This window comes from Puntigrus tetrazona, chromosome 1 (assembly GCF_018831695.1).
Source record: "Puntigrus tetrazona isolate hp1 chromosome 1, ASM1883169v1, whole genome shotgun sequence".
In the NCBI taxonomy this organism is placed as follows: domain Eukaryota; kingdom Metazoa; phylum Chordata; class Actinopteri; order Cypriniformes; family Cyprinidae; genus Puntigrus; species Puntigrus tetrazona.
In genome coordinates this window covers 20324810-20571039 of record NC_056699.1, presented here as the reverse complement: position 1 = coordinate 20571039, position 246230 = coordinate 20324810, and the positions used below count along the sequence as shown (strand labels likewise).

The 246230-nt window shown below is 37.5% G+C and overlaps 16 protein-coding genes and 1 long non-coding RNA gene across 38 annotated transcripts; 9 read left to right on the top strand and 8 right to left on the bottom strand.

Moving 5' to 3' along the window:
* Positions 1-94757: 94757 nt before the first annotated feature.
* Positions 94758-100741, bottom strand: zgc:66472 (uncharacterized protein LOC327494 homolog). Of its 3 annotated transcripts, XM_043238770.1 has the most exons (8): positions 100282-100741; positions 100151-100202; positions 99226-99611; positions 98892-98952; positions 97295-98392; positions 97104-97171; positions 96387-96430; positions 94758-95481 (listed from the first exon to the last, which is right to left on the bottom strand). In XM_043238770.1, exons 3-8 carry the CDS (start codon positions 99526-99528, stop codon positions 95394-95396), a joined length of 1662 nt encoding a protein of 553 aa, XP_043094705.1. In that variant the 5' UTR covers positions 99529-99611; positions 100151-100202; positions 100282-100741; the 3' UTR covers positions 94758-95393. The 3 variants fall into 3 exon arrangements, with proteins under 3 accessions (XP_043094705.1, XP_043094695.1, XP_043094714.1); XM_043238760.1 differs by lacking the exon at positions 100151-100202; XM_043238779.1 differs by lacking the exon at positions 100151-100202 and having other exon boundaries at positions 99274-99611.
* A 137-nt stretch (positions 100742-100878) lies between these two features.
* On the bottom strand, positions 100879-109921 carry si:ch73-109d9.1. Of its 7 annotated transcripts, none has more exons than XM_043238841.1 (9): positions 109478-109899; positions 108756-109109; positions 107185-107753; positions 105174-105251; positions 104995-105084; positions 104780-104884; positions 104589-104670; positions 102402-102977; positions 102019-102319 (listed from the first exon to the last, which is right to left on the bottom strand). In XM_043238841.1, the coding sequence occupies exons 2-7, from the start codon at positions 109048-109050 to the stop codon at positions 104614-104616; spliced, it is 1194 nt and encodes a 397-aa protein (XP_043094776.1). In that variant the 5' UTR covers positions 109051-109109; positions 109478-109899; the 3' UTR covers positions 102019-102319; positions 102402-102977; positions 104589-104613. The 7 variants fall into 7 exon arrangements, with proteins under 7 accessions (XP_043094735.1, XP_043094776.1, XP_043094786.1 ...); XM_043238851.1 differs by lacking the exon at positions 104589-104670 and having other exon boundaries at positions 102402-102561; positions 102861-102977; positions 109478-109883; XM_043238830.1 differs by having other exon boundaries at positions 102402-104670.
* Positions 109922-111967: 2046 nt separating this feature from the next.
* si:ch73-109d9.3 (myeloid zinc finger 1) lies at positions 111968-116020 on the bottom strand. Of its 2 annotated transcripts, XM_043238923.1 has the most exons (4): positions 114938-116020; positions 114559-114811; positions 113746-113864; positions 111968-113431 (listed from the first exon to the last, which is right to left on the bottom strand). In XM_043238923.1, the coding sequence occupies exons 2-4, from the start codon at positions 114791-114793 to the stop codon at positions 112322-112324; spliced, it is 1464 nt and encodes a 487-aa protein (XP_043094858.1). In that variant the 5' UTR covers positions 114794-114811; positions 114938-116020; the 3' UTR covers positions 111968-112321. The 2 variants fall into 2 exon arrangements, with proteins under 2 accessions (XP_043094858.1, XP_043094849.1); XM_043238914.1 differs by having other exon boundaries at positions 114559-116020.
* Positions 116021-116160: 140 nt separating this feature from the next.
* Positions 116161-119882, bottom strand: si:ch73-109d9.2 (uncharacterized protein LOC565042 homolog). Its single transcript, XM_043238863.1, has 4 exons — positions 119245-119882; positions 118576-118703; positions 118168-118276; positions 116161-118087 (listed from the first exon to the last, which is right to left on the bottom strand). The coding sequence occupies exons 1-4, from the start codon at positions 119516-119518 to the stop codon at positions 117012-117014; spliced, it is 1587 nt and encodes a 528-aa protein (XP_043094798.1). The 5' UTR covers positions 119519-119882; the 3' UTR covers positions 116161-117011.
* Positions 119883-120920: 1038 nt separating this feature from the next.
* Positions 120921-125908, top strand: LOC122344926. The gene is made up of 4 exons (XM_043238579.1): positions 120921-121270; positions 121534-121682; positions 121937-122048; positions 123322-125908. Exons 1-4 carry the CDS (start codon positions 121003-121005, stop codon positions 125463-125465), a joined length of 2673 nt encoding a protein of 890 aa, XP_043094514.1. The 5' UTR covers positions 120921-121002; the 3' UTR covers positions 125466-125908.
* Positions 125909-126243: 335 nt separating this feature from the next.
* On the bottom strand, positions 126244-138036 carry vwa11 (von Willebrand factor A domain containing 11). Of its 2 annotated transcripts, XM_043238569.1 has the most exons (19): positions 137814-138036; positions 136611-136662; positions 135432-135503; positions 134684-134872; positions 134318-134596; positions 133704-133797; positions 133285-133413; positions 131743-131929; positions 131203-131372; positions 130707-130819; positions 130460-130576; positions 130195-130368; positions 129942-130074; positions 129566-129715; positions 128941-129033; positions 128586-128854; positions 128203-128336; positions 127929-128088; positions 126244-127316 (listed from the first exon to the last, which is right to left on the bottom strand). In XM_043238569.1, exons 4-19 carry the CDS (start codon positions 134870-134872, stop codon positions 126930-126932), a joined length of 2778 nt encoding a protein of 925 aa, XP_043094504.1. In that variant the 5' UTR covers positions 135432-135503; positions 136611-136662; positions 137814-138036; the 3' UTR covers positions 126244-126929. The 2 variants fall into 2 exon arrangements, with proteins under 2 accessions (XP_043094504.1, XP_043094495.1); XM_043238560.1 differs by lacking the exon at positions 136611-136662.
* On the top strand, positions 136669-140232 carry LOC122345104 (prostaglandin D2 receptor 2). The gene is made up of 3 exons (XM_043238938.1): positions 136669-136799; positions 137195-137222; positions 138551-140232. The coding sequence occupies exon 3, from the start codon at positions 138553-138555 to the stop codon at positions 139825-139827; it is 1275 nt and encodes a 424-aa protein (XP_043094873.1). The 5' UTR covers positions 136669-136799; positions 137195-137222; positions 138551-138552; the 3' UTR covers positions 139828-140232.
* Positions 140233-143228: 2996 nt separating this feature from the next.
* cabp2a (calcium binding protein 2a) lies at positions 143229-157449 on the top strand. 3 transcript variants are annotated; one of them, XM_043239088.1, is made up of 8 exons: positions 143229-143407; positions 144162-144303; positions 145280-145468; positions 155592-155622; positions 156261-156395; positions 156683-156792; positions 156878-157025; positions 157310-157449. In XM_043239088.1, exons 2-8 carry the CDS (start codon positions 144241-144243, stop codon positions 157333-157335), a joined length of 702 nt encoding a protein of 233 aa, XP_043095023.1. In that variant the 5' UTR covers positions 143229-143407; positions 144162-144240; the 3' UTR covers positions 157336-157449. The 3 variants fall into 3 exon arrangements, with proteins under 3 accessions (XP_043095023.1, XP_043095032.1, XP_043095036.1); XM_043239097.1 differs by lacking the exon at positions 143229-143407 and having other exon boundaries at positions 144044-144303; XM_043239101.1 differs by lacking the exons at positions 143229-143407; positions 144162-144303; positions 145280-145468 and adding exons at positions 150610-151435; positions 152449-152661.
* A 65-nt stretch (positions 157450-157514) lies between these two features.
* Positions 157515-164621, bottom strand: slc43a3a (solute carrier family 43 member 3a). 2 transcript variants are annotated; one of them, XM_043238901.1, is made up of 13 exons: positions 164527-164621; positions 162895-163569; positions 162658-162787; positions 162199-162245; positions 162017-162093; positions 161847-161939; positions 161591-161730; positions 160877-161016; positions 160619-160759; positions 159821-159928; positions 159555-159741; positions 159353-159473; positions 157515-158266 (listed from the first exon to the last, which is right to left on the bottom strand). In XM_043238901.1, the coding sequence occupies exons 2-13, from the start codon at positions 163085-163087 to the stop codon at positions 158120-158122; spliced, it is 1524 nt and encodes a 507-aa protein (XP_043094836.1). In that variant the 5' UTR covers positions 163088-163569; positions 164527-164621; the 3' UTR covers positions 157515-158119. The 2 variants fall into 2 exon arrangements, with proteins under 2 accessions (XP_043094836.1, XP_043094828.1); XM_043238893.1 differs by having other exon boundaries at positions 162895-164576.
* Positions 164622-166781: 2160 nt separating this feature from the next.
* Positions 166782-169189, bottom strand: LOC122345303. Its single transcript, XR_006250989.1, has 4 exons — positions 169035-169189; positions 168726-168937; positions 168510-168640; positions 166782-168296 (listed from the first exon to the last, which is right to left on the bottom strand). It is a non-coding gene; the product is annotated as an uncharacterized LOC122345303 (long non-coding RNA).
* A 134-nt stretch (positions 169190-169323) lies between these two features.
* ctnnd1 (catenin (cadherin-associated protein), delta 1) lies at positions 169324-193723 on the top strand. Of its 7 annotated transcripts, none has more exons than XM_043238502.1 (21): positions 169346-169450; positions 178267-178418; positions 180878-180949; positions 181653-181778; positions 181872-182152; positions 182232-182507; positions 182836-183091; positions 183533-183755; positions 184595-184787; positions 185486-185603; positions 186137-186290; positions 186708-186725; positions 187824-187889; positions 188000-188127; positions 188607-188757; positions 188903-189098; positions 189187-189377; positions 189504-189557; positions 190117-190199; positions 190469-190523; positions 191697-193723. In XM_043238502.1, the coding sequence occupies exons 2-21, from the start codon at positions 178272-178274 to the stop codon at positions 191756-191758; spliced, it is 2850 nt and encodes a 949-aa protein (XP_043094437.1). In that variant the 5' UTR covers positions 169346-169450; positions 178267-178271; the 3' UTR covers positions 191759-193723. The 7 variants fall into 7 exon arrangements, with proteins under 7 accessions (XP_043094471.1, XP_043094437.1, XP_043094459.1 ...); XM_043238524.1 differs by having other exon boundaries at positions 190469-190569; XM_043238510.1 differs by lacking the exon at positions 169346-169450 and adding an exon at positions 169495-169736.
* Positions 193724-194455: 732 nt separating this feature from the next.
* LOC122344866 lies at positions 194456-201509 on the top strand. 2 transcript variants are annotated; one of them, XM_043238469.1, is made up of 6 exons: positions 194456-194897; positions 195018-195121; positions 195672-196489; positions 197719-198166; positions 198794-200890; positions 200980-201509. In XM_043238469.1, the coding sequence occupies exons 2-6, from the start codon at positions 195019-195021 to the stop codon at positions 201273-201275; spliced, it is 3762 nt and encodes a 1253-aa protein (XP_043094404.1). In that variant the 5' UTR covers positions 194456-194897; position 195018; the 3' UTR covers positions 201276-201509. The 2 variants fall into 2 exon arrangements, with proteins under 2 accessions (XP_043094404.1, XP_043094394.1); XM_043238459.1 differs by having other exon boundaries at positions 194456-195121.
* A 419-nt stretch (positions 201510-201928) lies between these two features.
* Positions 201929-203911, top strand: timm10 (translocase of inner mitochondrial membrane 10 homolog (yeast)). The gene is made up of 2 exons (XM_043239275.1): positions 201929-202154; positions 203324-203911. Exons 1-2 carry the CDS (start codon positions 202084-202086, stop codon positions 203517-203519), a joined length of 267 nt encoding a protein of 88 aa, XP_043095210.1. The 5' UTR covers positions 201929-202083; the 3' UTR covers positions 203520-203911.
* A 577-nt stretch (positions 203912-204488) lies between these two features.
* On the top strand, positions 204489-215805 carry unc93b1 (unc-93 homolog B1, TLR signaling regulator). 2 transcript variants are annotated; one of them, XM_043238674.1, is made up of 13 exons: positions 204489-204698; positions 205008-205184; positions 205921-206062; positions 206455-206608; positions 206831-206992; positions 208424-208553; positions 208786-208879; positions 210576-210700; positions 211677-211859; positions 212124-212397; positions 212745-212863; positions 213836-213958; positions 214196-215805. In XM_043238674.1, the coding sequence occupies exons 2-13, from the start codon at positions 205065-205067 to the stop codon at positions 214433-214435; spliced, it is 1866 nt and encodes a 621-aa protein (XP_043094609.1). In that variant the 5' UTR covers positions 204489-204698; positions 205008-205064; the 3' UTR covers positions 214436-215805. The 2 variants fall into 2 exon arrangements, with proteins under 2 accessions (XP_043094609.1, XP_043094616.1); XM_043238681.1 differs by lacking the exon at positions 204489-204698 and having other exon boundaries at positions 205048-205184; positions 205894-206062.
* On the bottom strand, positions 215806-219390 carry cryba1l2 (crystallin, beta A1, like 2). The gene is made up of 5 exons (XM_043239203.1): positions 219322-219390; positions 218595-218713; positions 218083-218224; positions 217452-217594; positions 215806-216432 (listed from the first exon to the last, which is right to left on the bottom strand). Exons 1-5 carry the CDS (start codon positions 219388-219390, stop codon positions 216285-216287), a joined length of 621 nt encoding a protein of 206 aa, XP_043095138.1. The 3' UTR covers positions 215806-216284.
* Positions 219391-222289: 2899 nt separating this feature from the next.
* crybb1l2 (crystallin, beta B1, like 2) lies at positions 222290-226085 on the top strand. The gene is made up of 6 exons (XM_043239114.1): positions 222290-222337; positions 223140-223243; positions 223488-223606; positions 223691-223823; positions 224171-224313; positions 225487-226085. Exons 2-6 carry the CDS (start codon positions 223145-223147, stop codon positions 225656-225658), a joined length of 666 nt encoding a protein of 221 aa, XP_043095049.1. The 5' UTR covers positions 222290-222337; positions 223140-223144; the 3' UTR covers positions 225659-226085.
* A 13366-nt stretch (positions 226086-239451) lies between these two features.
* On the top strand, positions 239452-243929 carry rtn4rl2a (reticulon 4 receptor-like 2 a). The gene is made up of 3 exons (XM_043238933.1): positions 239452-239713; positions 240401-240627; positions 240802-243929. Exons 1-3 carry the CDS (start codon positions 239656-239658, stop codon positions 241891-241893), a joined length of 1377 nt encoding a protein of 458 aa, XP_043094868.1. The 5' UTR covers positions 239452-239655; the 3' UTR covers positions 241894-243929.
* The last annotated feature ends 2301 nt before the right edge of the window (positions 243930-246230 follow it).

Below are 246230 nucleotides of genomic sequence, written 5' to 3'. Positions count from 1 at the left end.
ATTTAGTTCTGAGAGAAAGGAGAAAAGTCAACAACATCGACTCAGGTGGAGATGGAGAAGTGGAGAAGAGTGATGTTCCTCCTGTGAGGAGTCCTGATGGTAAATCAGCTGTCACACCTCTGCACTTTTTCTGGACAAACAGCTTATCGGTTCAGTTTTATAAAGTCTGCAACGTTAATAGATATTGCAGCTTGAAGTTACGGAATCAGAAAATCTTAAATTCATCATAATCTATTCACAAAATATTAATCAAGTGACATGATAACCTAGAAGTTTACCAAGCAGCTATAATATTCACATGACTCAAGCACCAAGACATGCTTTTAACAGTTAAGCCGACACTACCACTTAAACACACAATGCTCAAACTAATTGAAAGCAAATTATTAAACGCTGAAGTAAGAATGTGTCTGGTGTGAACGCTGGCAAAAGTCAACTTCAGAATTTAGATTGAACTTAATTGCAGTAATAGGAGTATTTATTAATACTGCTGTGTGTATGTCATTATCCTCTTTAGGTCAGACTTCTGAACATATCAGCAGTGACCCGCTGCAGATTGTCCCTGACTTGGTTGTGGACGTCCCGACTTCAGAGGAGCCTACCGCTAGTGACCCTGAAGTCAGCATTCCCGAAGCTTCGGAGGGTCCAGCGGAGGACACTGTGGCACCTCAGTCCAGCCAGCTGGAGGACGAGGCAACAGCTTTGGGTCAGTTTCTACCATGAGCCATCTACCATGGTTCATACATTAACAGGACTTCATTTCTTTAAGGGTAAATGAAAAATAACATGGAAAGGTTTTAATATATGTGGTTAAATTGTATATTTTTATACTTACAGGCTTTGGAGAGATTGGCACGGATGATCAGGCTGCAGTGACTCTCTCGGACAACTTCTTCAGTCTGGTGCAGAAGGAGGAGCCTATGCGCCTGCTCGGCCAATCCAAAGGCTTCATTCCCTTAGCCCTGTACCTCGTTGGGTTCTGCGTGTTTTCTCTGAGTCTGCTGAAGAGACGCCGTCTCCTGAAGCTCTACATGCTCTTCTGGACTCTACTGATTTTGGCGACTCTGTCTCAATTAGTCATTCGTAACCTATTTGATGGCATGATATGGTTTATAGTGCCCATATCTTGCATTATTTATAAAGGCTTACGAGTTTGGTTTCTTTTTTGGTCGCACCCCTCTCTTCAAGTGGTCTTTTAAGAAGACATGGGAGTGCAGTATATTTTATCTACTCAGCTGTGTTAAAACTTTTAATTTAACTGTTTAATTGTTAATTGTTCTATTTAAGTTTCATTTCAATTGTTTATGCCATGTGAGAGCAATGTCTTGTGAATTAAATAAAGTGCAAAATTAAAATGCAAAAAAAAAAAAAGCTTGGTTCAGTGCAATTTATTCAAATCAAATATACATATTAAATATACATTTGTTGTGTGCTTTACATTTTTTGTGTGTGTGCGTTAAAACGTGTCCAAGTGAATGACATGCTTTTATTTAATTCAAAGTGCATGTCTGATAATTGTTGAATGTCACCGTCTTCATTCTTCGAGAGGAGGAAGGAACCGCTGAATCAGCGTTAAAGCAACGCTATACTTTTTTTGGAAATAGGTCATTCTGCAACCCAGAGTTAATAAGTTGAGTTTTACTGTTTTTGAATCCATTCAACAGATCTCCGGGTCTGGTGATAGCACTTGTAGCATAGCTTAGCATAGATCATTGAATTAAATTAGACCAGCAGCATCGCCCTCAAAAACAACCAAAGAGTTTCCTAAATCTTTCCTATTTAAAATTGGACTTTTCTGTAGTTCAACAGTGTACTATGATCGGTGTAAAATGAAAATGTGCCATTTTTAGGCCGAACTGTACTCTTACTCCAGCGTAATAATTCCATGAAAGAATGAGAGTATAGATCCTAATCATATATACGGAAGAGTCAAGTTTTAAATAGGAAAAATATTAAAAAAATCTTTGGTCGATTTTGAACGCGATGCTACTGGTCTAATTAGATCTAATGATCTATGCTAAGCTATGCTAAAAGTCCTATCACCAGACCCGGAGATCGGCTGAACGAATTACAAAACAAATGTGGAGTGTTCTTTTAAAAAGAGTTTTTTCAATGCTAACTGAATCAACATCACTATTCCACCCACAAATAATGTTAAAATAATGTTGAAACTTCAACAAACCACAGTTATTGTGATCAGTGTTTGCTTTGCTAAACTACAAACTAGCATAGTATTTTAATGTTGGGTTTTAGTTATCACTTGCAACAATATGCTAAAAAGCATTTGGCGAAGAAATGGAAGCTAAGATCTGTTGGGATGAGGAGATGGTGAAAAATAGTTGGTTAAACTGTTGAATCAATTGGACATCAAGAAACAGCATATAAAACTCAACATTATGATATTATTTATTTTATTACAGCTGGACACCCATCACAAAATGTAGTCTACTTCAAATGAACCTTAAAATGCCTCTTTCGTTATTGATGCGTTAATCTCTGCAAGTTTAATAAAAGTTCATTAAAGTTCATTAAATCCAACATATCATTGTTTTGAGTGTATATTATGGATTATGGACTCATATTCTAGCAGAAATCAAATAAAAATATCCAAATTATGTCTTTGCTTCTTACTTTTTATGTACTTCTCAGAAATATACATGAAATTTCATTTGGATAACTCAGTCTTTGTGGTGTTGATCGACTCGACGCCTAACTTATGTTTTGTTTATCATTGTAAATCCAACTCAGCCATTTGTTACCCACATTCAAGTGTTAAAAATGCATTAAGCTAAAAAAAAAAAAAAAAAAAAAAAAAATTTGATGGTATGTATGTTTAAATATTCCTAACAAAATATATAAAATATTAAAGAGTTACTCTACCCAAAAATAAATTAAAACAAAACCCATGTTGTTCTAAAGCAGTAAAGCTTTGCTCGACTCTGGTCTTCAGAACACAATTTAAGATATTTCAGATAAAAAAACGGGATGTTATGGAGCCAAATTATCAGATTGCACACAAAAAGTCTCGTAGCTTCATAACATTACTGTTGAAGCACGGATGGCAGATGAAGTTTTCTGACGATGTCTTTCATCATTTTCTACACCTTGAAGCTTTTAGCACGCAGAATTATAATTATAACGCTGCAAAAACGATAAAGAGCTTGAATGGTCGTGTCTGGTGTTTAATAAGATGCTTGTTTTAATTCACAGCACAAAATACACGACGACATTGGACCGTTTTTTCCTTGTAAACAGCTTAAATTTCCGTGAAATAATAGCAAAGCGTTTATTCACCAAACAGACAGCATGTTATGATAATTTCCTAAATAATAGTTTTATTTCTGCTCCTTCTAAAAGCACTTTAAAGGACTAGCGCTCTGAGTTTCGCGGCGAAAGCCCGCCCACGGCGCAAAACGGACCAATCACGTGGCAGCTCTGCAACGGCTCCCCAGCAGCGGTGGAACGTTGATCCGATTGTGACGTCGCAGTTAGAATTGTCGCTCGATTCTTTGCTAAAAATCACTTGCAGTTAGTTGCTCGTTTTGCTGTTTCTAACTTTGCTCGTGTTGCTGTTTAAAATAGTCCGTCATTTAAAATGTTGTTTACCGTGCTTGGAGTAATTGATTTAGTTCTGAGAGAAAGGAGAAAAGTCAACAACATCGACTCAGGTGGAGATGGAGAAGTGGAGAAGAGTGATGTTCCTCCTGTGAGGAGTCCTGATGGTAAATCAGCTGTCACACCTCTGCACTTTTTCTGGACAAACAGCTTATCGGTTCAGTTTTATAAAGTCTGCAACGTTAATAGATATTGCAGCTTGAAGTTACGGAATCAGAAAATCTTAAATTCATCATAATCTATTCACAAAATATTAATCAAGTGACATGATAACCTAGAAGTTTACCAAGCAGCTAATATTCACATGACTCAAGCACCAAGACATGCTTTTAACAGTTAAGCCGACACTACCACTTAAACACACAATGCTCAAACTAATTGAAAGCAAATTATTAAACGCTGAAGTAAGAATGTGTCTGGTGTGAACGCTGGCAAAAGTCAACTTCAGAATTTAGATTGAACTTAATTGCAGTAATAGGAGTATTTATTAATACTGCTGTGTGTATGTCATTATCCTCTTTAGGTCAGACTTCTGAACATATCAGCAGTGACCCGCTGCAGATTGTCCCTGACTTGGTTGTGGACGTCCCGACTTCTGAGGAGCCTACCGCTAGTGACCCTGAAGTCAGCATTCCCGGCTTCGGAGGGTCCAGCGGAGGACACTGTGGCACCTCAGTCCAGCCAGCTGGAGGACGAGGCAACAGCTTTGGGTCAGTTTCTACCATGAGCCATCTACCATGGTTCATACATTAACAGGACTTCATTTCTTTAAGGGTAAATGAAAAATAACATGGAAAGGTTTTAATATATGTGGTTAAATTGTATATTTTTATACTTACAGGCTTTGGAGAGATTGGCACGGATGATCAGGCTGCAGTGACTCTCTCGGACAACTTCTTCAGTCTGGTGCAGAAGGAGGAGCCTATGCGCCTGCTCGGCCAATCCAAAGGCTTCATTCCCTAGCCCTGTACCTCGTTGGGTTCTGCGTGTTTTTTCTGAGTCTGCTGAAGAGACGCCGCCTCCTGAAGCTCTACATGCTCTTCTGGACTCTACTGATTTTGGCGACTCTGTCTCAATTAGTCATTCGTAATCTATTTGATGGCATGATATGGTTTATAGTGCCCATATCTTGCATTATTTATAAAGGCTTACGAGTTTGGTTTCTTTTTTGGTCGCACCCCTCTCTTCAAGTGGTCTTTTAAGAAGACATGGGAGTGCAGTATATTTTATCTACTCAGCTGTGTTAAAACTTTTAATTTAACTGTTTAATTGTTAATTGTTCTATTTAAGTTTCATTTCAATTGTTTATGCCATGTGAGAGCAATGTCTTGTGAATTAAATAAAGTGCAAAATTAAAATGCAAAAAAAAACTTGGTTCAGTGCAATTTATTCAAATCAAATATACATATTAAATATACATTTGTTGTGTGCTTTACATTTTTTGTGTGTGTGCGTTAAAACGTGTCCAAGTGAATGACATGCTTTTATTTAATTCAAAGTGCATGTCTGATAATTGTTGAATGTCACCGTCTTCATTCTTCGAGAGGAGGAAGGAACCGCTGAATCAGCGTTAAAGCAACGCTATACTTTTTTTTGGAAATAGGGTCATTCTGCAACCCAGAGTTAATAAGTTGAGTTTTACTGTTTTTGAATCCATTCAACAGATCTCCGGGTCTGGTGATAGCACTTGTAGCATAGCTTAGCATAGATCATTGAATTAAATTAGACCAGCAGCATCGCCCTCAAAAACAACCAAAGAGTTTCCTAAATCTTTCCTATTTAAAATTGGACTTTTCTGTAGTTCAACAGTGTACTATGATCGGTGTAAAATGAAAATGTGCCATTTTTAGGCCGAACTGTACTCTTACTCCAGCGTAATAATTCCATGAAAGAATGAGAGTATAGATCCTAATCATATATACGGAAGAGTCAAGTTTTAAATAGGAAAAATATTAAAAAAATCTTTGGTCGATTTTGAACGCGATGCTACTGGTCTAATTAGATCTAATGATCTATGCTAAGCTATGCTAAAAGTCCTATCACCAGACCCGGAGATCGGCTGAACGAATTACAAAACAAATGTGGAGTGTTCTTTTAAAAGAGTTTTTTCAATGCTAACTGAATCAACATCACTATTCCACCCACAAATAATGTTAAAATAATGTTGAAACTTCAACAAACCACAGTTATTGTGATCAGTGTTTGCTTTGCTAAACTACAAACTAGCATAGTATTTTAATGTTGGGTTTTAGTTATCACTTGCAACAATATGCTAAAAAGCATTTGGCGAAGAAATGGAAGCTAAGATCTGTTGGGATGAGGAGATGGTGAAAAATAGTTGGTTAAACTGTTGAATCAATTGGACATCAAGAAACAGCATATAAAACTCAACATTATGATATTATTTATTTTATTACAGCTGGACACCCATCACAAAATGTAGTCTACTTCAAATGAACCTTAAAATGCCTCTTTCGTTATTGATGCGTTAATCTCTGCAAGTTTAATAAAAGTTCATTAAAGTTCATTAAATCCAACATATCATTGTTTTGAGTGTATATTATGGATTATGGACTCATATTCTAGCAGAAATCAAATAAAAATATCCAAATTATGTCTTTGCTTCTTACTTTTTATGTACTTCTCAGAAATATACATGAAATTTCATTTGGATAACTCAGTCTTTGTGGTGTTGATCGACTCGACGCCTAACTTATGTTTTGTTTATCATTGTAAATCCAACTCAGCCATTTGTTACCCACATTCAAGTGTTAAAAATGCATTAAGCTAAAAAAAAAAAAAAAAAAAAAAAAAAAAAAAAATTTGATGGTATGTATGTTTAAATATTCCTAACAAAATATATAAAATATTAAAGAGTTACTCTACCCAAAAATAAATTAAAACAAAACCCATGTTGTTCTAAAGCAGTAAAGCTTTGCTCGACTCTGGTCTTCAGAACACAATTTAAGATATTTCAGATAAAAAAACGGGATGTTATGGAGCCAAATTATCAGATTGCACACAAAAAGTCTCGTAGCTTCATAACATTACTGTTGAAGCACGGATGGCAGATGAAGTTTTCTGACGATGTCTTTCATCATTTTCTACACCTTGAAGCTTTTAGCACGCAGAATTATAATTATAACGCTGCAAAAACGATAAAGAGCTTGAATGGTCGTGTCTGGTGTTTAATAAGATGCTTGTTTTAATTCACAGCACAAAATACACGACGACATTGGACCGTTTTTCCTTGTAAACAGCTTAAATTTCCGTGAAATAATAGCAAAGCGTTTATTCACCAAACAGACAGCATGTTATGATAATTTCCTAAATAATAGTTTTATTTCTGCTCCTTCTAAAAGCACTTTAAAGGACTAGCGCTCTGAGTTTCGCGGCGAAGCCCTTCGCCCACGGCGCAAAACGGACCAATCACGTGGCAGCTCTGCAACGGCTCCCCAGCAGCGGTGGAACGTTGATCCGATTGTGACGTCGCAGTTAGAATTGTCGCTCGATTCTTTGCTAAAAATCACTTGCAGTTAGTTGCTCGTTTTGCTGTTTCTAACTTTGCTCGTGTTGCTGTTTAAAATAGTCCGTCATTTAAAATGTTGTTTACCGTGCTTGGAGTAATTGATTTAGTTCTGAGAGAAAGGAGAAAAGTCAACAACATCGACTCAGGTGGAGATGGAGAAGTGGAGAAGAGTGATGTTCCTCCTGTGAGGAGTCCTGATGGTAAATCAGCTGTCACACCTCTGCACTTTTTCTGGACAAACAGCTTATCGGTTCAGTTTTATAAAGTCTGCAACGTTAATAGATATTGCAGCTTGAAGTTACGGAATCAGAAAATCTTAAATTCATCATAATCTATTCACAAAATATTAATCAAGTGACATGATAACCTAGAAGTTTACCAAGCAGCTAATATTCACATGACTCAAGCACCAAGACATGCTTTTAACAGTTAAGCCGACACTACCACTTAAACACACAATGCTCAAACTAATTGAAAGCAAATTATTAAACGCTGAAGTAAGAATGTGTCTGGTGTGAACGCTGGCAAAAGTCAACTTCAGAATTTAGATTCAACTTAATTGCAGTAATAGGAGTATTTATTAATACTGCTGTGTGTATGTCATTATCCTCTTTAGGTCAGACTTCTGAACATATCAGCAGTGACCCGCTGCAGATTGTCCCTGACTTGGTTGTGGACGTCCCGACTTCAGAGGAGCCTACCGCTAGTGACCCTGAAGTCAGCATTCCCGAAGCTTCGAGGGTCCAGCGGAGGACACTGTGGCACCTCAGTCCAGCCAGCTGGAGGACGAGGCAACAGCTTTGGGTCAGTTTCTACCATGAGCCATCTACCATGGTTCATACATTAACAGGACTTCATTTCTTTAAGGGTAAATGAAAAATAACATGGAAAGGTTTTAATATATGTGGTTAAATTGTATATTTTTATACTTACAGGCTTTGGAGAGATTGGCACGGATGATCAGGCTGCAGTGACTCTCTCGGACAACTTCTTCAGTCTGGTGCAGAAGGAGGAGCCTATGCGCCTGCTCGGCCAATCCAAAGGCTTCATTCCCTTAGCCCTGTACCTCGTTGGGTTCTGCGTGTTTTCTCTGAGTCTGCTGAAGAGACGCCGCCTCCTGAAGCTCTACATGCTCTTCTGGACTCTACTGATTTTGGCGACTCTGTCTCAATTAGTCATTCGTAACCTATTTGATGGCATGATATGGTTTATAGTGCCCATATCTTGCATTATTTATAAAGGCTTACGAGTTTGGTTTCTTTTTTGGTCGCACCCCTCTCTTCAAGTGGTCTTTTAAGAAGACATGGGAGTGCAGTATATTTTATCTACTCAGCTGTGTTAAAACTTTTAATTTAACTGTTTAATTGTTAATTGTTCTATTTAAGTTTCATTTCAATTGTTTATGCCATGTGAGAGCAATGTCTTGTGAATTAAATAAAGTGCAAAATTAAAATGCAAAAAAAAAAAACTTGGTTCAGTGCAATTTATTCAAATCAAATATACATATTAAATATACATTTGTTGTGTGCTTTACATTTTTTGTGTGTGTGCGTTAAAACGTGTCCAAGTGAATGACATGCTTTTATTTAATTCAAAGTGCATGTCTGATAATTGTTGAATGTCACCGTCTTCATTCTTCGAGAGGAGGAAGGAACCGCTGAATCAGCGTTAAAGCAACGCTATACTTTTTTTTTGGAAATAGGGTCATTCTGCAACCCAGAGTTAATAAGTTGAGTTTTACTGTTTTTGAATCCATTCAACAGATCTCCGGGTCTGGTGATAGCACTTGTAGCATAGCTTAGCATAGATCATTGAATTAAATTAGACCAGCAGCATCGCCCTCAAAAACAACCAAAGAGTTTCCTAAATCTTTCCTATTTAAAATTGGACTTTTCTGTAGTTCAACAGTGTACTATGATCGGTGTAAAATGAAAATGTGCCATTTTTAGGCCGAACTGTACTCTTACTCCAGCGTAATAATTCCATGAAAGAATGAGAGTATAGATCCTAATCATATATACGGAAGAGTCAAGTTTTAAATAGGAAAAATATAAAAAAAAATCTTTGGTCGATTTTGAACGCGATGCTACTGGTCTAATTAGATCTAATGATCTATGCTAAGCTATGCTAAAAGTCCTATCACCAGACCCGAGATCGCTGAACGAATTACAAAACAAATGTGGAGTGTTCTTTTAAAAGAGTTTTTTCAATGCTAACTGAATCAACATCACTATTCCACCCACAAATAATGTTAAAATAATGTTGAAACTTCAACAAACCACAGTTATTGTGATCAGTGTTTGCTTTGCTAAACTACAAACTAGCATAGTATTTTAATGTTGGGTTTTAGTTATCACTTGCAACAATATGCTAAAAAGCATTTGGCGAAGAAATGGAAGCTAAGATCTGTTGGGATGAGGAGATGGTGAAAAATAGTTGGTTAAACTGTTGAATCAATTGGACATCAAGAAACAGCATATAAAACTCAACATTATGATATTATTTATTTTATTACAGCTGGACACCCATCACAAAATGTAGTCTACTTCAAATGAACCTTAAAATGCCTCTTTCGTTATTGATGCGTTAATCTCTGCAAGTTTAATAAAAGTTCATTAAAGTTCATTAAATCCAACATATCATTGTTTTGAGTGTATATTATGGATTATGGACTCATATTCTAGCAGAAATCAAATAAAAATATCCAAATTATGTCTTTGCTTCTTACTTTTTATGTACTTCTCAGAAATATACATGAAATTTCATTTGGATAACTCAGTCTTTGTGGTGTTGATCGACTCGACGTCTAACTTATGTTTTGTTTATCATTGTAAATCCAACTCAGCCATTTGTTACCCACATTCAAGTGTTAAAAATGCATTAAGCTAAAAAAAAAAAAAAAAAAAAAAATTTGATGGTATGTATGTTTAAATATTCCTAACAAAATATATAAAATATTAAAGAGTTACTCTACCCAAAAATAAATTAAAACAAAACCCATGTTGTTCTAAAGCAGTAAAGCTTTGCTCGACTCTGGTCTTCAGAACACAATTTAAGATATTTCAGATAAAAAAAACGGGATGTTATGGAGCCAAATTATCAGATTGCACACAAAAAGTCTCGTAGCTTCATAACATTACTGTTGAAGCACGGATGGCAGATGAAGTTTTCTGACGATGTCTTTCATCATTTTCTACACCTTGAAGCTTTTAGCACGCAGAATTATAATTATAACGCTGCAAAAACGATAAAGAGCTTGAATGGTCGTGTCTGGTGTTTAATAAGATGCTTGTTTTAATTCACAGCACAAAATACACGACGACATTGGACCGTTTTTCCTTGTAAACAGCTTAAATTTCCGTGAAATAATAGCAAAGCGTTTATTCACCAAACAGACAGCATGTTATGATAATTTCCTAAATAATAGTTTTATTTCTGCTCCTTCTAAAAGCACTTTAAAGGACTAGCGCTCTGAGTTTCACGCGGCGAAGCCCCGCCCACGGCGCAAAACGGACCAATCACGTGGCAGCTCTGCAACGGCTCCCCAGCAGCGGTGGAACGTTGATCCGATTGTGACGTCGCAGTTAGAATTGTCGCTCGATTCTTTGCTAAAAATCACTTGCAGTTAGTTGCTCGTTTTGCTGTTTCTAACTTTGCTCGTGTTGCTGTTTAAAATAGTCCGTCATTTAAAATGTTGTTTACCGTGCTTGGAGTAATTGATTTAGTTCTGAGAGAAAGGAGAAAAGTCAACAACATCGACTCAGGTGGAGATGGAGAAGTGGAGAAGAGTGATGTTCCTCCTGTGAGGAGTCCTGATGGTAAATCAGCTGTCACACCTCTGCACTTTTTCTGGACAAACAGCTTATCGGTTCAGTTTTATAAAGTCTGCAACGTTAATAGATATTGCAGCTTGAAGTTACGGAATCAGAAAATCTTAAATTCATCATAATCTATTCACAAAATATTAATCAAGTGACATGATAACCTAGAAGTTTACCAAGCAGCTAATATTCACATGACTCAAGCACCAAGACATGCTTTTAACAGTTAAGCCGACACTACCACTTAAACACACAATGCTCAAACTAATTGAAAGCAAATTATTAAACGCTGAAGTAAGAATGTGTCTGGTGTGAACGCTGGCAAAAGTCAACTTCAGAGAATTTAGATTGAACTTAATTGCAGTAATAGGAGTATTTATTAATACTGCTGTGTGTATGTCATTATCCTCTTTAGGTCAGACTTCTGAACATATCAGCAGTGACCCGCTGCAGATTGTCCCTGACTTGGTTGTGGACGTCCCGACTTCAGAGGAGCCTACCGCTAGTGACCCTGAAGTCAGCATTCCCGAAGCTTCGGAGGGTCCAGCGGAGGACACTGTGGCACCTCAGTCCAGCCAGCTGGAGGACGAGGCAACAGCTTTGGGTCAGTTTCTACCATGAGCCATCTACCATGGTTCATACATTAACAGGACTTCATTTCTTTAAGGGTAAATGAAAAATAACATGGAAAGGTTTTAATATATGTGGTTAAATTGTATATTTTTATACTTACAGGCTTTGGAGAGATTGGCACGGATGATCAGGCTGCAGTGACTCTCTCGGACAACTTCTTCAGTCTGGTGCAGAAGGAGGAGCCTATGCGCCTGCTCGGCCAATCCAAAGGCTTCATTCCCTTAGCCCTGTACCTCGTTGGGTTCTGCGTGTTTTCTCTGAGTCTGCTGAAGAGACGCCGCCTCCCTGAAGCTCTACATGCTCTTCTGGACTCTACTGATTTTGGCGACTCTGTCTCAATTAGTCATTCGTAACCTATTTGATGGCATGATATGGTTTATAGTGCCCATATCTTGCATTATTTATAAAGGCTTACGAGTTTGGTTTCTTTTGGTCGCACCCCTCTCTTCAAGTGGTCTTTTAAGAAGACATGGGAGTGCAGTATATTTTATCTACTCAGCTGTGTTAAAACTTTTAATTTAACTGTTTAATTGTTAATTGTTCTATTTAAGTTTCATTTCAATTGTTTATGCCATGTGAGAGCAATGTCTTGTGAATTAAATAAAGTGCAAAATTAAAATGCAAAAAAAAAAAAAAACTTGGTTCAGTGCAATTTATTCAAATCAAATATACATATTAAATATACATTTGTTGTGTGTGCTTTACATTTTTGTGTGTGTGTGCGTTAAAACGTGTCCAAGTGAATGACATGCTTTTATTTAATTCAAAGTGCATGTCTGATAATTGTTGAATGTCACCGTCTTCATTCTTCGAGAGGAGGAAGGAACCGCTGAATCAGCGTTAAAGCAACGCTATACTTTTTTTTTGGAAATAGGGTCATTCTGCAACCCAGAGTTAATAAGTTGAGTTTTACTGTTTTTGAATCCATTCAACAGATCTCGGTCTGGTGATAGCACTTGTAGCATAGCTTAGCATAGATCATTGAATTAAATTAGACCAGCAGCATCGCCCTCAAAAACAACCAAAGAGTTTCCTAAATCTTTCCTATTTAAAATTGGACTTTTCTGTAGTTCAACAGTGTACTATGATCGGTGTAAAATGAAAATGTGCCATTTTTAGGCCGAACTGTACTCTTACTCCAGCGTAATAATTCCATGAAAGAATGAGAGTATAGATCCTAATCATATATACGGAAGAGTCAAGTTTTTTAAATAGGAAAAATATTAAAAAAATCTTTGGTCGATTTTGAACGCGATGCTACTGGTCTAATTAGATCTAATGATCTATGCTAAGCTATGCTAAAAGTCCTATCACCAGACCCGAGATCGCTGAACGAATTACAAAACAAATGTGGAGTGTTCTTTTAAAAAGAGTTTTTTCAATGCTAACTGAATCAACATCACTATTCCACCCACAAATAATGTTAAAATAATGTTGAAACTTCAACAAACCACAGTTATTGTGATCAGTGTTTGCTTTGCTAAACTACAAACTAGCATAGTATTTTAATGTTGGGTTTTAGTTATCACTTGCAACAATATGCTAAAAAGCATTTGGCGAAGAAATGGAAGCTAAGATCTGTTGGGATGAGGAGATGGTGAAAAATAGTTGGTTAAACTGTTGAATCAATTGGACATCAAGAAACAGCATATAAAACTCAACATTATGATATTATTTATTTTATTACAGCTGGACACCCATCACAAAATGTAGTCTACTTCAAATGAACCTTAAAATGCCTCTTTCGTTATTGATGCGTTAATCTCTGCAAGTTTAATAAAAGTTCATTAAAGTTCATTAAATCCAACATATCATTGTTTTGAGTGTATATTATGGATTATGGACTCATATTCTAGCAGAAATCAAATAAAAATATCCAAATTATGTCTTTGCTTCTTACTTTTTGTGTACTTCTCAGAAATATACATGAAATTTCATTTGGATAACTCAGTCTTTGTGGTGTTGATCGACTCGACGTCTAACTTATGTTTTGTTTATCATTGTAAATCCAACTCAGCCATTTGTTACCCACATTCAAGTGTTAAAAATGCATTAAGCTAAAAAAAAAAAAAAAAAAATTTGATGGTATGTATGTTTAAATATTCCTAACAAAATATATAAAATATTAAAGAGTTACTCTACCCAAAAATAAATTAAAACAAAACCCATGTTGTTCTAAAGCAGTAAAGCTTTGCTCGACTTCTGGTCTTCAGAACACAATTTAAGATATTTCAGATAAAAAAACGGGATGTTATGGAGCCAAATTATCAGATTGCACACAAAAAGTCTCGTAGCTTCATAACATTACTGTTGAAGCACGGATGGCAGATGAAGTTTTCTGACGATGTCTTTCATCATTTTCTACACCTTGAAGCTTTTAGCACGCAGAATTATAATTATAACGCTGCAAAAACGATAAAGAGCTTGAATGGTCGTGTCTGGTGTTTAATAAGATGCTTGTTTTAATTCACAGCACAAAATACACGACGACATTGGACCGTTTTTCCTTGTAAACAGCTTAAATTTCCGTGAAATAATAGCAAAGCGTTTATTCACCAAACAGACAGCATGTTATGATAATTTCCTAAATAATAGTTTTATTTCTGCTCCTTCTAAAAGCACTTTAAAGGACTAGCGCTCTGAGTTTCGCGAAGCGGAAGCCCCGCCCACGGCGCAAAACGGACCAATCACGTGGCAGCTCTGCAACGGCTCCCCAGCAGCGGTGGAACGTTGATCCGATTGTGACGTCGCAGTTAGAATTGTCGCTCGATTCTTTGCTAAAAAATCACTTGCAGTTAGTTGCTCGTTTTGCTGTTTCTAACTTTGCTCGTGTTGCTGTTTAAAATAGTCCGTCATTTAAAATGTTGTTTACCGTGCTTGGAGTAATTGATTTAGTTCTGAGAGAAAGGAGAAAAGTCAACAACATCGACTCAGGTGGAGATGGAGAAGTGGAGAAGAGTGATGTTCCTCCTGTGAGGAGTCCTGATGGTAAATCAGCTGTCACACCTCTGCACTTTTTCTGGACAAACAGCTTATCGGTTCAGTTTTATAAAGTCTGCAACGTTAATAGATATTGCAGCTTGAAGTTACGGAATCAGAAAATCTTAAATTCATCATAATCTATTCACAAAATATTAATCAAGTGACATGATAACCTAGAAGTTTACCAAGCAGCTAATATTCACATGACTCAAGCACCAAGACATGCTTTTAACAGTTAAGCCGACACTACCACTTAAACACACAATGCTCAAACTAATTGAAAGCAAATTATTAAACGCTGAAGTAAGAATGTGTCTGGTGTGAACGCTGGCAAAAGTCAACTTCAGAATTTAGATTGAACTTAATTGCAGTAATAGGAGTATTTATTAATACTGCTGTGTGTATGTCATTATCCTCTTTAGGTCAGACTTCTGAACATATCAGCAGTGACCCGCTGCAGATTGTCCCTGACTTGGTTGTGGACGTCCCGACTTCAGAGGAGCCTACCGCTAGTGACCCTGAAGTCAGCATTCCCAAGCTTCGGAGGGTCCAGCGGAGGACACTGTGGCACCTCAGTCCAGCCAGCTGGAGGACGAGGCAACAGCTTTGGGTCAGTTTCTACCATGAGCCATCTACCATGGTTCATACATTAACAGGACTTCATTTCTTTAAGGGTAAATGAAAAATAACATGGAAAGGTTTTAATATATGTGGTTAAATTGTATATTTTTATACTTACAGGCTTTGGAGAGATTGGCACGGATGATCAGGCTGCAGTGACTCTCTCGGACAACTTCTTCAGTCTGGTGCAGAAGGAGGAGCCTATGCGCCTGCTCGGCCAATCCAAAGGCTTCATTCCCTTAGCCCTGTACCTCGTTGGGTTCTGCGTGTTTTCTCTGAGTCTGCTGAAGAGACGCCGTCTCCTGAAGCTCTACATGCTCTTCTGGACTCTACTGATTTTGGCGACTCTGTCTCAATTAGTCATTCGTAACCTATTTGATGGCATGATATGGTTTATAGTGCCCATATCTTGCATTATTTATAAAGGCTTACGAGTTTGGTTTCTTTTGGTCGCACCCCTCTCTTCAAGTGGTCTTTTAAGAAGACATGGGAGTGCAGTATATTTTATCTACTCAGCTGTGTTAAAACTTTTAATTTAACTGTTTAATTGTTAATTGTTCTATTTAAGTTTCATTTCAATTGTTTATGCCATGTAGAGCAATGTCTTGTGAATTAAATAAAGTGCAAAATTAAAATGCAAAAAAAAAAACTTGGTTCAGTGCAATTTATTCAAATCAAATATACATATTAAATATACATTTGTTGTGTGCTTTACATTTTTTGTGTGTGTGCGTTAAAACGTGTCCAAGTGAATGACATGCTTTTATTTAATTCAAAGTGCATGTCTGATAATTGTTGAATGTCACCGTCTTCATTCTTCGAGAGGAGGAAGGAACCGCTGAATCAGCGTTAAAGCAACGCTATACTTTTTTTGGAAATAGGGTCATTCTGCAACCCAGAGTTAATAAGTTGAGTTTTACTGTTTTTGAATCCATTCAACAGATCTCGGGTCTGGTGATAGCACTTGTAGCATAGCTTAGCATAGATCATTGAATTAAATTAGACCAGCAGCATCGCCCTCAAAAAACAACCAAAGAGTTTCCTAAATCTTTCCTATTTAAAATTGGACTTTTCTGTAGTTCAACAGTGTACTATGATCGGTGTAAAATGAAAATGTGCCATTTTTAGGCCGAACTGTACTCTTACTCCAGCGTAATAATTCCATGAAAGAATGAGAGTATAGATCCTAATCATATATACGGAAGAGTCAAGTTTTAAATAGGAAAAATATAAAAAAATCTTTGGTCGATTTTGAACGCGATGCTACTGGTCTAATTAGATCTAATGATCTATGCTAAGCTATGCTAAAAGTCCTATCACCAGACCCGAGATCGGCTGAACAATTACAAAACAAATGTGGAGTGTTCTTTTAAAAGAGTTTTTCAATGCTAACTGAATCAACATCACTATTCCACCCACAAATAATGTTAAAATAATGTTGAAACTTCAACAAACCACAGTTATTGTGATCAGTGTTTGCTTTGCTAAACTACAAACTAGCATAGTATTTTAATGTTGGGTTTTAGTTATCACTTGCAACAATATGCTAAAAAGCATTTGGCGAAGAAATGGAAGCTAAGATCTGTTGGGATGAGGAGATGGTGAAAAATAGTTGGTTAAACTGTTGAATCAATTGGACATCAAGAAACAGCATATAAAACTCAACATTATGATATTATTTATTTTATTACAGCTGGACACCCATCACAAAATGTAGTCTACTTCAAATGAACCTTAAAATGCCTCTTTTCGTTATTGATGCGTTAATCTCTGCAAGTTTAATAAAAGTTCATTAAAGTTCATTAAATCCAACATATCATTGTTTTGAGTGTATATTATGGATTATGGACTCATATTCTAGCAGAAATCAAATAAAAATATCCAAATTATGTCTTTGCTTCTTACTTTTTATGTACTTCTCAGAAATATACATGAAATTTCATTTGGATAACTCAGTCTTTGTGGTGTTGATCGACTCGACGTCTAACTTATGTTTTGTTTATCATTGTAAATCCAACTCAGCCATTTGTTACCCACATTCAAGTGTTAAAAATGCATTAAGCTAAAAAAAAAAAAAATTTGATGGTATGTATGTTTAAATATTCCTAACAAAATATATAAAATATTAAAGAGTTACTCTACCCAAAAATAAATTAAAACAAAACCCATGTTGTTCTAAAGCAGTAAAGCTTTGCTCGACTCTGGTCTTCAGAACACAATTTAAGATATTTCAGATAAAAAAACGGGATGTTATGGAGCCAAATTATCAGATTGCACACAAAAAGTCTCGTAGCTTCATAACATTACTGTTGAAGCACGGATGGCAGATGAAGTTTTCTGACGATGTCTTTCATCATTTTCTACACCTTGAAGCTTTTAGCACGCAGAATTATAATTATAACGCTGCAAAAACGATAAAGAGCTTGAATGGTCGTGTCTGGTGTTTAATAAGATGCTTGTTTTAATTCACAGCACAAAATACACGACGACATTGGACCGTTTTTCCTTGTAAACAGCTTAAATTTCCGTGAAATAATAGCAAAGCGTTTATTCACCAAACAGACAGCATGTTATGATAATTTCCTAAATAATAGTTTTATTTCTGCTCCTTCTAAAAGCACTTTAAAGGACTAGCGCTCTGAGTTTCGCGGCGAAGCCCCGCCCACGGCGCAAAACGGACCAATCACGTGGCAGCTCTGCAACGGCTCCCCAGCAGCGGTGGAACGTTGATCCGATTGTGACGTCGCAGTTAGAATTGTCGCTCGATTCTTTGCTAAAAAATCACTTGCAGTTAGTTGCTCGTTTTGCTGTTTCTAACTTTGCTCGTGTTGCTGTTTAAAATAGTCCGTCATTTAAAATGTTGTTTACCGTGCTTGGAGTAATTGATTTAGTTCTGAGAGAAAGGAGAAAAGTCAACAACATCGACTCAGGTGGAGATGGAGAAGTGGAGAAGAGTGATGTTCCTCCTGTGAGGAGTCCTGATGGTAAATCAGCTGTCACACCTCTGCACTTTTTCTGGACAAACAGCTTATCGGTTCAGTTTTATAAAGTCTGCAACGTTAATAGATATTGCAGCTTGAAGTTACGGAATCAGAAAATCTTAAATTCATCATAATCTATTCACAAAATATTAATCAAGTGACATGATAACCTAGAAGTTTACCAAGCAGCTAATATTCACATGACTCAAGCACCAAGACATGCTTTTAACAGTTAAGCCGACACTACCACTTAAACACACAATGCTCAAACTAATTGAAAGCAAATTATTAAACGCTGAAGTAAGAATGTGTCTGGTGTGAACGCTGGCAAAAGTCAACTTCAGAATTTAGATTGAACTTAATTGCAGTAATAGGAGTATTTATTAATACTGCTGTGTGTATGTCATTATCCTCTTTAGGTCAGACTTCTGAACATATCAGCAGTGACCCGCTGCAGATTGTCCCTGACTTGGTTGTGGACGTCCCGACTTCAGAGGAGCCTACCGCTAGTGACCCTGAAGTCAGCATTCCCGAAGCTTCGGAGGGTCAGCGGAGGACACTGTGGCACCTCAGTCCAGCCAGCTGGAGAGGACGAGGCAACAGCTTTGGGTCAGTTTCTACCATGAGCCATCTACCATGGTTCATACATTAACAGGACTTCATTTCTTTAAGGGTAAATGAAAAATAACATGGAAAGGTTTTAATATATGTGGTTAAATTGTATATTTTTATACTTACAGGCTTTGGAGAGATTGGCACGGATGATCAGGCTGCAGTGACTCTCTCGGACAACTTCTTCAGTCTGGTGCAGAAGGAGGAGCCTATCGCGCTGCTCGGCCAATCCAAAGGCTTCATTCCCTTAGCCCTGTACCTCGTTGGGTTCTGCGTGTTTTCTCTGAGTCTGCTGAAGAGACGCCGTCTCCTGAAGCTCTACATGCTCTTCTGGACTCTACTGATTTTGGCGACTCTGTCTCAATTAGTCATTCGTAACCTATTTGATGGCATGATATGGTTTATAGTGCCCATATCTTGCATTATTTATAAAGGCTTACGAGTTTGGTTTCTTTTTTGGTCGCACCCCTCTCTTCAAGTGGTCTTTTAAGAAGACATGGGAGTGCAGTATATTTTATCTACTCAGCTGTGTTAAAACTTTTAATTTAACTGTTTAATTGTTAATTGTTCTATTTAAGTTTCATTTCAATTGTTTATGCCATGTGAGAGCAATGTCTTGTGAATTAAATAAAGTGCAAAATTAAAATGCAAAAAAAAAAAAACTTGGTTCAGTGCAATTTATTCAAATCAAATATACATATTAAATATACATTTGTTGTGTGCTTTACATTTTTGTGTGTGTGCGCGTTAAAACGTGTCCAAGTGAATGACATGCTTTTATTTAATTCAAAGTGCATGTCTGATAATTGTTGAATGTCACCGTCTTCATTCTTGAGAGGAGGAAGGAACCGCTGAATCAGCGTTAAAGCAACGCTATACTTTTTTGGAAATAGGGTCATTCTGCAACCCAGAGTTAATAAGTTGAGTTTTACTGTTTTTGAATCCATTCAACAGATCTCGGGTCTGGTGATAGCACTTGTAGCATAGCTTAGCATAGATCATTGAATTAAATTAGACCAGCAGCATCGCCCTCAAAAACAACCAAAGAGTTTCCTAAATCTTTCCTATTTAAAATTGGACTTTTCTGTAGTTCAACAGTGTACTATGATCGGTGTAAAATGAAAATGTGCCATTTTTAGGCGAACTGTACTCTTACTCCAGCGTAATAATTCCATGAAAGAATGAGAGTATAGATCCTAATCATATATACGGAAGAGTCAAGTTTTAAATAGGAAAAATATAAAAAAATCTTTGAGTCGATTTTGAACGCGATGCTACTGGTCTAATTAGATCTAATGATCTATGCTAAGCTATGCTAAAAGTCCTATCACCAGACCCGAGATCGGCTGAACAATTACAAAACAAATGTGGAGTGTTCTTTTAAAAGAGTTTTTTCAATGCTAACTGAATCAACATCACTATTCCACCCACAAATAATGTTAAAATAATGTTGAAACTTCAACAAACCACAGTTATTGTGATCAGTGTTTGCTTTGCTAAACTACAAACTAGCATAGTATTTTAATGTTGGGTTTTAGTTATCACTTGCAACAATATGCTAAAAAGCATTTGGCGAAGAAATGGAAGCTAAGATCTGTTGGGATGAGGAGATGGTGAAAAATAGTTGGTTAAACTGTTGAATCAATTGGACATCAAGAAACAGCATATAAAACTCAACATTATGATATTATTTATTTTATTACAGCTGGACACCCATCACAAAATGTAGTCTACTTCAAATGAACCTTAAAATGCCTCTTTCGTTATTGATCGTTAATCTCTGCAAGTTTAATAAAAGTTCATTAAAGTTCATTAAATCCAACATATCATTGTTTTGAGTGTATATTATGGATTATGGACTCATATTCTAGCAGAAATCAAATAAAAATATCCAAATTATGTCTTTGCTTCTTACTTTTTATGTACTTCTCAGAAATATACATGAAATTTCATTTGGATAACTCAGTCTTTGTGGTGTTGATCGACTCGACGTCTAACTTATGTTTTGTTTATCATTGTAAATCCAACTCAGCCATTTGTTACCCACATTCAAGTGTTAAAAATGCATTAAGCTAAAAAAAAAAAAAAAAAAAAAAAAAAAAAAAAAAAATTGATGGTATGTATGTTTAAATATTCCTAACAAAATATATAAAATATTAAAGAGTTACTCTACCCAAAAATAAATTAAAACAAAACCCATGTTGTTCTAAAGCAGTAAAGCTTTGCTCGACTCTGGTCTTCAGAACACAATTTAAGATATTTCAGATAAAAAAACGGGATGTTATGGAGCCAAATTATCAGATTGCACACAAAAAGTCTCGTAGCTTCATAACATTACTGTTGAAGCACGGATGGCAGATGAAGTTTTCTGACGATGTCTTTCATCATTTTCTACACCTTGAAGCTTTTAGCACGCAGAATTATAATTATAACGCTGCAAAAACGATAAAGAGCTTGAATGGTCGTGTCTGGTGTTTAATAAGATGCTTGTTTTAATTCACAGCACAAAATACACGACGACATTGGACCGTTTTTCCTTGTAAACAGCTTAAATTTCCGTGAAATAATAGCAAAGCGTTTATTCACCAAACAGACAGCATGTTATGATAATTTCCTAAATAATAGTTTTATTTCTGCTCCTTCTAAAAGCACTTTAAAGGACTAGCGCTCTGAGTTTCGCGAAGCGAAGCCCCGCCCACGGCGCAAAACGGACCAATCACGTGGCAGCTCTGCAACGGCTCCCCAGCAGCGGTGGAACGTTGATCCGATTGTGACGTCGCAGTTAGAATTGTCGCTCGATTCTTTGCTAAAAAATCACTTGCAGTTAGTTGCTCGTTTTGCTGTTTCTAACTTTGCTCGTGTTGCTGTTTAAAATAGTCCGTCATTTAAAATGTTGTTTACCGTGCTTGGAGTAATTGATTTAGTTCTGAGAGAAAGGAGAAAAGTCAACAACATCGACTCAGGTGGAGATGGAGAAGTGGAGAAGAGTGATGTTCCTCCTGTGAGGAGTCCTGATGGTAAATCAGCTGTCACACCTCTGCACTTTTTCTGGACAAACAGCTTATCGGTTCAGTTTTATAAAGTCTGCAACGTTAATAGATATTGCAGCTTGAAGTTACGGAATCAGAAAATCTTAAATTCATCATAATCTATTCACAAAATATTAATCAAGTGACATGATAACCTAGAAGTTTACCAAGCAGCTAATATTCACATGACTCAAGCACCAAGACATGCTTTTAACAGTTAAGCCGACACTACCACTTAAACACACAATGCTCAAACTAATTGAAAGCAAATTATTAAACGCTGAAGTAAGAATGTGTCTGGTGTGAACGCTGGCAAAAGTCAACTTCAGAATTTAGATTGAACTTAATTGCAGTAATAGGAGTATTTATTAATACTGCTGTGTGTATGTCATTATCCTCTTTAGGTCAGACTTCTGAACATATCAGCAGTGACCCGCTGCAGATTGTCCCTGACTTGGTTGTGGGCGTCCCGACTTCAGAGGAGCCTACCGCTAGTGACCCTGAAGTCAGCATTCCCGAAGCTTCGGGTCAGCGGGAGGACACTGTGGCACCTCAGTCCAGCCAGCTGGAGGACGAGGCAACAGCTTTGGGTCAGTTTCTACCATGAGCCATCTACCATGGTTCATACATTAACAGGACTTCATTTCTTTAAGGGTAAATGAAAAATAACATGGAAAGGTTTTAATATATGTGGTTAAATTGTATATTTTTATACTTACAGGCTTTGGAGAGATTGGCACGGATGATCAGGCTGCAGTGACTCTCTCGGACAACTTCTTCAGTCTGGTGCAGAAGGAGGAGCCTATGCGCCTGCTCGGCCAATCCAAAGGCTTCATTCCCTTAGCCCTGTACCTCGTTGGGTTCTGCGTGTTTTCTCTGAGTCTGCTGAAGAGGCGCCGTCTCCTGAAGCTCTACATGCTCTTCTGGACTCTACTGATTTTGGCGACTCTGTCTCAATTAGTCATTCGTAACCTATTTGATGGCATGATATGGTTTATAGTGCCCATATCTTGCATTATTTATAAAGGCTTACGAGTTTGGTTTCTTTTTTGGTCGCACCCCTCTCTTCAAGTGGTCTTTTAAGAAGACATGGGAGTGCAGTATATTTTATCTACTCAGCTGTGTTAAAACTTTTAATTTAACTGTTTAATTGTTAATTGTTCTATTTAAGTTTCATTTCAATTGTTTATGCCATGTGAGAGCAATGTCTTGTGAATTAAATAAAGTGCAAAATTAAAATGCAAAAAAAAAAAAAACTTGGTTCAGTGCAATTTATTCAAATCAAATATACATATTAAATATACATTTGTTGTGTGCTTTACATTTTTGTGTGTGTGCGTTAAAAACGTGTCCAAGTGAATGACATGCTTTTATTTAATTCAAAGTGCATGTCTGATAATTGTTGAATGTCACCGTCTTCATTCTTCGAGAGGAGGAAGGAACCGCTGAATCAGCGTTAAAGCAACGCTATACTTTTTTTTGGAAATAGGGTCATTCTGCAACCCAGAGTTAATAAGTTGAGTTTTACTGTTTTTGAATCCATTCAACAGATCTCGGGTCTGGTGATAGCACTTAGTAGCATAGCTTAGCATAGATCATTGAATTAAATTAGACCAGCAGCATCGCCCTCAAAAACAACCAAAGAGTTTCCTAAATCTTTCCTATTTAAAATTGGACTTTTCTGTAGTTCAACAGTGTACTATGATCGGTGTAAAATGAAAATGTGCCATTTTTAGGCCGAACTGTACTCTTACTCCAGCGTAATAATTCCATGAAAGAATGAGAGTATAGATCCTAATCATATATACGGAAGAGTCAAGTTTTAAATAGGAAAAATATAAAAAAAAATCTTTGGTCGATTTTGAACGCGATGCTACTGGTCTAATTAGATCTAATGATCTATGCTAAGCTATGCTAAAAATCTATCACCAGACCCGAGAACTGAGCAATTACAAAACAAATGTGGAGTGTTCTTTTAAAAAGAGTTTTTCAATGCTAACTGAATCAACATCACTATTCCACCCACAAATAATGTTAAAATAATGTTGAAACTTCAACAAACCACAGTTATTGTGATCAGTGTTTGCTTTGCTAAACTACAAACTAGCATAGTATTTTAATGTTGGGTTTTAGTTATCACTTGCAACAATATGCTAAAAAGCATTTGGCGAAGAAATGGAAGCTAAGATCTGTTGGGATGAGGAGATGGTGAAAAATAGTTGGTTAAACTGTTGAATCAATTGGACATCAAGAAACAGCATATAAAACTCAACATTATGATATTATTTATTTTATTACAGCTGGACACCCATCACAAAATGTAGTCTACTTCAAATGAACCTTAAAATGCCTCTTTCGTTATTGATCGTTAATCTCTGCAAGTTTAATAAAAGTTCATTAAAGTTCATTAAATCCAACATATCATTGTTTTGAGTGTATATTATGGATTATGGACTCATATTCTAGCAGAAATCAAATAAAAATATCCAAATTATGTCTTTGCTTCTTACTTTTTATGTACTTCTCAGAAATATACATGAAATTTCATTTGGATAACTCAGTCTTTGTGGTGTTGATCGACTCGACGTCTAACTTATGTTTTGTTTATCATTGTAAATCCAACTCAGCCATTTGTTACCCACATTCAAGTGTTAAAAATGCATTAAGCTAAAAAAAAAAAAAAAAAAAAAAAAAAAAAATGGTATGTATGTTTAAATATTCCTAACAAAATATATAAAATATTAAAGAGTTACTCTACCCAAAAATAAATTAAAACAAAACCCATGTTGTTCTAAAGCAGTAAAGCTTTGCTCGACTCTGGTCTTCAGAACACAATTTAAGATATTTCAGATAAAAAAACGGGATGTTATGGAGCCAAATTATCAGATTGCACACAAAAAGTCTAGTAGCTTCATAACATTACTGTTGAAGCACGGATGGCAGATGAAGTTTTCTGACGATGTCTTTCATCATTTTCTACACCTTGAAGCTTTTAGCACGCAGAATTATAATTATAACGCTGCAAAAACGATAAAGAGCTTGAATAGTCGTGTCTGGTGTTTAATAAGATGCTTGTTTTAATTCACAGCACAAAATACACGCGACATTGGACCGTTTTCCTTGTAAACAGCTTAAATTTCCGTGAAATAATAGCAAAAAGCGTTTATTCACCAAACAGACAGCATGTTATGATAATTTCCTAAATAATAGTTTTATTTCTGCTCCTTCTAAAAGCACTTTAAAGGACTAGCGCTCTGAGTTTCGCAGCGAAGCGAAGCCCCGCCACGGCGCAAAACGGACCAATCACGTGGCAGCTCTGCAACGGCTCCCCAGCAGCGGTGGAACGTTGATCCGATTGTGACGTCGCAGTTAGAATTGTCGCTCGATTCTTTGCTAAAAAAATCACTTGCAGTTAGTTGCTCGTTTTGCTGTTTCTAACTTTGCTCGTGTTGCTGTTTAAAATAGTCCGTCATTTAAAATGTTGTTTACCGTGCTTGGAGTAATTGATTTAGTTCTGAGAGAAAGGAGAAAAGTCAACAACATCGACTCAGGTGGAGATGGAGAAGTGGAGAAGAGTGATGTTCCTCCTGTGAGGAGTCCTGATGGTAAATCAGCTGTCACACCTCTGCACTTTTTCTGGACAAACAGCTTATCGGTTCAGTTTTATAAAGTCTGCAACGTTAATAGATATTGCAGCTTGAAGTTACGGAATCAGAAAATCTTAAATTCATCATAATCTATTCACAAAATATTAATCAAGTGACATGATAACCTAGAAGTTTACCAAGCAGCTAATATTCACATGACTCAAGCACCAAGACATGCTTTTAACAGTTAAGCCGACACTACCACTTAAACACACAATGCTCAAACTAATTGAAAGCAAATTATTAAACGCTGAAGTAAGAATGTGTCTGGTGTGAACGCTGGCAAAAGTCAACTTCAGAATTTAGATTGAACTTAATTGCAGTAATAGGAGTATTTATTAATACTGCTGTGTGTATGTCATTATCCTCTTTAGGTCAGACTTCTGAACATATCAGCAGTGACCCGCTGCAGATTGTCCCTGACTTGGTTGTGGGCGTCCCGACTTCAGAGAGCCTACCGCTAGTGACCCTGAAGTCAGCATTCCCAAGCTCGGAGGGTCCAGCGGAGGACACTGTGGCACCTCAGTCCAGCCAGCTGGAGGACGAGGCAACAGCTTTGGGTCAGTTTCTACCATGAGCCATCTACCATGGTTCATACATTAACAGGACTTCATTTCTTTAAGGGTAAATGAAAATAACATGGAAAGGTTTTAATATATGTGGTTAAATTGTATATTTTTATACTTACAGGCTTTGGAGAGATTGGCACGGATGATCAGGCTGCAGTGACTCTCTCGGACAACTTCTTCAGTCTGGTGCAGAAGGAGGAGCCTATGCGCCTGCTCGGCCAATCCAAAGGCTTCATTCCCTTAGCCCTGTACCTCGTTGGGTTCTGCGTGTTTTCTCTGAGTCTGCTGAAGAGACGCCGTCTCCTGAAGCTCTACATGCTCTTCTGGACTCTACTGATTTTGGCGACTCTGTCTCAATTAGTCATTCGTAACCTATTTGATGGCATGATATGGTTTATAGTGCCCATATCTTGCATTATTTATAAAGGCTTACGAGTTTGGTTTCTTTTTGTCGCACCCCTCTCTTCAAGTGGTCTTTTAAGAAGACATGGGAGTGCAGTATATTTTATCTACTCAGCTGTGTTAAAACTTTTAATTTAACTGTTTAATTGTTAATTGTTCTATTTAAGTTTCATTTCAATTGTTTATGCCATGTGAGAGCAATGTCTTGTGAATTAAATAAAGTGCAAAATTAAAATGCAAAAAAAAAAAACTTGGTTCAGTGCAATTTATTCAAATCAAATATACATATTAAATATACATTTGTTGTGTGCTTTACATTTTTGTGTGTGTGCGTTAAAACGTGTCCAAGTGAATGACATGCTTTTATTTAATTCAAAGTGCATGTCTGATAATTGTTGAATGTCACCGTCTTCATTCTTCGAGAGGAGGAAGGAACCGCTGAATCAGCGTTAAAGCAACGCTATACTTTTTTGGAAATAGGGTCATTCTGCAACCCAGAGTTAATAAGTTGAGTTTTACTGTTTTGAATCCATTCAACAGATCTCGGGTCTGGTGATAGCACTTATAGCATAGCTTAGCATAGATCATTGAATTAAATTAGACCAGCAGCATCGCCCTCAAAAACAACCAAAGAGTTTCCTAAATCTTTCCTATTTAAAATTGGACTTTTCTGTAGTTCAACAGTGTACTATGATCGGTGTAAAATGAAAATGTGCCATTTTTAGGCGAACTGTACTCTTACTCCAGCGTAATAATTCCATGAAAGAATGAGAGTATAGATCCTAATCATATATACGGAAGAGTCAAGTTTTAAATAGGAAAAATATAAAAAAAATCTTTGAGTCGATTTTGAACAGCGATGCTACTGGTCTAATTAGATCTAATGATCTATGCTAAGCTATGCTAAAAATCCTATCACCAGACCCGGAGATCAACTGAACAATTACAAAACAAATGTGGAGTGTTCTTTTAAAAAGAGTTTTTCAATGCTAACTGAATCAACATCACTATTCCACCCACAAATAATGTTAAAATAATGTTGAAACTTCAACAAACCACAGTTATTGTGATCAGTGTTTGCTTTGCTAAACTACAAACTAGCATAGTATTTTAATGTTGGGTTTTAGTTATCACTTGCAACAATATGCTAAAAAGCATTTGGCGAAGAAATGGAAGCTAAGATCTGTTGGGATGAGGAGATGGTGAAAAATAGTTGGTTAAACTGTTGAATCAATTGGACATCAAGAAACAGCATATAAAACTCAACATTATGATATTATTTATTTTATTACAGCTGGACACCCATCACAAAATGTAGTCTACTTCAAATGAACCTTAAAATGCCTCTTTCGTTATTGATCGTTAATCTCTGCAAGTTTAATAAAAGTTCATTAAAGTTCATTAAATCCAACATATCATTGTTTTGAGTGTATATTATGGATTATGGACTCATATTCTAGCAGAAATCAAATAAAAATATCCAAATTATGTCTTTGCTTCTTACTTTTTATGTACTTCTCAGAAATATACATGAAATTTCATTTGGATAACTCAGTCTTTGTGGTGTTGATCGACTCGACGTCTAACTTATGTTTTGTTTATCATTGTAAATCCAACTCAGCCATTTGTTACCCACATTCAAGTGTTAAAAATGCATTAAGCTGCATTAAAAAAAAAAAAAAAAAAAAAAAATTTGATGGTATGTATGTTTAAATATTCCTAACAAAATATATAAAATATTAAAGAGTTACTCTACCCAAAAATAAATTAAAACAAAACCCATGTTGTTCTAAAGCAGTAAAGCTTTGCTCGACTCTGGTCTTCAGAACACAATTTAAGATATTTCAGATAAAAAAAACGGGATGTTATGGAGCCAAATTATCAGATTGCACACAAAAAGTCTCGTAGCTTCATAACATTACTGTTGAAGCACGGATGGCAGATGAAGTTTTCTGACGATGTCTTTCATCATTTTCTACACCTTGAAGCTTTTAGCACGCAGAATTATAATTATAACGCTGCAAAAACGATAAAGAGCTTGAATGGTCGTGTCTGGTGTTTAATAAGATGCTTGTTTTAATTCACAGCACAAAATACACGACGACATTGGACCGTTTTCCTTGTAAACAGCTTAAATTTCCGTGAAATAATAGCAAAGCGTTTATTCACCAAACAGACAGCATGTTATGATAATTTCCTAAATAATAGTTTTATTTCTGCTCCTTCTAAAAGCACTTTAAAGGACTAGCGCTCTGAGTTTCATGGCGAAGCCCCGCCCACGGCGCAAAACGGACCAATCACGTGGCAGCTCTGCAACGGCTCCCCAGCAGCGGTGGAACGTTGATCCGATTGTGACGTCGCAGTTAGAATTGTCGCTCGATTCTTTGCTAAAAAATCACTTGCAGTTAGTTGCTCGTTTTGCTGTTTCTAACTTTGCTCGTGTTGCTGTTTAAAATAGTCCGTCATTTAAAATGTTGTTTACCGTGCTTGGAGTAATTGATTTAGTTCTGAGAGAAAGGAGAAAAGTCAACAACATCGACTCAGGTGGAGATGGAGAAGTGGAGAAGAGTGATGTTCCTCCTGTGAGAGTCCTGATGGTAAATCAGCTGTCACACCTCTGCACTTTTTCTGGACAAACAGCTTATCGGTTCAGTTTTATAAAGTCTGCAACGTTAATAGATATTGCAGCTTGAAGTTACGGAATCAGAAAATCTTAAATTCATCATAATCTATTCACAAAATATTAATCAAGTGACATGATAACCTAGAAGTTTACCAAGCAGCTAATATTCACATGACTCAAGCACCAAGACATGCTTTTAACAGTTAAGCCGACACTACCACTTAAACACACAATGCTCAAACTAATTGAAAGCAAATTATTAAACGCTGAAGTAAGAATGTGTCTGGTGTGAACGCTGGCAAAAGTCAACTTCAGAATTTAGATTGAACTTAATTGCAGTAATAGGAGTATTTATTAATACTGCTGTGTGTATGTCATTATCCTCTTTAGGTCAGACTTCTGAACATATCAGCAGTGACCCGCTGCAGATTGTCCCTGACTTGGTTGTGGGCGTCCCGACTTCAGAGGAGCCTACCGCTAGTGACCCTGAAGTCAGCATTCCCGAAGCCGGAGGGTCAGCGGAGGACACTGTGGCACCTCAGTCCAGCCAGCTGGAGGACGAGGCAACAGCTTTGGGTCAGTTTCTACCATGAGCCATCTACCATGGTTCATACATTAACAGGACTTCATTTCTTTAAGGGTAAATGAAAAATAACATGGAAAGGTTTTAATATATGTGGTTAAATTGTATATTTTTATACTTACAGGCTTTGGAGAGATTGGCACGGATGATCAGGCTGCAGTGACTCTCTCGGACAACTTCTTCAGTCTGGTGCAGAAGGAGGAGCCTATCGCCTGCTCGGCCAATCCAAAGGCTTCATTCCCTTAGCCCTGTACCTCGTTGGGTTCTGCGTGTTTTCTCTGAGTCTGCTGAAGAGGCGCCGTCTCCTGAAGCTCTACATGCTCTTCTGGACTCTACTGATTTTGGCGACTCTGTCTCAATTAGTCATTCGTAACCTATTTGATGGCATGATATGGTTTATAGTGCCCATATCTTGCATTATTTATAAAGGCTTACGAGTTTGGTTTCTTTTTTGGTCGCACCCCTCTCTTCAAGTGGTCTTTTAAGAAGACATGGGAGTGCAGTATATTTTATCTACTCAGCTGTGTTAAAACTTTTAATTTAACTGTTTAATTGTTAATTGTTCTATTTAAGTTTCATTTCAATTGTTTATGCCATGTGAGAGCAATGTCTTGTGAATTAAATAAAGTGCAAAATTAAAATGCAAAAAAAAAAAAAACTTGGTTCAGTGCAATTTATTCAAATCAAATATACATATTAAATATACATTTGTTGTGTGCTTTACATTTTTGTGTGTGTGCGTTAAAACGTGTCAAGTGAATGACATGCTTTTATTTAATTCAAAGTGCATGTCTGATAATTGTTGAATGTCACCGTCTTCATTCTTGAGAGAGGAGGAAGGAACGCTGAATCAGCGTTAAAGCAACGCTATACTTTTTTTGGAAATAGGGTCATTCTGCAACCCAGAGTTAATAAGTTGAGTTTTACTGTTTTGAATCCATTCAACAGATCTCCGGGGTCTGGTGATAGCACTTGTAGCATAGCTTAGCATAGATCATTGAATTAAATTAGACCAGCAGCATCGCCCTCAAAAACAACCAAAGAGTTTCCTAAATCTTTCCTATTTAAAATTGGACTTTTCTGTAGTTCAACAGTGTACTATGATCGGTGTAAAATGAAAATGTGCCATTTTAGGCCGAACTGTACTCTTACTCCAGCGTAATAATTCCATGAAAGAATGAGAGTATAGATCCTAATCATATATACGGAAGAGTCAAGTTTTAAATAGGAAAAATATAAAAAAAAATCTTTGGTCGATTTTGAACGCGATGCTACTGGTCTAATTAGATCTAATGATCTATGCTAAGCTATGCTAAAAGTCCTATCACCAGACCCGGAGATCGGCTGAACGAATTACAAAACAAATGTGGAGTGTTCTTTTAAAAAGAGTTTTTTCAATGCTAACTGAATCAACATCACTATTCCACCCACAAATAATGTTAAAATAATGTTGAAACTTCAACAAACCACAGTTATTGTGATCAGTGTTTGCTTTGCTAAACTACAAACTAGCATAGTATTTTAATGTTGGGTTTTAGTTATCACTTGCAACAATATGCTAAAAAGCATTTGGCGAAGAAATGGAAGCTAAGATCTGTTGGGATGAGGAGATGGTGAAAAATAGTTGGTTAAACTGTTGAATCAATTGGACATCAAGAAACAGCATATAAAACTCAACATTATGATATTATTTATTTTATTACAGCTGGACACCCATCACAAAATGTAGTCTACTTCAAATGAACCTTAAAATGCCTCTTTTCGTTATTGATCGTTAATCTCTGCAAGTTTAATAAAAGTTCATTAAAGTTCATTAAATCCAACATATCATTGTTTTGAGTGTATATTATGGATTATGGACTCATATTCTAGCAGAAATCAAATAAAAATATCCAAATTATGTCTTTGCTTCTTACTTTTTATGTACTTCTCAGAAATATACATGAAATTTCATTTGGATAACTCAGTCTTTGTGGTGTTGATCGACTCGACGTCTAACTTATGTTTTGTTTATCATTGTAAATCCAACTCAGCCATTTGTTACCCACATTCAAGTGTTAAAAATGCATTAAGCTAAAAAAAAAAAAAAAAAAAAAAAAAAAAAAAAAAAAATTTGATGGTATGTATGTTTAAATATTCCTAACAAAATATATAAAATATTAAAGAGTTACTCTACCCAAAAATAAATTAAAACAAAACCCATGTTGTTCTAAAGCAGTAAAGCTTTGCTCGACTCTGGTCTTCAGAACACAATTTAAGATATTTCAGATAAAAAAACGGGATGTTATGGAGCCAAATTATCAGATTGCACACAAAAAGTCTCGTAGCTTCATAACATTACTGTTGAAGCACGGATGGCAGATGAAGTTTTCTGTGATGTCTTTCATCATTTTCTACACCTTGAAAGCTTTTAGCACGCAGAATTATAATTATAACGCTGCAAAAACGATAAAAGAGCTTGAATGGTCGTGTCTGGTGTTTAATAAGATGCTTGTTTTAATTCACAGCACAAAATACACGACGACATTGGACCGTTTTTCCTTGTAAACAGCTTAAATTTCCGTGAAATAATAGCAAAGCGTTTATTCACCAAACAGACAGCATGTTATGATAATTTCCTAAATAATAGTTTTATTTCTGCTCCTTCTAAAAGCACTTTAAAGGACTAGCGCTCTGAGTTTCGCGAAGCGAAGCCCGCCCACGGCGCAAAACGGACCAATCACGTGGCAGCTCTGCAGCAACGCTCCCCAGCAGCGGTGGAACGTTGATCCGATTGTGACGTCGCAGTTAGAATTGTCGCTCGATTCTTTGCTAAAAATCACTTGCAGTTAGTTGCTCGTTTTGCTGTTTCTAACTTTGCTCGTGTTGCTGTTTAAAATAGTCCGTCATTTAAAATGTTGTTTACCGTGCTTGGAGTAATTGATTTAGTTCTGAGAGAAAGGAGAAAAGTCAACAACATCGACTCAGGTGGAGATGGAGAAGTGGAGAAGAGTGATGTTCCTCCTGTGAGGAGTCCTGATGGTAAATCAGCTGTCACACCTCTGCACTTTTTCTGGACAAACAGCTTATCGGTTCAGTTTTATAAAGTCTGCAACGTTAATAGATATTGCAGCTTGAAGTTACGGAATCAGAAAATCTTAAATTCATCATAATCTATTCACAAAATATTAATCAAGTGACATGATAACCTAGAAGTTTACCAAGCAGCTAATATTCACATGACTCAAGCACCAAGACATGCTTTTAACAGTTAAGCCGACACTACCACTTAAACACACAATGCTCAAACTAATTGAAAGCAAATTATTAAACGCTGAAGTAAGAATGTGTCTGGTGTGAACAGCTGGCAAAAGTCAACTTCAGAATTTAGATTGAACTTAATTGCAGTAATAGGAGTATTTATTAATACTGCTGTGTGTATGTCATTATCCTCTTTAGGTCAGACTTCTGAACATATCAGCAGTGACCGCTGCAGATTGTCCCTGACTTGGTTGTGGGCGTCCCGACTTCAGAGGAGCCTACCGCTAGTGACCCTGAAGTCAGCATTCCCGAAGCCGGAGGGTCCAGCGGAGGACACTGTGGCACCTCAGTCCAGCCAGCTGGAGGACGAGGCAACAGCTTTGGGTCAGTTTCTACCATGAGCCATCTACCATGGTTCATACATTAACAGGACTTCATTTCTTTAAGGGTAAATGAAAAATAACATGGAAAGGTTTTAATATATGTGGTTAAATTGTATATTTTTATACTTACAGGCTTTGGAGAGATTGGCACGGATGATCAGGCTGCAGTGACTCTCTCGGACAACTTCTTCAGTCTGGTGCAGAAGGAGGAGCCTATGCGCCTGCTCGGCCAATCCAAAGGCTTCATTCCATAGCCCTGTACCTCGTTGGGTTCTGCGTGTTTTCTCTGAGTCTGCTGAAGAGGCGCCGTCTCCTGAAGCTCTACATGCTCTTCTGGACTCTACTGATTTTGGCGACTCTGTCTCAATTAGTCATTCGTAACCTATTTGATGGCATGATATGGTTTATAGTGCCCATATCTTGCATTATTTATAAAAACTTACGAGTTTGGTTTCTTTTGGTCGCACCCCTCTCTTCAAGTGGTCTTTTAAGAAGACATGGGAGTGCAGTATATTTTATCTACTCAGCTGTGTTAAAACTTTTAATTTAACTGTTTAATTGTTAATTGTTCTATTTAAGTTTCATTTCAATTGTTTATGCCATGTGAGAGCAATGTCTTGTGAATTAAATAAAGTGCAAAATTAAAATGCAAAAAAAAAAAACTTGGTTCAGTGCAATTTATTCAAATCAAATATACATATTAAATATACATTTGTTGTGTGCTTTACATTTTTTTGTGTGTGCGTTAAAGCGTGTCCAAGTGAATGACATGCTTTTATTTAATTCAAAGTGCATGTCTGATAATTGTTGAATGTCACCGTCTTCATTCTTGAGAGGAGGAAGGAACCGCTGAATCAGCGTTAAAGCAACGCTATACTTTTTTTGAAATAGGGTCATTCTGCAACCCAGAGTTAATAAGTTGAGTTTTACTGTTTTTGAATCCATTCAACAGATCTCCGGGTCTGGTGATAGCACTTGTAGCATAGCTTAGCATAGATCATTGAATTAAATTAGACCAGCAGCATCGCCCTCAAAAACAACCAAAGAGTTTCCTAAATCTTTCCTATTTAAAATTGGACTTTTCTGTAGTTCAACAGTGTACTATGATCGGTGTAAAATGAAAATGTGCCATTTTTAGGCCGAACTGTACTCTTACTCCAGCGTAATAATTCCATGAAAGAATGAGAGTATAGATCCTAATCATATATACGGAAGAGTCAAGTTTTAAATAGGAAAAATATAAAAAAATCTTTGAGTCGATTTTGATAGCGATGCTACTGGTCTAATCTGTTGATCTGTATTTGTATAACTAAGATATCCTCGAACCACGGTCTTCAGCTGATACAACATTATTGGTGTTTTTAAAGGTTTTTTCAATGCTAATGGTCAACATCACTATTCCTCACAAATAGTGTTAGAATAATGTTGAAACTTCAACTTAAACCACAGTTATTGTGATCGGTGTTGCTTTGCTAAACTACAAACTAGCATAATATTTTAATGTTGAGTTTTAGTTGTCACTTCTGTAACTGCTAAAAAGCATTCATGAAAAAGAAATAGACTAGATCTGTTGGATGGGAGATGGTGAAAAATAGTTGGATTCAGCTGATGAATCAGTCGGACATCGAAACTGGCATATAAAACTCAACATTGTGATATTATTTATTTTATTACAGCTGGACTGCCATCACAAAATGTGTAGTCACTAAATGAACCTTAAATGCCTCTTTAGTTGTGATGGTTAATCTGTAAGTTTAATAAAAGTTCATTGAAGTTCATTCAGTAACATCTGTTTTGAGCATTATTATGGATTATGGACTCATATTCTGTGAAATCAAATAATATCCAAATTATGGTCTTTGCATCTTCTTGCACATGTACTTCTCAGAAATATGCATGAAATTTCATTTGGATAACTCAGTGCTTTGTGAGTGTTGATCGACTCGACGTCTAACCCATGTTTTTTTGTTTGTCATTGTAAATCCAACTCAGCCATTTGTTACCCACATTCAGTGTTAAAAATGCATTAAGCTAAAAAAAAAAAAAAAAAAAAAAAAGAATTTGATGAGTGTATATGTTTAAATATTCTAACAATATATAAAATACAATCAAAGAAGTTATCACCAAAATAAATTAAAACAAAACCATATTTGTTCTAAAGCAGTAAGCTTTCTTTCGACTCTGGTCTTCAAAACCTAATTTAAGATATTTCGAATAAAAAAAAGCAGGATGTTGTGAATTTAAATTATCAGATTGCACTAAAGTCTGTGCTTCCATAACATTGCTCGACAGCTCTTGGATAACGATGAGTTTCAGTGATGTCTTTCATCATTTCTACGCGAAGCTTTTAACGATTAATTGTAACGCTGCCAAAAAGCGATAAGAGCTGAATGAGTGCGTGTCTGGTGTTAATAAGATGCTTGTTTGATACAGCATAAAATAATGAAAAACGTTGGACCGTTTTCCTTGTAAACAATAAATTTCTAGGTAGGCAACAGTTTTATTCACCAAACAGACAGCATGTTATGATAATTTCACAAATAATAGTTTTAACACGCCATTACAACTGCACAAGGACTAGCGTTTCTGAGTTTACCGCGGCCCGAAAGCCCGCCCACGGCATAAAGCGGACAATCACGGCAGCTCTGTAATCCCCAACAACGGTGGAACGCGTTAATCCGGTATCGACGTCGCAGTTAAGATTGTCGCTCCGGTGCTTTGTATAAAATCGCACACGTTAGTTATCGTTTTGCTGTGCTGCTCGTGTTGCTGTTTAAATAGTCCGTCATTTAAATATTGTTACCGTGCGGAGTATTGATTTCAATTCTGAAAGGAAAAAATCCTTAACATCGGCTCGGTGATCAGAAAAAGTGATGTTCTGTCCTGTGAGTCTGATGGTAAATCGGCTGTCACACCTCTGCACTTTCTGGACAAACAATATCGGTTCAGTTTTTATAAAGTCTGCAGCGTTAATAGATATTGCAGCGAGTTGCGGAATCCAGAAAATCTTAAATTCATCATAATCCATTCACAAAATATTAATCCAAACGACATGATAACGAAGTTTGTAAACAGCTAATATTCATGACTCCAATACCAAGACATGCTTTTAACAGTTAAGCGACACTACCGCCAAGCACATGCTCAAACTAATTGAAAACCGATTGATAGCGCTGAAATGAAATGTGTCAATTGTGACGTGGTAACCAGAGAATTTGGGTGAACTTAATTGCAGTAATAGGAGTATTTATTAATACTGCTGTGTGTATGTCATTATCACTCTTTGGGTCGGAACTCTGAACATATCAGCAGTGACCAACTGCTGGTGTCTAAGCCCAGTTGTGGGCGTCCGACTGAGCTACATCATAGTGACCTGAAGTCAGCATTCCCCAGGCCGGAGGGTCAGCGAGAAGTCTGTGGCACCTCAGTCAGCCAGCTGGAGGACTGAGAGCAACGCTGGTCAGTTTCTCTCGCCCAGGCCATCTGTGGTTGTATTAACAAGGACTTCATTTCTTTGAGGTAAATGAAAAATATGGAAAGGTTTTTATGTATGTGGTTTAAATTGTATATTTTATGCCCAGGCTTTGGAGAATTCCTTCACGGATGATCAGGCTGCGACTCTCTCCCGGATAACTCTTCAGTCTGGTGCAGAGGAGGAGCCTGTCGCCTGCGGCCAATCAAGGCTGTTCCCTTAGCCTGACAACACCGTTGGGTTCTGCGTGTTTCTCTGTGAGTCTGCTGAAGAAGCTATTGTGGTCTCCTGAAGCTCATGCTCTTCTGGACTCTGATTTTCGGCTGACTCTGTGCTCAATTAGTCATTCGTAACCTGTTCAGTGGCATGATATGGTTTATAGTGCCATATCTTGCATTATTTATAAAAAGCTTACGAGTTTGGTTTCTTTTGCAGTGCTTTACCCCACTCTCTTCCAAGTGGTCTTTTAAAACATGGGAGTGCAGTATATTATCTATCAGCTGTGTTAAACTTTTAGCATTTAACTGTTTAGTTGTTAATTGTTCTATTTAAGTTTCATTTCCAATTAATTTTATGCCATGTCAGTGTGTCTTCAGTCAATTAAATAAGTCTGCAAAAATTAAAATGCCAAGCACTGAGTTCCATTATTAGTTATTCAAATCAAATATCATATTAAATATACACATTTGTTTGTATCTTCCATTTTTGTGTGTTGATGTTAAAAAAACGTGTCCAGAAGTGAATGACATGCTTTTATTTAATTCAAAGTGCATGTCTGATAATTGTTGAATGTCACCGTCTTCATTGCCGAGAGAGGAAAGATGAATCAGCGTTAACAACGCTATACTGAAATGAGGTCATTCTGCAGCAGTTAATAAGTTCTAATTTACTGTTTTGAATCCATTCAACAGATCTTTCCGGGTCTGAGTGATAGCACTTGTAACATAGCTTGCATCAGATCTGATCGAATTAAATTGAACCAGCAGCATCGCCCTCAAAAACAACAAAGAGTTTCTAAATCTTTCTATTTAAATTACGGACTTTTCTGTAGTTCAACAGTGTACTATGATGATCAAAATGAATGTACCATTTTGAGCGGGTGTACTCTTACTCAGTAATAGTCCATGAAAGAATGAGGTATAGATCCTAATCATATCTACGGGCAGAGTCAAGTTTTAAATAGGAAAATGAAAATCTTTGGTGATTTGAACTTGTGATACTTTACACAGATCTAGTGAATCTAATGATCTATGCTAAGCCATAACTATATCACGAACCGAACTCGGCTGGAAGTGCTAAAACAAATGTGAGTGTTCTTTAAAAAGAGTTTTTCAATGCTAACTGGTCAACATCTTCTTCACCTGAAATAATGTTAAATAATGTTGAAACTTCCAGCAAACCACGTTATTGTGATCAGTGTTTGCTTTGCTAAACTACTGAAACTAGCATAGTATTTTAATAATGGGTTCCAGTTCATCACTTGCAACAATATGCTAAAGCATTTAGCGAAGAAATGGAAGCTAAGATCTGTTGGGATGAGAGATGGTGAAAAATAATTGGTTAAACTGTTGAATCAATTGGACATCAGAAACAGCATATAAAACTCAGCATTATGATATTACATTTTATTACAGCTGGACACTTATCACAAAATGTAGTCTACTTCAAATGAACCTTAAATGCCTCTTTAGTTTGATCGTTAATCTCTGCAAAATTTAATAAGTTCATTAAAGTTCATTAAATCAACATATCCATTGTTTGAGTGTATGTCATGGATTATGGACTCATATTCACAGCAGAAATCAAAAATATCCAGAATTATGTCTTTCAGCTGCTTACTTTTTATGTACTTCTCCAAATATACATGAAATTTCATTTCCCGGATAACTCAGTCTTCTGTGGTGTTGATGTTCGACGTCTAACTTATGTTTTGTTTATCATTGTCAAATCCAACTCAGCCATTGTTACCCACTAAAATGTTAAAAGCTTTGTCGACTCTGAGTCTTCCAGAGTACAATTTAAGATATTTCAGATAAAAAAACGGATATTCCCATGGGCAAATTATCCAGATTGCCTAAAAGTCATTAACTTCATAACATTACTGTTGAAGCACCGGATGGATAGTTCTGTGATGTCTTTCATCATTTCTGCACCTTGACTTTCTGCAAATTATGAGTATAACGTGCAAAAAGCGATAAAGAAACTTGAATGGTCGTGTCTGGTGTTTAATAAGATGCTTGTTTAATTCACAGCACAAATATACGGCGACATTGGACCGTTTTCATAAACAGTGTAAATTTCCGATGAAATAACCCAAGCGTTTATTCGCCAAACAGACAGCATGTTATCAATGTTTCTAAATAATAGTTTTATTTCTGCTCTACAAACACTTTAAAGGACTAGCGCTCTGAGTTCCATGGCGAAGCCCATGCGGCGCCAAAACGGACCAATCACGTGGCAGCTCTCTGCGGCTCCCCAACAGCGGTGGGATGATCGATTGTGGCGTCTGTAGTTAGAGGTAATACTTTCGATTCTTTGCTAAAATCACTGCAGATTAGTTGCTCGTTTTGCTGTTTCTAACTTTCTTTCGTGTTGCTGTTTAAATAGTCCGTCATTGTAAAATGTTGTTTACCGTGCTTAGGTAATTGATTTAGTTCTGAGGAAAGGAAAAAGTCAACAACGCTTCGACTCAGGTGGAGATGAAGTGGAGAAAGTGATGTTCCTCCTGTGAGGAGTCCTGATGGTAAATCAGCTGTCACACCTCTGCACTTTTCTGGACAAACGCAACTTATCGGTTCAGTTTCATAAAGGTCTGCCAGCGTTAATAGATATTTGCAGCCAAGTTGCGAATTAAATCTTAAATTCGTCATAATCTATTCACAAAATATTAATCCAAGTGACATGATAACCTAGAAGTTTCTGCAGCTAATATTCACATGACTCAGCATGAACATGCTTAACAGTTAAGCCGACACTATATACAATGCTCAAACTAATTGAAAGCAAATTAATGCGTGAAGTAGAATGTATGTAGTGTGAGCATGGCAAGTCGCTCCAGAATTTATCAGACTTAGTGCCAGTAATAGGAGTATTTATTAATGCTGCTGTGTGTATGTCATTATCCTCTTTAGGTCAGACTTCTGGCTGTCGGCAGTGACCGCTGCGGGTGTCCCTGACGGATTTATTGGGCGTCCCGACTTCAGAGAGCCTGCCGTATTGACCCTGGAAGTCAGCATTCCCGGCCGGTCAGCGGGGAGGATGTGGCACTCAGACCAGCCAGCTGGAGGGGCGAGGCAACGCTTTGGGTCGGTTCTACCATGAGCCATCCATGGATTTCGCAGCCGGTAACAGGACTTCATTTCTTTGAGGTAAATGAAAATAACATGGAAGGTTTTAATATGTGTTGGTTAAGTATGTATTTTATACTTACAGGCTTTGGAGAGATTGGCATGGATGATCAGGCTGCAGTGACTCTCTCGGTTAACTTCTTCAGTCTGGTGCAGAAGGAGGGCCTGTCTTTTACTGCTCAGTAATCAAAAATTTCACGCCAGCCTGTGCCTCGTTGGGTTCTGCGTTGTTTTCTCTGAGTCTGCTGAGCGTCGTCTCCATGAGCTCTACATGCTCTGGACTCATACTGATTTTTGTGACTCTGTCTCAATTAGTCATTCGTAACCTATTTGATGGCATGATATGGTTTATGGTGCCATATCTTGCATTATTTTATAAAACTTGAGTTTAGTTTCTTTAGTCCATACCCCTCTCTTCAAGTGGTCTTTTGAAGACATGGGAGTGCAGTATATTTTATCTACTCAGCTGTGTTAAAACTACTAGTAACACTTTATTTAATTGTTAATTGTTCTATTTAAGTTTCATTTCAATGATTGTTACATACTACATGTAGAAACAATGTCTTGTGAATTAATAAGTGCAAATTAAATGCAAAAAAAACTTGATTCCAGTGCAGTCTATTAAATCAAATATACATTATTAAATATACATTTATTTGTGTACTTTACATTTTTTGTGTGTATTAAGTTACGCGTGTCCAAGTGAATGACATGCTTTATTTGATTCAAGTGCATGTCTGATGGTGATGAATGTCACCGTCTTCATTCTTCGAGAGGAGGAAGGAATAGCTGAATCAGCGTTAAAGCAGCCTTTATACTTTTTTTGGAAATAGGTCATTCTACTGGCCCAGAGTTAATAGTTGGGTTTTACTGTTTTTGAATCCATTTCAACAGGATCTCGGGTCTGATCAGTAGCACTTGTAACATAGCTTAGCATAGATCATTGAATTAAATTAGACCAGCAGCATAAACCCTCAAAAACAACCAAAAGGTTTCCTAATCTTTCCTATTTAAATTGGACTTTTCTGTAGTTCAACAGTGTTTATGATCAAGTTGTAAATGAAAATGTGCCATTTGGGCTTTGAACAATACTCTTACTCCAACGTAATAATTCCACCTTGAAAAGAATGAGAAGTATAGATCTAATCATATATACGGAAAGTCAAATTTTAAATGGAAAAATATAAAAAAATCTTTGGTCGATTTTGAGCGTGATGCTACTGAATCTAATTGAATCTAATGATCTGTGCTAAGCTATGCTAAATCTATCACCAGACAGTCAACTGAGCAATTACAAAACAAATGTAGATGTTCTTTTAAAAGAAGTTTTTTCAATGCTGCTGAATCAACATCCCTTTGTTACCCCTATGAAATAATGTTAAAATAATGTTGAAACTTCATTAAAATACAGTGTGTGATCGGTATTTGCTTTATAAACTACAAACTAGCATAGTATTTTAATGTTGGGTTTTAGTTATCACTTGCAACAATATGCTAAAAGCATTTGAAAATGGAAGCTAAGATCTGTTAGGATGAGGAGATGGTAGAAAATGATTAGTTGTTAAACTATTTAGATCAATTGGACATCAAGAAACAGCATGCAAACTCAACATTATGATATTATTATTTTATTACAGCTGGACACCATCACAAATATGAGTCACTTCAAATGAACCTTAAATCCTCTTCCGTTATTGTCGTTAATCTCTGCCAGTTTAATAAAAAAGTTCATTTAAAGTTCAGCTAGAAATCCAACTTATATGTTGTTTGAGTGTATGTACTGGATTATGGGCTCATATTCTAGCAGAAATCAAATAAAAATATAAATTATGTCTTTGCTTCTTACTTTTATGTGCTTTATCAAATATACATGAAATTTCATTTGGATAACTCAGTCTTTGTGGTGATGTTTCAGTCTAACATGTACATTTATGTTGTAAATCCAACTCAGCGTTGTACCCACATTCAGTGTTAAAATGCGTAAACTAAAAAAAAAAAAAAAAAAAAAAAAAAAAATTTGATGGTATGTATGTTTAAATATTCCCTAACAAAATATATAAAATATTAAAGAGTTACTCTACCCAAAATAAATTAAACAAAACCCATGTTGTTCTAAAGCAGTAAAGAAGCTTTTAACAAACTCTAGTCTTCAGAACACAATTTAGATATTTCAGATAAAAAAAAAAGCGGGATGTTATGGGCAAATTATCAGATTGCCTTACAAAAGTCTGTGCTTCATAACATTACTGTTGAAGCACGGATGTAGATGAGATTTTCATGATGTGCTTTCATCATTTCTACCACCTGGAAGCTTTTTAGCACGCAAATTATAATTATAACGCTGCAAAAACGATAAAACCAAGATAGTGCGTGTCTGATGTTTAATAAGATGCTTGTTTTAATTCACGGCACAAATGCACGGCGACATTGGACCGTTTTTCGCTTGTAAACGGCTTAAATTTCATTGGAATAATAACCAAGCGTTTATTCATAAACAGACAGCATGTTATGATAATTTCTAAATAATAGTTTATTTCTGCTCCTTCTAAAGCACTTTAAGGACTAGCGCTCTGAGTTTAGGCAGAGCCCACCCGCGAGCAAACGGACCAATCACGTGGCGCGGCTGCAGCAGCTCCCAGCAGCGGTGGAACGTTGATCCGATTGTGAGCGTCGCAGTTAGATTGTCGCGCTCGATTCTTTGCTAAAATCCTTGCGATTAGTTGCTCGTTTTATGTTTCTAGCACTAACAAGTGTTGCTGTTTAAAATAGTCCGTCATTTAAAATGTTGTTTACGTGCTTGATCAATTGATTTAGTTCTGAAAGGAAGAAAGAATCAGCAACATCTGACTCAGGTGGAGATGGAAGTGGAAAAGTGATGTTCCTCCTGTGAAGTCTGATAGTAAATCAGCTGTACACCTCTGCACTTTTCTGGACAAACAGCTTATCATTTCAGTTTATAAAGTCTACAACGTTAATAGACCTTGCAGCTTGAGATTCACGAGATCAGAAATCTTAAATTCATCATAATCTATTCACAAAATATTAATCAAGTGACATGATAACCTAAGAAGTTTACAAGCAGCTATAATATTCCACACATGACTCAAGCGTTAGTGTATCTTTTATGATTTAGTAAACTTTATAGCATAAGTGCAAGTGGTAAACAAGTAATACTTGTCAGTAGTATATCTAGACAGCAATAAGTCAACTTCAAATTTGGAGTCTGAACAATTGCAGTAATAGGGTATTTATTAATGCTGCCTGTGTGTATGTCATTATCCTCTTTGGGGTCAGACTTCTGAACATATCAGCGGTGACCGCTGCAGATTGTCTGGCTTGGTTGTAGACGTCCCGACCCAGAGGAGCCGCTGGTGACCACAAGTCAGCAGCATTCCCAGCTTCAGAGGGTCCAGCGGAGGACACTGTGGCACCTCAGTCCAGCCAGCTGGAGGATGAGGCAACAGCTTTTGGGTCAGTTTCTACCATGAGCCATCTACCTTGGTTTCATACATTAACAGGACTTCATTTCTTTAAAGTGATGAAAATAACATGGAAGGTTTTTTTAATATGTGTGATTAGGTGTATATTTTATGCCCGAGCTGGAAAGAAAAGTGCCTGGGGGCTTGCAGTGACTCTCTTGGGATAGCTTCTTCAGTCTGGTGCAGAAGGAGGAGCCTATCGCCTGCTCGGCCAATCCAAAGGCTTCATTCCACTTAGCCTGTACCTCTCGTTGGGTTCTGCGTGTTTCTCTGAGTCTGCTGGAAGAGCGCCGTCTCCTGAAGCTCTGCACTCTTCTGGACTCTACTGATTTTGTGACTCTGTCTCAATTAGTCATTAAGTAACTATTTGATGGCATGATATGGTTTATAATTGCCCATATCTTGCATTATTTATAAGCTTACAGTTTGGTTTCTTTTAGTGTACCCCTCTCTTCAAGTGGTCTTTTAGAAGACATGTAAGTGCGTATATTTTATCTACTCAGCTGTGTTAAAACTTTTAATTTATGTTTTAATTTATTAATTGTTCTATTTTAAGTTTTCATTTCAATTGTTTATGCCATGTGAGAGCAATGTCTTGTGAATTAAATAAAGTACAAAATTAAATAAAAAAAACTTAGTTCAGTACAATTTATTCAAATCCAAATATACACATATTAAATATACATTTGTTATGTGCTTTACATTTTTGTGTGTGTGCGTTAAAACGTGTCAAGAAGTGAATGACATGCTTTTATTAAATTAAAGTGCATATGTCTGATAATTTATTGAATATCACCGTCTTCATTCTTCGAGAGGAAGGAAGGAACGCTGAATCGAAAGCGTTAAAACAACGCTATACTTTTTTTTTTGAAATAGGGTCGTTCTGCTGGCAGAGTTAATAAGTTGAGTTTACTGTTTTGAATCCATTTAACAGATCTCGAGGTCTGGTGATAGCACTGCTAACATAGCTTAGCATGAATCATTAGATTAAATTAGACCAGCAGCTCGCCTCAAAAACAGCCAAAGGTTTCTAAATCTTTCCTGGCTAAATTGGACTTTTCACCAGCAGTTCAGCAGTGTACTATGATCGTGTAAAATGAAAATGTGCCATTTTAGACCAGACTGTACTCTTACTCAGCGTATTAATTCCATGAAGAGGTAAGTATGAATCCTAATCATATATACGGAAAAGTCAGAACAAATAGGAAAATATTAAAAAAAATCTTTGATGATTTTGGCTTAACGATGCTACTAATCTAGTAAATCTAATAAATCTATGCTAACTATATAAATCTATCTGAACCGAAAATCATGGCAATTACAAAACAAATGTGATGTTCTTTTAAAGAGTTTTCAATGCTAACTGAATCAACATCACTATTCACCTAAATAATGTTAAAATAATGTTGAGCTTCAACAAACCACAGTTATTGTGATCAGTGTTTGCTTTATTTAAACTGCAAACTAACTAATGGTACAATATTTGGGTTTTAATTATCCCCACTTCCCCACCAGCTTAATACATGCTAAAAAGCAGTCTTAGGCGAAGAGAGAAATGGAAGCTACAAGAATCCTGTGGGATGAGGAGATGGTGAAAAATAGTTAGTTAAACTGTTGAATCAATTGGACATCAGAAACAACATAAACTCTCAACATTATATGATATTATTTATTTTATTACAGCTGGACACCCATCACCAAATGTGATCTACTTCAAATGAACCTTAAAATGCCTCTTTAAGATTGTTGATCATTAATCTCTGCAAGTTTAATAAAAGTTCATTAAAGAGTTCATTCATCCAACATATCATTGTTTTGGTGTATGTTGTAGTTATGGACTCATATTCTATGAAATCAAATAAAAATATCAAATTATATCTTTGCTTCTTACTTTTATGTACTTCTCAGAAATATCAGCAATTTCATTTGGATAACTCAGTCTTTGTGGTATTGATGACTCGACGTCTAACTTATGTTTGTTTATCATTGTAAATCCAACTCAGCCATTTGTTACCCACATTCAAGTGTTAAAAATGCATTAAATAAGAAAAAAAAAAAAAAAAAAAAAAAAAAATTTGATGGTATGTATGTTTACAATATTCCTAACAAAATATATAGGCTTCTGTAAGGGAGTGTATATACAAAATGATTAAAACAGAAGACCATATTTGTTCTAAGCAGTAAAACACTACTAGACTCTAGTCTTCAGAACACAATTTAAGATCTTCAGATAAAAAAACAGGATGTTATGGAGCCAAATTATCCAGATTGCACACAAAAGTCTAAATGACTTCCATAACATTACTGTTGAAATACGGATGGCAGATAAAAGTTTTCTGACGATGTCTTTCATCATTTCTACCTTGAAACTTTGCTTGCAAATTATAATTATAACGCTGCAAAACTGATAAAAACGAATGGTCATTGTCACAGTGTTAATAAGATGCTTATTTTAATTATACGCTTCAAAATACGACGACATTGGACGTTTTTCCTTGTAAACAAGCAAATTTCCAGTGAAATAATGCCAAGCGTTATTCGCAAACAGACAGCATGTTATGATAATTTCTAAATAGTTTTATTTCTGCTCCTTCTAAAGCACTTTAAAGGATAGCGCTCTGAGTTTGTGACGAAATTTATACGGCACAAAACGGACCAATCGTAGCGGCTCTGGGAAACTCCCCAGCAGCAGTGGACGTTGATCCGATTGTGACGTCGCAGTTAAATTGTCGCTCGATTCTTTTGCTAAAATCACTTGCAGTTAATTGCTCATTTGTTTCTAACTTTGCCGTGTTGCTGTTAAAATGATCAAATCATTTAAATGTTGTTTACCGTGTAGATAAATTGAGTTTAGTTCTGAAGAAAGGAGAAAAGTCAACAACATCGACTCAGGTGGAGATGAAGTGGAGAAAGAGTGATGTTCCTCTGTGAGTCTGATAGTAAATCAGCTGTCCACCTCCTGCACTTTCTGAATAAACGGCTTATGGATTCAGTTTATAAAAATTAAGCGGCGTTAATAGATATTGCAGCTTGAAGTTACGGAATGAAAATCTTAAATTCATCATAATCTATTCACAAAATATTAATCCATTGACATGATAACCTACCAAGTTTACCAAAGCAATACAATATTCCACATGACTCAAGCACCAAGATATGCTTTTAACAGTTAAACGACATACCGCCAGCTTTAATGCTCAGAACTAATTGAAAGCAAATTGTGCTTGAAGTAGAGATGTCTGGTGTGAACGCTAGCGAAATCAACTTCAGAATTTAGATTGAACTTAATTGCAGTAATAGAGGTATTTAGCCAGCACTGCTACATGTTGTATATCATTGTTATCCTCTTTAGGTCAGACTTCTGAACATATCAGCGGTGACCGCTGCAGATTCTCCTGACTTGGTTGTGGAGGTCAAACCACAGAGACCTGCAATAGTGACCTGAAGTCAGCATTCCGAAGCTTGGAGGTCAGCGGAGGACATGCTCGTTAGCCAGCTGGAGGACAGCAACAGCTTTGGAGTCTGAAGTTTCTACTGTGAGCCATCTGCCATAGTTCATGTTAACAAGGACTTCATTTCTTTAGGTAAATGAAAATAGCATGGAAAGTTTTAATATGTGGTTAAATTGTATATTTTACATATACAGGCTTTGGAGGGTGCATTGGCACGGATGAGTCAGGCTGCAGTGACTCTGGGACCAACTTCTTTCAAGTCTGGTGTGCAGAAGGAGGGCTATCACGCCTGCTCGGCCAATCCAAAGGCTTCATTCATAGCCCTGTACCTCAAATTCCAGGTTCACATTGTTTCTCTGGAGTGCTGCTGAAGAGAGGCGCGTCTGAAGCTCTACATGTGCTTCTGGACTTCTACTGGTTTTAGGCGACTGTCTCAGACTTAGTCATTAAGTAATCCCATTTGATGGCATGATATGGTTTATAGTGCTCCATATCTTGCATTATTTACTAAAGCGCTTACGGGTTTGGATTTCTTTTTGGTAGCACTCTCTTCTTCAAGCGTGGTCTTTTAAGAAGACTTGTAGGAGTGCGATATATTTTATCTACTCAATGGCCGTTAAACTTTGAATCTTAACTTTGTTTAATTAATCGTTCTATGCTGATTTCATATCAATTATTTTGTTACATATTAAAGGCAAACACTTGTAGATTAAATAGCGTGTAAAATTAAAATGCAAAAAAAAAAAACTTGATTAGTACAATTATTCAAATCAAATATACATACACAATCTACATTTTGTTGTGTGCTTTACACATATTTTTGGCCAGTATTGTCGTTAAAAGCGTATAAATCATAGTTGTGTGGCATGTTTAATTCATCAGCGTATTGTCTGATAATTATTGAATGTCACCGTCTTCATTTCTTCCGAGGAGGAAAGACAGCTGAATCAGCGTTAAAAGCAACGCTATACTTTTTTTAAGGAAATAAGGTCCTGGCTCCAACCCAGAGGTAATAAGTTTAGTTTTACTGCTTTGAATCCATTCAACAGATCGCCGGGTCTGGTGATAGCATGTAGCATATAGTGTAGCATAGATCATTGAACTCAATTAGACCAGCAACATAAACATCAAAACAACCAAAGAGTTGCCTAAATCTTTCCTATTTAAAATTGGACTTTTCTATAGTTCAACAGCGTACTATAATCGGTGTAAAATGAAAATGTACCATTTTTAGGGCGAACTGTACTACTTTTACTCCGTTTAATAATTCCATGAAAGGAATGAGAGTATAGATCCCAATCATGAAGACAATGAAGAGTCAAGTTCTTAAAACAGGAAAAATATTAAAAAGAAATAACTTTGGTCGATTTTTGAATCAACGATGCTACTGGTCTAATTAGATCTAATGATCTATGCTAAGCCATGCTAAAAGTCCTATCACCAGACCCGAGATCGGCTGCTGGAACAATTACAAAACAAATGTGGAGTGTTCTTTTTAAAAAAGAGTTTTTTCAATGCTAACTGAATCAACATCACTTCATTCCACCCACTAAATAATGTTAAAATAATGTTGAAACTTCAACAAACCACAGTTATTGTGATCAGTGTTTGCTTTGCTAAACCACAAACTAGCATAGTATTTTAATGTTGGGTTTTAGTTATCACTTGCAACAATATGCTAAAAGCATTTCATGAGTAAGAAATGGAAGCTAAGATCTTGTTGGGGATGAGGAGATGGTGAAAAATAGTTGGTTAAACTGTTGAATCAATTGGACATCAAGAAACAGCATATAAAACTCAACATTATGATATTATTTATTTTATTACAGCTGACACCCATCACAAATGTAGTCTACTTTCAAATGAACCTTAAAATGCCTCTTTCAATTATTGATGCGTTAATCTCTCAAAAGTTTAATAAAAGTTCATTAAAGTTCATTAAATCCAACATATCATTGTTTTGAGTGTATATTATGGATTATGGACTCATATTCTAGCAGAAATCAAAATAAAAATATCCAAATTATGTCTTTGCTTCTTAATTTTTATGTACTTCTCAGAAATATACATGAAATTTTCATTTGGATAACTCAGTCTTTGTGGTGTTGATCGACTCGTGACGTCTAACTTATGTTTTGTTTATCATTGTAAATCCAACTCAGCCATTTGTTACCCACATTCAGAAGTGTTAAAAATGCATTAAGCTAAGAAAAAAAAAAAAAAAAAAAAAAATTTGATGGTATATGTTTAAATATTCCTAACAAAATATATAAAATATTAAAGAGTTACTCTACCCAAAAATAAATTAAAATAAAACCCATGTTGTTCTAAAGCAGTAAAAGCTTTGCTCGACTCTGGTCTTCAGAACACAATTTGAAGATATTTCAGATAAAAACGGGATGTTATGGAGCCAAATTATCAGATTGCACACAAAAAGTCTCTGTGAGCTTCATAACATTACTGTTGAAGCACGGATGGCAGATGAAAGTTTTCTGACGATGTCTTTTATCATTTTCTTTACACCTTGAAGCTTTTAGCACGCAGAATTATAATTATAACGCTTGCAAAACGATAAAGAGCTTGAATGGTCGTTATCTGGTGTTTAATAAGATGCTTGTTTTAATTCACAGCACAAAATACACGCATTGACATTGGACCGTTTTTTCCTTGTAAACAGCTTAAATTTCCGTGAAATAATAGCAAAAGCGTTTATTCACCAAACAGACAGCATGTTATGATAATTTCCCTAAATAATAGTTTTATTTCTGCTCCTTCTAAAAGCACTTTAAAGGACTAACGCCTGAGCTTCATGGCGAAGCCCCCTTGCCGACGGCGCAAAACGGACCAATCACGTGGCAGCTCTGGCAACGGCTCCAGCAGCGGTGGAACGTTGATCCGATTACTGACATGTCGCAGTTAGAATTGTCGCTCGATTTTCTTTTAAAAAAATCACTTGCAGTTAGTTGCTCGCTTTTGTTGTTTCTAACTTTGCCTCGTGGTTGCTGTTTAAAATAGTCCGTCATTTAAAATGTTGTTTACACGTGCTTGAGTAATTTGATTTAGTTCTGAGAGAAAGGAGAAAAGTCAACAACATCGAATCTGTGTGGAGATGGAGAAGGAGAAGAGTGATGTTCCTCCTGTGAGGAGTCCTGATGTAAATCAGCCGTCACACCTCTGCACTTTTTCTGGACAAACAGCTTATCGGTTCAGTTTTATAAAGTCTGCAACGTTAATAGATATTGCAGCTTGAAGTTACGGAATCAGAAAATCTTAAATTCATCATAATCTATTCACAAAATATTAATCAAGTAACCTAGAAGTTTACCAAGCAGCTAATATTCACATGACTCAAGCACCAAGACATGCTTTTTAACAGTTAGGTCGACACTACCACTTAAACACACAATGCTCAAACTAATTGGAAAGCAAATTATTAAACGCTGAAGTAAGAAAATGTGTCTGGTGTGAACGCTGGCAAAAAGTCAACTTCAGAATTTAGATTCAACTTAATTGCAGCATGAGATATTTATTAATACTGCTGTGTGTATGTCATTATCCTCTTTATGGTCAGATCTCTGAACATATCTCTCAGCAGTGACCACATGCAGATTGTCCCTGACTTGGTTGTGGACGCCCGACTTCAGAGGAGCCTCACCGCTAGTGACCCTGAAGTCAGCATTCCCGCTGCTCCGGAGGGTCCAGCGGAGGACACTGTGGCACCTCAGTCCAGCCAGCTGGAGGACTGAGGCAACAGCTTTAAGGTCAGTTTTACCTTCATGAGCCATCTACCATGGTTTCATACATTAACAGGACTTCATTTTTTATGGTAAAATGAAAATAATATGGATGAAAGGTTTTAATATATGTGGTTAAATTGTATATTTTTATACTTTACAGGCTTTGGAGAGATTACACGGGATGGTCAGGCTGCAGTGACTCTCTCGGACAACTTCTTCAGTCTGGTGCAGAAGGAGGAGCTCATAGTGCGCCTTCAGTGCCAATCCAAAGGCTTCATTCCCTTAGCCTCCTACCTACGTTGGGTTCTGCGTGTTTTCTCTGAGTCTGCTGAGAGACGCTGCTCCTGAAGCTCTACATGCTCTTCTGGACTCTACTGATTTTTTAGCAGACTTGTCTCAATTAGTCATTAGTAATCCTATTTGATGGCATGATATGGTTTATAGTGCCCCATATCTTGCATTATTTATAAAGGCTACACGAGTTTGTTTCTTTTGTCGCGACCCTCTCTTCAAGTGGTCTTTAGAAGACATGGGAGTGCAGTATATTTTATCTACTCAGCTGTGTTAAAACTTTTTAATTTAACTGTTTAATTGTTAATTGTTCTATTTAAGTTTCATTCTCAATTGTTTATGCCATGTGAGAGCAATGTCTTGTGAATTAAATTATAGTGCAAAATTAAAATGCAAAAAAAAAAACTTGGTTCAGTGTAATTTATTCAAATCAAATATACATATTAAATATACATTTGTTGTGTGCTTTACATTTTTTGTGTGTGTGTAAAGCTAAAACGTGTTCAATGAATGACAGCATGCTTTATTTAATTCAAAGTGCATGTCTGATAATGCCGTTGAATGTCACCATCTTCATTCTTCAGAGGAGGAAGGAACCGCATGAATCAAATGCTAAAGCAACGCATATACTTTTTTTTTGGAAATAGGGTCATTCTGCAACCCAGAGTTAATAAGTTGAGTTTTCAGTGTTTTTGAACTATTTCAGAGATCTCTGGGTCTGGTGATAGCACTTATTAGCATAGCTTTCAGCATAGATCATTGAATTAAATTAGACCAGCAGCATAGCTCTCAAAACAACCAAAGAGTTTCCTAAATTCTTTCCTATTTAAAAATTGGACTTTTTCTAGTTCAACAGTGTACTATGATCGGTGTAAAATGAAATGTGCCATTTAGACCGGAACTGTACTCTTACTCCAGCGTAACACCTATGAAAGAATGAGAGTATAGATCCTAATCATGTATATGATGAAGAGTCAAAGTTTTAAATAGGAAAATATTAAAAAAATCTTTGAATGGATTTTGAACGCCTTGATGTTACTGGTTCACTCAGATCTAATGATCTATGCTAAGCTATGCTATATAAGTCCTATCACCAGACCCGAGAGATCGCTGAAACGAATTACAAAACAAATGTGGAGTGTTCTTTTTAAAAGAGTTTTTTCAATGCTAACTTGAATCAACATCACTATTCCACCACAAATAATGTTAAAATAATGTTGAAACTTCAACAAACCACAGCATTATTGTGATCAGTGTTTGCACACTTTTAAGCTACAAACTAGCATAGTATTTTAATGTTGGGTTTTAGTTATCACTTGCAACAATATGCTAAAAAGCATTTGGCGAAGAAATGGAAGCTAAGATCTGCTTGGGATGAGGAGATGGTGAAAAATAGTTGGTTAAACTGTTGAATCAATTGGACATCAAGAAACAGCATATAAAAACTCAACATTATGATATATTATTTATTTTATGCACAGCTGACACCCATCACAAAATGTAGTCTAATCAAATGAACCTTAAAATGCCTTCTTTCAAGTATTGATGCTGTTAATCTCTGCAAGTTTAATAAAAGTTCATTAAAGTTCATTAAATCCAACATATCATTGTTTTTGAGTGTATATTATGGATTATGGACTCATATTCTAGCAGAAATCAAATAAAAATATCCAAATTATGTCTTCTTTGCTTCTTACTTTTATGTACTTCTCAGAAATATACATGAAATTTCATTTGGATAACTCAGTCTTTTGTGGTGTTGATCACTTGACGCCTAACTTATGTTTTTGTTTATCATTGTAAATCCAACTCAGCCATTTGTTACCCATATTCAAGTGTTAAAAATGCATTCCCAGCTAAAAAAAAAAAATTTGATGGTATGTATGTTTAAATATTCCTAATAAAATATATAAAATATTAAAGAGTTACTCTACCCAAAAATAAATTAAAACAAAACCCATGTTGTTCTAAAGCAGTAAAAGCTTGCTGCCTCGACTCTGGTCTTCAGAATGACAATTTAAGATATTTCATGATAAAAAAACGGGATGTTATGGAGCCAAATTATCAGATTGCACACACAAAAGTCTCTTGTAGCTTCATAACATTACTGTTGAAGCACGGATGGCAGATGAAGTTTTCTGCACGATGTCTTTCATCATTTTCACACCTTGAAGGCTTTTAGCACGCAGAATTATAATTATAACGCTGCAAAAAACGATAAAGAGCTTGAATGGTCGTGTCTGGTGTTTAATAAGATGCTTGTTTTAATTCACAGCACAAAATACACGACTATACTGGATCCCGTTTTTCTGTAAACAGCTTTAAATTTCCGTGAAATAATAGCAAAGCGCCGTATTCACCAAACAGATGCAGCATGTTATGATAATTTCCTAAATAATAGTTTTATTTCTGCTCCTTCTAAAAGCACTTTAAAGGACTAGCGCTCTTGAGTTTCGCGCAAGCGAAGCCCACGCCACGGCGCAAAACGACCAATCACGTGGCAGCTCTGCAACGGCTCCCAGCAAAGCGGTGGAACGTTGATCCGATTGTGACGTCGCAGTTAGAATTGCTCGATTCTTTGCTAAAAATCACTTGCAGTTAGTTGCTCGTTTACTGTTTCCTAACTTTGCTCGTAAGGTTGCTGTTTAAAATAGTCCATCTATTTAAAAAATGTTGTTTACCGTGGCTTGGAGTAATTGATTTAGTTCTGAGAGAAAGGAGAAAAGTCAACAACATCGACTCAGGTGGAGATGGAGAAGTGGAGAAGAGTGATGTTCCTCCTGTGAGGAGTCCTGATGGTAAATCAGGCTGCTTCACACCTCTGCACTCCTTTTCTAGACAAACAGCTTATCGGTTCAGTTTATAAAGTCAGGCAACGTTAATAGATATTGTAGCTTGAAGTTACGGAATCAGAAAATCTTAAATTCATCATAATCTATTCACAAAATATTAATCAAGTGACATGATAAACCTAGAAGTTTACCAAGCAGCTAATATTCACATGACTCAAGCACCAAGACATGCTTTAACAGTTGGTTTCCACACTACCACTTTCAAACACACAATGCTCAAACTAATTGAAAGCAAATTATTAAACGCTGAAGTAAGAATGTGTCTGGTGTGAACGGCTGGCAAAAGTCAACTCTAGAATTTAGATTGAACTAATTGCAGTAATAGGAGTATTTATTACTGCTGTGTGTATGTCCATTATCCTCTTTAGGTCAGACTTCTGAACATATCAGCAGTGACCGCTGCAGATTGTCCCTGACTTGGTTGTGGACGCCCGACTTCTGAGGAGCTTCTACCGCTAGTGACCCTGAAGTCAGCATTCCAAGCTTCGTAGAGGTCCAGCGGAGGACACTGTGGCAACCTCAGTCCAGCCAGCTGGAGGACGAGGCAACAGCTTTGGGTCGTTTCTACCATGAGCCATCTACCATGGTTCATACATTAACAGGACTTCATTTCTTTGGCGGTGTAAATGAAAAATAACATGGAAAGGTTTTTATATGTGTGGTTAAATTGTATATTTTTATACTTACAGGCTTTTGGAGAGATTGGCACTGGATGATCAGGCTGCAGTGACTCTCTGTGGACAACTTCTTCAGTCTGGTGGTAGGAGGAGCCTATGCGCCTGCTCGGCCAATCCAAAGGCTTCATTCCTTAGCCCTGTACCTCGTTGGGTTCAAAGTGCGTTTTCTCTGAGTCTGCTGAAGAGACGCCGCTCCTGAAGCTTCCACATGCCTTCTGGACTCTACTGATTTTGGCGACTCTGTCTCAATTAGTCATTCAGAATCTATTTGATGGCAAGCATGGATATGGTTTATAGTGCCCATATCTTGCATTATTTATAAAGGTCTTTGCTGAGTTTGGTTTCTTTTGGTCGCATTCTCTCTCTTCAAGTGGTCTTTAAGAAGACATGGAGTGCAGTATATTTTATCTACTCAGCTGTAAGTTAAAACTTTTAATTTAACTGTTTAATTGTTAATTGTTCTATTTAAGTTTCATTTCAATTGTTTATGCCATGAGAGCAATGTCTTGTGAATTAAATAAAGTGCAAAATTAAATGCAAAAAAAAACTTGTTCAGTAATTTATTCAAAATCAAATATACATATTAAATATACATTTGTTGTGTGCTTTACATTTTTGTGTGTGTGCGTTAAAAACGTGTTCAAGTGAATGACATGCTTTTATTTAATTCAAAGTGCATGTCTGATAATTGTTGAATGTCACCGCTTTCATTCTTCTTAGAGGAGTGAAGGAACTGGCTGAATCAGCTACAAAGCAACGCTATACTTTTTGAAATAGGGTCATTCTGTAACCCAGAGTTAATAAGTTGAGTTTTACTGTTTTTGAATCCATTCAACAGATCTGGGTCTGGTGATAGTATTATTAAGGTAGCTTTTCAGCATAGATCATTGACTAAATTAGACCAGCAGCATCGCCTTCAAAAACAACCAAAGAGTTTCCTAAATCTTTCCTATTTAAAATTGGACTTTCTGTAGTTCAACAGTGTACTAAGATCGGTGTAAAATGAAATGCTTGCCATTTTTAGGCCGTAACTGTACTCTTACTCAGTTGCAATAATTCCATGAAAGAATGAGAGTATAGATCCTAATCATATATACGTTAAGAGAGCAAGTTTTAAATAGGAAAATATTAAAAAAATCTTTGGTCGATTTTGAACGCGATGCTACTGGTCTAATTAGATCTAATGATCTATGCTAAGCTATGCTAAAAGTCCCATCACCAGACCACGAGATCGTGCTGGAACGACCATTACAAACAAATGTGAGTGTTCTTTTTAAAAGAGTTTTTCAATGCTAACTGAATCAACATCACTATTCCACCCACAAATAATGTTAAAATAATGTTGAAACTTCAACAAAACCACAGTTATTGTGATCAGTGTTTGCTTTTGCTAAACTACAAACTAGCATAGTATTTTAATGTTGGGTTTTAGTTATCACTTGCAACAATATGCTAAAAAGCATTTGCTAAGAAATGGAAGCTAAGATCTGCTGGGATGAGGAGATGGTGAAAAATAGTTGGTTAAACTGTTGAATCAATTGGACATCAAGAAACAGCATATAAACTCCAACATTATGATATTATTTATTTTATTACAGCTGGACACCCATCACAAAATGTAGTCTCACTTCCAAATGAACCTTAAAATGCCTCTTTCAAGTTATTGATGCTAATCTCTGCAAGTTTAATAAAAGTTCATTAAAGTCTCATTAAATCCAACATATCATTGTTTTGAGTGTATATTATGGATTATGGACTCTATATTCTAGCAGAAATCAAATAAAAATATCCAAATTGTGTCTTTGCTTCTTACTTTTTTATGTACTTCTCAGAAAAATATATGAAATTTCATTCGGATAACTCAGGTCTTTGTGGTGTTGATCGACTCGGACGTCTAACTTATGTTTTGTTTATCATTGTAAATCCAACTCAGCCATTTGTTACCCACATTCAAGTGGTAAAAATGCATTAAGCTAAAAAAAAAAAAATTTGATGGTATGTATGTTTTTAAATATTCCTAACAAAATATAGTATAAAATATTAAAGTGTTATCACTCACCAAAAATAAATTAAAACAGAAAACCCATGTTGTTCTAGAGCATAAAGCTTTGCTCGACTCTGGTCTTCAGAACACAATTTAAGATATTTCAGATAAAAAAAACGGGATGTTATGGAGCCAAATTATCAGATTGCACACAAAAGTCCTGTGTAGCTTCATAACATTAATGTTGAAGCAACGGATGGCAGATGAAGTTTTCTGACTATCTTTCATCATTTTTCACAATCTTGAAGCTTTTTAGCACGCAGAATTATAATTATAACGCTGCTAAAAACGATAAAGAGCTTTGAATGGTCGTGTTCGTGTTTTAATAAGATGCTTGTTTTTAATTCACAGCACAAAAATATGACGCACATTACTGGACCGCTTTTTTCTTGTAAACAGCTTAAATTTCTCGTGAAATAATAGCAAAGCGTTTATTCACCAAACAGACAGCATGTTGTGATAATTTTCTAAATAATAGTTTTATTTCTGCTCCTTCTAAAAGCACTTTTAAAGGACTAGCGCTCTGAGTTTTGCAGGGGAAGCCCACGCATGGCGGCGAAACGGACCAATCACGTGGCAGCTCTGCAACGGCTCCAGCAGCGGTGGGAACGCTGATCCGATTGTGACGTCGCGCAGTAGAATTGTCGCTCGATTCTTTGCTAAAAATCACTTGCAGTTAGTTGCTCGCTTTTGGCTGTTTCTAACTTTGCTCGTGGTTGTTGTTTAAAATAGTCCGCTCATTTAAATGTTGTTTACATCGTGGCTTGGAGTAATGGTTGATTTAGTTCTGAGAGAAAGGAGAAAAGTCAACAACATTCGACTCCAGGTGGAGATGGAGAAGTGGAGAAGAGTGATGTTCCTCCTGTGAGTGAGTCCTGATGGTAAATCAGCTGTCACACCTCTGCACTTTTTCTAGACAAACAGCTTATCGTTCAGTTTTATAAAAGTCATTAACGCTACATAGATATTGCAGCTTGAAGTTACGGAATCAGAAAATCTCAAATTCATCATGTAATCTATTCACAAAATATTAATCAAGTGACATGATAACCAGAAGTTTACCAAGCAGCTAATAATCACTATGACTCAACTACCAAGACATGCTTTTAACAGTTAAGCCGACACTACCACTTCTAAACACACAATGCTCAAACTAATTGAAAGCAAATTATTAAACGCTGAAGTAAAGAATGTGTCTGTGTGAACGCTGGCAAAAGTCAACTTCAGAATTTAGATTCAACTTAATTGCAGTAATAGGAGTATTTATTAATACTGCTGTGTGTATGTCATTATCCTCTTTAGGTCAGACTTCTGAACATATCAGCAGTGACCGCTGCAGATTGTCCCTGACTTGCTGTGGACGTCCCGACTTCAGAGGAGCCTACCGCTAGTGACCCTGAAGTCAGCATTCCTAAGCTTCGGAGGGTCCAGCGGAGGACACTGTGGCACCTCAGTCCAGCCAGCTGGAGGACGAGGCAACAGCTTTGGGTCAGTTTCTCACCATGAGCCATCTACCATGGTTCATACATTAACAGGACTTCATTTCTTTAAGGGTAAATGAAAATAACATGGAAAGGTTTTAATATATGTGGTTAAATTGTATATTTTTATACTTACAGGCTTTGGAGAGATTGGCACGCGGATGATCAGGCTGCAGTGACTCTCTGGACAACTTCTTCAGTCTGGTGCAGAAGGAGGAGCTTGGCAGCGCCTGCTCGGCCAATCCAAAGGCTTCATTCCCTTAGCCCTGTACCTCGTTGGGTTCTGGCGTGTTTTTCTGAGAGTCTGCTGAAGAGACGCCTTGCCTCCTGAAGCTCTACATGTCTCTTCTGGACTCTACTGATTTTGGCGACTTCTGTCTCAATTAGTCATTCAGAACCTATTTGATGGCATGATATGGTTTATAGTGCCCATATCTTGCATTATTTATAAAGGCTACTTAGTTTGGTTTTTCTTTTTTGTCGCAGACCCTCTCTTCAAGTGGTCTTTTAAGAAGACATGGGGAGTGCAGTATATTTTATCTACTCAGCTGTGTTAAAACTTTTAATTTAACTGTTTAATTGTTAATTGTTCTATTTAAGTTTCATTTCAATTGTTTATGCCATGTGAGAAGCAATGTCTTGTGAATTAAATAAAGCAAAATTAAAATGCAAAAAAAAAACTTGTTCAGTGCAATTTATTCAAATCAAATATACATATTAAATATACATTTGTTGTGTGCTTTACATTTTTTGTGTGTGTGCGTTAAAACGTGTCCAAGTGAATGACATGCTTTTATTTAATTCAAAGTGCATGTCTGATAATTGTTGAATGTCACCGCCTTCATTCTTGAGAGGAGGAAGGAACTGCTGAATCAGGAAGGCTGCTAAAGCAACGCTATACTACTTTTTTGGAAATAGGTCATTCTGCAACCCAGAGTTAATAAGTTGAGTTTACTGTTTTTGAATCCATTCAACAGATCTCTGGGTCTGGTGATAGCATTATGCTTCAGAGAAGCTTAGCATAGATCATTGAATTAAATTAGACCAGCAGCATCGCTTCAAAAACAACCAAAGAGTTTCCTAAATCTTTCCTATTTAAAATTGGACTTTTCTGTAGTTCAACAATGTGTACTATGATCGTGTAAAATGAAAATGTGCCATTTTAGGCCGAACTGTACTCTTACTTCCAGCGTAATAATTCCATGAAAGAATGAGAGTATAGATCCTAATCATATATACGGAAGAGTCAAGTTTTAAATAGGAAAATATAAAAAAATCTTTGGTCGATTTTGAACGCTGATGCTACTGGTCTAATTAGATCTAATGATCTATGCTAAGCTATGCTAAAAGTCCTATCACCAGAACCCAGAGATCGCTGAACGAACTACAAAACAAATGTGGAGTGTTCTTTTAAAAAAAGAGTTTTTCAATGCTAACTGAATCAACATCACTATTCCACCCACAAATAATGTTAAAATAATGTTGAAACTTCAACAAACCACAAAGTTATTGTGATCAGTGTTTGCTTTGCTAAACCACAAACTAGCATAGTATTTTAATGTTGGGTTTAGTTATCACTTGCAACAATATACTTAAAAAGCATTTGGCGAAGAAATGGAAGCTAAGATCTGTTGGGATGAGGGAGATGGTGAAAAATAGTTGGTTAAACTGTTGAATCAATTGGACATCAAGAAACAGCATATAAAACTCAACATTATGATATTATTTATTTTATTACAGCTGACACCTATCACAAAATGTAGTCTACTTCAAATGAACCTTAAAATGCCTCTTTCAATATTGATGCTAATCTCTGCAAGTTTAATAAAAGTTCATTAAAGTTCATTAAACTCCAACATATCATTGTTTTGAGTGTATATTATGGATTATGGACTCATATTCTAGCAGAAATCAAATAAAAATATCCAAATTATGTCTTTGCTTCTTACTTTTTTATGTACTTCTCAGAAATATACATGAAATTTCATTTGGATAACTCAGTCTTTGTGGTGTTGGATCGACTTCGACGCCCTAACTTATGTTTGTTTATCATTGTAAATCCAACTCAGCCATTTGTTACCCACATTCAAGTGTTAAAATGCATTAAGCTAAAAAAAAAAAAAAAAATTTGATGGTATGTATGTTTAAATATTCTAACAAAATATATAAAATATTAAAGAGTTACTTCACCCAAAAAATAAATTAAACAAAACCCATGTTGTTCTAAAGCAGTAAAGCTTTGCTCGACTCTGGTCTTCAGAACACAATTTTAAGATATTTCAGATAAAAACGGGATGTTATGGAGCCAAATTATCAGATTGCACACAAAAGTCTCGTAGCTTCATAACATTACTGTTGAAGCCGCGGATGGCAGATGAAGTTTTCTGACGATGTCTTTCATCATTTTCTACACCTTTGAAGCTTTTAGCACGCAGAATTATAATTATAACGCTGCAAAAACGATAAAGAGCTTGAATGGTCGTGTCTGGTGTTTAATAAGATGCTTGTTTTAATTCACAGCACAAAATACACGACGCCGACATTGGACCGTTTTTCCTTGTAAACAGCTTAAATTTCCGTGAAATAATAGCAAAGCGTTTATTCACCAAACAGATAGCATGTTATGATAATTTCCTAAATAATAGTTTTATTTCTGCTCCTTCTAAAAGCACTTTAAAGGACTAGCGCTCTGAGTTTTCGCAAGCGAAGCCCCGCCCACGCGCAAAACGGACCAATCACGTGGCAGCTCTGCAACGGCTCCCAGCAGCGGTGGAACGTTGATCCGATTGTGACGTCGCAGTTAGAATTGTCGCTCGATTCTTTGCTTAAAAATCACTTGCAGTTAGTTGCTCGCTTTGCTGTTTTAACTTTGCTCGTGTTGCTGTTTAAAATAGTCCGTCATTTAAAATGTTGTTTTACCGTGGCTTGGAGTAATTGATTTAGTTCTGAGAGAAAGGAGAAAAGTCAACAACATCGACTCAGGTGGAGATGGAGAAGTGGAGAAGAGTGATGTTCCTCCTGTGAGGAGTCCTGATGGTAAATCAGCTGTCACACCTCTGCACTTTTCTAGACAAACAGCTTATCGGTTCAGTTTTATAAAGTCTGCAACGTTAATAGATATTGCAGCTGAAGTTACGGAATCAGAAAATCTTAAATTCATCATAATCTATTCACAAATATTAATCAAGTGACATGATAACCTAGAAGTTTACCAAGCAGCTAATATTCACATGACTCAAGCACCAAGACATGCTTTTAACAGTTGGTTCGACACTACCACTTAAACACACAATGCTCAAACTAATTGAAAGCAAATTATTAAACGCTGAAGTAAGAATGTGTCTGGTGAACGCTTGGCAAAAGTCAACTTCAGAATTTAGATTCAACTTAATTGCAGTAATAGGAGTATTTATTAATACTGCTGTGTGTATGTCATTATCCTCTTTAGGTCAGACTTCTGAACATATCAGCAGTGACCGCTGCAGATTGTCCCTGACTTGGTTGTGGACGTCCCACTTCAGAGGAGCCTACCGCTAGTGACCCTGAAGTCAGCATTCCTGAAGCTTCGGAGGGTCCAGCGGAGGACACTGTGGCACCCTCAGTCCAGCCAGCTGGAGGACGAGGCAACAGCTTTGGGTCAGTTTCTACCATGAGCCATCTACCATGGTTCATACATTAACAGGACTTCATTTCTTTAAGGGTAAATGAAAAATAACATGGAAAGGTTTTAATATATGTGGTTAAATTGTATATTTTTATACTTTACAGGCTTTGGAGAGATTGGCACGGATGATCAGGCTGCAGTGACTCTTCGGACAACTTCTTCAGTCTGGTGCAGAAGGAGGAGCCTGCGCCTGCTCGCCAATCCAAAGGCTTCATTCCCTTAGCCCTGTACCTCGCTGGGTTCTGCGTGTTTTCTCTGAGTCTGCTGAAGAGACGCCGCCTCCTGAAGCTCCACATGCTCTTCTGGACTCTACTGATTTTGGCGACTTGTCTCAATTAGTCATTCAGAATCTATTTGATGGCATGATATGGTTTATAGTGCCCATATCTTGCATTATTTATAAAAGGCTACGAGTTTGGTTTCTTTTTTGGTCGCACTTCTCTTCAAGTGGTCTTTTAAGAAGACATGGGAGTGCAGTATATTTATCTACTCAGCTGTGTTAAAACTTTTAATTTAACTGTTTAATTGTTAATTGTTCTATTTAAGTTTCATTTCAATTGTTTATGCCATGAGAGCAATGTCTTGTGAATTAAATAAAGTGCAAAATTAAAATGCAAAAAAAAAACTTGGTTCAGTGCAATTTATTCAAATCAAATATACATATTAAATATACATTTGTTGTGTGCTTTACATTTTTTTGTGTGTGTGCGTTAAAACGTGTTCAAGTGAATGACATGCTTTTATTTAATTCAAAGTGCATGTCTGATAATTGTTGAATGTCACCGTCTTCATTCTTGAGAGAGGAGGAAGGAACTGCTGAATCAGCGTTAAAGCAACGCTATACTTTTTGGAAATAGGGTCATTCTGCAACCCAGAGTTAATAAGTTGAGTTTTACTGTTTTTGAATCCATTCAACAGATCTCGTGGTCTGGTGATAGCATTTGTAAAGATAGCTTAGCATAGATCATTGAATTAAATTAGACCAGCAGCATCGCCCTCAAAAACAACCAAAGAGTTTCCTAAATCTTTCCTATTTAAAATTGGACTTTTCTGTAGTTCAACAGTGTACTATGATCGGTGTAAAATGAAAATGTGCCATTTTTAGGCCGAACTGTACTCTTTACTCCAGCGTAATAATTCCATGAAAGAATGAGAGTATAGATCCTAATCATATATACGGAAGAGTCAAGTTTTAAATAGGGAAAATATTAAAAAAATCTTTGGTCGATTTTGAACGCGATGCGTTACTGGTCTAATTAGATCTAATGATCTATGCTAAGCTATGCTAAAAGTCCTATCACCAGACCGGAGATCGGCTGAACGTAATTACAAAACAAATGTGGAGTGTTCTTTTAAAAGAGTTTTTTCAATGCTAACTGAATCAACATCACTATTCCACCCACAAATAATGTTAAAATAATGTTGAAACTTCAACAAACCACAGTTATTGTGATCAGTGTTTGCTTTGCTAAACTACAAACTAGCATAGTATTTTAATGTTGGGTTTTAGTTATCACTTGCAACAATATGCTAAAAAGCATTTGGCATGAAGAAATGGAAGCTAAGATCTGTTGGGATGAGGAGATGGTGAAAAATAGTTGGTTAAACTGTTGAATCAATTGGACATCAAGAAACAGCATATAAAAACTCAACATTATGATATTATTTATTTTATTACAGCTGGACACCCATCACAAAATGTAGTCTACTTCAAAAATGAACCTTAAAATGCCTCTTTCGTTATTGATGTTAATCTCTGCAAGTTTAATAAAAGTTCATTAAAGTTCATTAAATCCAACATATCATTGTTTTGAGTGTATATTATGGATTATGGACTCATATTCTAGCAGAAATCAAATAAAAATATCCAAATTATGTCTTTGCTTCTTACTTTTATGTACTTCTCAGAAATATACATGAAATTTCATTTGGATAACTCAGTCTTTGTGGTGTTGATCGACTGAGACGCCTAACTTATGTTTTGTTTATCATTGTAAATCCAACTCAGCCATTTGTTACCCACATTCAAGTGTTAAAAATGCATTAAGCTAAAAAAAAAAAAAAAAAAAAAAAAAAATTTGATGGTATGTATGTTTAAATATTCCTAACAAAATATATAAAATATTAAAGAGTTACTCTACCCAAAAATAAATTAAAATAAAACCCATGTTGTTCTAAAGCAGTAAAGCTTTGCTCGACTCTGGTCTTCAGAACACAATTTAAGATATTTCAGATAAAAAAACGGGATGTTATGGAGCCAAATTATCAGATTGCACACAAAAGTCTAAGTAGCTTCATAACATTACTGTTGAAGCACGGATGGCAGATGAAGTTTTCTGACGATGTCTTTCATCATTTTCTACACCTTGAAGCTTTTAGCACGCAGAATTATAATTATAACGCTGCAAAAACGATAAAGAGCTTGAATGGTCGTGTCTGGTGTTTAATAAGATGCTTGTTTTAATTCACAGCACAAAATACACGGCGACATTGGACCGCTTTTTCCTTGTAAACAGCTTAAATTTCCGTGAAATAATAGCAAAGCGTTTATTCACCAAACAGACAGCATGTTATGATAATTTCCTAAATAATAGTTTTATTTCTGCTCCTTCTAAAAGCACTTTAAAGGACTAGCGCTCTGAGTTTCGCGAAGCGGAAGCCCGCCCACGGCGCAAAAAACGGACCAATCACGTGGCAGCTCTGCAACGGCTCCCCAGCAGCGGTGGAACGTTGATCCGATTGTGACGTCGCAGTTAGAATTGTCGCTCGATTCTTTGCTAAAAATCACTTGCAGTTAGTTGCTCGTTTTGCTGTTTCTAACTTTGCTCGTGTTGCTGTTTAAAATAGTCCGTCATTTAAAATGTTGTTTACCGTGCTTGGAGTAATTGATTTAGTTCTGAGAGAAAGGAGAAAAGTCAACAACATCGACTCAGGTGGAGATGGAGAAGTGGAGAAGAGTGATGTTCCTCCTGTGAGGAGTCCTGATGGTAAATCAGCTGTCACACCTCTGCACTTTTTCTGGACAAACAGCTTATCGGTTCAGTTTTATAAAGTCTGCAACGTTAATAGATATTGCAGCTTGAAGTTACGGAATCAGAAAATCTTAAATTCATCATAATCTATTCACAAAATATTAATCAAGTGACATGATAACCTAGAAGTTTACCAAGCAGCTAATATTCACATGACTCAAGCACCAAGACATGCTTTTAACAGTTAAGCCGACACTACCACTTAAACACACAATGCTCAAACTAATTGAAAGCAAATTATTAAACGCTGAAGTAAGAATGTGTCTGAGTGTGACGCTGGCAAAAGTCAACTTCAGAATTTAGATTGAACTTAATTGCAGTAATAGGAGTATTTATTAATACTGCTGTGTGTATGTCATTATCCTCTTTAGGTCAGACTTCTGAACATATCAGCAGTGACCCGCTGCAGATTGTCCCTGACTTGGTTGTGGACGTCCCGACTTCAGAGGAGCCTACCGCTAGTGACCCTGAAGTCAGCATTCCCAAGCTTCGGAGGGTCCAGCGGAGGACACTGTGGCACCTCAGTCCAGCCAGCTGGAGGACGAGGCAACAGCTTTGGGTCAGTTTCTACCATGAGCCATCTACCATGGTTCATACATTAACAGGACTTCATTTCTTTAAGGGTAAATGAAAAATAACATGGAAAGGTTTTAATATATGTGGTTAAATTGTATATTTTTATACTTACAGGCTTTGGAGAGATTGGCACGGATGATCAGGCTGCAGTGACTCTCTCGGACAACTTCTTCAGTCTGGTGCAGAAGGAGGAGCCTATGCGCCTGCTCGGCCAATCCAAAGGCTTCATTCCCTTAGCCCTGTACCTCGCTGGGTTCTGCGTGTTTTCTCTGAGTCTGCTGAAGAGCGCGCCTCCTGAAGCTCTACATGCTCTTCTGGACTCTACTGATTTTGGCGACTCTGTCTCAATTAGTCATTCGTGAACCTATTTGATGGCATGATATGGTTTATAGTGCCCATATCTTGCATTATTTATAAAGGCTACGAGTTTGGTTTCTTTTTGGTCGCACCCCTCTCTTCAAGTGGTCTTTTAAGAAGACATGGGAGTGCAGTATATTTTATCTACTCAGCTGTGTTAAAACTTTTAATTTAACTGTTTAGTTGTTAATTGTTCTATTTAAGTTTCATTTCAATTGTTTATGCCATGTGAGAGCAATGTCTTGTGAATTAAATAAAGTGCAAAATTAAAATGCAAAAAAAAAAAAAACTTTAGTTCAGTGCAATTTATTCAAATCAAATATACATATTAAATATACATTTGTTGTGTGCTTTACATTTTTGTGTGTGTGCGTTAAAACGTGTGTCCAAGTGAATGACATGCTTTTATTTAATTCAAAGTGCATGTCTGATAATTGTTGAATGTCACCGTCTTCATTCTTTCGAGAGGAGGAAGGAACCGCTGAATCAGCGTTAAAGCAACGCTTATACTTTTTTTGGAAATAGGTCATTCTGCAACCCAGAGTTAATAAGTTGAGTTTTACTGTTTTTGAATCCATTCAACAGATCTCGGGTCTGGTGATAGCACTTGTAGCATAGCTTAGCATAGATCATTGAATTAAATTAGACCAGCAGCATCGCCCTCAAAAAACAACCAAAGAGTTTCCTAAATCTTTCCTATTTAAAATTGGACTTTCTGTAGTTCAACAGTGTACTATGATCGGTGTAAAATGAAAATGTGCCATTTTTAGGCCGAACTGTACTCTTACTCCAGCGTAATAATTCCATGAAAGAATGAGAGTATAGATCCTAATCATATATACGGAAGAGTCAAGTTTTAAATAGGAAAAATATAAAAAAATCTTGGTCGATTTTGAACGCGATGCTACTGGTCTAATTAGATCTAATGATCTATGCTAAGCTATGCTAAAAGTCCTATCACCAGACCCGGAGATCGGCTGAACGAATTACAAAACAAATGTGGAGTGTTCTTTTAAAAAGAGTTTTTCAATGCTAACTGAATCAACATCACTATTCCACCCACAAATAATGTTAAAATAATGTTGAAACTTCAACAAACCACAGTTATTGTGATCAGTGTTTGCTTTGCTAAACTACAAACTAGCATAGTATTTTAATGTTGGGTTTTAGTTATCACTTGCAACAATATGCTAAAAAGCATTTGGCTAAGAAATGGAAGCTAAGATCTGTTGGGATGAGGAGATGGTGAAAAATAGTTGGTTAAACTGTTGAATCAATTGGACATCAAGAAACAGCATATAAAACTCAACATTATGATATTATTTATTTTATTACAGCTGGACACCCATCACAAAATGTAGTCTACTTCAAATGAACCTTAAAATGCCTCTTTCGTTATTGATGTTAATCTCTGCAAGTTTAATAAAAGTTCATTAAAGTTCATTAAATCCAACATATCATTGTTTTGAGTGTATATTATGGATTATGGACTCATATTCTAGCAGAAATCAAATAAAAATATCCAAATTATGTCTTTGCTTCTTACTTTTATGTACTTCTCAGAAATATACATGAAATTTCATTTGGATAACTCAGTCTTTGTGGTGTTGATCGACTCGACGTCTAACTTATGTTTTGTTTATCATTGTAAATCCAACTCAGCCATTTGTTACCCACATTCAAGTGTTAAAAATGCATTAAGCTAAAAAAAAAAAAAAAAAAAAAAAAAAAAATTTGATGGTATGTATGTTTAAATATTCCTAACAAAATATATAAAATATTAAAGAGTTACTCTACCCAAAAAATAAATTAAAACAAAACCCATGTTGTTCTAAAGCAGTAAAGCTTTGCTCGACTCTGGTCTTCAGAACACAATTTAAGATATTTCAGATAAAAAAAACGGGATGTTATGGAGCCAAATTATCAGATTGCACACAAAAAGTCTCGTAGCTTCATAACATTACTGTTGAAGCACGGATGGCAGATGAAGTTTTCTGACGATGTCTTTCATCATTTTCTACACCTTGAAGCTTTTAGCACGCAGAATTATAATTATAACGCTGCAAAAACGATAAAGAGCTTGAATGGTCGTATCTGGTGTTTAATAAGATGCTTGTTTTAATTCACAGCACAAAATACAACGACGACATTGGACCGTTTTCCTTGTAAACAGCTTAAATTTCCGTGAAATAATAGCAAAACGTTTATTCACCAAACAGACAGCATGTTATGATAATTTCTAAATAATAGTTTTATTTCTGCTCCTTCTAAAAGCACTTTAAAGGACTAGCGCTCTGAGTTTTACGCGGGCGAAGCCCGCCCACGGCGCAAAACGGACCAATCACGTGGCAGCTCTGCAACGGCTCCCCAGCAGCGGTGGAACGTTGATCCGATTGTGACGTCGCAGTTAGAATTGTCGCTCGATTCTTTGCTAAAAATCACTTGCAGTTAGTTGCTCGTTTTGCTGTTTCTAACTTTGCTCGTGTTGCTGTTTAAAATAGTCCGTCATTTAAAATGTTGTTTTACCGTGCTTGGAGTAATTGATTTAGTTCTGAGAGAAAGGAGAAAAGTCAACAACATCGACTCAGGTGGAGATGGAGAAGTGGAGAAGAGTGATGTTCCTCCTGTGAGGAGTCCTGATGGTAAATCAGCTGTCACACCTCTGCACTTTTCTGGACAAACAGCTTATCGGTTCAGTTTTATAAAGTCTGCAACGTTAATAGATATTGCAGCTTGAAGTTACGGAATCAGAAAATCTTAAATTCATCATAATCTATTCACAAAATATTAATCAAGTGACATGATAACCTAGAAGTTTACCAAGCAGCTAATATTCACATGACTCAAGCACCAAGACATGCTTTTAACAGTTAAGCCGACACTACCACTTAAACACACAATGCTCAAACTAATTGAAAGCAAATTATTAAACGCTGAAGTAAGAATGTGTCTGGTGTGAACGCTGGCAAAAGTCAACTTCAGAATTTAGATTGAACTTAATTGCAGTAATAGGAGTATTTATTAATACTGCTGTGTGTATGTCATTATCCTCTTTAGGTCAGACTTCTGAACATATCAGCAGTGACCGCTGCAGATTGTCCCTGACTTGGTTGTGGGACGCCCGACTTCAGAGGAGCCTACCGCTAGTGACCCTGAAGTCAGCATTCCCGAAGCTTCGGAGGGTCAGCGGAGGACACTGTGGCACCTCAGTCCAGCCAGCTGGAGGACGAGGCAACAGCTTTGGGTCAGTTTCTACCATGAGCCATCTACCATGGTTCATACATTAACAGGACTTCATTTCTTTAAGGGTAAATGAAAAATAACATGGAAAGGTTTTAATATATGTGGTTAAATTGTATATTTTATACTACAGGCTTTGGAGAGATTGGCACGGATGATCAGGCTGCAGTGACTCTCTCGGACAACTTCTTCAGTCTGGTGCAGAAGGAGGAGCCTGTGCGCCTGCTCGGCCAATCCAAAGGCTTCATTCCCTTAGCCCTGTACCTCGTTGGGTTCTGCGTGTTTTCTCTGAGTCTGCTGAAGAGACGCCGTCTCCTGAAGCTCTACATGCTCTTCTGGACTCTACTGATTTTGGCGACTCTGTCTCAATTAGTCATTGTAACCTATTTGATGGCATGATATGGTTTATAGTGCCCATATCTTGCATTATTTATAAAGGCTTACGAGTTTGGTTTCTTTTTGGTCGCACTCCCTCTCTTCAAGTGGTCTTTTAAGAAGACATGGGAGTGCAGTATATTTTATCTACTCAGCTGTGTTAAAACTTTTAATTTAACTGTTTAATTGTTAATTGTTCTATTTAAGTTTCATTTCAATTGTTTATGCCATGTGAGAGCAATGTCTTGTGAATTAAATAAAGTGCAAAATTAAAATGCAAAAAAAAACTTGGTTCAGTGCAATTTATTCAAATCAAATATACATATTAAATATACATTTGTTGTGTGCTTTACATTTTTGTGTGTGCAAGTTAAAACGTGTCCAAGTGAATGACATGCTTTTATTTAATTCAAAGTGCATGTCTGATAATTGTTGAATGTCACCGTCTTCATTCTTCGAGAGGAGGAAGGAACCGCTGAATCAGCGTTAAAGCAACGCTTATACTTTTTTGGAAATAGGGTCATTCTGCAACCCAGAGTTAATAAGTTGAGTTTTACTGTTTTTGAATCCATTCAACAGATCTCGGGTCTGGTGATAGCACTTGTAGCATAGCTTAGCATAGATCATTGAATTAAATTAGACCAGCAGCATCGCCTCAAAAACAACCAAAGAGTTTCTAAATCTTTCCTATTTAAAATTGGACTTTTCTGTAGTTCAACAGTGTACTATGATCGGTGTAAAATGAAAATGTGCCATTTTAGATGAACTGTACTCTTACTCCAGCGTAATAATTCCATGAAAGAATGAGAGTATAGATCCTAATCATATATACGGAAGAGTCAAGTTTTAAATAGGAAAAATATAAAAAAAAATCTTTGGTCGATTTTGAACGCGATGCTACTGGTCTAATTAGATCTAATGATCTATGCTAAGCTATGCTAAAAGTCCTATCACCAGACCCGGAGATCGGCTGAACGAATTACAAAACAAATGTGGAGTGTTCTTTTTAAAAAGAGTTTTTCAATGCTAACTGAATCAACATCACTATTCACCCACAAATAATGTTAAAATAATGTTGAAACTTCAACAAACCACAGTTATTGTGATCAGTGTTTGCTTTGCTAAACTACAAACTAGCATAGTATTTTAATGTTGGGTTTTAGTTATCACTTGCAACAATATGCTAAAAAGCATTTGGCGAAGAAATGGAAGCTAAGATCTGTTGGGATGAGGAGATGGTGAAAATAGTTGGTTAAACTGTTGAATCAATTGGACATCAAGAAACAGCATATAAAACTCAACATTATGATATTATTTATTTTATTACAGCTGGACACCCATCACAAAATGTAGTCTACTTCAAATGAACCTTAAAATGCCTCTTTCGTTATTGATGCGTTAATCTCTGCAAGTTTAATAAAAGTTCATTAAAGTTCATTAAATCCAACATATCATTGTTTTGAGTGTATATTATGGATTATGGACTCATATTCTAGCAGAAATCAAATAAAAATATCCAAATTATGTCTTTGCTTCTTACTTTTTATGTACTTCTCAGAAATATACATGAAATTTCATTTGGATAACTCAGTCTTTGTGGTGTTGATCGACTCGACGTCTAACTTATGTTTTGTTTATCATTGTAAATCCAACTCAGCCATTTGTTACCCACATTCAAGTGTTAAAAATGCATTAAGCTAAAAAAAAAAAAAATTTGATGGTATGTATGTTTAAATATTCCTAACAAAATATATAAAATATTAAAGAGTTACTCTACCCAAAAATAAATTAAAACAAAACCCATGTTGTTCTAAAGCAGTAAAGCTTTGCTCGACTCTGGTCTTCAGAACACAATTTAAGATATTTCAGATAAAAAAACGGGATGTTATGGAGCCAAATTATCAGATTGCACACAAAAAGTCTCGTAGCTTCATAACATTACTGTTGAAGCACGGATGGCAGATGAAGTTTTCTGACGATGTCTTTCATCATTTTCTACACCTTGAAGCTTTTAGCACGCAGAATTATAATTATAACGCTGCAAAAACGATAAAGAGCTTGAATGGTCGTGTCTGGTGTTTAATAAGATGCTTGTTTTAATTCACAGCACAAAATACACGACGACATTGGACCGTTTTCCTTGTAAACAGCTTAAATTTCCGTGAAATAATAGCAAAGCGTTTATTCACCAAACAGACAGCATGTTATGATAATTTCCTAAATAATAGTTTTATTTCTGCTCCTTCTAAAAGCACTTTAAAGGACTAGCGCTCTGAGTTTCAGCGAAAGAAGCCCGCCCACGGCGCAAAACGGACCAATCACGTGGCAGCTCTGCAACGGCTCCCCAGCAGCGGTGGAACGTTGATCCGATTGTGACGTCGCAGTTAGAATTGTCGCTCGATTCTTTGCTAAAAAATCACTTGCAGTTAGTTGCTCGTTTTGCTGTTTCTAACTTTGCTCGTGTTGCTGTTTAAAATAGTCCGTCATTTAAAATGTTGTTTACCGTGCTTGGAGTAATTGATTTAGTTCTGAGAGAAAGGAGAAAAGTCAACAACATCGACTCAGGTGGAGATGGAGAAGTGGAGAAGAGTGATGTTCCTCCTGTGAGGAGTCCTGATGGTAAATCAGCTGTCACACCTCTGCACTTTTTTCTGGACAAACAGCTTATCGGTTCAGTTTTATAAAGTCTGCAACGTTAATAGATATTGCAGCTTGAAGTTACGGAATCAGAAAATCTTAAATTCATCATAATCTATTCACAAAATATTAATCAAGTGACATGATAACCTAGAAGTTTACCAAGCAGCTAATATTCACATGACTCAAGCACCAAGACATGCTTTTAACAGTTAAGCCGATTACTACCACTTAAACACACAATGCTCAAACTAATTGAAAGCAAATTATTAAACGCTGAAGTAAGAATGTGTCTGGTGTGAACGCTGGCAAAAGTCAACTTCAGAATTTAGATTGAACTTAATTGCAGTAATAGGAGTATTTATTAATACTGCTGTGTGTATGTCATTATCCTCTTTAGGTCAGACTTCTGAACATATCAGCAGTGACCCGCTGCAGATTGTCCCTGACTTGGTTGTGGGCGTCCCGACTTCAGAGGAGCCTACCGCTAGTGACCCTGAAGTCAGCATTCCCGGAAGCTCGGAGGGTCCAGCGGAGGACACTGTGGCACCTCAGTCCAGCCAGCTGGAGGACGAGGCAACAGCTTTGGGTCAGTTTCTACCATGAGCCATCTACCATGGTTCATACATTAACAGGACTTCATTTCTTTAAGGGTAAATGAAAAATAACATGGAAAGGTTTTAATATATGTGGTTAAATTGTATATTTTTATACTTACAGGCTTTGGAGAGATTGGCACGGATGATCAGGCTGCAGTGACTCTCTCGGACAACTTCTTCAGTCTGGTGCAGAAGGAGGAGCCTATGCGCCTGCTCGGCCAATCCAAAGGCTTCATTCCTTAGCCCTGTACCTCGTTGGGTTCTGCGTGTTTTCTCTGAGTCTGCTGAAGAGACGCCGTCTCCTGAAGCTCTACATGCTCTTCTGGACTCTACTGATTTTGGCGACTCTGTCTCAATTAGTCATTCGTAACCTATTTGATGGCATGATATGGTTTATAGTGCCCATATCTTGCATTATTTATAAAGGCTTACGAGTTTGGTTTCTTTTTTGGTCGCACCCCTCTCTTCAAGTGGTCTTTTAAGAAGACATGGGAGTGCAGTATATTTTATCTACTCAGCTGTGTTAAAACTTTTAATTTAACTGTTTAGTTGTTAATTGTTCTATTTAAGTTTCATTTCAATTGTTTATGCCATGTGAGAGCAATGTCTTGTGAATTAAATAAAGTGCAAAATTAAAATGCAAAAAAAAAAACTTGGTTCAGTGCAATTTATTCAAATCAAATATACATATTAAATATACATTTGTTGTGTGCTTTACATTTTTTGTGTGTGTGCGTTAAAACGTGTTCAAGTGAATGACATGCTTTTATTTAATTCAAAGTGCATGTCTGATAATTGTTGAATGTCACCGTCTTCATTCTTCGAGAGGAGGAAGGAACTCGCTGAATCAGCGTTAAAGCAACGCTATACTTTTTTTGGAAATAGGGTCATTCTGCAACCCAGAGTTAATAAGTTGAGTTTTACTGTTTTTGAATCCATTCAACAGATCTCCGGGTCTGGTGATAGCACTTGTAGCATAAGCTTAGCATAGATCATTGAATTAAATTAGACCAGCAGCATCGCCTCAAAAACAACCAAAGAGTTTCCTAAATCTTTCCTATTTAAAATTGGACTTTTCTGTAGTTCAACAGTGTACTATGATCGGTGTAAAATGAAAATGTGCCATTTTTAGGCCGAACTGTACTCTTACTCCAGCGTAATAATTCCATGAAAGAATGAGAGTATAGATCCTAATCATATATACGGAAGAGTCAAGTTTTAAATAGGAAAATATAAAAAAATCTTTGGTCGATTTTGAACGCGATGCTACTGGTCTAATTAGATCTAATGATCTATGCTAAGCTATGCTAAAAGTCCTATCACCAGACCCGAGATCGGCTGAACAATTACAAAACAAATGTGGAGTGTTCTTTTTAAAAGAGTTTTTCAATGCTAACTGAATCAACATCACTATTCCACCCACAAATAATGTTAAAATAATGTTGAAACTTCAACAAACCACAGTTATTGTGATCAGTGTTTGCTTTGCTAAACTACAAACTAGCATAGTATTTTAATGTTGGGTTTTAGTTATCACTTGCAACAATATGCTAAAAAGCATTTGGCGAAGAAATGGAAGCTAAGATCTGTTGGGATGAGGAGATGGTGAAAAATAGTTGGTTAAACTGTTGAATCAATTGGACATCAAGAAACAGCATATAAAACTCAACATTATGATATTATTTATTTTATTACAGCTGGACACCCATCACAAAATGTAGTCTACTTCAAATGAACCTTAAAATGCCTCTTTCGTTTTTGATGTTAATCTCTGCAAGTTTAATAAAAGTTCATTAAAGTTCATTAAATCCAACATATCATTGTTTTGAGTGTATATTATGGATTATGGACTCATATTCTAGCAGAAATCAAATAAAAATATCCAAATTATGTCTTTGCTTCTTACTTTTTATGTACTTCTCAGAAATATACATGAAATTTCATTTGGATAACTCAGTCTTTGTGGTGTTGATCGACTCGACGTCTAACTTATGTTTTGTTTATCATTGTAAATCCAACTCAGCCATTTGTTACCCACTAAAGCAGTAAAGCTTTGCTCGACTCTGGTCTTCAGAACACAATTTAAGATATTTCAGATAAAAAAAACGGGATGTTATGGAGCCAAATTATCAGATTGCACATAAAAAGTCTCGTAGCTTCATAACATTACTGTTGAAGCACGGATGGCAGATGAAGTTTTCTGACGATGTCTTTCATCATTTTCTACACCTTGAAGCTTTTAGCACGCAGAATTATAATTATAACGCTGCAAAAACGATAAAGAGCTTGAATGGTCGTGTCTGGTGTTTAATAAGATGCTTGTTTTAATTCACAGCACAAAATACACGGCGACATTGGACCGTTTTCCTTGTAAACAGCTTAAATTTCCGTGAAATAATAGCAAAGCGTTTATTCACCAAACAGACAGCATGTTATGATAATTTCCTAAATAATAGTTTTATTTCTGCTCCTTCTAAAAGCACTTTAAAGGACTAGCGCTCTGAGTTTCGCGATGGCGCGAAGCCCCGCCCACGGCGCAAAACGGACCAATCACGTGGCAGCTCTGCAACGGCTCCCCAGCAGCGGTGGGCGTTGATCCGATTGTGACGTCGCAGTTAGAATTGTCGCTCGATTCTTTGCTAAAAATCACTTGCAGTTAGTTGCTCGTTTTGCTGTTTCTAACTTTGCTCGTGTTGCTGTTTAAAATAGTCCGTCATTTAAAATGTTGTTTACCGTGCTTGGAGTAATTGATTTAGTTCTGAGAGAAAGGAGAAAAGTCAACAACATCGACTCAGGTGGAGATGGAGAAGTGGAGAAGAGTGATGTTCCTCCTGTGAGGAGTCCTGATGGTAAATCAGCTGTCACACCTCTGCACTTTTTCTGGACAAACAGCTTATCGGTTCAGTTTTATAAAGTCTGCAACGTTAATAGATATTGCAGCTTGAAGTTACGGAATCAGAAAATCTTAAATTCATCATAATCTATTCACAAAATATTAATCAAGTGACATGATAACCTAGAAGTTTACCAAGCAGCTAATATATTCACATGACTCAAGCACCAAGACATGCTTTTAACAGTTAAGCCGACACTACCACTTAAACACACAATGCTCAAACTAATTGAAAGCAAATTATTAAACGCTGAAGTAAGAATGTGTCTGGTGTGAACGCTGGCAAAAGTCAACTTCAGAATTTAGATTGAACTTAATTGCAGTAATAGGAGTATTTATTAATACTGCTGTGTGTATGTCATTATCCTCTTTAGGTCAGACTTCTGAACATATCAGCAGTGACCCGCTGCAGATTGTCCCTGACTTGGTTGTGGACGTCCCGACTTCAGAGGAGCCTACCGCTAGTGACCCTGAAGTCAGCATTCCCGAAGCTTCGGAGGGTCCAGCGGAGGACACTGTGGCACCTCAGTCCAGCCAGCTGGAGGACGAGGCAACAGCTTTGGGTCAGTTTCTACCATGAGCCATCTACCATGGTTCATACATTAACAGGACTTCATTTCTTTAAGGGTAAATGAAAAATAACATGGAAAGGTTTTAATATATGTGGTTAAATTGTATATTTTTATACTTACAGGCTTTGGAGAGATTGGCACGGATGATCAGGCTGCAGTGACTCTCTCGGACAACTTCTTCAGTCTGGTGCAGAAGGAGGAGCCTATGCGCCTGCTCGGCCAATCCAAAGGCTTCATTCCCTTAGCCCTGTACCTCGTTGGGTTCTGCGTGTTTTCTCTGAGTCTGCTGAAGAGACGCCGTCTCCTGAAGCTCTACATGCTCTTCTGGACTCTACTGATTTTGGCGACTCTGTCTCAATTAGTCATTCGTAACCTATTTGATGGCATGATATGGTTTATAGTGCCCATATCTTGCATTATTTATAAAGGCTTACGAGTTTGGTTTCTTTTTGGTCGCACCTCTCTTCAAGTGGTCTTTTAAGAAGACATGGGAGTGCAGTATATTTTATCTACTCAGCTGTGTTAAAACTTTTAATTTAACTGTTTAATTGTTAATTGTTCTATTTAAGTTTCATTTCAATTGTTTATGCCATGTGAGAGCAATGTCTTGTGAATTAAATAAAGTGCAAAATTAAAATGCAAAAAAAAAAACTTGGTTCAGTGCAATTTATTCAAATCAAATATACATATTAAATATACATTTGTTGTGTGCTTTACATTTTTGTGTGTGTGCGTTAAAACGTGTTCAAGTGAATGACATGCTTTTATTTAATTCAAAGTGCATGTCTGATAATTGTTGAATGTCACCGTCTTTCATTCTTCGAGAGGAGGAAGGAACGCTGAATCAGCGTTTAAAGCAACGCTATACTTTTTTTGGAAATAGGGTCATTCTGCAACCCAGAGTTAATAAGTTGAGTTTTACTGTTTTGAATCCATTCAACAGATCTCGGGTCTGGTGATAGCACTTATAGCATAGCTTAGCATAGATCATTGAATTAAATTAGACCAGCAGCATCGCCCTCAAAAACAACCAAAGAGTTTCCTAAATCTTTCCTATTTAAAATTGGACTTTTCTGTAGTTCAACAGTGTACTATGATCGGTGTAAAATGAAAATGTGCCATTTTTAGGCCGAACTGTACTCTTACTCCAGCGTAATAATTCCATGAAAGAATGAGAGTATAGATCCTAATCATATATACGGAAGAGTCAAGTTTTAAATAGGAAAAATATAAAAAAAAATCTTTGGTCGATTTTTGAACGCGATGCTACTGGTCTAATTAGATCTAATGATCTATGCTAAGCTATGCTAAAAGTCCTATCACCAGACCCGAGATCAACTGAACAATTACAAAACAAATGTGGAGTGTTCTTTAAAAAGAGTTTTTCAATGCTAACTGAATCAACATCACTATTCCACCCACAAATAATGTTAAAATAATGTTGAAACTTCAACAAACCACAGTTATTGTGATCAGTGTTTGCTTTGCTAAACTACAAACTAGCATAGTATTTTAATGTTGGGTTTTAGTTATCACTTGCAACAATATGCTAAAAAGCATTTGGCGAAGAAATGGAAGCTAAGATCTGTTGGGATGAGGAGATGGTGAAAAATAGTTGGTTAAACTGTTGAATCAATTGGACATCAAGAAACAGCATATAAAACTCAACATTATGATATTATTTATTTTATTACAGCTGGACACCCATCACAAAATGTAGTCTACTTCAAATGAACCTTAAAATGCCTCTTTTCGTTATTGATGCGTTAATCTCTGCAAGTTTAATAAAAGTTCATTAAAGTTCATTAAATCCAACATATCATTGTTTTGAGTGTATATTATGGATTATGGACTCATATTCTAGCAGAAATCAAATAAAAATATCCAAATTATGTCTTTGCTTCTTACTTTTTATGTACTTCTCAGAAATATACATGAAATTTCATTTGGATAACTCAGTCTTTGTGGTGTTGATCGACTCGACGTCTAACTTATGTTTTGTTTATCATTGTAAATCCAACTCAGCCATTTGTTACCCACATTCAAGTGTTAAAAATGCATTAAGCTAAAAAAAAAAAAAAAAAAAAAAAAAAAAAATTTGATGGTATGTATGTTTAAATATTCCTAACAAAATATATAAAATATTAAAGAGTTACTCTACCCAAAAATAAATTAAAACAAAACCCATGTTGTTCTAAAGCAGTAAAGCTTTGCTCGACTCTGGTCTTCAGAACACAATTTAAGATATTTCAGATAAAAAAACGGGATGTTATGGAGCCAAATTATCAGATTGCACACAAAAAGTCTCGTAGCTTCATAACATTACTGTTGAAGCACGGATGGCAGATGAAGTTTTCTGACGATGTCTTTCATCATTTTCTACACCTTGAAGCTTTTAGCACGCAGAATTATAATTATAACGCTGCAAAAACGATAAAGAGCTTGAATGGTCGTGTCTGGTGTTTAATAAGATGCTTGTTTTAATTCACAGCACAAAATACACGCGACATTGGACCGTTTTCCTTGTAAACAGCTTAAATTTCCGTGAAATAATAGCAAAGCGTTTATTCACCAAACAGACAGCATGTTATGATAATTTCCTAAATAATAGTTTTATTTCTGCTCCTTCTAAAAGCACTTTAAAGGACTAGCGCTCTGAGTTTCGCGGCGAAGCCCCGCCCACGGCGCAAAACGGACCAATCACGTGGCAGCTCTGCAACGGCTCCCCAGCAGCGGTGGAACGTTGATCCGATTGTGACGTCGCAGTTAGAATTGTCGCTCGATTCTTTGCTAAAAATCACTTGCAGTTAGTTGCTCGTTTTGCTGTTTCTAACTTTGCTCGTGTTGCTGTTTAAAATAGTCCGTCATTTAAAATGTTGTTTACCGTGCTTGGAGTAATTGATTTAGTTCTGAGAGAAAGGAGAAAAGTCAACAACATCGACTCAGGTGGAGATGGAGAAGTGGAGAAGAGTGATGTTCCTCCTGTGAGGAGTCCTGATGGTAAATCAGCTGTCACACCTCTGCACTTTTTCTGGACAAACAGCTTATCGGTTCAGTTTTATAAAGTCTGCAACGTTAATAGATATTGCAGCTTGAAGTTACGGAATCAGAAAATCTTAAATTCATCATAATCTATTCACAAAATATTAATCAAGTGACATGATAACCTAGAAGTTTACCAAGCAGCTAATATTCACATGACTCAAGCACCAAGACATGCTTTTAACAGTTAAGCCGACACTACCACTTAAACACACAATGCTCAAACTAATTGAAAGCAAATTATTAAACGCTGAAGTAAGAATGTGTCTGGTGTGAACGCTGGCAAAAGTCAACTTCAGAATTTAGATTGAACTTAATTGCAGTAATAGGAGTATTTATTAATACTGCTGTGTGTATGTCATTATCCTCTTTAGGTCAGACTTCTGAACATATCAGCAGTGACCCGCTGCAGATTGTCCCTGACTTGGTTGTGGACGTCCCGACTTCTGAGGAGCCTACCGCTAGTGACCCTGAAGTCAGCATTCCCGAAGCTTGGAGGGTCCAGCGGAGGACACTGTGGCACCTCAGTCCAGCCAGCTGGAGGACGAGGCAACAGCTTTGGGTCAGTTTCTACCATGAGCCATCTACCATGGTTCATACATTAACAGGACTTCATTTCTTTAAGGGTAAATGAAAAATAACATGGAAAGGTTTTAATATATGTGGTTAAATTGTATATTTTTATACTTACAGGCTTTGGAGAGATTGGCACGGATGATCAGGCTGCAGTGACTCTCTCGGACAACTTCTTCAGTCTGGTGCAGAAGGAGGAGCCTATGCGCCTGCTCGGCCAATCCAAAGGCTTCATTCCCTTAGCCCTGTACCTCGTTGGGTTCTGCGTGTTTTCTCTGAGTCTGCTGAAGAGGCGCCGTCTCCTGAAGCTCTACATGCTCTTCTGGACTCTACTGATTTTGGCGACTCTGTCTCAATTAGTCATTCGTAACCTATTTGATGGCATGATATGGTTTATAGTGCCCATATCTTGCATTATTTATAAAGGCTTACGAGTTTGGTTTCTTTTTTGGTCGCACCCCTCTCTTCAAGTGGTCTTTTAAGAAGACATGGGAGTGCAGTATATTTTATCTACTCAGCTGTGTTAAAACTTTTAATTTAACTGTTTAATTGTTAATTGTTCTATTTAAGTTTCATTTCAATTGTTTATGCCATGTGAGAGCAATGTCTTGTGAATTAAATAAAGTGCAAAATTAAAATGCAAAAAAAAAAAACTTGGTTCAGTGCAATTTATTCAAATCAAATATACATATTAAATATACATTTGTTGTGTGCTTTACATTTTTGTGTGTGTGCGTTAAAACGTGTCCAAGTGAATGACATGCTTTTATTTAATTCAAAGTGCATGTCTGATAATTGTTGAATGTCACCGTCTTCATTCTTCGAGAGGAGGAAGGAACCGCTGAATCAGCGTTAAAGCAACGCTATACTTTTTTTTGGAAATAGGGTCATTCTGCAACCCAGAGTTAATAAGTTGAGTTTTACTGTTTTGAATCCATTCAACAGATCTCAGGTCTGGTGATAGCACTTATAGCATAGCTTAGCATAGATCATTGAATTAAATTAGACCAGCAGCATCGCCCTCAAAAACAACCAAAGAGTTTCCTAAATCTTTCCTATTTAAAATTGGACTTTTCTGTAGTTCAACAGTGTACTATGATCGGTGTAAAATGAAAATGTGCCATTTTTAGGCCGAACTGTACTCTTACTCCAGCGTAATAATTCCATGAAAGAATGAGAGTATAGATCCTAATCATATATACGGAAGAGTCAAGTTTTAAATAGGAAAAATATAAAAAAATCTTTGGTCGATTTTGAACGCGATGCTACTGGTCTAATTAGATCTAATGATCTATGCTAAGCTATGCTAAAAGTCCTATCACCAGACCCCGAGATCGCTGAACAATTACAAAACAAATGTGGAGTGTTCTTTAAAAAGAGTTTTTTCAATGCTAACTGAATCAACATCACTATTCCACCCACAAATAATGTTAAAATAATGTTGAAACTTCAACAAACCACAGTTATTGTGATCAGTGTTTGCTTTGCTAAACTACAAACTAGCATAGTATTTTAATGTTGGGTTTTAGTTATCACTTGCAACAATATGCTAAAAGCATTTGGCGAAGAAATGGAAGCTAAGATCTGTTGGGATGAGGAGATGGTGAAAAATAGTTGGTTAAACTGTTGAATCAATTGGACATCAAGAAACAGCATATAAAACTCAACATTATGATATTATTTATTTTATTACAGCTGGACACCCATCACAAAATGTAGTCTACTTCAAATGAACCTTAAAATGCCTCTTTCGTTATTGATCGTTAATCTCTGCAAGTTTAATAAAAGTTCATTAAAGTTCATTAAATCCAACATATCATTGTTTTGAGTGTATATTATGGATTATGGACTCATATTCTAGCAGAAATCAAATAAAAATATCCAAATTATGTCTTTGCTTCTTACTTTTTATGTACTTCTCAGAAATATACATGAAATTTCATTTGGATAACTCAGTCTTTGTGGTGTTGATCGATTTCGACGTCTAACTTATGTTTTGTTTATCATTGTAAATCCAACTCAGCCATTTGTTACCCACATTCAAGTGTTAAAAATGCATTAAGCTAAAAAAAAAAAAAAAAAAAAAAAATTTGATGGTATGTATGTTTAAATATTCCTAACAAAATATATAAAATATTAAAGAGTTACTCTACCCAAAAATAAATTAAAACAAAACCCATGTTGTTCTAAAGCAGTAAAGCTTTGCTCGACTCTGGTCTTCAGAACACAATTTAAGATATTTCAGAAAAAAAAAACGGGATGTTATGGAGCCAAATTATCAGATTGCACACAAAAGTCTCGTAGCTTCATAACATTACTGTTGAAGCACGGATGGCAGATGAAGTTTTCTGACGATGTCTTTCATCATTTTCTACACCTTGAAGCTTTTAGCACGCAGAATTATAATTATAACGCTGCAAAAACGATAAAGAGCTTGAATGGTCGTGTCTGGTGTTTAATAAGATGCTTGTTTTAATTCACAGCACAAAATACACGACGACATTGGACCGCTTTTTCCTTGTAAACAGCTTAAATTTCCGTGAAATAATAGCAAAGCGTTTATTCACCAAACAGACAGCATGTTATGATAATTTCCTAAATAATAGTTTTATTTCTGCTCCTTCTAAAAGCACTTTAAAGGACTAGCGCTCTGAGTTTATGAAGCGAAGCCCGCCCACGGCGCAAAACGGACCAATCACGTGGCAGCTCTGCAACGGCTCCCCAGCAGCGGTGGAACGTTGATCCGATTGTGACGTCGCAGTTAGAATTGTCGCTCGATTCTTTGCTAAAAAATCACTTGCAGTTAGTTGCTCGTTTTGCTGTTTCTAACTTTGCTCGTGTTGCTGTTTAAAATAGTCCGTCATTTAAAATGTTGTTTACCGTGCTTGGAGTAATTGATTTAGTTCTGAGAGAAAGGAGAAAAGTCAACAACATCGACTCAGGTGGAGATGGAGAAGTGGAGAAGAGTGATGTTCCTCCTGTGAGGAGTCCTGATGGTAAATCAGCTGTCACACCTCTGCACTTTTTCTGGACAAACAGCTTATCGGTTCAGTTTTATAAAGTCTGCAACGTTAATAGATATTGCAGCTTGAAGTTACGGAATCAGAAAATCTTAAATTCATCATAATCTATTCACAAAATATTAATCAAGTGACATGATAACCTAGAAGTTTACCAAGCAGCTATAATATTCACATGACTCAAGCACCAAGACATGCTTTTAACAGTTAAGCCGACACTACCACTTAAACACACAATGCTCAAACTAATTGAAAGCAAATTATTAAACGCTGAAGTAAGAATGTGTCTGGTGTGAACGCTGGCAAAAGTCAACTTCAGAATTTAGATTGAACTTAATTGCAGTAATAGGAGTATTTATTAATACTGCTGTGTGTATGTCATTATCCTCTTTAGGTCAGACTTCTGAACATATCAGCAGTGACCCGCTGCAGATTGTCCCTGACTTGGTTGTGGGCGTCCCGACTTCAGAGGAGCCTACCGCTAGTGACCCTGAAGTCAGCATTCCCGAAGCCGGAGGGTCCAGCGGAGGACACTGTGGCACCTCAGTCCAGCCAGCTGGAGGACGAGGCAACAGCTTTGGGTCAGTTTCTACCATGAGCCATCTACCATGGTTCATACATTAACAGGACTTCATTTCTTTAAGGGTAAATGAAAAATAACATGGAAAGGTTTTAATATATGTGGTTAAATTGTATATTTTTATACTTACAGGCTTTGGAGAGATTGGCACGGATGATCAGGCTGCAGTGACTCTCTCGGACAACTTCTTCAGTCTGGTGCAGAAGGAGGAGCCTATGCGCCTGCTCGGCCAATCCAAAGGCTTCATTCCCTTAGCCCTGTACCTCGTTGGGTTCTGCGTGTTTCTCTGAGTCTGCTGAAGAGACGCGCCGTCTCCTGAAGCTCTACATGCTCTTCTGGACTCTACTGATTTTGGCGACTCTGTCTCAATTAGTCATTCGTAACCTATTTGATGGCATGATATGGTTTATAGTGCCCATATCTTGCATTATTTATAAAGGCTTACGAGTTTGGTTTTTTTTTGGTCGCACTCTCTCTTCAAGTGGTCTTTTAAGAAGACATGGGAGTGCAGTATATTTTATCTACTCAGCTGTGTTAAAACTTTTAATTTAACTGTTTAATTGTTAATTGTTCTATTTAAGTTTCATTTCAATTGTTTATGCCATGTGAGAGCAATGTCTTGTGAATTAAATAAAGTGCAAAATTAAAATGCAAAAAAAAAAAACTTGGTTCAGTGCAATTTATTCAAATCAAATATACATATTAAATATACATTTGTTGTGTGCTTTACATTTTTTTGTGTGTGTGCGTTAAAACGTGTTCAAGTGAATGACATGCTTTTATTTAATTCAAAGTGCATGTCTGATAATTGTTGAATGTCACCGTCTTCATTCTTGAGAGGAGGAAGGAACGCTGAATCAGCGTTAAAGCAACGCTATACTTTTTTTGGAAATAGGTCATTCTGCAACCCAGAGTTAATAAGTTGAGTTTTACTGTTTTTGAATCCATTCAACAGATCTCGGGTCTGGTGATATAGCACTTGTAGCATAGCTTAGCATAGATCATTGAATTAAATTAGACCAGCAGCATCGCCCTCAAAAACAACCAAAGAGTTTCCTAAATCTTTCCTATTTAAAATTGGACTTTTCTGTAGTTCAACAGTGTACTATGATCGGTGTAAAATGAAAACGTGCCATTTTTAGGCCGAACTGTACTCTTACTCCAGCGTAATAATTCCTTGAAAGAATGAGAGTATAGATCCTAATCATATATACGGAAGAGTCAAGTTTTAAATAGGAAAAATATAAAAAAATCTTTGGTCGATTTTGAACGCGATGCTACTGGTCTAATTAGATCTAATGATCTATGCTAAGCTATGCTAAAAGTCCTATCACCAGACCCGAGATCGGCTGAACGCAATTACAAAACAAATGTGGAGTGTTCTTTTAAAAGAGTTTTTCAATGCTAACTGAATCAACATCACTATTCCACCCACAAATAATGTTAAAATAATGTTGAAACTTCAACAAACCACAGTTATTGTGATCAGTGTTTGCTTTGCTAAACTACAAACTAGCATAGTATTTTAATGTTGGGTTTTAGTTATCACTTGCAACAATATGCTAAAAAGCATTTGGCGAAGAAATGGAAGCTAAGATCTGTTGGGATGAGGAGATGGTGAAAAATAGTTGGTTAAACTGTTGAATCAATTGGACATCAAGAAACAGCATATAAAACTCAACATTATGATATTATTTATTTTATTACAGCTGGACACCCATCACAAAATGTAGTCTACTTCAAATGAACCTTAAAATGCCTCTTTCGTTATTGATCGTTAATCTCTGCAAGTTTAATAAAAGTTCATTAAAGTTCATTAAATCCAACATATCATTGTTTTGAGTGTATATTATGGATTATGGACTCATATTCTAGCAGAAATCAAATAAAAATATCCAAATTATGTCTTTGCTTCTTACTTTTATGTACTTCTCAGAAATATACATGAAATTTCATTTGGATAACTCAGTCTTTGTGGTGTTGATCGACTCGACGTCTAACTTATGTTTTGTTTATCATTGTAAATCCAACTCAGCCATTTGTTACCCACATTCAAGTGTTAAAAATGCATTAAGCTAAAAAAAAAAAAAAAAAAAAAAAAAAAAAAAAAAAAAAAAAAAAAAAAAAAAAAAAAAAAAATTTGATGGTATGTATGTTTAAATATTCCTAACAAAATATATAAAATATTAAAGAGTTACTCTACCCAAAAATAAATTAAAACAAAACCCATGTTGTTCTAAAGCAGTAAAGCTTTGCTCGACTCTGGTCTTCAGAACACAATTTAAGATATTTCAGATAAAAAAAACGGGATGTTATGGAGCCAAATTATCAGATTGCACACAAAAAGTCTCGTAGCTTCATAACATTACTGTTGAAGCACGGATGGCAGATGAAGTTTTCTGACGATGTCTTTCATCATTTTCTACACCTTGAAGCTTTTAGCACGCAGAATTATAATTATAACGCTGCAAAAACGATAAAGAGCTTGAATGGTCGTGTCTGGTGTTTAATAAGATGCTTGTTTTAATTCACAGCACAAAATACACGGCGACATTGGACCGTTTTTCCTTGTAAACAGCTTAAATTTCCGTGAAATAATAGCAAAGCGTTTATTCACCAAACAGACAGCATGTTATGATAATTTCCTAAATAATAGTTTTATTTCTGCTCCTTCTAAAAGCACTTTAAAGGACTAGCGCTCTGAGTTTCGCGAAGCGAAGCCCGCCCACGGCGCAAAACGGACCAATCACGTGGCAGCTCTGCAACGGCTCCCCAGCAGCGGTGGAACGTTGATCCGATTGTGACGTCGCAGTTAGAATTGTCGCTCGATTCTTTGCTAAAAATCACTTGCAGTTAGTTGCTCGTTTTGCTGTTTCTAACTTTGCTCGTGTTGCTGTTTAAAATAGTCCGTCATTTAAAATGTTGTTTACCGTGCTTGGAGTAATTGATTTAGTTCTGAGAGAAAGGAGAAAAGTCAACAACATCGACTCAGGTGGAGATGGAGAAGTGGAGAAGAGTGATGTTCCTCCTGTGAGGAGTCCTGATGGTAAATCAGCTGTCACACCTCTGCACTTTTTCTGGACAAACAGCTTATCGGTTCAGTTTTATAAAGTCTGCAACGTTAATAGATATTGCAGCTTGAAGTTACGGAATCAGAAAATCTTAAATTCATCATAATCTATTCACAAAATATTAATCAAGTGACATGATAACCTAGAAGTTTACCAAGCAGCTAATATTCACATGACTCAAGCACCAAGACATGCTTTTAACAGTTAAGCCGACACTACCACTTAAACACACAATGCTCAAACTAATTGAAAGCAAATTATTAAACGCTGAAGTAAGAATGTGTCTGGTGTGAACGCTGGCAAAAGTCAACTTCAGAATTTAGATTGAACTTAATTGCAGTAATAGGAGTATTTATTAATACTGCTGTGTGTATGTCATTATCCTCTTTAGGTCAGACTTCTGAACATATCAGCAGTGACCCGCTGCAGATTGTCCCTGACTTGGTTGTGGACGTCCCGACTTCAGAGGAGCCTACCGCTAGTGACCCTGAAGTCAGCATTCCCGAAGCTTCGGAGGGTCCAGCGGAGGACACTGTGGCACCTCAGTCCAGCCAGCTGGAGGACGAGGCAACAGCTTTGGGTCAGTTTCTACCATGAGCCATCTACCATGGTTCATACATTAACAGGACTTCATTTCTTTAAGGGTAAATGAAAAATAACATGGAAAGGTTTTAATATATGTGGTTAAATTGTATATTTTTATACTTACAGGCTTTGGAGAGATTGGCACGGATGATCAGGCTGCAGTGACTCTCTCGGACAACTTCTTCAGTCTGGTGCAGAAGGAGGAGCCTATGCGCCTGCTCGGCCAATCCAAAGGCTTCATTCCCTTAGCCCTGTACCTCGTTGGGTTCTGCGTGTTTTCTCTGAGTCTGCTGAAGAGACGCCGTCTCCTGAAGCTCTACATGCTCTTCTGGACTCTACTGATTTTGGCGACTCTGTCTCAATTAGTCATTCGTAACCTATTTGATGGCATGATATGGTTTATAGTGCCCATATCTTGCATTATTTATAAAGGCTTACGAGTTTGGTTTCTTTTGGTCGCACCCCTCTCTTCAAGTGGTCTTTTAAGAAGACATGGGAGTGCAGTATATTTTATCTACTCAGCTGTGTTAAAACTTTTAATTTAACTGTTTAATTGTTAATTGTTCTATTTAAGTTTCATTTCAATTGTTTATGCCATGTGAGAGCAATGTCTTGTGAATTAAATAAAGTGCAAAATTAAAATGCAAAAAAAAAAAAACTTGGTTCAGTGCAATTTATTCAAATCAAATATACATATTAAATATACATTTGTTGTGTGCTTTACATTTTTTTGTGTGTGTGCGTTAAAACGTGTTCAAGTGAATGACATGCTTTTATTTAATTCAAAGTGCATGTCTGATAATTGTTGAATGTCACCGTCTTCATTCTTCGAGAGGAGGAAGGAACCGCTGAATCAGCGTTAAAGCAACGCTATACTTTTTGGAAATAGGGTCATTCTGCAACCCAGAGTTAATAAGTTGAGTTTTACTGTTTTTGAATCCATTCAACAGATCTCGGGTCTGGTGATAGCACTTATAGCATAGCTTAGCATAGATCATTGAATTAAATTAGACCAGCAGCATCGCCCTCAAAAACAACCAAAGAGTTTCCTAAATCTTTCCTATTTAAAATTGGACTTTTCTGTAGTTCAACAGTGTACTATGATCGGTGTAAAATGAAAACGTGCCATTTTTAGGCGAACTGTACTCTTACTCCAGCGTAATAATTCCTTGAAAGAATGAGAGTATAGATCCTAATCATATATACGGAAGAGTCAAGTTTTAAATAGGAAAAATATAAAAAAATCTTTGGTCGATTTTGAACGCGATGCTACTGGTCTAATTAGATCTAATGATCTATGCTAAGCTATGCTAAAAGTCCTATCACCAGACCCGAGATCGCTGAGCAATTACAAAACAAATGTGGAGTGTTCTTTTAAAAGAGTTTTTCAATGCTAACTGAATCAACATCACTATTCCACCCACAAATAATGTTAAAATAATGTTGAAACTTCAACAAACCACAGTTATTGTGATCAGTGTTTGCTTTGCTAAACTACAAACTAGCATAGTATTTTAATGTTGGGTTTTAGTTATCACTTGCAACAATATGCTAAAAAGCATTTGGCGAAGAAATGGAAGCTAAGATCTGTTGGGATGAGGAGATGGTGAAAAATAGTTGGTTAAACTGTTGAATCAATTGGACATCAAGAAACAGCATATAAAACTCAACATTATGATATTATTTATTTTATTACAGCTGGACACCCATCACAAAATGTAGTCTACTTCAAATGAACCTTAAAATGCCTCTTTTCGTTATTGATGCGTTAATCTCTGCAAGTTTAATAAAAGTTCATTAAAGTTCATTAAATCCAACATATCATTGTTTTGAGTGTATATTATGGATTATGGACTCATATTCTAGCAGAAATCAAATAAAAATATCCAAATTATGTCTTTGCTTCTTACTTTTTATGTACTTCTCAGAAATATACATGAAATTTCATTTGGATAACTCAGTCTTTGTGGTGTTGATCGACTCGACGTCTAACTTATGTTTTGTTTATCATTGTAAATCCAACTCAGCCATTTGTTACCCACATTCAAGTGTTAAAAATGCATTAAGCTAAAAAAAAAAAAAAAAAAAAAAAAAAAAAAAAAAAAAAATTTGATGGTATGTATGTTTAAATATTCCTAACAAAATATATAAAATATTAAAGAGTTACTCTACCCAAAAATAAATTAAAACAAAACCCATGTTGTTCTAAAGCAGTAAAGCTTTGCTCGACTCTGGTCTTCAGAACACAATTTAAGATATTTCAGATAAAAAAACGGGATGTTATGGAGCCAAATTATCAGATTGCACACAAAAAGTCTCGTAGCTTCATAACATTACTGTTGAAGCACGGATGGCAGATGAAGTTTTCTGACGATGTCTTTCATCATTTTCTACACCTTGAAGCTTTTAGCACGCAGAATTATAATTATAACGCTGCAAAAACGATAAAGAGCTTGAATGGTCGTGTCTGGTGTTTAATAAGATGCTTGTTTTAATTCACAGCACAAAATACACGACGCGACATTGGACCGTTTTTCCTTGTAAACAGCTTAAATTTCCGTGAAATAATAGCAAAGCGTTTATTCACCAAACAGACAGCATGTTATGATAATTTCCTAAATAATAGTTTTATTTCTGCTCCTTCTAAAAGCACTTTAAAGGACTAGCGCTCTGAGTTTCGCGTAAGCGAAGCCCCCCCACGGCGCAAAACGGACCAATCACGTGGCAGCTCTGCAACGGCTCCCCAGCAGCGGTGGAACGTTGATCCGATTGTGACGTCGCAGTTAGAATTGTCGCTCGATTCTTTGCTAAAAATCACTTGCAGTTAGTTGCTCGTTTTGCTGTTTCTAACTTTGCTCGTGTTGCTGTTTAAAATAGTCCGTCATTTAAAATGTTGTTTACCGTGCTTGGAGTAATTGATTTAGTTCTGAGAGAAAGGAGAAAAGTCAACAACATCGACTCAGGTGGAGATGGAGAAGTGGAGAAGAGTGATGTTCCTCCTGTGAGGAGTCCTGATGGTAAATCAGCTGTCACACCTCTGCACTTTTTCTGGACAAACAGCTTATCGGTTCAGTTTTATAAAGTCTGCAACGTTAATAGATATTGCAGCTTGAAGTTACGGAATCAGAAAATCTTAAATTCATCATAATCTATTCACAAAATATTAATCAAGTGACATGATAACCTAGAAGTTTACCAAGCAGCTAATATTCACATGACTCAAGCACCAAGACATGCTTTTAACAGTTAAGCCGACACTACCACTTAAACACACAATGCTCAAACTAATTGAAAGCAAATTATTAAACGCTGAAGTAAGAATGTGTCTGGTGTGAACGCTGGCAAAAGTCAACTTCAGAATTTAGATTGAACTTAATTGCAGTAATAGGAGTATTTATTAATACTGCTGTGTGTATGTCATTATCCTCTTTAGGTCAGACTTCTGAACATATCAGCAGTGACCCGCTGCAGATTGTCCCTGACTTGGTTGTGGACGTCCCGACTTCAGAGGAGCCTACCGCTAGTGACCCTGAAGTCAGCATTCCCGAAGCTTCGGAGGGTCCAGCGGAGGACACTGTGGCACCTCAGTCCAGCCAGCTGGAGGACGAGGCAACAGCTTTGGGTCAGTTTCTACCATGAGCCATCTACCATGGTTCATACATTAACAGGACTTCATTTCTTTAAGGGTAAATGAAAAATAACATGGAAAGGTTTTAATATATGTGGTTAAATTGTATATTTTTATACTTACAGGCTTTGGAGAGATTGGCACGGATGATCAGGCTGCAGTGACTCTCTCGGACAACTTCTTCAGTCTGGTGCAGAAGGAGGAGCCTATGCGCCTGCTCGGCCAATCCAAAGGCTTCATTCCCTAGCCCTGTACCTCGTTGGGTTCTGCGTGTTTTCTCTGAGTCTGCTGAAGAGACGCCGTCTCCTGAAGCTCTACATGCTCTTCTGGACTCTACTGATTTTGGCGACTCTGTCTCAATTAGTCATTCGTAACCTATTTGATGGCATGATATGGTTTATAGTGCCCATATCTTGCATTATTTATAAAGGCTTACGAGTTTGGTTTCTTTTTTGGTCGCACCCCTCTCTTCAAGTGGTCTTTTAAGAAGACATGGGAGTGCAGTATATTTTATCTACTCAGCTGTGTTAAAACTTTTAATTTAACTGTTTAATTGTTAATTGTTCTATTTAAGTTTCATTTCAATTGTTTATGCCATGTGAGAGCAATGTCTTGTGAATTAAATAAAGTGCAAAATTAAAATGCAAAAAAAAAAAACTTGGTTCAGTGCAATTTATTCAAATCAAATATACATATTAAATATACATTTGTTGTGTGCTTTACATTTTTTGTGTGTGTGCGTTAAAACGTGTCCAAGTGAATGACATGCTTTTATTTAATTCAAAGTGCATGTCTGATAATTGTTGAATGTCACCGTCTTCATTCTTCGAGAGGAGGAAGGAACCGCTGAATCAGCGTTAAAGCAACGCTATACTTTTTTTTGGAAATAGGGTCATTCTGCAACCCAGAGTTAATAAGTTGAGTTTTACTGTTTTTGAATCCATTCAACAGATCTCCGGGTCTGGTGATAGCACTTGTAGCATAGCTTAGCATAGATCATTGAATCAGATTAGACCAGTGAATTAATGGGTTAAACAGTGCACATGCAAGGAATTCATTTACATTAGTTTAATAATTTATTGTTATAAATAACTCATTATTAAAACATTAATGCATTTGCATAGTAATTGTGCTCCACGTTATTAATATATGACCAGTGGTTGTTTTAAAACAGTGGTTGTATTAAACAGTTTTTATTATAAACGTTAGTTTCTAGGATATTCGTATGAAACTGTTTAAAGGTAGGGTGGGCTACCTGAGTCCTCTAGCCAGCGAACTACAAAACTACAACAAGCTGTGATTTTATAGTTGTAATCCTTACACAGAAGAACACCTTTCAGCATGTAGAATCAAATATTGTTACTTTGAGCGGTTAATATATACTTCTGAACTGAAAAACGGGAGACAAAAAGACAAATAAGCTACACCACTTTAAATCTCAACATGCTCACTTGTTCATGGACAGTAGTTTGAGATTGATGTCTATACTTGAACAGATATGAGAAGACAGGACCCGTGAACTTCACTTCATCAAGATGAAAGGCACAATAACTTTACAACTATTCTCGGCTGACAAAAACGGGCATATTAAATTAAAAAAGAACACAATCCCTGACTACAAATACAGCCATTACTTAGAAATGCTTTTGCTCACCCGTCCCGTTTCAAGACTATTTTAAGACTATTTCGTCAAAAAGTGAATTGTATAAACTTCATTTAAAAATATTTGTTTTTCTCATAATTATAGCATGCCAGTTGTTTTTATGGAACCAATAAAGAAATGAGAGAACAAAAGAAAAATCATTTTTAGATCACATTTTTTATGAGGTACAAACAATAAAAAATGTTTCAAAACTAAATAAATAAAAAATAAACATACATGAACATTTAATTAGCAATTAAAATGCTAGATTTGCTTACAGATTTGTATATAGATTTATACATAAATAATAGATGTATTTATCCTGTAACCTAATTCTTAAAAGTATATGTATATATAAAAGTATATATAAAAGTATATCCATCCTCATTCCATTTACTCCAAAGAAAGACCAAAAACAGCCTGTTGTGTGGCAAATTTGAACTTTCATATATTCATTTGAACAACAGTCATGCTTTTTTAATATTTGAATGCTGTATTTTCGTTTATTCTTCATTGCTGGAGATGTTGTTTTTTTTCCTCGTCTTCATATGCACCACTAAAACAGATGCTAACATTCCCAGAAGCCCAAAACACAGCACTCCTATGAATACTTGATAATGAAGAGAAAGACCATCGGGACCTGTTTTTTTTTTTAGAAAAGTATGTTTTTTTTACTTACTTTGTATACAAAACAGTTAATTTTAGTTTTTTTCTTAATTATGATTGAAATTTTTCATGCTCACCTTGTACTTGATCAAACGTTGTATTTAATCCACTGTTTCCTACAGTGTTCACATTAAGACATTTGCCAGAAATAAATGCTGCTGAAAGAGGGCATTTCTTTTAATATTTTTAAATATTTTTTTAGTTTATTTCTAGAGAAATGAAATGTTCACACTTACTGCATAGTTGCACTCCTTTGTCAAAATTCAAGTGATTTTGATATGATTTTGCACAGTAGTACGAGGTGAGATCGCTGGTAGACACATGGAGAATTCTCAATCCAGCCATCTGCTTCTCCATAAAGCCTTCAAAATGTGTTTCATTATAATTCCAGACAACAGACATTTCTCCATTGTGTTTCAGTTTTACGGCCATCAGAGCCATCAGCTGCCCCTCACTCATCCTCAGCCAGTGGATCTCAGAGTAGAAAGACAGGTTGCACAACAGTGCCGCTGTTTCTCCAAGTTTAACTTCTTTCAAGTCCGCTGCTTCCAGATGCTTCAGAGGCCAAATGAGGAGAACTAACAGAAAGCAAACAAAGAGCTTTCAGCATGCTTATTATTTAGAATTGCATATATATATATATAAGTAATTTTTGGTGCGCTTATTTTAGCTTTTAAAGTTTGTTTTACCTGTTAGAGCGATTAAACATGATAACACCATTGTGGATGTGTAGGCATAATCCAGTGTTTGCTCGATTTCGGAAAAACTGCTAGATTTCCAGTGAAAGGAAGTGACACGCTTTCTGCTCACCGTTTGCGTGGGTTTTTTTTTAAGTTTCCATCTGTGCTGTTATCGGTAGTCTATGAAACAAAGTAATTTCCCAGTGAAATATGCATAGCCAATAAAAGCCATTTAGAAACAAAAATTAAAAATAAAGAAATGAGATGAAGAACTGAGAAATGCAGAAAGCAGTCTCAATGCAATGTTCGGTTCTCACTTAGCATTCAGGTGAAATGTGACTGTTCTTTGTTTTCCTTCTCTATATCGAAAGGTGCACTGCTGGGTGCTGTACTGGGATCAGGTTTGTTCGGCAATGAATGGGACAATTCAGACACCAAAGTCTGTTCTGAGATCAGAGTCATGACAATGCCCTCTTTTGCAGCAGGAAGTTGTTTGGCCAAAGGAAGTAGGTTTACTCATACACGTACAGCACACACATGTAGGTGAAGACCACAAGATACATCCTTCTTTAAGAAAATTGGTACACTGTCTTGACAAAGACTTTGGACAACATTGGAAACTTTTTAAATAGTATTAAATAAGACTTCCCTTCACATTGGTCAGAGAGAAAGATTTAAGTTCAGTATTTTCTTTTAACATTTCAGCATTGGTTTGAGGAGACTCAGAGATAGCATGTCAAAACCACATTGGGGGGAAAAAGTCATAAAAGCTGTGATTAGGAGGACACTTTGTCACTTCATGTGCTGGTCTTTTAAAAAGTTTCCTTTTCCTGTTGAATCTAATGAATAAATAAATATTTAATTTTACTATAGGTCTTTTTGTCTATGTTACAAGAAGGATACAAAAAAATGGCATGTCATCCTGTTTATAAAGTGTGGTTATGGTTGTCATGGATGGGTTCAGCTTTGAAAAAGATTTTCAACATTTAACCTTCAATCCAAATTTCATCTGATTCACTCGACGGCAGAGACCTGTATTTTATAAGGATTAAATATGAATTAAAAATATTGTAGTATTAAGTTATGTGAAAATGTAAAACCATGTGGCCTTAAACTGTTATAAACACAGAAACCTAAACATTACGAGAAATATATGCAATGATCATAAGCACAACACGGGCAAGATTTTGATGTTGTTGAAAGCTACTGAAACTCATGAAGGATTCTTGCCCGTTTGAAACAGTTTATTTGAGCTTGTGGGGTTTTCCAGTACATTTACCACCTTCTTCATCTGTGTTTACACTTCCACAAATTTACTAAAATATGCCTTTAACAAACTGTATTCTTTGGTATAATAACATACAAGTTGAAAAAAGGAAGAGAGAATCAACATTAATGGTGTTTTTGTAATGTACTGTTACTTTCGGTGTAAGCCATTAACCCCCCAATAGTTTAGCCAATTAATACATCATTGAAAAAAACATTTTTTTAAAAAATACATCCACAAGTTTCACCAACAACAACATGTAAACATGTAACTGAACCCTTAATCAAAGATTGCAGTGAAGTAAATACAAAGACGGCTGTTCAAATACTAAATATCAAAAACAATACACTAACTTTTGGCAGATCACAATAAGTCAAGCTATAACAAGAAAGCATCGAAAGCATTTAAAACTATGTATTAAAAAGTTTTTCACTTTAATGCATTTATCTATATGGTACTTATAAGAAAACTAAAAACAACCGAACAAAGTAATACACATCACATTAACTGCATTGTAAAGCATACATTCTTGTAGTGTATAATCAGAAAACCTCATAAAAACACAGTCAATATAATATAAGTTTTGATCCTTCTAGTTTTTCTTTGCCTCTTCATTCTTCTCGTCCAAATAACCTGGAAAGCTCTCTGCTGGTTCCCATGTATTCTGAAATTTTGCCCCACTGAGGAAAGTAAAATAAAAAGATTTTTTTTTTTATTAAAGATGGAAACAAATTTTAATGTTTTCCCACACACACACACACACACACCAGTGGTCTCGCTCAAACTCAATTCCTGGAGTGCCACGGCTCTGCACAGTTTAACCCCACAGCTCTAATCCAACACACCGGTTTCAACTAATCAAGGTCTTCAGAATTACTAAACACTTCCAACCAGGTGTGACTTGGAGCTGGTTGGAGCAAAACTGTGCAGAGCTGTGGCCCTCCAGGAATTGAGTTAGAGACCACTGTATACAGAAGGAGATAACTAAAAAAATGTAAACTTTTGCACTCAAACTTTTTATGTAATTACAAAAAACTCCCATACATTTATTAAATAAATTCCAGCTGACTAATCTCACTACACAGCATCTGATATGTTGTTTTGGTCATTCTGAAATGCTTGAGCAAAGACTGTCATTTAAGTACTTCTGTATAGTTTTCTTACGCAAGTGTTTTTCCAAACAGCAGGCATCCAACTCCGAAACCACTGACTGGATTTATTGTGCTACGTTTACTCATTTTGAGATGCAAGTCAGCTATTATATATGAAAAATATTATATTCAGTGGCTTTTCCTACTTGTGATATTTAGTGCTAGTTTAATCAGGAAGTGATGAATTGGTTATCTTGACTCATTGGATGTGCAAATGTTTTATGCCATATTACAGCTTTGCACAGAAGTTAAATTTGCATCTTTGGAATAAGACATGAATATGGCAAAACTCAGCCTGGTTGATATATAGGTCTATACCACTACTATGTCACAAAGCACTAAATTACACATGTATGAAAAGAAATTAGAAACTAGTTTAAACTAGACGTCGGTGTATCTCCTTGAGAGTGTGATGTCAAATAAGGGAGACTTACCACAATGTGCAAGGCATCCACTTGACCCGAACTTCATTTCTTCCCTTTTAAAATGAAATGAATAGAGTAAAGCATTATTTTTTTCAAAATGATTTGTAGGGGTCATAAAGTTTTTCTTTCTCTTTGGAGTATTACAAGCTGTTAGTGCATAGATAAGATCCCTAAAGTAGCAAAGACTGAAGTACGAAAAACAGAGATATTCTTTATAAAAGTTCTGACTTGTCCACACCCCCTAAAACAACTCGTTTAAACACGCCCCCACTTTTCTACATCACAGAGTGGGTTTATTTTATAACACCGTCCAAATGTTTATGCAATCAAAGTAGAACTACTATTCTCGCTGTAATGTTGCTGGAGATGCTGTGTTACACTGCGAATTCTGCAAGGACAGTCTAGCGCTCACAACCTTTAAGTTACGTGTTCTCATTAAAGGAACCTACTACTTGTTAATCAAATGAGAGTTTTGAGCAATGAAGGGTAGTGCTTGTCATTTCTCCAATCACAAATGCAGACATAGTTTTATGTTTACGAGGCGCGATGCAATGTAATGCAGTGTAAGAAACAATAATGTACAGTATGTGGAAAATAACGTTTTTTACTTAAACTGTATAAACACGTTGCATTACACTAAAAACACAAAATAATATTGTTTTTAGCAACATAATGTGACAACTTTAAAGACTCAGGAGATGATGTACAAAAGCACTTCATTCCTACCTTATTGTTTCTCCATCTCAGAATATTTTCAACAGGAAACACACCATTGTATGCATCGTGAGTACAATCTAGAGAGGAACAAAAAAATAATAAATCACCCAGAATTTACAAATACCAAATGATTTACATAAAAATAATGCTGCATTCAATTTAATACTGCAATCAACATTTTACCATTTTTGTAATATTACCTGACATTTTTCGCTTTCTTGGAAGAGAATGGAGCCCCGACTCATCACTTGAATTGGCATGCTTTTCGTTATCTGTTGATTTTTCTGTTTCATGCACAACCGGTGACTCGGACCCATTTGCATCCTCACTCATTTGAATTTGGCACGAGGCGGATGACATGACTGCATACACTTTCCTGACACTTGACTGTTCAGCACTGAAGTCCGGGCCTTCCTCTACACTTTGGGATGGCAGTGTCTCGCTGGTCTCAGGTTCATTCATTGCCGGGGATTCTGCACTGCGTTTGATCGCAGGACTTGTATCTGCGGTAGCCATATTCTGCGGTTCACTCAAAAGATCCTGTTTTGAAGACTCGTTTTGCAAGAGACAGCTTTTTGAAGACAAAGCAGCCTCCAGCTGGGAGTCTGAGATTCTCTGGAGACGAACCTCAAACCTCTTGGCCTTAATTTCCTTGGGAAGAATGAGGTTGGCATGGATGCGTCTGTGCACGGTTAAAGCACACTGAGTGGAAAACGTTTGCTCACACTGACTGCAGATGACCTGAGCTTGAACTTCCTGACTGTGTGCGTTGAGCCCCTGAAGAGTAGTGAACATCTGCCCACACCTGCTACAATTCTGAGGCATCGGGCAATTGTGACTCTTAAACAGGAGGTCTGTTTTAAACCTCTTCTCACATTTACGGCAGATATACACACTAGGGACTTGGTGCAGGGCTCTGGAGGGGCTAGACTGGAGGTCGCACTCGTCCGATGAACAACACAGACAGTGCCTCTGCATGCTGAGCTGATGTCGGTCTCGAAGACCACGAGCAACGCTAGAGTCATTAGCGTGCATCTGCGATTTGATTAGTTTACTTTTTTTCATCATCACCTCTGATTTTGGGCTTTTTGTTAAAACGTCCTCACTCGGAGATGGTCCATTTCCAATGGTTTTGGTTGTGGGCTGTGATGAGGGCTTGCTTGATGATTTGCGGCCTCTAACTCGTGGTACATTGGTGGGACAAACTATTTTTTGTTTTACCACATGTTGTGTGCATTTCGGCTCTTGGCACACCCTGCTGTTTTCAGCAATAGCACAGACTTTTTGAACCTTTCGGTCTAATGAATCAACACACAAAAAAACGTAAATTAGAACAAATCAGAAATAAAATAAAAATATAAATTTTTTACTTTAGCACAACAACAGTAATAATGAAAAATATTAGTATTAGTCATAGTATAGTTTTGAATTATTGTTATTTTCATTAATTTATTGTTTAATTTGTATGTGCTTTTGTCATTTCAATTATTTGTTTGCTTTATACATTTCCATTTAGCTTTAATTAAACATTTTATTGGTTTTATTGATTTTGTACTAATATCAATATTGTACTCAGATTCAGTATTATTTTAGCTTTATTTCAGTGAACAAAAACTATTTTAAAAATTTGAGATTGTCACATCAAAATGCTTTTAAAAATACCATTAAAATAGTGCTGTCACTTTAATTTTGTATCATCTTAGCGACTCATATGGTCAGTGAAACAAATTCATGTCTACTGCCATTTATTATCATTAAAAAAATGTATCTAAAATAAATATCTAAAAATAGTAGTACCTGGTGGGCCCGACTGTGTTGTCTCTGGTTCGAAGACATCCTCCTCTCTGTTTTCAGGCCCCTGTAACTCACACAAACATGGTGATTATTACTAACACAAAAGCACAAAATATCCTACTGAAAATAATCCATTTTCAACAGAACGGCAGTAAAATGACAGATTGGCTTTCATTTGCAAACAAGTTCAATCACTGCTATTCGTTTTCTAAATTTTAAATAATACTTCTGTATTTTTGTGGTTAACAGCACAGAAACAAAAACACTTACTCTATGCTGATTTGCACTGCCCTGAAAACAAGTAAAAGCAGTGACCACAGAACACATGCCCACTCACCACTGGCGTGACAGTGTCAGAGCTCTCTACATCAGGCTGAAAACTCACACGTGACACTTCCACCTCGTCGTCTTCTCTTTTGAGTTCACTCCTCTGGGCCCTAATGATGGCCTCTCTCTTTTGCTGCTCACATTCTTCCAACTGCTGCTTCAACAAGTCGATCTCCCTCCAGCTTCGGCTGATCTCCACTCTGCTCTCCAGCAGCACTTCGCTAAATATTTTGACTATCTCTGAGGTTGTCGTCACCATAAGCCCTTGAATCAGGACCCTGAACTTAGCCGATAAAGCATCCTCCACTTCCATGGTGATACACTTGTATTTTTTTTTTTTACACAGAAAGGGCAGACTTAACGTCAGTGTCCCACAGAGGCCCAATTACAGGATACCTGTAAAAAAACACACACATTAAGATGTATAAATGAAAATGTTTATGATCCGTTACAACTAAATAACATCGAATACCGTTTTAAATGGGTTAATGAATGTTTACTGGAAGACTGAGCTTAAAACTAGAAAATTATGTTAAGATGCAAAAGCCTCTAAATGCCGTCTGAAATGTGTAGGTTTAGCAATTTCACTTTAAAGGCAAAAAAATAAGTTCTCTTCTCTGCCATTAAAGCGAAAAAACTGAAAATACACATAGTAGCCGAAAAAAACTTCATGGCAAGCTGTCTATGCAGGTTTCAACAGCACAGGACCCACGATGCCTGTGGGGGGAAAAAAACGTGGGGGGCATTTCTCTCGTTTAAAGGGACATGTCTGCTTAAACAAGCAGGCTAAGGACTCCCTAAAAGACTGCATACAAATATTTGTTCGGTATATTATGTCCCGCTCGCTGTAAACCAACCAAGAATAAAGTGGCCACCTCCTTTTCATAAATAAGACGCGCTATTAAGTTACCAGAGAAGCTACAACTTGTCCTCACCTCATTAATAGTCTGAAGCGGGAATCGTTTAATGATGGTGACTGCACAGTTTCTGGAAACGAGAAACGCTAGTAGAACACGTATCGTATACACTCAGGGGAAAACAAATATTTCATGAAAGAGAAACTTACCTTCGACGAAGGCTCTGAACGCCTCCGCCGCTGTGTGGACTGTGAAGCGTCCCCGCATAACAGGCCGGCGGGAAACAAATATCAGCGTGACCGTATTCCGATACACTGCGGTCAAACTGCATTTTTAGCCGTAGTGTTGTTGGTATGTGTCGTAAAAAAACATTTTGTTAATGTAAATACAAACATAGAAACAAAACGGTAGGCTAACCCAGGTGTTTTGAGCAGGAAAACTGAAACGTGTGTAAAAGGATTTCATGCATTTATTTTCATAGTCAAATATTTGTTCATCCTTGATTCATTCTCTACATGCTTATAAATTTAAGATCGTAATTTACATGGAATGATCTGTAAATCAGACACCAAATATTAATCTTTAAAATGCATCTAATTTGAGGTCATTTGGTTTAAACCACACTTTCTCCTCATTCCTTGTTCTTTCACACACCCCATATCCTTCCCACAAGATTCAAGAGAGTTCCCATGAATGTTATAAAGTCTGCCTGACTATATTCTGTGAAGAAGGAAAACATAAAACCGCACACATGCAGAGAGAGAGAGAGAGAGAGAGAGAGAGACAAAAAACAGCAGAGGTCAATGTCACACATAAATATAATTTTATTTACAACTTTACATTTTGAACAGTATCGCCTCTTTGAAGTTGTACAAGATATTGCTGGCCCATAGGTAAAAGATTTCTCTCCACAGCCGTTTCCTGCAGGAGAAAAGTACATCTTTATAAGATGTTTCACATGATTTTTAAAATTCAGCATCTGAAAATGGAAATTGAGAGACTTTTCACAATTGACTGAAATATGGCCTAAGCACAAAAAGCTGAGGAAATCAAATAACAAATACATTAAAGTGTAGGAGAACCACCCTGCTGTGTCTGCATTCCCCAGTTATATCTGTGGCTGATCTAAAATTAACTAAATAAAAGACTTGTATTTGTATAAAAGCTGGTCTACTTTGTAGGTTATTCTGCCTACCGAGGAGTCTGTCTGGTTAACCAGTTAAACCAGTTTCACAATAGATGGCTGTTAAAAAAAGCCAGGGACTTCTAGTTAATGGCCCTTCTGACTTTCTAAAAACGTTTGGCATGGTGATAATGTAATCAAGCATCATTTGCATGAGTAATGAAATAAAGCTGAGGCAGAGCAGTCTGCCTTTACTGAATTTATTTATAAATGTATTTTATATTCCTGTTATGCAAAGCTGAATTTTCAACAACCATTACTCCAGTCTTTAGTGTCACGATACTCTTCAAAAATCATTCTAATATGATAATCTGGTGCACAATTAATACTTATTATAAATGTTCAAAACAGCTGTGCTGCTTTTGTAAACACTGTTACATTTATATTAATTTTTTTTTTTTTTTACTGACCCCAATACTAGTCTTTGGTGTGCAGACTGTAGTATGATTAAGTAGCCTTAGTATGTATGTATATACCTATACATACCATTCTATACCGTCTGATAGAAGAACTTTCACAAGTTTTTTTTTTTTTGAAAACGTAGTTGTATGCATTGTAACCCCAGAAGACTGCTCATACTTCATGTTACATGTGTCTGTTTTACTTGTATTTCTTATAAGGAGAGAAAAAACGGCAGGTCTAGGAATTTGTCCCAGGCATGGTTAACACCAAGTTGAACTATTAATATCATGTGATATCTCAGAAGTGGTAAAATTATTTTATACTCCACAGCCCTTCACAGTTACGAAAGAGGAAGCACGCATAATTCTTAGAAATTTTTATTTCCACATCACAGTTCCATAATCCACCAAATTCCTTCACTATCAGGGAACTAAATATACAAACTAGTGAATCAGCAGTATTAAAAAAAAATACACTGCTCATGTTCAGGACTTTCCTCAAATGAGCAGGTTCCTTCAAGTTCCTCTTCGGCATTGAACTTCTGCTTGCCTTTTGTGAGATGTGTTTAAACTGGGCTCTTCGAAGAACAGTGGCAGGACAATAGCAGCAATGAAAATGGCCATATTCTCTGCATTTTTGGTTACATTTGACAATAGCGAAATCTAAATAAATAAATAAAACAATAGTGAATTAATATGCCTTGACATAAGAACATTTTAATGAATTTGGAAGCACTATACACACCATCCTGCTGAACAGCCAGCTTCAGATGATTCTGGACGTGGTTCGCAATGCTCCATAACTCTCTTGGCTTGTAGACCCAGGTTTCACAAAATGGGCAGTGATACTTGTCACAAAAAGAGATACAGGGGTTTTCTCCATTTCTAAGGACAGTAATATGTGTCTAAAAAAAGAATATTTACAATTAAACAAAGAATAATAAAACGTCAACATTTTGAAAATTAAAAACTGCTAACAATTTGTTATGATCAAGATTTCAGCTTGATGAGCTTGAAAATTGTTGCCATTAAAATCTATGTTTCCATTATATTCTTACATCTGCAATATATGGTGTTATGAAGACCTAGCATAGAGTTAGGAAAATCAGTAAGTCAATTCTAAAAGGCCTAATGTAAAATGCAAGTGTTATATAAAAATACATGAACAATATATCAACAACACAAATTGTGCTCATTCACTTACTGTTTGACTTGTTGGAGTTGAGTCCATCCTTGTCATGGAGTATGATGACAATATGCGTTAAAGACATCCAGTGTGTCACCAAAATCCCTTATTACGCATTCACGTTAAAAACAGCCCCTATGCCAGCCAAATTATTAGAAAGTGGATTAAACTAGATAATCATGCTACAGTCTGCAGCAAAGCCCTCTTCTAACAATATGCTGACCATTCATTGACACAATTGTCGTTTTGCTTGTGTTTTTTGTTCTGTTTCATAATGTGACGTTTATATACATTTTTTGTGCACATGACGTATTTAATAACCTAAAATGATTATATTATATTCACCTTTCACATATTTTTACACTTTTTTTGAAGGTTATGGAAAAAGTGTTTTTTTCATTATATACAGAACATTTCTTTAATCTGTTCAATCCATTAAAACAGGTGCTCTACTTAACATATTATTAAAATTGTTGATTGCAGTCTTTTTCTAATAATTAGCTTTTTGCACTGTCAAACAAACAAGCATAAACAAAAACAGTTTATAGGAATAGTTCACCCAAAAATGAAAATAACAGTATATGACGTTCTTCTTTCAGACGATAATAGTCACAGTTTTTTTTTTATTTATCCTGGCTCTTCCAAGCTTAGTAGTGCTGGTGGATGGTGGCCATGATTTTGAAGCTCCATAAATTGGATTACGACATACATGGAGTCAGAAGTCAGCCAAGAAGCCGGAACTTTGAGCTTTCAAGGAACCAGTTATAATAATTTAGCTTATAATTTTAAACTAGAAATATTTGTGTAACAAAAACCCATTTATCTGCTTCAGGACATGTAATAACCCCCCGAAAGCATATAGTTTAGTTTTATGATGCAGCACATGTGGATATACCCAATTTACAAAGCAATGCCCATCATGGCCACTATCCACCAGCATTACCAAGCTAGTGAACCTTATGAATGAAAAGTTTTAATTCTGATGATATCATTCATTTCATGTCAATTGAGTTGCAATCTATGCAGGGTCAGAAAGCTCTAGGATTTCATAAACAAAAAACAAAAAAAACAAAACTCTTAATTGTTGTTCCAAAGATGAATGAAGGTCTTATGGGTTCCAATTTTCTGAATTTTCATTTTCAGGGGTGAACTCTATCTTTAAAACACTGTATGAGTAGACCATCCATTGCTAGCAAGACGGATTTTCAAAACATTTATTTACATTTATTTAAAATAATCTATTAGTCTATTTATCTATTATTCAAGTTGTTGTGATATACATGTAATGTCAATTTCAATGTTTCTGTTATCCAATTAGCTTTCTTCCATAACATCTAAGCAATTCAACCCCTAGGGAATTATCTTCATCATAAGAAGACACTGTATGTATGATTTACCGTCATGCAAGCAATTAAAGGTGCAGTGTATAATATTTAGTAGGATCTATTGATAGAAATGTAATAAAATGTATGTAACTGTTTCAGAGGTGTACAAATACCTTATACAATGAACAGTTATGTTTTTATTAACGTAGAATGAGCTATTTATATCTACATACATGGCAGGTCCCCTTACATGGAAATTGCCATCATTTTTGTACTGTATCCCTTTAAGGCCAGACAGAGCATGTTTCGTTGTTGTTCATACGAATACAACACTAACACAAAATAATGAACAAGTAACAATAATATCTGCAATAACGTATTAATTTATTGAATAATAAGTAAATATAATTCCTTAATTTACCTCTGTAAAGAAACCTGATTTCTGGCTATCTCCGCTGTCTCAGACTACGGCGTCTTAGTCCTGTATCAGCACCGTAGCTTCTCTAAAGGGGGGGGTCAGGTTGCAATTCACAATCTCAAGCGCTATATGCCGCTAAAATCTACACACTGCACCTTTAGGAGATTCAGTTTTTTGTGCCTGTGAACTCTAACCTTCGCTCTCCTTCGAAGGTAATCCCTGCGGTTGTGTAGCATCTTAGTACATCTTACGATCACCTCTGCCTCCCGACCATACAACTGCGGCAACGCAGAAATTATCTGAATAAAAGTAAAGCACAATACGTCTCTGAAAACATGACTTTATCTTCATTTATTTCAGATAATCAAAATGAATCTGAAAAAATAAATAAATCTGAAAGGAACTGAACCTTGGCTGTGATTGGACCCCACTCAATGTTCCTGCTATAGCAGGCCCTCTGCCATACCTGGAACTGAGTCAGGATCTCCCTGGCCACAACCTGGTGAAGACACAAGAAACAAGTAACACTGGTTACCTGATGATCCTTCAAAAGCCTATCCATGAAATTCGATTTATAAAACTGCTTACGCTGAATGTCCTCTGCTTGTTTATGGGGTGTAAATTTCCTTGTTCTGTAGAACCGTGTTCTGCAAACCTTCGACTGATCTACAAAAAAAATCAACAACAAATTAATAAACCCCATACATTTGGATGCATTTAGAAACATCCTATGCATCTGTTATATGCTAAAAAGCATGTTTTGTGGTAGAGAGACTGACTGCTTTGTATAAAAATGCAGTTAATTCTAAGGTTATGTATAATAATATGTGCATATAATGTGCTTGTTTATTATCATAACAAAGGTACATCTGCAAAAACACACGATTAAATTAAGACTACATTTTCAATCAAGTGCTGAATGTTTGTCAGAAATATCTGCAGTCTTGCATTAGTCAGACGAAACAATTAAAAAAAAAATCAATCAAATTAAATATTCCCTAATAAATTCTTGCTAGCTTTTGTTGGAAAAAAGTACACAAATCCATCAGATAATGACCTGTACGTGGGGGATATTAGTTGTCCGACTACAATCACTCCAGGAGAGGCAGGCATCAAGACACGATGCTGCTGGACATCACAGAAACCTTGTGGAAATGGCTGAGCAGGAGGTCTTGTATTGTCCAACAATCCAAAAAAAAAAAAAAAAAAAAACACACTGAAAAGGAGACCTGAAGTCTGAATGGAAGACTGGACTGGATCTGGAGCATCTTGAACTAACTTTACTGACATGATGAGGTCAGGAACAAGAAAGAGAGGTGCTACCAGTTGCTACATCTGATGGTTCATTTACTTTTTCCAACAAAATGCCATGAAAGTCGACGCTACAGGGACATATCACGATTGAAGTGAAGGCCAGGGTACCTTTTTAGTCCAAATATAAAGTGTAAAGTAATTCTAAAAAGACATTCTCAGGAAAGAGGATGTGCTACATACTCAGTCTTTACTGTTGCTGGAAGGAATATATAAAAACATTAAACACATATTATATACCACCTATTACACATTGATCATACAACAGCAAAATAACTCCTGCTGATGAAAATCAGTCAATCCAATTTATATATGCAGATGTATTAAACTTAAATAAGTTTCCTCGTCCTTCAGTAATGCAAAGATTCCATGCATAACAATTTGTCCAGATCTTGTTTAGCTGTCTCTACGGTGGCAACCATGGGACATTGGTATCTTCTTGAGTTTTAACAGCGCAGATCGTCGACAACATGTAAACATGAATTGATCCGATTCGGAATCAGTTCAAACATAATTTAGTTATGTTTATTTCCCTCCTCTTCCGTGGGCTTTCAGTAAATGAGCCTTCATCTGTCTGGGATTCAGGAAGCTCTTTCCACAATGAGGGCAATTGTAAGTCTTCCCCGCGTGGCTGTGTCGTCGGAGATGAACCCGCAGGTTGGTGGCCCGATTGAATCGCATCCCGCATTGAGTGCAGCTGAAGAGCTTCTCGCGCGTGTGGATGTTCTGATGCTGCCTGAAGTTGCTCATGCGAGCGAAGGCCTTGCCGCAGTGCGGACAGACGTGAGGTCGCTCCCCTGAGTGGTTTCTCTGGTGAGCCTTGAGCTCGAAGTTGTACGCGAACGTCTGATCGCACTGCAGAGCAGCTCAGAGGCTTCTTGCCCTTGTGGAACAGTGAATGAGCCTTGAGGTCGCATGCCCTCGCAAACTTTTTCCCACATTGGGTGCAATGGTGGGACCTTTCTGCATGGATTTGTTCAGGTGTCCCATGTTTGTCCTGGGAGAAACGCTTTGTGTATTGCGCATGGCTGATTGCTTTCTCGCCTGGACAAACATCAACAGGAGAATAGAGGACGGAACTCTTTGAACCAGGATAACTTTGTCCGTTTTCTGGTTGGACAAATGCATGTGACCTCTCTGGTATGCTAGAGAGCATCAGCTCTGTTGTGCATAAATGACTATGTTGTGCCCTAATACCTTGATGTACCAGTGTGCTGACTGAATAAGGTGTGAAATATGAAGTGGCGTCTGGCATGTCGAGAGAGTTTAGACCTGGAAAGCTTTCTACCTGTATCTCCTCCTGATCACAAGGTCCTCTGAGCTCTCCCTGACTCGTATCAGCCATTTCTGCATTGCATCCGTCATCTCTGCTGACGCTGTCCCACACCGGAACCATCTCTTCTTCCTCCTTGACAGGGAGAAGATCCAGCTCCGTTTCTGTTTTTACTCTGCCGTTTGGCGAAGACGACGGCAAGTCCTCGTGCGCATCCTGAGCCGAAGGACTTTGTGACAGTCTTGAGTGGTTCGATTCCATGTCCTTATCGAGAGTAAAGTTTTTGTCGGATTTGTCTAAACTGCTCGCTCTGGGTTTGAAGTCACTAGTGGACTCACTGTGAACGGGTGCATTGCCCAGAATCCTCTGCAAAAAATCCTGGTGAATTTGTGCATTGGAGTTAGGCGTGACGATCTCTTTTGCATTCTGCCTGTGTACATCATTCTTCTCTTTGGAGTGTGAGTGTGCTGTTGTTTGTTTGGTAGACTCCAGGCGCTGTCTGGCACTCCACACTTCTTCAGTCAGAGTAGGTTGATTGGTAGGCTGATCTCTCAGGCTTAGGCCTAAACAAAGGCTGTCTGATCCTGCACCAAACGAAAGGAATCAAATTTTAGAAACAGCACAATAGCACATGTTTTTGAAAACACAAAGAACGTATATATTATATCTTAGCTTCTTAACTGAGAGCACAGATACACTGCAAACTGAGGAGTGCAGTAATTCAAAGAATACTGTAATGTTTTGTAATATGAAATTGCCAAATATATATATATATATATATATATATATATATATATATATATATATATATATATATATATATATATATATATATAAACAATAACCTATTATCTTTTGCTAGTGAGAATGGTGAAAGCATTGCAGTGTTGCAGCTTGAAAATATTTACTAAAATGAAAAATAACATTTTAAAGTTTTTTTTAAAAAGACATGCTCTTAATAAAAATAGTAGAATTAATAAAAATAACTAATACATTTTCATAAAAGTAAATATTTAAATAGATAAATAGATTGAATATATGAATACATCTGTGTAAAATAATAAATATTACTGTTAACTATATATAAAATGTATGTATGTGGATTAATAATAGTGTATGTAAAATGGTTATTATATTCATAAATTAATAAGATGTAAATACAGATGTTATGTGTAGTGTGCAGACTTAAATTTAGTATCTTGTTACTGACCAGTTTTAAATTTGCTGTAACCAGTGTTATTTATATACACTGTTTATATATATATATAAATATATATATAAATATAAATATATATATATATATATATATATATATATATATATATGATTTGTCTTTTTTTAAATACTTTAACTTTGCTTAAATTTCTTTAGAATTCAATGTTAGTAGTTTTTCTATTTCAGCTTATTTCACAAATGTTACATGTTTAACTTTTACATCTAATACATATTTTATTTTAGGTAAAATGTTTTTTATAGCCAGCATTTGGGTCTGACTCTAGGCACTAGCACTACATAGGATAAGTTATAACAGGAAAATATGGATGCATGGATGTTAATAGTTTAAGTTATGAATAAGAACAGCTCACCACGGACTGTCTCTACAGGCTGGCTCTCATCTCTGCTGCTGGGCTCTCCTGTTCGGCCGCAGTCCGGGCACCGCGTCTTCCTCCCCCGTTCCCATTCCCTCTCTCTCTCCCTCAGTTTACTCTCAGACAACTGCAACCTTCGTTTCAAGACCTCCACCTCCTGTTTACGATGACCCACTTCCTCGAGGAAGCTGTCTTCCACCAGCCTGGTTATCTCAAACATGGCTGACTTGAGGACGGTCTCCATGACAACGGAGAGCTGAGACTGGAATGTGAGGAAAAGTGCTTCTGACATCGTCCTGTCGCCTCGAGGACACCTTGATCCAGTGAATGAGCGCGGTGAAAATAATCACCCTAAAAAGACATAAAGTAAAAAATCAGAAACCTGGGATACCGCTGGCGTCACGACGACCAACTAAAACCCGTGTCAACTTGTTCCAAATCTGCTATTTTCATCGGGACTCTCGGCAGGTGGGCGTTTTGTTATTGTTGTTTGGGCACCACGTGCATGATGCAGCACGCAGTCTGATTATTACTGCAACGCTGCCAGTGCTATGTTATCAGAGATATGTCTATATATGCATATGAACGTTTTAACTTGGTTTTTCTGTGGTGAATATGCTCGGTAGTGACCCTCTCTTCGGGCCTTTTATGTAAAAAGTAAATGAAATCAACAGGACAGTGACAAATAGCAAAAGCCGCGTTATTCAAACGGTGAGTACCTTATAAAAACGATCCTCGCACTACGAATTCCTCAGAAAAAAAACAGCGGAATAAGGCGAAAAAAGGACGGTGTTATTGTAGCAATATGATCGTTGATGTTGACAGTGTCATCTTGAGCGGATGCAGGATATTTTGACGTTTTCCATGTTGCTGCCCTCCAGTGGACTGGATGATACCACGATAGCGTTAAATGAGAGAGAGATGAATAATCGACGGTTACTTTTTCTGATCTGTACAGTTTAAAAAAAAGGGAGGCAATTACGTGACAGTAATGGACGTAAATAAATCTTAACATGTTAATTTGTAACAGCGTGTTCTGATTTAAATAGCACGTGTCACATCGTTTACTTCGTTGGCTAACGTACATCCAATGACTTAATCTGACTCGAATAAATAAACCGAAAGCACGTAAGAACTGATTTACCACCTGTTTGATTCAGTCTGGTAAATCCTTCGATGGACGGATGCCCGGAATCAACTGAGAGAGCGTACTACCACGTATTACAAAACGCCTCAACCTCAAAGCATAGAGTCTACACTTCGCTGATGGACTCCGGCTGCACATCATGCAATGCACATCATACTTGCGTTACTGTCCACACCGGACGCGAGCGGCGCGTGAAGTTGTCGCTTACAAAACAATGCACGCTATTAATGTTCAAACGTAGGCTTTGCCATAATAGTACAATAGCCTACAGTTAACTGGTTTACAAGGCACATCATTATCGTACTAGACAAAACTTTTAGGACAACTCGGACGAAAGGTTTTGATGCACTTCAAATGTTGACTACTGTGATTGTAAAACATGATCCTGGAGTAACATTACTGTCCAAAACACGGATTTATCCCAATCCCTAAAACTAAACCTAACCCTAATCAAAATTTTGGGAAATTATAGCTAATTCGCAAGGGTGTATAAGCACCTAACCCTGATCATATGCCTTAAACAGATATTTACAGAAAAAGTATCCCTCTGATCTGATTGGTTGGTTGGAATGTTATTTCAGAATCAAGAATATTTTGATTATATTGTACTTGGTGAAATCACGCTCATCATAATATATAGTCAACGCTTAAACACTGTTTAAACTAAAATCCAAAGCATTGATACCATCTAGTGGGAGAAATAAAGAAAAACACTTGTAATACCATTGTAATACCACTAGATGCTGTAGCCCTATAGACGGTGTATTTCCTGGTTGCTAATAAAAGTTTAAGACCTATTTTATCATTTTATCAGAATTTTCTTGCTTTACACATGCCCAAAGTTAGTTTTTTCTCCACAGAGCAGTGTATTTGTATTAGTATCAGTATTAGTGCAATCACAAAGGAGAACATGTCAGTTATCAAAAAAAAAAAAACCATCACATAAGCCATGTACATACCAAAGAAATGGAGAAGTGTTTAATTTTACTGACATGAACTTTACAAAACAACATTAACGACAGAAATTGATTTTGATCCATTTTCAATGCAATTTCATCATTTATATTTTTAATTTTCACAGAAAAAGAATGAAATCTTTATAATTACAGTCATGGAGCCTGTAATGTTCATGGCTTGCTGTGGTGTACCTGATCATCAATAATCAGTTTGCATGCATTACTGGAAGAGTTTGCTCCGTGTGTAATAAAACAGTGTGTGGCATTTAATCTTAGACTTAAAAAAAAACGCAGAGAAAGTAGCTTGAATGTACCAGCTGTAATGTTACTTATTCTTTACACTCTTTTGTTGTTTTCATTGGCCCTCCTGCATAGGTTTGAACTTTTGACATCTAAATATGCTCATGTAACTATTTTGGCCCACAGCAGCATATGCACATGAATTCGTTTTTTGAAACAGTTTACTGCATATCTAAAATGAAAAGGAAAAAACGGTAATGCACAATTATATATGCACCATTTCGAAGAGCTAACTTAATTTACAAACCAATCAAAAGGGATCTATTTTGACGGTTTATACTTAAGTGATTGCGTTGTATTCATCAGGTCCTATTTCACCCCGAAAGTTATATAAAATTATATTTTACATACAGAAAATCTATTTTTAGGCCCATTATAATTTATCATTATTATTATTGTTTTACATTTACAATATTGTAATGTAAAACAACAACATATATATATATATATATATATATATATATATATATATATATATATATATATATATATATATATATATATATATATATATATAAAGTGCTGTCAGTTAATTGCATCCATAAGAAAAGTTTTTACTTAAAATATGTATTCATACTGTTTATAACGTATTTATCAATCCACACATACAGTATGTATTTTTTCAAATATTTACATGTGTATACATTTGTATATATATACATATACATACATATACATAGATACACATATACATATATACATATACATACATATATATATATATATATATATATATATATATATATATATATATATATATATACATGCATTATGTATAAGTAATAAATATACACAGTACACACATATAAAGAAAAACTTTTATTTTGGATATGATTAATCACAAGGAATCATTTGACAGCAATATAAAACTTTTTTCCTTTTAATTTTAGGGGCCTATATTTTGTGAGAAATAGCTTGTTACATCCAGAGGGAATGAAAAGGTGCTCTGCTTTAATATTTGACCATTTTTCATGACAGAACTGCTATTTGCCCCTGAGTGATCTAGTCACATCACTACAGAACAATTTTCAGAGCATAAAGTCCAGTCATTTCATTATGATGCATGATAATAAAAATAAATTAACCGGTCAACAAAACATCAATTAATATGTTAATGTGTAAAGTACCAGATTCTACCGCTATCAGCCGTCCAGGTCTCGTCATACACTAGAGTGCGTGAACTCAGAGTGAATTCTCTGATGCCTCTTCAAGTTGCATTTCTGTGTAAACCTTTTCCCGCAGTCTGTGCAGATGTAAGGTCTCTCGCCGGTGTGAACCCTGCGGTGTGCTTTCAAGTTGCTCAGTTTGGTGAAACTCCGTCCGCAGATGGTGCAGCAGAACTGCCTCTCACCTGTGTGAATTTGCTGGTGAGCTCTGAGGTGACACAGATGAGAGAAGCCTTTTCCACACTGGCTGCAATTGTGCATCGTCTTTGCCGAATGGTGCCGCGTGTCCCCTTGAACCCTCACCCCGACCATCTGCGGCAGACTTCTTCCTGGGTGAAGCGTGCTGAAACTTCTTTCACCTGTAGCGGCTCCTTCGGGATACTGACGGACGGGAGAGGGTTTTGGAGCTGGAAGGGCTTTACAGACGGATTGCACGCGGTCGATATTAACCGCCTCGTGATCCGTCACGACCGAATTAGGATGCAGAACGATTTTTGCGTTCTTCCTAACGGGTGATCTGAGATGCTGCATGGTTTGTGATGCAAGGCTCTGAACCTTGACGGGAGGAGCAGGATAGGAAACTCTCTCCTGTATTTGAGGCCTAGCGGCGAGAGGATCTCCAGGCTGAAGATCCAGCTGTGCTTTCTTAGCACCGTTACGAGCAGAAACCACCGGAGGCCTGATCCTTTCCATATCTTCCCAGTCTGGTGGAAGCATCACTACAACTTCCTGTTTAACAGGCCCTGAGTCTACGCTGCCCACTTGGGGTCTCAAACCCGGAGACTCTGAAGACACCGAGGTCCTGACTGGTTTTGGCTGCGAAACAGAGGACCGCGCTAAAGGGTCTGCTTTGGGGTCAAACCATTTTGGGAGGTTTCTGTGTCTGACCTCTTCCTCGTCCACAGGTCTTTCAGTGCAAGATCTGCCACCTGGTTTGTACTCAGGATCTGCATTGCGGAGTCCGTCGGTCTCTTCAACGCAGCCCGGAGGATCTTTTTGTTTGTGTATCTGAGGATGTATTACTAGACGAGCTTGCAGGTCACAACCCTCTGTCGCTTCCTCTTTCACTTCTCCTCCAGGTTTAGGTTCACACACTTGATCAGCCTGCCATGCACAAAACACATACGAATCGAAAACTTCATACTTACTAAAGCTAAAATTACGCTAACATATTTTTAACAACAAACTACAAAGGCCAGCATTTGACTTAAGTATTTGGACATCTAATCCAAGCTTAAAGTGTTTCATTAGATTATATCGAAACAAATAGCATGCGCAAACAAATGGTTTAGCAAAATTAACTGTGATTTTGGATGATATCAATTCCCCTAAAGTTCACTGATGCTATTTGGCACCCAAAAAATGTCCAAATGCTTTTTGTCTTCTGGATATTACCAGTAAAACAATAGCATACACACATTTTGTATAGTTTCTGAAGCTGCTGAAGGCTGCTCCTGATTTGTGCTTCCCTTGGTACTGCACCTCCAGCTATTGTCAGTGGCATTTTCCTGCTTTACAACAAGTCTGTGGTCCAGACCTTTAAAGAAGATGAAGAAGAACAACAGCATTCAGTCTCCAGTAAATTGTTAAACTTATCCGATGTTACTTAATTTACTAAAATATATAAATTTAAATGCCAATGACACTGTGACACTCAAATTGAGATCTGAATATATTAAATTATTCAAATATATATTAAAAATTACAATTAACATGTCTAGAATACACTTGTTCTATGGTTTCATTTCAGCCTATTATTAAGGTAATAACTAATATTATTATACCATTCCTAGGTTTGTTGAAGCCCTGCTTTAGATCAGTAGTTGTACAACAGGTGGGCAGGGCCACCATAGCAAACTTTACAGGGGGCCGCAAGATTACTTAAAACTATTTACATTCATAAAGTAATATATTAAAATAAAATATAGCTGTACAAAATCAACGAAGTCTTCTGAGTCAAAAAGGTTGAGAGGAACACTGTTTTAGATCCTTATTACTTTAAGTGAAGGTCATTAAGTTTCTGTAAAATACTGTATACTGTAATACAGTTTGCTGAAAATGACAAGGAAATTACTTCTGTACTTTTTAAACATTTTGAAATGTGCCGTTTTAGAACTGAAATTGCATTTGAATGTGGCAGAAATATTTTGCATGATTTATGTATAGAATAGCAATCGCCGCACGTCGTTATTTGTCATTGTCCGGAGACGGAAGGTCCCGTTTGTACTCACTGCTCTGTGTTTCGGGGCCTCGGAGTAGTATCCTCCTCCTGGACACCGCTGTCCGACCACAGTCCACACACCTCACCCTCTTAAACCTCTCCCGTTCTCTCAGTTTGGCCTCCGACACTATCAGCCTCCGTTTCAACACCTCCGCCTCTCGCTTGCCTCGATCCATCTGCTCCAAGAAGCTCTCCTCCACCAGCCGGGTGATCTCGTACATGGTGGTCTTAAGGACAGTTTCCATAACCGCAGACAGCCGAGTCTGGAAGGAGAGCACCAGCGTGTCCGTCATCCTGTCCGATCTACTCGAGCTCGTTCTCGTCAAAATAAACCGACTGTCGAACGATCATGACATTAATGACCGCTCGTGTTGGTTTCTAACGGTTACCTCAAATGTTTTTATTTTCTATCGAGTGCTCGTTTCAGGCACGAGTATTTCGGGAACTCAATTTCGCACTTCACACTTTCACGGCCAGTCAGTCAAACCCCGATGATAAAATCCTCAAAGTGTTAAGGTTAGTTAGCATCGAGCTCGTTACATCTGCCTGACAATATGAAGCGCGAGCACAAACGGATGTCCTTTAGGCGCGAACGGCTGTCGCACAATGTCCAGATGGCTGTAGTGCATGCTACCTGGTTTATTTTGTGAATGTGTGAACCTAGATGTTTGATTAGTGCATCGTTCAGCATCAGTGTCAGAACGAGCTGAGCAGACGGACAATGATGTTGTTGTGGGTGACGTCAAGGGTTGTACGGCGGCCTTGTTGGACATAACGGTTTTCTCCCGCTTTGTTACAGACAAAACGATTAGAATTTTCAAAACAAAACCACTAGAATTTTCAAAACAAAACCACATTACTTTCACACTTAAATAAATAACTATTAATTAAATTACACACTTAAATTAAATTACTATTTTGCAGAATTTAGAATACAACAACGCGGCAAATGAAAAACAAGTCATAAAAACATTCTGTTACTTAAACGTTAAATTAAAAAAAATAACTATTAAAAAATTTAAATGTATTAATCGGTTTCTCCTTATATACACAACGATAACTAAAACTAAATATTGTTAAAATCTAAACGGACAAAACAACAAACCATATAAAACCTAATTCAAAATGTATCCTGGCTCTTCCAAGCTGTATAATGGGTGGGTGTTTTTTTCCCCCCAACAGTCCAAAAGAAGCCCATTCAAGCGCATCCATCCATAAAAACTGCCTCACACGGCTCCAGTGGATGAAGGCCTCCTGGTTGATTTGAACATAACACATAATTACTGTATCTGCATTACCATTACAACAACTGGCATGTTTGACAGTTCAAAATTGAAGGAAATTGTTTATAAATTGTTTTTTTTTATATTCATTACTTTTGCATTACTCACGTTTCTACAACAAATGCTTGATTGTGTGACAGACAATCTAAGGTATGTCATTATTTTTCAATGAATACACAGCTATGAAGCGACTAGTTCCAAGTCTGCCAACTTGGAATGTTATAATACGGACAATTTCTCTTCACACTGTGGCCACATTAGCACTATTTAACATTATTCCTTGCATGAGTTCTTCTAATAAACCAATAATGAAACTAAACAATGAGCAATTGACAGCTGGAGGATTTAATCAGCCAACAACAGGATAAAGCTTTTAAAAGACTTTTGACTATGTATCACTGAAGCAGAAAGCTGAAAATGGACTGATATTGCATGATGTAACACACATTGCATATCTGAACAAATTGATTAAAATATTTAGTTATTAAAATTAACCGAAACAAATGTATTTTTCAAAATGATCTTGACAGACAATAAGGCTCTAAAGAGCATGAAAGTGACGATCTATGGCCACTCTACATCACAAGTAAACAATTTTCAAACTTTTAATCGATGCAAAGATGGCCACATTATCCATAATTCTAGGCATAGTTCACCAAAAAATAAATATTCTGTCATTTACTTGTTTTACTTCATTTCTTTTGCTAAACAAAAGACGGATTATATAGACGAAAAAAACCCTTCTTTTATGTTCCACAGAAGAACATCATACAGGACTTCAACTACCACAAAGAATAATGAATATAATTTTTTGGATGAACTATCCCTTTCAGAAAAACTATGTAAATTATATAGAATACATAACTATAATGGGAGCTTCTACAGCAGAAATGCCTAACCCTGCTCCTGGAGATTGACTGTCCTGCAAAGATTAGCTTCAACTCCAATTAAAAAAACACCCTTAATTTTCAAGCGATCTGGAAGATCGTAATTAGTTGCTTCAGGTGTGTTTAGACTTGCAGCTAAACTTTGCAGGGCGCTCGATCGCCAGGAGCAAGATTGGGCACCCCTGTTCTACAGGAACAATGTTATGATTTATGGCCCTACAACAATTTGTGGATTATGACCTCCTAGCAGTTTAAGTCAAAACAGCTCTAAGGTTGTGCGGTGAACTTTTTCCTTATGGATTCTGGTCAGCGCTATGTTTGCGCTGATGTGACCTGAGATGATCCAGTCGTTTGAAGCTCAGTCCACAGACACCGCAGCAGTACGGTCTTTCTCCTGTGTGAGTACGTTGATGGACTTTCAAGATGTCGGCCCGGGTGAAGCTCTTACTGCACATGGTGCACTTGTGTGGTTTCTCCTGTGTATGAATACGCTGATGCAGCTTCAGGTTCCAGAGTCGGCTGAATTTGTTCCCGCACAGCGTGCAGGTGTAGGGCTTGTCTCCAGTCTGACTGCATCTGTGCCTTCGCAGGTCGCTAAAGGACGAGTATCCTTTCCCACAGTGGCTGCACAAGTGAAGACCGTCCCTCTGGTGGACACGCTGGTGCACTTTTAGGTTGCAGGCCTGAGTGAACTTCTTACCGCACTGGTTACAAGTGAATGCAGCATTTGAACCGGCTCGGTGGGAAACTGGGAAGGCTTTTGCAGAAGCCCTGCCGTCTCCTAACGCATGTCCAACACTGGGTTTCACAGAGTGATTCAATGGATGGCCTTTATAAAGCGAACCACTAGATGTGTCCCCAACATACAGTGAGTGTCCTCTATGTCCAGCACCTCCTGCAACCCCGCTTGGAACTTCTGTGAAGGAATTTATGTCTTGCAAGTGGCCGTCTGCATTAATAAGTAAACAGTGCATGTCACGATCCACGTTTTCCGTCTCAGGGCTTACATGCACAGGTAAAGAGCCTCGATTTCCTCTCTTACTCTTGATGGAAGAGCTGGGATGTCTCCCACCTTCTTGGTCTAGGTCATTTTGATCAGGCCCAACTGCAACCGAAACTGAATTACCCAACATATCTTCAGTTCTTTCTCCGAGACCGTCCAGATCTCCCATGTCCAGTTCATGCACACTGTAGCTTGCCAGCGCTTCTGCGTCATAGCGCGTCCGATAAGTCAGGCCCTGGACGTCTGCGATGTCGGCGTAAGCTTCACTGTCAGCGGTCTGATCAAGTCCGGAGCTCCACTCTTCCTGAATCTGCTGCAGCTCCTGCTCGCTGTAACTGTGGGCTGAAAAATCTGACGTCTCGGCTCCTGGAAAAGGAAACGTGGAGAAAAATGTTCAAACGGTCTAATCTGAGAGGGTTGGAGAATAATCAGATCGAAAATCACACCTTCGGTATCCAACGCCCACTCATCCTGAAACTCTTTATTAGCGTCAGTGACATAAAGGGTCTCCTCTTTTAATACGCAGTCCAGTTTCCTGACCTCTGTGCTTGTAGACTACAGAGAACACGATGTGACAGAATGCGCACAGAATGTAAAAATATTCTCCAGATTATTAAGAAAAAGGCAGAGTTTAAGCAGGCTAAATGATTACAGAAGTTTAAAAATTACTACTATAATACTATATGTACAGATGAACCGTTCACATTAAGATCAATAACACGCATTTAAAAAAAAAAAATAATGCAGCCTCATTTTCACAGCATTATTTTTTTTAGGTTTCAGACACCGCTTTTGGGAAACACTGCAGTACTACAAATGATTTGTGAAAGTGGTTTATCTAGAAGGCTACTCACCTCTGCTGTATTGCTGGTGCTGGTTTGGTCTTCTAATCTCTCTTTTACCAAAAGCGTGTCGGACTCCAACTCACAGCTTGCCCAGTTCCCATCTGGTACTTTCTCCTGTTTGAGGCTGCGTTCATTTTCTACATGTGGTCAAGGGTGAATGCAACTGTGAGGGCATTGATTACACAGTCCTTTTAATGGTCTTTAAAGGGATGGAAGGAAAAAAGTCATATCTGGAATGATATGGTGGTCTTAATTCCTTTTTTAATGTAATGTTGCAGGTTTGTATTTCTGCACACTGTTTAACCAATATTATTATTATTATTATTATAATTTTTTATTCATGAACATGCTGGCAGAGTGTTAATGCGTTGTGGGGTGTGCTTGCAAACTGCTTCTACAATTATAATGTTTCTGAGTCAATAAAAGGCAGCTGCACAGACCTGTAATTACTAATTTGTACGCATTTTGTTATGGCATGTTCTCAACCAGCCTCATTACGTGTTTCTGACATTTTTATTGATTTGTGGTCTACAGCAATTAATAGCAAACACATCTCTGTGTACACTAATAGCAAATGTTATCTTCCTATTACAAAATCATTCAACTTTCTTTCTGGAACATTACAAACAGCGGATATCAAGACACTAGTCCCCTGTTGAACTGTGGTTGTGTACAAACCTGATTGTGGTGCCAGTTGTTTCGCCTCCTCACAAACACGGGCTTTGTCGCACACTGCGCACCTCAGACCCCTCGCACTCGTCTCTTGATTTTTCCGTCTGGTCTCGCTCCACTGGAGCCTCTTCTTCAGGGTTTCCACCTGCTCTCGACTGCGGGACACTTCCTTCACGAAACTGTCCTCCACGAGACGGGTGATCTCAAATATGGCAGCTTTAAAAACGGTCTCCATGACCCCAGACAGCTGCGACTGAAACGAGTGTATGATTTCGGACATACTGACGAGTAAAGAGATCAACAAAACGCCTTAAACCGACCGTGAACAGTCTAGCCTTTTCTAACTTTCTAAGTAAACAAGCTACAAAGGCCTCCAGCTCCTTGTTAGACGAATTGTCACATCATGTTGTTGATGCGTTTTCGAACCATCTTTTAGTTTTGTCAAATCTGCATTAGTCTTTACACTTGCCAGCCAAAGCTAGCGAGAGCTGTTCTTGTGTTTCTCTTAACTGACGCTCTTATTGTTCTCCTTTAACTGTGATATTTAAACAATGTAACGTAAACGATAAACGGAACGTCGACGCTCATCCCAAAACATGCTCTCGTCCTACAACAGGAGTGGAAGCACTTCCTGAAGCGAACATACGGATGGACGCTAGGGACAATTTAAAGGAACGGTTCACCCAAAAATGAAAATAGCGTTTGCGCCTTTGCAGCAGTTTACTTTTACTCGAAATCATTTATTCACGTATATATTACACAAATAAAAATGTATCTGTATTTACCTTCCGGTTGTTGCAAACTGTGTGTGTGTTTTTTTCCCTGTGTGACAGAAAAGTAATGTTATACTTATACAACCTCAGTCATTATCTGTGAAATTGAATAGCAACTGAGACAAGGTGCGAGTTTACGAATGAGGATGTACAACATTACACTGACATCATATGATCTATAATTACACACAGATCATAGGTTGCTATTAATAATCTTGCTCTAACCATCTTTAAATCACACCTGGCTGAAGACCCCGATTATGTGGATTATATGGTGTGTTTGATTAGGGTTTGATTGGCTAAACCGTGCACAACTGTGGCCCTTCAGGAATTTAGTTGGAGACCATTGACTTATTTTATTACAACAGAGTAGCAGAGAAAAAACGAGAATTGCTTAAGAACTACTTCCCCTTTCTAATGTAGGCCTACTACTTACAACTACAGTAACATAATCAGTTTCGTGTTTTATGAAACAAATCTAACATTAAAGAAGTTGTACGGTATAAAATCTGCTAAAATGTGTGAAATTTACATATCAAGTAACCTAGTTGATGACTTATTACCTAGTTATTGATAGCATAGGTAAAAGCATCTGCTAAAAAAATAGTGATTTTGGAAACTGTAATCCTTTTTTAAACAAAAAAACCCCAAAAACAAATCAGCAGCAGATTATATTTAGGATGCAGGACTGTGTAATGCTTATATACATTCATTAAAACCGTTTAATGTATAGATGCTGGACTTTAAAAATGCAAATAATATGTGTCTCTGCCTTATCAAGACACCAACATGTACACATAGTTTAAATCTTCAGTGTGTTTTAGTGTCGTATTAAAAGCAGAACGCAATCTATCTTTACTGCAGTCTAAAAATAAAACTTTTTAGCATTCAGTGCGGAAGTATACCGCCCTCCCCTGGATGCATCACTTGTGATTGTCGTTGACTATGTGAAAAGATCTCAACGTCTTCTCCACAAATTAAACTTAAAACCATGCCCGATGGGAGCGCGGACGACTACGACGGGTTTCAGACCCAGTTCGCGCACATCATGGAAACTATTTTACAGACTGCTGTCAGGGAAGCGACAAAACTTTACGACGGCACTTTGCAGCGCTTGAAAGCGGAATTGGTGCAGCTGAGACAAGACAAAGTCAACACGAAGACAGGTGATACGTCCATCCAGAGCACAAAGAGGTTCTCCGACGCCGGGAAACAGGGGGCTGGAACCGGCTCTAAACGTGATATTGGTGTGCAGTGTGGTAGGTCTTTTTCTTACAACGGTGCTTTCCTGTGTCACGGCGTGCATCAAACACTTCCTGGAAATTATAACGACTTTTAACGGCTTAGAACAGGCCAGATGGGAAATACATTAAAAAAATCACTTCTGTGGCCCTTTTCTAGCTGTCTATTAGGTTAAAATGTCATTTTTAATATATATGCCCCTCCTATAAACATAACTTATAAATATAACATAACTTTTTGTACAGGGCTATTTACGTTTTGTGGGGTTTTTTTTTGTCAGAAAAGCCCACTTTGGTTGACCGGGGATGCAGCCCTCTTCAGTTTCTAGACCATCTTAATGTTGGAGACATAACTAGCGATAAACTCACAGATCTATGTGCCAGTGAGGATGGGAACAGACAGCTTGCATTGCTGCTCATTAAAAAAGAGGTAAGAAGTGACAGGTCATATGATAGAAAAGTAATCATATTACATCCACCCAATTGATTTGCATATCATTTATTGTGGTGACAAACAGCCAGTTCACAGACTGAGGTCATATGTCCTCTCTGTGAGGGTTTTCTGTATTTAGGCTTGACTGAGTAGTGAGTTTAAATCTTGTTTAAAATGTTCTTGGTTGCTGTTTCTGCAGTGGATAGTATTTTAATGATTATAAAGTATCATTTGTTGTTCTGTGTCTTCAGCCTCAAGAGACTGAATGCAACAGCTATGCACCAGGATACTTTCTACTAAAGCAAGAGGGTGCTGAGCCCATACTGGTGCGGAGAGAGCCAAATAAGGACACCGTGGAAAGGGGTACAGGAGTCATTCACAAATTCAACTGAATAATGAGAAAAATTCTTACATGTCATATATTATACAAAGTTCTTTCACAAGTCCACAATGAATAAATAAATAAAAAATACGCCATTATATAAGTAAGCAATAAGGTACGAGAGGCTGTGCTGTGTCTGCAACCCCTTCAAGCCGTGATTTATTCATGATGCAGCACTGCCCCAAATACCTTATTGCTTTTATAAAGCGGTTACCAAACAATATAAAGTATTATAACCAAAAATGTATTATAATGTATTGAAATCTGATTTTTTTGAAGGAAGCTTGTCAAATTCAGTCCTTCTGCTAACAAAAAATAGTCCCTGACAGGCACAGTAAATGGCAAGAGAATGTTCCGAGCATGCCTTTCGTCTAATGGAGATCAAATAAAAACAGAGAATAGCAGAGGGTAGCTTATCATCCGCTGTAAGGCCATAATTGATGTTTTCTCAAATACATACCTTTGCTTATCTCTCGGCATGAGAAAATGCCCATTTTTGGTCTTTTAGTTTTGAAACAGACCAATTTGAGGCACATCGCGAGTTTGCAAGCTTCATTACAGTGTAAACTGATGGTAATACAAAACCATACCTGAAACCTTGCCAACACAAGACTAACAGATATAAATAATATTCCCTTCTCACGTCTGCTAACGGTGGTTGCTGAGGGTGTTGCTGAGTGATACACAGAACCATTGAGTGAAGCGGTCACAGCCGTGCTATATCGGGAATAAAACACAGATGCTGACCAATTAGAATCCAGGAATTAAACTAACCGTTTTATAACCATTTTTTAAAGTTTCAATTGACAATAAGCATACATGAGCTGTATTTCACAGTTAGGATAAAAAAATAGTGCAGATGAAATTAAATTTTGTAATCTACACCACTCAGATACTCAAATACTTTATCTGTTAATATTCAGCTGTACAACTTTTTATATTTAAATTTTGTCTGTCTTATGTTGCTTTCTTGCATCTTCACGTCTCTATTCACAGTTGTGATCCCACCATGTGCATATCAGTTATGTGGTGACAAACAGCCAGTTCACAGACTGAGGTCATATTTACTCTCTGTGAGGGATTTCTATATTTAGGCCTGACTGAGTAGTGAGTTTAAATCTTATGGTCATAGTTCTGGAGTGGATAGTATTTTAATGCTATAGCCCGCTTATACAATGTTATTTGATGTTCTGTGTCTTTTATATTTTGTCTTCCTTATGTTCCTTTCTTGCATCCTCACCTCTCTGTTCACAGTTGTGATCCCACCAGCATTGCAAACAATAACCAGGCCCAATAACAACCAAAAAGGAAAGTCACCACCACCACCGGAGATTCCTTCATCTCGTAATCGCAGAGTAGATTCCAGTAGTCCAAAACCCAATCAAACTATAAAGCCCAGCAGAGGTACATCTGAAAGAACATTGGAAAACACAGAAGGCTTTTCTTCCCAAAACAAAAATCAGAATGCCAGTGTACCAGCGCAGACATCCACTTTTTCAACACTTCCCAATTCAACACAGACTCCTGCATCCAATGTTAACTCATCCGTGCCAATGATTGAGCTGTCTGGTGCTCCATCAGTTCCTCCAACCAAGCCAGCAGCTTCATTAGTTCATCGCCGACCAAACCCAAATCCTCAGACATCAAACCAGAAAGTAGTCCTTCAGAAAGAGGGGTCAAATATCTGTCAAAACGCCTGCCTAACTCCTGTTCCTCCAAGTCAAGTCTCATTAACCGAGCCTCATTCCTCCAAACAACGAGTTCAGACATTGTTTTCACATACTGAGAAATCTCTCTCAACTGTTGCCTCGCTAAACCAGGCCACTGAGCCATTGCCCCAATGTTCCTCTCAACTTACACAGCCACCGTTCTTTCCACCACAATTTGTAAAAACACCAGCCCAAGCGATGACTCCACAAATACACGCTGTCATGCCATCAGGACACGTTCCTGTCACAGCAGCTCCAAATACACTTCCACCAGTCCAGGATCAGATCCTCTCAACCGGGATTGTTCCTCCTCAATCCCAAGTTTTTGCATCCCCACAGGTAATGCCAGCACATTCTGTGAATTCAAGTTCAGCATACCAGTTCCCTTTGGTTCTGCCACACAATCCAGTTCAGGCGGCGCCACCTTCTTATCTTCCAACACATGTTCCATTTACTTCTCCACATATTTCAGTTAACGCCCTTCAGGGATCCGTCTCCTTAAACCCACCTCAACCTCCGCTCACGCAGTCTCAATATTCACCACAATCCGATCATTTCTCCTCTTCTACAGACCAGTATTTTCCTCCATCCGATAGCCCGCCAGGTTTGCTTGAATCGCTTGATACTTTGCATTTGAATTCGTCTGTCGTGATAACGCCACAAGATGCTCCAGAGCAGGCACCGATGCACCATTTTCAGCCGTCTGGGCAGTTTGCGCCCCTGCTAACACTGAAGGAGCAACAAGCCGGCGCTACAGCTAACGTTGTTTTAGGGCGACTACCCATTCCGTCTGTAGATACCTCTGCATCTCCCGTCCACAACTTCGAAGCAGATGTACCATTTTCCACATGTTGCACAGAGAGAAATGACAAAGACCTCTCAGAAGATGATGACACACCCACACTCCAGTCTAGACTGAGAAAACAGAGAAAGATTTGCTCCAAATTGAGACAAACAGATGCTGAAGGTGAGGATGGCACACTTACAGTAAAGGATAAGAAGGTGGATCAGGTGCAGAACAACTTAAGTGAAACACCACGTTCCGGGTCGATTAACGGAAAACAGCTATTTCCAAAACTTTCCGGTAAAACCCTGCAGAGAAATACGAAGTGTCCCCAGTGCGGAAGGGTCCTCAGCAATGCATCAGCCTTGGAGAACCACATGAGACTTCATACTGGCGAAAGACCTTACACGTGTTCCCAGTGTGGAAAGGCGTTTCCTAGTGTCCGAGGTCTTAACAGGCACGTGAAGGTCCATGCAGAGGAGAAGCGCTATCAGTGTGAGCAGTGCGGGAAGAGTTTTGTGTACCACTTCACCCTTACTAAACATCAGCTTATTCACTCTGGAGAAAGGCCATTTCCTTGTAAGGTTTGCGGAAAGAGATTTTTGGCCAAGGCAGACCGGGCTACCCATATGCGGATGCACACCGGAGAGAAGCCGTTCTCGTGCACTCTATGCGGGAAGAAGTTTAAACACCGAGTCGCTTTGAACATGCATATGCAGGGGCATAGAGGAGAGAAACGCTACATCTGCCCCCACTGTGAAAAGGGATTTGTGGATCTAGGCAATTTTAAAAGACACAAGCTCATCCACACAGGGGAAAGACCGTTTGAGTGCAAGCAATGTGGGAAGCGCTTTACTCAGTCGGCCCATCTCAAGAAACATGTCAACACTCAGCATGTTACATGAAGAAAATCGTTTCGATTGTTTCAGTTTATCTACTGATAAATATTCTGTTGCAGAAAATAAAATGGTATCAGGCATCACTGTAAATTAATTTATGAAGACGCATTTTTAAAAGAGAAAAGTAAAAAAAATAACTGCTTTAATTACAGGCTATTCCATAACTCGGTTACAAAAGTACATTTTATTTCTTGTAAGTACCATGGCTTCTACTAAGTACCTAATTAGGTAATTACTCTTTATTATGACACTTTAAAATAAAGGGTCACCAACTGCTTGCTATTATTTAAAGTGCTTTAATGAAGCACGTTTAAAATGTGAACTAACTTGATGATTTTTCTATTCTTTTATAAATGTGAAACTTAATGCTTGTTCATTTTTATGTGTATAAATTGTATTTTTCTACTGTCCATCCTATTAAACAAATATCAATAAAACACCTTGTGTCATTTGCGTCAATGATAAACTGATTGTGTTTGAATCACAGTTTATTTTGAAATAGCATTAGGAATAGTTCTTGTGTATTCATTTTAATGTACTAGTATGACACAGGCAAGAATGAAATCATATTAACCACTGGGTGGCGGTGTTTGACACCCAGATTGTCTAACACATCATTCAGAAACCTCAGGTTTGAATATCTTACGTGAATTGAGGTACAGATGGAAAAACAGGAGCAGAAATACACTATGAAGAATTGTAAAAAGTACATTTTCATTTTAGGCAAAACATACAAGCACGCGTTGAATGCAGCAGACTGCTTAAAAAAAGACAAAGACATATCTGAGTACAAATACAGTTTATTTTGTTAACATTTGGAAAGCTGGTTGAGTTTAGATTACATGTTCATGTTTTAAAATGTCATTCATCATCATTCATTGCGCAAAGCACTATAACTTAGCTAAAACATGACCTTATGTTTATTGCACATAACAATCCTTTATGTATTACAACTGTCATTGTCCTGAAGTGTATATTAGGGTTACTGACCTGTAAAATATAGTTTCTTTAAATGGGTATTTAGAAACCATCGTAATATTTGTACATTTATATAACAGTTATATGTTAATGATATTGAAAATATATGTGACCTCATATGGTTACACAAAATATACCACAATATACATAATTTCTGTGTTTGGGCAGAAAATATAAAATTGCAGAATGTCTATTTTTACATTTTTGCAAAATTAATTTTTTACTGATCATATGAATATTACACTGAACTGGCATATGACAATGAATTAATTTCATGATTCCTGAGTTATATTTTTGCATGGCCTCACAATCTGTATAAGATTTGTAAGATCTGTATAAGCAGCATAGCTCTTTAATGCCGTTTAAACTTAAGCTGGAAATACCAGTAAAGGAAGATTTGGGATGAAATGCTTTGTAATTTGAGAGCTCTAAGAATGGGATGAGAAAGAGAAGGATGGGACGACTGTGTTTGGCTGGATGAACTCCATTTCACTACAGAAACAAGGCATCACGTAGGAAACCGTATAAAAGCAGAGATGCCCACAGAGGGAGGGACATGCTGATAAGACGTGAGCCTGCGCTGGACTTAATGGTGTAACTGCACCTGCCCACGTTCCCTACTTTGTCAACTGCAGACAAAGTCACAGATGGTGAACAACATGAGGCCTCGTACAGACCCATCACCACGATCACACCGTCTTCCACTTCCCTCTGGGTGAAGTTTCCACTGCCTTGCTGGATAGAAATGCTCTCGATGCCTGTGCCGTTACCGTCTGTGATGTTGACGGAGAGTTCCCAGTTTGATGAGCTGCAAGACGACGAGTAACAAATACCCTGTACATCGGTAATTTCACATTTTGGAGGTGTGAGGTCTGTAACCTGGATGAAACAGTAAAGGGATATTATGTGATATAGCCTATATATTTCATTAAAATGACAGTAAAAACAATAACATTGTAAAGGTTAACATTTATAGTTTTTTATAATTAAATATATTTTAGTTGTAATTTATTCCTGTGATGGCAAAGCTGAATTTTCAGCAATGTTACCATCACATGATCCTTTAGAAATCATGCTAGGGACATTAATTTTAACGTTAAAAAGCTGCTTAATATGTTTTGTGAAAACCGTGATGCATGTTTCAGGATTCTTTGTTGAACAGAAATTCACTACTGCGTCATTTAACGCATACTTGCTAAATGAAATAAGTCATTTCTATAATAAAAAGCATACTGACTCCAAACTTTTAGAAGGTAGTATAGTCAACATTCGAAGTGGATGAAAACTTTTATCAAAGTTGTAAAATCTGAGGACAAATTTGATGAGCTTTACTATTTTCAAATGCTCACTACTGTATAATAAGCAAAGTCAAACACAATTTGTTCTGTGTGAAGCAACATCCGGCTTCCTTATCTAAGCCCGCATTCTTTTCCAGTGAAATTTCACAAGAGCAGATCGCTTTATCAGTCTGTCTGAGACCTCTGAGGTTACCTTGGAGAGAACAGAAAGGCGAAGGACAACATAGTTAGAGTCACTTCCTCCAGGGCCTTCTGCCTCAATGGTTAGCGTAACATCTGTTCCTGAGACCGTATCAGCAGGTGGAGTGAGAGACACTGTCCCCTGAGCGCTGCCACCACTCACGAGACTGAGCCTGTGAGGGCAAAGGAACAGAACTGTAGCACACAGCTTTGTTTTTGACAAGGAAAGCTGATTAAAGCTTGTATGTCAATCATTACTGAGTGATTTAAGAGCTAAGTGAAATTACGTTAATGGATGTGTCATAGGGATGTTTTTGTCATTCCTTGCACGAATAGTGTAGGTACCACCGGTTCCATTGGTTGTTACAGTAAAATTGAGTTGAAATTCTTGTCCTGGTAGCATGGAGCTGTCTGCTATTGCCTGTAGATGGAGATAAAATAGCATTAGATTTGTTTTAAACAACAAGTAGGCCTTTAATGGTCATGAGACGAGTGACTAATTTTCACACGAGAGACTCGACCCACTCCTAAATTCAAGAGATTATTATGTTAGCATGTCGCTAAGCTAAAAACACAACACTTAAATCATCTTAATAAAACAGTCCACAAATATTGAGCATTATAATCAGTTTTTCGTTTCACATTTTTAGAAGAAAACAGCAGTTTGTACCTTGATGGTGACTTTAGACTGAGACATTAGTGTGGTGGTCTGCCTTTGGAAGAGGGTGGTGAAGGTCTTCTCCTTTCCCTTCAGCATTACCACAAACTCTCCTTCTGGCACGTCGTTCACAATAACCAGGTAATCTCCATTACCCATTTTCTCAATGATGCCATTAGACACTTTGACCCCAGACACCTCCATGAGAGCTACCTCCTGCAGCTCTAGAGCCTCTGGACCTTTCTCTCCAGTCAGAGTTAGCAGCAGCTTAGCCGGTGAACCTAAATAAAGAGCAAAATATCCGTACACTTCCACTGAACATTTTAACAAGGGTTGTTTAATAGTTAAAAAGGACAACAGTTTAAACCTGTTGATGGCCGTCCATCAATCGCAGCAAATCCAGGATGGGGTCCTTTGAATTCCTCCACAAAGTCATAGATGAAAGTAATCGCACTTTGACCTGTAAAACATGGTTTAAAGCAAACTGTTTTGTTTACAGTCTATATTAGAAAGGCAAAAAAGGGTCTAAATACTGTCAACATACATCTCAGAGTGTCACAGCATTTTTATTACTACCAAAACTATTACTAATTTATTTTTATTGAAGTAATTATTAATTGTAATGTTTTTGACCAATACGCCACATTTTCCTCTTAATATTTCAAGAGTAAAGGGCAAATACAATTCTATTATTACAACTCTGTATTTTATCAGAATAGATCTGTTGCTGCTGTTTATGGTGTGCGTTCTCTTATTTAGGTGGAGCTGGGGAACGTGGAGGGTTTCAGAGGAACTCAAAAATGCTCAAACAAATGCTAACCAGCCATTCAAATGTAAAGCAGCAAACTCATTAGCTGCGAATTCAACAAGATCAAATTGCATTACCGACCCATCATCCTAAGTTTTATGAGAGACTTGGCATTTATCTGTATCCTTCTCACAATAGGTGTTCGCTTTGCATTTGTTCATTAAATAAGTAAATGATGGCTCACCCATCACTTTTATGGTGTATGGCTGAGTTGTTGTCATGTCAATGTGCCACAGGCCCATCTCTGTTGAGTGTAGTTGGATTCGTTGCAAGTTTCCCACTTTCTGAGATGTTCCCAGAGGTCCGCTGGCAACATTGTGAGATTGAGTAACTCCTGAAAGCAAGTGTATTTCGTAATGAAGGAATTTCGTTTGATCATTTATATTTAAACTGAGCACATTAAAATACAATCAATTCCCTGTGTGGTCATATAGTTTTTTTTTTTCCTTTTTATTATTTTATTTTCAAAAACTATTGCTGTATGTACTTTATGTATGTACTTTGGTTACAAAAATATTTATTATTTTAGTTCATTTAGTTAAAAGTGTCTCTGAATTTACCTGTGGGGCTGCGCAGGTTGAACGTGAGGCTAGTTCCTGTGATATAGATGGTAGTGTTGGACACAGACCCATCCAGTAGGAAGGGGAAATTCTCTACACGTCCTGGATCCCTGGAGCACTGAAGAACTGTAACCTGATAGATGAAGAACATTTGCAAAAATGAAAGGTATGGGAGGAAGCTCTTTGAAGATGCTGTTTTTTGTATTTCCAATGCCCGGTAAGCTGGTTTACAATGACTATAAGATGATCGTACCAGGGCTGAAGTAGAGGTGTCAACTATGATGTCAGTGGCTTGAGAGATGCTGGACTTGGAGACCTCAATGGCTTGACCGCCAGAGGCCAAGGCCATGTCATAATACATCTGAAATTGTGACGATGCGCTCAGTGCCCTTCTACTCCTTCTTGATGCTGTCAGTAAGAAAGATACCTGAAAAGAAGGGCAGAGATATGGAAAAGTGAGAAACCGAAAATTTTGATGGCAGGGACTGCATGTGAAACAAGGATAAAAAAAGTTTTACCGTAGACTTGGTGCTGCGAATGAGGGCGGTGATGGTTTTCTCCAGATGTGTATCCTTGGCTGGTGCATCCGTGAACACATATATATATGAGGAGGCAGGAGCTCCTGTCAGAGCCAACTTTTGGAGAAATAAGGTTAGAAAGGAGACTCCTTGTTTAATAATGAAATATATCTTTGTTATAACTATATTGCTAGTATTTACATATGACCATTGAGATGATTAGCTGAGAGGCTGCAAAACACAGTACCTGAAGTGCTGACAGGCACATTTCTGGGATATCTCCTCCTCCTTCAGCCTTGATTTTGGAGATCTCTGACTTCATCACATCTGGGTTTGTGGTTCTTATTAGTGGTCCGAACTCTACAAATTCAAGCAAAATATACACAAATTATGTCATTTACATTTATATACATTTAGACTGTCTGATCACTTTTGCCATGCTATGAATGAAAAAGAACATCATTGCCTTGTTTAAAGGTTATATGTTAAGCACATTTCCAATTCAAAGCTCTTATTACGCTTCACTATGCTTATGTCTCATAAGATACCTAATTCTGGTCAAACAGTATGGCAGCACTTCAATGACAAAATCTTTGATGAAAAAACAAGGTAATGAACAAATGTTGGTAATAAGTAAATCTATTATAAATTGCTTCAATCAAAGCTGTTCAGTGTAATTAAAATGGAATCTTTTTACTAAATAATTTTATGTGTCATATGCTATGCATGTGTTTTGCACTCACTTGGATCATTAAACGGCACCAGAATGTATTCAGATGGTTCATCTTGAGTTCCTTTTTTAGTGTCTATAATAGTGAAAGCGACTCTCTTGGCCTCTGCAATGTCGTCTGCCATACTGCCTGTGGTGTCAATTACAAAAGCCAGTACTGCAGATCGCGCAATACCCATCAGCCTGACGGAGGAGAAAAAATACAATCTGCTCAAGAATCATTTCTTATTATCATTACAGTTCAAAACTTTTTTACTGTTAAAAAAATGTGGAAACTGTTATATTTTTTTCAGGATTCTTTGATGAATAGGAAAGAGCAGCATTTATTAGAAATAGAAATATATTCGTAACTTTATAAATGCCTTCACTGTCACATTTGATCAATCTAATGCATCTTTTCATAGCTTAAACATTTTTATTGACCTCAAGCGTTTAAACAGTAGTGTGGATAATAGGTTGTTTAGAGAAAAACTCCCAGCTTTGCAAGTCATAAAATCTCTTAAAGGTTTTAAGAATGATTGTCTAAGGATATATGAGGTATCTATCCACATACCGAAGGTAGTTATTGTTTCCTATAGCTCCACGGATGTCCTCTAGCAGTTCCATTGTGGCTTCAGATGCCAGGTTGACAGCATTATTGTGTAGATTAGCATTATAGGAATGGCTCTCATCTTTGCTGATGCCACCTCGAGGATTCTGGCTACTGCTGAGATCAGTCTCCCCACCATGGCTGCATTTTCCTTTTACACACATAAAAGACAAATAAGAGCTGTTGGGGAAAGTTGCTTTCACAGGTAATGCATTACAGTATTGCTTTGCTCCCTACAAAGGACCTACACTACAAAATGCTGGGTTATTTTGTTTTTATTCATTTTAATGAATCTTTGTCTGTTTTGTGCAAGTGAGATGAGTAAATGCATGTTATACGTTAAGATCATGTTCACACAGTGCACACAACAGCTGCATTTCCTCCAGATTTCTCTCAACATGGCAACAGGAGAGCTGTCAGTCAATACACAGGAAACAAAGCAACTGAAGTTACTTGATTTAAAAAGTAACTAATGCATTTCCTTATATATTAAAAATTTGACTTGCATTACTTGTAATGCATTATCCCTAACACTAAATAAGTGTTGCTAAAGTTTTAAAAGATTTTTTTTCCTCTCCAAATCAACTTTCTAGAATCTACTTTCTACTTTTTACACATCAGTTTTCACGCCTTTTGCCATTTCTAATCCTTTGCCTTTTCAAAGTTTTGCTTGACTGAGTAAATGGAATAAATCACATACCTTACTTTTTATACATCAAAAGCTTTTTGAAGTAGGTTTTTTTTTGCCAATTGCTGTCAAAAGTTGTTTTCTTTGGTAACCTTGGACACTGCTTAAATGAAACCACTTCGTACCGCATGAACACAAGATAAATAGATTTTGCTGTATTATGTAATAATGGAAAATGGAAAGGAAATAAGTTGAGCCACAACCTTCCACAACATCCACCAACATCCTGGTTTCAGCAACGTTTCTTTAAATAAGTCTACACTCAGCTGTTTAGCCATGCAACAATTTAAGAGGGATTAACAACAAAACTTGATCAACTGAGATTGATTTGTTTTTTGCAGCTCATCTATTTACATTAGCTCCTTTTGCACAGCATAGTTCCATGAACTATAGGAACTAGCTGGTCAGGTAGTTCCCCAGGAACTGTAGATTAACTTTATTTTCTTGATTCACTTAATTTTTTTATCTGACTTTTTAAAAATGAAAGGTGCGTTCGGCCAATCAGTGTATGCTCACGTCACTTTTTAGGTCCTAGACCCTACTCTGAAATAGGAGCTAATTTAGTTCCCATATAAGGAGTTCCTAGAACTAAAATCGTTTTTAGTTCCTGCGGAGCAAACACGCGAGCATCCAGGTACTTCCCCAAATAGTTATATTTCTGTTCCCCAAATAGAAATATGAAAAGGTTCTTCCGGTGCAATAGGGGCTATAGTTACTAGCCATAGCTACTAACCAAGACTGTAAGGTCAAGTACTAATACATCTGAAGTTCAACTTGAATTTTGTACAGAATGCGTGTTCATTCATAGGTTTTCTCACCTTGGGGTTTTTCAGAGGAGAACAGGCCCATATATCCTGAAGTGAGGTACTTCCCATTCAGAATGGCAGGAAGGAGCTGGTTTGGACAGGTACCACTGGCACAATCACTGCATGTTGACATTGCAGTGTCTGCACATTAACACAAACACATGCAAATCACAATCATGCACTCAATTTACTTATTTGTTTAGGAATAGTCAACATAGATTAATTTAAATCACAATATGTATTCCCGACAGTAACCTGTTATCAGTTAAGCACCAAGTCATCTGTTCAATTATTTACAATTTTCATTAATAATATTGATTATTAGGAGCTATTACACATGAACATTGGACATGTCAACACTAAAAATACAGGGTAATCTCTTTTTTCCAGACTTTTCTCTCTCATAAATCACATCCACTGGTTTTATGTACCTGCAATCTTCTCAATGTTGAGATCCGGTCTGATGAGGTTGGCATATGGACTTTTGTTACCTAATTCAACCCAGTTACTGTGGCTGTAAAAATCCTGGGGGACATGTGTCACAAGCATTAGCAAAGACATTTATTAATACATATTTCTTATCGTACATTTCTTCTTTTATTATACATTTCAAAAATCTGATCTCATCATCATCCAGTCTGTCTGGAATGACAAGAAGAAACACAACAAACAGACTAAATCCAGCAATGTCTCCAATACGATTTAAGAAACCTGCAGTACTTTTAAAGGCTTTAGGCAATCGTGTAAAAATTCTGTAAAATAAGAATTCTGTCAAATAAGAATTATTGTCATAAATAAATTTTCTTTTCAAAAAAAAAATAAATAAAAAAATAAAAATACATGTTTTTTTTTAAAGCGTGGCTTTACACGCTTAAAAAAACAACATGTTTTATATTTATTTATTATTTTATTTTTTTTTGTCTTTAATGTTTTTCAAAAGGTAAAAATGTTTTAATCAGTAAAAACATGTTCTTGAGCAATTCTGAAGCAATATGCTTGTGCAATGTCTTAGTCACTGTTACTGACTTATCTCCCTCTCACTGACCTGCAGTGTGTGACACACTCTCCCCAGTGTTTCTCGGGCAGACTGAAAGTTCTCGGTGCGGACGTTGGCTTTAATGGCAGCGGTCCCCTGAATGATAAGGTTGCGTCCCTCAATGAAGGCCTCATTATTGAAGTGGTGCGGCGCGCTGCTCATGAAGTCCTGGTCCACTAAGCCGTTCTGCTTGTAGATCTGATTGAGTGCCGTCCGGAACTTGGCCCCCGACACCTCACCTGTGGCTGTGCCCAGACACGCACGCAGCAGCTCCTCTGCTGATGAGCCCTGGGTTAAAGTGGTAAACTTAAATCATGTGTCGTTCTGAAAAAAAAAAGAAATCATCTCTCATGGTCTGCTTGTACAAGAACTTACCGTGGGTTTGAAATCTCTTCCTTCTGATTCAGCCACTGCTTCGCACACCTCATAGATCTTGGCCATTACAGCACTGCCAGTAATTGTCACATGAGTGTTTCCGCTACCCCCAACTGAAATAAATGCCTGTGCCCTGGACACCACTAGTACGATCAGGACCGCAAAGGGTACTGATGACTTCATGATCATCTGAATTAAGTGAACAAATATTTAATTTTAGTAAAGCCTGAGCAAACGTACTAGTTACACATATGTAAAAATAGCTATGTAAGAGACTTTTTCTATTTATTTTAGGGTCGCTAAACTAGTTGCTCATTAGCATGCATATAACTATAATTTTAGCCATTTATTAGTAGTAATTAAGCACATATTTATGCCTTATTCTAATAACTAAATACCTAAACTTAACAGCTGCCTTGCTAACTATTAATAAGCAGAAAATGTTGAATTTATTGAGGAAGAGCCTTAAATTATTAGTGACTAAGTGTTCCCTATTCTAAAGTAGTACCGTTGCTTTTTTTCTTAATTATAGCTGCTTTTACGGAAATGAACTGTATGTTTATTATTTGTAGTAAAAAACAAAAACTGAATTAACTAACTTAATCAGATCAAATTAAGTGATAGAAAATAAAGAAACGTACATTTTTGGAGAGCACTGAGGGGAATTAGATTATAATATAATAAAAGAATGGATTTCTTTTAGAATGTAATATATAAAAGAACATATTATAAAAACATAACACCTTACCTTACAGTGGTGGTTTTCAATCTGTGTGCGTTCCTCCTGTATATCCCCTTAATTGTGGATCCTCGTTAGTCTCTGATGACAAGTATATATACACAATGTCTTATCTTACAGTGTTCAGAAGTTGTCGTGCAAGCAGACCCCAGCAAATGATTAACCACAATGGAGGAATTACATTATTAAGACATGGCTGCCTTTAAAATATTGACATGTGTCTGACACACACAATTACGAATCATAACTACCCATAACATCCAAAACTGTTTTGATAAGACTAGAGCTGTAATAAAACTGAGTAAGGTTTCCAATCTGTAGCATGCCAGATAAGGTTTCATTGGGTCAAATCCACCTTTGACCATACATGTAAAAATTCTACTTTGCTATATTTTCATCTGCTTTACGACTGTGTGAGCCACGACCCAGTTTATTATAATCTTTGGAAACATTCCTGTCACATTCTGCAATAAGACCACACCTGTTCTCAGAGGATGAGGCCCTGAAAGTTCAATAAGTTCTTACAGGTCAAATGCAATATCTTGAGAATTACATAACGTAAATTGTTTAGATGAATTAATCCAATCAGTGTTTTTTTTTGTGTTAATAAACAAAACAAATAGCACTTTTAGCACAGAAAATATTTATAAGCCATTTATAGCCATGGAACAATTTACTCATGAATAGCTCAATTCTAAAGTAGATCCGGTTGCTTGTTTTTCATTATTATTTTATACATAAATGTCTTTATGTAAATTAAAATAAAAACAAACCTTTAGGTGCAATTTAGGTCCAATTATCAATCAGGTTGGCAAAAGAATAATTTCTCTCACAAAAGGTGGTCTTTTACGTCACTTTTGTTCACTTTTCAACAAGTAAATCATTATTGTCTTATTCAGTTTAATATGTCAGAAAATATAACCATGTTTATCAGTTCATTTAAATTAAAAGACCTAAGCACAAAAAAGAAGCCACTACCATAACATTGATTAAATCACATTAAATCTACTGTGGTGATTATTTTCATTGTCTCTACTCCTTTATTTATTGTAACAGGTTGCCTTGTGGCCTCAAATATCTAATAAAACAACTCATATGTATTGATTATAACTATTAGTACATTTAAAATACAGCTGTTATAATAAGAACAACACAAAAATACACCTACAGCTTCTTACTGTTCTTTACCTGTGATATGCTCCGCCTCTTCAAAATTTCATACTAAATGATGCATGAGACACTGGAATGAAAAGTGTGTGGGAGAAGAAATAAGGCGGAAGCAAAGAAGAGTTCAAAGAGGAAAGAATCTGAGGGACACTTAAAGATCAACTGGAGAAGATGATCTGTGGGAGCACAGTAAATAAACTTCTTAAAAAGGTACGTTTCATTTTAAGTCCGGGTGCTGCTTTGTGAATCGAGAGACTAATGATAGTGGCAGAATAGTCAAGCTAAAAAAACATACTGTCACTGCCTTTTATGTTAAAAAGAACAAGGAATCTTAAATTCTGTGAACATTCTTTTCATCAAAGGATCCTTCTAATTGTCAACCTTGGTAAAAACAACAGCAAATATATATATATATATATATTACAAGTATATAAAAATATAATATATTTAAAATACATCTGCATTCTGAACAGTTTTGAGATATTGAGGAAATAGATGTAAACTTGTGTAGATAGAACAATTTTTGTTTTCTAAAAAAAAAGGCGAACAATTTACACGGCTTACAAAAGAAACATCACATAATGTATATATGTTGTGTATTTCAGGACGTTTCTTCAGGACCTTAAGTCTTAGGTGAGTTACTTGTGTTATTGCATTATAATTCCAATGAAACCGATTGCTCACTTTTCTTCTAAGACTGTCCTCTTCCCACAACCCTTTCTATGTTTCTAAGTAAATTGTTGTTGTTGGAGAGATAATGTGGAACAGGCACTGACATGCTCATCTTACCCATAGTAAGCCTTTTTTTCAAGGAAAAATGAGATCCATTACCATTCCAGAATGAAACTGTAATAGGTTTATATCATCAACACCAATATTTTTCTGAGGAATAATAACTAACATGAATGGATGATGCAGGATATGCCAACGGTACACATCGCACAGTCATCATTTCTACTAAAATACCACTTGTTATGCAAGTGTGAGATATGTTCCCATTTAACGCACTTTGATGCAATAAATATAATTCTAAACTCACGTATAATGCAGTTTTATTCAACGCAGGTTGATTAAAGAATGTGTGAACTTAAAGATAAACTATGGTCTAGATTTCACTACAAGGCTTGGTCTGCCTGATCATTTTTGATAACAAGATAAAACAAAAGTAGACAAATGCTGTTACTCGATAATCCATGCCTAAACAGAGATAAACCTTTAACATACCTCAGGATGATGATGTTGTAAAGGTCTTGGATGAAAGTATTGTTTCACAGACAAAACTAAGCCAAAATAGCGACAGCAGAAACCTCACAGACAGACTAATAGATTTAAGAGACTAAGGCAGTTCATTACAGTATTACTGCAAATGCAGTTAAGTCGATAGAGATTGCTTAACTTCAAAGCTCATCTTGTGTCGTCACGTCAGCTTCCTATTTTCTCTAAGGGTTTTTTTTTCTTTTTGATGAACAATAGCTCCCATCTCTCTTTACTCACAGGGAATACAGGATGTTGTTGTCACATGCAACAAGTGATATGTCTCGTCAGCCTAATGTTTTCTTTTTTCCCATCGATTTTTGACAGACACCCTACATTCTTTAGAAGGTCACTGCTTTCAAATTCCAAAACAGATGTCTTATCATGAAGGGAATTTTTATGCAAACAGTCACTTTACATTTTAAATCTCAAAAAGGTTTTAACCGTTATGACGTTTTATACCCACTGTACTAATGTTTCACTGTATTACCGACTTACTGTATTTTTAGCAAATACATTTGCACTTGATGAGCATATAGACACAGAGCATGAGCATTTAAAAAATGGTACCATCCCAGTAACAGCTTTGCAGTATAACTGGTTGGATATCCTACAGAATCTCCTACCCACATTTTTAAAAAACACTTAATAAAGGTTTCATTTATGTAATGAAATATATTAATATATTTTTTTCCTTTTTGTGACAGCAATGACTTCCTCATTCCCTCCTAATTCCACCCTCAGTGCAGCCTCAGAGCTCCAGTGCCCTCTTCTGCAAACAATGAGCTCTCACACCTTAAACAAAGACACTGGCATGAACCTGGCAGTGGTGAGCGTTCACGGTGTGGTATCCACTCTCGGGATCCTGGAAAATGGACTAGTGCTGTGGGTTCTTGGTTTCCGTCTTCGTCACAAGACGGTTGCTGCAGTATGGGTCCTCAATCTGGCGTTGTCAGACTTCCTAACCACACTAACCTTGCCGCTTTTCACTCATTACCTAGCGATGAACCACAGCTGGGAGTTGGGTGGTACTTTGTGTGCAGCCCAGGCCTCCATTTTTTTCCTCAACATGTTTGTTTCTGCCTTCCTGCTGGCTGTGATATCATTGGACCGTTGTTTAATGGTGACTAAGCCGGTTTGGACCCAGAACCATCGCACTGTGTCAGCAGCGTGGAAGATCTGCGGTCTAGGATGGGCTTGGGCTATGGTTAACGCAATTCCGTATTTTATGTTCCGTTCCGTAGTGGAAAAGAAGGATGGTCGCAAACTCTGCTATCACAATTTTGCACTCTATTCCTCTTTAAACGCACTACACAGAGACTGTAAGGTGCGTCAGGTTACCACGGCAGTGTCTAAAGTCTTGCTGGCATTTGTCGTACCTCTGACTGTCATCGCCGTCAGTTACACTTCTATTGTTCTTGAACTGCGAGCTCGCAGGAAGAGGCTTGAGCGTCAACGGCAGGGTGGGAGCAAAGGCAAACAGAGGTCCTTGAAATTGTTCCGCAGCCTGTCTTCATCAGACAGACAAAACAGAGTTCACCTCTCGGAAAGTTTTATGAAGATGGTCGTCTCAGTGATCGCAACCTTTATTCTCTGCTGGGTTCCCTACCACGTCTTCTGCTTGCTGGAGGTGATGGCTCAGTACAAGACAGAGATTGTGGAGCTTGTGGAGGTGTACTTACCTGTCGTGACAACTTTTACCTTCCTGAACTCTGTATTGAACCCAATTATCTACACGTTTAGCTGTCCGAACTTCTGCACTCGGATCCGCCAAAGTTTGGGGGCTCTTTTTGAGGGGCTGGTGGAGGAAGCCGGACCCATAGTATGGGTTACAGAAAGGATAAGGAGAAAAGATTCATTGTTCCCATCTTCACCCAACTCTCCCACCCCCACCAAAGTCACCCGCATTCAACAGGGCTTCATAAACCTCTCTGGTTTTAAAAACCGCCCCACAAATGAGGGAGAGAGGGATGACAAAATGTGACTTTATGATGTGAAATATCGTATCCTGGTAGTGACGACTAATGTTTCTGAGTGAACTACGGTTTACCAGCCAGAGGTCACAGTCATGGCATGGCCTTATAAGCTTTTATCTTTTCCGCGTCTCTTTGCTACAATGGGTTTGGTTTAAGCTATAGTCATTCTGGATTACCTCTGAGGTTGTGATTTTGAGAATATTAAAGAGAGTATGTCCCTGTCACTGGTAAAAACAAATGAACTCAAAACCAAAGCCTCAAACACACAGAAGTCAACATGACCCATATTCCTGTTTCTGTTCTCTCACGCATTGTTCAGATTAGGGAAGTAAAATTTATTTATATAGCACCTTTTCCAGACAAAAAGTCACAAAGTGCTTTACAAAAATATAAATAAAAACACATCAAACATATATGCAATCAAAATGTACTATAGCGCAACAACCAGATCAAATATGGTAGACATTTAATAAAGGCCTAACCACACTGTTAATTAAAAGCTTGTCCAAAGAGATGCATATTTAGGTGTCTATTAAAAGAATCTACAGAGACTATAGTTCTTAGTGTTAGAGGGAGAAAGTTCCAGTGCCTCGGTGCCACAACACAGAAAGCACAATCACCTTTGTTCTAGGAATAGTTAAAAGTTCCAGGTCCGAAGACCTTAAAAACCAACGAGGCGAGGGTTCCTGACCATGCAAGGCTTTATAAGCACTCTGAACTCAAACGGAAGCCAATGAAGGTCTTTAAGTATGGGGGTTATGCGGGACCTCTCACTGATACCTTGCAGCTACATTCTTTACAACTTGTAGTTGCTCCAAAGAATATTTGTTCAAACAAGTATATAGAACATTGCAATAATCTAATCGTGATGAATTAAAGGCATGTACAAGCCATCTACATCTCTCAGCCAAAGATCTGAGAAATATTTCTGAGATTTCTGAGAAACCTGAACAAACTACGGACTTTACATGAATATTAAAACATATGGCTCTTTCAAAGATAACACCCACGTTTCTTATGTCATTGCAATCAGAAAATGCTAATCCCTAAATGCTTAATTTTAGGTGTTATATTGACTGGAGCAAAAATCATCTCAGTTTTATCACTATGAAGCTGTAGAAAGTTGTTTTTTGTCAATGGGGACTAAACTGTTCTACAGAACAGTTTATCTAAACAATCAGGTCCAAACAAAATGTATAACTGAATATTGTCAGCATAGAAATGATAAGATATTATTTTAAAATTGATAATAATTTTTCCAAGACGAAGCATATCCAGGTGTATCTGACATAAATGATCCTACAGACACAGAAAACCAACCCAAAGCTGACCCAGAAATGCCTTCTAGGGAATACAATCTATTAAAGTACAGTGATCAACAGTGTCAATCACCTGCATCAGCAGCCATTAAAAGGTAATTAGAGTTTTACAAGGTTACACATGCACAGATAACATTAGGCTACTAAAACATTCACTTGCAATCTTGTGTGTCTCTAATCTATAATTTCATACAGTATACAGATTAGCCCAAACGGTACATGGAAACATTGAAAAAAATATACTATAGAACACAACCTAGAAAACACTAGAATACATAAATCAAAATCTATATGATACAACAGTTTTACCCGTTCCCAATCTGTCTTATACAAATTGTTATCGCAAATTACATTATCAGAGTAACAACTTTTCCAAAATTTTTGGGAAATTTAATTTGAATATTTTAAGGAACACTAAATGTATTGAAGAATGTTATTGGTGATTTTTTTCATACTGTGAGTGGATGGTAACGAAAAGCTTGCACATTGTCAGACATATGATTTTGAATATGAAAATGAATACAACATTTTGTCCTGTGAAGCCATATGATTGTGAGGAACAGGCCATAATTTAAAAAGATTCTGTCAATTAATTACTCACCTTCATGCTGTTCCACATTCGTAAGACCTTTGTTTGTTTTTGTAACGCAAATGAAGATATTTTTGATGAAATCCGAGAGCTTTCAGACCCTGCATAGACAGCAATGCAACTAAAATATTTTATGGCCCGGATAGTTGAGACATCAGTAAAAAATAGTCTGTGTGAGAATACTTTTTGTGTGCCAAGAAAACAAAAATAATGACTTTATTCCACAATTGTTTTCTCTTCTGTGTCAGTGTTCAATGTCTTATGGAACTTGAGGGTAAATAATTAACCTAACATCTTACCATTACCATTCACTTGCACCGCATGAATAAAGAAACAGATAAATACATACAGTATGGTTAAAAAAAAGATTAGTGTAAACTCTCTGCAGCACATGACTTGCATGAACTTCACAACTTTGTGTGAAACCTAATGATATTGTCATCCAGGATTATTTTGTTGATTCAAAGAGCAACCTATGTTTCAACAGAAGCGAGAACATCTGACCGTCTGTGCGAAAAATCTCACATGATCAACGTTAGAAATGTGCTGACTTGATGAAGTGTCCTAAAACAAAATGTCAGATATGTCTTCCTCAATTCCCATCGCTGTCAAAATACAAATAACAATTGTCATTTTAATACGGCTCATTTAATAGATAGTTTTGTACTGTACAAAACTTCCACAGTCTCTGTATTCTCCATGTGCACTGACCCAGTTTTTAATAAGCAGCTGTAGTTAGCAAGGGATCATGTGAGAGGAAAAAAAAAAAAACATAGAAATTGTTGAACGGATGGAGCACAGAGTGGACAGACGGAACAGTTCACGTTTTAAGCTGTAAAAGAGTGAGCTCTGTGCTGTAACAGTATGAAACAGATGCTCTTAGTGGTATTAAAACTCCATGTATGCGTCACTAGCAGCTTGCAGCTACTCTGAGCACTCTAGGACAAAGGGAACGAGAAACCAGGCAAATCAAGAAGTGGTTTACACCGGAGCGTACGTGTTCAAGGACACATACGAGCTTAGCGAGGTCTCACATTTACATATTCTTCCCATAGCTATTAAAAAGCCTTATTTTTAAATCAAGCTTGCTGCGTCTGTCTTAGAATACATTTCTAGCATCTCTGTTAATAAGTGATCCGAACAAAGGATCTGATTTTTTCTTTATTCTCCCTTTTTAATCTTACTCAACATTACTGTTGTGTGGGCTGCGCGTGTGAAGTATAGCATGAAATCTTCACCTACAAACAGAAGCGCTGCTGTGGAATGCAAATCTCACACCTAGTTATTTAAACCGCTGCTTGTCAGGACATCTGGTCCACGACTGAGGTCTGGCTTCAGAAGATGCATCCAGAAGATTGTATGTGTTGTTGACAATACTAAAGTGCAACTGGAAAAAAGAAGAAAAAGGAAGAAAGAAAGATTTTGTAATAGGTTTGTAACATGTGACTGAACACAAAAAACTAAAACAAATGTGTTTTAGTGAGTTGGGATGAATAAACGCCCAAAAATATCAAAATAAGCAATAAAGATAGCAGTAAAACTAAAAGATAATGCCTTTTTTCCCACAAAATACTAATCATGAACTGATTAATCTTGTAAAATTATTATAATTAGTAGTATTACTACTACTACCACCACTATACTATTAATAAAAACGATCTATTGAAGTCATCAACAAAGGTAAGAAACATTTACAGAACTTACTGACTTAATTTCGAATGACCCATATAGTTGTGACGCTATAAATAAATGGTGTTGGGTGGAAATACAGGATGGAAAATTATAGACAAGAACATGAACGTGTAAGAGGATTTTGTGAGAGAGCAGGAGACAGGATAAAGGATTAAATCAGATGTAAATCAGGAAAAAGAATGAGAGATGAAACGTTTCTCCTTATCTACAGTCTAATCACACACTGCCAGCGCATCAAACTACTGAATGAGGAGAGAGATAAATATAGTTGTTGTTGTGGGAATGAAGAGAAATTCATTTTAATTTGCTTTAGTAGTTCGCCACAACTAAAAAGACTGTTATATGAAATGACACTAAATATGAGTTTTATGTTTTCGGCAATCAAAAAAAAAAAAATTAAATTAAATTAAATAAATAAATAAATATATATATATATATATATATATATATATATATATATATATATATATATATATATATATATAATTACCATTTTATTGTATTGCTGTTTATGAATTAACACATATTTGTGTCTATAAATTGGAAATATTTGTTATATCCATTAGAGCATCTATACAGCAAAGGGGGAGGAGACAGAGAATCTATATGAATGAATGAGAAAGAGCGAGAGAAACAGAGAAACAGATTGAGAGAGACTGAATGATCAGGGGGGAAGAGAGAGAGAGAGGAGGGGCGAGGGACGTCCAGAGATGGAAACACTCAATGTAATTTTCTGCAACAGAATCTAAACAGACAGAGTGAGAGGAAGAAAGACACAGCCGTAGAAAAGCATTAATGCTCTTCAGTCATCACACAGAGAGATGTCAATGGAAGCAGGCAGCATGGAAACCATTGAGGTTCCTCAAGACAAGATTGTCAAAAAGGTATGTGACCTTTGAGCCTTAGCCTATGAGATGGAGAATGCTTGATAATGTAGTAAGTTTGGTGGATTGACATATGATGAACAATATATTATAATGAAACGTCCTGAAGTAGACCGGGGCTGGTTGTCACACTTTCTAGTCCGGTTAGGGTAGGTTTTCTGTACAGGTACATACCTTCTAATTTTGACATATGAAAAGTGTTTATACACTATGTTACCAAAATTGCAATTAAAAAGTTCCCATTCGTGTGTTATCGTGCTACAGTATATGGGGTAAATTTTCACAGTGGAACCTGCTATTAATCATATGCCTTTCAGCAAAATATAAACACAAAATATTTGTAAAACATCAGCAAACACTAAAAATCTGAAAAACATAAATTGTAATTAAAAATGAAAATGTACAATAATATTCAATATTTTATCTATAAACACTACCTTAAAATGTTTGGGGTCCTACAGTGTTTTTACAATAAGTCTCTTATGCAAGACTGCATTAATTTGATCAAAACTACAGTAAAATCAAATCATATGAATTCAAATCATTTTGAAATGATATTTCAATCTAGAATGACTCTTTCCTATTTGAATATATATTAAAATATAGTTTATTTCTGTGATGCAAAGCTGAATTTTTAGCATCAATGCTCCAGTCTTCAGTGTCACATGAGCCTTGAGAAATTATTCTAATACGCTTATTTGATGTTCAAGAAACATATCTTAATAATATCAATTTAAATGTCATGCTGAAAATGTTTATTTTTATTTTATTAATTTATATTTTAGTGGAAACCATAATGAATTTAACAACAAAAACTATCTTTAGTATTTATAATAATTTATTATGAAACTGCATGCATTATGAAACTAATGCAACTGTACTTGCCCATGTGATAACTAGTCCTGGTCTCCACATTTTATACTTGGAGCTTACATTAGATCAGAAAATGATCTTTTGCTCCATACTGTAAATGTAGGGGTCCTTCAGGAAGAAGATAGAGAAGCTGAGGAGATGGAGCACCTCTTCAGGCGGCGGCAGCTTCAAACGGCCGCCCAAAACCAAAACCCTGAGTCTGAACTCACCCACCGACCCTGACACAGAGCCCCTCAGAGTAGAGACGGAGCGCAGGAAACTCAGACCCATTGTGGCATCCGTCTTTGGTCAGGTATGAGCTGCTGTGTCACACGAGAAGTTATTTATGTGAGCTGTTGCGTTTACAGCCATTGCCTTAATTCAAACAATGTTTTGGTTCTGCGAGACAATGAGCTAATTCACAGGCCATTTATATCACAGGGTTTATGCAAAACCTTCTTGATTAGGCGCTTGATGATGATGCATTTAGGCTACACTTGAACTAAAAGCAGTGCTTGGGTCTGTCATGTGCAATTCAAAACAAAGAGGCACTTTGATTGCTAATGAAATTGTGCTTATTATTATGTTGATGGATACTGGGACGTGATTCTGAATGAGTGAGTGGGTCACATGATCATGTGGTACCCTGAAGGATTTTTTTTTATCTCAAAGACCGCTAGTCGGGGGTTCTGTAGTGTCTGGGTTATTTTCAGTTTATGAGTTGTGCTCTTTTATTGTTTATGTTTAGCACAAATGTTGAATGAATAAATGTGAGTCAAAAGTTATCTGATGCCTGCACGTCGGTCAGGAGATATAAGACTGTCACTCATAAAAAATGGGGTACAAACAATTTTCACTTCTAAACATGAAATTGTGAAGCAAACGAGACCAAAAAGTTATTACATAACGAATGTTTTTGTGATAAATATGTGATCAATGTTCATTGCAGAAAAACCTGTAAAGAAACACAGAACTGTTCCTTTCTCCTGCACTCGGCTCATATTTACTCTTTCCAGTCCGTAGTTTATTCATTCTTAAACCCTTTCACACAGCAGTAATCATAATAATCATTTTCAGACAATCTCTCTGCTTTCAGAGGATTACGGCTCTGTACCGAAGTAAAAGGTGAAAGGGTATTATGTACTGTCTATTATTCATCACACCTCGTTCTTTAAAGCTTTCATTCCCAAACATAGCATAGCGTACAAATTAGCACAACTTGTCATTAAATCTCTTTATTTCACTAAAATCCCTTCTCCACTAACTGTATATGAAAACCAACTCTATCAATCTTGAAATTCTTTAAACGGGACTGGCTTAATAACATTAATAATTCTCATTTTAAAACTTTCAATTTCAATAAATATATTGAAATTTAAAAAAATTATAATAATAATACATTTATGAGCAATTATAATTTAAACGAACATAATAACGCTACACTAAAGATTACTCTTTGGCATGTGTTAACAATATATTATTAAAAAAAAAAAAAAAGAAGGAAGAAAAAAAAAGAAAGGCATGGGAGAAGAGAGTGATGAAAGAAAAAGAATAAGAGAGATTTATTGAGAAGGGGAGGATTATATGGGTGAGATTAACGACTCAAGAGATCAGATCTAAAAACTGATTCTCTCACAAGAACGCTCCAGCTTTGGCCAAAGTAATAATAACATATCACTAGATGTGGAGACTGCTTCATGATCATCCAGCATACAATGTTCAAAACATCTCATTTATGAATGTCAAAGTATTGTTTATTTAAGTACAGGGAATTTTATGTCTTGTTTTTGCTTTGTATAAAACTTTGAAAAATGTAAAGTTAATTATTTTTGTAATGTGTCAAGAAGTTTAGCCAGAAATAATTTTCACTCAGAAACAGTTCAAAAATAACACTGAATTAAATGCTGGTTTTTACTTTGCAAATAAAAATTCATCACTTTAAATAGTATGATATTATAAATAGAACGTAAAATGACATATTTCTTCTTTTTGTGCGCGTTACATGACTTCTTTTATACAAATTACAACCGTCTCTCACTTGAGGTGTCATTCCCACCACATCAAGCAATTTTGCTATAGTAATAGTTTTCATAAAAACATAGGTGGACATATATGTAGAAGAAGAACCATTTTTGGCTCCTCAAAGAACCTTTTAGCGAACAGTTCTTAAAAACAAAAATCTAATATAACTTTGTGCACTGAAAAGGATCTATGGATGTAAAGGATTCTCTACCGAATCTCTGATGTCTAAGAACCTTTATCCTATATCATATAGATTAGCTCACAAAATGCATGTGTATTTATTTCAATTCAGAAGAAGAAAATATCTTCATCTGATCAATATTAGCTGCCTTTTCCCTAAATTTAGTTTTCCTGGAAATGCTACCAAACCTTACTTATCATTTCTAATCGAGCTGTAATTTTGTTCAATTAAAAAGTGTGAAAAATGAAAATATCCGTGAGACTGTAGAATACATCACGTGCTGACCGCCACACAAACAATCTGCTTTCGATTGACTTTTTTTTCCTCTCTGCTTCTGTGTCTCTCTGTTGCTTGTCTCTTGTCTTGTGTTTTGGCCTTAATCCATTGACAGCCCACCAATATACAGCAGACAACCCAAATCCCCTCTATAGCCCACACATATACACATAAACAGGCACAGGAGCTGTTTGAATCAACAGAAACGAGACGCTCTACATTTCACCGTCTGTAGGTCAGTTGTCTGGTCGTCTTACAATAGAATAATTTAATCCACCAATCAGAGACCAGGTCTCCACTGGTAACCCAATTAGGAGCCTCTCTCTACAGTGTCACCGGCTGGTCCTTTATTAAATGAAAAACAATTACGAGTCAGAATATCTTTTATACACAATAAAAGTCAATGGGGCTCCGGTGTTATTATTTACTTTCATTGTATGGACAAAAATAGTTCTTTAAAAGATCTTCACATGAGGGTGAGTAAATTAAAGGCAGATTTTCATTTTGGGGTGAACTGTCACTTTAAAATGCTTGTGCATGTGTGAGTAATTAGGATATACTGAAAGTGGGTGTTAGCTTGTTAAATGTACAGTCGTGGATGTCTAAGAGTGAGAAATGTGTGCTAAGCAGATTAACAGCTGCTGATTTATTAATGTGAGTGTAGAGATGGATTAGTGATGGATTCATTGAGGCACCAGTGCATTAATGTCAAACAACTGACTCGTTGACTTCAGTGCGGATTAAACGCATGCAGACATGCACATAAATGCATATATATTTGCAGATGCTGTTTCCAGAGAGATGGAGGGAATGAGAACAACAGACTAACTGATACTTAGAAATTCATGATTGAAATCAATGCTAAAAAATGCTGCCGTTGTTACTGGATGCAAATGTTAGTATAATTCCCAAGAGAGAACATACACCGAACTTTCCTCAGAGACTGTCTGTTGTTATTTTCTTATCTGTTTTCTTTGTTGTAAGATTATTTGTTTGTATTTTGTGCTATATGCAGGTAGCCATGAGCGATGTTCATATATTTTTACTTGGTTTCGATATATGTTTTAGGGTTTATTCATTTGTGGTGTTTTGTTTTTGTTTCTACGTGCTACTACGGTTGATTCTCACTGTGATACGTTGATCAGCTACATCTTACGGCATTCGGCAGTGACTTTAATCTGTGATGAGCGTTCAGATAAATGTGTGGGAATCACCGGTCAGAGAGTATGTCCTTGTATTAAGCCGTGAACACTGGGAAAACCTGCTCTTGTCTGGCATACTTACAGAATTCTAAAGTCAAAACCTGGAAGTCTAACTTTGCACTGTTGTACTACTATACTAAAATAATACACTATTATATACAAGTATACTATTTAAACAACCTTTATGGTAGCTTTTCTAAATGACTGTATGCAAAAAGTAAAAGGTTTAGACACACTCATTGTTTTAGACATTTTATTATTTATTATACAGATGGCACTTGATAACTACATTTAAATTGCCTACAATCAAAGATTGCAGTAGGTTTTATTACCATGTGTTCCTTATATCTTAGTCAACTCTGGCACGGACAAACAGCAGCAATGTTTGAAACCTATGGGCGCATTTGGCCCTGTGCACTAAAGGCAAATAAACTTGTTTAATTTGTCCCAAAACAGTATACATGCATGCATTATAGGAGAATTCAGTGTCAGTACTGTCATTTCTACCACATCTAATATAATGCATTCCTTTCTTCTCTTGGCCTTCAACATAAATATGCTTTATAATGTAGTTAAGTACACTAGAAACAAAAGTTTCTTGACATATTGCCTCTAATAATGATGGTTGAAAAGGAAGCTCATTCAGATTATTGTAGTTCCTGACTGCATCTTTGGAAGAAAATGACGTCGCGTCATTTGAATATTTGCTGTGATTGGTTAGTTCATACTGAGAGGTTAAACTACCATCATCCGTCTCCATGTTGTCCCTCCCTCTCCGGTCCAGCTCATCCACTTAAAAGTGCTTGTAAAATCATTTATGTTTTAGCTTAGCAAAAAATGTAAACACATAAAACAAAACTCATTTCAAGCTTTTTCACATAAGACTTTAGACAGAACAAAAGGGCTTTAAAGAAGCTTAGAAAAAGTTCAAAACCTTTGTATGGTAATAGAATAATCATGACAGGTCTATCAATTTGTAAACGTTAGAGAATATCAAAAATGCTTCTTTGGTTCCCCCTAGTGGTTACATATACATAAAAAAACGTAAGGAGAATATTAATTATTCATATTTAAATCAAAACTGACGCCGTCCTCTTGTGCTATTGAGGTTTAGTAAAGTCAGTTAACAAATATCATATCAGTAAAATGCCATAAATTGATGTATTACGAAACCGCCCTGCATCTCTATCTGTGTGTGCCTGCTTTGTCTCCACCTGAAGAGCTTTTAATTACAATTATCTTTTAAATGATCTTAAAGAATCAAAAGAATGAATGTGAGAGAAAGCCTTGTATGGAATAAACAGATTACGTGGTAATATTGCGTGAATGTGGGATTGACCTCAGTAATACCTTGATCTGGACCAAAAACTCATCTTTCTTGTAAAACACGTTTTGCGCTCTCCTGCATGTTTAAACCCATCTAATCTTATAGAAAAACATAATTTAATTTCCACCAGTGTTACTGATGTTAATCACAATAGTGTAAAGTAATTCTGTAAGCCCCTGTAAAAAAAAAAATGTCTCCCTCTAATACCAAGAATTAGATCTTTGCCCAGAATATCATATTTTGGGAGTTATGAGTAGATTATAGCAAAACAAACATGTCGATGGGTAGCTGTCATTCAGATTTATTTATTGCCAATTCATTTTTTATAACAAAAAATATTCATTTTTTATCAAAAAAAGGTAATATATAATATAGTAATGTTAAATAATATAGTCTAATATAGTAACATAAATCAAGATATATTGCTGTGTACAGTATACTAAGCTTTATAGCATCATTTCCCTGTTTATACATTATTTTATACATTAGTTTTCTACACTGACGTTTATAATAAGTACTGATTTGGCTTCATCTACTGATCCATCTATCCTCTCATCTGACCCTTTGACCTCTGACCCCTGACACTGCAGCTCATCACCCTTAAAACCCCTCTGATGGCTGTCTACCTGCTCTCTACAATCTTTCTACAATCCTACGCTCCCTTATCAGCACTGCCAGCTGCGTTGCACTCACCATGTAATCTGGAATGTTGCGGATTATGCAGACCTTTCCCACCCCTTCGCTATCTTTCTCTCTCTGTTTCTCTCCTCATCCCTCCATCCCTCCCTATTTTTTACCGTGCCAGTCACTTGCAGTAGAACAAGTGCGATTAGAGTCCTTCACAAGGCAAAGCGAGGACGTGAGAGAACATGGAAAAAGAAAGAAGGGGGAAGAAAAAACAGACAACAGATGCAAGGTCCGAGAGCATCAGGATTAGAGTGCTCAGAAAACCCCAAATGCTTTTTCTGGATGAAGGAATTGTTTTGATTGCTCCCCAAAGCATGCCGTGACTGTTTTCGGTGGTCTTAGCATCACTACCCTTCACCTCTTGTTTAAGCAACTCCGCCCCCTCTTGGGATATTCCGGCAACAGGGATCGCGTGTCGCAAAGTTTATGTAATAATCTGAGGACAGGAATCAAGAGTGAGTGATAAAGAGGGAGGGGGAGGGACGGAGGGAGGGACAGAGATGACAAGAAAGAGTGGGAGCAGTGAGAACTAGAGAAATACAAATGATGGGAGCGAAGCCATCTAAAAGAAGCAGCATGAAGAAGGTAAGAACTATATTAGTAGTTTTTTTTTTTTAAAGACTATTTTATAAGTTGTGGATTAGACTGATTTAGAAAATGACTTCAAACTTGACCTTCTGCGGAACATATTGTGGTTCGAAGTTAATCTACTGAAGTTAATCTATTGGAGTGTGTGAATTAAGTTGTGGTATTTGTAATATACAAACTTATTGAAACATTTTACCACCTCTAAAGTTTGGGGTTAGTAATTGTTTTTTTTTTTAACAAGAAGCCTTTTATGCTGATAAGGACTGTGTTTATTTGAAAACACAGTAAAATTATTATTTGGAAATAGTATTACGGTTTAAAATAACTTACTTGATTCTATAGAAATCATTCTAATATTCTGAATTTACCAAATGTTTTTACTGTTATATATGCTATATACAGGTGCACTGCTTAATATTTCTTTATAAAAAAGGCATACTTTTTTTCCAGGATTCTTTAAAAGTTTAAAAGTACAACATTTATTTAAAATATTTTTTTTTACTTTTTTGTAACATTATAAATGCATTTCAATGAAACAAATGAATCCATTCTTGCTGAATAAAATATGAATTACTTAAAAATGAATCATTAATTATTTCAAAATTAAAACCCTTACTGACCCCAAACTTTTGAACAGTACTATATTCCAGTGTAGTCATTCTAAACATCACTAAACAGAATGTCCAAGCTGCTCTGTTAGAATAAATGTTAATGGTAACTATGGCTTTTGAGCAGGATTTCTAAGATTCCCAGTAATCAAATTTCACTCTTTACAAAAAGCAATCGTATGGCTTCAGAGAATATGAAATATAGTGCACTTTTGAGATAATCTTATGGTACTTTTTTAAAGCTTGTCGGCCCCTGGTCCCCATCCACTTTTGATATTTGGAGAAGAGCACAGAACTATAATATTTCATTTATAGTATAGACATCGACACCACATACGGAAGCATTAGACCTTCTCAGACTGCGATTTTGTTTGGTTCATAACGAAATGGTTCCTTGCAAAGGGGGTCCCGCCCCTGGAAGGCAGTGGTCTGCCATTGGCATCCGCCATGTTAGGAGGCAGCGGTGATGCGGCAGCTGAGGATGAGGATGATGAAGAGTTGGGCCAGCAGTTTGAGGAGCCGATATGTGCTCTGGTTCAGAACTGTACCATGCTACACAACATCGTGGGCCCAGCCTGCATCTTTCTCCGACAAAGCTTCGCTCAGGCTCAACTCGTATGTACACACACACTTACAAACACAACTTTTTTAGACCATACGTGGCGTGGACACACAGATCGTCAGTCCGTCTTCAGTCACATCCTCCCTTGACCATAATGTCCCATTGTCTCCCATTCATTTGACTGGAGGGTGATGTTACACATTGTTCTTTCTGAGGCAACACCAGGTCATTTTTGTCCTTCATGCAGAGATGCAGAGATGCTAAAATTTAAAGTCACGAATACCTACCAAGTGTGCATCAGATCAGTAATTATATAATATTACCTGATAGCGAAGTGGTTTGGGGAGATTGAAGAAATTAGTTGTTTTTAAAATTGTAAATTGAGTTGCTGTAGATACTAGAATATTGATCGATGCGACTGAGACAGTATAATATCCTTCTGCTTTCAAGTGTAATTTATATATGCCATTAGTAAAATGTTCTTTCTTATTAATGGGAGGATCTTAGGGAGAAAAAGACAGTCATGGTGCATGTTTTTTCACATAGAGCTGAAGATTTTTCTCATACCGTTGTCAGGATAATCAGACAATATAATTCTTATGTTAGTCTGGTGAACGTAGTCAAAGCAAGAAAAAGTGTACTAGTGTGTAGTTCCATAATAGCTTAATGTTTCATATCAATGTCTACATCTGGCTGATAATCCCAGAATCGTTTTTTTTTTGGTGCAGAAAGAAAAGTAGGGTGTAAGCTGCAGAAATTGCTACAAAGACAAAACAGATGGAAAATTTCCTGAAATTGTCTGTGACATATTTATTTATCTAAAGCCTTTCACCAAATAATATCACTATATTTTTATCCGCTTAGAAGTGCAGCACTTATTGAGGCTCAAAGGACTACGTAAAAACTGTAGCCTATATTGTATGGGCGAGTACACCTGATTTTCACCAAAAAAATATATATATTTGAACTTCATTCGACTCCATTTGTTGCCTGGCAACCTGGACCCTTGTAATCTGTTCACCATAGTGACCTTATCCTACTGCTGCTTGCATCATGCTTGCCAATTCATGGTAGTAATCAGCCTAAACACTCCCCAGCTGTGTGAATATGTTCTGGCTGGCCACTGCCAAAACACAGGCTCAGTCAATCAGATCAAAATCCAAATCACTCTGCCATTTGTTATTATCTTACTTATGTAATGTATAAATGTTGATTCATTTGAGATTTCATTGCTTGTTCTTTTTTTACTTGGAGTTATGTTGATAATGTTTTAATGACAGAGTTTCAGCATTTCCACGAACATGAATATCTGACAACACGCAATCCCATGTGTGTGCTTTTATATCCTTACAGTATAATCCATAATAATATCATGACACTGTGATTCCCAGTCAGTTTTGCTTAAGTACCTCAGTATTAATAAGGCAAATATATTAAATCCAAAATTACTGTATTCTAATAAGTACATTAAAGCAGTAGTTTACCCAAAAATGAAAATTTGCTGCCAGTGTACTTACTCATCCTCAAGTCAGCCAAGAAGTAGATGAGTTTCTTCATCTGAATAGATTACGAGAAATGTATCATTACATCATTTGCTCACCAAGGGTTCTCCTTCAATGAATGGGTGCCATCAGAATGAGAGTCCAACAACCGATAAAAACATTACAGAAATGTGCAAGTAATTCACAAAACTCACATCCATCAGTTAACATCCTTATAAAACAGTGTATTTGTAATAAATAAATTCACCTGAGGCCTGTTTCATAAAAGAGTTTTTTTTTCAGTTAGTAAGACTTATTGTCAGTTGATTAGGTTCAAAAAAGTCAAACAAACTCAAATAAGCCTGGCTTAATTGGTGAACTCGTTTTATGAAACAGGCCTCAGGTGTTTTTAGTTTGTAAACATTATTTAATCTGTGCATATTTCTCCCCTGGCGAGAGGACTTTCTCACTTAGGAAAGAAAACAATGTTATAGACAGAAAACTCATAGTTTAGCCAGAAGCAAACATCTGACGTCAAAAACATCTTAATAATGCATTTTTCAAATACAGAAACACAGCTTTTCAAAAGACATGAATTGATGAATGGAGTTGTGTAGATTCATTGTGGTTTATTGTGATGTTTCTGACGGCACCCATTGAACAAGTGATGCCAAATTTTTCCAAATCTCTTTGGATGAAAAAACAAGCTCAAATAAATCTTTGATAGCCTATGTCTAAGTACAGTTTTAGCAAATTGTCATTTTTGAGTAAACTAGTCCTGTTCATTTGTAAGTATGTATTGTGCTGTATAGGTAAAGCAGTGATAATCCCCAAAACAGGGTTTAAAAATGCATTTTGTGGATAAGTGTGTAGATTTTTGGGGGGTGGGAGATGGGGGGTTACATGCCCAAGATGGCATATGTACTAGTAAACCTACCAAGTATGGTCATTCTGTATCTAATGAATCTTGCCCTTTAAAGAAGAAGATGCATATAGTAGTGCTGTGTGATTCAAAGCACATTTAATGTGCAGTCACTTCTTTCGTTTTTGCTTGTGCTGAGCGTTAATCAGAGCCTCGTGAGTTTCATTCATCCACCCGCGTGTTCATGCAGCGGTGTGCAGATGGTCGACCCCAGCGACACTGACAGGTGTGCTTGAGGCTCGCTGGTACAATACACTGAGTGACAGTTCAACAAGCACAGTCTGAATGCAAAGCAGATTACAGGAAAGATTATAATACAGGGTTCCCACACTTTCTAACCAATTTTTCTATTATTTTTGCACATCATTTGTAATGACTGGATGACTACACCATTAAAAAATATATAGGCCTAATTGAATTACTTTATTTAAATTGTGTTATACTATTTGTAATTATTATTTTCTTTATTATGCATGCTTTTTGTGTGCGTGCTGGCTTTGTATGTGACCGTCTAATTATCTGTGTGTTTGTCCTAATATTTTGTCTCTGTATGTCTCTTTGAAATCCGTACTCACTGCAGGACAGAGATCTACGGCCAGAGGAAATTGAAGGTACAGAGATATCCAGCATCACCGATATACTTTATATCATGAAGAGCATTAAACTCTCCCACCATCCAAAGTAATTTGATTCCTTCCCTAAAATGACTTCTCTCCCTCCATCAATATGGATTCTTGCCATTACCTCTCTCAATTTAAACACATCTACCTTCAGTCTCCTCTAAATCCCTTGATAAGATACGTCCAATATAATAATTCTACCAAATTATGAAAATAATTTACTTACGCTCGTGTATATTTTTCTCTCTTCCATAGAACACAAAAGGAGAACTTCAAAAAATGTTTCATAGCTCTTATTCCCGTTTCACCATATTCAAAAAATATCATAAGCGACTGAAATTGAATCTATTCTTGGCACAGTATTGACCACATATTTGATACTTTTGTATAGTTTTTTTAGCTTGACAGATCCTGCTCATTTCATAATTTGTTTCCTTTTGTGTTCAACGGAAAGCATTAACTGTTGCTTTGCAATTGCATAAGTGTGAGTAGTTTTGGATAAACGACTCCTCCATCAAATGATATGAGTGATCACTGTACCTTTATCCTTCAAAATCCTCTTACTGGACAGACAGATTACACATTAATGTCAACAAACTGAGAAAGATGCTCTCTCTCTATGACTTTAGAGTTAAAAGAAGCCTTCAGAGAATTTGACAAAGACAAGGACGGCTTCATTAGCTGTAAGGATCTGGGGGAGTGCATGAGGACGATGGGCTACATGCCCACAGAAATGGAGCTGATTGAACTCAGTCAGCAGATCTGTGAGTGTTGTTATCATTATAGTCCATTATCTCGGTTGGCAGCATATAAATCAGTATCAGTTTGTTGGGGTATATGAAAACTGATGGTATTGTAACAGTTATTACGTTATTAACAATTAAAGTCACGCATTGACGGACGTCTTTTCGGCGGGAGCTGTTGCCATGGTGCCATTGGTGTAGTCGCTAAACCAGAATAAACTAAAACAATTCAGACATTTTGAAAACTTTTTTAATCACTCGGTAAGAGCTGGTTGGATACTTCTTGCCTGATTGTGCTTGTTCCCTAGGTGGTGGTAGAGTGGACTTCGAGGACTTTGTAGACCTGATGGGTCCAAAGATGCTGGCTGAGACAGCAGACATGATCGGAGTGAAAGAACTGAGAGATGCTTTTAGAGAGGTCGGTGGTCCATGCTACTGACAGGTGCACTGTATTCCCACGTTGTCCAAAGTCACACCTCTTTTAATTTATCTTTTTGTCTCAGTTTGACTCCGACGGTGATGGTCAGATCAGTCTGGCCGAACTGAGGGAAGCCATGAAGAAGCTGATGGGAGAGCAGCTCAACCACAGAGAGATTGATGAGATCCTCAGGGATGTTGACCTCAATGGAGACGGGCAGGTTGACTTTGAAGGTTAGAATTAAAATAGTGCTCCATGGGTTCTTGAATTTTTATTCTTGCATGTGCATTTGGAAAATCCATGTAGCCTCTATTCATATATAAGCACCGGCCAGTTTATTAGGTACGCCTGTTCAACTGGTTGTTAATGCAAATTTCATCAGCCAATAACATGGTAGAAAATAAGTGCATTTAGGCATGTAGGGTCAAGATGATCTGCTAAAGTTCAAACCGAGCAGAATGGGAAAGAAAGGTAATTTTAAGTGACTCTAACCTATTTTTCACCTTACGCTCTACAGAGTTTGTCCGAATGATGTCTCGCTAACTTAGAAGACCCATGAAAAAGGGAGAGAACAACCAGCACGTCAACTCCTAATGTGAAGAGTGAAATACTATGAGTCTGTTTAAATTAACTACCTTATGTAATTATTTAAACCTGGCTGTTTCTTCATACAGCGACCTTTATTTCACACATTAGCTTGTTTTTATAACAAAGAGAAAAAGTGTGTTTCTTATATCATTTATTTCAAAATTTTGGTCTGAAATGTCAAAAATAATAATAATTAAGGAGTTAATTAAGCATTTTTACATGTTTCTACAATATGTTCAGAATTTTATGGATGCCTAGCTGTAGCACACGTTATGTATAAAACATGCTATAAACCCCTGAATGGACATGAATTAACTGTATGATGCTTTTAGGACTGTTAATGCTTTCCCTGTGGGAAAACAGGATATTAACATGCAACTGGATATCATACAACTCCGGAAGAGCTTGCAGATCCCATGTAAAAATCTGTATGTTTCGGACACCCATGTGACCTCCCCTTGCTCCTTAATCAATATGTTTAAACAAATACTTGTATCTAAATTTCTGTTCTTGCCAACTCAAAAAATATATATATATATTTCTGTACTTTACAAATAAAGATTGTAAATATTACCAATTAAAATAAAATGGAATGAATTTAATTGCTGACTGTTAACTCTTATTTTCAAGTATTTAAATCTCTAAAATACAACGATGGTAAAACATTGCGTTAAATACCTAATGCTTATTATTTTTCCCTTTGTCAGTTATATGTATTAATCAAGTATGTCTATTTAAATTAATACATTGATGTTTCCTGTATGGAGGCTTCTGAAATATTTAGTTTGTAATTCTCTCGCTGTTTTGCCAGCTCTCTGCAGTGACGAAACACATAGACAGGATGAATGAAGGCCAGCAGAGTCAGGACAGTCAAGATGATGTTCACCTACAGAAACACAGTAGAATTTATTAATTACAGTAAAAGCTGGGAAAAACAAGTTAATGATTATGATCAGTTTAACTAACTGAATATTTAATCAAATGCTACTGGAAATTGATATGCAATCTTTAATGTGGTTCTTACATTTGATTTTTTAACACTTTTAAAAACTTTTTTGTTGTATTATATGGTTTAGTATTTAGAATTTTACCAATATAATCTTGTTACAGGTAGAGTATGGAAGCATGTTTCTGCCGGATATCTAATAATTGTTTATTAAAAGTATTACCTTTTATGTCCAAAGCATGTTTGACAAAACCACGCTTTGGACATAAGAAATCATAATTATAACATAATTAGTATCAATTATGAGATAAAAGATGGGATTATGAGATAAATCTCATAAATGTGACATAAGAGTCAAAACTGAGACAAAAAGACAAGGATTCTAGTAATAATTATGTCAGAAATGTTGATGTGTTTTATCACAATCTTTATCAGTTGTGACTTTTTAATTCATAATTCTAACTGTATACCTTTTTGGCTTTTATGATTCACCAAAGCATGACTTTTTTAGCAGAAATGAGTTTCCATAGGAATCGACGTGTAGTGGCCCCAAAAAGTATTGAAACGTCAAATAGACACATTTAAAATTTTATTTAATTAGATAACGAAATATCAAATAAAGTTCAAAAGAAGACGAAAGAAGAATGCTGTCATGTTTACAACTCTGACAAAGAGAGCTTATCAGGATCAATTAAACACCGGATTTTTTGAGTATGTGCAATATTTAATGTTCGCAGCATAGATTCTGTAAAAAGTTTTCCATACCGGTCTATTATTGTGGGAACATTTCCACATTCCAAAACATAAAGCTGAACTTCGATTGGTTGCTTGACATGTCGATCAAACGGCCTCATGGGCGGGCCTTGGTCAATAAAAGCTGCTCTTTAATATAACTAACTTCGTAAAGTGAACTATAAAGTTGATTTTTTGTGATATAATTTCATGCAATTACAAGTGTACACAAACTTTTGGGGCCACTGTATGTAGTTCTTTCTAGTTAAACAAGGGCATGAGAATCAGATTTACATAGAAGGGGTCTCCTTCAAGAACTTTGTTGAGGGCGAAGCAGGGATACTGCAGCAATGACACCACAGCCGATAGAGACATCACCAGACCATACAGCTTTCCAAAATGACGAGCTGGGAACCTGTAGGCAGAATCAATACACTCATTTAAGTCAAGAAATTCCAGCGATAATTGAGATGCTCACATCATTGGATTTACTTACGCTATGCTGATGAATGCAGCATTCCCTCCGTACAGAAAAGAGCGGTTAAGGACCTGAAGGATGAACGTGAGGTACTGGAGAGGGAGGAAGGGAATGCTTGCACAGACGGAGAACAACAGGCACTGCAGAGAGGTGAGGAGGAGAGACAGAACGGACGAGCGCAGGTCTGCTTCCCGTTCTGACACACCTACAGCAAAAAATACAGGCTGGCAATGAGAAAGAAAAATGTAAAGACAACAGACCTTCACATTTCTCTTTCAACTGACCTGGATCTAGGGGCTTTCCTTTGTGTCTGTCCATTAGCAGCCCATTCCAGGGAGCACAGAGAACGCCACAGAACTGTGTGAAAGCAAACGCATTGGTGTACTCACTCACTGGGAACGAAGAAGAGATAAGAGTCTCAGTCAAACTCTACAGCCTCTGCTGCTATCACAGAATTGTAGAATTTGTATTAATATTTATTTAAGGCATTACATTTAAAATGGAACAGAATTCATGTTGTAAGTGTACTTTTCTGTTTATGGGTAAAAATGACCAATAATAATTATCCTACACAACATACATATATTTACTATATCCAGAAAAATAGGATTATGTTAATAAATAACATACTTTTTTATTCATTTACACAAACACATAATTTTTTAAAATATTTAATATGATTTACATAAATTAAGAAGGCTTAATTTACCCCAAATCTTATGTGTGATTGTGTTAAATACATTATCTAGACTTTCCAAAATTAATTTTGTTACAATTTTATTTTTATTAAAATCATAATACACGCCATATTTATTTAATTGATCTACATTTAATATATCTATATTATAATTTAAATAAATTTTTCTATGCATATACAATATATTTTGTATATTGAGATATATGTTTTCGGGCCATAGTGAAATATCTCTTTATGTTCCAGAGTGATTTGATAGTATACGATAGTGTTTAATGACTCTGAATTCAGTAAATTCAAATTATAGTCGATTTTAAGAACTGCGAGACTCCTAACATTAACAAATATTTTACAGAATTCACTGAAAAAGTGAGAAAAGTCTGTTTACCAATGTCCGGGTCTTGGTTTGCCAGTCTGTCGAGCATTGGATTCAGAGTTCCAATGAAGAAATAATGGCGCAGCTGCATGACTGACAGCCATATGAGGTGCCACAGGAAGAACCAGGACAGAACACAGCTCTTAAAACTGTCTATGGGGAAAAAAGGAAAGAAAAAAAGTCAGTTTATTTGAACCATTCATTGAAAAGAAATGTTTCCATGACCGTGCAGTGTCTACCAAAAAGAGACCTATGCTGGCCAAGCAGCACCTTTCTCAGAGTTTTCTGTTAGCTGTAGTGTGTCAGACTGTAGTGGCTCATCAGCTACACCTCTGCCTCTGTCTGATCTCATCTCTGGCTCTGCCTCGTGCTGTTCAACGTTGTAGCTATGTGATTTGGCACAGCTCAGCCTGTAAATAAGGATTTGCATTTGAATTAATATGGATAAGAGCATGAATTATGAACTGTACATGTATCAGATTTATTACAGATACTAAATACAGAGTATACATTAGGGCTCCAGAATTATTGTGATTAAGCTTATGTCTACATACTATATGTGTGTGTAATATATATATATATATATATATATATATATATATATATATATATATATATATATATATATATATATATATATATATATATATATATAAAACTTAATACATAAAACTTGTTTTGAATATCTGGAATTATTTGATGAAAAAGGGCAAAAAAAAAAAGCATCACATAGACAATATTTGAATTGTAATATTTTAATTTAACACTATCGCCCAAATGTTTTGGATCAGTAAATATATGAAACTATTATATATATATATATATATATATATATATATATATATATATATATATATATATATATATATATAGTTATATATATATATAGTTATATATATATTTAATGTTCCCTATTATTATTGTTAGAAATGTCCTATTTCTGACCCAAAACTGTTGTTATACTCATCTTATCATTTCACTCACCCATATTTGTAGTCTTCTGTGATGGGATAGGGAATGTGTGATTTAGGCATAAGGAAAAGAGTCCGGAGGAGATGAATGATATTACAGGCTGACAGGAAGAGAAATGAGGAGCGAAGAGAAACCCCTCTCTCATAAAGCACCTGCAGAAATGGTTATACAGAATATTATGGATTGCAGAATGATAAACAGCTTAATTGCTTTGGATCAAAAATAGGACTATTCAATGCATTGACGTGTGTGTGTGTGTGTTTTTTACCTTGATGATAAGAAAGATAACTGATGAAGAGTCAAAGGCCCCATTATAGACTGTAATAATTGTTGATCTATGAGAGTCAAAAAGGTTCCCCACCTAACAAGGACAAGTAATGCGATTGGTCATACCCTTGATGTATTGCATGTATGAAATATAATCATTCATGAACATACCTGCATATTTGTCATTAGAAATAAAATACCTCCCACCGCTACGAAGGAAAGAGCAGGAAAAAGCAAGATCGAGAGAGCTGTTTGAATAAAAAGAGAGGAAAATTACTCATATCAAATATGCCCATGACATGTGTGATGCGATTTTTAATAATAATATGAAAATAAAATTGTTCTGGCATTACCTTTACTGGACAACGCCACAATAAGAGTGCCAGTGGTATAAAGAAATCTACAAAACAATGATTGCACAATTGGTATACAGTATATATAATATAATTCAAAATCAATTAGGAAACACTTAACAATTCAAATATTACTGAGCTGATGCAGAGTTTTTCTTTTTATAAATGTATATTTTCTGTATGAAAAAAGTGGTACCTAACATTGCACAACAGCTTACATTTACAAATATCCTGGCAGTCTCAACAAACTGTACTTAGAGGCTGTTTTTACTTAACAGCCGAAATGCACAAAGCCCTGTTTCTGGAGCCCAGTCAAACGCCCACGTTGATTTCTACTATCTGCTTAAAGCACACCCCACACACAATCAGATAAACTTCTCCGCTCGACGCAGAGAGTCACAGCAGTTCTGCTAATTCTTGCCTGACCTCTGCTTCACATCCTACGAGGGACTAACTCACATAGCCAAAAATCGCGTTGCCATCGTGCCGAAATGGTCGTAGAAGAATCCGTTGGGCAGAGTGAGAAAGTTGTTCATGAAGGAGGCCACGGTGAAAACCAATGAGAAATTCTCATCTTGCAGGCCGCAGTCTAAAGAGAAAAACAGATAAGCAGGAAGACGCGGGCCAAAATGAAAAAGCATAAAACGACGTGAACCATCTAATGCATTAAAAGCCACTGTTGTAAATGACCCCCACCTGTGCCAGGTTTTCCATTAGTGTCTGTTGCATTGATGCACAAATCGCTGAAGTAGCCATCTGTCTTCAGGACAAACACGAGAGACGCCCAACCAAACACGACTCCGGCAAAACACAAGCACTCCAGCAGTCCTGTAGCCAGAGTCAGCTTGTATCTCACCCCGGTCCCAGATGATCCCTTGCATCCCAGCATCTTTCGCGCATCCACGCCGTCAGGGTCAGGAACGCTTCTAGAACTATCCACTTCTGTAGGAAAGTGAGCTATATATGCTTGCCACTGTATGTTGTTAAATTAATTGTAATCTTAAACGCATCACCCTAATCGCTGATCCACTCCTCTTACTTGTGTTAAAGCTTGCTCATATTCGACTAGAAAGAGACTACGCGGGTCTGGTGTATGGTGGCGGAGATAACGTTCTCCACGTACTTGGACTAAATTGAAGCTGTGCATGTTCCTCTCAAGAGAGGGGGCTATAGATCTGCCGTCGAAAACAATGTGACGGAACATTTAGGGAGTTGGCATGAAATGTGTTGCTTCTGAGCTATTTGTGGGATCGCATTCATGTTTGCTGTCAGCATCTTTGTATAGGCCACCACTATCCTTTTCAGTTTGTAGGCTTATCCCTAAAATTCTCGCCCTCTAAAACTGTGCATGTATCTGAAGGTTATGTAAAACTGCAAGAAGACACAGACAGACAAAGTCGCATTTTACTGATGCAATTGCACTTAATCAATAAAAATATTGTTTAAAGCAAGGATATCAGCGCCCTACCACACCTGATTCTGATTGGTCAGTCGCAACGCTGAGCAACGACCAACTATTTTGTACAAAAACATCTCTATACTGGACATTTTCGTCGCTAATTACAGTAGCACCATCTCGGCATCATGTGGGATTTATATAGCAATTTAAATGGCAGAATGATGCAGCAACAGCATTAATTGTAGTAGTATTATTAGCCTAGTAGTTTAACATTTATTAATAATGTTATAGATATTATACGTGATTCAATATTTTCTCAAATCAATAAATCAATATTTTCTGCCTATGTTTATGCATTGCGAGGAAGAAAAATGCGCATCAAGATATCGCAAATAAAATCTGAAAGGGTTACGAAGACCCTGACGTAAAGAGGAACACTTGGATAACCCGGATGAAGAGGCTTTTTTTCTAGTTATAAAGACCGGCTGTCCGTCCAGTATCCCTTACATAATTGTAATTTAGCAGTTAAGACGTGCTGCATCAGTGTCTAGGTTTCTTGAAATGTGACATAGGGTAAAACTGAAGTTGATCACTGATGGCACACATGCGCGCGCTCTGGACAGTCGACTAATCCAGATTACCACGTCTGCGGGCTCTAATCTCTCTAACAGGAACAACAGTTTTCCTCGTCCACAGTTTTTATGGATAATGTAAAAGATAACGTACCGGATAGCCTACAAGCGATATCCGATATAATGCTAAAAGGGCGTCTAATCTAATTCAATTAAAACCATAAAAGCAAATGGATTATGATTGCATTTGCACTCCGAATTTATGCAAGAGCAAATCTGTGGGCATCAGCCATGCAGTATGAATTTCAATTGTTTTTCCTGCGAAATGACTGTAACTGCAAATAGACTTCTACTTACAACGGTCTTCTGTCATATCGATAGGAAAGACGGAATTGCCGCAGTGTTGTAAAATCCCCGTTTCGTGCTGAACTGAACCGGTGCACGTGTATGCGCGTTCACGAGTCTGGTAATTAGCCAAAGTCACAAGTGAACGAGAACAGATTAGTTCAGAAGTATTGAAATATATATAATTATTTTTTTGTGTATATATATATATATATATATATATATATATATATATATATATATATATATATATATATATATATATATATATATATATATATATATATATACATATATATATATACATATATATATATATATACAGATACATATACAACTGTATCTGTATTCATTATCTGGTGTGGTCAAGTACTAACTTTTCAGATGTTTTTCATTTACCAGATGCCTTTTCCTGAGCAATCTCAAAACTACTCTCTACAGAAATAGGCCCCAGAGTGACACATAAACACTCAAGAAAATGCATAGCATTGTTGAAAATTCTGCCATATTTGAACCAATACATTTGACCCAGATTTATAACTTTCCTTCATGGAGATAACATGGATCATTTGACATGGTTTAGGGTAGGTTTTCGCCCATCATTTGGAAAATTTTTTGCTTTAAAAAATCTCACTTTTACCAGTAGATGGCTGCAGAGCTCCACTATTTGAAATTTGCTATTTAAACATCTGAAAGATATCTTTTATCAAGTTGTTTTCAGTCGGATTCATATCTCCATATGATGAAATCACAGATATAACCATTCAAATTTAGCATTTGACATTTTGTGCCGAAAAAAAATAAAACAATTCTTTTTTAATAATGTTACATTATGAATAGAATGTTACTTAAAGAGAAAAGTTAAAGTCTTTAGAATTTATCATTTCTGTCAGTCATCTGTTTTTATTATAATTCTACAAATTGAATCTTAACAAATTTATAGTCTGGATACCTGCTTAGAAAATGGGCAAAATTCATCCTCCAAATCTGAAACAAGGCAGAACATACATAGACAGAAAGGAAGTGGCATAGTCCAAAATGATCCTCCTCAAACGCAAGATCATTACCCGCCGATCTTTTAGCTTTTTTCAGGACGGAGAGAGAGGCTGGGGTCCGTGGAAAGTGCTGCCAGTTCTCTGTAAGGTAAGCCAAGCTCCTTCAGAAAAGCTCATTTTATCTGTTGTAAGCATGAAAAATAAATAACACCCCCTTTATATCTACTGTTCGCATTTCAATAAAAATAGAACATAAAATAATTAATTTTGTTTAAATTAAATTTGTAGAATTATTTGATGAGTGTAAACTGATGTGGGGGGGTGATTTAAAGCAGTTTACCATTACTGCATGAAAAAAAATAAAGGGGTTTGAATACACATTGTATACATTTAGATATCTTAACAACAGATAGAAAGAATATGAAATGTTATATGCTTAATACCTTTGACATAATGATACAAAAATCCTTTTCTGTTATTTATTTCACAGTATTGTTTTATAAAATGTTTGTTCCAAGAACATGTTAGTAACCTGTTGTAAAAATTGGTAAGACTAAAACACTAAATAAAGCACTTACTGAATTTCACTATCCATTTGTGGCCATGTTTTGTGTATAGGGCCACTTTTTAATGTGCAGATGTGAGAGGGAAGACTTAAAGAGATGCAGATCAAGCGAACACACGGAAGAAACCAGGTAAGGTTAAACATGTCATGGACCTACATCTGTCCTTCCTGGCTGAAGATTAATTAAATCTTGTGGCCATCTGGCTCCCTCTTGTGGATTGACATTAAGGTTTTGTGTGATGCACGTGCTAAAGGAAATCAAACTACACGTATTACATGTGTAACAAGTGAAGATCCTAATAAAGACTTGGTCTGTGTTATCAGTGCCATCAGAAATAGTTCAGACAGCTGATAAAAACATCACAATAATCCACAACATGACCGCAGTCCTTCAATTAACATCCTATAAATGAAAAGCTGAGTGTTTGTAAAAAATAAACCCATTGTTAATGTGTTAAATGTGTTTGCTTATTGCTAAAATACAGCTCCTCTATCCAGTATTCACTAGAGTAAAGGTTGCCCGGCCTGAATCAGAAGAGAAATGTACACAGATCGAGTACTGTTTATAAGCAAAAGCAGTCCAAAGCAGATCTTGTGGATTATTGTGAAATTTTGAACAGTTAGAGCTTCTTTTTTTTTTGTTGTTGAGGCAACTATTCCTGAGGCCACCCTCTGTAGATTGCACTGGCAAACACTAGATGGAGCCATAAGAATCTGAACTGGCTTGCTCTGCTCAGCATCATGAGTCATCTTGTGCCCCGTGCAGAGTTTAATCAATTATTTAATACACTGCCACATTTGGCAAATATAAACATTATGCAACTGATTCTAACCTCCATGCATAATCTTCTCGGCAGTTCAATTAAACACTTTTAATCAAATCTGTCTGGCTTTTGACAATTATATGTGTACCAGTCTTCGCAGCTGAGTTTTTAGTCATATTGTGATAAAAATCTTACTTCTGTTACCTGTCGGAATCATCTGCCTATTTCTCTCCGGTTAATGACTTAGTTTTAAAGGAATGGGAATGATTTACCCAAAATAAAAACTCATTCTCGGGCCATGCAAGATGTAGACAAGTTTGTATGATCTCCTGAACAGATTTGGGTAAATATTGCATTGCATTACTTGCTCAACAATGAGTCTTCTGCAGCGGATGGGTGCCAGTATGAGAGTATAACGATCCACAAATCCAACAGCTAACATCTTGTGAAGTGAAAGGCTTTGTATTTTTAAGAAGCAAATTCCAGTTCTAAATAGTTATGTGGTGGATTTTGATGTGAGAACAACAGGAATGGACATGGAGCTTGATTAGAAGCAACAATGTAAAGGAACTTGCCTTAATAGCGGGTTTGTTTCTAGCTCCTGCTAATATCGGGGAACTTTTCACGAACGTCTGCATTATGTGTAAAATGTGCCACAATGAGCTCCAAACCAGTCTAAGGTTCTTCGGATGTCTGTTGTTACTCCTGTGTTTGCTTATTTGTCTTGTCAGTCCTTGAAATGGTCGTGGATTCCATCCTGACCTTCTCTGAGCTTTAATTGTGGCGTTCAGAGAGAACATCAGGAACTGTTCTAAACGGGCACAGAATAAACAATACAGCCAAGTGGGCATAAACTACCATTTCACATTTCATGCTCACCAAGGTTGCACAACACATTAAATACATTAAAGATGCATAATAGGGTCAAATAAAATGAATGAAGGATAAGCGGTTATGGAGAATTGGTGAGCAACTTCTGACTCACATTTGAACAGCTCCCCAGCTTGCTGGGGCTAGTTTTAGAATCGAACTGCCTGCTGGCTGACAATACACCATGTGACCTGACACCGTTGTGCTACACCACATGGACAAACGTGGAATTCTCCGTGCTGTAGCCGCTGAACATTTTGTGTGCCCTAGGGTCATGAGAGTGACCTATGAACCCATCAGGAGCGGCTGTGTGCTCCTGTACTTGCAAACAGCCGGGCGGCCGTGACTCAGAGCGCTTAGATCCACAAACTCCCATCCTGACCGGCTGCGTCGAGGTTAGTTTACAGCAACTCAACCGAGCTTTACCATCAGCTGAGCTTGATTCTCTGGGTGTGGAACTTACTGTAATATCCCACGCCGAAAGGTTCAGATGACTTTGACTAGATATGACTGACACTTATTGACCCGCCAGTGACAGATCATGAGTCAGGCTGATTCGAGTGATAAATATAGGAACTGAGTCCGCCGCTGTGGAAGAAATACATACATTTTTAACTTTGAAATTCAGAATTGTATCACTAACACTGACAGCAATAATAAGCCTATCCGTTACTGAGCTTAATCTACAATCGCTTTAATTAGCCCAGTCACTAATTGCGTGATATTGTCTGTAACTGTTTATTTTGTTGACTTGAATCTATTTGACAGAGCAAAAAAATAAATAAAAAAAATTACAGATACCATTTCAAGCTAACACCCAATATCAGTGTTCGCCTTGTGATTATGAAATCCATCGGGTCTGTTTTCCAAACTGTAAACTGACATATTCATCTGATGACCTCGGGACGTCTTCTGAGCAAACGACCTGCAAACTGAGATGGACCACGGCATTAATAATTCATATGTTTTGAATGCAATGTCAGTTCCGTGTAGTGATAACAAGTCAAATTAACCAACCTCATATCTGTTATAATAAATAATGCGATGGCTACTTAAAATAATAATCAAATTCCAAATATGAAGTCAGGATGTGTAGTTAGCAAGCACATCTTCCTTTTTATTGATAACGCTGCTCGTTTTTCCATTGCACCTGCAGGATACTAATTAAAGTCACTTAAGGCACTGCACTGGTTTAACCCAATGGAGAATCATAAGGCGGTGTGAGGACACTAAATGGGGAAAAAAAAAAAAGTTTAATTTTTTATATCATCATACAGGATAATCAATAAAAATCCCAAAAACATAAGATTTTTAAAATGCATTTACTTATTGTGTTTATTTCATCTAGGTTCTTTGCAGCCTAGCAGGCTTTCTATTGTTTTTGTTCCTATTCTCGAGGAATTCTCTCAGCTCAGATTTCCAATCAGTCAGTGATGAAGTGTCGCAGGTCCACAGGTGCAGCGAAAAGTCGTCATTTCGTGGCACATCGACTACAATGCAGCGGTGTCTGATAATCCCCGCGACGAGCAATAGCCCCGTTTAAGTGCGTTCGCGTCTAAAGAACAATTCCGCAGCGCAATATTGCATTTTTTTTTCTTTCTTTCGCTTGCTTATTGAAAAGTGCGCCGTGTCCCCGCCCAAAGCGGTGTCGGTGAACTCCTGCTCCACAGGGGAGGGGTCAGACGCTTCACGGTGGGACGACGAGCGAAGAGAGGAGTGCACAAGGGGAGCGAGATAGATTGGTGGGTTTTTAAAAAGACTGCTTAAATCTGTTCATCTCAGGTTTCTTCTTTGTTTTGCTTCGTCGGGAGAAACGCGTTCGCAAGGCCACTCGTTAGAAAGCGAACTCGTAAAATAGGGCAGATGCGTCTGGCGTAGCGTGGGGCTGAAACGCCCAAATATAGAGCAGCAAACGCTTGGAATTACAATCACTTCCTACCGCTTGGAAAATCTGAAACTGGCCATAGAGAAGCCCGTTTCGATAGGCCACGACCTCACATCGGGACTTTAACGAAACCAGAAACAAAGGTAGACTCCATGGAAACTCTTCTGTTTGCTCTGATCTTTCTGATAGCTCTCTTTGTTGTCTTCTGGTTTTCCCTGTTTGGCCTCGTAATTGAGGAGTGGAACAAAGTTAGCCAGCTCTCCGCGTTAGCAGGCTAGTGGAGTTAGCCGTCGTGCTAATCGAAATGGCACGAGCGTGAGGAGGATCTTTTTTTGGGACGGAGGGAGATTTGTTCCCCTGAAATTCCCCAAAGTTCATCCGTAGATCGAGTGCGTAGTCTTTTCCTTATTCCCTAACGCGTGTTTGTGAGAGATTTACTGGGAGTGTAGCATTCTGGCGTTTTTCTCCTCAACCTTGTTGCAGATATTCAGGATAAATAGAGCGGATAAAGTTCTTGGTTTCGGGAATTCTTTTGTTTTACGTGCATAAGTAAGTATGACAGTGCTCTTGCATTGATCATGCTCATGTTCAAGGCATACTTTCTGCGAATTAATCCAGAAACTGGTTTACATCTAGATTGGCGTCAGTGCTTTATATCCAAAGTATGACGATTTCAGTGGTTTGGGGCTGAGTGGGAATTTTCCTCCCGGTTGTTTTTTTTTTTTCGCTTTTCGAGACTAATGTATTTTGATGTCATTGTAGGTGTTTTTGAAGCGTTTATGTGAATTTTAAATGGGATAGTAATGAATCTGTGAGTGAGTAAATGGCAGCGAGGCAGTGAAATGTTCACTGCGGTGAAGTAAAGCAGGTCAAGGCCCATGAACACACCTGAGTTTGCGGAAGTAATGTAAAGCGTTGCTTATGGAGAATATAAAAAGTTGCAAAAAAAACAGTGCATATATCGTGTTTTGGAATTTAATCTAGAAACTACAAATGACTTTAAAAAAATTGGTGGACTTATTTGGAAACTTATTTTGATTTCAATTGACCATGAACGTGTTGGTATTTTTTTTATTTATTTTTTTATTGTGTCGAGATTCGTGTTATTGTAATATCGCGTTGGCCGCTGCTGCTTCACCTGAGTCTCACAGGTGCGCTGTGTTTCTCAGCTTTACTTGACTTTGACTCCTGTCTTTTTTCCCAGAAGAGGGCGAAATTTGGTCAGTTAACTCATCGGATATGTGCGATAATCATTACGAAAAAAGTTTGGGAACCTGTTAAGTTAGTATTTTAGTGCAAGGGTGTGTGTGTGCGGGGGGGGGAGGGAAAGGCGCGGTCCTGTGTGTGTGTGTGTTAACAGTGACTCTCATTTACACACAGCCCGCATGAAGCAGCAGGTTACACAGTGTGTGTGTGATTTACCTCAAGACCCGCCTGAGACGCTCAGCATGAGTCGGTACCGCTCCTGATGCTTATCAGACCCTGAGCAGAAACCAAAAGGCTTAAAGCGGGGATGTTTGGGATTTTTCTTCGCTTACCTTGACCTGAAAAGGCCGGTACGTGTGTACACTCGCCCGATTTAAGACGCCCCCCACCCAAAGAGGAAGCTCGGTCCTCCCGTTACTGACTGAATTGGTGAAGAATGAGTCAAAATCTGAGAGGGGAGGCGTGTCTTTGAAGACGACGACTCAGTGACCGGTAACCAAATAGCTTGACCGCTGTAATGACCGGCTCTAATGTTAACACCAGGGTGTGTCTTTCAAACGCGGAAGGACACGGCGCTGTTTTCAAAAAAGTTCAATAATCCCTCCCTAACATGCATGTAGTAACAGTTGAATTGTAGTGTGCATCACTGGGAAAACAAATAAGAGCAGCAGATTCCAAAGATTTAATAATATTAAGAATAATTTGTTGTTGTTTATTATTATTATTATTAGTAGTAGTAGTAGTAGTCATAAAAAGGCAGAAAATATATTTTTTTGAAGTTCGGGTAAATGTCTTGCAGTATTTCTGTAATTTAAAATAATCATAGTAATGATAATTCTACCTTTTCTTAAATGAAAATGTTACGCAGTTAACATGACATACCAGTGCATAATTCAATATTGAATTGTAGCATGCTTTAAAAAAAAAAAAAAGTAAATAACTTAAGTGTAGTGGTATCTTGGAAAGATTGCTTTCTTATTTATTATTTAATATACGGAAAGCGTTTTGGAACATATGGGACCGTGGGCAGTGAATGTATACATTCATACGTTTACTTGCATACGTTTTCTCATTTTTGATATGAAGTAACCAGTCAAGCAAAAAGGCATGCGTGCTGGAACAGTGACCGTATTCACAATATGATACGGCCTTTCTGCTTGAAGGAAGGTTCACCCAATAAAAGATTTTCATCATTTACACACCCTCATGGCCTTCCCAACCTGTATGGATTTGTTTCTCCTGCAGAATTCAGATTTTTGAGGAATGTTGGTGACCATTGACTTTTAGATCTTTAATATCTTTTATGTTCCAAGTCGAACAGGTTTGAAACAATATGAGGAAGAGTAATTGATGACAATATTACGTTTGTCAGAGGAAGCTTAAATGGCAATTAAAAAAACTGACAGGTAAATTCTTCCTTGGGACATCATTATTTTATTTTCGTATTGTACTTGTAGAGAACCCACCAGCCGGTCTTTAACATATTACAGACAACAGGTTTCCAAGTTTTGTTTTTGAAAAATGTGCTTTTTGATTCCATCTAGCCCAGTTTGGGAGTAATAACTGCTAAAGAGTTATAGTTTTGCTGACTTTCTGCAAGTTGTATAGGAGCTGAGGGGCCTGCTTTATTAACGGAGTTATCCTTCCAAATGTATAGGGAAATCCTATGCACTCATAAATTGTTCTGATAAAACTTTTCCATTTCTATGAAATGGTCAGATATATAATTTATATCTCTGTTAAAACTATTTGGCCACAAAAAGAGAAAGTATCACCGCTTGTTCTATTGCAGTTCTTCCAAAGGAAAGAACTTTGTGGAGAGAAACGGCGCTAGTAATAGTTCTTCCAAGCCTGGTTTAAAAAAAGCACGTCCTTCTCTCTTCCTCGGTGGTTACAACGCTATACTTTAGGTTTTCAAATTCCAGGCAACGTCATTACAGGAAGAGACGAGCGGTCTGCCCCTCCTTGTTACCTTTTACCTGCAGTAACGGCCTCAGGTTGATGTTTAAAAAGCGTTACGTCACCAGCACTCCCATTTCCGCGTCTCTCACTGCAAGCCGTCTGAATGAGAAGTAAAAGCTGTAATACACAATGACTAATCGATGTTCCGGTGCAGAAAGTTCAGTAGATACTTCCCAAACGCTTTTGAGGCTTTAACACACAGCGGATGCGGCTAGCAGTTGGAGTTATAGGGGGTTAAAGCACAGGACTGACTGTGGATCAGTCGGCTCTGTGTGTACCAAAGTTCACTGAGCATTAGACTGGAGCCAAGCCAGTGCTGATGGTGTTGCTCTTTACATTTCAGCAGTGCCTGAGTCAGCAGGAACCCAGAAGCATGCATGATGTGTGGTGAGATAGTACTACGAATGTTATACGCCGCATTCAATTTAGCGTGGACGAAATCGAAGCTGTGAGGGATAAACTTGCAGTCTTTGCAATGGTCTAAGAATTGTAGTTCTTCGTGACTCACTTCTAAAGTCAACTTGTGGATGGAGAATTTATTATTTTTTATTTCTGTGAGCTCGATTGAGGAACAATGCAATCCGTTGATCTCACCGTACTTATGTCCTTCTCAGTTTTGTTTTTTGTTCCTGTCAAAAAATTTAAATATGACGCTACCCTGAAAGAGGTCTATTCTCACACTAGTATGCGTATTTAAAGTGTTTTCCTACTCTGACACCTGTATTGACTTTGTCTCTCCATATAAAGGCACATTATAGTCCGCATAATGTTTTTCTTCCCATAATCCACATATTTGGAGCAGAAGTCAGCAGCTGTTGTCTGAATTGCCTCCCACATGCATATGATGATCACATTTGACCGCCTGCTGCAGTTGCTGTCTGTTGTACAGCAAGATCAATTTACTTGTTGCCCTTAATAAGTTTAAACCGTGTCCTGTTATATTGCAATCTCGCTGTAAGTGTTATCTCAGCCCGAAGGTGTTTAGAGTGAGGATGCTTAGTGGCTTAGTTGTCTAATACCTCTGCTATCCCATTAAAGGATGCAAATGGTTAAGCACCTGACAAATTAAATGACTCAGGCTTATGTCTAACGCTGCTGTTCCTACCTCCTTCAGTCATGAGACTACAATCAGATGGTTTTGATGATACGTTGGTGACGTGTCAAACGTGGCACTTTCTCTGTAATCCCGCCTAAGCTCAAGGCGGTCTCGGTGGGGTTTTGGTGCATTATGAATCACGCTTTCTTAATATGGACTGGCATTTGACCAGATGTGTTTTTTTTTTGTGCCAATGATGCTGAGTTTTTGACGCATGGTTCAGCACGCTGAACTCTGCAGATATAGCGTACCTGTGGTGTTAAATCACATTTTATGTGATTCTTGCCCAAGTTCCAGGGTGTTCTAGGTCAGACCTATTTAGAGAGTCTTCCCATGACAGTTTTCTGCTTAGAAGATGAGAACTTTCGCAGCTGGTAGCGTCCTGTGGAGGCCTATTTGTAAAGCGCACAGGCTGTGTCCGAGACGCAAAAAAAATCAGCATTTGTGTAACATCCTACCTTCATCTGGTTGAAATAAATTTTAAAGGCAGAATGCATAAAGTATTTGATTATTATTTAATACTTTTTGATTTCTTTCGTTGTTAAATGTTTGCTTTAAATTGGTTTTAGTTCATTCGGTGCGTAGCATTATAGTGCGTTAGACATTGCTCTCTTTGGTCTATAATTTAGAATACCTATTTCCTTATTCTGGGTACCTTTTTACCAGATCTGCTGTCTGTGAAGTCATTGATTGACTTGTCAGCAAGGAAGCTTCCTTCTATTTCAGACACAGTCGAAGTTTTGTGTGTGTGTGTGTGTGTGAGAACCACAATCCAGTAGTCATCACACCTGATACACGGTTGTTTTATAGTGTCTTGTCTGCAAGGTGTTGTGTATGTGTCATTTACAGGTATGAAATGGAAATCCACAATATCAGTTTTCTAAATGCATCTCAAAAAGCTTATTGTGACCTTTGAGACAACGCGTCTTCTCATGTGATTGTTTCATGATAAAACCCATTTAAAGAAACGTATCTATGCTATGCTAGCTATGCCATACAAATGATAGTGCATCCTCAAAGAAATGGCATTTTCATTCAGGCTATTTACTTCAGAAAAGTTGTTTTGTTTAATAGTCACATTTTAAAAGCGAAGTTACTTTGGTACTTGTGCATTTTCAGCTGGTCATTATAGTGAACCCATGTCCTTCTATCATTCAGAATGTGTTTTTTCCAATAACAACTAATTCTCTTGCATTACTGCACGTGATACAAACTACTTATTAAATAAACTAACGGACGTGAAATAATGGTTTTTAAGATGAAATTATAATAGGTGAAGAGACCACTGAGTGAAATGAGAGATACACAACAAACACACATTTAACCACAGAATATTGCCATCGACCAAACAAAGAGCTGTCTAATACATTATTTAGACACTCCCCTCTGTTTTAGTTTGTGAAAAGTGTATCAGAAGTCTTTGTTTTCTCAAAGCATGCATCAGCGAGAAAAGGTCCGAGATGTGAATGAGTCATTGGTTACACACTCTTCAATCAGATGCTTAGGGAAAGAATGAGGACATATGTCATAGGGAATGCAGAGACAGAGCGACATATAAGGAGAAAGGAAGAGAAGTGTTTTTTTCCAGTTATTTTCGAACTACCAGAGGAGCTGAGACAGGATCTGACATGCCACAATACAAGCTGGAATGTGTGTGTGTGTGTGTGTGTGTGTGTGTGTGTGTGTGTGTGTATTCGTTCATTCCTCGCTTTCTACGAGAGTCTGTTTGCTTTGTGGGGAGGGAAGTCGAAGAGAGGTGGAAAACAGTTTCAGTCCTGGTTATAACTGACTGCTGCGTCTGTGTTTTCAAGGACAATGCGATCATCACACCCACCCACACCCCCCCCAGCTGACTAAAATCACCACAGCATATGCACACCCTGCTGCTGTCCCGCTCTCGACTGATTCTCTGTAGTGGACACACATTTCCTATTGTTCTGTTAACTACTAGACAGACAGCTGCATGTCTGTCTTTCTCTTTTTTGGGGGTGGGGGGGTGGAGCTTTTCCTATGCTGCTGTTTTGTACATTTTGGCCTTGACTCCTGCTCGCTTCCATTTCAGTCCTGCTCTCATGATAGCCGCCGTTTGTTTTTTGGGATTCTTTTTCGCTCTTGGATCGTTGTGGTCTCCTTAAAATAGTTTCTGACATGCACGGTAGTTTTATGGATGTCTAGAAATCTCAGTAGAGTTTGTGCTTTCTGCAGTGGCTGTGTTGCAGATGTTGGGATGCTCCGATCCCCGCAGAGCTGTAAATGACGATTCAAAGCCCAGGTTGATAATATTAGGTCTTTGATTCGGTTTCAGGTCTTTGACTAGCTGTTAGGTGAAATGTTTCAACTAAATTAGTTATTCTGTGATTTGTGCTTATGTGCAACGCACCGTATGACATTTTGAAGAATGCTCATGCTGTTCCAAAGTCTTTTCAAGCCATAAATTTTAGGCTGAATCTGTATTCATGGATAATCTTCCTATTTAGTCAAAGGCGTTCAGCTTTCAGTTGCGCTTTCATGGATTCAAGCTTAGTTTACTTTATCTTTTTTTGAGACCTTGAAGGATGCAAACCTTGTTAGTTGGGTACGACTAGTTATCCACGTCATATTCGCTTGGACTATATAATAAGTAATACCTGTCGTTATTTATTTATTTTTTGGAGATGATTATACATTTATTTCTTAAAACATGAATAAATTGTTAAATGGACAGCAAGGTAGATAATGTAAGCCTATAATTTATACTTTTAAATAAAATGTACACGGAATATCACTTGTTAGTCATGGTGCTGTAGTTATGGCATGAGAATTAGTAAATGTTGACAGTTTCCTTTTTTTGTTTTTATGAATTATTCCTGTAAACGTAGCAATGCCGTTGAACTTGCATGCAGGTGATTTCTGGGGGAATTTGTTTATCCAGTATTTATCACTTGTTTTGTTTTTACTTTCGGCCCATTTATCTTCGTGCACGAGTTGTCTTTTGAAATGATGCCTAGTAATGATTCCTAAACAAGGGCAGGTACAGGTAAAAGACTGTTTCACTTTCACTTTGTCTCAACCGTGATGTTCTTTTGAAATAATGACCCATAATTCTTTTTTTAGGAAGTTCAGTTAAATTATCAGAAATGGTTATTAGGTTCCTCATCTTCCCTTTTTTTTGTAAACCAATATAGATTGCATAAAGCTGCCATGCCCTCTTTGTAATACTTCCAAGGAACCTTTTAAACTTCTCAACCTGTAACTCAAATTGACTCAGCTTCCCATATATGACATCAGTCATGTTTTAAAGCACATCACTGCATCAGTGCTCAGATCAGGGCTCCAAAGGGTTTTTTTTTTTTTTTTTTTTTTTCTCCACCTGCTGTTCACACGCAACGTTTGCACCCAACTCAGATCAGCAGTGTTAATGAGCAAATGCAGCGTGAACTCACAGAAGCAGTTATTTATACACTACTCTACTGATATCTTGATAAGTTCCACTAACAATGGAGCTTCTATGTTTAACATTGAATAATAAAAGACGCCCTCTGAGCCTTCAGAGTAGCATCTCCAGCTGTTTTCTAAAGCTCACCGTAGTTAGTTAATAATAGTCTCATTTTAAAACCAGGGTGGTGTGGCAGTGAGCAGACACTGCCTACAAAGTACTAAAATAATACCAAATAATGACCATATAATTGCAAGTGGGTCTTATTGATAAAAAGCTACTAGTATGGTATTTTCAATAGTATGACTTTTTTTTTTTTTTTTTTTTTTTTTTTTTTTTTTTTTTTTTTTAAACTGTTTATCATGGTCAAACACTGAAATCCTTTATAAATGTATGATCCCGTTGCTGACTGTGCCACGCTACTGCTGCAGTGCTGTTTAGAAAAAAGCTTAAGCATTAAAAGACTGAGTTTGTTTCCAGTTGTCAGACGGTGAAATGGCCTCCAGAAAGGCCAGCACAGCAAAACGGACAGTTTCTTTAGCTGCGGTAGGGTTTCGGGGAGCCGCTCTTGATTCGAACAGACCTTGGCTCATTCCTTGTTGTGTCTGCACTCGCCGTTCCTGCCTCGACACGATCTCTTCTCGACACAGCGTCTGAATCACTCTCTTATCTGCGAGCTGTAAACCGGTCTGGTTTCCTCCGTGTGTTGTCACTCAGCGGCGGCAGCGTGATCACGCCTGCGTCTGAAGCGCTTTGTTAGCACCTGCTTCTTCACAGTTTTTATTTTCTGTCTGTCATGTTCTCTCTCTCACATTTCTTTTCCGCCTCTCCCGAGGTACCGTTTCTCGATTTAGCTTGCCGCATGGGTCACATGATGCTCACCTTCTTAAGCGATGTATTTGTGTCTGCGTGGAGCGTGCGTGCGTTTCAGGACACGTGTGTCACGAGTCTCATGATGTGTGCGAGTGTGTAACCCCTGTCCTCTTTCTCTCAGTGTGTATGGAGCAGTGTGAGAATGCCGCATCTCTCCTGGCCTCCGTGCGAGAGCAGGAGATGCAGTTCGAGCGTCTGACTCGAGCTCTGGAGGAGGAGAGGAGGAGCGTGGGGCCCTCCGGTACCCTACCCCGCCCCCTCCCCACCTTGCAGGTAACGCCCTCCCAGCCAATCACGCAGCAGCAGGGCTCCCTGCATCATCACCCGTGCCGCATCACTCTGCACCAATGCGTCCTAGTTGGCACCTCAAGGAGCATGGCCATTAACCCATCCCTCACTGTTGTGTTCAATGTCACCAGAACCCACTTTTTGCATCCTTTCCTCTTGTCATCGTTCACCACCCACCCTTGTCGTCATAATGCGCATCATTCTGCAGTTTATGGCGTGACGTGTGACAGAGTACTTGCATGTTTCCTCATGTCGCCAGTTTGTCACCACATAACCTTTTTTTAATATTTTTATTTTTTGTGAATGTCACACAAAAGCATGTCTGTACTCGTGTCATTAACCTGTCTGTTTGACTTGAGTGATATGTCCATTCTTCATCAAAGAGGAATTCCCCCCCCCACCCGTTTACTCACTGTCTCCATGATGAACGTCTCAGTTATCACTGAAACTTTCTCAACACCAAAACCCCCTTCCGCTGATGTCTGAGCGGAGAGATAACAAACCGGTTTAGTAAGATGAGTCTCCCTTGTGTGTAGAGGATTTCAGAAGGCTCTGTCTTGCGGTGAATATTGCTCAATGCCAACATGTTAAGTATCGTCTTTAATCTCAGCTTTCTCAGTTTACGTCAAAATGGAGGGCTTCTCTGATTGGTTGCATGATTCCTGATACAGCCCCTCCTTTCGAGGGCGTTGACTCTGTGTGATTTTCAAAAAGTTTAAAGGTTTTATGCATGGCTAGATAGGGGCATGCACAACTTTAGTTTCTCTTGGCACTCGGATACATCAGACAGATAATATCTTAACATTTATATATAATAACTGTTATTTTAGTATTATTTATATACTAATGTTTTTGAATGACCAATTAAATATACAATATTTAAATATTGTTTTAGCGATTTTTATAAGCTTGTCACACTAGTACTTCAACTTATTCCAGTTAAGTGGCAGCATTTTCTCTCAACTAATTTCGAGTTAAGTTGAAGATTTTCATCTCATGTATTTTATTTCACTTACCAAAAATGAGTTTTATATAAAGGAATAGCTCACCCAGAAATTAAAATTGTCTTTTGCTCCCTCTTATGTCGTTCCAAACCTTTTTTTTTTTTTTTTTTTCTTTGTTTGTTTTAAGATGAACACAAAGGAAGATATTTTGAAGAACCAAACTGTTGTTGGTCCCCATTGACTTCCGTATTCGTTAAAGAAATACTATAGTCAATGGGAACCATAAACTGTTCAATTACCGGCATTCTTCAAAGTATCTTAAAAATAAAAAAGAAACTGGTACAAGTTAGGAACGATGTGAGGATGAGTAAATAACAGTTTTCATATTTGGGTGAACTGTCCCTTTTACTAACACTAGATTCAAACCCCTACAGATTGATTTCTTGCTTGGAACACAATCTTTTGCAGGATGTCTGTTTTGTGCTTAATGTTAATTAAATCTATGATAATACATTTTTACTATATAGAATAATAGAAATGAATATAAAACCCCGTAATTGCGATCCAAACATTCTGGCCACCACTTTCTGATTGTTTTAATTTGGTAGTTTTTAATTGAAATCTTCCCATCTGTCATAGCTCTTAAATGTCGTTTGCACTAAATATGGAGCAAGAGAACCACCATTTAATGTCAGACGTTTTGGTGCTACACATCTGAATTTACCACAAATGTAAAAGATACGGAAAACTAACAGAAAGATGGGTCTGAATCACATAAAGGTGCCATATGGCTTAAGTAAATAATATATATATTTTTTGTATAATTGTTTAGTTTTGTGGGGAACATTTTTTTCCCTCCCTTTCTTTCTCTAACACATTAAAAACACAGTCATGTATGTAAAGATAAGCTGGTCAGCAGTGCTTGGAATGCCGCCATCATACGTATCTGCCCTCTGTTGACATAGTTGTGTAGATATTAACATGCTGAGCAGGCTCAGTTCCTACCTGCTGACAGGTTCCCACAGGCCCGCCTGTCAGCTAAGATTACCATCTACTTTCACAGCTCCCTCTGTGGACTGTGACTAGTACAGCAGCCCACTTCCCCTGTTTGTGTAGAGAATTTGTGCATTTAAGTGTGAATGGTGCTGCATGCTGTTGTTGTGTAAAAGCATGAGTAATATTATCTAGTAGCGGTCAGCCCCCTTCTCATTCCTGGCATTCATTTCATTCATTTCATCCATCATTCGTTTCCGCAACACTGTCATGTTTTTTCTTATTCAATGGTCCCATTAACTTAAGTCATTTGTTTGTCGTTTATCCCTATGCATCCTTTGCATGAACATTCATAAGGTAACGTTTATTTGTTACAGTGTTTGCTCGGGGGTCCTGCTACAATTTGTGGTCTCTCTGAATGTTTAGCGTTATTCACTGGCGCAATCGCTGGCCACATTGTTTTGTTGTTTTGAGCGTTTGTAATTTTTTCTCTCTGTGTCTCTTTAGAACGGCCGTGTCACTGGTGATGCAGAGTTAGAACGGCTCAAATTAAGCGAGGGATACATAAACGGGACTCAGGTTAGTATGGTGTGTCCGCAGTGGATAATTTTCTTTTAGATGGAGATCTTCCGGTTCTAGCATCTTAATGAATATGACTGCTACTGCTGCTAGTGGTGGTGGTATTATCTAAAAAATGGAATTAAGACTTGTTGCATTATTATTATAAAATAGACGCCTAAATAATATAATTGGTGCTGTCAAATGATTAATTGTGATTAATCGCATCCAAACGGAAAGTTTGTTTACATTAAATATAAACAGTGCACTCATGTTTATATAAACACACACATACATGTATATATTTAAAAAGTATTATGTTTATATATTATTAGTTACAGACTCAGAAGCCCAGTTATGTGGTCACTAGTGTTCCACAGGGACCTCAAGGGGGAACTCATTTCAGGTTTTTTTGTTTTTGTATGTATGTACATTTGAAACACACTTTCTGTTTCTGTTTTAGGCTTTAAAAACAAGGTGTATTAACACAGCTCTGGTCTCAGGCTGTGCTTATTCTTGAACCCTGTGTGTCAGTGTACATGAAGGATACTCCTGCACATTTTCACACTCAATTCTTCTGTTTCTGCACTAACTTGTTATTGTGTCGTCATTTACATCCACATGTGAATGCTCCAGATGGTGTGTGTGTGTGCCTGAGTGAACACACTTCCTGTTCTTGGCTTATGCTCACTATTGTTCTTTTGTTTACGTGTCTCTGCTACAGTACAGGATGTTGGACCCTGGTCATATTGTTGAGTCGGTTACAGTCGAAGAGGACCCCCGCGATTCAATGCCAATTATTTCGGTTGAAACCAGTGATGACGGCACCACACGTCGCACTGAGACCACAGTAAGTTTTCAAACTAATTTTAAACTGACAGCATTTTTGCCAAGTATGACCGCTTGTCTTCGGAAAGATAATGATGGGGCGTCCTCTTATTAGGTTAAGAAGGTCACAAAGACGACTACCACACGAACAGTAATTCCCTCAGTCTCCGACACACTTTCCCTGGATGGCACTGGTTCAGTCACCGGAATATCTGGTTGTAATACCCCAATGGACCGTGTATACAGACCACCGGGCGGCCCCATGGACTACCCCACTGCTACTGTCCCCCGTAACTACCACTATGGACCACCTGGCTATGAAGATTACCGTAGCTATGCTCCTTCTGAAGCCTACGCCAGTCTCAGCCGTGGGACGCGAATGGATGACCGCTACAGGTTGGTGTCTGTTGTTTTCGCATTGTTTGAGATCAAGCGCAAGATACACAAATTAACTCCCCTTTTGCTTTCTCTTAAGGCCCGTGGATGGCTATCGCACGCTGGACTCTGCCTATCGCACCCACAGCCGGCCGCAGTTGGACCCGTACGCAGCCCAGCCCCAGGTAGGACGTATGGGCAGTGCTATGGAGATCTCTGGCATGCAGCGCTTTGTACCAGAGCCATACGGCCTGGAGGACGATCAGAGGAGCCTGGGATACGACGAACCCGATTATGGCATGGGACCACCCATGCATTACAGCACAATGCCCCGGTTGGCACATGCTCACCATGCTCCACCTCCACGTCGGACAGGGTAAGTGTATTGTTACATGTATAAAAAAAGTCTTCATTGTTGCTCCAAACCTGTATGACCATCTTCTGTGAAACAATGAACATGTTGGGTTACACTTTATTTTAAGGTGTCTTTGATGAAGTGTAATTACGTATTTAAATAATAGTAACTACATGTACTTAGGATTAGGCTTTGATATAAGGTTACTTTCATGTGATTGCACATCATTTGTGATTTTATAATGCTAAGAATATGTAACGTGTTACCAAGTGTTGGTAACCGAAAAATTTCATAGTATGCCAATGCTATGGAATGTTAACAAAATAGTTTGAATTGCTCTTTTTTGTAGGTCATATGAGGGCACACTGGATGGTGATATGAGTGGAGCTGGTGATATGTATTATTGGGGAGGAGGAGCTCCGCTGGCTCAGGGAGAGAGAGGCAGCATGGCATCACTGGACAGCACTCTTCGTAAAGGCCCAGCCCCCACGGCATGGAGGCAGCCGGAGCTTCCTGAAGTCATCGCTATGCTCAACTACCGCCTGGACCCTGTCAAAAGCAACGCTGCAGCGTACCTGCAACATCTCACTTTTAAGAATGATAAGGTTAGTATGAATGTACACACAGCAGTATATTAACCATCAAATGCAATACTGTTCAAAATTTTGAGGTTAGTGTTTAAGAACGTATCATTGTGGAAATCTTTTTTAAAAATAGTTTTTTCCTAATAAAGCAAAGTTGGATTTTCAGAAGTCATTACTTTAAGTGTTACATGATCCTTCAGAAATCATTCTAATATCCTGATTTGATGAAGATAAAAGGCATGTTCAATGCTTGTGCTGCTTAAAATTTTAACAAACTTTGCTGAACAAATAATAGTATTAATTTAAATGAATAATCAACCCAAAATTTAGTTCTGGTTGCCTGTTTGCGCTTCAGTGTTTCCCCCTCTCTGCTCGGTACTGGCAAGGATTGAGAAGTCTCCTGAATGACATGGTGTCATGTGCAGATTCCACGCCCTTAGTCTTTCCTCACTGTCTCTGCAGGTGAAGTCAGACGTAAGGCGACTGAAGGGGATCCCTGCCCTTGTGTCCATGCTGGATAACCCAAAGAAAGAGGTGCATTACGCAGCTTGCGGAGCACTCAAGAACATCTCCTACGGACGAGATCCAGATAACAAGATAGCCATCAAGAACTGTGACGGGATTCCTGCGTTGGTGCGGCTACTGAGGAAGACAAGAGATCAGGACCTTACCGACACCATAACAGGTATGCACTGGTTTTATGATGTACTATCATTGTAATGAGTGATGCTGTCTACACCTGGACATGGTGTGGCGCACTAAATCCCAGACAGAGATGTATTGACACAAGTTTGAATGATTTGCAACAGTCGCTTTGTGACATCCAATTTAGAAAGACTTTAGCCATTTCAGCATGAAATGACAGTTGTCATGTGTGGTGTTGACACGGTGTTAGCAGCAAATCCATAAAGATACACTTGAGTGAAGCAGATTGTCAAAAAAGGGAAAATGTAGGGTGGGGATTCTTGGTTGATTCAGCTGGGCTCAGATCTGAATGCAGTAAATTGTAAGGTCTAATGCAAATCTGTTGTTTCAGCGACTTATTAGTTTACAAATTGCAAACTCGAAAGAAAAAAATGTGCAATTGATCATTTACAGTAAGATCCATGACATGAAACTGCGCATTTTCTGAATGCATTTTTGTTTTTATTCAAAATTTTATATGTAATCTCATTTGAACGTCATTTCTAATTAAGCAAGGATGCATTACATTCCGTGTGATGTTTCTGAACTTTATCATACAATCCTGGTGAAAAATAATCATCGTTTTCCCCAAAATATTAAGCCGTACACCTGTTTACAACACTAATACGGTTTCGTGACCGCCAAATCAGCATATTAGAGTGACTTCTGAAGGATCAGGAGGGACATAAGAGACTTCTGTCCAAAACGTTATAAAAAAACTGAATGTCCTGTGAATTTCCATTTTGATGTTAACATCCTGTTTCAGGTGATTCAAGCACAAGTGGTCAGACAGGTTTGTCGCTTGCATCTCGTAGTAACCGATGGCTGGTTCTCTCTCAGGCACTCTCTGGAACCTGTCGTCTCACGACTCTGTAAAGATGGAGATCGTGGACCACGCGCTGCACGCCCTGTCCGACGAGGTGATGGTTCCTCACTCGGGCTGGGAGAGGGGGAACGAAGGGGGAGAGGAGAGCTGCAAACCCAGACACTTGGAGTGGGAGACGGCGCTCACCAACACCACCGGCTGCTTAAGGTGCGGTACATTAATGCATCTGGCAGAGGCTTTTATCCACCAGGACTGTATGACGGCGAATTCAAAGTATACATTTTTCAGCCTGAGAAACAAGTGTAGTTAAGCCAGAGAGAGAGGCGGAGGAAAGGATTAGCGTGTATTGAGGAGGGACAGTTTTATGATTCAGATTAATGAAAGACTTTAAGGGGAGGAGGGGTGTGCCTCAGTGCTGCTAAAGAATTCCTGTCAAGAAAGTTTGTGTGTGTGTGTGTGAGGAAACTGCATTTTATGTGGAAGAAAGGAGGGAAGTGCAAAGGAAATGCTCTTGAATTGTGTTTGCGAGCAAGAACCTCTGAGGCTGTGAAAGAATCAGGACAAAGTTTGGACAAAAGAGCGAAATGTGATCTTTGAATCCACTTATTTCCCTTGAGTGCTTCTCTTTGAGTGTCCCTCACTTCTCCCACTCGCCTATTAGGCTTTTAGAAAGCCTCTCGGTTCAGTCGAAGAAATGGCTTTACACCGTTATTACATTTAAGTGGCGCTGACGACGTCTTGCCTTTTTAACCCTCACCGTTCAGCTTTTCAGATGCCGTCTGTGTATACTCTTGATTAATGTTTTAGGCGATGACCTGAAGCAAAAACTTTCTCTGCATGCCAAACTTTACTAAACATTTAAACGGAGCTGTGTCCTAATTAGTTGCATGACGTTTTGCTCTCAGGAATGTGAGCTCGGAGCGGAGTGAAGCCAGGAGGAAGCTGAGGGAGTGCTCTGGACTGGTCGACTCGCTCATGTACATCGTCCAGTCACAGATCAACTGTAAAGATGTAGACAACAAGGTAACGACTGGACTTTGACCTTTCGGCTTTGAAAGCCGCACTGCTCTTTTTATGATGGGAAAACACACGAGTAAAGCGTTTTAGGGAAGAGCAAAGGGGGAAGAAAGCATTGTTGGTCATTTTTATTACTGCATATTGAAGCAGTGTTATAATTAGGGTATGGGAGCGGTTATTTAGAGCTAGTAGTGTGTGTGCATATATATATGTATATAATGTATATATGTATGAGTGGAGACTGATCCTGTACTGATCCATACTAAGGAGTATGTACACAAAGCTCTAGCTTTTAGTTATTTTTACTTTAACTCAACTGCAGTTTGATTGAGATTAGTTGGAATGCACAAAGACAAAACATGATGATAAATGGTTAAAAACGTTATCCATTTGTTTTTGCATGATCATTAGTTTACAGTATCAGTCTTCTCTCTTTTATCAGTGAGTATAGCTAAATTTGGCATTGGTAACTGTCCCGTTTCATTCTCTTACACGGTCTTTTATTCAATCACGTTTTTTTTTTGTGTGCCTGTGTGCAGCTGATTGAGAACAGCGTGTGTCTGCTGAGGAATCTGTCCTATCAGGTGCATCGGGAGATACCAGGCTGTGAGCGCTATCAGGAGACGGCTCCTGTCAATCAAGGCCCCGCCCCTTCCCAAAAGGGCGGTTGCTTCAGCTCCCGAAAGGGCAAAGGTGCGTGTCCTGATTAATTTAAAGAAAAACACAGGCACTGGCTGTGGGCCGTAACCAATTAAAATAAGTGAACTTGCTATCTTTGCATTCCAGTGCATAATCTCTGTTGTGTAAACCAAACCAAGAGGCCGTATCCATTTCTTGTTTTAATCGTGGTACACACTGTGTGATATACTTGTAAGTTTGATATGTGCCAGATCAAGTTTGTTTACACAAGATGGAGATGCGACGTGCATGAATTTCACACAAGAGTGTGCTCTGTGGGTTTGTCGCTAAATAATTGTCGGGTGGCTGGGGCACTATTGCAATTTTTTTTTTATTTTTTTTTTTTTTATGCCAAAACTGTTCTGTCCTCTCATTTTCTTCTGTATCTGTCTCTTCTGCTTTCAATCCCTACGTCTTTTTATCCTGTAACAGACGAGTGGTTTTCCAAAGGTAAGCTTCTCTATTTTTTTTTTTTTTTTTCTGAAGTAAAAAGGCTTTGCTTTGCTTTCACAGGAATCACATTTTCTTCTCACTGTAACCCATTATTAACACTGGTATATATCAAAGTTCAGAAAACGGATCTGAAGTGGGGAACTCGAGCAATGATTTAGAGGAAAATAATGTTTTTCTTATCCCATTTCACATTCGTTTTATGAGCTGCACTACTTTGGTAAAGTAAGAAGGCATTTTAATGGGGACTAGTCACACAAATAAGGTTTTTATTGATCTGAAGAAAGTAGATGGGAAATCATTAACAAGTATCAGATTATGTCGCTGGACAATAAACTCCAGGGTTCCATTTTTTTTAAAGCCTAGTAAAGATCCAGACAAATATCATGGACATTTTGGCATGCATTTACAAATCGGTTCTTTAACTGGAAAATGTTTTCATTGTTGTTTTTTGTGTGACTCTGGTCTGTAAAAATGCTTTCTGTATTTATAACATTTCACTAGTAACCACCAGAGGGTGCCAGAACACAGTCTTTCTGCTAAATCCATTCCTTATAATCCTTCAATTTTAGTCTTTAATCATATATTAAAAAAAAGATAATTGTCTGATTCTTTTAAAATTGCACTTTGTCACCTCTCTGTAAAGTCTTGCTACTGTGCCCCAATATACTTATGGCAAAGTTTGTTCCATTGACACAAACTGAACAGAGAAAAATGAACATGAAGACTTCCATTATAAAGAAAATAGAGCCCTGAAACTGTTCATTAGTGTTTACTAGTCATTGTGGTGAACTTGAAAGTTTGCTTTAGCAACTTTGTTTTGGGCTGATTTTATTTGAAATTACACCACACCAGTTTATTATTTGATTTTGCTCGAGCTATATTGGGGCTTTAAGTCATCGGTCATTAAGGCACATGGGGTTTTCCTCAGGGAATAAATATAGCCTCTGTCATAACTGCTTGAAGTAAGTCTTTGTCTACATAAAGAAAACCCCTTGAGATTTTAAAAGGGCATTTTCTTCAGACTTGTCACAAACAAAATTTCTGCGCCACTTCATGTGTCACTCTGTTTCACTCGTTGCTCGTTGTTTTGTTCAGGAAAAAAAGAGGATGATGGAACTTCAGATACCATTGACATTCCAAAGAGAAGCACACCAGCCAAAGGTACAATGACACTCTTGTTTTGCTCTGAATGCTTGCACTTGTGGTTTAGTTTTGACTTGTATTGTTATTGAACATAAGATCAAATAAAATGTAATGGTTGTGTTTTGTAGGTTATGAGTTGCTGTTCCAGCCGGAGGTGGTGCGTGTCTACACTTCTCTCCTGAAAGAGAGCAAGAACCCCTCGGTTCTGGAAGCTGCGGCCGGGGCCGTGCAGAACCTGTGTGCGGGCCGCTGGACTGTGAGTACTAGTCACTCTAGATGCATTTTTGTGTGAAGATGCAATACTTCTATTGCAGTCCAGAGCGTATTAGGCTCATTCAACATTAAAGGGGCTATGTTTTATGATTTATTTTGTATACCTAATGCAACTTTGTAATCCAGAAATGCAAGCACGTGAGCTGAAAAAAATTTGTTCTGAACACAGAACATTTTGACACAGAAAATTACTTGCATACGAGGATATCAATGGGGACCTGTTACAGTAATAATGTATAAATATGTATTTCTTGATTCAGATTGCTTGACACGTATGCCAAGGGTGATTTATTCTGATTTACACCTATGCCACATGACCACGTTGGTGTTTGATAAATTTAATTGCCATTGTAAATATTTAACACAATTGTGAACTGCAGCTATGTTTATTTGATTGGGTTCATCAGGAAGAAGAATCTGACAGTTTCATAATACAATCTACTTCTGTCCTTATCTTTGCAGTATGGGCGGTACATCAGAGCAGTGGTTAGACAGGAGCATGGCCTGCCGATGATGACAGAGCTGTTGTCTCATGGGAACGACCGTGTGGTCAGAGCCATGTCTGGAGCCTTGAGAAACCTGGCCATCGACGCTCGCAACCGTGAGCTGCTAGGTGTGTGAGCAAACAAAAGTGTCTGGTCTTCCTATTTGTGTCCATTCAGCATTATTTCGATCAAAACCTGTACAAATTGCCGTATTTTTACAGCCCCAATGAATGAATCCCGGTGTTTTTTCCCCCTCTTCCTCTGTCTGTGCAGGGAAGCATGCAGTGCCTAACTTGGTGGCTAATCTGCCAGGCGGTGGTCAGAGCCAGCCTGCGCGAGCTCTCTCCGAGGAGACGGTGGTGTCTGTTCTCAGCACTATGACGGAGGTGGTTGGATCCAGCGTGGAAGCGGCCAAAACCCTGCGCAGCTCCCAGGGCATCGAGAGACTGGTGCTCATCAACAAAGACAGGTGTGTGTAACTGTTTGGTCGCATTGGAGAAACCTGGAAGAGGATCAAGTATTTAACTGCCAATACCAATCCTCCGCTTTCCTTATAGCAACCGCTCAGATCGGGAGGTGCGAGGCGCTGGGCTGGTGCTGCAGATCGTGTGGGGCTTCAAAGAGCTCCGCCGCACACTGGAGAAGGACGGCTGGAAGAAGACGGACTTCATGGTGAACCTTAACCCTCCTAACAACACCCGCAGCAACGGAGGATACGAGGACAGCACCCTTCCGCTAATAGACAGGGGTAAGACACAACGCTTTTCTGCTGAATGATGTGTTTACACAACAAAAAGATGTTTATTGGCTGAGTGGACATACAGGATACATCTCAGTGCTCCTGTAATCAATTTTGTTTGGGTCTCTTTGTTAGGGGGCAAACAGGACAGAGACAGAGACATGATTCCTCTAAATGACATGGGACCAGGTAAAAAAAAAAAAAAAAAAAAAAAAAAGTTTATGCTTATAGAATTTGGTTTTTTTTTTTTTTTTCAATTCCTGTTTTAATTTTGACCTTTTTGCTTTTATTTTTATGTATTTTATTTGAAAGCGCATACTTAAAATATAAGTATCATGTGCATCAAGACTGGGGTTGGTAAAAATGTATTGCCTTTCTAAGAAGTCTGTTATGCTCACCAAGGAGGCATTTAAAGTAAAAACAGTCATATTGTGAAATATTGTACAATTTAAAGTGATATTTAATACATTTTCAAATGCAACTTATTCCTTTTGATGGTGATGCTGAAAATTCAGCTTTACCTTTACTCCAGACGCAGGTGTCACATGAATTTTTCTTTTTGGATGAAACATTTAAATTTAAAAGCACAGATTTTATATGAAAAAGAAATGTATAGCGCTACAAATGATCACTTGTGATTTACGTTTAGCATCTTTTCTGTGTCTTAAAATATTGCTGTAATCAAAATAAGCTCTGAACTGTGTAATAAGAGATGAGTAACAAAAATGCTTCTCATCTGTGGTGCCAGACGCTTACTCTACACTAGACCAGAGAGGAAGGAGAAACACTTTAGATGACACTCTGGATCGCTCTGACAGAGAGGCACCTCAGGTAACACAGACCTGCAAGGGACATCCACTCCAACACACACACACTAAACTTCCCTCACAAGCCCACCAGATATCCCACAACCCACAAACTACACACCCTGAAACTTATTAACCTACTGTGATTTCACTAATAATACCAAGAGGGGTTCTTACCTCAACTAACTCTCTCACACACCCCTCTCCTTCTATTGTCACTCACCTCTTCTTCGATGCCTTTCCCTTTCTTTTATCCTCTGTCAATCTCTCTCTCTCTCTGTCTTTGACTCTCAGGGAGGAATGTATGGGGAGAGGCGGGGCTCTTTGCCTCTCTTGGACTCTTATGATGGTTAGGCCACTCCCCCTCCCCCCCACTCAGTGCATGAGCACGCATGGTATGTGTGTCCACCTTCTGCATGGCCTTCATGTGGATATTTAAGTGTTTGTGTGCCGCTCGGTGTACCTGTGGTTTTAACCCTCATTAACTGTATTTTGTTCTTCTGTACTTGAGTGAAAATGGATTTTACTAATTTTTGTAAATCTTGTCCAGTGTTGGGGAAGCTTTTTGAAATTTGGTGTAGCTTGTCGTTGCGACTCTGTAGTTTCACAGTAGTTGAATTAAGCTACAGCTGCCAAAATGTAGTTAGTTATACAAGCTGCTCAAAGGAAGGAATTTACTCATAAATGTATTTTTAGAACTTTTACAACTGGCGCCATATTTATCTCATACAAAAATAACAAAACGAACAATTGAGAAAAAAAAAAAAAAAGATTATATATATATATATATATATATATATATATATATATATATATATATATATATATATATATATATATATATATATATATATATATATATATTTATATTTTTTTATTTATCTGGTGCAAAAAACCAAGCATGTCAAATAGGAGGACAGCTTTAAATTCAAACTAATTTACTTTGTAAAACTAAATCTTTTTGCGCTTTTGACTCTAATTTACAGTGAACTAAAAGGAAAAAAAATAGTTTTATTAGTGACTAAATGGTCAATATTTCACTGAAATGGAAAGTATTATTAGAGTTCCAATGAAACATATAGTTAATCTGGTGCCAAAACAAGGATATCAAATAGTTGACAGCTTAACACGTAAACAAACTACTCATAAAAGAAACCGCATGCACTATTTTTCTAGTGAATCATTATTTGGTTTGCTTCTATTACGTTAATAAAAATCTGAAATATTTGAGAAAACAGCTCCGCTAGTGCCACGTTACTACTTCTCAGTTAGTTACTCCCCAACACTGATCTCTTCCTCTCATGTGTCCACTTTGGTCACATGACTGAAGTTTCAGTGGTCGTATCTGTCATCACTTTGCCACATAAATGGGTGATGCGAATTTTGCGTAATGCGCACAAATTCCCATCGCAGCTCTTTGATGACTCATTGATGAATCATCTTCCTTTTGTGATCAGTAAACCTAATGCGAGCGAGTACCACATCTAACCTTCACGTCGTCTCATCCTGTTTCTGTCCACAGAAAAACTGATCGTGTGCATCACCCGCCGTGAGTTTCCTCCTCCTGCCTACTGTCCCTGCTGAGCCTCTGATCTCATCACTTACGGGACCATAGCCACTAATTGCAACGACCCTTCTGTAGTTTTCAACATTCTCATGTTGTCACTCTTCTGCTCTCTTTGAGATCAATGTGATTCAGAACAGCCACTACTTCAAACGGACTCTTTTTCATGTCAAATAATGGAAAAACTAGGGACTACAAGCTCTATTTAGTCACATCCCCAGCTTATCGAGCTTTATGAATCATTTCCTTTTTGTTTTTTGCTTATGCATCTATTAGATCATTAGTGTAGTATTGGCGTTGGTGTTTTTGATTTATTTTGCTTCATCCTGCTTTGTGGTTCACATCGATGAAAAGGTAATGCCAAATTGCATCAATCATATGCGGCCTGCAGAAAATAATGTATATAGAATTTTTTTTGGTAAGTTTTGTCTCGTTGATGCGTTGCAACGGGCATGAGGCCTATTTGTTGTTTTCTGAAAGCACTAGATGACCACCAATTCCCCTTAAGTTATCCATCTGTAGTTTTTGTGGAGTGTTCGGTCTCTAGGAAGTGAACGCGTTGATGAAGCATTACAAAAGAGGCAGAGGGATGTTAGATCGGGAGGTTTTGTCTTTTTTAAACCAGTAGCATTCAAGAAAGTTCTCTAGTGGTAGGCGAGTAAAGTTTTATTCATTCAGTCAAAATTTGCAAAGCATTCCAGAGCGGGAAAGCTGTTTTCTGATACCCCCCCCCCTGTTTTGTCTTTTTAAAATTATCAATGACACTTAGCTTCTGTGTGGGAGCTCAAATGTTCCTCGCTCTTGAAGTACAATTAAATAGCCACAAAAGAGAAAATGGGAAGAAAAAAAAAGCCTTTAACTCCGAGACAAATTGTAGCCGTGGTGTTCAATCTGTCTGAATATAAATGAATGTGTAAATATGACTGTGTCTCACAAATCCACTCTGCACACTTGGAGTGCCTCTCTTGCTCAGTGTGTGTTTGTGATGAGCGGTGAACAGGGATGTTTGGCCACCCTTCTGCCTCTTGGTTTCAGTGCCTGTCTGTGTAGAGAGTGAACGAGTGTACATTTGAGGATGTATATGCATTATTTGTTTTTTTTTTTTGTTTGTTTTTTTTCCCCCCTCTGAGATCCATAAGTACAGTGCTTGTTTCTTAGACTGCATAATTAAAAATGCACAGTAAGTCTGTTGTAGATATTTACTGAATGGAAACTTTAGCACTAGGGGTAATGGATGTTTTGTTTTTTTTTGTTGTTTGTTTTTTATAATATATATTCCCCCTCCCCCCAATGCCTTTTTAATTCCCTGTCTGCCAATCCGCAGCCTAATCCTTCGAGATGCTACAGTCAGCAAAGGAAAGGTCGGCTGTTGACTAAATGGTTGTGAGCCAGGAGTCCGAGTCCTGATGCAAGAGGCTGTTCACAAGTTCAAGAATCAATCGATTGTTCAGTGTTGAGGGAGGCAGATAAATTAATCTTTTAATTACAAGAAAATTGCATCTCTTTCAGGCAGGATTTAGCCAGATTTCGATTCTAGCTTGATGAGAAAATAAGATGGGTGAAATAAAAGCACATTTAACTATATATACCAGAGAATATTTGTTAATTTTAATTATTATTTTTTTTTCTTGGTTTTTGTTCTGTTGCTCTCTTTTCTATATTTTATGATTGGGGCTGATTTTTGTTTTTCTGGGGTGTTGTGGGTGAATGCATATGCAATCAGTTTTATTTTTTAAATAAATGCATTTACGGTTTATATCTTTTAATTAAAGATGAAAGGAAAAATTCTGTGTCGTGCTGTCAGTTGACATGTTTCTGCAACACTAATATCTGGATCTTGATCATAATTCCTATATTTCAACACTTTACCTTTGGTCTTAAACATTGCACCTTTCTCTCATGGATTGAACATGTAACTTAGCAATACTGTTCTTTTTTTGTTTTGTTTTTTTTTTTTTTTAATAAAACGATGATCTTTTTTCCAAGGTTCTGCCTGTGAAATTTTGTGTGGTTCACAGTGTTTTAATACATTTAGTTTGATTAGAATTCTTCATTTTTAGCATGTCAGTGTTATGAAGTAATTGAAGTATAATATTTCACCATATACATTATATCAATATTGAATTGATTCAACTTGAGTTTTTCCCTTAAAAAAAGTGTTTAAAAATCATTTTAAAAGAAGGAATTCAACCGCAGACATTTTATCATCCCTTTTCCCAAACGTTCTCCGTTTCAGTATGCTTTGCATTTACAAGATAAAATTTAGTTTGCTCAGAGTTAAGATTTTATTAATTAGGCTACATGACCCTTCTAGGCCTAGACATCACCTTACCTCATATGCACAGGATTTATTTTTTTCTTCAAGGAAGGAGAAATGGCTGCGATAATATTTTATAAATTATATTTATATTATAGCTATATAATATTTTAAGCCATAGTAACTGCTAAATTCACAAATGTTATTTAAACATGCATAAACTTTTTAAACCAATAAACGGTGATGTCTAATAAAGTGAGACATTTCCTAAGTAAAACAAATTAATCTAATCAGATTTCAGTCGCACAACTAAACCGAAACCAAGTCGTGAAGCTGCTTGGTGTTTTAACGAATGAATGAATAATTCAACAAATTCTTTCAAAAGCTCGTTCACAGCGCCATCTACTGACGTAACGCTGCAGGCGGGGCCGCGCGACCAATCACTGAATGAGTATTTATCCGTAAACCGATTCAAAGGATTCACCGAACAGCTCGCTTGTAGATGGTGAGTGGAGTTAAAAAGAGATGCCTTGCTCACGTGTCCCTCAGATCACGTGTCCGCGTGTGTGAAATGATTCGTCTCTACTGGGTTATAATGTGTGTTCTCGGCGAGTTTGAGGAGCAGCGTGCTCTTAGCGTTTGAACGCAAGACGGTTTCGTTTGCAGCATTAATACCAGATGAATTATTGCGATATCGGGCTCAGTTGACCTTAGAGACCGAGAGTATGGCTGGTCTAGCATTTCTTTGCCATTTAATACCAAACAGCTTGAAGACGTTGACCTGAGATCACGTTTACCTGACGTTTATACACAGGTTCTTTACGTAAAAGAAATACACACATAAATGAATACATGTAAATAAACCTTCCCATTGGCGGTTGGATCTGAACTTATTACACGAAGTAAGTAAATCTTATCTCGCAAGATTGAAATAAAAGCTGCTATTTCTGGGTCGTTGACAGTTTTTAAGCTTTGTTTTGAAGTTTCTAGATGTGTTTTATTGTGAAGTTGCATTCCCCCAGCATGTGGCAGTTTGAGCATCCTGACTTTGCAGTTTTCCTGCTTGCTGAGCTTCAGAAGCAGCAGCAGGGAAGCATCTTCTGTGACACGCTTCTGCAGACAGACGGTAAGAGATCAGAGATCTGCTTTGCTGGAGATAGCCAGCTCTGTGACTGTGTGCATGGAGAAACTGCAGCTTGTAAACAAATCACATAAAGCCACGCATTATCAACTCCTAAATGGTACAATAGACAAAGTAGCAGTCAGTGGCCACAGATATAATACCATATATACCATTTATTATTATTTTTTTTTTTTAACAAACCAATTTTTTGTGTGGTGTTTGAATGCTCTTGTTTCAACATTAATAAAAGTTCCATCGATATTTAAATTTATTTTATTCGATTTGTGTTTTTATTTCTGATTTATTTTTATTTTTGGCAGTTGATTTGTTTGTTCAGCCTAAAATTGTTTTAAATCTGCCATTTTAGGAATTTAGGGGGGAAAAAGAGCCATTTAGTTTGAAACATTTGATTCCTAAACGGTTATTTTAAACAATATTTAACTTTTTTTCCCCCTAAGAATCTATAGACTTCCATTGCCTGTAATGTTGTATTTGACTAATACTTTATGCTTTTCTTATAATTAAAAAAATAATAATCTTTTCAACTCTTCAGGTGTCTGTGTTCCAGCTCACAGCTGTGTGCTAGCCGCTCTAAGCCCTGCCCTGTCAAGAGTCCTGTCCACTTCCCCTGCTCCACAGGCAGGGCAGAACAGGCTTCTGAGCCTTGAGGCTGTAGGATCTTGTGCCTTACTAAAGCTAGTTAGGTTCCTGTACACGGGGGAAATGGAGATCAAGAGTCAGACCGAACACGAGGAGGTAATGGCCGCTGCATTCAGACTCGGACTTAAAAATCTTTTAGAAAAGAAGAGAGTGCACGTGGAAAGAGGAGTGGAGAATGTTGTGAGATGTTGGAGAGAGATTGGTGTACAGACAGAAGATGTGAGCAGCCAGGAAAGTGAAATGGTGTCTGAGCCATTGAGGATACAGAGCAGTACTCTTCCAGTGCAAGCTTGTGGCTTATTGGAAGCTGATTTGTCCTCATTGTCATTATTTGATGAAGCTAGTCCAGCTGCAGGTTCGAATCGGACCAATGCCACTGTTCCTTCCCTCGCTGTTGTGGCCGAAGCATCTGTAATAAATCATCACAAAACAAAGGCTAAGAAGAGGTGGAAAATGGCAAGGAGACAAAGCCAATTAAAAAAATTAACTCGGCAACAAATGAATGTTTCAGGCAAAAACTTCCAGAAACTTTTAGAGGCAGATAAAGGGCCAAGAAGTGTGACTGCTGAACAAAAGGAGGCCAAGTTGGACCAGCTTAAAGTTAGGATAAAGCTGAGGAGGAGCGGGGCTTGCTGGGAGAGCAACCTTCTTGTTTCTGTCCAAGGTGAGAGCGAGAAGATCCCAGAAGAAGTGTGTGCGCTTCAAACTCCGGTAAGGATTCGTTTTAAAATCAGAGTTTATTACACAATTTAGATGAATAAAGTGTAGTTAATATTGATATTGAAATATATATATAAAAAAAACAGATCAGGGTTTCCACAAAAATATAAAGCTGAAATATTTCAGCTTTATATTTTTGTGGAAACCCTGATCTGTTTTTTTTAAATATATAAAAAAAGTTAAACCAAGGCATCACTAACATATAATAGGAAAATTATTAATACACATTTGAGTGATTCTTAGAACATTAAGTTAATGGAAACTTGAGGGATCTTAAGAAATAATGCACCAACCAATTATACAACCCCAACAGTTAATAATTTAAAGAATCTTTTTACTTTTAATAACCTCCAAGAAACGCTGCCACTAATTGCCCTATTCCATACATGGAAAAGCTTTCAGATCACTGATATTTTTTCTTCAAATTCCATCAGATATTTTAAATTAAAACAGGTTTTAAAAAAACATTATTATTCCAGATCTCCACAGGTCTAAATTAATTTTTATTAATTTAAGTCAGCCTTTTATATTCTTTTTGATCAAGATGGTGTTCAGCAAGATGATCCAACTTGAAGGTCATGCTTGTTTTGTGTTCGTCTTATACTCTTCACTGATTTTTTCCCTCCATCTTAGACTTATTGCAAGGCAATGAAATGAGTGTCTTTTTCAGTTGCTCTGATCCAGTATTTCATTCCCTTTGATGAATTTTCTCCAATACCTTCAAAGGCTTTCAGGTCTAACACATTTTACACTTATGAATAAGTTTGCCAGCTGTGTCTTTACAGCTTACAGTGGCCTGGAAAACTAGCTAATCAAGTCAATCATTGTTGTAGTTTCGAATGGCTTCATTGTGTTTTACACAATAATACACCCTACCAGAGAAATAAGTGACTTAAAACACCAGGGTTTAAATAATTATGACATGTTTGATTTACAAAAAAAGCACATTACTGTTACTCAGAAATATTAACATTATCATTTTAATTTGCCACTTGAATTTCTTAGATGACCTTATTCAATAATTTGTAAATTATAGTGTCTGGGGGGTTTAATATTTTTGATTGCAATTGCATATATAATACTGCATATACCTGCATGTATATGAGCATACTCATTTGTCTGAAAATGTTACATTTTATATTTAAAACAAACTGTCTTTTTCGATATTTTCTCTTGCTCATTTCGTAATTGTATTTTTTGTTCTTTTTTTCCTACTAAAGAGCTACCCGCCTAGAGTACTTCCTGGTCAAAGTCTTGGAACTCTCACCCCACGGACGGACCTGACTATATCACCCTCTGATTCTTCCACGCATCCCTCTTCAGATAAATGTCTTCCTACTCGACACCACGTTTCTGTCTCTTCCCCTTTGGAAATACCAACTTTATCTTCAAGCCCTCCCCAAGCAGATGACTCTGATGAACATATTGCAAAGTTGTTGGATGATATGTTGATGGATTTAAACATCCTTCCATTGATGCCAGTAAACAGACATCTGGATGAGCAAGAGCAGCTAGGTCCTCTTCAGGATGCAAAAGATCAACCGAGGGCTGCTGATGCCTCTGCTCAAGGTGCTTGTCTTTATCTGCAGAACTGTGAGCAAGAGATGAAGGGATCTGATGTTAGCAAGACGGCAGTATCAGCTGGGTCACCAGGACAAAGAGATGAAGGTAAAGCATCGTCTTGAAATGACTTCTTGATAGACCATGCATGTGTAATTTCATCATGTTGTGTTGCTCCCAGCCTTCTATCTCTTGCTTTTAGTATATCACTTACATTTATCAAAACTTCTCACCTCTTTGACACAAAAATGTGTCTTTTCTTATGCTCTTTATCGTCGTTGTATATATTTATATATAACAGGCTTAAAACACAGGTGCCAGGATCTTAGAAATGTACTCTGATTTCATGTTAGTTTTCAATTGTTTCCAACAACAAAACGTTTAAATTGAGTGATGTGTCATGTGGTGCAATATTAAAATGTACAATTTTTAAAAGGTAAAAAATAGGTCTTAAAAAATAAAAAAGATTCTGATATTCTTTTTGATATTATTTTTTGTTCTATGATTTAATTTCTTTTTCTCTCAAATATTAAAACACACCAAAACAGTTTTGTTCAAATAATAATTGTGATATCTGGACAGTTGTAAGACCTTGACATTTTTATATAGAATTTTTTTATATATATATATATATATATGTATGTATATATATATATATATATATATATATATATATATATGTATGTGTGTGTGTGTGTGTGTGTGTCACTGAGCACTTTATTCCTTACTTTTTAGGCTTTCAAAATCAGTCACAATCCAACACATTCATGTCTAAGTTACCTGAACAGGACATCTTAAACAAAGATAAGTATCTGGCGGCTGGGGCAAGAACCTCCACACCCTCCCTGGGAGAAGATTTGTTTTTAACCCCAAAAGCCACGGCTGTCCCAGCTAACATTTCTCCAGCCACAGGTGAAACCCTTCTTATGACCAGCATAATAGACAACAGGCCAGAATTCATACTACTGCGATGTCTTTCCCCCCTCAAATCAGATAAAAGAGACAGTGATGTTCCCACACAACCACCACACAGACAGGACCTAGAAACGCAAAACCTTCCCTTGTGGCTTTCTGAATCACCACTGAAATTGGACTTCCCTCTGAGCGTGATGATTGATTCCTCCTACCCACATACACAGCCTGACCTCATTGCCTGCCGAGATCGATCGTGCCCTGACCTTGCAGAAAAGCAAGAATTGAAGACTTCCTTTTTACAAGATGATTTAATGAGTGGGAGTAGTTCAAACACCATTCAGCATGATGCAAAAGATGCTAGCGAGCACCCAAAGCAGAGAAAGATGAGAAGACAAAGGCTTGCAACTCAGAAGTCAGAAGTGAATGGGGATACGTGTCAAAACATAGAAAATCAGGATCTGGTTCAACAGAGGACATCAAAGGGTTATGATCCCCACTGTGAACACATTAAGCCATCAGCTAATGCACATAAAGCCAGTGCCCGAATAAAAAATGCAAACAGAAAAGCAACTGCAGGTGAGAAGAGAAAAAAAGAAATTTCTTCACCTATCAGTAAGAAAACGCCTCTGTTGAACACTGACGGTGAACAACGTGATGTTTTACCTACACCAAAAGTCACTGGTATTGTAAAACGTGGTCGTGGTAGACCTCCTAGATACCAAAAAAAAGCTGCTGTGGCTCACTTGTGCAACAGTGCAGAGAAATTGCCCACTTCAGGACAAGATGATTGTGAGGTGGAAAAAACTAAGAAAGACAGTGAGATTGGTTTTTGCTTATTAGCCCGCTCAAATCCACGGCAAGAGATAGACTCAACAGAAATGGAAGAAGCAGATGTTAACAGCAATTTGGCAGTGACTACGCTAAATGCTCACTTAAAGTATGCTGCTCAGGCAAAAGTGCCAAGTATCATTGATCAAATTTTCCATCAGACTCATCCAAGTGTTGAAAGTCTCGCTTATAGGAGTTCTCTCAATATTGATCAGCCGCTAGCATCAAGCCTGCGAGACGCGTCTTTTAGCCTTCAAAAATTCCAAGGAATGATAAGAGAAAAAGAGAATAGTAAATTAATGATGAAAACCAATGAAGTGCTCAATAAGGGCATCTGTGGTAAGAAAAAAGCAGAGACGTCTATGCTAATGAACGAGAATAAAGACATGGAGGTATCTGACCATCAAATAGGGTCGCTGTTGTCAAAAGATGGAGAAACCGCCACTGAGGAGAACTCAAGTGTGTTACAGAATAGTGATTCCCAAAATGAGAAGGGAAAAGACATTCATGAACAAGTGACTGAGATTTCTGAGCCATTAACAGCTGAGCAGGACGTCATGAAGGAAATGATGATGCCGGCTGATGATGCTGGTCGTGCCAAGTCGCCCACAGAGAAAGACTGTGATGTGTCCACCAATGAACTACCAGTGATGGGGGGAATAGAAATGAAATTCTGTATGGATCTTGATAGTACACCGGCAGAAGGTCTCAGAGATGGACAAAACCTGGAAGATGCGGTTTCTAATGAGTGTTCGTTTGTGGCGACTTCAGACGTGGACAAAGACGTTCAGGCAGCGCATGGTGTTGATACCCAGGATGTTGCTGATTGTGTGGAGGAGGAGGATTTAGGTAGAAACAAAGAGCTTCAGATGATTGAAGAAATTATGGCGGGAGAAGAAACTGAAGTCCTTGGGGCAAATGAGCTTGTTGAGGAAAATGATCTGCCTTCCTCCGATGATAGGTGTTGGGAAACGACCAATGGTTGGGATGATAGCGTTGAAATTGAGGAGGGAGATCAGTACAGTGCTGGGAAGATCGATGAACTGAGTGAAGGACACATTACAAGTACAGAAAACGCATCAAACAGAGGTAAAATGGCTAAACTTAAAATACTCAACATTTTTGTACAGCTTTGTTGCTATTGATTAATATTCCTGATTTGTGTTTTATTAACACAGAAGAAGAAATAAGCAGCGACGCTCCTTCTGTCCAGACTGAAGTGCTGCTTCAGTCAAACTATCAAAGCCCCGAGGTGTGCAGTGAGAATATCTCAATGGTGACTTCCAGTTCAGAATCAGCAGGAGAAGAAGATATTGAAGTAGATGTTGTCGATGAGCCTGCTGAAGACCCATTAGGGCTTTTGCCATCTAGACAGTTTGTCACACTGGCTATTGAGTGTCTAATGGAGCAAGAGGATGAGTTGAATGCCACTGAAGAAGAGGAGGTAGATGTGACTGGAGAAGAGACGGAATGAATTTGTGTTCATGTTTGGGAATACATGTTCAGCATTTTGAGGTCAATAGCAATGTTTGAGCCAAGTTCTTAACCCAGGGTTTAATGTATCAAATGGTGAGAATAATTTTTTTTTGTTTTTGGTCAATTTGACATTACGTATGTGAATTAGCTAAATTCATTGTTTATTTTTGACTGTCTCATACATGTATAAAGTTACATATTAACATTATGTAAATAAAAATCAATTTATATAAGTTCATATTACACGTTTGTTTGTGTGCTTTATTTAAAATATATTACAAAACGTGTTTGGTGTAATTATTTTAGTCTTTGTGTGTATCCTTAAAAATAATTGTACAAATGCAAACTATATTAACACAAAAGATAGAATAAAATGGCTTTCCCACTGTCAAAATATAAAATTTCCTCGAAATATTAGAACGTGGCAGTAAATCTACATTATTCTGTTGGCATAGCTTTAAAAGATTCTATCAGACATTTTGAGAGCGTTTCTATAAAATGATTGTTTTTTTTTAAATCTTTATCCAGTAATCCCACCTGGATATTGTTATTACACAAAACATTTTAGTCACCGCATAATTTCATTTAGAAACGAAGCGAGCAGTAACGCTAGTGGTTTTGAATAGAAAACTTTATTGTCAGCGGAAGTACCAATTTGCTGGATGGGTAGGGTCCACGTGGGTACTTCCTCCGGTCAAGCGCGCTCATTGAAGGTTAAGCAAGCTGTCAGAACTCTTTGTTGAACGAGACCCACGCGTTGTCCGGTGGGTTTTTAGTGAGGGTTAACCGAAAGGTTGTTCGCAGAGATGGATCCCATGAAAGCGCAGCAGCTCGCCGCGGAGCTGGAGGTTGAAATGATGGCTGACATGTATAACCGGTACGAAGCCTACGGTGCTCTTTGTAAATGCATGCTTTCTGTCATATTACTTGCGTTCTCGACATCTAACATACGAGTAGGTTACGCTATCGAGTAGTTTATTGTAGACGCAGCGTAGTACCACAGCCAGTGGCTATAGACAGGCTGTGTATATTGTAACGCGGTTATTTTATCTCATTTAGACACCAGGCTTTGCTCAGTAAAACATTCGATTTTTTTAACACTTATTATCCGTCTTCTCAGTAAAGCTACTAGTATTACTTCAAGCTGTAAATACATCTTGTGTATAATCATGTTACTTTTTTGTCATTCGGCAGAGCTGACTAATAATTTTAATGATATATTTAATAATAATATTTAGAGTATAATCTGGCACACTGATAGCCTGTGCCCTTGAGATTAGCGTCTTAGATCTGCACAGTGACACTTTATAGATGGGTGACTTTTTTAAAAAATGTGTAAAATGAATTTCTGGTATTTCTTTGCATGCATTTCATTCATTCCAGGTATGAAACCTACCGTATTGTTGTAGGAAGGCAATACTTAGTCTGATGATGATTAATCTGTTAGATTATTTCTCAATTAATCAGATGATAAGGCACATTACACACACACGTATATATATCATATAACATCTTATGAATTTAAGGCTGTGAAAACACATTGCAAATTTTCATTTAAAATCAAAATCATTAAATGAACAAATAATGAACAAAGAAAAACATAAACATGCTAAATGTTAAGTGGTGAAAGGCTGAATCTGAACATAGTAATTATATTGTTACAATATTCTCTTATAAAAATACTTATTTTCTGCTACATGTAGCAATTTATCAAGAAATGTATATCTTATTCAGAATTACTTGCTTACTGCAGAAATATATGTCCAAAAATATATCCATTTCAGTTGAGTTGAGTTTGGCCCATAGAACTGCATTATTTATTACTGGCAAAAATGTTTTGCAAATGTGGTAAATCAGACAAATTTGTCAACGATTGATTGCTTTTTGACTGATTGATCGACTGATTATTGTTGCAAACCTAATATGTAGTCTCTAATAGCATGAATTGTTAAAGATTACAGAATCGGTCATGTTTCAATGAGATTATACGTTAGACAAATAAATGTGTATGATCATCTGTCTTGTGGTTTTTTTCCCCTCATACAGAATGACCAATGCATGCCACAGGAAGTGTGTTCCACCTCATTACAAGGAGGCAGAACTTTCAAAGGGGGAAGCTGTGTGTTTGGACCGCTGTGTGGCCAAATACTTGGACTTGCATGAGAGACTTGGTCGGAAGCTCACTGAGCTCTCTGTTCAGGATGAGGAGGTGATGAGGAAGGCCGCTGCAGGCACCGGATAGACCCCTGCAGACTCTGAGGGTGGGGCTAAAGGCCCGTGGATGGGGTTTGTGGGCACTCTGGACATCCAAAGGGGGACATCGGGCTGCATGGCTACGGATATAAACAATATATCATGAATATGAACAGTATTGTGACAAATATTGATCCGCTGATAGACGTGCCACTTAAAGATCAAGACTTTGGAAGGAGGTGGGGTATATATGCTCTGAGTCATTAGTAGTTTGTTGGCATTTACATTATTAACATCGTTTGTTTGGGTAGGGTGATTTGTGAAGCATTGTGAAATTGTGTTCTTGTGAACTTTTTTATGTTGACACTGATCATTGTAATTTCTGAGTCATTTTACAAAGTGTACCTTTATTGCGCAATAGAATTAAAATGTTTACCATTCTGTTTCTCCACTGAGTTTTTCTTTAAAATGAGCATAACAGTGTTGTTATTTTATAATATATTTGATAAAATTGTGCCAGGATGGTTACTTGACATAACGTCTCCGCTTCTCTGAGATTTTAATGCGCTGACAGCATGCAAAAAAAAAAAAAAAAATCTTTTCAGGGCTAAGAGTCACTTAAATTAATCATCTTAAGGAACCAATTATGTAACAAATTGTCAGTTTCCAATTATATGTTTCCTGTTTGGTTTTGCCACCATAAACTTACATTTGTATGGAAAACAGCTGATTAAAGATTTTTTAAAAGCAGTTTTGAAACAACATGAGGGTAAGTATTAACAAAATTGTAATATATGAATAAACGTTCATAATGGTAATTTTCAAAGGCACTTTTGTATCTATTACTATATAAGTTTTCTCAATGCATGTTAAATTAAGAGTGCAACCAATCACGTGTAAAAGACGGACGGTGTCTAGTAACTCTGTGGTAATACCAATGTTATTTTACTTCATTAAATTCCTTTCACAAACATTGAGCAAGACAAGGCAAACAGGCCTTCCACTGCCTTTTGTCATATGAGAATAGCCCACATTTCGAGACGCTAGCCCTTTAAGAAAATGGGGAACTAAGAAAACTTTCATTTCCTTCTCTGTTTTCTTTAATAAAACCTACAGGCGACTGTTTATGAGTCGATTTCATTACAGGCTCGATATAAGTTCCTTAACGTTAGGTTTTAATCTTTTGAACGACTCTGTCAGTTTAGCGACGTACATCGTTTGCACTTTGGTGAGTTATATTTGCTCTTAGTTAATGCTTAATGTTTACTTCGCCCTGCGTGATCGTCAAGCTTCACGACTTATACAACATTACCTATAAATGCGTAAAAAGTCGTCGTTTTATCGTGCCGTTTTGTACACCTGTACCTTCCACCCACAAACTTCGTCTTTATTAACAACTCCGGGAAGAAGTTTATGTAACTTAATTTAGATATCAACATCGCAGGCTCACAATCGCCGGTTTTTTATTCTTCTTCTGCTTTGCTCTCACTCAAACGGTTTATTGTGTTTTGTATTATGTTTGAAATGGTGTTTTTAGCCTCGGCAGTGATCCACCCGCGTTACCGTGGTGGTGAGAGAGCAGCGCGGCCGGCAGATGGCAGCAGTGATCGCCGAGGATAACGTGTACAGCGAGGCGGAGCTGGACGGAGCGCCCCCTGCCGATGGACAGGATCCGGTGCAGCTGGCCGCTCCTGAGGGAAACATCCAGGGACAGGTAGCACCGGCTCTCTCACAGATATATCAGAAGTATTGCTTAAAACGTTTCCTTAACTACAAAAAATCCACTCGACAAATAACTACCCACTGTTAATTGTATAATTGTATGTTAATTTTATTATTAGGATGTTATTGCTTGTGTTCTTTAAATATTCAGAATTTGTTTTTGCGAATTAAATATTCTTGATGTGCAAAGTTCATAAGTCTAAAGTCTGTTTTAGAATTTGTGCGTTTTCTTTAAATTACATAATTTACATAATTAATTAGATTGCATAATAAATTAAATCAATTACATACTTTTTCGGTTAACAAGATAAATACAAGAGGTATTGTATATTCTCCAAGGCTTCATTCGTTAAAAAAAATTTAAAACTGTAATATTTAATTTATTATTACAAATTTAAAGTTTCTTTTTTCTATTTAAATGTATCAGAGATGACTGGTTTTTCTGGTCCAGGAGCACATAAATAAAAATACAATTAATTAATGTGATGGCAAAGCTGAATTCTTAACAACCATTATTCCAGCCTTTAGTGTCACATGATCCTTGAGAAATTACTTTAATATGCTGATTTGGTGACATTCTGATCAAAAAATCTTTTTTATATAATTGTTTTTGTGTCTAAATATATATATTTCTTTGTTTAATTTTTTTAAAACCCTGTTCATTTCAATTGACAAACCAGTCATTTTCAATGTGGTGTCAGACTTCTGGACCCTTCTTCCTGTGACAGGTGGAGGAGTTTCTCGGCCCACATCCTGACTACGATGAGGAGGAGGAGGAGCGCAAGTACTACAGACGAAAGAGGCTGGGCGTAGTGAAGAACGTGGTGGGGGCCAGTTGCGGAGGAATGATCGTCTACAGCGTTTACATGGGTCAGCCATTGCGCATCACGCACCACAGGCACATAACATGATTCAGTCCAGCGATGACCTCATACTCCTCAAAGTCTGCACGCCGCTTTATAAAAAGATCTTACTCTAAATACGACACTGAGTAGGACTCTTCTTATGTCACGCCGTTGTATCGGTGTGACTTCATTATGCACTGTATGCGGTGCAAATAAATATGACATGCTCTGCGGATGGCATACTTCACTCTTCTGGCCATTTTTAGCAAGTTCATTGGCACGAAGATGTCTCGTTTGGTCTGAGACTGCGAAACCGAGCAACGGCTGAGAAATCTGCGACGTCCTGTCACGCGCCAAAAACAAAAGAAGGTTTTTGGAGAGTCGCGCATGTTTCGTCATGAGCTGTTTTCTTTCTAGGTCTGTTACAGATGCAGTTAATTCTGCACTACGACGAGACGTATAGAGAGGTCAAGTATGGCACTTTAGGGCTGGAGGATATCGACAACAAAATGCTGATGGGCATCAACGTTACCCCTATCGTCGGCCTGCTCTACACCCCGGTGCTCATTAGGTTGAGTTTTCTCTTTAGTTTCGTAATGCTCACGCAACCCTTTTTCCATTTTGCTCGTTCAGTTTGGTTCTTTGGATGTTTCTCATTAGCAGCCCTTCTACTGTCCACTTAATGCTTGAGCAGTTTTGGCACCAAAGGGTTTCTCACGCTCGTCCAATTACAGTCCAGTAATCCCACACCCTTTATTTTCCACTTTAATCGTTTTCATGATTTCTTTCTCAGATTTCTTGGCACTAAGTGGATGATGTTTCTGGCATCAGGCATTTATGCTCTCTTTGTTTCAACCAATTACTGGGAGCGATATTACACTCTTGTACCATCAGCTGTGGCCATCGGGGTGGTCATTGTTCCTCTTTGGGCGTCACTGGGAAACTACATCACCAGGTGAGGGTGTTCAGAAGCTGAAGGTGCACCGATGAGCGATCTACAGTGTTGCTTAAAGGTTTCAGGAAGAAATGAATGCTTTCAAAGCATAATCAACTTAATCATTTTAATCATGATCGATTTATAACATTTAATCATGATCAGTTTGAAGCATACTTGCTTGTGTAGAGTATGTTTTAAATTGATCAAAGGTGGCAGTAAAGACATTTATACAAAGGATTTATATAAAAAAAGAAAAAAAATATTCTTCATATTCGTATATTCAAAGAAAATGTATATTAATCAGCGCATGCTTTTTGGCATTGGTAAATAATTAGTAATGTTTCATCAAATCTGCGTATTAGAATGATTTCTGAGGGACTGTGTAACGCTGAAGAATGGAATAAGGATTCTGAAAAATCACAGGAAATAATAATTTAATAAATATAATAAATAAATAATTTTAAAGTGTATTAAAATAGAAAACAGTGATTCTAACTTGTAGTAGTATTCACAATGTCGGTGTTTTTAATTAGAGGCTTCTTTTCAGAAACTTTTCAGAACTTTTGAACAGCGTTTGCGGTATTTCATTCTACTCGTAAATTTTCCACTAATTTATTTGGCATAACATAGCAGAATAAAAGCAAACCTGAAGATGCAGCGCTGTATTGACCGTTGGCTGATATTAGAGATTTCTGAATATATATTTTGCAGTTAATGGCCGTAACATAAAAGCCGGTATTCGAGCAGAATTGTAATAGGGGTCAATCTTTTGCTGTGTAACATTTTTAATAAAAAAAAGTCCTTCTAACACTAGCATTTGCTATTTTTTTTTTTTTCTACTAGTTTTCTTTTTATTTATTATTTAAGAAAAACCGAGCCGCTAACACTGGCATTTTTTATTCTTTTTATTCTATCTACTCGTTTTCTTTTTATTTATTATTTAAAAAGCCCGTTGCTGTGTGAGCGCTGCGTTAGTCTAACCTGGTCACAGCATTTACATGTAATTAACCGCTTGTTTGTTTAATTGCGTCTATTGTCCTTATTTGCAAATCTGCTAAATCACAAATAGTAAAAAAAATTCCCAGTTCTGTTGAAGAAACTATGGTAACACAGTTACACTTATTAGCATGCATACTACTAGAATATTATCCATTTATTAGTGCTAATTAAGCACATACTAATGCATTATTCCACGTGACATCCCTAATCCTCGCTATTACCTAAACTTAACAATTACCGTACTAACTATTAATAAGCGGCAAATTAACAATTTACTGAAGTGTTATGGAAAATGACCATTATTTTTCGGATTATGCGTTTATCAATTCTCAGTTACACCGCCTCACATTGCTCTCGACTCTTTTGTCGAATCTTTTAGGCTTGAGAAACACAATAACGGTTAACTAATTCCCCACCCACTCCCTCCTCTTTGTTTTGTGTGGTTCTCAGAATGGCCCAGCAGTATTATGAGTACGTGAACTATAAGGACGAACATGTCCAGGAGCAGAAGAAGCCCCCCAAAGGAGCCTTCCATTCTTACATCATCATCTTCCAGTCTGTCTTCTACATGGTTTTCCACGTAAGCTAAGATGCTCAGTTTACACTCAAACGTGTGAAATGCAGTCATTTAGTTAATAGTTAACCTTTGATTAGTTGTGTTCTCCCCTGAAGAATTGCTATATATTCACAGCTGCAGCGTGTGTGTGTGTGTGTGTGTGTGTGTATGTGTCAGATGCCGGCTGCATATGTGGGTTTGTGCATTAATATGCAGCTATTTATAGCGTTCGCTCTGTCTCTCTTCTCTTCTGCAGCTGAGTTTCGTGTTTGCCGAGTTCCCCATGGTGCTGTTTCTCAATAAATATCTGAATGATTACAAACACACTCTCTACAAAGTCACACAGTGTGGTAAAATCTCTCTCTCTCTCTATCTTGACTTCTTTTTAGCTGTATACGAAAATGTTAAAGGCTATCGTTCAGATAGCTGCTCGGTATGATGTTTGCATTAGTTCTCGTATCCTTTTTGTGAAGTTTTCACATGCTTGGTGCATAATGTAGAACCAAAAATAGTCAATAGTCTTGTGAGTATGAGGTAGTTAAAACTTTCAAAACTGAAGTGCTTGCTGCGCTCACTGGAGAGACTTTTCAAAAGGTTTTATTTTTTGCGGGTTATAACGCCTTTAAAAATAAAAACCACTACATTAAACATGACGTATGCAAACGTATACATATTTATAAGAGAGCAGCATGTCTGTAAAAGAGCAACGGGGCATAAAAACAGAAATTGAGGCTATTTTTGTTTGTAGAAAAACAATGTAACACCTCAACAGCTGTTGCTTGAATATCAACCAGACTTGCTGGGAAAATGAGTAAACCAATGTTAGAAAAAGAACAATATCAGTATGATATTCATTCAAAAGCTTGTCAGTAAGATCCTTGTTCAAAAAAGAAGAAAAAAACACTTATTTATTATTATAAAAATGTAGATAATTCGTGTGAAGGCAAAGCAGAATTTTCAGCTGTCATTACTGCAGTCTTCAGTGTCGCATGATTCTTCAGAAATCATCATTACATGCTGTTTTGATGCTGGTTATTTTTTTTTTATGAAAATAAAATGTACTGACACCAAATGTTTGGCATTTGAAAACCTTTATCTTTAACCTATACATATACTGTACAAACAATCGCGATTAATCGCATCCAAAATAAAACACAACATATGTTTGTGTTCTATGTATATTTATTACAAATATATAAATACAAACACAAGCAGTATATATTTTGAACATTTTCAGTATTTATAAAATATTAAATATTTTGAATAAATATATTAAACAACATACTCTCTTTAATATATATATATATATGGTTGCATGTGTTTGTATTTATATGTACATATATTATGTAAACAAAAATGTTTTGATGTGATTAGTTGCGATTAATTATTTGACAGCACTAAAAATAATACATGAGGGGTTCATAGTTAAGACAAAACATATTTGGACTATTATTTTATGGTTGTCAAATATTAGTGAATATTACTTTATTTTATTACTCTCCACTACATTTACTTAATCACACAAAAAATAAATATACCTCAATCAAGTCCATTTAACACTACAAAAAAATAGTAGTAAAAAAAAAAAAAAAAGATCAAAATCATCCTGAAGGCATGGCAGTTTCACGTGTTAATAATGAGAAGATAGCTTGCGAGATCAAATCAAACGTGTCAAGAATATTTACAGCTGAAAAAAATCTGTCACTGCCAATTAGAAACTTCACACTTCTGGTTTCCTGCAAACCGGGGCGTCAGCACATCTGCTCTGGAGGCCTCTGCTGTGTCTGGTTTTTTTGAACCAGTATTTGAAATTGCAAAATGGCCAATCACGCCAAATCACCAACAGCACTGTTTAACATGAAAAGTCACCCACTTGCCATACTGTGTAGTGAAAAACACTGTATAAGCAGAGAAAGATGCAGTTTGAAGCCTCGAGTCTTTAAAAAATGCATCCAGACCTACAATGTAATATAAAACAGTCCTGCAGACTTGTGCGATACATAATTTTTTTTCTCGTCTCATCTTCTCTCTCTCTCTCTCTCTCAGGAGCCTCCGGGAAAGGGGTGATAGAGAATTTAAATAAGACGGTTTTGCTCAGCTTGCCTCGCTCTCTGCTGCTTATCGAGGTGGAGAGTGTGCTCATGGGGGCAGCCTTTCTCGCCATGCTTATCGTAAGTCATCATCATCATCATCATCATCACTATGACGTCTCTATCCTCCACTTTATCTAAAAAGGACTATATCAGTCTGTAGCCAACAGCAATTTGACCTTGATAGACTTTTCACATAGATATTTCATACTGAACAAAAGTAGGTTTGTTGTTTTGTTTTTAGTAAATCAAGTGATCATTTAAAAAAGGAATATTTTACCCAGAAATCTTTTATGTAGCCTCATGCTATTCTGAATCTATTATACGTTCCCTTATGCTGTACTGTATGTTATAAGGAGTACAATAACAGTAAATTACACATAATTACAAGCAATTAGTAATTACTATACAAGCAATAATATAAGTATGTGTTGTTATTTGATAGTACTTATTTGTGTAATTACATGGTAATTACATGGGCTCGTTAAAATAGTGAATGAACGTAAATGACTATCAAGTGCCCAAATGACAAAAAGTACCTTTTAAAAATACAATGAAGAGGTCCATGCAATGCATCTTCCATCTATTTATGGGAATAAATTAAATCGAAATGTGATCGCTGTTGAACTGAATCACATCCGGTTCGATGTCCATTTTTTAAACACCCCCTTTACGTTTTCAGGTTGCCAAAGTTTTTATTTTGTGTAGTTATGTACAATAATGTTTGAATATAAAAATCTAACACAACACAAGTTGTGTGGAAGGAAAAGAAGAACATTTGGTTCGGAGTTCAATGATTGCTGACTATTAAAATATTTAGTAATTCTCATACCTCATAAAAAGTCAATTATGTTTTAAATTAATAATGTTTTACGTCATAAAATAATTGATCTTGCGCTCTGGCCTGATTTCAGCAGTGTATAGTATGTAGTGCACGAGGGGTATGAACTGCTCGTAACGCGTCAAACTTTACCTTTCATGTTCCACTTTAAACAAGAATTTTAATTTTGGAGTGAACTTCCCTATTTAACGGTGCGCTGCCAATGTTCCCTAACAGTTCCTGGTGTTGTGTGGAGCTGCATATCGGCCCACTGAGGAGATTGACCTCCGCAGCATCGGCTGGGGGAACATCTTCCAGCTGCCCTTCAAGCACTTACGAGACTACCGTCTCCGTCTTCTCTGTCCCTTTTTCGTCTACTCTGGCTTCGAAGTGCTCTTCGCCGTCCAGGGACTCATATTGGTGAGAAAAAATAGACTGCGCGGTTGAAATACAGAGGTAAAATTTGAATACCAGAAGTCACACGATGTCAGCTCTCAGGACGGAGTATTTTTTAGCTCGTCAAGTCAGTTTTTGCTTGCTGTTCCACAGTGTTAAGCACCTACGAAGACACTGCAAGTAAACCAATTTGCCTGCTATTTAGGTTAATTAAGCTATTAAAGGAACAGCATGCAATTGCTCATTACTTAAACAGATTTTCTCCGTTTTTATGCCTGTCTTTCTCAGTCATACGGAGTGTGTGCAGTAGGGATGGAGAAGCTGTGGTTGTTAGTTATGGTGTATGGTTTGTCATCCTCCATCTGTTCGGGCCTGTCTCTGATGCTGCTGCGCTTGCCCAGGCCCATTATACTTCTGGTGGGCGCCTTCATGCACTTTGTGCTAATTATAGCCCTTATGTGCTGGTCGCCCGAACCACGAAATCCTAGCTATGTTCCGTATCTGTTAGTACTCATTGCCTTCTGGGGTCTGGGCACTGCGCTCAACAAGACTGGACTAAGCAGTGAGTACAAGTGCCATTTCTGCGTTAAATGAATAGTTGATCCAAAAAATGAACATTCTGTCATCATTTACTCACCCTTGAGTAGTTTTAAAGCTGAATTTCTTTGTTCTACTTTCTACCAGAAAGTTTGTAACCAGGCTGTTTTGCCACCGTTTACTTCTATAGTATTTTTTTCCCATTATAGAAGTCAGCGGTGACCCAAAACAACCTGGTTACAAACTTTCTTTAACTACTCAAGGGCAAGTAAACGATGACAGTATTTTCATTTTTTGGGTGAACTATTCCTTTAAGCTTACAACCATTTTAATATTGCACTTGCATCGATGATATAACAATGTTGTGTGCAGCTCTGCTGGGGATGCTGTACGAAGACAAGGAGCGACTAGACTTTGTTTATACCATCTACCACTGGTGGCAGGCCATTGCAATCTTCATCGTCTATCTTTGGTCTACACTGCCTATGCGGGTAAAGCCATTATTTTTTTTGTTGTTGGTCTGACTGCATACTTGGACACAGGACGCAAATGTAGCGTAAGCTCCATTATAAAGCTTGGAAAAGCCTGAACTTTTTTTAATAAAGTGCCCCTATTATGTTCTGAAAGGTTATTATTTTGATTTTGGGAGTTCCCAACAACAGGTTGACATGCGTGCAAGGTCAAAAAACACTTTATTTTTACCTTATTTGCTCAACGACTCTCAAAACCCTTTTGTGGCGGTAATTTGCGGTGATTAGTCGATTTCATTGATATCTTAATATTACTCGTTTCAGTGATTCAGAGTTGACTATTTCTTTTGAGAGACAATAACTTTACACACAGTGCACTTTCAGGTCACTTAGAGCTGTGTTGCACACTGCATGAAAGGTCACTTTTAATAATCCATAATAAGGGTTTTTAGTTTATGAATTGGACATCACATTACTATTGAGTACTGAAAACACTGAGATCTAATCAAACACATTAAACTGTTAGTGGTGAGCATCTGGAGTTCTGTCTAAAAGTGTGAGCACATTAGCAGGGTTGCCAAGTCTAAGGTTTTCCTGTGGAATTGGGCCATTTTAACACAACACGGGTTGTTTTTTTCAGACCCCAATAACATGATATCTGGCACCATTTTACACCAGGACCCCTCTCAAAATCCAATTGGCTTAATTTTGGGCTAGTTTCGAATAGAAATTAGGCGGGGTAAACCTGGCACCCCACACATTTTTGATATTTTATCAAACTTCTGATGTATGAAGCACAGGTCACACAGAAGTCACAACCTAACAGCTTTTGTGAACTAACATGAACATTGTGAATTCTCACTATGAGCAGCAAAGACTCCCGTTGAAGTGTTAAATATGTTGAGATGTATTCAGTTTTTTCTTCTTTTTTTTTACACGAAAATGTATGTTTAAGAATAGCGAGCTGAGCATTGTCTGCGCTCTCTTTTTAAGGCGAAGCTTGGACTCCTACTCTTGGCTCTCATAGTGGCGTGTTTCTGCTACGTGCAGATGGAGCGTCGCCTGGCGAAGAAAATTCCTTTCAGGTTGCCTCGGATTCCCCGTCCACGACACAAGGTAATTCAGTTATTAATGTGTCACTTCAATGAGTCCCTGGAGGCTTTAAAGCAATTTTATAAAAGAAACAGCCTCTTCAATGTCTTCTGTTCACATAAGAAGTAGAATTCATTTATTCTGTAAAATAAAAAAAATGTAGTTTCAAGGTTCAAAACGCATCCTTATATTTGGACTAAATTTGTACTATCGTACTTCCATATCACTCTAACGTCTGCGTTACAATCCTGTCCCTCCAAGGTCAAAGGTTACCGATACCTCGAGGAAGAAAATTCTGATGAATCCGACACAGACTTGAGTGATGCTGATGCTGATGCTGATGCTGATGAGGATGAGAAAAGGTTGGTTGAGGATAATGATTCCCAGGGTTCACCGGGACCGGAGAGGAGCAGGGTTAGGGACTGCAGGAAGAGACACGACAATGCTGCCTACGAACAGGCGGAAGAGAGAGAGGACTACGTCCAACACATAAGGGACTAGAAAAGGAGAGGTTAATAGGTAACATTGGGGATTGGAAAGAGATGAGAGGAAGTTGTAAAATACTGAATAGCCAGGTTGAATGCGAAGCCATGGTATGGAAAATGTTTACTCACTTTTATATTAAATAAGGTTTTTTTTCTTTAGACAGGAAAAGTGTGGGCCATAGATGGAAAAAAGGTCAAAAAGTAGTTCACAGTTAAAAAAAAAAATGAAAGTAGAAGTGAGCCAAGCGTTTTGTTGAAATGGGAAGTGAAAAGAGGAAACTTCAGATACCTTGTAAGGTTAGGTGGTTTGTTGCCATAGAAATGGATATTCTCCATTGTGAACTTGGTCAAGGTGATGTACTTGAGTTGTGTATTTCATTCTAATTATTTTCTGTGCACTGTAATGGTTAATCCAGTTCATAGCTGTTTTCCTTACTGTAACTGAAGAACCAAAGTTCTCTCCATTTAAAAAAAAAGTTTAACATTTCATTTTCTCATGAAACCTGTTGTAAATTTGTAATTAAACATAAAATAGAGGTGGTATATGATTTCAAATGCTACGTTTGTACATGTTTTAAACCAAAGTATGATGTGGTAGAATGTGATAACCATGAACTGCAGCTTTTTATTTAGAGTTTGCAGTGTTTCTCTTTTATCTGCATTGGATAAGGTATTTTATTCAGTGATATTCCTAGGGGTCGTTCACGCAGAATTAATTTTTGCCATTTTTCTATTTTTTTATTTTTATGTAAACGCGCTAAATGGACTTTAGTGCAAGACACCGCAATTAGTGCATGACACTGCATTCTACAAATGCCTAAAATAAGGTCAACGGTACATTTTGTTGCAGTGGAATGAAAATATTTTAACTTGAACGCGAGTGAATTTTTGCGTGGGAAATCCGATTATTTTAATGGGAATCCATGCGATTTCATGTGAGGGTGAAATATTTACCCAAGCAGGTTTTGAAACTGGTTCAAGTCGGTCACATTGGCAAACGAAAATTTGCTTGAGCTGTGCGAGATGCTGCAAAATATGCAATGCAACAGCCAAAAAAATTGTTTACATAAACAGTGGGATGTAATAATGGATTCTCTGTGAACTGCCCCATGTGATTTCAGACAAAAAGAAATAGCATGCATTGACGCTGCAGTGTGATTTGCTCTGTATAATGATCAATCAGGACCCCACCCCCCCATTACAATGTATTCCATATTGGTGCCTTAATGCTGTCATAAAACATTTATTATATCTAATATATTGATTATATTGAAACCCCTCTAGTGACTTGCAGGGGTTTAAAGTCTTTGCTGTTTTAATACTTTTTTACGTTTTATATACAGTATATGCAATCTGAAATCATTAAAAAAAACTGAGTTACTGTTATGCTAGTTTGAGGTGAGTATGTTTTTATTAGTCAACCGTTGTCCTCCTCTCCTCCGAATGGTCTAACACACACTCCCATCTGTGCCCATATGGCACTCAAACGTCACAGAGACGTGACATGATTACATATACAGATACACATCTTGCCGTCTCCCACTGTGCTTCAACTGTATAGAATATTAGTCTCATACGAATATTGTTTTTATATGCTGCTACTTGACCTTGGATCACATATGGGTATGAATGTGAGCTGATGCTTTTATTTTTCGATAGGCATTGATGCGTATCTGTGTATGCATGGATTTTTTTTTTCTTTTTTTGTACTACAACACAGCAAGTGGAAACTACGTGCAGCCAGTGAAGGGCTAACAATTTGCCACACTGCACCTCATAAAGTGACTGCTGCTAGTATGACTGGAGTGTCTCCTCTGCTCCCGAACTCTGCACGCTTTCCGTTTCCTTCCACGCGCCCCCAGGCGTTACTGTTGGATTCTGCGGATGGACTGGATCTGAGGGGTCTGGCAGTGGGAGCCCCAGTCCCTCCAGTGCTGATAGTCCCCGCTGTGCCTGTCGCACTCCATAACGTACTGCTGTCCTCGGTAGCCAGGGTACTCGTAACACACGAAGCTGCAGGGAAACAGACCATGACAGGAAATGAGGAGGAGATGTGACAAGCTGTGTGGAAGGGAACGGAGGGGAAAAAAAGTGTTTTTATAAAAAATAGGAATCTTGCATTAACAAGTTTGCCTGGATTAATCTATTGTACTTTAGAAATGTAGGTAACAACAGTTTAGTGACCGATTCTTACTATTAACTTGTTGCTTATTAGCATGCCTTTTGACTGTAATAAGTAAGTTACTTATAAAGCACAAATTCTGCATGGCCATATTCTACATCCCTTAGTCTTACTCAATACTTAAATTTAACAACTACCTTAAAGTGCTTCTATTATGGGTTATGAAAGGTTCATATTTTGGTTTTGGGAGTCCCCAATAACAGGTTGACATGCATGCAAGCTCAAAAAACTATTACCTTATTTGATCAATGACTCCCAAGCAAGTCAACTATTTATTTTTCCAAACCCCTTCTTTGTTTGATGCCAATCTGCAATAATTTTATACACTACATGTTTTACATCCTGCACTTAGAGCTGTGTTACACACTGCTTCTTCTTCTTCTTCTTCTTCTTCTTCTTCTTCTTCCTCTTCTTCTTCTTCTTCTTCTTCTTGAAAGGTTATTTCCAAAAATCCATAATAGGGGGCATTAAAGTACTTTTTCAATGTATGGTATGGTAATTTTATCACTATGTTAAATGACATGCACTGAAATGTTGATATTACGTCATTACATAACAGATGTGGCAGTCGCAGGTACAGTATTGCTGTAATGTGCGTCTGATGCATCAAGTGAGGAATATGCAGTCAAAGAAAGATGTTTTATCTGACGGTACGCTACACTTGACTACTGTGAAAGCTAATTCATTATCACTTCACAAACGCAAGGACTGGCTACTATGAGCCAATTGACGCTGGTCTCATTTGTGTTGTGTGTAAGTGTAATGTCAGCACAGCTGTTGAGCATGAGAAACATGTAGTTCTGGAGAACAGTAGTTTGGCACTAATAGTGTTTTGTCGAGCGTTACTCACGCGCCACACTGCACATGCATGGAGCCCACTTGCTTGTCACACCAGCCCATGGCCTGCAGAGACGGGTAATCATCGCACGCCTCTACGTTACGGCCCAGGAAGTTCTCCTTCTCATAGATGACCATGCGACTGCTCTGGTGGTCCTATAGATTTCAAAGGAAGGAGATGGAGATAAAACTTTGAACAGAAAAATGTGCATGGTTTTGGAGACACCGTTTGCTTTAATGGATTCAAGCAAAACACCAAAAAGCATCATGATCTTGCTTGTTGCTAAACTAAAAAAATAGGTTTCCAAAGAGGGTTTTCACAGAGAACCGCGAATTTCAGTGAACAGCTTTTTTTAGTGATCAACCATTTTTTAGTGTGAAGAAGGTTTTTAATAATTCTCACTTTAAATAACCTTTTGTGCATTGAAAAGTTGGCATGGGTGTTAAAAGACCTTCACGGAACCATTAATGCCAATAAAGTCATTTTTAAGTGTATTGGCTTAGCTGAGGTATGGTTAGGATCTGTCCTTTATTGTAAGTGATTTTCCCATCTTGTTTTACAGTCAGGCAAAATCAGTCCAATTGCTTTAAGAAGTCAGGGAGCAAAAGACTTTCGAAGCATCTGAACGTGCTCACACACTCACAGCGCTGCAGATGGGGCGCAGTGACATCATCCTCTCCACATGGTAACCCAGACTGCCGCTGTAGGCATCCCAGTGAGGATATTCTCCTTTTTCCAGGACAAACTGCTGTCCCTGGAAGTCATGGTGCTCGTATCCCACCCAGCTGCAGAGAAATAGGAATTAATTATATTTATTCACATACAATAGGTTTTTAGGTATATATGATGTTTTGTTTTCATAAAAAAATACACGGTATAATACGGTATTATAACAAACACTGCGCACGTATATCTTTTTCTGGATTTGTTTTTCTTCCTGGGTAGTCTTCAGAAAGCAAGACAAAACCAATTCTCACATAATCTTGAGGCATCTCAGTCATATTCATAATTCATTAAAAAGCACACTTCCCAACACACATTTTAAAACATCATCTCAGGATGAAACACCCAAAATCGTTCAAAAACATCTAAAACTGTAATTTCCTTACTAACTGGCAAGATTTTGCAATCATTAACACAGAGTGGGCGACTCACGCGCCGCTCTCCACACGGATAGAGCGGATGTTGTCAAACCCACGCTCCTGGATGTTGCGGCACTCTGAGGTGAGCTCCTGATATTTGCCTTGGAAATGCTCCTGCTCGAACACGGTCACCTGACAAACACATGCACATGCCACAGCTTCATTTTCTAATTGGGAGAAATCTCTCTCCTACACACAAAACCACTGGCCTCCTGTCCTTTCATTAGGTCCTCTGTCTGTTAAAGGGATAGATAGGGACACAATGAATATTCTGTCATGATCTACTCACTCTAAATTTGTTCTAACCGTGTATGAATGTCCTGAACACAAAGGAAGATGTTTTGAAGAATGTGGGTAACCAACAGTTGCTGACTTTCATAGAATGAAAAAAATACAATGGAAATTAATAGGGGGCATAAACTGTTTGGTTACCCACATTCTTCAAAACATCTTCCCGTGTGTTGCAGAGAAGAAAGAAATATATAAATGCGATGACGTTCATTTCCGGAGAACTATCCCTTTACATTCTTCTCATACTCTTGCACATCTTGGACAAGAAGCAGCAACAGTCTACAGAGCATTCATCTTTAAAGTCTCAAAATCAATACCTAAGAAGAGGCAGCCTTTGTTAAAATATTGATAGTTTGGCACCTTGTTTCTCTCTCAGACAAAGAATCAATAGCTTGTTTCTCACTGTTTCATTGTTCTTCTCTAGAGAGAAAGAATGGTGAGGTTTTTACCTTAAAGCAAGGAGCCATGTCTAGTCCAGACGTTGATGGGTTTGTTTGGATCTTAGTAACTCTGTTCATCTTCTTTCCTGCGCGAGAGTGAAGGCTGAAAACTTCTTCAAAAGTATTTTAGAAACTTTGGAGGATGTACAGTTACATTTCACGCAAACATATTGTTTGATATACATTGTGGGAAAACCTATATATATATATATATATATATATATATATATATATATATATATATATATATATATATATATATATATATACATATATTGAATAGTGTTTTAATACATAATATACATGGATAATCAAAGCTCTGCAGAATACTTGATTCTAATAACAACCCGGTGCTACTTTCATGTCCCTTGTATCACTCACCCGAGCTTTCTACTTCACACGGATGCTAAAAGGGTGTAAAAACAACAGGGCTCATTTTTTTTCTTTGTGGCCTTTGGTATCGCTTTTATGATGGCAACTTTTAAACTTTCCAAGCCTCCTGAGAAATTCTGTGCCACATTTACCGTATAAATTTGACAATATGCTAGACAGGTGAGAGTAACCAGTGAGAGACAAACACAAAAGAAAATATGTTACAATGTAGCATTTTAGCTTAATCTATATAAAGTGGATTTGCAGATTAAAATACCTAGATAACATATTGTATATAACAAATCAAAACAAACAAACAAAAAATATGGTATTATTTCTCATCATTCGTTGCAGGCTGATTGTTTTGTACTGACGTTTCCCAGCGGAAGCTTTAATATTCACGGCAAAGAAGATTCCTCTGTCTCAGGCAATATCCCAAACATAACAATCAAGGTGCAATTTAATTTCTCACTAAAATAGATCTAATCGCTAGTATAAATTAATTGGCGACTACGCGTTTAATTACATTTTTATTTTGTCTATAGATAGGCTAAATTTCCACGAATCCATCCATTACTTCAACTTTATCTTACCTGAATTCCCACCTGTCCTACTTTACAGTGACGCTCGTCAGCCCCGTTTGGTGAGGAGTTTTATGTTTATTTGACGCTTCTATTTTATAGCGACCATCAAAGCTGCGTCGCGACGCTGTAATTAATGGATGTATCTGTGAGTGTGTGTGTGTGTGTGTGTGTGTGTGTGTGTGTGTGTGTGTGTGTGTGTGTGTGTGATCATTCTCTTTATTGTGAGTCCAGAGTAGTGGTGTATTTCGCGCCGTCAGCGGACTGGATCTGATGTGTCCGCGAGCGAGCGCGCGCTCCCGCGGTTCGTGTGAATGCAGACACATTGATTCACACAATGGAGGGCAAGCGCCTGTATTCCTATCGGTCAGCACTGTGCATCGTATGCTACACAATGAGCGGCCTATATGTGGAGAATACAGGGATTTGACCCACCGCATACAGTGAACGTCCTCTCTTTCAAAGCTCGGAAACATGTTTGTAGTTTGTCTGCCGTCTTAAGGTTTGCAAGACAGCCACGGAAATTCATGTTTTATAATCTCAGCCATGGCGAATCCACACATTAAACATATATAAGATTAGATTAAGTTTTTTAAGTCTTATAAGTTCAATGTTTTCAAAAGAATACTAATATGTGATGAAAACAATACACATATATATATATATATATATATATAACCAGACTTATTCCTTTATAACTAAGTGAACTATACTAAATTCATCATAAACCAACAATTCAGACTTTAAGATGTAGTGTTGCATTAGTAGTATGTGCTACATCCTGGCTGCTCCTCTTGTCCTCACCTTATATGACCCATGGCAGATAACCCATGACCCAGAAGTGATGGGAATGTGTTTCAGACTAGATTACTAGCTCGCCGTGTACTAAATACTAATGCAATTTATAATGCATGAAAAAAGGCCTAAATGAATTGGAATTAAGGATCTTACCATGTTGCATAATTCATTAAGTTATCATATTGAAAATGCTGATATTTCATTTTCCTCACGCTTTTGCCTATAAATATCTTACTTAACTGCAGACTGACAAATTTTAAGGAAAGAGGGTTTAAACTATTACTGATATGACTATTCATCGCAGTCATTGCATTATGGGACTCATTGCTGTTTTGAACAAAACATCTTCACCTTCTAATAAGACTGCCTTGTGGCTGTGTAAAAAAACATACTCCACAAACAAGATATGTTTTGGAAAACATGTTTTTAGGCTAACAGTATCACTCAACCATGAATCTGAAGTTGTAATTGGTGCTGTTCTGTTGGCATATTACTCTAAAAAACTAACTTTCACAGTTGGCAGCAGTTGCCAGAGTTTTAACACAGCACATGGGCCACGTACACTGGTAATGTTCTTTGTAAATAAGCTTTTATTTGCACCAAATTAGCATACATTTTATGAAAAATATCATTAACTCAGTGTACATTTGGAAATTCGCCAAGCCTTCACTTTACAGACTGATGGTTTGGCTTTGGTCCGATGGTGTTCTATTACACTGACAAATGAGATTTAGTTTCATCAATTTTACTGTGCTGTGGAAGCAGGCTCATGATGTAGTTTTAAAATGATGAACATCTACCACTAAATGAATTAGGCTTTTATGTAAAATAGCATAGATCCAATATAAGCGTGCAAAATATTCCAATCTGAGCCTTCACTTTGGTCTCTTCATTGCTGGTATTTTTCCTTTGGTGCAGGTTTCATGTGTTGAAGTGAAATGAACTAGAAGTACTGCTGTAATGGCACTCAATAGCTTGTATTTTTCGTCACCTTAAAGCTTCGAAACACAAAGTAGAGCTTATGAAAAAGTCTTCTTGGGTTTGAGAAATAAGTATACTCTCTCTCTCTCTCTCTCTCTCTCTCTTTCTCTCTGTGTGTTTGATGATGGGGTGATTTCTTTTCTGTGTGTGGGTTGGTGAGCTCAGCGAGTTTGTTTCTGTGGGCCTAATCCCCCCTTGCTGGGCGCCAGCCTATAAAAGGGACACATGTTTGCTTTCAATACACACGCTGACGCGCTGATTGAGACAGAGAGCGGCTACTGACTAACACACAGGTAAGAGACTGGGGTCTGTGAGCAAAAACAAACTTGGAGAGAGTTGAATCCCACGTTTAGTCTGGTTGTGTAGTCTACAGCAAGGAAACCCCAGTATGGGCTTGTGTAGGAATATCTCTAACAGCTTTGACACATTAGTCACCGGTAGAAGGCAATTAAAATGTAATCCTTTTGTGAGCATAGCACTTTATTCATCATCAGAATGAACTGTAACCTTTTTGTCATAACAGAAAAAAAGAATACAGAAAAGCTGTGGATATGAAGAGATGGTGTGTTAAATAATATATAAAAATGCAGCAAGTGATGCATTTTTTAATTATTTATTAAACATTAAATGATTGTTACCGGGGTGGGTGTTAGTTTAATTAAAAATGTCTGTTTTGAGCCTTGTGAGAAACTGGGGCTAGGTTAATTTAATATCTTACGCAAACATGTTGAAGAAGTAGCAAGGATTGTATCAGCCAATATTTCCTCGGTTTTCCATCATATACCTGAAGGGGCTCATTTCATGTTTTTAATATTCAGCCATTATATGATGTGCCATTTTGTGATATATTTGTAAATTAGTCATCCCGGGCAAATAGTTACGTATGAGCGTTGTACGTCTGTAACACTATTGTGTAAGTGTTTCAAAGTAAGTGGGTGAAGAATTCATTCAAGGGCTATAAATGTACTCAGTGATTTGTTGGAATGGGATTCATTACTTGCGTTGAGCAATATTTAGCACTTTGCATGTCCAACAATAGACATTTCCAGCAAGAAAGCTGCAAATTATTCACGTTTCTCCGCTCACTTGTTGTAGTCATCATGTCCACTGGTGGAGAGAAGTCCAAGCCTGCCTCCCAGCCTGATGGGAAGGCTGCTCAAACTCAGAAGAAAACCGAAATGGGCATGGGAAACTACAGGGTATGTATCGTAACACACAGTTATTAACAGATGCATAAAAGTTTCATATGATGACTGATGAAAGATGCACGAGAGCAAACAGCTGTCCGAAAATAAGCATCAATTCAGTTTCCATAGAAATAGATGTGGGAGTTGTATGTATGCTTTATTTTTACGCCAAGCTAAACTATAAACTGACAACTTTAATTGAGAGTCGCATAACAAGCACAACTGACCCGATATTCTACGTTTTTCTCTCTCTCAGATGTATGTGTATGATCAGGAGAACTTTCAGGGCCGCATGATCGAGATCTCCAATGAGTGCATGAACGTGTGTGAAATGGGCATGGATAGAGTGCGTTCCCTCCGCGTGGAGTGCGGCCCGTGAGTGTACCTGTGATACAGATATGAGTGACTTACCAGTTGTTGTACATTTCAGTACTTCCTTCTTTCTTTCTTTTTATTTAGTTGGGTGGGTTGGGAGCAGATGAACTTCTGCGGAGAGATGTACATCCTGGAGAAGGGCGAGTATCCCCGCTGGGACTGCTGGAGCAACTGCCACAGGAACGACTACCTGCTGTCCTTCAGACCTATCAGAATGGTATACATTCCTGGTCTTGTTTAGAATGTTTTCATTCCATTTTTTGGTAAAATCATTCCAGCGTTATTTAAATAAAGGTTCGCCAAGCCATGGTGCTCACGTAGAAAAGTGAGTTTGATTCCTGTTCCTAGTTCCAGATAAACTGACAAGGGGAAATTTTTTTATTTTTAATCCACACTCATGGATATGTTTTCTGACGCATTGAGGTGTTTTTGCAATGCAAGTTTGCACGGTGGAGTCTAGCTCCAAACATTTCCTGATCTCTTCCCGAAAAACGATTTCTGAGAGCTTATGTATTTATTAGTGAATATTATACATTGATCTCCTCTTGTTTGTGCCCCCTACAGGACCCAGAAAAGCATAAGATCTGTCTGTATGAAGTCGGTGATTTCAAGGGCCGTAAGATGGAGATTATCGATGATGATGTTCCCAGTATGTACACCTTCGGCTTTACCGACCGTGTCGGCAGCATCATGGTCAGCTGTGGCACGTAAGTGGTCTCTCATCAAAGAAATCTGAGTATACTGTGATATCTGAACATAAAAGTGAGATCTCAACATAAAAAATAGATCTGATAGAAGAGAAATTTTGAAGTCTGTGATCTATAAGTCATACCCTCACTTCCTAAATCCACTGAGTTTAAAACAGAAATTTGTAGTTTTTCATGTTAAAACATTTTCTTCTAGCTGCCGAAAAATGTATAAAATGTGGCAATATGAAGTGCAAAATGTGGGCCACTCATTCTCATGGGAAAATTGAAGTATTTTACGTGAATTCATATGTAATTTATAAGTAATACATATTACATATGAATTACATATGTATTACATATCAAATAATACATACATATTTTTTAAAAAAGTAAGCATAAAGGTCCACTTTTAAACATAACCGTTACTGAGGGAAAGCAAATTGTATACAAGTGGCAAATTAAGTTTATTAGTAATCTCCAAAACTTAAAATAATTATGAATTATCGCTAGATTATGTTTGTCTGACTAATAGCAGACTTTCTGGAAAACTGAGAGCAGGTTTTTTTGTCATGACCAATCCAAGCTCACAGAAAAAAAAAAATTCTGTGAAGTAGCAATTTCATATAATGAAAATCATACAAAAATGTATGATTTTCCAAAAAAGCTTTACGATTTATTTTTGCCATTAGGGCCTGAACAGATCATACAAATGAGACGGAGCAAATCATAAAATGGTTGTGAATTACCAAGCGATTATCTCTGACTGACTTTGATTATCCTTGATCTGTCTGACCTGTTTGAAAACAGTCCCTTAAAGATAACTGAGATTTTATTTGCATAAACAGATCATACAAATGATATAATGTGATAAAATGATAAACTCACATAATATGAATTAGCCATCAATTTGCCAAAACATAAAATTGTTACGCATAACTATAAAGTTGTGTTTATCCGACTAACAGCAAACTTTCTCAAAACCAGTGATTTTATTTTGCAACTTCACTTCAGATTTAATCTCAGTTATTCTAACTCAACCAAGATAAACTAACACTATTAATATTTCAGTAAAATAATTTCCAGTGTGCTACTTGTGAATGAAAAAAGAATCTCTTCTTTATTTTCACTTGTGTACTTGACTCTTATTCATTCTCTATGTTTGTTTATCTTTCCTCCCGTGTCTTGTCTCAGTTGGGTGGGCTACCAGTATCCTGGTTACCGTGGCAGCCAGTACCTGCTGGAGAAGGGCGACTACCGTCACTTTAACGAGTATGGCGCTCGTCATCCCCAGTTTCAGTCCGTCAGGCGCATCCGTGACATGCAGTGGCACCCAGACGGCTGCTACACTATGGCCACCAAGTGAGGGCTAGGGAGGACGAGAAAGAGAGGGAACAGGGGAGAGAGAAAGAGAGGAGGAGGAGACGATGAAGGAGGGGGAGGGGGGAGGGCCAAGAAGGAGAGGAGGAGCGCACCACCCGTATGAGTCATCCTGGGAAGGGAAAGAGGGAGAGAGAGATGGAGGTCAGTCAGGTACAGCCAGCAGCCTATAGCAGATAAAACGTCACAATAGGAAATGATGTAACAGGCTGTTGATATCAGATGAAAGCGTGGCTTTTTCTTCTCCACCCTTCTTTATACTCTCTCTACTCCTTACCTCTTCTCCCATTCTTCTTTCTTCCCTCTTCCTCCCCTTCCTCATCCTCCATTCACTTTTCCCCTGAGGAAATCAGTCCATCACAGAGTCTCAACTGATGTCTGGCTCGTGGGGGTCAGGGATGATGATTGACAAGGGTGGGTTTGGGGGGCGGGACAATGGGTGGCAGAGGGAGGGGTATTCTGGCCTAAAGGCCGTGTAAAACCTCCACATTCTTTTGGAACGGTAATAAAAGCGACACCTGTGACCGCTGTTCCTTGTTATCAGTGCTGATTGTCTGTGTCCATTGCATTCTGCTTTTACCATCAATATGTCAGGCCTCTCATATCATCACATTCCCAAAAATTCAATCCACTATCTAACCCCTTCAAGTGAGAGACATTGACCAAATGCTAATTAATTATGTATTGTGTTTTTAAAGGGGTAGTAAAATAAGTCCTTGATCTTTTGGAATGAAAACCATTCATAGTATGAAATCTGAAAGTTTATTGAAACTGCAGAAGCATTACAGTTAACTAAAAGTAAAACTTTTAAATAATAAATTAGAAGTTAGCCAAAATTTCTCGTTTTCATTTAGTACAACTTGATTTACTAAAATAACTTTAAATAAAAACACAAGATAATGCAAAATAGTAATAATAATCATAAAAATGTGATAGTGTCTCAGTGATACTGAAACAACACTGGAACACTTACAGCAGTTAGTTGTATTCTTACTCATACCAACAATAAAAAAATAAACGAATGAACTTCAGCCACAGATTTTGTACAATTTTGTAGTGTTAAGGCTGCGCGCTTATGGCAAAAATAATTGTTTTGTTTATTCCCTTGCATTTGTTATTTACAATTATCACAATTTACGCTGAATGATGTTTATACCATTGATTGAAGCAACCGCGTGCCATATTAATACTAAATATTATATTAATGCTATATTAAGCCTCAAATGTAAACTATACATCGGATTGATTTCTTCTTCTTTAAAAAAAGTGAAAATATGTATAGTATTATAATGCTATACTAAAACTAAAATTGAAACAATGCAAAAACCCTTAAAATAACATGCAGAAAGAAAATAACACATCTTATAAGTGGATTTTGAATGATTAATTGTCACTTTGAACGATAATGAAATTGTGGCATCTGTAATTGCAATTGCTATTAGAAATCTGACTAATTGTGCAGCCCTAATATATGTTGTAATTTAAGTTAATAATATCTTTTTTAACAGTATTTTTAAGGCGGCATAAATGCAACCCAATAACTGACCTTAATAATAAACAATAGTAAACAAACAAAATCTGGCAAAGTGTTTAAATCACTAAAAATATCTTTAGTCGCATGTTGTCGTGTGCAAGACAAATTACTTCATTTAATTCTAATTCTAAATTCTAAAATAAAATAGCCCGTTTAAGCATAAAGCATAGATAAATTATGTTATGATATGACCCATTAAAACTGTTTAAATACAGCAATAACCTAGGACTACGCATTTAAAATGAATAATAATGAACGAGCTGTCAAATATACTAAACTAAGATTGCATAATAATTACACAAGCTGATTATTAACAGTTTTTAAGCATGTGCTGCCTGTGTCCTGAATATGAAGCAGAGTTTGTCTGATTTCACTGCATTTACATAAAATATATGCAAAATAAGACCAGGCTTCTGTCATCATAAACAGAATGATTGTGGGTTCATGTACCTGACCAGTTTCTTCATACACATGCATGAGCATATTATCCTCACACAAGGTATTTCTATACCTTCCCAAACGAATTAATAATTTATTTGAAATTGATGTCATGCTTCCCCCGTAAGGCCAAACCCTGTACACAGACACAATTAAGATTCATTGCAGCTACTGCCTTTCCATTGACGTCATTCGCCCCAAAGCCTCACTCACATAAACACACACGCACGCACACACACACACTCCCAAGCACCTTGGGAAATCTAGTAACTCCACATCCTAAGTGTGTGATCATCCCGTCTCTCACACTTTTCTCATCCTCACACTCTGAGAGGTAATGAGGAGAAGAAGGAGCACGATTTGGGACACAGTCTAGAATGATTTGGAGGAAAGACAGACTCAGCGGGATTCTGAAGTAATTGAATCTCACTTGCGTAGTACCACACAACCACCACAAGAAGGTAGTAGCAATTGTGTCTCATCAGTCCACTTAGTTTTCCTATTCTTTTGCTCCTTTCACGCATTTTTCTGCCCTCTGAAAATAATTGCAGTTGCTTCGTATCCACAACATTCAAGAAATGCGTCATTGTGACATGCGACAACATGGCCTCTTATCTACACAAACGTACAGTGAGAATGTGCAGCTGTGACCTATTTCCACAAAATCTGACTTTTAAAAATAATTCATTAGTGTAACCTTATATAGTTAGAATCATATTAGCGATCAGTTAAATTAGCTAAGTGCGCCTGAAAATCCTTTTAAAATATGATATCCTTTTTCGCTAATGGATTTTCTGTGTTCCATTAAAACAAACACACAAAAATCTACAGAGATGTCCTTTGCCGTTTCATCTCTCTGCTTCTGAAGCACAAGCGTACACAGAGCATACAAGAGCTGTGTGTGTGTGTGTGTGTGTGTGTGTGTGTGGCAGGTCTCTTTCTTGCGTCACGGCTGTGTTGTGAGTTAGCCGGGGGAGAAGCGCTTCTTTTTCTGGAACTTCCTAAAAAGTCTTTCCGCCAAGAGTGATGTAAGCTATTTGTCTCAGTGTTTAACAAACGAGTGGGTGTGAACCTATCAGTAAGATAGAGAGAGTTAGAGAGAAAGTGACAGAGAGATAGTGGAGAATAGGCTAAGGGTGAAGACACCTACAAAGCTGGATATTTATCTTATATACTCTACTCTGTATTTTAAAAAAAGGTGAAAATGTACAGGTGTTGCCTCGAGAGGCCGTTTCTACCTGATCTGACTCTTAACAGGGAATTTTTTTGCTGGTTGAATCAGCAATACTAGATCATCATTTGAATAAACCCACTTAATTTAGATGATACCTGACAAAATATCTGAACAAAGCACTTGTCATTCAGTTGTAAATTTCAAGGATTTTCGTCTTCGACTATTATATCTGGCACTTTGTTCTCCCTCCGTCTCCTCTCTTTGCCACAGCTTGTCCCTGTTTTGCCAGCCTCCCTCTTTCTTTCTCTCATTCTGGCTGATGGTGTCAGTGCTGCATGTGGATCTGCGTCATCGGTGAGCAGTGTCTGATTGACTGGGTTAAAAATAAAGAGCAGAGAGGGGTGAGAGTGTGTGTGTGTGTGTGGCTGAGAGGCCAAAAACTGCGTTGGGATGCTGGGGCAAGTCTGAGGAATCTGGGGGAAGAGCCATGCGTGAAGAAAGGGTATTTTTAGTGGGAGAATATCAGTTAGTGTTAGATAGGTGTAAAAGCAGAAAGAGGAAGATATATAGTCTTTATTTGGAAATAAATATCTATATATGATGCTTTAATCTGCTGGAAATAAAAACATGAGAAAATGCGACATAAAAAGGATAACTGGAAAATGTGTAAACATGCTGAAAATGAGCATTATTAATATGTTATTGTACCTTCTGATAATGTAAATGTTAATGTTTGTTAATGTTCAAAAGTTCTAAGTCTTTCAGAAATCCTTTTTTTTTTCTCAACAGTGGTAGTGTAGAACATTAAGCAAAAAGGTTGTGCAAAATGGCTACCCAGTTTTAATTGTGTGCTCATGGAAGAGGTGTTTCCAGAGGTTTAGGTTGAATCTCACACCAAGCTGACATATAAAACAAAACAAAAAATAGCAGCCAATAGTGCTTGAACACTTCAAAGACTAAAGACAATGGACAAATATGTTCTCTGCATCTATACTAGTTGTTTATGCAGCCATGGCATTATGAGAATATCAGCATATTTTATATCCATGGTGGAATGCTCAGGTAAGTTAAAGATGTAAAATTAAAAGAGCCTTCTGTAATGTATGTGACCACTTGGCTTTGCTTTCACTTTTTTCTTCACATGCACTCATATGCTAAGCTGAGCAGCCAATTGAAGTGATCTGTCTCACAATCTGGCCAAAACCAATTCACAGCGAAAGCCAAGCCAACAGTCGGTCAACTACTGTCTGGCATTGGCCGACAGCTGACCGTCGGCTTGGTAACTGCCTTTAGCCAATGACTTCTCAGCAGTGTTTGAGCTTGAAGAAACCAAAACTGATTTCAGATGTGATTCTGAGATTGCATAACTGTAGAATGATCTGTAACTTAACAGAAGAGAACCACACAAGTACTGAATAATTACTTTTAGCAAGAAATTAAGTATAAAGTCTAAATAAATTTATAGAATGCCATCTACAACTTTCCGATTGCCAATGCACAGTTATGTTCACTCGTACAGGATAGTGGATATATAGACAGCGGAGAATGATCTATGCTGCCTTCAAAAATGAATCAGAAGAAGGTATCTCGGGGCGCAGGATGTGAATTGCTAATTGGATTTGGATGTACCTTGCTGACTTCCTACCTCCGTGTGCTGCCTGCAGACGCAGCAATTTTCAGCTTTCAGACACAGCCTTATACAAGAGTTCAATAAACCCTATCAAGCGCCTATAGTATCAGATTAAATTTGGTGGGATAATTTTCATCCACCAATGCAAATATTACCAAAATAAGCACAGGTTTTCCAAGTCCCACTGCGATCTTAGAACAAGAAACAAAAACTTTTCCAGACAAAACCACATGACAGTGATAAGTTTGACTAAATGTTATAAAAATCCTTTATGCCAAGTCATTTGCGATCAGAATTATAGTAAATATGAGCTTTCTAGTTGGAAATTGGACATAAACAGCTTTAGGGAGGCCTTGTATGTCAAATTTCTGTCTAGAAAATCCTCAAAGCCAAAGGGTAAGCTTATGTTGCAATATTTAGCTAATAACTGCAGCTAAATTTAACCAGTTTAGCTAAAATCATGTTAGAATTTTTATTTTTTTGTCCATTAGTTGCACGTGGTTGATTTAAAGCAGGAATGTTTTAATCTCCAGTCATTTTTCAATGCGTGGTTCATCTCCTCCTCCTTAAAAGTCTCTGATATAACATTTAGAAGATGGCTTGGCCAATCAAATTCGAAGACCGAAACAAGCTGTTGTATAAAAACCAGGAAATGACACCTCTTTCTGACAGTGCTATGATCACATTGTCACATTCACGGAGAGACACATGAGCACGGTCCAAGCTGAGGATCACACAAGCACATTTCCAAAATGCAGGGTCAGGGAGTTCTACTGTAGCCGTGTCTGTACACAAACACAGAAACATTACACATTTTGCCCTCAGAACACTTGCCCACACACCGATCACACACACACAGAAGGCAGTGAGCAAACCAACACTTGCATCCCTCTCTTTGAGTCTGACAAAGAGCCAGTGAAGAAAAGACGGTGAGGAAGAAAAGAAGGAGTGAGAGAAAGGAAAACAGCATGGTAGAGGAGGAAAGTGAGGATGTCACCAAAAGACAAGAAACAAAACAGAAAAAGAGAAAAGGAACGAGGCAGGAAGAGTTAGTGTGAACTGTAATCTCAAAAGGCACATGTGAGGAAAAGAGAGCGAGAGGGAAGCGATGTGCCTGGGAGAAAAACAGAAAGAGCGAATAGCAGAGAGCAAGACTGCGCTTTGAGGGATTTATTAAGAGAGAAATGAAGGCTGACACTGTGGATCATCAATGACAGAGGAAACAGACGAGTGAGAAAATAACCCAGAAATGGACTGAAAGATGTGGGTCAGAGTTATGCAACAACTGCAAAGAGAACTCAAGGAGTGAAGAGTTTGCTACGCATGGATGTAGGTGTAGATATAGATGTAGATACAGACGTAGACATGTATATAGGTGCCTATTATAGATATACATAGCTTAGTGAGATTCAGATGCATAGCTTTTATGTATATATATAGTTAGGTGTCCAGATAGAGGTGTACACAAGTACAATTTGGGTGCCTATAGATATAGATAGATGTAAGTTTAAATAGTATGATGAGGTGAGGTCCAGCCTTTGCAAAGAGCTTGACTGACATGTGATCTGACCAATCATAATGCTGAATATGCCATTTTGTCCAACAAACAAATCAGACAAGAGAGTAGATTAATTTCAGCTGACTTAAAGCTGTGGTCCGTAACTGTTTTTGTAAAAAAAATATCCAAAAAAACAATATTTGAGAATATAGATGGCGACAAAGCACCTTTAAACTTAATTATGTATATTGATGTCTTTCATGTGGTTAAAATATATAACAGCTGAAATTAATCTACTTTCTTGTCTGATGCGTTTGTTGGAGAATCTAGACATCTGATTATTCAATTTACCTAGAATTCTAGGTATTCTCATATTATTTATTTCCCATAGATCTGAACACACTTAATTAGTGTAAGACTATCCAACCTGAGATCATGACCATTACCATAAAACCAAATTGATCGACTTCTAATAGTAACGTTATATAATCATGGCATGGTGTTCCTCACTTAGGTAGAATAACATTACAATGATCAGAGGTTGAGTGTCTCTAAATGTAAAAAGCCATTATTAGCCTCTACAGTCTATGACTAATGCCAATGCGTTAGGAGCTCTAAAACATAATTTTAGTCAGTTACTAACCTGAGCATAGGTTTGCGGTGGTATGGACTTAAAGCACTCTACTACAGTCAATAATCTCACAGTAGGTCAGAATAATTTCAAATGTGACAACTTATTATTTGTCACGTAATATGTATTATGCCAATATAATCAATTCAAAGTTATCAAATCATATCAATACAAGATTAGCAGACTAGCGGACTGCGACTAGCAGGCTTTCTTTAAACTCTTTTATTCTATGTTTTGTAAGATTGAGACCACTGGACAAGTCACACAGAGACGATTCAAATGCCAAACTTAACTGTGATTATTACTTGCATTTGTGTAGAACATAATATTATGCTATTGACTGTTCTGGGTGAGCTGAGTCTTACAGATAGATTGCTAGTTAAGTTAGATATCTAGAAAGTAGATACAGATGTAGATAGTGCAGCTGCTTATAGATTAGTGCCTTCAGATATAGATAACCATAATGTACATATAACCAATGAGGTCACACCAGGTTTATTATGTGGGTTTAGATATAGGTGGGGCTTATCTCTTTTGATGAGAACCAGAGCGCAGTGACGCAGCCTTTTTATCAGAAATGCTTTACAAAAACACCAGTGACGTTCATCTTCTTAATGTACCAGAGACACACTATGCACTTCCCGATGCATAATTAATAATTTGTCTCACCCTGCACAAAGATCTGAGAGAGATGAACACTTTCTAGCCTCCTTTATTCACACTGAATCACATGGAGGTCTTTTTATGATTTATTATTCTCAGCGTGGCATACAGTGGTGACACAATCCACAGTACGCTGCGTGAAAAAAAAAAATCTTTTCAAAATGAAATCAAAGTCACTTCAGTCATTCGAACACAAAGCGTCTGAATGCGCCACTGTAGACAGTTGTTTTTTTCATGCTCGGTTGATGTCATCATGCACTGTTGTTTTTAGTACTCTGACACAGTCAACTCAATATATACTTAATTCTGTACCTTTACAGTTTGATTTACTCTGGCCTCAACAACTATTTGGAATACTTTAAAAAAGTATGATATTCAATATCGAAATGAGTGGCATGCACAATGGTAACACTTTGTTTTGATAGTCCACTTCAGACATTCTATTAACTGAGTAACACTGGAACTACAAGTCAACAACCAGCCATGAAAGCATGACTGTCTGCTTAATAATGATTTTTAGTGGATGTATGAAGTCAGTTACATCACAGTTACAATAGACGTGCTCCACTTAGTGTGGTGAGCCAAAAATGTAGAGGGATCATAAACCAACAAACCTTTCGTAAAACATTTTGTTGGAAAACTGTGCTACTTTTTTATAAGTAAATTATATCTGATATTTATGTAGCTGTTAGGTGAAAGTCATTTTAAAGTGTCAGAAGTCAAAACTAAGTCAAAGTCAAAAATGTAGTGCATTGTTACAGAAATAGATCAAATCATTAAATAACGGCCGGTGCAGAGAGCATGACTCTATGAGAAACACAGAGAGGAAGCGGGTCTGTAAGTAGGCAGAGGAGAAAGAAAGAAAGATAATAATTAACCAAACACAATGCTTCTGTCAAAATGGACAGGAAAAGTCTGACAGCTTGTCGTTGTCTTTTTGTCTGAAGCGTGACTGGAAGTCGCTACCTAATTATAATCTTGTGTTGTCATCGCAGGCAGTGATGTATTAGACTGAAGAACTTTCCAGAAGGAAATGGGTGTTTCTATAACTAGGCACTTTTTCATCCCATGCAGGGTTGAATTTATTAAACAAACTGAACTTTTAAAATTTTGTTTAGGTCACATTAAAACAAATCTTTTTTCAGTATGATCTTATATTTATATATAGTTATTATATATACTATATATATATATATATACATATATATATTGTTTTTTATATATATATTTTTTTGTTATGACTTATAACTTAAGTTATGACTTTCCTTCAGTTTTGGTGTGATATGACCTAGAATTTTTCTGCTAATAAAGGTTTTATTTGCAATTGTTTTCCAAGGACCCACCAGTGCCAGTGAAAAGCAAGCAACTTGAAGAAATATGGTATGAGAAATATGAAATTTGTGAAGTAAGGAAATCTCAAGGGAAATATCACTCACAACCAGAATATTATCATTTGGAGTCATATCAAATAAAGCTGTAATTTTTTAAAATCAGAGTAAACCTTATTTAATTGTGTGATTGAAATGCTAGTTTTGAAATACAACTATTTACAACATTTCTATGTACTATATTTTTCAAGTGTTCAAACTTTACAAATCAAGTTGTGTATTTGTGATCTTAAACTTATCAAATTAGCCTTCACAAGCCAAAGTGCTATTTTATACAATAAATGTCATTTTGACTCCATCCTGAAAATGTAATATTTGATGATGGAAACTGAATTAGTTAAAAACAGGTTGGGAGGAACACAGTGACAGAATATTTATAATGACAGTATATTTAATTTTGACGGTGCCGAAAGTGGCCATAATTAAAGAGATGCTCAATTATAGGAGCTTTGTCTTTTCTTTGTCACTTTACTGAGTATCTCATACTATTTTAGTCCTATGATCCAGTTGGGATTGTTCTGTTTTTCGCAATCGAGGCAACATGAACGTTACATATTACAGTCTTCAAGACGAGCCACTTGAGCCAGCACGAATGCTTCTAGTCAACCACAGCATCAATTTTCTGGCAAATCTCTAGTGGACACTTTGTTTTGAGAAGCCCAGCGAATGCGTCTTAGATGGATTTCATCTAATCAGAGCAATCAAAGCACGCTTTCAGAGGGGCTATTGGAGCAGATGCTCTAAGTAGTCATGTAAGAGACATACCTGTATAAGAAACATATAAAACACATCTAAGAGACATAATCCATATATTATACATGCCGCTGTAGACATTCTCAAACACACAGATATAACATGTTTACACCTATAGAGTGTAAATATTCATAAATATTCATGGTATCAATTGATGGGAGTAGGTGTGATGACAGTTTACATTAACATGTTCGGATCGTGACACTACAGCATCGGAATAATTCAAATATGTGAATATGTACATGAAGGCCTTAAACAACACAAAACACAACAGTCAAACATTAATAATAAACATACAAACTATAAATGTTTCAAACGGGAGGATGAAAAGACACTACTGACTCTAGGGACAGAAGCAGCAAGACATAAAGAGTTTAAGAAGGAAGAAATAATGAGTAAGCCGGGGAAACAGAGAGAGAGACGGGGAGAGAGTAAAGGTGGGCTGCGAAGGTACCACAGGGGGTTTTAACATTTGATTGTGGTTGTGCATCATTAGATTCTGCTGAAATCTGATTACAGCGCTCTGGGATTGTTTTTACTATTTTTGAACCCAGACTAACAGAGTTTAGGGAATTACTGCACACAGGAAGAGAACAGTGACAGCCTCAGTATATGAGGTCACATCCGCCATTCCCCTCATTCAAAAGTATTACATTCAAAAAAAAATTTTTTTAACTTATCGATAACATGTTTAGAATTGGTAATTAAAACTAAAATGCACCACCTGAAAAAAGATATTCCACTAATTATTTCGGCTAGATACCAAGGGAAAATGTTTCATATTTAAAAATATATTATTTTGTTTAATTTTACTTATGTTACTAAAGCTAAATAAACTAAAAGTAAGAAATTAATAAAAACAATTACAGTTCTTTCTATGACAAAAAAAAACACAATTACTAAATTATATAAATTATATAAATTATATATATAATATAATATATATATGTAATATATATATATATATATATATATATATATATATATATATATATATATATATATATATATATATATAAAGAAAAACTAATAATATATCAATGACACTAAAATAACACTGATTTCTAAGTGAAATATATTTATTTCCATTTCAAATGTATGAAAAATCACTTGAAAAAAAGATTTTTTTTTTATAGACCATTTCAGGGCATGATCCGTTTATGTTAGTCTCTCGCATCCAAATTGTGTTTTGGCAGCTTACTGTGTCTAGAGAAATATAAGCTGCCAAAATACAATTTGGGTGTAAGAGATAACCTGAATGGATAGTCAGTGTTTGGGAGGGAATAAACTGTCCCCCAATTATATTTTATTCCTGTGTGACTCTTTCTATTTGATTAAAACAGAAATTAATTTAATACCGAGGTTCTGGTAAATTAAAGCTGCGATGAAACAGAAATAGTCACAGATCTTTTCTTTCATATTGTGGCATACATCTGGGTGAAACAGATTAGATGAAAAAGGAAAGAACGATCAGGGCTTGCTTTTATCCATTAGTCGTTCACTGGATGAAAGCAAAATGCAAGTTTGCAGCGGATAGTTAAATAGTTTAAAGAGACTAAAGAACTGGAGATGTTACCAATGAGAAGCGCATAAAAAAAATAAAGTTCTGTCATGACAACTCGCGGAGTGGTTTGCATGGTAAGTACAGGCTGCTGTGAGAATGTAAAAAATATCGCTGCTGCACATATAACATGAATAACCCCTATAGCATACGTGATCACCCATAGCGGATCTATACAGGTGGAGATGGGGAAGGTGGAGGGTCTCTAGTGAGAAACAATCAGTTGTGAAATGTGATGATGATGTCAATAGGTCATATTTTATGTCATAGATACTACTGATAAGTTAGATCTATCAGGCAGCACCATCATGCCAGAACTTTGTATCTATGAAATTTCTATTAAAATGATTAGGTAAAAAAGGGAATATAATTTTTGTCAATGCAACATTTTTTTAAATTTATTTTTCAATTTATAAATGCTGCTCAGCATATTTTGCCTAATTTTACAAATTACGAGCATATGTAAACGCATCAAGTTTCAGTCATCGTTTACCATCACCGGGCCATTTTTCAAAATATCATCTTTTGTGGTCATGCATGCATCAGAGTGATTAACCATGTCGTAATTTTCACGTTTGGTTAAAGTTTCCCGTACATTTGGGGGGTCAGACTCCTCCAGCCCTTCCCTTCGCCCTCCATTTTTTCTCCGACGCACAGCAAACTAATGAAGTCCATGACGCAGGACTCTAAAGTTATCAGAGCTGATTTTATTCCGCTATCTCTATGCAACAGGGCGAAGCAGATCTGTCATTATATGTGGGCTGCCACTGTAGAGCACTCCCTTAGGGCACTACAAAGCCACTCTTGGAACACTACAGGGATACAGCTTTAATGCATTAGGCTGCTGGCCCGCACACTAATCAAGCCTTATGCGCAACATCCCTCTAAGTGCAGTCCCATATCCCTCTCGTTCCACTATCTATGAGTCATGTGTCTCTTCTTTGCCTTGTTTTTAATTCCATAAACCCCTCCTTTCCAACCACACTTTGTACTTCCTCTTCCCCCGTCATAGTCTTTTTGTTGTTGCTCGACAATTCGTTCTCATACACAACTGTACCACGACCCAGAAGCTGTCAGTCATGGCATTCACTCGACTGTTGTTGGCGATAGGGTAATATACATAAGACATGAAAACCCTCACACACACACACACTCACACGTCCAGCTGGTAGGTGTAGGTGGAGCGGGGAAAGCCTGTTCGTCCAGTCATCTTGTGTTTTTGCGGAGGTGGAGAGGGAGGGAGGAAAAGAAAAGAGGTGTCCAGAACATGAGCGAATGGAGGAGGTGCTAAATAACAACATGGACATCCTCGGGTTTACTGTTGTCTTTCGGTTTGTCTGTCTGTTTATTACGAGGATCTCTGGAACGCTAGATTCTGATTGGTCAGCCGTGCCACTGATCAGGGCAGCGCTGTGTAACTGACCACTCACACTGACATCCTATGTTTCCTACGTAGCTGTGCTTCTGTGTGGTCTCTTCGTAGCCTCTTCAAGAAAACTAAAAGACGATGATTAATGATTGATTGAGTCCTGGACGCACTTCTTTCACATACGTCATAAAATCAATTTAAAGGAATAGTTCACCCAAAAATGAACATTCTGTCATCATTTACATAGTTCCAAATCTGTATAAATTTGTTCTGTCGAACACAAATGAAGATGTTTTGAAAAACTAAGATAATTGAAGTAAAAAACTATATCACATGTCCATTTATCATTTTATTTTATTTATTGAGTCCTGATCGACTTTCTGGCTTTATTTTTCATTAATAAACAGCTGACTTATTCAGCTGACTTATTAAGGGCCATTTCTTGATTATTCCTTATAGAAATGGCCCTTTTTGACCATAAACAGCATTTATAAACTTAAGCAATCAGTGTAATTGTCACAAAATATATATAATTTTTATCTTAACGATTGGTGTCGTGAATGCAGCATATACCTATAATGCTAAAAGCTTTGGAGTAGCTACTCAAAGGAAAGTGGCTTATAGTTTAGCCCATTCCAGGAAGCTGCCCAAATAGGAGATGCTGAGACCAAATTTGGTATTGCTTTGGCTTTCCTTCCAGCAGTAAGTGGCAGTAATTGCATTCTGTAGTCACCATTATCAAATCCCTTAACGATTATCTCAGTGTTATAGCTTTATATTTCTATATTTGAAGTCATGACTTGTGTCTCCAGAGCATGAAGTATCCCCTTCAAACAATGCGTTTGTTTCATTCAGGCGTCTCATTAATAATGCGGAGGACAAGATAATCCAAAGGGACGCATAAGCATAGCCAAGAAACGAGCTGTGTGCCTCTTTCATGTGCCTCGTGCGATCCTCCTCGCATGCACTCAGCTCAGTCATTACCGGGCGCCGTGCCTGCGCTCCCCCGCCCTTTCCAACTACGTCTCCACGATCGTAACTCTGAGCTAAGACGTCCGACTTCCCTCTGTCCAAACTGGTGCGCGAGAGCCCTCCCCTCCTCTCTGCGCACCGCCTTTTCCGTTTGCCACCCTCGCTTGGGCTTGACCCGACTGGTGACGTAGGAGAGATTCCGTGGTGCCCACAGCCGTAGGCGCGCGCTTCGCTCGGGTATAAATTGGGCCCGGGACCCATCATTCGGCACTCTCTCAGTCGCTCCGACTCGGGAACCAGAGCATCAGCGGAGATAGCAGGGAATCAGTCGCTAAACTCCTCAGGCTAACTCGCTCTCGTCTTTGGTTCGCAATGGAAACATCAACTTTTACGCGGAGCCAACGCAGCTCCTTTGCGCACAACTTTAAGAGTGAGTTTCTGCTTCTCTGTTCATCTTTATTGTAAATATGCTTTCGAATTGCTCAATTTCTTAAGTGTTCTTTTTTAAGTAATGGAAATGAATGCATTTAAAATAATTTAAAGATTTAGAATATGACTTCGAGAATGCTTGGTTTTACTCAGCATGGTTAGAATTGTGTATTTAGTGCTTGATGCGTTAAATGTTCTGCATGAATGCTTCAGTGCTTTTATTATGACTTTACTCGAACAATTCCTAGCAAATGTAGCATATTTTTAAAATATTAAAGTTACATTTGGAATGATTTTTATATTCAAAGAAAGCAAGAGAATAATATTCGGAGCTGTAGCCTGTAAATTGCGCTTAAAATCTTTCAGTAAAGTTAAAACAATACAATTAATATAAAGTTAAGTAACACTTTATGAACATTTTAAAATGATTTACTTATGAACTGAAATTCCGAAAAATGCTTAATGGTAGAAATGATTGTCACAACGTAGCCTGAATAGATGCAAACCAGTATGTTGTCATAATGAGTAAAACATATTAGTGCATTTGTAGTAGGCTAGTCGTTCGGAGATTCCAGTTTTTTTCAAAATCAAAAATCGTTTTATCATCACGAATTAATGTAAAGGATAAGATGAAATATACCAAGCGGGAAATTGTGCTTTATGTGACGCGTTCTTCTCTTTCCACCAGGCGCGCTCTCGCTCTGGCTGGTGGTCTGGCTGGTCGTGGTAAAACCCGTTCCTGCGCAGAACTGCCCTCACCGGTGCGTGTGTTACCCGACCCCCATGACCGTGAGCTGCCAGGCGCAGAACTTCACTATTGTGCCCCACGGCATGCCCTACGAATCCCAGCGCGTTTTTCTGCAAAACAACCGCATCACTGAACTGAGAGTGGGGTCTTTTGCTTTTGGCACACAGGTAAGGAATCGTATGTAAGACAGAATAGGATATTTAACGTTTACATTTGCGAATATGCATTTGAGAGTGCATTAATGAGGTATTTACTAATTTTGTATTCCTTCTCCATATCTTCACCTCATTACCTTTCTCTCCCTCTACCTTTTCCTGTCCTTTCTGTACATCACATATCAGGTTTTGTGGCTCTTCTCCAACAACATCACCTGGATTGAGGCCGGTGCATTCAGCGAGCTGCGTGATCTGGAGGAGCTCGATCTGGGTGACAACCCTCACCTGCATCGCCTTGAGGGTGGAGCTTTCCGCGGCCTGGAGAAGCTCCAGAGTCTCCACATGCACCGCTGCCGGCTAGCCGCCCTTCCCCATGACATCTTCCACAAGCTCTACAGCCTGCAGTTCCTCTACCTGCAGGAGAACCAGCTCCACTTCATCCAGGACGATCTCTTCGCTGACCTGATCAACCTCAGCCAGCTCTTCCTGCACGGCAACCGCATCCGCACCCTGTCCGAGAACGTGTTCCGTGGCCTGGTCAACCTCGATCGTCTGCTGCTGCATGACAACAGGGTCCGTCAGGTCAATCGCCGCGCTTTCCGCGACCTGGGTCGGCTGACCATGCTCTTCCTCTTCAACAACTCCCTTGCAGAGCTGCCCGGTCAGGCCATGCGTGACATCTCCTCCATCGAGTTCCTGCGGCTGAACAACAACCCCTGGGCCTGCGGGTGCGAGGCACGTCCCCTGTGGGAGTTCTTCAGAGGTGCTCGTGTGTCCAGCTCCGAGGTTCTGTGCGCCTCCCCAGCTTCTCGTCGTGGAGAGGACCTGCGCTTCCTGAGGGAGATGGATTTCGCACTGTGCCCTCTTCCCGACCCCGGCTCCCTCTCTGGCACCACCACCACCACCTTCAGCACCAAGACCCGCTGGTGGTTCTCCAAGCACAAGCCCGTCAGCACTTCTAAGGGCATCTTTGAGAAGACCTCCGAGACCAAGGCATACCCCTTCAAGTCCCAGTATCCCTCAATCACATCTACATCCACAAAGTATGAGCTCGGAGAGGAGGAGGCCCTTCTTCCCAAGCTTGACCCAGAAGAGTATTGGGCCAACTATGGCAATGAAGATGCAGGCATCACCTCTCTGCGCTGCTTTGAGCTCGAGTGCCCTCCTGAATTCGACTCTCTGCCACCATCTTCCTCTACTTCTCACTCCTCATCTTCTGTTCTCTTGCTACTCTCCATGTCTGTCTTGACTGTCTGCATCCATCTTCTTTTTGGCTGAATCTGTTTATCTCAAGAACCCTCTTCCCCCTCATTTTTCTCCTCTCTGGAGGAGGGAAAACCCTGTTTGCTCAATTTAACTCTTCAATGCCTTGATTCCTGTTTACTATCAGCCTCACCTGTATCTCTGTTCTGTTCAGTTCGAGCCTCTAGTTCCTGGTAACTAGAGGGCACTAGACTGATTTAGGATACAGTGGGTAAGCAGGGAACGTTGGGCAGTACAGGCCCTTAATGGAAAGTAATGAAATCTGTTCAGAGGGCTTGGTCAGTTAGGCAGATACTCGGTCCTTCATTTTTTTAAGGACAAGTGTATTCTAAGCCATCTCTGTCACAGTCAGTGCAGACAGAGGATAGAAATTTCCATCTTAGGTTTACGTACAATATTTGTATGCTTTTAGACTTTTCAGCCACTCTAAGTGCTTCTATGATAGTTGTAATTATAGCTTGTGATGTCACTTACGACACCCTCTTTCCAACAGCGCCAGAGCTCCATTATTTCAGTAGTTAGTTGGTAACAATAGCATAATGAGCAAATCTTTTGATTCCCTTTGGAACGCAGCGATCGAATGTTATATTTGTTCTGTTATAACAGAAGGGTCTCAAAATCATTCAGGGCTCGAAAAGCACAAAAGGAACGGCACGCAGCAGCAAAGCAAGATAGGCAAAGCACAATGGAGTGATGAGTTTGAAAGTGTTGCAATACAGCTATAATTTAAGATGAACAGAGAGAGCAAAAGCATGCGCAGGAGAGACAGAGCGCACGCACAAGAAAAGGCGAAAGAATTCATTACATCACCCACTAGCTATGACAGCGATTATCACTTGTGTAAATATGCCATCTTGGCAGAGGGAGCTGTAAATAACGCTATGAAAGGCCTTATGCTTGTCACTGTTCTGAATGGCCAAGAATGTCACTGTGAGTAACGTCTGTGATATTATTTGTATGGTCAGTGCATGGAAAGGTCAATCGAGAGTGTGAATGTCCTTTTTTTACTGTATGACTTTCAAAATACTGTTAATATGTTGAGTTATTACTGTAAAATACACTACCTACATTGTTCCAAGACTTCCCTTTGTTTATTCTTCTTTTCAAATTTGATTGTAACTGATTGTATCTGAATATTCCAGCAAATTCCATCCTTTCTCATTTAAAGTATTGATTTTAAATCAAAACAGTCAACAGCTTGCAGTTATAGTCAAAAAAAAAAAAAAAAAAAGAATTGGCAAAATGCTAAATACTGGGACCGAATCCAAGCCAAGGCAATATATGAAGGACTGTTTCTTGAAATGAACTGGCTACTGTAGAAAAATGTGTTTATTGACAGATTGGTCGACATTCAGATTAATGTCTTCCATTGGTCAGGAACATGCAAGGAGTGACTGCTCTTGGTGAGCTTGCTGAAGACAAATGGCTTTCTTCGGTGGTCTTTGCCTTTTCCTTTTTCCTCCTCTTTCAAACTGCAATAAAGGAAAGAAATGCTTTAGGGAAAACAAACAGAGAGGGCAAGGACAAGAGGAGCGAGAAAAGGAAAAGAAGAGAAAAAGAAATGCACGGAAAGCAGAGGTGGATGTGGGCGGTAGAGGCGAAGAGATGGATGATAAAGGATGGACATGCTGATAAAGAGAAATGCAATCTAAATTTCCTTAATACAGTAGGTAAAGATATACTGTTAATTCCAGCAATATCCTGTTTGTGTTTTCCCTGAGATACTACTGAAACAAAAATACTGATGTTTTTTTCCCTCGGATGTTACCATGACACATTTATGTCTTGCAATGTTTGTACGCTGTGTGAATGTATATCTCAGCTGAACGGGTAAGGTCAAACTGCCTTAAGGTGCTCTCGAGTGACCATGTTTGTGAGGTTGCTCACGGATGACCAAAGCATTAGTTATACCTTTTTACCCAGAATGTATGCATCATGTGCAATCGAATGTAAGAATGTGAAAGAATGAGCTGTTCAATCTTTTCACTACAACACAAAGTGATGGACAGAAAGCATGACAAAAGAATAAATGCTTATCTGTGAATACGAAACATCTCTGGTGTGGGCGTACTGTCTTTATATCTCCATCCAACGGCCACGACTCTACAGCAGAATCTCGCATGTGCCTTCTCTCCCTCGCATCTCTCAGTCTGACCTCCCTTGACACATACAGACAGACAGACAAATAGACAGACATACACACACACACACGCACACGCTCACTCTACTCCTCACCGCTTGTAAAGTTCTTTGAAGGCAACATCATTCACTATAACATGCAGTTACCATGCAACGCACTGGCCATCATTCAGAGCTTCGATTCAGAGTTGCAGAGTATGCAAGATGTGTGCACGAGGAAACGCACCCCTGAGGCTGACTAAAAGATGATGTTATTGGAAAAGGTATTCACAAAGCCCTCCAGCTGTGGCATTGAATGGTTATTGTTAATTCAGAAAGTCTTCTTTTTTCTTTCGGTCTGACTGCCTTTAGCAGATGGCTCTCACTGAAAGAGCAGCAAGATGCAGAGAGTTTGCTTCAGTCTCCCACCATGTGCAAAGGCAGGCTGTGCTTAGCACAAATGTGTATGCATACGCACACACACATATACGTGTGAGTCCTGGTGAGAGGCTCAAGTGCTTTTTCTTTCAATTCCACAGTAAATCTACCATGAAAACTACAGCCAACAGGCTTTTTCATCTTCCGTCCAATGTTCAATCTCCAGCCTGTTTGCGTTACAACTTCCACTGATTGCGGATTAAAGATATCAGTGTGATGTGAATCATGTTTGTGTAGACTGCAATTACTCAACTAATCAACCAACTGAGTAAACTGTGTATGGCCGATTATGATGCATGAGGCTATTTTCTGAATCAGGCCTTTGAATGGAAGACATCTGCATACCGATGCCCCCATTGGACGGAGTACTGTTGCGCAAATAGTCCCTTCATCATCCCACCCACCATCTGTGTGCCCATTGGCTGTCGGCCACGCTGCTCAACAATGAGACACAATGAGTTGGCTGGCAATCGAGGGGTGGCGACCACGTCAATATCACTGAATATTAGATGAAAAATGAGTCACTGAATCACATGAATGGGGGATATGTGTGAGGAAGAAAGAAATGGGAGGCAACGTCTTGCTTTCTGTTTTGTATTTGTGCGTGCGAGTGAGTTTACCGGAAGTTGCTCATCACAGCAAGAGTTTGAAAGTGTTGGTAATCGCCCCCATGAAAAGAAATGTCAAATAAATACAGTTACTGGTACATTTCGACACATACACATGGACAGCCCTATGGTGTGTTGTTTAGTTTATTCAACATGCAGATTTTTGGGAGCTGAAATTGCATTTTTTCCTCTATGAAACATGATTAAAAACTTATATAAAAACTTATAAACAATATAGCTGCTGCAGGGGCTGCATTCGGTATAAATTAGCAATGATTTTAACATGTTCCCACATCTCTGTCTAGCGTGCAGTTCAGCACAGCTCAGAGCTCTCGTTCTTGGTTAAATATTCAGGGGAATTTTTTTCACACTGTCTCTTCTTTGGTCTTTCCGCTCGGTTTGTCGTCATCAGCTCCTCTCTCACCCCTCCCTCACCTTTCTCTCGTTTTCCAATATTCACTCCCATTCGTTACCTCACTTTCTTCAGGCTCTTTTTGACTTGAGCTTGATGCTTTTACTACCTATCACTCATCTTCCTTGACTCTCCCCTCTTTTCTTTTCCCCTTTTTTGGGCTTAATTATAGGTGTTCAGAACCCATTGCTGTTGAGTATTGAACCCAAGGATCGATGTGTGTTGGAGGCCCAGAATTTAATGATGTCCTCCTTAATGATTACCAGCATGCCTATATGTAGGAGGAGGAAAATAAAAAGTGTAGGGGGTGCTATATTGATGCGTCAACCTCCATTCATCCTGTAAACACACTGACAGGTTTTTATCTCATATGTTTTGATGCGTTTTCAAAGTGTAAGGAGAAAGCCGTAAAACTCATATTGCTCTGCGTAAATGGAGCAAAGAGACAGTGGCTGACGTTAAAACTTGAAAGAGAACCAAAAGGGAGACAGAGAGAGAGAAAGACAGACTGCAAGAGACATCAGCAGGGCTGAAATAGTGTGTGAAACGGTGAATAAAATGCAGAGAGGAGTGAGAGGAGATGTGAGATATTTGAGTCACATTCTTGGCAGATTCCGGCGCCACAGACATTTGGAGAGTTTATGAATTGCGTATGCAAAGTCGCACACTTGCGCGGGTGCACACATACACACTCATTTAGCCCTAATCACACATTCGCAGAGCGCTGCACTCTTCCCGCAGTGAGGCAGACGGTTTTCAAATGGAGTGCGTCATCG

Coding starts and splice junctions, on each gene's coding strand:
- LOC122345104 (XM_043238938.1), top strand. CDS start 138,553: ATGACTTCCTCATTCCCTCCTAATTCCACCCTCAGTGCAGCCTCAGAG.
- LOC122344926 (XM_043238579.1), top strand. CDS start 121,003: ATGCCCGATGGGAGCGCGGACGACTACGACGGGTTTCAGACCCAGTTC. Junction 121,683..121,936: donor TGCTGCTCATTAAAAAAGAG/GTAAGAAGTGAC, acceptor CTGTGTCTTCAG/CCTCAAGAGACTGAATGCAA. Junction 122,049..123,321: donor TAAGGACACCGTGGAAAGGG/GTACAGGAGTCA, acceptor CTCTGTTCACAG/TTGTGATCCCACCAGCATTG.
- crybb1l2 (XM_043239114.1), top strand. CDS start 223,145: ATGTCCACTGGTGGAGAGAAGTCCAAGCCTGCCTCCCAGCCTGATGGG. Junction 223,244..223,487: donor TGGGCATGGGAAACTACAGG/GTATGTATCGTA, acceptor TCTCTCTCTCAG/ATGTATGTGTATGATCAGGA. Junction 223,607..223,690: donor CTCCGCGTGGAGTGCGGCCC/GTGAGTGTACCT, acceptor CTTTTTATTTAG/TTGGGTGGGTTGGGAGCAGA.
- vwa11 (XM_043238569.1), bottom strand. CDS start 134,872: ATGATCATGAAGTCATCAGTACCCTTTGCGGTCCTGATCGTACTAGTG. Junction 134,597..134,683: donor GAAGAGATTTCAAACCCACG/GTAAGTTCTTGT, acceptor ACTTTAACCCAG/GGCTCATCAGCAGAGGAGCT. Junction 133,798..134,317: donor GAGTGTGTCACACACTGCAG/GTCAGTGAGAGG, acceptor CATGTCCCCCAG/GATTTTTACAGCCACAGTAA.
- unc93b1 (XM_043238674.1), top strand. CDS start 205,065: ATGGCAGCAGTGATCGCCGAGGATAACGTGTACAGCGAGGCGGAGCTG. Junction 206,063..206,454: donor CGTCTACAGCGTTTACATGG/GTCAGCCATTGC, acceptor TTTTCTTTCTAG/GTCTGTTACAGATGCAGTTA. Junction 212,864..213,835: donor GGTCTACACTGCCTATGCGG/GTAAAGCCATTA, acceptor TCTCTTTTTAAG/GCGAAGCTTGGACTCCTACT.
- ctnnd1 (XM_043238502.1), top strand. CDS start 178,272: ATGGAGCAGTGTGAGAATGCCGCATCTCTCCTGGCCTCCGTGCGAGAG. Junction 180,950..181,652: donor GATACATAAACGGGACTCAG/GTTAGTATGGTG, acceptor TCTCTGCTACAG/TACAGGATGTTGGACCCTGG. Junction 187,890..187,999: donor GAGAAGCACACCAGCCAAAG/GTACAATGACAC, acceptor TGTGTTTTGTAG/GTTATGAGTTGCTGTTCCAG.
- si:ch73-109d9.3 (XM_043238914.1), bottom strand. CDS start 114,841: ATGACGGACACGCTGGTGCTCTCCTTCCAGACTCGGCTGTCTGCGGTT. Junction 113,865..114,558: donor AGGCCCCGAAACACAGAGCA/GTGAGTACAAAC, acceptor TCTTCTTTAAAG/GTCTGGACCACAGACTTGTT. Junction 113,432..113,745: donor CTTCAGAAACTATACAAAAT/GTGTGTATGCTA, acceptor TGTGCATGGCAG/GCTGATCAAGTGTGTGAACC.
- si:ch73-109d9.2 (XM_043238863.1), bottom strand. CDS start 119,518: ATGTCCGAAATCATACACTCGTTTCAGTCGCAGCTGTCTGGGGTCATG. Junction 118,704..119,244: donor ACAACTGGCACCACAATCAG/GTTTGTACACAA, acceptor GACCACATGTAG/AAAATGAACGCAGCCTCAAA. Junction 118,088..118,167: donor GTGGGCGTTGGATACCGAAG/GTGTGATTTTCG, acceptor TTCCTTTTCCAG/GAGCCGAGACGTCAGATTTT.
- zgc:66472 (XM_043238770.1), bottom strand. CDS start 99,528: ATGGAAGTGGAGGATGCTTTATCGGCTAAGTTCAGGGTCCTGATTCAA. Junction 98,953..99,225: donor CTGACACTGTCACGCCAGTG/GTGAGTGGGCAT, acceptor TGTGAGTTACAG/GGGCCTGAAAACAGAGAGGA. Junction 96,431..97,103: donor TGAGATGGAGAAACAATAAG/GTAGGAATGAAG, acceptor TCATTTTAAAAG/GGAAGAAATGAAGTTCGGGT.
- cabp2a (XM_043239101.1), top strand. CDS start 151,394: ATGATGGGAGCGAAGCCATCTAAAAGAAGCAGCATGAAGAAG. Junction 152,662..155,591: donor GCTTCGCTCAGGCTCAACTC/GTATGTACACAC, acceptor TACTCACTGCAG/GACAGAGATCTACGGCCAGA. Junction 156,396..156,682: donor TGAACTCAGTCAGCAGATCT/GTGAGTGTTGTT, acceptor CTTGTTCCCTAG/GTGGTGGTAGAGTGGACTTC.
- rtn4rl2a (XM_043238933.1), top strand. CDS start 239,656: ATGGAAACATCAACTTTTACGCGGAGCCAACGCAGCTCCTTTGCGCAC. Junction 239,714..240,400: donor CTTTGCGCACAACTTTAAGA/GTGAGTTTCTGC, acceptor TCTTTCCACCAG/GCGCGCTCTCGCTCTGGCTG. Junction 240,628..240,801: donor CTTTTGCTTTTGGCACACAG/GTAAGGAATCGT, acceptor ATCACATATCAG/GTTTTGTGGCTCTTCTCCAA.
- LOC122344866 (XM_043238459.1), top strand. CDS start 194,986: ATGTGTTTTATTGTGAAGTTGCATTCCCCCAGCATGTGGCAGTTTGAG. Junction 196,490..197,718: donor TGTGTGCGCTTCAAACTCCG/GTAAGGATTCGT, acceptor TTCCTACTAAAG/AGCTACCCGCCTAGAGTACT. Junction 198,167..198,793: donor ACCAGGACAAAGAGATGAAG/GTAAAGCATCGT, acceptor CTTACTTTTTAG/GCTTTCAAAATCAGTCACAA.
- slc43a3a (XM_043238901.1), bottom strand. CDS start 163,087: ATGCTGGGATGCAAGGGATCATCTGGGACCGGGGTGAGATACAAGCTG. Junction 162,246..162,657: donor GCAACGCGATTTTTGGCTAT/GTGAGTTAGTCC, acceptor ATTGTTTTGTAG/ATTTCTTTATACCACTGGCA. Junction 160,760..160,876: donor AACAGAAAACTCTGAGAAAG/GTGCTGCTTGGC, acceptor TTTTCCCCATAG/ACAGTTTTAAGAGCTGTGTT.
- cryba1l2 (XM_043239203.1), bottom strand. CDS start 219,390: ATGAACAGAGTTACTAAGATCCAAACAAACCCATCAACGTCTGGACTA. Junction 218,714..219,321: donor ACATGGCTCCTTGCTTTAAG/GTAAAAACCTCA, acceptor TGTGTTTGTCAG/GTGACCGTGTTCGAGCAGGA. Junction 218,225..218,594: donor ATCCGTGTGGAGAGCGGCGC/GTGAGTCGCCCA, acceptor ATTTCTCTGCAG/CTGGGTGGGATACGAGCACC.
- timm10 (XM_043239275.1), top strand. CDS start 202,084: ATGGATCCCATGAAAGCGCAGCAGCTCGCCGCGGAGCTGGAGGTTGAA. Junction 202,155..203,323: donor ATGGCTGACATGTATAACCG/GTACGAAGCCTA, acceptor CCCCTCATACAG/AATGACCAATGCATGCCACA.
- si:ch73-109d9.1 (XM_043238791.1), bottom strand. CDS start 109,050: ATGTCAGAAGCACTTTTCCTCACATTCCAGTCTCAGCTCTCCGTTGTC. Junction 107,754..108,755: donor GCCTGTAGAGACAGTCCGTG/GTGAGCTGTTCT, acceptor CGTTTGGTGCAG/GATCAGACAGCCTTTGTTTA.